At 40.9% G+C, this 288,358-nt stretch overlaps 2 protein-coding genes and 3 non-coding genes across 5 annotated transcripts; all 5 read right to left on the bottom strand.

Moving 5' to 3' along the window:
• Positions 1-29,738: 29,738 nt before the first annotated feature.
• On the bottom strand, positions 29,739-184,928 carry LOC142659151 (uncharacterized). Its single transcript, XM_075835010.1, has 9 exons — positions 184,590-184,928; positions 96,285-96,448; positions 95,647-95,814; positions 95,439-95,562; positions 54,292-54,389; positions 54,126-54,204; positions 53,924-54,021; positions 53,643-53,757; positions 29,739-31,685 (listed from the first exon to the last, which is right to left on the bottom strand). The coding sequence occupies exons 2-9, from the start codon at positions 96,360-96,362 to the stop codon at positions 30,289-30,291; spliced, it is 2,157 nt and encodes a 718-aa protein (XP_075691125.1). The 5' UTR covers positions 96,363-96,448; positions 184,590-184,928; the 3' UTR covers positions 29,739-30,288.
• Positions 184,929-216,550: 31,622 nt separating this feature from the next.
• Positions 216,551-235,964, bottom strand: LOC142694540 (uncharacterized). Its single transcript, XM_075847612.1, has 9 exons — positions 235,511-235,964; positions 231,484-231,647; positions 230,833-231,006; positions 230,625-230,748; positions 222,862-222,998; positions 222,735-222,813; positions 222,523-222,620; positions 222,230-222,344; positions 216,551-217,502 (listed from the first exon to the last, which is right to left on the bottom strand). Exons 2-9 carry the CDS (start codon positions 231,559-231,561, stop codon positions 216,610-216,612), a joined length of 1,698 nt encoding a protein of 565 aa, XP_075703727.1. The 5' UTR covers positions 231,562-231,647; positions 235,511-235,964; the 3' UTR covers positions 216,551-216,609.
• A 45,898-nt stretch (positions 235,965-281,862) lies between these two features.
• Positions 281,863-281,944, bottom strand: TRNAS-UGA (transfer RNA serine (anticodon UGA)). Its single transcript has one exon. It is a non-coding gene; the product is annotated as a tRNA-Ser (tRNA).
• A 1,228-nt stretch (positions 281,945-283,172) lies between these two features.
• On the bottom strand, positions 283,173-283,254 carry TRNAS-UGA (transfer RNA serine (anticodon UGA)). The gene has a single exon. It is a non-coding gene; the product is annotated as a tRNA-Ser (tRNA).
• Positions 283,255-287,099: 3,845 nt separating this feature from the next.
• TRNAS-UGA (transfer RNA serine (anticodon UGA)) lies at positions 287,100-287,181 on the bottom strand. Its single transcript has one exon. It is a non-coding gene; the product is annotated as a tRNA-Ser (tRNA).
• Between the last annotated feature and the right edge of the window lie 1,177 nt (positions 287,182-288,358).

Below are 288,358 nucleotides of genomic sequence, written 5' to 3' on the forward strand. Positions count from 1 at the left end.
GACCCGACTCACCGATGCCACACAATCTGACATGAAAAGGTCTCTCTCCCACAGCCCCAGGAAAAGGTTGGCATAGGAGGGAGCGCAAGCTGCCCCCATTGCCGTTCCCTGGAGCTGTAGGTAGAACGAATCGTTAAAGGTGAAAAAATTATGTTTAAGGACAAAGTCCAATAATGTTAAAATTAATTGGGAGACTTCACTCTCAACATTACCCATATGCAAAAAGCCCTCTACTGCATGCAATCCATCGTGATGATGAATGCTTGTGTAGAGAGACTCGACGTCGCATGTGACCAGAATGTGGTCAGGGTCTAAATGTATCCCATCAATTTTTAGCAAGAGGTCCGCTGAATCTCTCAAATATGAGGGGAGACCTTCAACCAATGGTTTAAGGTAATAGTCAATCCATTTGCAGATTCTCTCTGTTAGCCCCCCGGAACCCGAAATAATAGGCCTACCTGGAGGGTTTTTTATGTCCTTGTGGATTTTCGGTAATAAATATAGGGTAGGTATAGTTGGTTCCGTTACATATAGAGAATCTTTCAAATTTTTTTATATGGTCCCGCTATCCATAGCATTTTGTAGGATCTGCATAAGTTCCGAACTAAAGGAAAGTAGAGGGTTAAATGTGAGTTTTCTGTAACAAGCTGACTGTCTCAGTTGGCGATTTGCCTCATTCACATACATTTGTCGCGGCCATAATACCACATTACCCCCTTTGTCTGCTGGTTTAATCACTGTATCGTGCCAAGATTTAAACCGCTCTAGACTTTCCCTTTCAACTTTTGTCAAATTGTCCTTTTTGATTCTACTAGAGATATTTGCCCATTCATTTGAAACTAGTTTGACAAAAAGGTCCACAGCAGGACAGATTGTGAGTGGAGGAAATTTTGTGGATTTTCTCCTAACACAATCAGGTATCTTACCTCCAGATGTAGGCTCATCCTGATTATAAAGTTCTTCTAAAATTTTCAAAGTTTCCCTTTCTTGCGTTGTAGTAAATATGACATTGTCTTCCTTAAAAAACCACTTTTTAAAGATCAAAGATCTTCCAAATAAATGTAGGTCTTTTACTGCCAGAAAGGGATCAAATGGAGAAGAGGGAGAAAATGTGAGACCTTTTTCTAATAGAGAATAATCAGTTTCAGTTAAGGTATGTTGAGATAAGTTAATTACCTTCATGCCACGTTGACCCAGGTTAGATTCGTTGTCATAATATCTAGGTCTGGGTTCAGTACTCTTGTTGGTTTTTCTTTTGGGATAGATGGAATTATTGTAGTTAGCTTTGCGTTTCTGTCTATTAATGGTCTGTCTGCCACCCATACTTCTCAAGGTCATTTCGTGATGGTCACTAAGTGACGATGTTGAGGATATAGACGAGGACCGAGCAATTGGCATATGAGGTGTCCTTTGACTCCACCGGTACATTTTCTTTTGAATATAGTCGTCATTATCACGACTGAATTTCTTAATTTTGACTGATTCAATTTCCTTTTCCCACATTATACATTGTTGATCTAGCTGTCGATTAAAAATTTCAAGATTCTCCGCAGACATTTCTGTTCTTAAACGTAATTGTATTTTTTCTAGTTCACCATCCATATGATCTAAAGATTTACGATTTAAATCTATCAATAATTCCATCATACGGCGTGAACAAGAATTGCAATTGTCTTCCCATAGAGATGTAAAGTTTTCGTCGTCAATGGGAAATGACGGAAAAACTTGTATTCGTAAGCCTCGCGGAATCAAATTGCGTGAAAGATAATTTTCTAAAAAGGCCCGATTCCACCATACCTTCATCCTCTTATGAATGAGGTTTTTGAATATATTTTGTGATTCTCTAAGGTTACTCTGATTGTCTGCCCCTGTGGTTATGGATTCATAACGGGATGAAACAAAAAGATAGTTTAAAACATAGACGGGAAAATAGTTCCCGATATATTAAAAATATAAATTGATTTTCACATATATGACCTAAGTAGCGTTGAATGCGTAGGAATAATGTAATTTATTCTTGGAATGGAGGAAATGCCTATAAACGCGGAACCAAATCCATCCTAAAGAAACGGAACAAATCATACCAACTTAATTCAAGTATACATAGAGTCAGCTTTAGTTCGACTGAACCAGAAACAACAGATGGAGCAGAAGGGGATTCGGATCTAGAAATGGCACAAGGAGGACGTACACCCAAATCCCATTATGGCAACAAACGAGATCCTCCAAAAAACGGGGGAAGAGGGGGGGCAGGAAGCACCGATCGAATGGATTTCATTCAACCCAGACGACTGAGGGATCGCAGGTGAATTTAGATGTGATCAATTTATCATCTGCACCGCTCTCCACTATTCAACTCAAGGTGCTATCACGAGGACTCAATTTTGTGCCCAATCTAAACTTTGATGTCTTCTCCACTCTACTCGATATTAATAAATTTATCCGAAATCTTACGGTCAAGAGACATTTTCTAACTACAGAGGCAATGACAGATGAACAAACAGCGGAGCCCGTTGCCTATAGCAACCAGTATAGATCGCTCATGTTTCAGGAACAGTTGGCATTAACATGTCTTGAAGATCTTGCAGATGGAACAACACAGAAATTAAACAACAGTCAGATACCCGAATTCATCACGAAAAATCCTAGGTTTTATCCAATTCAGTCCCGAACGGATTCCATGGACACTTTCCAATTAATCATGGAGAGAGAATTGCATAAGATCAAAAATCAAACAGGATTTGATGAAACTTCACATAATCTATCCATTGCAGAAAAACAGGCTATCAAATCCCTGAAAGAAAATGAGAACATTGTAATTCGGATGGCGGATAAGGGAGGATCCATTACCATTATGGACAGGGCCATGTATATGGAACAGATTCTCTTGTTATTGGATGACGTTAATACATATGCGAAGTTGTCTCACAATCCCACTAATGATTTTTCCATTGTATTGAGGGATGTACTGGATGAGGGTTTATACCAGGGTTTAATTAACAAGAAACAGTATGACTATCTTAATGTAGAATTCCCAGTGATACCCATAATGCACGCATTGCCCAAAACACACAAAGGCATTATTCCGCCCCCAATGCGGCCCATAATATCGGGGATAGGGTCCCTAACTGAGAGAATCTCAGAGTGGCTCGATTGCCACTTACAGCCATTGGTTCTAAGGGTGCCCGGACATCTGAGGGACACGAAAGATGTACTTTCCATCTTTCACAACAAAATTTGGAATATAGACCATACATGGTTGAGTTGTGATGTGGTCTCTCTATACGAGCATTAGACACTCAATCGCTATTAAAGCCCTCACCCACCATCTCTACAAGTATAGTGGATATGACCCTATCTTGCAAAATTTCATAGTCAAGATAACTAGTTTCTTGTTGGCACACAATTATTTTAACTTTGCAGGCACCTTCTATCTCCAAAGGAGGGGGGTATCTATGGGGGCCAAGTTTTCCCCTTCCTTGGCCAATCTGGTTATGTCCTGGTGGGAGGAACACACTTTATTTTCTCCATCCAACCCATTTGCGGGCCATGTCCACTGGTATGGCAGATACATCGACGACCTCCTATTTATATGGGAGGGCGATGTGTCTGCCATACCGGATTTCATGGCCTTCATTAACCCCTTCGCGCTCAGGTCAGTAATAGTACGTCCTGCTAAGTAGAACGTTCGCGCTCAGGTCAGTACTATTACTGACCTGAGTAAACACGGCGCCATTTAATCCCGGCGCGTGTTTGAGCTGTGATACCTGCTGTTTCCGACAGCAGGCTATCACAGCTTAGTGTGCAGGGACCGATCGCGGTGGTCCCCGCCGATTAACCCCTTAGAAGCCGCGTTCAATAGCGATCGCGGCTTCTTAGGGGTTAAGCTGCCATCGCCGGCCTGCTACACGATAGCGGGCCGTGATGGCTACTATGGCAACCAGAATCCTAACAATGGACTCTGGCTACGCCATCGACGGAAGCCTAGTGGGTCCCGACAAAATCAGGACCCACTATGCTTGCTGTCAGCGAACAGCTGACAGCTCTAATACACTGCACTACGCATGTAGTGCAGTGTATTAGAATAGCGATCAGAGCCTCCTGCCCTCATGTCCCCTAGTGGGACAAAGTAAAAAAAGTGTAAAAAAGTAAAAAAAAGTTGTGTAAAAATAAGAAAATAAAAGATTTAAAAGTAATAAAAGTAAAAGTCCCCCTTTTTCCCTTATCAGTTCTTTATTATTAATAAAAATATATAAATAAACAAATAAACTATACATAATTGGTATCGCCGCGTCCGTAACGGCCTGAACTACAAAACGATGTCGTTATTTATCCCGCGCGGTGAACGCCGTAAGAGAAAATAATAATAAACCGTACCACAATCACAATTGTTTGGTCACTTCACCTCCCAAAAAATGGAATAAAAAGAGATCAAAAAGTCGCATGTACCTAAAAATGGTACTGATCGAAACTACAGTTCGTTACGCAAAAAATAAGTCCTCGCACGACTTTCCTGATGGAAAAATAAAACAGTTATGGCTCTTAGAATAAGGTAACACAAAAAGTAAATTATATTTTACAAAATGTATTTTATTGTGCAAACGCCATAAGACATAAAAAAAACTATAAACATCTGGTATCGCCGTAATCGTATCGCCCCGCAGAATAAAGTGAATATGTCATTTATAGCGCACGGTGAACGCTGTAAAAAAAATTGAATAAAAAACAATAGTAAAATTGCTGTTTTTTTAGTCACCACGCCACCTAAAATTAGAATAAAAACTGATCAAAAAGTCGCATGCACCCCAAGAAAACTACAATGGATTCCTCAAGTTCTCTAGTTTCCAAAAAGGGGTCACTTTTGGGGGGTTTCCACTGTTTTAGCACCACAAGACCTCTTCAAACCGGACATGGTGCCTAATAAATTAAATTAAATTAATTAAATGTCACCTCTACTTTGCTCTAAATTCCTGTGAAACGCCTAAAGGGTTAATAAACTTTTTAAATGCTGTTGTGAATACTTTGAGGGGTCTAGTTTCTGAAATGGGGTGTTTGATAAGGGTGTCTAATATATGGGCCCCTCAAAGCAACTTCAGAACTGAGCTGGAAACGAAAAAATAAAATAAAAATGAGGCAATACTTCGCTTCTTACATTATACTCATAATGAGCCGTGCCCACCCCGAGATGACCCCAGTTTTGACCGTTTGTATAAACGGAGACCCCTATTAGACCATTTCAGTGCCCGGTTTTCCCAAGCATTCACCCCCGAGAAGTGTATTTCTATAGATGAATCCCTGGTACATTTGAAAGGGAGGCTTCAATTCCGCGAGTACCTGCCGGGTAAGAGGGCAAGGTATGGCGTGAAGATGTATAAGCTGTGCGAGAGTGCATCCGGGTATACCTACAAATTTAGGATATATGAAGGGAAGGACACCAGTTCTCAGCCCCCAGAATGCCCCCCCTTACTGGGAGTTAATACAAAAATTGTGTGGGATTTGGTGCACCCACTGCTGGACCAGGGTTACCACCTCTACCTTGATAATTTTATACCAGCGTCCCACTCTTCAACTGCCTCGCTTCCAGAAGTTCTGCGGCATGCGGCACTGCTAGAAGAAACCTGAGAGGCCTCCCTACGACTCTGCTTGGGCAAACACTCAGAAGGGGTGAGAGCAGGGCACAATCTAGCAGCAACATATTGTGTGTCAAGTACAAGACCAGGGAGATGCCACACCAGTACCCATGTACCTGTACGAGGTACCAGTACAGGGACCCCCAAACTAGACTGCATCCTGGACTACAATAGGTACATGGGAGGGGTGGACTTGTCAGATCAAGTCCTGAAGCCTTACAGTACTTCTGGAAGCGGGGCCACAGGCATCGTACCAGGGCAACACTTTTTAGGAGAAGTTCCCCAAACTGGCAAGAAGGGAAAAAGTCAAAATAGGTGCAGAGTCTGCTATAAGAGGGGGATAAGGAAGGACACAATATATCAATGTGACGCGTGTCCCGAAAAACCAGAGCTCTGTATGAAAGAGTGTTTTAAAATTTATCATCCATCCCTTTATTTTTAATTTACCCCAGTTTTACTCGCTCTGATCCACTTCGCACAGCTTACCCCTCCTCATCTTTCCCCTCTGAGCCCTGCTGCGTGCCCAGGCAGCTGATAACAGCCACATGTAGGGTATTGCCGTACCCGGGAGAGCCAACATTACAGTTTATGAGGTGTATATCTCCGGTGGCGCATGCTGGGCACAATATATCGGACACTGAATTGGCATATATGTATAGAAAATTGCAAATTTCACTCTGCACCAACTGCTGCACATTATCTTTTACACAATACCTGTGGGGTCAAAATGCTCACTACACCTCTAGATGAATTCCTTATGGGGTGTCGTTTTTAAAACGGGGTCACTTCTCGGGGGTTTCAACTGTACTGATACCTCAGGGGCTTCTGCACACACGACTTAGCACTAGAAAATTCCCAGTAGGCCACATGGTGGTCCTTTCCTTCTGAGCCCTCCCATGGGCCCAAACGGCAGTTTATCACCACAAATAGGGTATTGCCACACTCAGGACAAATTGGGCAACAAAATGCGGTATTTTATTCCTTGTGAAAATAAGAAATTTTGAGCCAAAACTACCTCTTATTGGAAAAAAAATAATTTTTTTTAATTCACAGTCCAATTCAAATAAATTCTGTGAAAAAACTGTGGGGTCTAAATGGTCACAATACCCATAAATAAATTATTTGAGGGGTGTAGTTTCCAAAATGGGGTGACTTCTGGTGGGTTTCCATTGCTTTGATACCTTTGGGGCTCTGCAAATGCGACATGGCACCCGAAAACCAATCCAGCAAAATCTGGGCTCCAAAGAACACATAGCGCTCCTTTCCTTCTGAGGCCTCCCATGGGCCCAAACGGCAGTTTATCACCACAAATGGGGTATTGCCGCACTCAGGACAAATTGGGCAACAAATTGGGGTATTTTATTCCTTGTGAAAATAAGAAATTTTGAGCCAAAACTACCTCTTATTGGAAAAAATTACATTTTTTTGAATTCACAGCCCAATTCAAATAAATTCTGTGAAAAAACTGTGGAGTCTAAATGGTCACAACACCCATAAATGAATTCCTTGAGGGGTGTAGTTTCCAAAATGGGGTCACTTCTGGTGGGTTTCCATTGCTTTGATACCTTTGGGGCTCTGCAAATGCAACATGGCACCCGAAAACCAATCCAGCAAAATCTGTGCTCCAAAGAACACATAGAGCTCCTTTCCTTCTAATACCTCCCATGGGCCCAAACGGCAGTTTATGGCCACAAATAGGGTATTGCCGCACTCAGGACAAATTTGGCAACAAAATGGGGTATTTTATTCGTTGTGAAAATAAGACATTTTGAGCCAAAACTACATCTTATTGGAAAAAAGTTTTTTTTTTTAAATTCACAGCCCAATTCAAATAAGTTATGTGAAAAAACTGTGGGGTCTAAATGGTCACAACACCCATAAATAAATTCCTTGAGGGGTTTTGTTTCCAAAATGGGGTCACTTTTGGTGGGTTTCCATTGCTTTGATACCTCTGAGGCTCTGCAAATGCGACATGGCACCCGAAAACCAATCCAGCAAAATCTGGACTCCAACAAACACATAGCGCTCCTTTCCTTCTGAGGCCTCCCATGGGCCCAAACAGCAGTTTATCACCACAAATGGGGTATTGCCGCACTCAGGACAAATTGGGCAACAAAATGGGGCATTTTGTTCCCTGTGAAAATAAGAAATTCTGATCAAAAATGACATCTTATTGGAAAAATTGTCATTCTTTTAATTTCACAGCCCAATTCAAATACCCGCTGTGAAAAAACTACGGGGTCAAAATGGTAACAATAACCATAAATTAATTCCTTGAGGGGTGCAGTTTCCAAAATGGGGTCAGTTTTGGGGGATTCCTACCGTTTTGGCACCTCAACACCTCTCCAAACCTGGCATGCTGCCTAAAATATATGCTGATAAAAAAGCACCACCAAAATGCACTAGGTGCTTCTTTGCTTCTGGGGCTTGTGTTTTAGTCCACGAGCGCACTAGAGCCACATGTGGGACATTTCTAAAAACTGAAGAATCTGGACAATACATATTTAGTTGTGTTTCTCTGGTAAAACCTTCTTTGTTACAGAAAAAAAATATAATAAAATTGAAATTCAGAAATAAAAACGAAATTTGCAAATTTCACCTCCACTTTGCTTTAATTCCTGTGAAATGCCTGAAGGGTTAAAAAACTTTCTAAATGCTGTTTTGAATACTTTGAGGGGTCTAGTTTTTAAAATGGGGTGCTTTATGGGGGTTTCTAATACATAGGCCCCTCAAAGCCACTTCAGAACTGAACAGGTACCTTAAAAAAAAGGCTTTTGAAATTTTCTTAAAAATATGAGAAATTGCTGTTTATGTTCTAAGCCTTGTAACGTCCAAGAAAAATAAAAGAATGTTCAAAAAACGATGCCAATCTAAAGTAGACATATGGGAAATGTGAACTAGTAACTATTTTGGGTGGTATAACCGTATTTTTTTCAAGCAGATGCATTTAAACTCTGAAAAATGCTATTTTTTCTAAATTTTCTCAAAATTTTGCAATTTTTCTCAAATAAAGACTGAATATATCGACCAAATTTTACCACGAACATGAAGCCCAAAGTGTCACGAGAAAACAATCTCGGAATCGCTTGGATAGGTTTAAGCATTCCGACGTTATTACCACATAAAGTGAAATATGTCAGATTTGAAAAATGGGCTCTGAGCCTTAAGGCCCAAACTAGGCTGCGTCCTTAAGGGGTTAATGATAATGACTCAAATCTCAGGTTCACACATGTCACCAACGACACAACCATCAATTTTTTAGACATCAAGTTTGTCTCAAAGATAGGTTTTAAAGTGTGTACTGAGATCTATCACAAACCTATATCAGGGAATACGCTGTTACACGCCACCAGTTGTCATCCTAGGCATACCATTTCAGCAATACCTGTAGGAGAACTAACTAGAGCTAAGAGAAACTGTAGCACACAATCAGCATATATTAAAGAGGAATCTAGAATTTGTCGTAGGCTCTCAGCACGGGGGTACAGAAATTGGACATTAGAAAGGGCCAAAACTATTGTCAAAAATAAGGACAGAGACCGTCTTCTGTCCGTAGAATATAATACAGACACCATACGTTCCAGTACGATGCACACCAACATACCAACCTTAGTACTCCAATATAGCAACCAATTTAATCTTATCAGGAATATGGTACTCAAATATATTCCGGTGCTATATGAAGATGCTAAATTGGAAGAGGTACTAAATAGGGGTTGCCGTGTTGTATCACGGAGACCTCCTACCCTTGGGAATATGTTAGCCCCTTCGTTATTGCCAACTAGCCTCCCCAAGCCCACATGGTTAAACCACAAGGGGTACTTCAAATGCGGAACACACCCGTGCAAAGTTTGCAATTTTTCTAAAATAACCAAAGAGTTTTCAAATTCCTCAGATAATATTAATTTTCCCATCAAATCATACATCAATTGTAACAGCAACAATGTAGTTTATGTCATCGAATGTACTAGTTGTAAGTTAAAATATGTGGGGTGTACTACAAGAAAATTTAAATTACGAGTTTTAGAACACCTAAGTTACATTAGGAACCCCAACCTTTTGAACATCTCAAATATTTCCAGACATTTCATCTCACAACATAACCGCTGCATTAACTCATTTTGCTGTTATGCAGTAGAAAAAGTTAGGGGGACCATAAGAGGTGGCAATATCAAACAACGCCTGTTAACAAGGGAGGCATTTTGGATTTATAATTTGGAAACACGATTTCCACGAGGTCTGAATATTAAGAAGGAACTTATGTTTCATTATTGAAATAATATATCATATACAAGCAGCTACCATTTTTAGTTTCCCTAGGATATATAGGTATCAGCACTTTACAGCTGCATGGTGTTTTCCACAGTGATATGATCCATTCGGATCTATCATTGTCTTCAATATCAATAATGGCCATACAATGCTGCTTTCAAAGCATCTTTCCGGAATCCTAGTCAAGTTACTAGAACACAATATATATATGTGTACCTATAAATTAATTCCATCTATTATGGATAGTAACAAATTAACACAAAATGCGAGCTCATTTAATTACTAATATATCTGATTTATATATATATGTACCTATAAATTAATTCCATCTATTATGGATAGTAACAAACGAATACAAAATGCGAGCTCAATTAGTTACAAATATATCTGATTTATCGGTAGATAGTACTATACTGTTCACTCTTGAGTTTATGTACAACAATTGGAGATTATGTACAATAATTGAAAGTGTACTTATTAGTGAGATTTTATCAAGAAATTTAATCATCAAATATGTTATGTTGGATTATTTTGCTCAGTACAATTCATATTTTTCACTATTCAATTTTATGATCATACTTCTTTCTTGGAAGCAAAAACTGCAGCCGCAGTGTATTCAGCACCATATCATTTGGACAGCGACATCGGCTGTACTAACTATCAATCTCTATGAGGAGTTTTTCTCTCAACTGAAATACACTACAGTTGCAGCATTTTCAGTACCACATCCCTTGGACAGCGCCATCGATAGTTACAACTAATCCTTGAAACAAATATACATAACTATTTCTATTTAATGTCAGTTACATTATACATTTAAAAAAAAAGGTTCTTCTGATTTGGATTCATTCCAGATATACCACCTGGAGCTATGTAATCATAGTAATAAACTTCTATAATCAATAGGGTATTGGTACGAGCTATTATCTATCTTACTATAAAATAAATTAATATCGCCATTATCGGGTATATTCTTTGTATACACTTATGATAAAACACATGTGCACATTATATCCCCATTCAGATCTAAGTTCAATGTAGGCTATATTTAAGACAAAACGCATGTGCACATTACACCTCCATTCAGATCTTAGTTCAATGTAGGCCATATTTAAGATAAAACGCATGTGCACATTACATCCCCATTCAGATCTTACTCCGATGCAGGTTATTTAACCATCCAATTAAATACGCACTAAATTGAATAAGATTCTCCAAGTTCTTGAAATGAACCTCAAATTTTTATAAATAAATTAGCAACTTTTACATTTACATAGCGCATTCAACGCTACTTAGGTCATATATGTGAAAATCAATTTATATTTTTAATATATCGGGAACTATTTTCCCGTCTATGTTTTAAACTATCTTTTTGTTTCATCCCGTTATTCACACTGTGCATATGTTGAAAGCTTGCACAATTGTCTGGAGATGTAATACATGTTTAACCAAATTGTTAATTTGTGCCGGTTTTTCTGTATATCGAATTTATAACAACTGTGATATACTTTGTAGAAATTGTGAGGACACAACTGTCTTGCCTGTGATTTGGATTATCAAAAACCTACGATACTGTACACTCAAGTACAGTTCGATTAGACTGCCCAGACATAGTCGCCACTCGGTCTTTATATGACATACACCTCTTGAATTATACTTATACACGCAGTTTCTATACACGGTGTGTCACACCTGAGGTGGTAATTACAGACTAGGGTTAACTTCTCACCTGTCTTTTTGCGTACTCATTAGTTACGCTTTTTAAGCAGACAGGACGGCCAATGTCCTCACATTTCTTTGCCATGATTAAGAGCACAGGAGCTGCTCGAAACGCGTAGGCCAGGGCACTACTGCCTACTCACTCTTTTTTTGGGATTGCGTCTCTACACTATTTTATACATTCACCCCAATAAAGATGGGAACATCGATTCCTTTTTAAAACTCTGACTGGACTCAGCGCTGGATCATTCCACTTTTTCTCCATTGCATATACCGCCAGCCGTAGCGGAGATCCGAGTGAGGAGTCAAGAGACGCAACAAACTGGTGAGCTGGAGGTTTCCTCCCTTTACTATTTACTTTAACTTGCCTGTCAGTTTTTCACTTTTATTATCAGAAATGTGATTTGACATTAATCGGTCCTTTTTATTTACACTGATGTTTTGTAACGAAAGGATCTCCTTATCTTGTTGTCTAGTCCTCTCCCCACATTCTGTTTCTCCCCCCACCAATATAGTCTGACCCCTCTCTAACCTGGCTACCCCTTTTTTTTCTACATTGACCTCCCTCCTCAGCCCTAGTTTAAATACTCCGCCACCCCAGCTAGAATTCTCTCCCCCAGCACAGCGGACCCCCTTCCATTTAGGTGCAAATCATCTGCAGAATACAGTTTGTACCCCAATGAAAAGTCAGCCCAGTGCTCTAGGAACCCAAATCCTTCTCCTCTACACCAAGACTTCAGCCATGCATTTAACTCCCTGAGCTCCCGCTGTCTTTCCTGTGATGCGCATGGCACAGGCAGTATTCCTGAGAATACTACTTTGGAGGTCCTTCCCTTCAGCTTGTAGCCTAGTTCTTTAAAATTATTATTAAGGCTCCTCCACCTACCATTTATTCTGTCGTTGGTACCGATATGGACCACGACAGCTGGATCATCACCAGCCCCTCCCAGCAATTTGTCCACCCGTTCCACCACATGCCGAACCCTGGCACCAGGGAGACGGCAAACCATTCGGTTGAGGTGGTCTTGGCGACAAATTATTCTATCCGTCTTCCTGATTATAGAATCCCCTACGACTATCAATTGTCTTGGCTTACCTGCATTACCATCCCGCCGACTACTAGCTGGGCTGTTCTCCCGGCTGTTAGGGAGATCAGTATCCACTAGGGCTGCCATTTCTGAGACTGACACCCTCGCATCATCACCCAACTTGGCAATTTTGCCTGGAATGTCAGAAACCGGATCGGCCTTCCTTGTCTTTGACCCCTTTCTACTGCCCCTAACTACATTAACCCAGCTACTTACCTGATCCTGCTCACCCATGTCTTCACCCTCCAGTTGTAACCCACTAACTGCATGCTCTGTGAGCAGCAAGCTCCGTTCAAAATTGTCTATCCTCCTCAGTGTTGCATTCTGCTCCTCCAGATCTCTAATACGAGCTTCCAGGTGAACAAAATGCTCACATCTGCCACAGAGATATTCACCCTGGAACTCCGGCTCCAGTCGTGCATACATATGGCAAACTGTGCACTGAAGAAAACCTCCAATCTTGCTGGCCATTATCCCAGTTACAAAAAAAACAGCGAACAGGTGTTAATCAAAAAGATAAAGAAGTAGAAGAGCATGTTGCAGCAATACTTGGTTCAAGGGCTGCTGTACTGGCCTCCCATGTTCGTTTAATAATCCCATGTCCACGAATGGTAAGGAAGTGCGTTTCGAAATTCTCGCTACCATGATATTAATTTTAGGGGTTTTATCCCATTTTTCTGAAACTTCCTCCGCAAATGGGTATTTACGTTTACGTTTCTAGGGACAAATAACCTCTTCTCAGGGTCTATCCCCTCTTTTTTAATCAACTTTTTAATATTCTTGTGAACTGGAAAAACTCGTCTTCTTCTAGAGCCCAGTCCTTCAAACATTTGATCCTGGACAGACCTGGGCTCCTTGATGATGATCTTCATGGTGGCCCTGATTGCTTTAAGAAGCTGATCTGTGTCTTCCAGTATTGTCATCTGATGAATCGTCAGAATCTAATTCCCCCTCTTGCTGATGGATATCAGAGTCCGTCATCTCCTGTCAGATCGATCTAGAAGGGGAAGGCATGGGAGACGGTAGGCGTCTCTGAGACAGCGCTGTATCCATCTCCTCTCGTGTCATACTTCTGATATTTTGAAGAAGGGACTGGGACTCTACGCTCACAACTTTCTCCAAACATTTCTGCCATAACGCTTTCCTATGTGTGGTAGGAAACGATTTTTTGCAAATTCCACATTTCTTAATAGGTCGAATCTTTTGAATTCCCTCTTTACCTCCCTGAAAAAACAAACAAACATATGTACGTTTATTTCAGTCAAATATTTGAGGCTTTCCAGAGGGAGGGGGTTATATAAAAATCTAACCACATTCTTACCGGGCTAGGGGCTCTGGATGGGTCAGCAGACTCTGCACGGGGCATCTTGGCCGAACTCATAATATATTCAGCAAGTAGCAGCCCTGAAATAACTCAAAACTACTACCATGAGAAACCAGCACATCTGGTTTTTGAAGAGATTTTGGCGCCAAAACACATTTTGAAAATTTAGATATTGTAACTTTAAGAGGCCGGCTAAGTCGCGCGCTTGTGCGCTAATGACCTCTGGATGCTATTTACGCCGGTTCCATGTTCAGCAAGGGATTTCCTTGCCCAAGGGAAATCCCTCAGTCTTGTGCTGCCTAGTTTAGCGCTGACCCGTTACCTCGGTGGATAGGTCCGGAAGTCCAGGGCCCCCTGCACTGCAAGACTTATGCCAAGGAGCTGGAGAGGAGGCATCTGCCGCTCAGAGCCCAGCTCCCTGCCCTAGTCCATCCTTATAGAGACACCACTCATTTGTCCCGGGGAAGTGATAAGACCGGGAAGCTTTAAGAAAAAACTGATCCCACGGAGCTCTGCGTGGATCCTGCTTCCCGTGTCCTAAGGGACGGAGCTCTGCGTGGATCCTGCTTCCCGTGTCCTAAGGGACAGGAAACAACTGGAGAGGGTAAAGAGGAGGGGGAATTTAAACGGCTTCCTGTTGTTTCCTGACCCTCTGGAGGCGGAGAATCCCTCCTGATGGTGCTGTCGTGGAGGTGTAGAGGGAAAAATTAAATAATAAGTTGGCATGTTTTTCCTATGTTGGCCACGAGAGGGAGCACTTCCCAGCAAGGTGAATCAGGCAAAGCAACCTGACTCAGAGCTGCTCTAAATGTGGGAGGGAGACTCACCCCTTCCCTATTTTTGTCTACAAGCCAGTAAGAGGTGTCTTCAAATTGCTAGGCAGTGTCCAGGTCCATTTTGGGAGTAATTGTACAATTGTAGAATGTGCTAATCACAGCAGCTATAGGACACACCAAAAGGCTAAGAATGATGAAAGTCAAGATGGAAGGCTCTGTGGTGAATGACTTTTCAGTTGACAGGTTCACACGTGTGTATTTGGGCGCTTTTTACGTGCTGAAATATGCATAAAAAAACGCTTGATTAAGTTTCCCATTTACATCAATGGGAAAATGTGTTGTTGGCACATACAAAGCGCTTTTTTACACAAAAAAAAACGTTGCGTAAAAAAAAGTGTTGAGTTAATTCTTTGGCACGTAAAACGCGCCACATTTTCTCATAGTCATATTACTAACTTATTTTTTTTTTGTTTTGCAGGTTCAGCTGGACATATTGGACTGTTGCAGTAGTCCACTGGTTCTACGACGTAGTCCAATAGGTCCAGCTGAACCTGTAAAACAAAAAAATAAAGTTAGTCATATCAAAAATAAAAAATCTTATACTTACCTACAGTAGACTTCTGTCTTCTCCCCTGCGCCGCAAATTGTGGGGTATGGGACCTAGAGATGAGCCAGAAATACTAATGGTTATTAATAATTCTGGCGCATCATGGAGTTCCCCCCCCACAAAACTCCCCCACACATGCAGCCGCTCTGCAGACCAATGCACTCCCCCGCACGAACACCCCCTCACACAAACACCCCCCCCCACATATGCAACCGCTCTGCAAATCTCTGCACTCCCCCACACATGGAACCGCTCTGAAAACCCATGCACCCCAGCCTACACACACCACACCACACCCACACGAAACCACTCACAGGCACCCCTGCAAGCCCGTAAGCACCCCCTAACACACCCATCATTTCTGCATGCACCCCCACTCCCTCCCACACACACAACCCCCCCCACACACAAAATCCCCCACCATACGCACGCACACACCCAACCTCACATTTCAGTCAGAACGGCAGAAGCATAGTTGATAGGGTCGACTCACGACTAAACTCTACTATGCCCTGTAGCGGCTATACTGCATCTGTGTATGTGTCGTGAAGAGACACATATGCAGATGCAATAGAAAATGTCCGCCCCCATAAAAATAAAAAAGTGTCTACAAAAAAACAACAGAAAAAATAAATTCATTAAATATAATATTTAAATAAATAATACATAAAATAATAAAAACATTCTTTATGACACCTTTCCTTTAAGGTCACCATTAATCCTGACCAAATCCCTAGATCCATTTGCTTAAATGCAGCCCCAAACTTGCAGGGAACCTTCACCATGCTTCACTTCTGCCTGCAGACACTCATTATTGTACTGCTCTCCAGCCCTTCGGAGAACAAACTGCCTTCTGTTAAGCCAAATATTTCACATTGTGACTCATCAGTCCAGAGCACCTGCTGCCATTTTTCGGTACCCCAGTTCCTTTGTTGTCATGCATAATTAAGTGGCTTGGCCTTGTTTTCACGTCGAAGGTCTGGCTTTTTGGCTGCAATTCTTCCATGGCCAGACTTCTCCGAACTGTATATTGGTGTACCTGGGACCCACTGGTTTCTGCCAGTTCTGAGCTGATGGCACTGCTGAAAATCCTCCAATTTTGAAGGCAAGTAAGCATGATGTGTCTTTGAGCTGCTGCACTAAGTTGCCTTGGCCGACCACTGCGTCTACGGTCCTCAATGTTGCCCGTTTCTTTGTGCTTATTCAAAAGGGCTTGAACAGCATATTTTTTTCCTTAATGTTATTTGCATCTGCCAGGTTCTTTGTTTACAGCCCAGAAACGTGCCTTCAGCGAAATGCTTCAAGAATAATAGGTGATTAATAAAGAGGACCTGTCATGAGTAATTTAAAAAAAAAATTGTCCCTCCTGTTGTACCGCTACGTCCCCCACTCTGCTTGGTGCCTAATATGCTAATTTTGAGTAAAGGTACATAGAGGAGACCTCATCTCTCCTCAGTAGGTGCCTCCTGCATCACTGTGATGCTGTCCGATCAGAGCAGACAGCCTTACAATGATAAAGAAGACCCGCTCTAATTGGACAGTGACACGGTGATGCAGGAGGCAGCGCCTACTGAGGAGAGATGAGGTCTCCTCCTCTATGTATTTAAAATTAGCATATTAGGCGGCAGGAGGAGTAAGGGACATAGCAAGACAACAAGAGGGACAAAAAAAAAATTAATTACAGCGATGGAAACGAGAGGATGCCAGAAATAAGCTGACGTATGTGGTTTAGAAAAAAAAAATACCTGACCTGTAACAATTTTTATAACAAAGAATGCCAATCCCACCAACAAAATGGATGACGTGTTTTAATATAGGAAACTTTATTAATATATGGCAATGACATCCTTAACTCCAAGATACATTACAAAGTCACATGATATCACAACATACCATGACATCACAAGGCCACATGATACCTAAACATGACATCACAAGGCCACATGATACCTAAACATTCCATAACCCAAGACCACATGATACCTGAACATTCTATGACATCACAAGACCACATGATACCTAAATATTCCATGACATCACAAGACCACATGATACCTGAACATTTCATGACATCACAAGACCACATGATACCTAAATATTCCATGACATCACAAGACACCACAACATTCCAAGAAATCACAAGACTTCATGATACCTGAACATTCCATGACATCACGAGACCACATAATACCTGAACAATCCATGACATCACCATGATGTACTTGTAAATGAAGATCATAGACTATTGGACGTCTCATTTCTACATAAAGAGACTGAAGACCTGATGAGAGCTATCCACGTGATTAGCACCAAGAATATGTATGTATGGAAGTTATACAACCAACATTTATGAGCTGACATACGTCATGCTGTGGAGATTCCGGGATCTGAACTTTATGGCCACAGAACACAGTGGGGGAATTTACTATGACTGGGGTTTCATCTTCCATTCTTAAACTGAAGTATTGATTGATATCTACGTCTGCGATGAGCAGTAGAGTTGCGCAATATTTTACGCCAATTCCTGCTATAAGTGATGGTAAATCTTTTGGTCCATGAGAGTCCCCACTTCTCCTGTGAAACCCTGCTTACTTTTTTCATCACTTTTAAAAGTTTTTGAAATGTGTGAAAAGCTGCAAATCATGGCACAAATATGGCGTGCACCATAATTTGCAACTTTTCATGCTCCCTAAAAGTGGCGTAAAGCACTGGATACATTTCCCTCAGTGCATGTAAGTGTACCGTATATCTGTAATTACATATGTATGCTGGATGATATGTATACCGGATGTGATGTATACTGGCTGATATGTATACTGGCTGATATGTATAATGGCTGATTTGTATACTGGATGATATGTGTAACGTCTATGGCCGCGGACCATCATCCGGACTTACCCCCTGACGGCCGCGGCCATGGACGAGTGAGTGCCGGGCGGCATCTCCCTCCTGGGAGATGCCGGCACTCACTTCTGCATCGTGGTACTGGCTGCCGTAGGGTGTGCGGACACGCGCGTGTTCGGACTCAAAGGACCAATACGCGCACATGCAGAATATCTGCAAATTAGCCTTGAATGCCTCTGGACTATAAAAAGGGCTATGCCCTTCCAATCATTGCCTGAGTGTGGTTGTGTTACCTTAGTTTGTCCCTGTAAATGGTCTCCTAGTGCTTTCCAGTTCCCATTACTGCTTCCAGGATCCCGTGCTACCGTGCCTCTGTCCCTTAAAGTGTTGGAGTCATGTTGTGCTCTCTGCTGCATCTGCTTTGTTGCACCCACCTGGTGCCTGCCTACTACCGGAGCCTCATCTCAGCCTGAAACCACCGCTACTGTCTATGTTGCCTCAGGTACTCTTTCTAGAACTATAGACATTGCCTATACCTGTTTGGCCAGGCCATCGACCCCACTGGTCAATTCATGGCCCTGTCACCAAGCCATGAAAGCGGATCTGCAGGACCTGCGAACGCGACAGGATCAACACCTTGTGGCAGTAAACGCCATGGCACAACAGCTAGGGGTGCTAACTGCTTCCTTCTCTGCTCCTGTTCCAGTTTCTCCGGCTGATCCTCCTGCTACACCTCCTGTCAGCACTAGTTCTGATCCCCGGTTCTCGCTGCCAAAACCGCCTCATTACAACGGAGATGCAAGTGCATGCAGGGGATTTCTCAATCAGTGTCAAATTCACTTCACCTTGCATGCCAGAGCATTTGCCAGGATCACCTTCATTGTTTCCCTGTTTGCTGGCAAGGCCCTGGCGTGGGCAAACCCTATCTGGGAATGACAGGGACCTGAGATCCGTGACTTTCAGGGGTTCCTGCGGTTATTCAGCACTGTGTATGAGGAGCCTGAACGAGTCTTGTCGGCAGCTACCTCCCTACTGAACCTTCGCCAGGAGGACACCTCCGTGGGTGAGTACACCATCCAGTTCCGGATCCTGGCAGATGAGCTGTCCTGGAACGAGGCGTTCATCTCTACCCTCACCAAAAAGGGCATGAACCCCAAGGTGTTGACTCCAGAGGCAGAGGCCGCATTCAGGAGCTTAAAGGCCTTCACGTCAGCCTCAGTCCTCCATCATCCTCATGTGTCTCTGCAGTTTTCGTTGCCACACTTCTGATCCAGAGAGGCTCCAAAGGCAAGACAGTGGTATGTGGCTATTACTCCAAGCTTTTTTCTCCCGCAGAGCGCAACTACTCGATTGGGGATCGGGAGTTAATGGCCATCAACTGGCTCTGGAGGAGTGGAGACACCTACTAGAGGGTGCAGCTCATCCAATTCCCATCAGGCCAGGAGGTCGCTGTTCTTCGCCCGGGTTCAGTTTGAGCTCCACTACCGCCCTACTGACAAGAATGCCTTGTCCAGGTCGTTCGAGACAGAGGACACTATGGAGTCTCCACAGAGTATCATTGATCCATCCTGCATCATCCCTGTCAACCCCCTGCAAGTTGGAGACATTTGTGCGTCTGGCTGACAGAAGAAGAATCCTCTGCTGGGTACACAGTTCCAAATCGGCAGGTCACGCGGGTGTCTGTAAGACCCGATTGCTCGTCAGTTCTGGTGGCCCACGCTGCCCAAAGACATCACGGACGTTCTCTCCAGCTGCATGGTGTGAGCAGCAAATAAAGTTGCCCACTCCAAATCGGCGGGCCTGCTCCAGCCGCTGCATGTGCCCGATGCCCCCTGGCAACATATTGCTATGGATTTTGTCACAGACCTGCCTCTCTCTACTGGTTGCAGTGCGGTTTGAGTGGTGGTGGACTGATTCTCCAAGATGGCTCATTTCATTCCACAGACCGGCCTACCGTCCGCTTCCCGACTAGCCAATCTCTTCGTCCCACACATCTTCCGTCTGCACGGCTTGCCTGTACATATTGTGTCGGATCTGGGGGTTCAGTTCACCTCAAAGTTCTGGAGAGCCCTCTGCGTACTCCTCGGTGTGAATTTGGACTTTTCCTCTGCCTACCATCCCCAGTCCAATGGTCCACTTTAACTCCAGGCAGCATGATGACAGGGTGAGTTCTCCTACAACCACACTAGTGAGTCCACTCTTCATTGTCTATGGTCAACACCCTTGAATACCTCTTCCCACTACTTCCCAGGTGCCTGCAGCTGACTCTGCATTCAGGGAATTTCTACAGATCTGGCAGCAGACTCAATCTTCTATTCTGCTGGCGGTCGACCGCATGTAGAGAAAGGCAGACACCGGAAGATGAGAGCCTCCCCAGTTCCTTCCAGGCACTAAGGTCTGGCTGTCCTCTAGGAATATCTGGCTGAGGGAGCCATCGTACAAGTTTGCTCCCAGGTTCCTTTGACCCTTCGAGATTTTGAAGCAGGTCAACCCTGTTTCCTACAAGCTTCGCCTGCCTCCTACCCTCAAGATCCCCAACTCCTTCCATGTCTCCCTGCTGAAGCCGGTGATCTTGATCTGCTACTCCAAGACTTCCACTCCTGCAGTGGCTCCCAGCAGTTCATCAGAGACTTTTGAGATTAAGGAGATCCTGGACACCAAGAGAGTGGGTGGAAGAACCTTTTATTTGGTGGATTGGAAGGGGTTTGGTCCTGAAGAGAGGTCCTGGGAGCCAGAAGAGAACCTCAATGCCCCTACCCTCCTGAAGTTTCTCTCTTGTTCTGGCCCCAAGAGGAGGGGGCGTAAGAGGAGGGATACTGTCATGCCCATGGTCGCGGGCCTTCAGGCTCACTCACCTCCTGACGCCCGCAGCCATGGAACTGTAAGCGCTAATCCCCATCTCCTCCTCAGGAGACGCCAGCACTCACTTCCACTTCTCCCGGCCTGGTCCCGTAAGTGCCAGCGCTTGCATCTGAAATTAAGTACAGAATTAGCCCATGAGACCTGGACAATAAGAGTCCAGCCCCTTCCTCCCTTGCCTGAGCCTTGTTGTCATTACCCTAGTATGTCTAAGCAAATGGTCTCCTAAGTGCTTTCCATTTCCCAGTGTTTCCCGTTCCTGCTATCTGTATCCCGTGCTATCCTGGTCAAGTGCTGTGTTGAGCTGAAGTCGTGCTGTGCTGTGTACCACGCCTGTCCTGCTACACCACGCCTGGCGCCTGCCTGCTGCCAAGTCCCAGCCGAGCATGTCTTGCTACTGTTTGAGCTACCACAGATACACTATACGAACTATAGACTGTGACTTGTGTCATGTTGGCCAGCTGCCATACCGTCAAGGCGGTACGGTCCAGTGGGTCCACGTACCCAACGTGACACATAGGTGGCAAATGGTAAAACTATTTAGTCAGTAAATACTGTGGAATAACAAGAAAAATCGTTTGCCCATTTGTCACCGCATATGGGTGTGATTTCGAGTCCGTCGACCGATTCTAATTCTATGCATTTAACCCCTTCCCTCTTTGGCTACTTTTGACCTTCCTGACAGAGCCTCATTTTTCAAATCTGCCTTGTTTCACTTTATGTGGTAATAACTTCGGAATGCTTTCACCTATCCAAGCGATTCTGAGATTGTTTTCTCGTGACACATTGGACTTTATGTTACTGGCAAAATTTGCTCAATCCATTCAGTATTTAATTGCGAAAAACACCAAAATTGAGTGAAAAATTGCAAAAATTAGCATTTTTCTAAATTTAAATGTATCTACTTGTAAGACAGGCTGTCACGAAGCGGGTTAGTGGACCCACTAGGCCGTACCGCCGCAGCGGGGAGGCAGCTGGCCAAACAACAGGACACCCCAGAAATACAATGTCCCGCACAAGGGTACCTGAATAGTCCGGATGGTGGCCGCAGCTCTGGCACAGATGAGATGGGTGCAGCAGATGGCGCCAAACGTGGCGGATGACACAGGAGCCGCAAGTTGCGCCAGACGTGGCGGATTCCTCCGGACGTGGCGGATTCCTCCAGACGTGGCGGATTCCTCCAGACGTGGCAAATTCCTCTGGACGTGGCAGATGACACGACGTGGCGGATTCCTCCAGACGTGGCAGATTCCTCTGGACGTGGCGGATTCCTCCGGACGTGGCAGATTCCTCTGGACGTGGCAGATGACACAGGACGTGGCAGATTCCTCTGGACGTGGCACGACTAGATACTAGGGCAAAGCACGGGAAACAGGAACGGGAACAAGGTACGGGTAACAACAGGAACGGGGAAACACTAAGGGACCATTTGCAAGACAGACTGGGAAAACTAACAACACTCAGGCATCGAACTAGGGGGCTGGACCCCTCTTATAGCCCAGGGTACTCACGGGTCAAAGATCGTTCAAGATGTCCGGTGCGCGCGCTGCCCCTTTAAGAGCGGGAACGAGCGTGCGCGCGCACCCTGCGGGCTCCGGCGAAGGTGAGTGGATGCAAGCGCTGGCGTCTCCTGAGGAGGAGGCTGGGGCCAGCGCTTGCCGACTCATGGCTGCGGCTGTCAGCGGGAGGCTGGAGCTGACAGCCCGCAGCCACGGACGTTACACAGGCAGTTATACCACACAATTGTTGCTAATTAAAATCCCCCATATGTCTACTTTAGATTGGCATAGTTTTTTGAATATTGTTTTACCAGGCTTAGAACTTTAGCTGCAATTTCTCACAAGAAAATTTCAAAAGGCTATTTTTACAGGGGGCTGTTCATTTGTGAAGCGGCTTTGAGGGCTTTATATATTAGAAACCCAGAATAAATCACCCCATTTTAAAAACTTCACCCCTCAAAATATTCAAAATAGCATTTAGAAAGTTTCTTAACCCTTTCGACGTTTCACACAAATGAAAGCAAAGTAGAGGTGAAATTTACAAATTTACTAATTTTTTGGCCAGAAATTCATTTTTAATCCATTTTTTGTAACACAGAAAGTTTTACCTGAGAAATGCAACTCAATATTTATTGCCCAGAGTCTGCAGTTTTTAGAAATATCACCGCATTTGGCCCTAGTGTGTTTATGGACTGAAGCACTGGCCTCAGAAGTAAAGGAGCACCTGATGAGTCTTGGGGCCTCCTTTTTATTAGAAAATATTTTAGACACCATGTCAGGTTTGAAGGGCTCTTGCAGTGCCAAAACAGTGGAAACCCCCCAAAAGTTACCCCATTTGGGAAACTAGACCCCTCAAGGAAATTATCTAGGGGTATAGTGAGCATTTTGACCCCACAGGTTTATTGCATAAATTATTGGAAGTAGGCCGTGAAAATTAAAATCTACATTCTTTCAAAGAAAATGTAGGATTTGCAAATTGTTTTCTCATTTCCACAAGGACTAAAGGAGAAAAAGCACTGATACATTTGTAAAGCAATTTCTCCTGATTAAAACAACACCCCACGGGTAGTCCTAAATGGCTGTTCGGACACACGGCAGGGCTTAGAAGGGAAAGAGCGCCATTTGGCTTTTGGAGCTCAAATTTAGCAGGAATGCTTTGCGGAGGCTATGTCACATTTGCAAAGCCCCCGAAGGGACAAAACAGTGGAAACCTCCCACAAGTGACCCCATTTTGGAAACTACACCCCTTGAGGAATTAATCTACGGGTGCAGTGAGCATTTTGACCCCACAGATGTTTCATAGATTTTATTAGGATTGGGCAGTGAAAATAAAAAAAAATCCTTTTCTATCAAGAAGACGTAGCTTTAGCGCAAATTTTTTCAATAAATAAAAGGAAAAAAAGAACCATAACAATTGTAAAACAATTTCTCCCGTGTACGGCAATACCCGATATGTGGTCATAAACTGCTGTTTGGGCACACGGTAGGGCTCAGAAGGGAAGGAGTGCAATTGGGCTTTTGGAGTAAATATTTTGCTGGATTGGTTTCTGGTCGCTATGTCACATTTGCAAAGTCCCTGTGGGACCAAAACAATGCGAAATTGAAGCCTAATTTATTAAGGGGTGTAGTGAGCATTTTCACCCTACAGGTCTTTTCCATAAATGGCTGCAGATGGTGCAAATGAAAAATTTATATTTTTCCCTAGATGTGACATTTCAGTAGGAAATATGTTGTGCCCAGCTTGTGCCACTGGAGAAACACACCCAAAAAATTGTTAAAAGGATTCTCCCAGGTATGGCGATGACATATATGTGGAAGTAAACAGCTGTTTGGGCACGCTGTAGGGCTCAAAGGGGAAGGAGCGCCATTTAGCTTTTGGAGCGTGGATTTTGCTTGGTAGTAGTTTTTGCTTGGAGTTTTATTGGTGTTTCAATTTATAATGTGGGGGCATATGTAAGCCGGGCAGAGTACATCAGGGGCATAGTCAGGTGGTATAATGGTGTAAACAATAAAATGATCCATAGATGTGTATTACGCTGTGACACAATCATTTCTGCAGAGGCCGGTGTCGCACTGATAAATGGTGTCCTTACTTTTCTCCCATTTGGTCCACACTCCGCACCTTTGCAGTTTGAGGAATTTTGCTGGGAAGAGTTGTCCTGGTATAATACGGGCGCCCTCGCTTCCAGCAGATATGTTTGGGCCCTCCCCTTCCTGGTTCCCTAATTTTAGTGCCTTGATAATTCGCCTCTTGAAACAGAAGAAATGTTCCCTCGGGCCGGCACAACCGCATATTTTTCTTTCCTGATTTATTGGAGCCTTAACTTATTATTTTTTTTCATAGACGTAGTGGTAGGAGAGCTTTTTTTTTTGCGGGACGTGCTGTAGTTATTATTGTTACTATTTTGGGGTAGATGCAACTTTTTGATCACTTGTTATCCTTTTTTTTGGGAGGCAAGGCAATAAAAAAAAACAGCAATTCTGCCAGTTTTTTTTATACAGCGTTCACCATGCGTTATAAATTACATGTTACCTTCATTCTGCGGGTCAGTACAATTCCGGCGATACCTAATTTATAGAACTTTTTTAGGTTTTAAAACTTTTTGAACAACAAAATTACTTATGTAAAAATAATGTCTTTTTCTGTCGCCAAGTTGTAAGAGCCATAACTTTTACATTTTTTCGTAGACGGAGCTGTCTGAGAGCGTGTTTTTTGCGAGACGAGTAATAGTTTTTATAGGTACCATTTTTGGATGCAAGCAAATTTTTCAGCACTTTTTATTTCAATTTTTGTAAGACAAAGTGACCAAAAAAAAAAGCAATTCTGCCATTATATTTTAGGTTGTTTTTTACGGCGTTCACTGTGAGGGACAGATAACATATTTTTATAGTTTAGGTCGTTACGGAAGCGGCGATACCAAATATGTATGTTTTATTAATTTTTTACAATAATAAATGACTTGATAAGGGAAATAGGGCGATCGTGTTTTATGTTATTACTTGAAACTTTTATTTTTTTAACTTTTTTTTAGTCCTACTAGGGGACTTGGAGATCCAACAGTTTGATTGATGTTCTAATACATTGCACCACCTATGTAGTGCAATGTATTAGAACGGTCAGTTATTTACTGACAGCAAGCCGATCAGGCTCCGGTCGGGGGCCTAATCGACTTCCGTAATGGCAGACAGGAGGCCATTGTTATGCCATCTGTTGCCATAGTAGCAGTCGCCAGCCTTGCCATGAAATGGCAGCCTGCCGATTTTCTACAAACCACTTTGATGCAGCGATCGCATTGGATCTCTGCATCGAAGGGGTTAATGGCAGGAATCGGAGATAGCTCTGGTTCCTGTCGTTACAGTGGAGTGTCCACTGTAACATACAGCGGACACCCACTGCTGATGACGCCGGCTTAGCTTCTGAGCCGGCGCCATCTTGCCGATGGTACCGGAAGCCTTTTAGGCCCCGCCGCCGAGCGGGGCATAGTAGGCTTCCGTTCCTGGCAGACCGTGAGGTAAGTATTAGGCCTCCGATCACCTTTGCAGCCACCGGCAACCCTGCGATCACGTTGCTGGGGTGCCGGTTTCTAAAAGCTCCTCACATGTTGCGATCTCTATTGAACGCAGGATCTGAGGGGTTAATTGGCAGGATCAGAAGCTAGGTCCTGTCCTGACCGATACCTCAGGGTGCCAGCTGTAACATACAGCTGTCACCCGGCGGTGTTGATGCGGGCTCAGCGTGACATAATGGTACTGCGCTTTGCGGGAAGACCTCGATTGCGCCGTATATATACGGCGCATGTCGGGAAGGGGTTAAGGTAGTGATAAATACACTTATGACATTTCCTTCTATGGAAAAAAAAAGTGAATACGTGAATTTTTATTTTATTCAATTGTAAAGCTATTTTTTTTTTTCAATTCCTTCACCTTTATTTTTTTAAACCATTTTAAAGGGAATGTGTCGCGAATTAAACCTTTTTTTTTTTTTAAGTGTCTTTACTTATTTCTATTATATTTTTTACGTTTTTTGCTGTATTTTTTTTCTTCCATATAGTGGAAAGTATTAAAAATCAAATAATAATTTGACATGTTTTCCTATGTTGGCCACCAGGGGGAGCACTTCCCAGAATTACAGCAAGGTGAATAAGGCAAAGCAACCTGACTCACAGCTGCTGTAAATGTGGGAGAGAATCTCACCCCCCCTCCCACAAGCCAAGAAAAGGTGTCTTCAAATTGCTAAGCAGTGTCCGGCAGCCATTTTGCGTGTGTTATAGGACACACCAAAAGGCTAAGGGTATGTGCACACACACTAATTACGTCCGTAATTGACGGACGTATTTCGGCCGCAAGTCCCGGACCAAACACAGTGCAAGGAGCCGGGCTCCTAGCATCATACTTATGTACGATGCTAGAAGTCCCTGCCTCGCTGCAGGACAACTGTCCCGTACTGTAAACATGATTATACTACGGGACAGTTGTCCTGCAGCAAGGCAGGGACTCCTAGCGTCGTACATAAGTATGATGCTAGGAGCCCGGCTCCTTGCACTGTGTTCGGTCCGGGACTTGCGGCCGAAATACGTCCGTCAATTACGGACGTAATTAGTGTGTGTGCACATACCCTAAGGGTATGTTCACACGCTTACTAAACAAAGGGAAAACAGCTCATGATTTTCAGCCATTTTTTAATCAAACTCGCGTGTTTTAACGGCCGTTTTTGGAGCTGGTCACGACATGTCACGTTCTCTGAGCATCTTTCGCGTGTCACGCACCCATTGAAGTCAATGGGTGCGTGAAAACCACGCATGTCGCACGGAAGCACTTCCGTGGAACGCGCGTGATTCGCGCAACAGCGGTGAAAAGGATGAATGAAAACAGAAAAGCACCACGTGCTTTTGTTTACAAACATCCAGAGTGTCATAATGATGACGGCTGCGCGAAAATCACGCAGCCGCGCATCATACGGGGCTGACACACGGAGCTGTTAAGTGGCTTTTGCGCAGGCAAAACGCCGCGTTTTTTGCGTGCGCAAAAAGCACACACTCATGTGAATCCAGCCTTAGGCCGGGTTTACACGAGCGTGAGCGTGTGCGTTTTGTGCACGCAAAAAACGCGGCATTTTGCCTGCGCAGAAGGCACGTAACAGCTCCGTGTGTCAGCCCCATATGATGCGCGGCTGCGTGATTTTCGCGCAGCCGCCATCATTATGACACTCCGTTTGTATGTTTGTAAACAGAAAAGCACATGCTTTTCTGTTTTCGTTCATCCTTTTCACCGCTGTTGCGCGAATCACCCGCGTCCCACGGAAGTGCTTCCGTGCGACATGCGTGGTTTTCACGCACCCATTGACTTCAATGGGTGCGTGATGCGCGAAAAACGCTCAAAGAACGGACATGTTGTGACTTTTACGCAGCGGACTCACGCTGCGCAAAAAACACGGACTGTCTGCACGGCCCCATAGACTAATATAGGTCCCTGCGACGCACGTGAAAATCACGTGCGTCGCACGGACGTATAACACGCTCTTGTAAATGAGCCCTTAGAATGATGAAAGTGAAGTGAATGACTTTTCAGTTGACCGGTTCACACGCCGTGTATTTGATACGTTTTAATTTTGCACATTTTACGTGCAAAAAAACACATTAAAAAAACGACAAAATTACACTTGATTTTGCGTGTTTGGGGGGATTTGTGTCTGTGTGTGTGGGGGATGCTCGCCCGCTGATTCTTCAAAACAGCTGATAAGCGGCTATGAAGTATCAGCGGCGCCCGTGCACACTCCGCTCTGCCACACACACGGGAAAAGTCTTAAAGGGGTCATCCAGGAAAACATGGCGCCGCACCAGTCCTCAGGTCGTGTGTGGTATTACAGCTCTGTCCTATTCACTTCAATGGAGGTGAACTGCAATACCAAACACAATCTGAGGACAGGTGCGGCGCTGTGTCTCCAATCCGGACACTCCTTCTGTCCTGAGATGACCCGACGGGGGAGGCGGGAGTCAGAGCCACCCACCGCCATCACTGCAGACAGAACCACACAACTACGGCATGAGGGCAGGGCTTGTCCTGAGTGACGGTCTCTTATTATGGACAGATTTATAGTCACATGAACCCCGTCTGATAAACCGGTAACCTAGGTCCAATCACATGACAGAGGGGGATCACCAAAAACCCTGTGCACCCTCAGCCCGTCCATCCAGCCCTTTCCTGGTTATATCTGCTTCTGGGAAAGCTGGGTGACCACCATTACCCCTCCTACTGGAGTTTGTTTAGGGATGTGACTAATGAACCTCTCAAACTCCAGTAGGAGGGGTAATGGTGGTCACCCAGCTTTCCCAGACCCCTGAACGGTAAATCTCTCTAGTTGTGCTGAGCCTGAGAGGTTAATTAGTCACATCCCCAAACAGTCTCAGCACAACTAGAGAGATTTACCGTTCAGGGGTCTGGGAAAGCTGGGTGACCACCATTACCCCTCCTTCTGGAGTTTGAGAGGTTCATTAGTCACATCCCCAAACACACTCCAGTAGGAGGGGTAATGGTGGTCATCCAGCTTTCCCAGACCCCTGAATGATAAATCTCTCTAGTTGTGCTGAGACTGAGAGGTTCATTCATCACATTCCCAACCAGTCTCAGCACAACTAGAGATTTACCGTTCAGGGCTTTCCCTGTACAGTTACATCATGTGTCCTTCATACAGGGGAGGGGCCGTTAGGGGGGGCCCCGGGCGTTAGGGGTGGGGACCCATCGGGGGGGCCCGTCGAGGGTCACGAGAGCGGGGGTCTGTGATAGAGAGTGGGACAGAGACACACATCTTACCTGCAGTGCAGCTGGTCTTCAGTATGGCGCCTGCTTTCTACCTGCAAACAGCTGATCTGCTGTGTGACAATGACCTGCGTCGCAGTACAGAGCCAGAGAGCAGAGTCAATGGAACGGCTCCCGTTCATTGTGCCCTATGCACTGTAGCTGCCGTATTCCATCTCAGTATGTGTCGTTAACCGACACATACAGAGATGAAAAACAAAATGGCAGCCCCCTTAGAGAAGTAAAAGTTAGAAAGAAAAAAAAAGTAAAACACAAACACACAAATAAATAAAATGTATTTTAATAACATACTAAAAGCAATATTCTATAAAAAAAATAATTTCGCGACACCCATCCTTTAATGACCGTCAAAAATCAAAAAGTCCATATGTGTTAAAAATAAAAAGTTTACATTGCCCTTACTATCACCCTGGATTCTCTTGCAGTAATAAGAAGCAAGGTTCATGTTGACAATTTAGCTTCTTCGTATGTAAACAAGGCTCTTCTTTTCTTCCTTATATCCACAATACTTTTCCTTCATCGAAGCTTTCACAGTTCACCTCAGGTAAATATAGTTTGGGTGTTTGGAAGATCCAGGCTAACACAACCCAAAAAAACTGAACAAATACTCTTATTGGCTGTTTAATATCCGTAGAAAAACTGATGTTTAAAATTCTTTTTTTGATCATTTCCCACATCCTATAGGAGTTTATTGTTTCTACTCCATGTGAATTATCTGACAAATTCGAAAATGTAAATTTCTATGTAAAAAATCTTCCACATATAGAACATCGAAATGGTTTCTTCCCTGTATGGTTTCTCTGATGAGCCCTAAGTTTGCCTTTAGTAGTAAAACATTTCCCACATTCTGAACACTAATCTAATCTATCTCCTGTGTGACTTCTCTTATGTACAATAAGATTTGATTTATTAGTAAAACATTTACCACATTCTGAACATGAAAATGGCTTCTCTCCTGTGTGAATTCTCTCATGAGTAACAAGATTTGATTTTCGTGCAAAACATTTTCCACATTCTGAACATGAATATGGTTTCTCTCCTGTGTGACTTCTCTCATGGATAACAAGAGTTGATTTTTCTGTAAAACATTTTCCACATTCTAAACATAAATATGGCTTCTCCCCTGCGTGTATTCTCTCATGTTTAACAAGATGTGATTTTTGTGTAAAACATTTTCCACATTCTGAACATGAATATGGCTTCTCCCCTGCGTGTATTCTCTCATGTTTAACAAGATGTGATTTTTGTGTAAAACATTTCCCACATTCTGAACATGAAAATGGCTTCTTTCCTGTGTGAATTCTCTCATGTTTAACAAGCTGTGATTGTACTGTAAAACATTTCCCACATTCTAAACATGAATATGGCTTCTCTCCTGTGTGAATTCCCTCATGTGTAACAAGATTTGATTTTCGTGCAAAACATTTCCCACATTCTGAACAGGAATATGGCTTCTCTCCTGTGTGAATTCTCTCATGTTTAGCAAGACCTGATTTTTCTGTAAAACATTTTCCACATTCTGAACATGAATATGGCTTCTCTCCTGTGTGAATTCTCTCATGTGTAATAAGATTTGATTTATTTGTAAAGCATTTACCACATTCTGAACATGAATATGGTTTCTCTCCTGTGTGACGTCTCTTATGTATAGTAAAACTTGATTTATCATTAAAACATTTCCCACATTCTGAACATGAATATGGCTTCTCTCCTGTGTGTATTCTCTCATGTTTAACAAGATGTGATTGAACTATAAAACATTTCCCACATTCTGAACATGAATATGGCTTCTCTCCTGTGTGAATTCTCGCATGTGTAACTAGATGTGATTTTTGTGCAAAACATTTCCCACATTCTGAACATGAATATGGCTTCTCCCCGCTGTGTATTCTCTCATGTTTAACAAGATGTGATTTATCAGTAAAACATTTATCACATAATGAACATGAATATGGCTTATTCCCTGTATGAATTATTTTCTTTGTAAAAAGACCTGAGATTTTTGTGAACTGTTTACCACATTGATACCTTTTACCCCCTTTCTGAGCTGTACTTGTGATAACAATCTGTGATTGGTCAGAAGGTTCCTCATGTTTAGTGAAATTATATGATAGGTCTTTACTGCGACGTCCTGAATGTACATTGAGGGTAATGGGGTTTTCTCCTGAAGAGTGCTGGATGATATCTTCATCTTCTACTTTATAATTTAGCAATAACGTGAAGTTTCCCTCAGAGTTCTTACTGGGAATTCCTGTTAGGATTAAAAATTAGTCTTGTGATTTTGTTTCAAAATAGAAAAGTTGACAAATTTATAGCATTCATATTAGGCTGGAAACACACATGCAGTGTTTTGAGCCAAAGTCAGAAGTGGATCAAGCAGGCAGAAGTTTAAGGCATGCCTTTTGAATCCACTCCTGGCTTTTGGAGAAATCCATGACAAAAGTGCAGGATTCTGGTCTACACTCAGTCCTCCACTTTTAATTTATTACATAAAGCTTGACTTGATTAAATAATTTTTTTTTAAAAGCAGAACCTTGTCTGGCAATGAAGCCTGTTCTCTGCCAACACAGTTGGCCATTTAAATATTAATAAGACGGAGGCGTGGCCTGGCTGGGGATGTGAGCGGACGTGCAGAGGACTAGCTCCTGCAAGAACTCCTCCATTTCTCCTGTTTCGGAGCTTTCTCCTGGCTTGAACTGCACCAGCCTGCCGCCACTTACCTGGAGGATCGTTCGTGAGAGCGGGTGTTTCTATTGCGCTGCTCCTGAGGCCATGACGCGTCGTAACAAGGACTCGGAGGTGGAGAAGGACGGCCAAGATGGCGCCGGAGCCCCGTCGGCGGCTGCACGTGCTGCGGCCTCTAAGCTGGCAGGATACGCCAGAACCCCATCTGCTGCCACCAGTAAGCAAATACAGACGGCTCTCCCTCCAAAGTCCCTGCAGATTCCAGCGCTGGAAGGTGAAGGGCAGTGAGCACATGTGGGTTCTCAGCCTGAGGGGGGTGCCTGCTCCCCATTGTCCCCTGTTACACTGCCTGTGGTGGGAAGGAATGAACCCTCGATGAGTGATGTATTTATGGTCATTACAAAGTGCAATGCCATCTTGTCCTCCATGTCACTGCAGTTGGGAGGTGTGCATGAAGATGTGGGGCTTATCCGGCATGCTTTGCAAAAAGTATCAGACAGGATGGCGGCTGACGAAGGTCGCGTCAGTGAAATAGAGGACGCCATTTTACCAATGCAAAATGCTATCTCCAAACATGACCGCGCCATTTTGAATATGCAGGCTAAGGCGGATGACTTGGAGAACAGACTCCGACGAAATAATGTCCGATTGGTGGGAATGCCTGAACGTACTGAAGGTAGTACTCCGACTGAATACAGGGTGGGCCATTTATATGGATACACCTAAATAAAATGGGAATGGTTGGTGATATTAACTTCCTGTTTGTGGCACATTAGTATATGGGAGGGTGGAAACTTTTCAAGCTGGGTGTTGACCATGGCGGCCATTTTTAAGTCGGCCATTTTGTATCCAACTTTAGTTTTTCAATGGGAAGAGGGTCATGTGACACATCAAACTTATCGAGAATTTCACAAGAAAAACAATGGTGTGCTTGGTTTTAACATTACTTTATTCTTTCAGGAGTTATTTACAAGTTTCTGACCACTTATAAAATGTGTTCAAAGTGCTGCCCATTGTGTTGGATTGTCAATGCAACCCTCTTCTCCCACTCTTCACACACTGATAGCAACATCACAGAAGAAATTGCCTCCCGATCTGACCCCCTTAAACTTATCTTTGGGGTCATCTGAAGGCAATTGTCTATGCTGTGAAGATACGAGATGTGCACGAACTGAAACTACGGATACTGGAAGCCTGTGCTAGCATTTCTTCTGCGGTGTTGCTATCAGTGTGTGAAGAGTGGGAGAAGAGGGTTGCATTGACAATCCAACACAATGGGCAGCACTTTGAACACATTTTATAAGTGGTCAGAAACTTGTAAATAACTCATGAAATAATAAAGTAACGTTAAAACCAAGCACACCATTGTTTTTCTTGTGAAATTCTCGATAAGTTTGATGTGTCACATGACCTTCTTCCCATTGAAAAAACTAAAGTTGGATACAAAATGGCCGACTTCAAAATGGCCGCCATGGTCAACACCCAGCTTGAAAAGTTTCCCCCCTCCCATATACTAATGTGCCACAAACAGGAAGTTAATATCACCAACCATTCCCATTTTATTTAGGTGTATCCATATAAATGGCCCACCCTGTACATTGAAGCATGGCTGAAAACTACTTTTGAGGATACAATCCTATCGCCTTTGTATGCTGTAGAACGTGCTCACAGGGTTCCTTTGAGACCATTACCGCCTGGATCACCGCCGCAGACCATGCTTGTCAAGCTTCTGCATTACCATGACAGAGATGCCATTTTGAGAGCAGCTAGGGAAATGAAAGATATCGCTGTGGATGGCACCGTATAGCATTTTTTCCGGATTTCTCAGCGGAGGTGCAAAAGAAACGTGTGCTATTTCAAGAGGTGAAGAGGAGACTACGCACTTTACAAATTCCGTATGCTATATCCGGCGAAACTCCAAGTGGTCGCCATGGGGGAAAAGCACTTCTTTGAACACTCTAAAGATGCCATGAATGGTTGGACCGCAGTGAACGCCGTATTCGAGATGCGGATGGATAGATGGCGGAACGAGCTCTACTTTGTGAACTGTTGTCTCCAGGGAGCCGGTTGCTCCGAAACACACATGCTTCTTGCAGGTTGATGAATCCAGGAGCTGGTACAGGACGCTGACGGTTACTTTGTTTGATTCATGTTGTCCAGATTCAAGGAGGACTGGTGCCCCGACTTGCTTTGGCTAAAGCAGGTTTATTGGCATGGGGGGTCGTTTTGGGAGGGGGGCGGGGGAGGGGGGTGTTTCTTCGGGGTTCTTCCAGAGTATGCATATTTGTCCTGATGTTACTATGGGTTTATATCCTAATTGTGTGAAACTGCTATTGTACTCCTGTTTACTTATTCTCTGTATGCAAAATGGCTCTTAATCTCAAGCTTATCTCCTGGAATGTGCGGGGCCTGGGGGATCCTGTTAAGCGTACAGCTATCTTTGAATATATTAAGTCACATTTTCCTGTTATATTGTGTTTGCAAGAAACCCACCTCTCCAAGGAAAAACTCTCCATTATACACCGTTCCTGGATGGGCCATGATTATCACTCTGTTCACACCAGCTATTCGAGGGGTGTCAGCCTGATTATACATCGTCTGATACCCTTCCAGTGTCTCCAGGTGGATATTGATGATGAGGGGAGATATGTGTCTTCACTGCACTGTATATTCTATACAATATATACTTGTTGGAGTGTATATCCCATCTCCCTTTAATTATGATGTGCTTAGGCGGATTTTAGACTTCACTGGGGCTAGGCCGGGTATACCGTTTGTTTTGCTGGGGGACTTTAATAACTATGTACATCCGTACTGGGACAAATATAATAATGCTGCTGGAGCTGGTATAGATAGTCCTGTAACCGCTTTCGGATCTTTCCTTCAGGAGGTACAGCTGTTCGATCTGTGGCGACTGAAACATACGCATGATAGGCAGTATTCCTGTTTTTTCCAGCTCGCATAACAGCCTGTCCAGATCTTGGTCTGGGCCCTGAAATTGTAGCCGGAGCAGTTGTGCATAATGAGTTCTTACCTAGGGCGCTTTCTGATCACTCCCCCTCTTAATGGACATCGCACTATCTCAAGCTCCTGCTACACCTAGGGCGCTATGGCGGTTGAATGCCTTCTGGCTCACTATTATTGATGTTTCTGTTATTTCTAAGGTACTGGGAGACCATTTCTTGGAGAATGTGGGTACGGCGGACATAGGTGTGGTTTGGAACGCTATGAAGGCTACGCTGCGAGGGTGTTTGATCCAGTTAACCAGTCGGGTTAAAAGGAAGTCTAGACAGCTGGGTGAAGCTCTTAGGAGTAGAGTGCAACAGACTGAAGTGATCCATGTGTTTAATAATACTTCGCAATCCCTGGCGGACTGGCGTGAAGCCCAGGAATTATTGAAGAAGCATCTATTGGAGATGGCTGCGAATAAGAAGATGTTTCAGCAACAGCGCTCCTATGCAGAAGGGGAGGAGATGGGACATATGCTAGCACTGGTGGCAAGGGCGCAGTGTGGTCAGACGTATTTTGCAACAATACGGAATGCTGCTGGAGTCCTGGTATATGGTAATGCAGAGATAGCAGATGTATTTCGCTCCTACTACGAATCCTTATACAGTTTGCATGTCCATATGTCTGCGACACAGATGAATACATATTTGTGGGATATCCCCTTACCATGTTTAGCTTCCAGCGATAAAGAATTTTTAGAGACCCCTCTGGCTCTGGAGGAGCTGCAGGAGGCGGCGGCATCCTTGGCAAATGGAAAGGCTCCGGGATCGGATGGCCTGCCGGTGGAAATGTTAAAAAAATTGGGGGGGACACACTTTTTCCGCATCTTTTGGATGTTTTTGTATCTGCTGCTAGGGACCAGAGTTTGCCTGATACTATGAGGGAGGCAGTGATAGTGGTTCTTTTGAAACCAGACAAAGACCCCTTGTTAACGGACTCTTATAGACCGATATCTCTGCTAGATATTAAAATCATTGCTAAGGCCATAGCTATACGCCTTTCTAGGGTTATCACCTCAATCATACACCCGGATCAAACTAGCTTTATGCCGAATAAATCTACGGCCATTAATTTAAGACGGTTATTTTTAAATCTACAACTTCCAGCGGACAACTCGGGTAGAAAGGTACTCTGCTCCCTAGACGCAGCAAAAGCGTTTGACCATGTACAATGGGAATATTTATGGGCAGTACTTCAGAAGATGGGCTTTGGGGATTCGTTTATCTCCTGGATTCGGATGTTATATGACAGACCTGTGGCTAGAATCAGAGTGAATATCTGTTTGACTGCCGCATTTCCGTTGGGTAGGGGTACAAGGCAGGGGTGTCCACTCTCTCCGATGCTTTTTGCCATAGCCATAGAACCATTAGCAGTATTGATTAGGGGTTCAGTTGACATTGTTGGATTCAGATACGGTGAACAGGAAGAGAAACTGGCATTGTACGCAGATGACATGCTACTGTTTTTGGAGGATGACGCTGCCTCCTTGGATACAGCTATGTCTGCTATTAAGGAGTTTGGCCGATTCTCGGGATTGCCAATTAACTGGTCCAAGTCGGTCCTGATGAAGGTAGATGATACACACTGGCAGGTGCCCTATACTGATCTTCCTATGAAGTGTGTTACCTCCTTTAAATATCTAGGAGTTGAAATCTCCATGAAACTGGAGCAATTTTAACGATTGAATTTGACCCCCTTACTGGCCCGATTTAAACTCAAGCTGGATGTCTGGTGTAAATTGTCTTTCAGTTATTGGAAGATGTAATTTAATAAAAATGATCTGGATGCCCCAGCTGCTGTATCTCTTACATAATGCACCTATATGGTTGCCTCAGCGGTTCTTCTACAAGGTTAACAGGTTGTTTCGGTGTCTTATATGGGGCACAGGACATGCACGCATTCAACTGGAGACATTGCAGAGAGATAAGACAGACGGGGGACTGGCGGTTCCTAACCCCCGCTTGTATTATCTGGCTTCTCAGTTGCAACATCTCAGAGGGTGGGATATGGATGACCCAGCTGAATGCACTAGGCTGCTCTTACAGCATTTTCTATGTTCAGACTCTTTATACGAGGTGCTGGAGGCGCATAAGTTTAAACTACATACTAAACACTATCCAACGTTATATCTGATACATAAGGTCTGGTGGAGTATTCACAATATTCAGGGTATTACTGGCTGTACACAATACACGGCTATCTGGGATACGCCGTAGTTACCTCATATGTACTCTGACTGATTTTGCTTTCTGGAAAGACCACGGGGTTCGTAGAATAGGTCAGTTGTTGGATGGTCAGGAGTTAAAATTATTCTCCGGTTTACAGGCGGAGTTTAGTCTCCCGCATACCCAATTTTACAAATATCTGCAGGTTCGACATGCGTACGGTATTGAGCATAGGAGTAAAGCGGTCACATTGATGGACAATGTCCTGATAGGAGTTATTAGTAAGACTAGTCACCCATCTGGCCTTATATCCCTTTTATATAAAAGTCTTCTGATAAGATTCCTTGATGACTCCCCTTCGCTGCTGCGAAGTAAATGGGAAAGTGATATTTGGCCTATAGCAGAGGGTCAGTGGAGTGATATATTGTCGCGTATCCCGAAACTATCTCTGAATGAGGCACACCGGATTTCCCATCTGTTTCTGGTGCATCGGGTGTACAGAACGCCGGAATTTCAAAATAAAATTGGGGCCTGGGACTCCTCCGAGTGTCCTAGGTGTGGTAGGGAACCTGGCACGTTGATGCACATGTGGCAATGTGTGCGGCTGTGGCAGTTCTGGTCAGAGGTAGTAGACACTATCTCTTCTGTGTATCGGGTGTCGGTAGATTTCACTCCTTTTGTATGTGTCCTGGGGTATGTTGAGGATATTTCTGTCTCTGAACATGTGAACGTGGCCGTTGCTCGTATGCTGTATATGGCAAGGAAACTTATTGCGCAGCATTGGTTGGACGATGAACCGCCTACGTTATCGGAATTTTGTAATAAAGTTACGTGGTTGACACGCATGGATAGATTTGATACACGGCTAGGAACGCTACACAGGCCTTCGACAAAATATGGACTCCATGGGTGGAAAGTAGGGGCCTGAATATATCAGCGGGGGTTGCAGCTGGGATGCAGTCTAGGGTAAGGTAGTTGGAAGGATAATAGACGCTGCTTAGAGGAATCTGGTCAATCTTGGGGGGATTATGTTAAATCGTATGTGCATACGTTCTGGATATATAGATGCATTATGTATATTTGACAATGTTTTTGGTAATGATCATTATGTATATATGAACAAGCATACTTTGGAAGACGGGGGGGGGGGGGGGGGGCGGGGGGGGGGGGGATATTGGTGTTGCGTCACTGTGACGCAAATGTTGTGTTTTTGTTGAAAATAAATAAAAAAATTACTTGATTAAAAAAATATATATATATATTAATAAGACATACAACATCTTAACGTAATGTTGTTACAGTCTAATATTGGCCGCAGTCTACAATTTACAAGATAATGTGTCATGAGACAAAGCACACATCTCTGGTTCAATTCACGAACATGATAACGAGGTCTGCATATCCTATTGGATGAACAGTCACCAGATCTCAATTTTATAGATCATCTTTGGGATGTAGTGGAATAGACAGAGTGAGGTTATCAATCAGAATATGTAATAAAAGGTTTCCAGTACATTGTAATATCACTCGACTAAGAATTCAGGCTGTTCTAAGGAGAAAGAGGGTGGTATGAAGTACCGATAATGTGAACCTAATGAAATGAAGTGACCTCATTAAAGTTTTAGTCATGTGACAATTAAATAGCAAATTGTTGTTCTATTCCTCTGCCAACCTATTTTTATTTGGTCTTGTTTTCTAAAGAAAATATAGGGCTTCGATATTGTGTAACAAAATAAGTGATATATTTAACTCTGATGGAGTAGGAGAGTAGAAATATCTACTGGATCTTTTAAAAGTTCCTTTCAGAGATATGTGTGGACAACCAGGACATTTATAGGTCTATGGGCAGTCAATAACTGGTCAAAATAGGTGCTTCCTCATAATCATGCAGGGAAGAACAGAGAAAAAGTTAATGCAGTCTTTAGGTGACTGCACCAGGCGAGTAAGAACAATGGCAATATGAATAAAACTTGTCTTTCTTTATTCGTGCAGACTACGCGTTTCAGGACCGTACTGATCCCTTCGTCAGGTATCTGAAATTTTATACATATTGCAATTGTTCTTACTAGTCTGGCGCCATCACCTAAAGGCTGCATGAACTTTTTCTCAATTTTCCCCTGCATTCAATCTCATTCCCACGACAAGGATTTATCCTTCCAGGGATCGCAGGGGGCTGCCGGCATACATTGCTACAATATAGATTCACGACCGCTGGGTCCTCTGGTGTTATGTCTACTACTAGAGAATAGGTCAACTGGTGAGTCTTGTTTAACTCATTAAATGCCGCGGTCAATAGCGACCGCAGCATTTAAATAGTTAGAAAGAGGGGGGGGGGGGAAAACCCCCTCTAACAGCTCATCGTGCCCCCCCCGCAACGCAATCGCGCGGGGGGAGGCGTTGGTTGCTATGCCTGGCTGGGGGCCTAATGAAGGCCCCCAGGTCTGCCATCTTTGTGCTCCTAGTAAGCACTGCCTGCGGTAATCGCGATATACTGCAATACATTAGTATTGCAGTATATAGTGCAAGTGATCTAACGATCGCTGGTTAAAGTCCCCTAGGGGGACTAATAAAAAAAAAAGTAAAAATGTGTAAAATAAGGTTGTTTTTTTTTAAGGTAAAAAAAAATATGAAATTTCATAGTAAAAATATAAATAAACATAATTGGTATCGCCGCGTCCGTAAAAGTCTTAACTATTACAATATATCACTATATTTGGTTTGCTAAACAAGTGGTTTGTATATCAAGTGGAGTTACAATAACGGATTGACTTGCTGTGTTCTTGTGTGACAAAGTGTGGGATATTGTGTGTGATATATGAATTGAGTGCTTGCTAAAAGAAGTTTGCAAAACTGACACATTTTAAAACCTTTTTTCCTTCTTAGCTTCTGTCCTGCTGTGCAGCTGACTAGGGGGAGGGGTTAACTGCTCCCAGATTGTATAAATTAGCCCTCAGGACTCTGTAGAGCCTGCTCTGTTTTGGCTTGTCAAACAAGTGGTTTGTATATCAAGTGGAGTTACAAAACCGGAATTAAAAAGAGGAGTTAAAGCCCCTGTAAGTACTCTTCTTTTCTTTTACTTTAACAATTCTTCACTGTTTTTTTTTAACTGGGATAATGGACAGCAAGATTGGAGGTTTTCTTCAGTGCACAGTTTGCCATATGTATGCACGACTGGACCCAGAGTTCCAGAGTGAATACCTCTGTGGCAGATGTGAGCATGTTGTTCACATGGAAGCTCGCATTACAGATCTGGAGGAGCAAAATGCAACACAGAGTCATAGACAATCTTGAGCGGAGCATGCTGCTGACTGAACAAGCAGTTAGTGGGGTATAACTGGAGGGTGAAGACATGGGTCAGCAGGATCAGGCAAGTAGCTGGGTTAATATAGTTAGGGGCAGTAGAAAAGGGTCAAAGAAAAGGAAGGCCAATCCTGTTTCTGATATTCCAAGCAAAATTGCCAAATTGGGTGATGATGCGAGGGTGTCGGTCTCAGAAATGTAAGCCCTAGTGGATACTGATCTCCCTAACAGCCGGGAGAACAGCCATGCTAGTAGTCTGCGGGATGGAAATGCAGGTACGGGCAGACAATTGGTAGTTGTAGGGGATTCTATTATCAGGAAGACGGATAGAATAATTTGTCGCTAAGACCGCCTCAACCGAATGGTTTGCGGTCTCCCTGGTGCCAGGGTTCGGCATGTGGTGGAACGGGTGGATAAATTACTGGGAGTGGCTGGTGATGATCCAGCTGTCGTGGTTCATGTAGGTACCAACAACAGAATAAATGGTAGGTGGAGGAGCCTTAAGAATAATTTTAAAGAACTAGGCTACAAGCTGAAGGGAAGGACCTCCAAGATTGTATTCTCAGGAATACTGCCTGTGCCATGCGCATCACAGGAAAGACAGCGGCAGCTCAGGGAGTTAAATGCATGGCTGAAGTCTTGGTGTAGAGGAGAAGGCTTTGGGTTTCTAGAGCACTGGGCTGACTTTTCATTGGGGTACAAACTGTATTCTGCAGATGATTTGCACCTAAATGGAAGGGGGTCCGCTGTGCTGGGGGAGAGAATTCTAGCTGGGGTGGCGGATTATTTAAACTAGGGCTGAGGAGGGATGTCAATGTAGAAAATAAAGGGGTAGTCAGGTTAGAGAGGGGTCAGACTGCATTGGTGGGGGGGAGAAACAGACTGTGGGGAGAGGACTAGACAACAGGATAGGGAGTTCATTTTGTTACAAAACAGCAATGAAAATAAAAATGCCAAAATAATATCAAAATATCTGATAATGAAAGGGAAAAATTGAAAGGCAAGTTAAAGTGTATGTTTACAAATGCCAGGAGTCTAGCAAGCAAAATGGGGGAGCTGGAGGCCTTGATACTGGAAGAAAATATAGATATACACTACCGTTCAAAAGTTTGGGGTTTTCCATGAAAACTCACACTTATATTTATCAAAGGAGTTGCAAAATGAGTAGAAAATATAGTCAAGACATTGACAAGGTTAGAAACAATGATTTTTATTTGAAAAAATAATTATTTACCTTCAAACTTTGCTTTCGTCAAAGAATGCTCCATTTGCATCAATTACAGCATTGCAGACCTTTGGCATTCTAGCTGTTAATTTACTGAGGTAATCGGGAGAAATTTCACCCCATGCTTCCAGAAGCCCCTCCCACAAGTTGGATTGGCTTGATGGGCACTTCTTGCGTACCATACGGTCAAGCTGCTCCCACAACAGCTCTATGGGGTTGAGATCTGGTGACTGCGCTGGCCACTCCATTACAGATAGAATACCAGCTGCCTGCTTCTTCCCTAAATAGTTCTTGCACAATTTGGAGGTGTGCTTTGGGTCATTGTCCTGTTGTAGGATGAAATTGGCTCCAATCAAGCGCTGTCCACAGGGTATGGCATGGCGTTGCAAAATAGAGTGATAGCCTTCCTTATTCAAAATCCCTTTTACCTTGTACAAATCTCCCACTTTACCAGCACCAAAGCAACCCTAGACCATCACATTACCTCCACCATGCTTGACAGATGGCGTCAGGCACTCTTCCAGCATCTTTTCAGTTGTTCTGCGTCTCACAAATGTTCTTCTGTGTGATCCAAACACCTCAAACTTCGATTAGTCTGTTCAGAACACTTTTTTCCAATCTTCCTCTGTCCAATGTCTGTGTGCTTTTGCCCATATTAATCTTTTCCTTTTATTAGCCAGTCCCAGATATGGCTTTTTCTTTGCCACTCTGCCCTGAAGGCCAGCATCCCGGAGTCGCCTCTTCACTGTAGACGTTGACACTGGCGTTTTGCGGGTACTATTTAACGAAGCTGCCAGTTGAGGACCTGTGAGGCGTCTATTTCTCAAACTAGAGACTCTGATGTACTTGTCTTGTTGCTCAGTTGTGCAGCGGGGCCTCCCACTTCTCTTTCTACTCTGGTTAGAACCTGTTTGTGCTGTCCTCTGAAGGGAGTTATACACACCGTTGTAGGAAATCTTCAGTTTCTTGGCAACTTCTCGCATGGAATAGCCTTCATTTCTAAGAACAAGAATAGACTGTCGAGTTTCACATGAAAGCTCTCTTTTTCTAGCCATTTGGAGAGTATAATCGAACCCACAAATGTAATGCTCCAGATTCTCAACTAGCTCAAAGGAAGGTCAGTTTTATAGCTCCTCTAAACAGCAAAACTGTTTACAGCTAACATAATTGCACAAGGGTTTTCAAGTGTTTTCTAATCATCTATTAGCCCTCTAACACAGTTAGCAATCACAATGTATCATTAGAACACTGGAGTGATGGTTGCTGGAAATGGGACTCAATACACCTATATAGATATTCCATTAAAAACCAGACGTTTGCAGCTAGAATAGTCATTTACCACATTAACAATGCATAGAGTGTATTTCTGATTAATTTAATGTTATCATCATTGAAAAAAAACTGTGCTTTTCTTTCAAAAATAAGGAAATTTCTAAGTAACCCTAAACTTTTGAACGGTAGTGTAGTTGGTGTTGCTGAAACAAGGCTAGACTCTTCACATGACTAGGCTGTAAATCTACAGGGTTTTACACTTTTTCGGAAAGACAGGACAAATAGGAAAGGCGGTGATGTATGTCTATGTGAGAAGTGATATGAAGGCGAGTGTTAAAGAGACATTAGAGGGTGAAGATTGTGAGGAGGTTAAAGCCTTTTGGGTGGAACTAGAAAGGGAGGTAAACACTGAAAAAATTACTTTTGGTGTAATCGATAGACCCCCCCCAATATAACTGAGGAGATGGAAGGTCAGCTATACAAACAGATGGAGCGGGCTGCACAGGTGGGTACTGTAGTGATAATGGGAGATTTTAATTGGCGTCATGGTTCGGCTTCAACTGCAAAGGGAAGACATTTCCTCAACCTGTTGCAGGAAAATTTATGGGCCAGTTTGTGGAAGACCCGACTATAGGTGAGGCTCTGTTGAATCTGGTCATTTCTAATAATGCAGAGCTTGTTGGGAATGTCAATGTTTGGGAAAACCTCGGTAACAGTGATCACAATATAGTTACATTTTACCTATACTGCAAAAAACAAAACAGTCTGAGAGGGCAAAAACACTTAATTTTAAGAAGGTCAATTTCTCCAGGATGAGGGCTGCAATTCAGGATATAGATTAGAAAGAACTAATGTCAAATAATGGTACAAATGATAAATGGGAGATTTTCAAATCTACTTTGGGTAATTATAGTGCAAAACGTATTCCTATAGGTAACCGGTATAAACAACTAAAATTAAACCCCACATGGCTTACACCTTCTGTAAAAAGAGCAATACATGACAAAAAAAGGGCATTTGAAAAATACAAATCTGAGGGTACATCTGTAGCCTTTTTAAGTTATAAAGAGCGCAATAAAATCTGTAAAAATGTAATAAAGTTAGCAAAATAACAAAATGAAAGGCAGGTGGCCAAGGATAGTAAAACAAATCCGAATAAATTCTTCAAGTATATAAATGCAAAAAAGCCAAGGTCTGAAAAGACCCTTAGATAGTGGTAATGGGGAGTTGGTCACAGGGGATCAAGAGAAGGCAGTTACTAAATGGGTCTTTAGCTCTGTTTATACAATAGAAGTAAGAGAAGCTGATATATTAACAGCACTGGCACAGTTATATCAGTTGATATACTGAATTGGATGACTGCTGACATGGTCCAAGCTAAATTAAATAAAATAAATGTGTACAAGGCCCTGGGACCAGATGGGTTACACCCTAGAGTTCTTAAAGAGCTTAGTTCAGTTATTTCAGTCCCCCTCTTCATAATATTTAGAGATTCTCTAGTGACTGGTATAGTGCCAAGGGACTGGCGCAGGGCAAATGTGGTGCCTATTTTGAAAAAGGGCTCTAGCTCTTCCCCGGGTAATTTTAGACCAGTAAGCTTAACATCCATCGTAGGGAAAATGTTTGAGGGGCTATTGAGGGACTATATACAGGATTATGTGACAAAAAACTAGTATTATGTGATAGCCAGCACTGTTTTACTAAGGACAGAATTTGTCAAACCAACCTGATATGTTTTTATGAAGAGGTGAGCAGAAGCCTAGGCAGAGGGGCAGCTGTGGATATAGTCCAAAAAGGACTTTGCAAAGGCATTTAACACTGTCCCTCAGACGTCTAATGGGTAAATTAAGGACTATAGGTTTAGATAGTATAGTTTGTAATTGGATTGAAAATTGTCTCAAGAACCGTATTCAGTGAGTTGTGGTCAATGATTCCTACTCTGAATGGTCCCTGGTTATAATTGGTGTACCCCAAGGTTCAGTGCTGGGACCACTATTATTCAACTTATTTCTTAATGATATAGAGGATGGGATTAATAGCACTATTTCTATTTTTGCAGATGACACCAAGCTATGTAGTATTGCTCAGTCTATAGAAGAGGTTAGTGCATCCAAATCAGCTTGCAATTTACTGAGTGTTTGGGCATCCACTTGGCAAATGAGGTTTAATGTAGATAAATGTAAAGTTATGCATCTGGGTACCAACAACCTGCATGCAACATACGTCCTAGGGGGAGCTACACTGGAAGAGTCACTTGTTGAGAGGGATCTGGGTGTACTTGTAATTCATAAACTAAATAAGAGCATGCAATGTCAATCAGCTGCTTCAAAGGCCAGCAAGATATTGTCGTGTATTAAAAGAGGCATGGGCTCGTGGGACAGGGATGTAATATTACCACTTTACAAAGCATTAGTGAGGCCTCATCTAGAATATGAAGTTCAGTTTTGGGCTCCAGTTCATAGAAAGGATGCCCTGGAGTTGGAAAAAATACAAAGAAGAGCAACGAAGCTAATAAGGGGCATGGAGAATTTAAGTTATGAGGAAAGATTGAAAGAATTAAAGCGTAACTAAACGTTCGATCAACTTTTTATTTTTTAGCAGCATGTGTAATATAAATATATTTTGTAATATACTTTATTAATGAATTTGGGCTCCTTTTTGTGTTATATGTGTGTTAAATGGCCACTCTGACACTTTTCTACCACATTTTATTTCTTGTATTTCTCCTGTTGCTAGCAGAAATCCGTACACCGTTTGAATGCATCAGTGTACGGATTCTGCTGTACAGGTGGTTGCCCCATCCTGACGTCAAATGTGCACACCCCCATCGTGATCGTCAGGAAGGTCTCTCTGCCTCTATACACTACACAGAAGAGACTGCGCATGGAAGAGACTGTGTGAACTGGTCTCTGTGCCTGGATGATTCTCCCCCTTCCCTCCGGCAAAGAGTCTCAGGACACTGTAATCTGAGCTGCTAATTAGCATCAGATAAGACTAGGACTGCTCCGTCCGCCCCGCCCCCCCTGCAATCATCCTGCCGTCCTGTCTTATCTTCCCTGAACTTGCCAGGGAAAGTGAAAAGAAAAACTCTGATTCCTTTCTTCTGGAGTGTGCAGAGATATTTACATCTTTGTATATAATGTGTTGTGCAGTGCATAGCTCAGTGCACGCTCACAGTATTGTAGTTATACCTCAGAGTTCACTGCCCATGAAAGATACAGACAAATCGTAACATCACACACAGTAAGACGCGCCCCTAGCAACTGCCAGAATGAGGAAGTGTGAGAAAATAGATGTGGACGATTTCACAAGAAAAAAAGCTGCAAAAAAGTTACTTTGAAGTGAAAAAAATTGCTAAGAGTAATGTATTCACATAGAGGGACATAATAGCGTTTAAATATTTTTTTTGCGAAAGTTTAGCTACGCTTTAAACCTATTCGGCCTTGAAACGAGACGACTAAGGGGGGAAATGATTAACTTATATAAATATGAATGGCACATACAAAAAATATAGTGAAATCCTGTACCATGTAAAACCCCCCTCAAAAAACAAGGGGGCACTCTCTCCGTCTGGAGAAAAAAAAAGTATTTGTAATTGTAAGGATGCACTCCTAATTCATTCGTGCTGTTCAGGTTCGGGTTGGAGTACCCACACTATATATATGTAAACCTAAATCAAAAGCACTTCAGGAACAATTGAGCTATTTGATTTTCAAGAAATTATTTTTTATTCCAAAATTAGTAACAGAGTAAATTTTCAAAGTAAGCGATAACACAACGTTTCGGCCCAACCAAGGCCTTTCTCACAATCGCTGTTGAAAAATAAGACAAAACAAGAATATAATATATATATCAACAGAAGAAAAAGTATAGTAAATAATAAAGAATACATAAAAACTAGATTCTAGAATCTGCATTTAAATAGTTACAAAAACAACAGACATAAATATGCCAATTACATACCAAAAACAAGAGAAAGTACAATTCAAAAATAGATCAACCTAATTACTATAAGTAAATAACCATAGACCTAGTCTATAGTGTACGATATGCACAATTAGTGATCAATGCAAACAAGTAACATATAAATGACGCATGTTTTGGAAAAATTCCTATTTAAGCATCTATAACAGAATCACTAGGGTATATATAATATAAATGTAAAAATACATTAGATAATGGCAAAAAATACATATAGAAACTATAGGAGAGGCATTGGCAAAATGCCCCTCAGGACCATGCCATAAAGTGTACCTCTTTGTGTGGTGTTATAGGTAATATCCTCAAAGTAAGGTTATTAGGAGGTCAGTTCATAACTCCTTCTGACACAGAAGATACATCTGATTTACATAAGAAATGCAGATCTTTGGCCATCAAAGGACGTCCACTGTCTGACAAATGTTTAATTGGCCCTATCCTCAACAAGGTGCGAGATGTGTTGATTAAGGATTTGTTACCAGGGCTGGAGGTAATTGCCCAAACATCCTGACAAAACATCTAAAGCTATGCAAATCGAGAAACATGTGACAATGGCTTATGTTCAAAGAAAGTAGGATACATCAAGGCAAACCCCATCATAATTGATATTTGTAATGACCCACATAGCTAGTTATGATCAGGGGAAATAGCCCTCATATATATGTCAAATTCAGATCCCTACACTCAGAGGAACTACCTGGGATTGGCTATTGGCTAAAAACATGGGCCTAGTATAGTGGTGTTTGATATGCCCTGGTTGGTAAATGTCTGCACAGGTGAATGCAGGTAATATTATACTTCTAGGGGATTCCTGCAAGGACACATGATCACTTTTATGTTTCTCTATAGAAATACAACTGTGTAATGGGAGGAGTACGCTTCATTATCATATGAACAGCCTCCTCTCAGTGACATCACCAGCCAGTGAACTGGAGGGAAAAAACTGTGTTTAAAATGCCATGAGAAGTGAGGGGCAGTGTCAGTCATTGGGGAACCATATCTCGGTTGGAGTGACTGCCCATATTTTCAGCTGTCCCCACAGCCAGGATATCGCCGCTGTACATCAGTAAGGTTTTGTTCTGTTTCTTTTATCCCTTTTATTTTCATAAACTGCTTGATTGCATTGTAACTGTATGTATATTTTTCATCTTTTAATCTGACAACTATTTTTTGTATTGCACTGCACTATTGTGTATTAAATTGAAATATTTATAAGTCTCTTCCTTGTAGTCTTACAGAACTCAATCTTCCGAAGGTGAGGAACGTTACCTGTATTTTATGTTCCATTTAGATAATCTGTTATTGTAACTGGTGTTAAGGGAATATAGAGACGTAGGCCCCTATTGCCTAGATAAGTATAGGTGGTGGTGGTAGCATACTGTGGTATAAATTATTGGGGTGCTGGAAACTACGGGAGTAATTTAGCATAATCCTGTCATCTAGAGTAGGTGGGCGTGGATTTATGAGGTAAATTAATAAACTCAGTAGGGTAGTTCACTCCTGTGACGTGACCTGAGATCGGCGATCCTCACAACCGGTAATACGGAATAGTGATTAGGAGAAAGAAGTGAGGCAGTGTACAACAAAGAGAGTATGTGGAGGAAGCGTATATAGAATAATATATACAGGGAGAACAATGATCATCAGGAGAACGACAATAAAGGCAGAGCACAAAAGAATCAATAGGTGGCATGACTGTATCAAAGGTAACATACCTGCATATGGTTTCTGAAAGAAGGTGTAGTATAGGCGTCTTCCAGACGCTCCTGGTAAGTCAGTGTGTGTGCGTCCGAGAATTCTGAACGGATCCAAATATAGGGCGCGAGCTCCCTATACCATTCCAAATCGCAACCTATTTGGCCATACTGCACATGCGCCGCGAATGGCTTGCGTTCCACCCACGTAGCGAGACCGGATATCCGGTATAGGGAGCTCGCGCCCTATATCTGGATCCGTTTAGAATTCTCGGACGCACACACACTGGCTTACCAGGAGCGTCTGGAAGACGCCTATACTACACTTTCTTTCAGAAACCATATGCAGGTATGTTACCTTTGATACAGTCATGCCACCTATTGATTCTTTTGTGCTCGGCCTTTATTGTCGTTCTCCTGATGATCATTGTTCTCCCTGTATATATTATTCTATATACTCTTCCTCCACATACTCTCTTTGTTGTACACTGCCTCACTTCTTTCTCCTAATCACTATTCCATATTACCGGTACTTTATGGTATGGTCCTGTGGGGCGTTTCGCCAATGCCTCTCCTATAGTTTCTATATGTATTTTTTGCCATCTAATGTATTTTTACATTATATTATATATACCCTAGTGTGTAATGGCAGGAAGGAGCTGAAGGGAAAGTGAGCCCTAATCTACCCACCGCCCTGTCCCTGCCTACTTGCAACGACCCGCCCTAGGCGATGGGGTACAACTGGGCGGCGGTCCCTACGCTGTCTAAGTGCACGGGAGAACAAACAGGGAACACGCAAGGGAAGGGGCAGTAGCCCACGGAACGCCGCGAGGAAACGGTGCGGTGAACGAATAGTCAGGACCAGGATGAAGTGGAGTATACCAAAGTGAGCATGGAGAATGAAGCAAGCCAGGGGCAAAGCGAAGCAGGTAAAGCGGAACTGCAGCAAGGCAGAAGCACTGCAGAAGCAGGCTGGAGCAAGCAGCAGTGAGGCCAGGAATCTAGAAGAATTACAAGCACTGAGGAAGAGAACACGGCAGGTAATAAAGGACAGGGGGCGGAGCTAACTCCGACTGACCAGGCCGCGATAGGCTCTCCCACTCCTGAGCCTGCCACCCTGGTTGGTGGGAGACGGTGTCAGTCTAACAGGTCTGGCCTCAGGTGTGGATTGATTAATCCCAGGAGTATACCTAGACGTAGTACCTGGCAGATCCCTAACATAGTGATTCTGTTATAGATGCTTGAATAGGAATTTTTCCAAAACATGCGTCATTTATATGTTACTTATTTGCATTGATCACTAATTGTGAATATCGTACACAATAGACTAGGTCTATGGTTATTTACTTATAGTAATTAGGTTGTTCTATTTTTGAATTATACTTTTTCTTGTTTTTGGTATGTAATTGGCATATTTATGTCTGTTGTTTTTGTTACTCTAAACTGGATTTAAATACAGATTCTAGAATCTAGTTTTTATGTGTTCTTTATTATTTACTATACTTTTTCTTCTGTTGATATATATATTAGATTCTTGTTTTGTCTTATTTTTCTACAGCGATTGTGAGAAAGGCCTTGGTTGGGCCGAAACGTTGTGTTATCGCTTGCTTTGAAAATTTACTCTGTAAGGCCTCATGCACACGACCGTAAAAACACCCGTTATTGCGGGTCGTAATTACGACCCGCAATAACGGGCCCATAGACTTCTGTTAGCCACGGGTACCTTCCCGTTTTCTCACGGGAAGGTGCCCGTGCCGTTAAAAAAAATAGAACATGTTCTATTTTTTCATTTTATGGGCCGTGCTGCTATGCTTTATAATGGGAGCACGGCTCGCAAAAGCGGCCGGCTGCCCGTGGCCGGCCGTGCTCGTAATTACGAGTCGTAATTACGAGCACGGTCGTGTGCAACTAATTTTGGAATACAAAATAATTTCTTGAAAATCAAATCGCTCAAGTGTTCCTGAAGTGCTTTTGATTTAGGTTTACATATATATATATGGAGAAAAAAAAAGGTTCAATCTGCAGAAGTGACAAGCCTTCTTTACTGTGAGAACTGTGAATCTATGGAATAGTCTACCGCAGGAGCTGGTCACAGTAGCTTCAGTAGATGGCTTTAAAAAAGGCTTATATAATTTCCTAGAACGAAAAAATATTAGCTCCTACGTCAATGTGTAGACATTTTTCCCATCCCTTTCCCATATCCTTGGTTGAACTTGATGGACATGTGTTTTTTTTCAACCATACTAACTATGTAACTATGTAATACACAGCTGACACTAATACACAGCTGACACCTAGAGAACCGATAAAAACACAGGGACATATACAAAAACACCGAAAAAGGCCATACTTACAAATGGACACAGCCAGGCCAGAAATGCTGATGAAAGGGCGAGCAGGTGCTTTAAATAATAATAGCCACTCCCACTAGTCTTGAGGGGAGTGGTGTGTGGTGCATGGGATGTGTAGTAAGAAATAATAAATGAATAGTGTGTGTGCAAGTGTAATACTATAAGTGAAATATAGGGGGCAGTAATAAATGAAGTGCCTCAATAGAAATAAATGGATAATGGGGTGCAAGTGAGTGAAACATGGAGGGATAGTGTGTACGTCATGAGGCACAACGTGTATAGCCAGGTAGAAGCCTATTTGTGACGCCTTGATAATTCATAGAGCGGGCTACCCTGCTTGCTATGCCAAACAACAACACACCCCATGCACCACACACCACTCCCCTCAAGACTAGTGGGAGTGGCTATTATTTAAAGCACCTGCTCGCCCTTTCATCAGAATTTCTGGCCTGGCTGTGTCCATTTGTAAGTACAGCTGACACCTGTAGCGTATGGAGCAAGTTCAGCGAATGAGCCCGCTCCATATATAATTCCCTATACCACAACATGCTATTGTCGTGGTGCGCGAAGGGGTTAATGCGCAACGGCTGGTGCAAAGTGAAAATTAAAATTTAATGCATAATATGTTGTGCCCAGTTTGTGCCACTGAAAATAAATACCTCATACAATGTTGAGCGGGTTCTCCCGGATATAAAATGTCATATATGTGGACGTAAGCCTGGTGTTTGGGCACACTGTAGGGCTCAGAAGGGAAGGAGCGCCATTTTGCTTGGTAGTAGTTCTGTTTGGGGTTTTGCTGGTATTTCAGTTTACAATGTGGGGGCATTTATAAGCTGGGCAGAGTATATCAGGGTATAATCATGTGGTAAATAAATAATAATTCATAGATATGTGGCCAGTGTCGCACTGATAAATGGTGCCCGATCTTATCCGCTTTTGGAACGATTTGCACAATTTATGTCGCTATATTCTGAGAGCCAGAACTTTTTTACTTCTTCTCCACTGGAGCTGTGTGAGGGCTTATTTGTTGAAGGACAATCTGTAGTTTTCATTGGTACAATTTCAGGGTACATGTGATTTTTTTGATCACCTGTTTTTTATTTTTTTGGCAAGCAAGGTGACAAAAAAACAAATTCTGATGTTTTTTCTTCTTTTTTTTTTTACAGGTGTTCACTATGCACTATAAATGACATTTTACTTTATTCTGCTGGTCGATACGATTACGGCAATATGTATATTGTTTTTTTTATGTTTTGTGGCGTTTGCGCAATAAAATCACTTTTCTATAAAATTCTTTATTTTTTGTGTCACCATATTCTGAGAGCCATAAGTTTTTTATTTTTCAGTCCAAAAAGCTGTGTAAGGACTTGTTTTTTGCGGAACGGGTTGTATTTTTTGATTGGTATTATTTTGGGGTACATGCGACTTTATGATCACTTTTTATTCTATATTTTGCGAGGGGTGGTGACCAAAAAATTAGTGATTATGGCACTGTTTTTTTTAATAATTTTTCTTTGCGGTGTTCACCGTGTGGGAAAAATAATATAATATTTATATAGTTTGGGTAGTTACGAACGCGGTGATACCAAATATGTGTACTTTCTTAAAGTTTTCATTTTTTTCCTATAATAAAAGACTCATAGGAAAAAAAGCATTTTTTGTTTTTGTAAATTAGAACTTTTATGAAACATTTTTATGATCCCTTTTTTTTTTACTTGAAGACCTGCAGCACTGATAGCTGCTATAATATATTACACTACCTAGGTAGTGTAATGTATTATAAACAATCAGTGTGACACTGAGAGTCACACTGACAGGAAGCCTATCAGGACCACCCTCCGGCTGATCCTCATAGGCTTCCGTGCATGGCAGACACGGAGGCCGCTGGATAGCCTCCGGTTTTGCCATGACAACCGACGTCAGCACCCGCAATCGGTCCCCGGGAAAGTTTGTTGTAGCAACAAACTATCCCTGCGATCACATGATCGGGACCTGAACCAATCCGGTCCCGATCATGTCTACGGGACAAGAGGCAGGGGTCAACAGCGCAATCCGGGTGTCAGCGCTACTCTGAGACACCTGTTCGCGCTTTTAACACCCACCGTGAATTCACGTTGGCGCTGCACAGAGCCCAGCAAGCGGCGACGTGAATTTACAGTGGGTAGTCGGGAAGAGGTTAAATTACTTTAGAGGAAAGTTTTTTTACACCACTGAAAACTTTATTTAACTATTTTTAACACTTTTTATTAGTCCTCACAGGGGATTTGAACCAGCGATCGTCAGACATACTAATGTATTGCAGTGTATTGTCATTTTTACAGGCTCCTGGCGTCACTCCCAAAATCTGATAAGCCTAGTGCATGACCGGAATCATAGAACACCTTGTGGAGAACTTCTATGTGCAGTCACAGCTCCCTCACGTCCTGCACTATGTATAACACATTGTCTGAAAGGTTACTGTAATGTAGAACTAAGGAACCTCACCTTAACAAAACTCCCAATTCACTTTCTAAATTCATTATTACTTACCTGTGGCAACACCTACTGGAATTTCCTCCTGCACTTGACTCTTACATGGTTGATCGCCCCTCACCTGCTCCTCTCTGGTTTCATCCTCCACTTTAATGTTAGTCAGATCTTCCCCCTGATTTCACATATGTAACAATTCAGAACAATACAGCAGAGAGTGCGAAGAATCTTACAGATCAACATAACAAAGCACCAAAATCTATGACCACATCTATGACCGCAGAACCAAAAAGCTCCACACCCCCCTATAGAGAACTGGTATAGGGCTCAGCTTCATCTACCTGATGATCCTCTGGGACATTGTGATTTTCCTCTGGACTGTCCTGGGAATACAGAGGACTGGGACATCTCTCTGGTGGATTTCTCCTACTGGATCCATCTGTAGGAAACACACTGTGACTGAAAAGATTGTTTACATGTGATGATGAGATGATGGGAGTAGTATCTAGGTGACTCAACTAATTGAAGTCTCAACCTCCTTACACTGCTGATCAGCCATTAAATCCGTCTCCTCTTCTGCTTCATCTTTAAGCTCAACCTTAATATCTATCAGATTATCGCCCTAAACAAACAAGAAAAAAAAATATAGCATGAACTTCGGGTTAATTACTTTATGGTCATATTTTGATGAGACTTTGGCACCATCTACCTGATGATTTTCTGGGACATTGGGATTTTCCTCTGGACAGTCCTGGGAATACAGAGGACTGGGACAACTCTCTGGTGGATTTCTCCTACTGGATTCATCTGTAGGAAACACACAGTGACGGAATACATGACTGCTGTATATCTGTCTATATATCAGACACCATTCCCAACACTTCTATGTTTACTGATCAGAGCCGAAATTACAATGTTGAGGTTCCCACAACCTGTGCCAGCACCTTGTAAGCTGTCGGCCCAAAGCAGACTGTGGCCTACCAGAGTGAATGGTGGGGAACATTCGGCCCCCTGCTCCGCCATAGTATTTAACTGCATCTGTGTTCTGTGGTTGCGGATACACTTGAAATTGGTGGGACACAGGGCGTCTCTACTTTAAGAGTTCCCTGCAACCCAAAAAATGATTATATATATATATATATATAAAATATATATATTTTTTTAGGTGATTAAACCCTTAAGGACGCAGCCTAGTTTTGGTCTTGAGGCTCAGAGACCATTTTTCAAATCGGACATGTGTCACTATATGCAGTAATGGAATGCTTATACCTATTCAAGCGATTCTGAGATTGTTTCCTCGTGACACATTGGGCTTTATGGTAGTTGTAACAATTGGTCGATATATTCAGTGTTTATTTGTGAAAAATAGCAAAGTTTAGAGGAAATGTGGAAAAAAATTGCATTTTACTGAATTTAAATGTATCTGCTAAGACAGATAGTATTACCACACAAAATAGTGACTAGTTAACATTTCCCATATGTCTGCATCATTTTTTGAACATTTTTATTTTTCTAGGATGTTGTTACAAGGCTTAGAACATAAGCAGCAATTTCTCATATTTTGAAGAAAATTTCAAAAGCCTATTTTTTTTTTTAGTTACTAGTTCAGCTAAAACACCCCATTTTAAAAACTAGACCCTTCAAAGTATTCAAAACCGCATTTAGAAAGTTTCTTAACCCCTTAGGCATTTCACAGGAATTTAAAGCAAACTAGAGGTGAAATTTACAAATTTCTTTTTTTTTGTCATAAAATCCTTTATATTCAATTTTTTTCTGTATAACAGAAGGTTTTACCAGAGAAACACAACTCAATATTTACTGCCCAGATTCTTCTGTTTTGAGAAGTATCCCATATGTGGCCCTAGTGTGCTAATGGACAAAAGCACCGGCTTCAGAAGCAAAGGAGCACCTAGAGGATTATGAGGCCTCCTTTTTATTAGGCACCATGTCCGGTTTGAAGAGGTCTTGTGGTGCCAAAACAGTGGAAAACCCCCCAAAAGTAACCCTATTTGCCAAACTACACCCCTCAAGGAACGTATCAAGGGGAATAGTGAGCATTTAGACCTCACAGATTCTTTGCTGCATTTTGTGGAATTAGGCTGTGCAAGTGAAAATCGAATATTTCAGATAAAAGGTACACATTTTTATTCTTTACAAGTAATAAAAGGAGAAAAAGCACCCCAACATTTGTAAAGTAATTTCTCCCGATTACAACGATACCCCATATGTGGTAATAAACTGCTGGTTTGACAAACGGCAGGGCTCAGATTGGCAAGAGCGCTATTTGGCATGTAGATTTTGCTGGATTGGTTTCTGGGCGCCATGTCGCATTTGCAGAGCTTCTGCGGTACCAGTACAGGGGAGACCTCTTAAAAGTGACCCCATTTTGGAAACTAGACCCCTTGTGGAATTCATTGTAGTTTTCATGGGGTGCATGCGACTTTTTGATCAGTTTTTATTCTATTTTTTTAAGAGGCGTGGTGACTAAAAAAATAGCAATTCTACTATTGTTTTTTATTCTTTTTTTTACAGCATTCACGATGCGCTATAAATGACATTCACATTATTCTGCGGGGCGATACGATTACGGCAATACCATAGGTTTATAGTTTTTTTTTATGTCTTATGGCGTTTGCACGATAAAATACTTTTTATAAAAAATCATTTACTTTTTGTGTTGCCATATGCTAAGAGCCATAACGTTTTTATTTTTCCATCAAGGAAGCCGTGTGGGGCTTGTTTTTTGCGTAACCAACTGTAGTTTCAATTAGTACCATTTTTGGGTACATGCGACTTTTTGATCACTTCTTATTACATTTTTTGTGAGGTGAAGTGACCAAAAAAATTGTGATTCTGGTATGGTTTATTATTTTCTTTTATGGCGTTCACCGTGCGAGATAAATAACAAAATACTTTTGTCGTTCAGGCCGTTACGGACGCGGCGATACCAATTATGTATAGTTTATTTTTTTAAAGAATAAAAGGACTGATAAGGGAAAAGGGGGGATTTTTACTCTTATTACTCTAAAGCTTATTTTTTTATGTTTACACAACTTTATTTTGTCCCACTAGGGGACTTGAGGGCAGGAGGCCGTGATTGCAATTCTAATACACTGCACTACATGCGTAGTGCAGTGTATAAGAGCTGTCAGCTACTCGCTGACAGCAAGCATAGGGAGTCCTGGCTTCGTCAGGACCCACTAGGCTTCCGTATATGGCATAGCCGGAGGCTATTGTTAGACCTCCAGTTGCCATGGCAGACATCGCCACCTGCTATCATGTAGAGGGACGTCGACGGTGGTTTAACCCCTAAGAAGTCGCGATCGCTATTTAAACGCAGCTTCTAAGGGGTTAATCAGCAGGGACACCACGATTCGTCGCCGCTGAAGGAGCTCCTGCATGTGCTGGGAGGACGGCCGAAATGGCCAATCCTCCCGTAACGTACTATTAGGTGATGGAGCGTGAACGATGCACTTACCATGACCTAATAGCACGTCAAGGATCGGGAAGGGGTTAAATGTTTTTTTATTTATTGACTTTTATTAAAACTTTTTGTTTTTTTTATGTCTCTTCTATACACAGAAGCTGGATCATTCGATATCAGACAAATCCGTAATTACTAGTAATGCAGATGGAATTTTTAATTAAATCATACTAATTAACTAAAGTCTCCTCCCTACATAAGGGCCTCTAGCCCCTCCTACCATGTGTTTATTATAAAGTAGTAGCCTTGACTAGGGCGGGAAACTTGTGCTGCTGTTAGGAAAACAGATTAGCGTTAGAAATCCACACTTCCCTTACATCCTACAGCAGCACAATAATGGGGATTTAGCAAGAAGTAACCCCATAGGGAGGGCCCTCTTGACCGGTGGAAAATTGACCGTTCAAGAGCCGTCTCTTCGGAGAACCAAAAATTCAGCCTATAAAAAAGGTTGCTAACTCTCAAGTGCGAGCTCCAAACTGTACAGAAAATCTGATCCAGCAGGATCAGACTTTATTCAGCCCAAGAGGTGGCTACTGCGCTAGTAAAGTAGTTTTAGACGAAATGAGGTGAATTGGAGATCTAACAATGTAAGCCAGTCTACTGGCCCCTACACTTCATCTACCTAGGGTAGGTTTGGTGTATTTTAAGTCCTTGTTTCTTTCAGGAAACAATGAATTTTCAACCTCCCTAATCTCTTACTCTTGAGAGGAAGACATGTGCCAGAACACTGAAAGGGAGTTGACCTGATTTCAGGTTACAAATGAGGAACTTTGGAGTGAAGTCTGGTAGTAACTTTAGCAAGACCATGTCATGGAGCAATCTGATGTATGGATCCACTGATGACAAGGTTTGAAGTTCCCCTGTTTTGATAAATGTTATGGTTAGGGGCGGACACTCCTCATGTGCAAACAGGTGCCCAGTATAATCTAATTAAGAGACTGAAACAGTGGCTCACAGTTACTGTTGCACTGTTGAAATGACACAACGTAGTGTGCCATGGTAAACTATTGGAGAGTATAGGGTCCCACACAACCCACCCCCTACACGGGGCTCTCCATCGCCAGTGATCGCCCTTGATTATGACCTAAAAGGAAATAACCCCTTAGGATAGGTAATTATGTGGGACCTCTTCCAGAGGTAGTTGATCATAAACCTCTTAGGACTAAGGCAACGTCTCATTTTGCAATAGGTCTGAGCAGAACAGGTCTCCTTTAGCAGACCGTTTCAGGAACCTTTTCACCAAGGGCTTTTGTGACAAGGACCTTACCCAAAAAGCAGACCGGGACTAAATTCTGGACCTTTAAAGGTCAATAGACTCAGTCCTTTTCCGAATCTTTCCTGCTGGAAGTGTAGGGTGTTAAACCACGGATTGAAATTATCCACTCCTTGAGTGGAATACGAAGCTGAAACAATCAATTCGCCTTGTGTAGGTCTTCTTGGTAGCTCCAGACCTGGATGGTGGGCAGGTCTTCATGAATTGATTGGAGAGCCCTTTTGCTTTCTGGTTGAGACTCTTCAGGTCCTGGCAGAGTTTGAGTGCTCTGAGTCACCAAGTTCTGCGCTGGGGGAAGTCTCCAGTAACATCCTCGACTCATCTTAATGAGTTAGGAATACTATGACCTCTGTGGCCTGAACGGTATGATGGCTTTTACCGTGGCCTGGTCTTGCCTGATTTTCATCAATAACCTAGGTATCACGGAAACCGGAGGGAATACATAGGCCAGCCTGAACCTCCTAGGGATGGACAGGGAATCTGCAGCCAAGGGATTGTGCCCCTGATAAAGGGAGAGAAATGTTTCCCCCTTAGTGCTGAACCTGTTGGCCATGATATCAATCTCTGGCACTTCCAACATCCTGGTGATCTGCTTGAAGTTTCTAGATTCAGAGACATTGCTCCCGGGCCTGTTAGACTTCGACTCAGTCGGTCGGCAATAATGTTGGGGGAGCCTTTAATATATGCAGCAGACAGATGGGTAGGTTCAACTCTGTCCATATCAAAATCTTCTCCCTGAGAAGGGGTTCTGATGGGGGTGCCACCCTGCCTGATGTTAAGATGTCCGATTTTACACGGACTGCTTTCCCCTTGAAGAGTATATATTATGGCTTTGAGTTCCTTCATATCAAGGACATAGAGTTCTAGAGGGAACTCTCTGAGGCCCGGACTATATACCACTGCAGGTGTACTACCAAAGTAGTTGAGATGCATCCGTAGTCAACAGGATCCAGATTCTTGATCAGGGACCTCCAATTTTTTAAGATGTTTCCACATCTGACGGATTCATGAGTTTGAAATGACATGGTGCACCTATTGTTTAACCATGCCGGGTTGCATAATCTTAGGTTCTGGATCTCTCTCTGGAGGGGTCGCATGTGGTCTAAGGCCAAAAGTACTGCTTTTGCAGCTGCTAACATGAACATAAGACCCTCTGCTGCCAAGATTCTTACCTGCTAAGCAGGACAATATGTGTTGAAGGAAAAAGGATCAAAAACGGCGCTGCTACTCAATAATAGTAAATATGTATGATCAATGATAATGATGTTTATTACAATCCAGGCTACGCGTTTCAATGCTACACCGGCATCTTAATCAGGGCTGATGAAGATGCCGGTGCGGCATTGAAACGCGTAGCCTGGATTATAATAAACATCATTATCATTGATCATCCATATTTACTATTATTGAGTAGCAGCGCTGTTTTTGATCCTTTTTCCTTCAACACATATTGTCTCTATTGCGGTGGCCAATTGGCCTCACCGGTTGGGATCTCGGCAGCAGCCCTAACTCCATACAGCAATTTCAACGAGATTATCCGTCTGCCCTTTGGTCAGCATTCACTTGTATTTACTGACTGCCAGTCCTGGGATTTACTTACACCATGTGGCGCTGTGCTTTTTTTTCTTTATTTCTCTACTGCTAAGCAGGAGGAAGGGGGAGACAAAGCCTAAGAACAAATTTGTTCTTACTGGAACACTGTCTGACTTTCCCAATCTATCAACCAACAGCGTTGGGATTACTGGACAGTAGTTTGAAGCTGGAGCATCAGATGAATCGTCCAGGTATGGAACCACAGTTATCCCATGTGTTCTCACAGGCAGCTATAGTGGCCAGCACCTTAGAAAAGGTGTGAGGAGACGAGCCGAAGAGATCCTGAACAGAAGAGCTGTGAATTGCAGGGTGCTTGACACTGCCTTTTATTTGCACAGATGTTCTTTGCCATTTGCATCTTTTAAGACTAGGGAGGCCCTGAAATTTCTTTCCATGGAAATAATAGTCTCCTATTTGAATTTTCTTCTTCTGAAGAATCGGATATCGATACCTTTCTTTCCTTTGCCCAAAGGCTTAGGAGCTAGAATTGCAGGAGAATACAATCCAGCAGTTCCTCTCCCAGGATTAGGGACCTCCTCTAGGATCGTCCTTTCTAGGAATTGTAGAAAGGAACATCCAGGCTGATCTGATGTAAAGGATCAGTATGCGAAAATTTATTGAATAGCCGGACTGCATGATTTTCAACCGTAGGAAAGGTTATACTTTGACAGCTTCAGAAGACAGTTGGAGGCCCCCCCTACAAGAAGGGATCCGGTGTCAGAGTTTAGTCCTTCTGGTGTCGGAAATGGAATCAGAATTACCGCCTCCAGGAGGAACTGCGACTTAACACACAGTCCTAGACTGCTCGGTCATCCTGATTGACTTTGTTAAGGGCCTCTTAATCCCCTTCTAGGGACCTTGGTCTGCCTCAGTATTGACTTCCATGATGTCAGGGGAAGTTTCCACGTTGAACTACCTCAAATGACTGCGGTAAAGATTATCTCTTCTTGTTAGAGAAGCTCTCTATACTTTTAATCAGCTCAGACTCAAAGAGTCTATTGACTCATACTCCAACTCACAGAGGCTGTATTTGGAAACATTAACTGCGACTAAGAGTTTAAGCTAGAGAGTGTCTGCCAGTGGTAGATAGGGCCATAGTCCTGTCTGACACCCTTACCTGTTAGGATAGTATCACCCAGGTAGTCAGGGGTCAGATTGATGATATCATCACATGTAACACCGACATCTGTATCATCTTGACTCCTTGGAGATTTCCAGAAGTCAATGGAACTAGGCATGGATTCCCAGCTAGCTCTCCCACACTGTAACTTGTGAAGATTCAAGCTGAGTAACTTCAGTGATCTAACAAGAGCAGGCACCTAGAGCCTTGCCTGTCATATTTAGCTTAGCTGTATGAAAAGGTCTCTTTTACTTTATTAAAAATAATGTCTTTGGCTGTCAGGAAATGCTGGGAGTTGTAGTTCCACAACAGCTGGAGTGTCAAAGGTTGCTGCACACTTCTACGGTCTGTAATCAAGATGTTTTCCTCTTCTGCCATAATAGCTCTTTTTCCAAAGCTTCATCCACTTTGAAGGCTCTAGGTCCCCTAAAGGTGGAGACTAAAGCTTTCCCCTGGTCAACATCCTGGTCCCTTCATGGAATGGACTTCAACAATATTCATTAGAATGAATTGACTTGAGGCATTGCTCCTGGCAACGCTTAAACTTTCCTGTCAGAAAGAAGATCAATTCTTCCATTTCCATCTGTATTCTTTAACCCCTTCCCGACATTTGACGTATGGCTACGTCACAGCCGGGTAGGGGAAATATAGAAGAGTCTCACGGAGTGAACCCGCTCCATACGATGCGGGTGTCGGCTGTATGTTACAGCCGACACTTCACAGTAACGAGCGGGATCGCGCTAGTTTAACTCGTTAAATGCCGCGGTCAATAGCGACAGCGGCATTCAAATCGTTAGAAAGAGGGGGCAACCCCCTCTAGCAGCTCATCGTGCCCCCCGCAATGCAATGATGGCCCCCAGGTCCGCCATCTTTGTGCTCCTACTAAGCCCTGCCTCTGGCAGGGCTTAATAGAAGCCTGTCAGAAAGACCATATACTGCAATACACTAGTATTGCAGTATATCGTGCAAGCGATCCAACGATCGCTAGTTGAAAGTCCCCTTGGGGGACTAATAAAAAAAAGTAAAAATTTGTAAAATAATTACATTTTTTGTGTAAAAAAAACAAATAAAAAAATTAAAAGTTCAAAAACCCCCCCTTTTTCCAACAGAGCATAGTAAAAAAAATTAATAAACATAATTAGTATCGCCGCATCCATAAAAGTCTGAACTATTACAATATATCATTATTTAACCCGCACGGTGTACGCCATAAAAAAAAAAAATTGTAAACGCCAGAATCACTATTTTTTGGTCACCATCTCCCACAAAAAATTATCAAAACGTTGCATGTTCCCCAAAATGATATCATTAAAAACTAAAGCTTGTCCCGCAAAAAATAAGCACTCATACCACTTAATCGACGGAAAAATAAAAAAGTTATGGCTGAGAATTTGGCAACACAAAATAAATTGTATTTTTTGCTTGTAACAGTAGTAAAATATAGAAAAAAAACTATATATATTTGGGATCACCGTAATCGTATTGACCCGCAGAATAAAGTTAACATGTTGTTTTAATTGCACAATGAATTCCGTAAAAACGAAGCGCAAAAAACAATGTCGGAATCACTGTTTTTTCTACCCCAGAAATATTTTTTTTTTCCCCATTTCCTAGTACATTATAGGGCACAATAAATGGCACTACGAAAAACTACTAATTGTCCCGCAAAAATCAAGCCCTCATAGGACTATATCGACTAAAAAAAATAAAGAAATTATGGCTTTTGGGAGGTGGGGAGGAAAAAACTAAAATTAAAATATGAAATTTGTTTACGACGGGAAGGGGTTAAATCACCGGTCTCTTATATAGGTGCTTGCTAGGCCCTAAACTGTATAGCTTCAGTAATCAGACAAGGGCGGGAGCCTTAGTTTAACCCCTTAGTGTCTAAGCCTGTTTTGGCCTTGTGGACACAGCCGATTTTTGCAAATCTGACGTGTCACTTTATGTGGTAATAACTCCAGAATGCTTTTGCCTCTCCAAGTGATTCTGAGATTGTTTTCTCGTGACATGTTGTACTTTATGATACTGAAAAAATGTAGTCGTTAAATTCAATATTTATTTGTAAAAAACACCAAAATTTAGAGAAAATTTGCAAAAATCTGCATTTTTCTAAATTATAATGTATTTGCTTGTAAAACAGATCGTAATACCACACAAAATATTTACTAGTTAACATTCCCCATGTGTCTACTTTATGTTTGCATCGTTTTTTGAACGTGCTTTTATTTTTCTAGGACGTTACAAGGCTTAGAAATGTAGCTGCAATTTCAAGAAAATTTCAAAAGGCTATTTTTTCAGGGACCAGGTCAGTTCTGAAGTGGCTTTGAGGGCCGTATATATTAGAAACCCCCTATAAAACACCCCATTTTAAAAACTGCACACCTCAAAGTATTCAAAACAGCATTCAGAAATTATTTTAACCCTTTAGACATTTCACAGGAAATAAAGCAAAGTAGAAGTGAAATTTACAAATGTAAATTATTTTTTTAATGAAATTCATTTGTAATACAATTTTTTCTGTAACACAGAAGGTTTTACCCAAGAAATGCAACTCAATATTTATTGCCCAGATTCTGCAATTTTTAGAAATATCCTATATGTGGCCCTAGTGTGGTAATGGACTGAAATACCGGCCTCAGAAGCAAAGGAGCACCTGGTGGATTTTGGGGCCTCTATTTTATTAGAATATATTTTAGGCACCATGTCAGGTTTGAAGAGGTCTTGTAGTGCCAAAACAGTGGAAACCCCCCAAAAGTGACCCCATTTTGGAAACTACACCCCTCAAGGAATTTTTCAAGAGGTATAGTTTGCATTTTTAGCCCACAGGTTTTTTACTAAATTTATTGGAACTGGTCTGTGAAAATGAAAATCTACTTTTTTTCTGAAAAAACATACGATGTTTTCGTTTTTACAAGGAATAAAAGGAGAAAAAGCACCCCAACATTTGTAAAGCAATGTCTCCCGATTACGGCAATACCCCATATGTGGTAATAAACTGCTGTTTGGACCAACGGCAGGGCTCAGAAGGGAATGAGGGCCATTTGGATTTTGGAGCGCAGATTTTGCTGGAATGGTTTTCGGTGCCATGTTGTGTTTGCAAAGCCCTGGAGGGACCATAACAGTGGAAACTCCCCAAAAGTGACCCCATTTTGGAAACTACACCCCTCAAGGAATTTTTCTAGGGGTATAGTTAGCATTTTGACCCTACACAGTTTTTGCTGAATTTATGGGAATTATGCAGTGAAATTGAAAATCTAAATTTTTTTCAAATAAAATGTAGTTTTAGCTCAGATTTTTTCATTTTTACAACAGATAAAGGAGAAAAAACACCCCAATATTTGTAAAGCAAACTCTTCTGAGCACAGCAATACCCCATATGTGGTAATAAACTGCTGTTTGGACACATGGCGGAAGTTAGAAAGAACGGAGCGCCATTTGACTTTTGGAGCTCAAGTTTTGCTGGAATGGTTTGCGGCCCCATGTAACATTTGCAAAGCCACTGAGGGGCCAAAATAGTGCAAACTCAGCAAAAGTGACCCCATTTGGGAAACTATACCCCTCGTGGAATTTATCTAGCGGTATAGTGAGCATTTTGACCCCACAGTTTTTTTTGCTGAATTATTGGGATTATGCAGTGAAAATGAAAATCTACATTCTTTCCACTAAAATGTTGAATTGTTTTCATTTTCACAAGGAATAAAAGGAGAAAAAGCGCCCCAACAATTGTAAAGAAATTTCTCCCGAGTACGGTAATACCCCATATGTGGTTATAAACTGCTGCTTGGATACACCGCAGGGCTCAGAATGGCAGGAGTGCTACTTGGCATGTACATTTTGGTTGATTGTTTTTTGGGCGCCATGTCGCATTTGCAGAGCCCCTGAGGAACCCGTACAGTAGAAACCCCTGAGAAGTGACTCCATTTTGGAAACTTTACCCCTTAGGGTAATCATCTAGGGGTGTACTGAGCATTTTGATCCCACAGGTGTTTCATAGATTGTATTAGAATGAGGCAGTGAAAATGGAAAAAAATAAAATTCCCCAAAAATGTCGTTTTGCACCCCATTTTTTTTTCCCACAAGGGGTAATAGGAGAAAAAACAACACATAATTTGTTACCCAAATCCTCCCGAGTAGGGCAATACCCCATGTGTGGCCCTAAACTGCTGTTTGGGCACATGGCAGAGCTCAAAATGGAAGGAGTGCCATGTGGCTTTTAGAGAACAGATTTTGCTGGACTGGTGTACGGGCGCCATGTCGCATTTGCAGAGCTCCCTTAGGTACCAGAGTAGAGTGTAAAACCATGAGAAGTGACCCCATTTTGTAAACTACACCCCTCAAGGCATTTATCATTTGCCTGGACGTATAACAGGGCTTAGGAGTGAAAGGCGCTTGTGATACCTATTTTGGTGATTTTCGCAGCATTAGCCCACAATGGCAGGGCTCTGGGGTGAAATAGTAAAACAAACCCCCAAGTAGTGACCCCCATTTTGGAAACTGCACCCCTCAAGGCATTTTGACCACACAGGTTTTTTTTTCTATTAGAAATGAATGCTCAGTGGATGGTGCAAAGTGAAAATTGCAAATTTCCACAGGTATGTGCCATTTTAGTGCACAATATTTTGTGCCCAGTTCGTGCCACTGAAGACAAATACCTCAAACTGTTAAGCGGGTTCTCCCGGGTATGGCGATGCCATATATGTGGACGTACACTGCTGCTTGGCACGCTGCAGGGCGCGCCATTTGGCTTTTGGAGCGTGGATTTTGCTCGCTAGTTGTTTTGTTTGGGGTTTTGCTGGTATTTCAGTTATGATGTGGGGGAATATGTAAGCTGTGCGGAGAACATCAGGGTCTAATAAGAGGGTTATAATAATTGGGTAAATAAATAATAATCTGCAGATGTGTGGCCGGTGTCGCACTGATAAATGGTGCCCAATCTTATCTGCTTTTGGACACACTGCACATTTTGCATCGCCATATTCTGAGAGCCAAACCATCTTTATTTTTTCTCCACCGGAGGTGGGTGAGGGCTTATTTGTTGCGGGACAATCTGTAGATTTCTTTGGTACCATTTTGGGGTATATGCGATTTTTTGATCACTTTGTATTTCATTTTTTTGGCAAGCAAGGTGACCAAAAACCTGCAATTCTGATGGTTTTTTTTATAATTTTTTTTTTTTTACGGCGTTCGCCATGCGCTATGAATGACAATTTTACATTATTATGCGAGTCGGTACGATTACGGCGATACCAGATGTATATAGTTTTTCTTATGCTTTGCAGCGTCTGCACGATAAAATCACTTTTGTTTCAAGTAATTTATATTTTGTGTCACCATATTCTGAGAGCCATAACTTTTTATTTTTCCGTCAAAAAAGCTGTGGGTGGGCTTGTTTTTTGCAGGACGTGCTGCGTTTTTTAATGGTATAATTTTGGGGTACATGCAACTTTTAGATCCCCTTTTTTATTCTGTTTTGCGAGGGGTAGTGACTAACAAACAGCGATTCTAGAATAGTTTTTTATTTAATTTTTTTACGGTGTTCACCGTACGGGTAAAATAGCGTGATATTTTTATAGTTTGGGTCATTACCGACGCGGGGATACCACGTGTGTACTTTTTTTTATGTTTTTTTGTTTTTCCTATAATAAAAGACTTATTATAGGAAAAAAGCCTGTTATAGTGTTTTTTAACATGAAACTTATTTTTTTTTACTTTTTACAACATTTTTATTAACTTGTTTTAACTTTTTTTTTGTCCCACTAGGAAACTTGAAGGCATGAAGCCCTGATCGCTATTCTAATACACTGCACTACCTACATAGTGCAGTGTATTAGAGCTGTCAGCTATTCACTGACAGCAAGCCTATTTGGCTTCGCCTCCCGGCGGGGCCTAATAGGCTTCCGTACTAGGAAGCGATTGTTAGGCTATGGTTGCCATAGCAACCATCTGAACACCCGCTGGTACCGATGGTTGTCATTAGCAACCATAGGGTACGATCTAATCACTTAGATGCAGCGATAGCCTAGCTCCGGTCCTGGCCGTTAGAGCACGATGTCAGCTGTGACAAACAGCTGACACCCTCGCCCGTGGCAACCATCGTGGTTGCCGACAGGCTACAAGACACTTCGATGCATCGATCGCTTTGATCGATGCATCGAAGGAGTTAATCGGCCGGATCGGAGCCTAGCTCCGGTCCTGGCCGTTGCAGAGGGGCGTCAGACAGCTAATTACAGGCGGTGATAGCGCTGGCTCAGAAATACACACGTCATGGAGCTGTGATTGGTCAGTCTGCTTTGACTGACGAATCAAAGCGATCGCCGGCAGGAGACCGCTGTGAATGGTCACCTGCCGTCTTACTGTGCCGATCAACTGTCATAAACAGTTGACGGCACAGTTCTGTCACTTTCTCCTTTGACAGGGTGACAGTTTTTAGTCAGGACGCACCGGTACGTCCCGGTGCCTTAAAGCACTTCAATACAGGACGTACCGGTGCGTCCTGGTGCGGTAAGGGGTTAAAATAGCCATGGACATCATCTTGTAGCGTTGGTTCCTAGCTACTGTGCTTTAATATGTCTTTCGGCTGCCTGCTGAAGACCTAAGAGATAGATTAATTAGAAATCTATACCACACAATGAGGCAGTGCAGCAATGTTTAGACCAGGGGTCTCAAACTCGGCCGGGTAATTGGGCCACATATAGAAAAAATGGGAAGTTGACAGGCCGCATTACTTTCAAATTTGATACAATACAAAATTATTGTTAATCAATTAGTTATTTGATCTACTATAACACTATATTACTATAATAATAATACTACATTACTATAATAATATGCTAGGTTTAAAATTTGAGATATTTCTTCACGTGCTTATTTCAACAATCCAGTTTTCAAGTTTAAGTGCCGCTAAATGCAGTCCGGCGGCTCAGTTAGCAGCGTTTGGCAGACACACATGTCAAGATTGGGCAGCCCCTTTTTAGATAGTGCCACAGTGCCCTCTGTGGATGCTGCCGCAGAGTCCTCTGTAGATGCTGCCGCAGTGCCCTCTGTAGATAATGCAACACATCCCTAGATAATGCCACAGTGTCCTCTGTACATACTGCCACAGTGCCCTCTGTAGATGCTGCCACAGTGCCCTCTGTAAATGCTGCTAGTGCCCTCTGTAGATGCTGCCACAGTGCCCTCTGTAGATGCTGCCACAGTGCCCTCTGTAGATGCTGCCACAGTGCCCTCTGTAGATGCTGCCACAGTGCCCTCTGTAGATGCTGCCACAGTGCCCTCTGTAGATGCTGCCACAGTGCCCTCTGTAGATGCTGCCACAGTGCCCTCTGTAGATGCTGCCACAGTGCCCTCTGTAGATGCTGTAGATGCTGCCACAGTGCCCCCTGTAGATGCGGTCACAGTGCCCTCTGTAGATGCTGCCACAGTGCTGTCAGGTGCTTGCCCAGAGCTGGAGTCCCGGAGCAGAGCCGTTTCTAGCACTCTGCCTGGGATTCCAGCTCTGCTCCTGACACCACTGTCCATATATGGACAGAGATGTCAGGGGCAACCCCAGAGCTGGAGTCCTGGGCAGAGCGCTAGTAGGCTCTTCCGGGGACTCCAGCTGTGCTCCTGACATCACTAGGACTCCTGCCCTGGGGAAGCCCCTGACATCATTGTCGATGTATGGACAGCGATGTCAGAGGCTTTCCCAGAGTCCCAGAGCAGAGCCTATACTAGCGCTCTGCCCGGACTCCGGCTCTGGAGAAACCCCAGACATCGTGTGTCCAAACATGGGAATTCCGCAGAGCCGATACTAGCGCACTGCCCGAGTATCCGCTCTAGGGAAGACCCGGACACTCTCCATATATGGACACCGATGTCAGGGAATTCCACAGAGGCCCGGAGCAGAGCCTATACTAGCGCTCTACCCGGGACTCCGCTCTGGTGACCCTGACACACTGTCCATATATGGACAGAGATGTCAAGGAATTCCACAGAGTCCCCGGGCAGAGCCTATACTAGCACTCTGCACGGGACTCCGGCCCTGGGGAAGCCCCAGACATCGCTGTTCATATGTGGACAGCGATGTCAGGGAATTCCAGAGTCTAGGAGAAGAGCCTGTACTAGTGGCTCTGTGTCCTGCGGGCCTCAAATGACCGCCCCAGGGGCCGCATGCGGCCCGCGGGCCGCGTGCTTGAGACCCCTGGTTTAGACTAAATGCATACATAAACAAAAAGAAGAGGATTCCACTTTATAAATTATCTGAGACACGCTGAACTCTCCAGGCACTCTTCATAGAGGGAGGAAATGGTTCAGCATAACAAATAAAAATAGTAAAAAATGCCAAGAATCATTGTAAATGAACGCCAAGCAGGGAATACATCTACTATTCACTTCCCCCACACCATGCTAGGATCAGGGAGCGGACTGTACACTTAACAGCAGCTGAGTGAAACGCCGTTCACAGCTTCCGTCATTCAGACCTCAACATGGACTCAGCAATGCTAGTGCAGAGAGAAAAGAAGCCAGCCAAAAAACAGGAGTCTGTAAACGAACTTCAAAGGAGTCACTAAGTACTTCCCTAACGTAAAAGAGAGGGAAAAAAGGATGAATCCCTAAACTTATCGAAGGTATGCGATGACACCATATGCCCTACTCTGTCCGAAGGACAGAAAAAAAAACACATGGTAGGAGGGGCTAGAGGCCTTTATGTAGGGAGGAGACTCTAGTTAATTAGTTTGATTTCATTAAAAATTCCATCTGTCCTATTAGTTCTCGGGGGCAGAAATACCCCATTATTGTGCTGCTGTAGGACATAAGGGAAATGGATTATTCTGAGATTGTGTTTTGGGAACACATTGTACTTTATATTACAGGTAAACTTTGCTCCATAAATTCTGTGTTACATAGTTAATAAGGTTGAAAAATAGACACAAGTCCATCAAGCCCAACCTATAATCCTACAGTGTTGATCCAGATTAAGGCAAAACCCCCATGAGGTGGATGACAATTGCCCCATTAGGGGAAAACTCCTTCCCGACTCCACATCTTTAAATTACAATAAATCCCTGGATTACCGTCCCATCTCGTGAATCTAGTACCCATAACTTGTAATATTAAAGAGTACCTCCGGTTATACTGACATTATATAGAAAAACTATTAGTGCAGGAGTGTGCAGAATAATTTAAGTAATTTAGAAGAAAGATTACCATTTTTGCTTGTAACTACAGCACGGACTACCCATAGTCCGTGCTGCCGGGTGCTCATAACTCTGCATTAGTTCTGCTCGTCTCCACGGCCCCCGTATCTATAACGGCGGTGTGCACTGCACAATAAGATGTGAACTCTAATCCCGAGTTCTGAGCAGCCGGCAGGGCAGATTATGGGCAGTCTGTGCTGTATTTAGAAGTAAAAATTAAAATACAAGTAATTTAGAAAGACGATTATTGGCACACCGCAGTTCATTGGGGGACACAAACCGTGGGTATATGCTGTTGCCACTAGGAGGCTTGGATATACCCTGCCCACAGACACTGAGCTATTTAGTCTGTCCGCAAGTAGTAGGAGAAGCAGATACAAGCTAAGATAAGTATGTCAAACACAAGAGCTTTGAAAACAATTGGGTGCGAGCTGCGGACCACGCTGAACTGGACAAGAAAAGTATTTGAAAGGGGAGTACACAAAAAACTCCTGTTTTCTGTAGTTTGTTAAATTAAGGGACATAGGACATCCTACAGCAGGACATGGTCAGTTATTTCAATGTTGCCTGCAATACCTTGCACAATTGAAGGGCAGAGGTCTAATGGCACACAGCCCAGGAAACTCCAACTACACTGGTAGAATGGGCCGTGACCCAGAAAGTGGGCACCTTCCCTCGGATGCGATAAGGTTTGCGAACAATCATTCGAATCCACCGAGCAATGGTGGCCTTAGAGGCTACAAAACCTTTCCTGGGACCCTCTGGGCGGGATGAAGAGGTAATCCAACCGTCGGTAGGAAGCAGTGATAAAAAAGTAAATCCGCAGAGCACGGACGACATCCAGGTTGTGGAGGGAACGTTCCCTCAGATGACTGGGAGAAGGACAAAAAGAAAGACAGTAAGACAATATGCTCATTTATGTGGAAGGACAAAACCACATTAGGCAAAATGAAGGACACCATGTGGAGCACCGCCTTGTCTTGGTGAAGTTAGAAGAATTATAAAGAGAGAGAGAGACGCCAACTCTGACAACCAGGAAAACCACCCTACAGGACGGGAAACGAAGAGAGAGACTTCTCTCAAGTGTTCAAAAGTAGCCACCCCCTGCAAAAAAAAAAAAAGTCTTAATGTCAGATTTAGACCCCAACAGGCAACCAAATAAGATGGAAAGGCCAGACACCTGCCCCTTCAGGAAGCGGAGCACTAAACAGTGATCCAAGCCCCTTTGTAAAAAGGATAGAGTTCTGGACAAGGAAAATGAAAGGAGAAAAAGCCTCACACCAACAAAAGTAAGCCTTCCATATTAAATGCGGGGTCAAGAGGACTTTCTGGCCTTAAGCATAGTGAGGATAACACTCCCGTAAAACCACAAAACCCTCGGAACGGCAGATTCAACAGCCACACCATTAGGCTGGGTTCACACGACCACATTAACGTCCGTAATGGACGGACGTATTTCGGCCGGAAGTCCCGGACCGAACTCAGTGCAAGGAGCCGGGCTCCTAGCATCGTAGTTATGTACGACGCTAGGAGTCCCTGCCTCTCCGTGGAACTACTGTCCCGTACTGAAAACATGATTACAGTACGGGACAGTTGTCCTGCAGAGAGGCAGGGACTCCTAGCATCGTACAGAACTATGATGCTAGGAGCCCGGCTCCCTGCAGTGTGTTCGGTCCGGGACTTCCGGCCGAAATACGTCCGTCCATTACGGACGTTAACGTGCTCGTGTGAACCCAGCCTCAAACATAGCGACCTTAACATTCTTGTAGAAGGGAGGTCCCTGAGAGAAAAGGTTGAGACGGAGAGCTAAGGGCCACAGGACATTAGCCAACAGGGACACAAGGTCTGCATACAAACAGCGGCGCGGCCAATCTGGATCTACCAGAATGACAGGAATTTCTCCCGCCTTGAGCCGTCGGAAAACCGGGGCAGGAGAGGGAGAGGAGGGAAGACAAACAGGAGACTGAAGTCCGACCATGACGCTACGAAAGCGGCCACCATAATCCCGAGAACCCACATGCAGAGGCGGAGTGAGGTCATCTGGAAAAAACAAATCCCTTCCTGAAGAATGGAGAGATACTCCGGAGGAAGGAAAACCTTCCTAAAGTGAGTGTCTTGAAACCGACCCCCAAAAAGACGAACTGCTGACAAGGAGATAGGCAAGACTTGGACCGTTTGATTCAAACATCCGAATGTCCCGAGTGATCGGTCGAGCCATCTCGTTGCTCTCCCTGGAGGGGTATTTGATTAGGAGGTCGCACAGGTACAGGTGATCGACCCCTCTGGTGCAAAGGAGTGCCATCATGAAAGAGAAATCTTTCGTAAACCCTCTCGGGGCTGTGGCCAGACTGAAAGGAAGGGCCACTAATTGGTAATGACGAGACAGTACCGCAAAGCACACGAAGCAATTGTGGATAGCACAGATTGGGACATGTGTATATGCCTCCTTGATGTCCACAGAAGAAAGAAATTCTCCCTGTTCCATGGAAGCGATGACAGATCAGAGAGATTCCATTCAAAAATTACAGACCAGAACATGAGCGTTGAGGCGCTTGACATCCAGAATAGGCCGATATGAACCGTCCTTTTTAGGCAGACGAAAAGTTTGGAATAAAAGCCCGGAACTTTTGGTTCAAGGGTACTGGAATGATGACCCCCTGAAAAAGCAAAGATTGCCTGACAAAAGGGGAACAGCAGACTGAAAGAAACACTCTAGAGAGAGGCTGGCAAATTCGATTTTGCATCCTAAAGATACTACCTCTTGAACCCAGGCGTCTGAAATGTGAGAGAGCCAGAAATCGAAACAATGGAGAAGAATGCCCCACACCCGACGCAAGTCGAGTGGGGGTGCAACTTTAGGCAGAAGGGGCCTTGCTGGTTGGGGATGCCAAGGTGGAGGTTGGGGATGCCAAGAGGGCTCGGGTCTTGAAGGAAGGTTTGGCCTTCTGATCCTGTTGAGTCTGCGGGCTGGAGGAAGTAGTGTTGGGGAAACAACTAAAGGAACGAAAACGGGGACCAGCCTTTTTGCCTGAGGTACATAGTTACATAGTTAGTTCGGTTGAAAAAAAACACATGCCCATCAAGTTCAACCAAGGGATGGGAAAAGGGAAGGTAAAAATTTCTACACATAGGAGCTAATATTTTTATGTTCTAGGAAATTATCTAAGCCTTTTTTAAAGCCATCAACTGTCCCTGCTGTGACCAGCTCCTGCAGTAGACTATTGCATAGATTCAGTTCTCACAGTAAAGACAGCTTGTCGCCTCTACGGATAGAACCTTTTTTTCGCCAGACGGAGGGAGTGCCCCCTTGTTTTTTGAGGGGATTTTACATGGAACAGAATTTCACCATATTTTTTGTATGTGCCATTAATATATTTATATAAGTTAATCATGTCCTCCCTTAGTCATCTTTTTTCAAGGCTAAATAGGTTTAGTTCTTTTAATCTTTCCTCATAACTTAGATTCTCCATGCCCCTTATTAGCTTCGTTGCTCTTCTTTGTATTTTTTCCAACTCCAGGGCATCCTTTCTATGAACTGGAGCCTAGAACTGAACTGCATATTCTAGATGAGGCCTCACTAATGCTTTGTAAAGTGGTAATATTATATCCCTGTCCCGCGAGTCCATGCTTCTTTTAATACACAACAATATCTTGCTGGCTTTTGAAGCAGCTTGTAATGTCCGTGGCTGCGGGCTATCAGCTCCAACCTTCCCCTGACAGCCGCAGGCACGAGTCGGCAAGGGCTGGCCGCAGCCTCCTCTTCAGGAGACGCCAGCGCACGCGTCCACTCACCTCTGCCGGATCCCGTAGGGTGCGCGCGCACGCTCATACCCGCTCCTAAAGGGGCAGCGCACGCACCGTACCGATGAACTTTGACCCGTGAGTACCCTGGACTATAAGTGGGGTCCAGCCCTCTAGTTCTATGCCTGATCGTTGTTGTGTTTCCCTTAGTCTGTCTATGCAAATGGTCCCCTAGTGTTTCCTGCTGCCAGTGTTCCTGTTCCCGTTCCTGTACCTGTATCCCGATCTAGTGCCGTGCTTGCTATAGTCATGCTGTGCTGGATACCACGCTTGCCTGTTTATCCACGCCCGACTTCCACCCGCTGCCTAGTCCTGCCAAGCTACTGTCCGTGCTGCCACAGGAACCCTATATACCATAGACTGTGACCTGCACCCTGTTGGATAGCTGCCCTACCGCCAAGGTGGTACGGCCCAGTGGGTCCACAGACCCTTCGTAACACAGCCGATTGACATGCTGTTATTTAGTTTATGATCTACAAGTACACCCAGATCCTTCTCAACAAGTGACTCCCCCAGTGTAGCTCCCCCTAGGACATATGATGCATGCAGGTTGTTGGTACCCAGATCCATAACTTTACATCTACATTAAACTTCATTTGCCAAGTGGACGCTCAAACACTTAGTTTGTTCAAATCCGCTTGCAATTCACGAACATCTTCCATAGACTGAACATTACTACACAGCTTGGTGTCATCTGCAAAAATAGAAAGAGTGTTATTAATCCCATCCTCTATATCATTAATGAATAAGTTGAATAATAGTGGTCCCAGCACGGAACCCTGGGGTACACCACTTATTACCGGGGACCATTCAGAGTAGGAATCATTGACCACAACTCTCTGGATACGGTTCTTGAGCCAATTCTCAATTCAATTACAAATTATATTTTCTAAACTTATTGTCCTTAATTTACCCATTAGACGTCTATGATGGACAGTGTCAAATGCCTTTGCAAAGTCCAAAAATACTATATCCACAGTGGCCCCTCTGTCTAGGCTTCTGCTCATCTCTTCATAAAAACAAATCAGGTTGGTTTGACAACTCTCTGTCCTTGGTAAAACCGTGCTGGCTGTCCCTTATAATACTATTTTTTGTCACATAATCCTGTATATAGTCCTTCAATAGCCCCAAAAACATTTTCCCCACGATTGATGTTAAGCTTACTGGTCTATAATTACCCGGGGAAGACCTAGAGACCTTTTTGAAAATAGGCACAGCATTTGCCCTGCGCCAGTCCCTTGGCACTATACCAGTCACTAGCAAATCTCTGAATATTATGAAAAGGGGGACAAAATAACTGAACTAAGCTCTTTAAGAACACTAGGGTGTAACCCATCTGGTCCCGGGGCCTTATGTACATTTATTTTATTCAATTTAGCTTGGATATATCTACATTCATCCAATTCAGTATATCAACTGATATATTAACAGCACTGGCACCGGCTACATCAGATACTCTTTCTTCTATTCTTATATACAGAACTAAAGAACCCATTTAGTAACTCTGCCTTCTCTTGATCCCCTGTTACCAACTCCCCTTACCACTAACTAGGGGTCCTACATGTTCAGACCTTGGCTTTTTTGCATTTACATACTTGAAGAATTTTTTGAGATTTGTTTTACTATCCTTGGCCACCTGCCTTTCATTTTATATTTTTGCTGATTTTATTACCTTTTTACAGATTTTATTAAGCTCTTTATAATTTAAAAAGGCTACAGCTGTACCCTCAGATTTTTATTTTTCAAATGCCGTTTTTTTTTGTTACGTATTGCCCTTTTTACAGAAGGTGTAAGCCATGTGGGGTTTAATTTTAGTCGTTTATACTGGTTACCAATAGCAATAAATTTTGCACTCTAATTACCCAACGTAGATTTGAAAATCTCCCATTTATACCATTATTTGACATTAGTTCTTCCCAGTCTATATCCTGAATTGCAGCCCTCATCCTGGGGAAATTGGCCTTCTTAAAATTAAGTGTATTTCCCCGTCCGTGTTTGTTTTTTTACAGTATAGGTATATAACTATATTGTGATCACGGTTACCGAGGTTTTCCCAAACATTGACATTCCCAACAAGTCCTGCATTATTAGAAATGACCAGATCCAACAGAGCTTTACCTCCAGTCGGGTCTTCCACACACTGGCCCATAACATTTTCCTGCAACAGGTTGAGGAAATTTCTCCCCTTTGCAGTTGAAGCCGAACCATGACACCAATTAATATCCCAATAATTAAAATCTCCTATTATCACTACAGAACCCCCTGTGCAGCCTGCTCCATTTGTTTATATATTTGACCTTCTATCTCTTCAGTTATATTGGGAGTTCTATAGATTACACCAAATATAATTTTTTTTCAGTGCTTACCTCCCTTTGTAATTCCACCCACATGGTTTCAACCTCCTCACAATCTTCACCCACTATTGTATCTTTCACACTCAACTTCATATCGCTTCTCACATACAGACATACACCACCACCTTCATATCACTTCTCATATACAAAAGAAAGAGATCAGCAGCACATCACGGTCCCAGAGAGCATTCACAGGGGGCATTTAAGCAGGAGATTAAAAAAATCAAATCGGTGCAGACAGTGTCGAGTCGCAGCCTATCCAACTCCAAAGTAGACACAAGAAGGTAGAAAAACCGGTTTTTCTATCTTCTTGTGTCTACTTCTCACATACAGACATACACCACCACCTTTCCTATTTGTCCTGTCTTTCCAAAACAGTGTAAAACCCTGTAGATTTACAGCCCAGTCATGTGAAGAGTCTAGCCATGTTTCAGCAACACCAACTATATCTATATTTTCTTCCAGTACCAATGCCTCCAGCTCCCCCATTTTGCTTGCTAGAGCTCTAGCATTTGTGAACATACACTTTAACTTGCCTTTAATGTTTTCACTTTCAGAAATGTGATTATTTGACATTTGGGCATTTTTATTTTCATTGCCGTTTTGTAACAAAAGGATCTCCCTATCCTGTTGTCTAGTCCTCTCCCCAGTCTTTCTCCCCCCAACAATATAGTCTGACCCCTCTCTAACCTGACTACCCCTTTATTTTCTACATTGACCTCCCTCCTCAGCCCTATTTTAAATACTCCGCCAACCCAGCTAGATTTCTCTCCCCCAGCACAGCAGACCCCCTTCCATTTAGGTGCAAATCTTCTGCAGAATACAGTTTGTACCTCAATGAAAAGTCAGCCCAGTGCTCTAGGAACCGAAAGCCTTCTCCTCTACACCAAGACATAAGCCATGCATTTAACTCCCTGAGCTCCCGCTCTTTCCGGTGATGCGCATGGCACAGGCAGTATTCCTGAGAAAACTACCTTGGAGGTCCTTCCCTTCAGGTTGTAACTTAGTTCTTTAAAATTATTCTTAGGGCTCCTCCATCTACCATTTATTCTGTCGTTGGTACCTACATGGACCACGACAGCTGGATCATCACCAGACCCTCCCAGTAATTTATCCACCCGTTCCACCACATGCCGAACCCTGGCACCAGGGAGACCACAAACCATTCGGTTGAGGCGGTCTTGGTGACAAATTATTCTATCAGTCTTCCTGATTATAAAATCCCCTACAACTTCCAATTGTCTTGCCTTACCTGCATTACCATCCCACAGACTACTAGCTGGGCTGTTCTCTCGGCTGTTAAGGAGATCAGTATCCACTAGGGCTGCCATTTCTGAGAACGACCCCCTCGCATCATCATCCAACTTGGCAATTTTGCTTGGAATATCAGAAACAGGATTGGTCTTCCTTTTCTTGGACCCCTTTCTACTGCCTCTAACTGCATTGACCCAGCTACTTGCCTGATCCTGCTGACCCATGTCTTCACCCTCCATTTCTACCCCACTAACTGCTTGCTCAGTGAGCAGCATGCTCCGCTCAAGATTGTCTATGACCCTCAGTGTTGCACTTTGCGCCTCCAGATCTCGAATGCGACCTTCATGATGAACAACATGCTCACATCTGCCACAGAGGTATTCATCCTGGAACTCCTGCTCCAGTCGTGCATACATATTGCAAACTGTGCACTGAAGAAAATCTGAAATCTTGCTATCCATTATCCCAGTTACAAAAAAAACCGTGAACTGTTAAAGTAAAAGAAAAGAAGAGTATTTATAGGGGCTTTAACTCCTCTTTTTAATTCCGGTTTTGTAACTCCACTTGATATACAAACCACTTGATTTAGCAAGCCCAAATAGAGCAAGCTCAACAGAGACCTGAGGGCTAATTTATACCACCTGAGAGCAGTTAACCCCTCCCCCTAGTCAGCTGCACAGGAAAGAAACTAAGAAGGAAAAAAGGGTCAATTGTGTCAGTTTTGCAATCTTCTATTAGCAAGCACTCAATTCACACAAAGTATCCCACACAAGAACACAGCAAGTCAATCCGGTTTAGTAACTCCACTTGATATACAAACCACTTGATTTAACACGCCAAAACAGACTAGGCATTAACTAAAGGCAGAACTGGGGGCCTTGATTAGGCCCCCGGCTGCCATATAAGACACCAACACCCCGCGATCTTACGCAAGGCGCCGGTGGGGTGAGAGAGGGAGCTCCCTCCAAGACCACTCAGAGGCGGCGCTCACTATTGAGTGCTTAGGTCTATTCTGAGGAAGATAGAGTTTGCGAGCCCATTCAGTGACGGCTCTGATAACCCAGACGGATGCAAAAATGGGGAGAAGGGCATAGCCCGAGGCCTCAAAAGTGGTTTTAGCAAAGGAGTCCACACGGCGATCCAGGGGATCTTTGAATGAAGTCAAATCCACCATCGTTAAGGTAGTGGCCTTGGCTAGGCGAGAAACTGGAGGATCTACCATCAGAGTCCGCACACAAGTGGAAGAACTGCCCTCTTGAAACCTCCAGATGGCTAGAATGGGAAAATTTTTTGTCCGGGAGCTTCTATTCCTTAAAGACAATACCCTCTAGTTCCAAATGGGCTGGTGAAAAAGCCTGAGGACGTTGGGGCTGAGGAAAAGAAATGGAGTCAGTGAAAGGTGCAGAAGCATTGACCTGAAGTGTGTTACGGACAACTCTAATTAGCACCTCCACTGAGGTGGGAAAAGAGGTAGAACGTTTAAAACGGACAGGCCTAGCAGGCAGACCTGGGGGCCTTGATTAGGCCCCCGGCTGCCATAGAAGACACCCCGCGATCTTACGCAGGGCACTGGTGGGGTGAGAGAGGGAGCTCCCTCCCTCCAACACCACTCAGAGGCGGCACTCACTATTGAGCGCAGCATCTGAGGGGTTAAGCGGGCGTGATCGATAGTGATATCGATCTCGCCCGTTCAAGCAGGTCTGCTCCCTGCTCTCAGCTACCTCTGGAAAGCCCTACTCCCCTACATTGATTTAGTAAAAAGCTGAACAGAAACGAAGCGGCTAAGCGCTCACACGAGCGTTTCTTCTGCTTCGTTTTAGCGATTGGTGGGGGTCTCAGTGCTTGGATCCACACCAATCAAGTCATAGTGACATGTCAGAAGTTTGTTGAACGTTTACTTAAACTTTTAGTTTTTCAGTCTATTTTTTTTATTTTAATTTAGGTTTTGGGGTCAGACTTTTATTATAAAGCGTTTGTTTCGAACTGCCAGCGACAGATCTATAGAATGCCGTACAGCAAGCACTTGGCATAAGAGAATAGGGATGGGGGGGGGGGGGGCCACCACATTATGTAATATAGCAGTGTACTGAGAAGAGAGGGAGGTAGCCAGTCACTCCCTGGACCACATGTCTATCACACAACGAAGTATGGAGATGTGAATTACCAAGCTGCGGATGTGTATACCCCACATGCTGACACAGAATGGGGTCCCTGACAACAATAGCTTCATCATGTTGGGAATACACACCCCCGACAAGGCAATACACACTACTCCGTATACTGCAGTCTAAAGATGTGTACTGCATGTAGTTATGGGGGAACTGTGGATGATAATAACCGAGGTGAACTGTGGCTGTCAGGACATGCTGGGAGTTGTAGTTTTGCACATCAGGAGAGCTACAGGTTGGAGAACATTGCCCAAGGACATAAAGACGGTGTAAGTGCAGAATTAAGTGTCTACCAGCAGAACGTCTCATCCATGTGCAGAAGAGTAGACATCTTTCCACACGATTGTCATGTCCGCTGTTTTCACACGGTACAACTTTACATTCCTCATGTTGTAGAGAATATAAGAGCAGCACAGATCAGTCACTGGTTATATAAGACTATGTTCCCACATGGAGAAATGGTTGCAGAAATTTCTGTGATTGTCCAACTCACGTGATTGTGGTTAGTAAAAATTCATGTACCTATACGCCATGAAGCTGTAATAGCGAAACGCGCGTCGGGGCGTTACTCTATTGTGTGGACCACCGATTTACTCTCATCTCCATGGGTAAGATACACTGGCCCCCCTGGTGATACCAGGTGGGCATAACCTCACATCTCTGGTAGTTTTCAGGGTATTTCTCCCTGAGTTAGGTCCGGTATTGTGGGCAGAGTACCCTTTTCAAATGGGATATTTGAAACTTGTCTGATACCCTAAATCTATGCATTGTGACACTTTAAAGTAATAGACAGTAGACCCACTTGGTATGTAGTGATTTAAATACAGTCTATGAAGGGGTCTGTGCTTAGTGTCTGTTACATATACCCCTTTTTTTCACTGTGTAGCATCAATATCATGCCCTCGGTTGTATGATTTTCTGAGTGATCCACACACAAATTCCTTTTTAGGACCTCGCTTTGTTTTTATTATGTTACATAGTTACATAGTTACATACATAGTTACATAGTTAGTACGGCTGAAAAAAGACACATGTCCATCAAGTTCAACCAAGGGAAGGGAAAAGGGAAGGAAAAATTTCTACACATAGGAGCTAATATTTTTTTGTTCTAGGAAATCTAACCCTTTTTTAAAGCCATCTACTGTCCCTGCTGTGACCAGCTCCTGCGGTAGACTATTCCATAGATTCACAGTTCTCACTGTAAAGAAGCCTTGTCGCCTCTGCTGCTTGAACCTTTTTTTCTCCAGACGGAGGGAGTGCCCCCTTGTTTTTTGAGGGGGTTTTACAAGGAACAGGATTTCACCATATTTTTTGTATGTGCCATTAATATATTTATATAAGTTAATCATGTCCCCCCTTAGTCGTCATTTTTCAAGGCTAAATAGGTTTAATTCTTTCAATCTTTCCTCATAACTTAAATTCTCCATGCCCCTAATTAGCTTCGTTGCTCTTCTTTGTATTTTTTCCAACTCCAGGGCATCCTTTCTATGAACTGGAGCCCAGAACTGAACTGCATATTCTAGATGAGGCCTCACTAATGCTTTGTAAAGTGGTAATATTACATCCCTGTCCCACGAGTCCATGCCTCTTTTAATACACGACAATATCCTGCTGGACTTTGAAGCAGCTGATTGACACTGCATGCTGTTATTGAGTTTATGATTTACAAGTACACCCAGATCCTTCTCAACAAGTGAATCCGCCAGTGTAGCTCCCCCTAGGACATATGATGCATGCAGGTTGTTGGTACCCAGATGCATAACTTTACATTTATCTACATTAAACTTCATCTGCCAAGTGGACGCCCAAACACTTAGTTTGTTTAAATCTGCCTGTAATTCATGAACATCTTCCATAGTCTGAACTATATTACATAGCTTGGTGTCATCTGCAAAAATAGAAATAGTGCTATTAATCCCATGCTCTATATCATTAATAAATAAGTTGAATAATAGTGGTCCCAGCACTGAACCCTGGGGTACACCACTTATAACCGGTGACCATTCAGAGAAGGAATCATTGACCACAACTCTCTGGATACGGTCCTTGAGCCAATTCTCAATCCAATTACAAACTATATTTTCTAAACCTATAGTCCTTAATTTACCCATTAGGCGTCTATGGGGGACAGTGTCAAATGCCTTTGCAAAGTCCAAAAACACTAAATCCACAGCGGCCCCTCTGTCTAGACTTCTGCTCACCTCTTCATAAAAACAAATTAGGTTAGTTTGACAACTTCTGTCCTTAGTAAAACCGTGCTGGCTGTCACTTATAATGCTATTTATGTTGTGTGTTTATAATATTGTATGAAATAAAATGTATACCTTTTCTATGATTTGTGGCATTATGACTCTTGGTTCTCAATTTTTTGTTATGATACATTAGAGTCTGCTGTTGATATTTTGGAGGTGTCAAACAATTCGTTGGTCACACCTAACCAGTTACTCTACCTGTGAGACATTTATCGATAATATGCTGGGAGTTGTAGTTTTGCACAGCAGGAGAGCTACAGGTTGGAGAACATTGCCCCAGGACATAAAGACGGTGTAAGTGCAGAATTAAGTGTCTACCAGCAGAACGTCTCATCCATGTACAGAAGAGTAGACTCTAGTATTAGTAGATCTCACACTGAACCTGCAGAACATCTTTCCACACAATTGTCATGTCCGCTGTTTTCACCAGTACAACTTTACACTCCTCATGTTGTAGAGAATATAAGAGCAAAACAGATCAGTCACTGGTTATATAAGACTATGTTCACACATGGAGAAATGGTTGCAGAAATTTCTGTGATTGTCCAACTCAAGTGATTGTGGTTAGTAAAAATTCATGTACCTGCTGCATAAACAATAACATTCAGTTATATGAAAATTTCTATAAAAAATCTGTGACCATTCCCTAGTGCAGCACTGCAGCAAAGCAAGGAACGTGTGATCGGAGATCAGGAATCATATGTCTGTGTATACTGCTGTGATGGTATAGAACAGCCTATAATCAATGATATAAGTGTAATGTATGTGCTACTTCAAGGTAGAAGGATAAACGAGTCTATATTTTGGGTATTATTGAAAGGTTATGGAATGTGATAATCTGCAGATGTTCTGCCGAAACTGGAAATTGCAAATTCATTATGTTATGAGTGTACTACCAGGAACTAGGGAGTCTGTTTACAGCATTTTTGGGTTCTGGGCGTACAGCCAAGATAGATATGGGTAGAACACCGGATTAAAAATTAGATGTAAGGAATAAGAAACAATGTATGTAGAGATAAGAATAATGAGGAAAGAAACCACAAGAATGTATACGTCTAAATGACTCATATGTGTCTGCACGTAATTATATGATATTTTTACTATATAAACTCTGTGTCTCTGCAAATAAAGTCAGAAGTATTTTTGCCTTGAGAAACGTCTCAGTGTGTCTTTGCTTCTCCGAGCTCGCACCCCCCCACCTGATTTGAACCTGCATGGAGATCAAGGCGTAAAGTGACCTCATTGCGATCACAGAAATTGGCGCCCGAAACAGGGACTTGACCAGAAGGACGGCACCCCACCTGGGGGATCTCCCGGGACTTGCATGGACGAAGGAACGTGCAGACCACAGCTGCAGCAAGGTAAGAAGACTTAATTCTTACAAACTCTGCTCTGCACCTTCCTGTCTGGTAGGTCACCTTCCCGGTAGTACTCCTGAGGGATAGAGGGGCCACATGAGGGTATTTTTAGTGTAAAAATCTGGTCAAGTCTATATGTAATCCTACCCTCAGGATAAAGTGCCTGATCTCCATGGCAGTATTTGTATGAATGTTGTAGAAACCCAGTTTTGTGTCACAAATGCATTTTAGAATAAGGAAATTGTTTTTGGAAAAAAATCTGATAATCCGGCAAATTACCAGAAACGTGTACATGCTTCAGGTGACTACGGGGATTATGATAGGCTAAATTTAAGCCCGGAAATCGAAAATTTTGTGCAATCTGATAATCCGGCAAAATACCGAGAACGTGTGTACACGATTGGTGTACTTGCAGGGATTATCATGCGCTGATTTTCAGCTCAAAATTCCAGAAATTTTGTGCAATCTAATAATCCGGCATGTCAAAAGAACAGCTTGATTTTACGTTTGCCTTGTTATTTGGATTAGGAATATTCTTATGGTGCGGAGGGCACGTACTCGAGTGGTGTCTCAGACGAAGAAAGTAAGCTAGTTATAAAAGGACTGTAAAAGGAAAGGATTCTCTGGCCAGAGTAGAAAAAAAAGTAAGTACGGAAATTAGAATCTGTCAGTAGCTAAAATCTGTAACAAAATAAGAAGTATCAAGGGGATAAGTAACTGTCGAAAATAGGCAAGAAAGAAATTTGCCTATCAGGAAAACTACCCCTTGCATTACTTAGGGTGTGCCAAAAGGCCACCACTTACAGTCACAAGATGAGGAACTTGGTGTTCCTATTAAGAAGTTTCGAGGGGATAAGTAACTGTCTAAAATAGGTGAGAAAGGAATTCACCTATCAGGAAAATTACCCCCTACATAACTTAGGGTTTGCCCATAGGCGACCACTTATAACTAGTGAACAATGGGGAACTTGGTGTTCCTATTACGAGATGAGCACCCACAAGGACTGACAGCCAAACAGGTAGTAGCAGAAAGAGAAGGTAAAAAGGCAACGCAGGGAACAAAAAAATTAATGAAAGCATGTGGTCTAGAATCCCATGGACGGTTAGACGCAGAAAAATGGAATGAATGTTGTGACACAAAACGTGGATGGTTGAAAGATAAAAAGCATGGAGAAAAGTGTCAGAAGAAGTAGTACGAGGAGGTTGTCAGAGGAAATTCATATTTTATAAAGTAAAGTTTAACAGGTTCCCGACCGCTGGCCGTAAATATACGGCCAGCGGTCAGGGTCTCTAAAGTCCGGCGTATAGTATATATACGGCCGCACTTCAGAGACTGTGCACGCGCAATCGCGTGCACACAGCTCTATGCCCTGGCTGTTGCTAACAGCCATGGGCACTGGGCAGAATGTCAGGGGTCAATCTTTTGGCCCCTGAACATGTGATCGCTGTGACAACCAATCACAGAGATCACATGCATTTCTGCATAGAAAACAGTGTGCACGCGATCGCGTGCACACAGCCCTGTGCCCTCGCTGTTACCAACAGCTCTGGGCACTGGGCAGAGTATCAGGGACCAATCTGATGGTCCCTGAACATGTGGTCGCTGTGACAACCAATCACAGCGATCACATGCATTCCTGCTTATAAAACAGTGTGCACGCGATCGCGTGCACACAGCCCTGTGCCCTCGCTGTTACCAACAGCTCTGGGCACAGTATCAGGGACCAATCTGATGGTCCCTGAACATGTGGTCGCTGTGAAAACCTATCACAGCGACGACATTTGTTTTATTTTGACTTTTCTGGCAGTAAATCTCCTGCCTCTTTTCTTCTCCTCAAACATTGTTTCAGTTTGAGGAGAAGAAGAGACTCGGGAGAATTGCTGCCAGAAGAATACAGTTACAGTTACAAAAAAATACAGTTACACTCTAAAACATTCTCTGTATAGATAGATTTCTATCTATCTATACAATCTATCTATCCATCTATCTTTTTTTCTATCTATCTACCTTTCTTTCTTTTATTCTATTAGAATAGGCAGGTAGGGAGTATATAATTATATATATATCCACATATATATAATATATATAGCAATAGCGGTTTATTTTTTTGTTAGCGGTAGTGTAGATATATATAGCAGTTAGTTTGTGTGTTTTATAAAAAAAAAAAAATAATAAAAAATTTGTTTAGTTAGTGTTAGTGTTAGTTACGTTATGGCGAGGAAGTTGTTTAGCGCCGAGGAGGCATACGCCATGCTGTGGTCTGAGTCGGAGACCGCATCAGAGATGGCGTCCGACATGGAACCTGTTTTAGGTAGTGACGATGACAGCGTCACTTCAGGTTCATCTTCAGGGGACGTTGTCCCTGATGCAGTCGAAACTGCAGAACATGAAAGCGCAGGGCCAAGTAGCGCTGTAGCACGGGAGAGCCTGGTCCCTCCAGTCCAGGCTCTTGTATGGGCACCTGCCCCATCTTTTGGGCCTAGAATCCACGGATTTACGGCCACTCTTGGCATAACCGTGGACAATACAAATTTTGTCCAAATGGATTACTTCCATTTATTTATAACGGACGACATCCTAAATCAGATTGTCCACGAAACAAATTTATATGCCACGCAATATATAAGGCAGAAACCTTCATCCACCCATGCCAGAGATTGGACGCCCACCAATTTGCAGGAATTAAAAAAATTTTTGGGGCTCACCCTAAATATGGGTATTGTCAAAAAGCCCTCCATTAGGTCTTACTGGTCAACAAGACCCGCCCAAGCCACCCCAGTATATTCTGCAGTAATGCCCAGGTCTCGTTATGAGACAATAATGAGGTTCCTCCACTTCAATGACAACGCACAGGCCCCCCCAAGTACCGATGCAAACCGGGATCGGTTGTTCAAAATAAGACCGCTAATAAATTCCCTGAATAATTTATTTCTGCAACTCTACACCCCTGAGCAGAATGTAAGTGTGGACGAATCCCTCCTCAACTTTCATGGCAGACTTAGCTTTCGCCAATATCTACCTTCCAAAAGGGCAAGATATGGCGTTAAGCTCTACAAATTGTGTGAAAGCGGGTCAGGATATACCACCACCTTCAGAATTTATGAAGGGCGGGACCGCACAATAAATGTTCCTGGATGCCCCCCTGATCTTTCCACCAGCAGTAAGATTGTGTGGGAGATAATGCAGCCTCTGCTTCACAAAGGGTACCACCTGTACTGTGATAATTTTTATTCGAGTGTGCCCCTGTTTAGGCATTTGCATGCTGCAAGGACTGGGGCATGTGGTACCATGCGCAAAAACCGAATTGGTTTTCCACAGCAATTAGTGGGGAAGCGCATGGTAAAGGGGGACTCCTGTGCTTATGCATCTGAAGAATTGCTGGCGGTCAAGTTCAGGGATCGCAAAGATGTGTATGTGCTAAGCACGATTCATACCGCAGGAACAGTGGCAGTGAGGGAAAGGGGGGCAACATCGGACAAGCACAAACCAGTGAGCGTGTCCGAATATAACAAGTACATGGGGGGGGGTGGATTTAAGCGACCAGGTTTTACAGCCCTATTTAGTAAAACGCAAAACTAAAACCTGGTACAAAAAGGTGGCCATTTATTTGTTACAGGTGGCAATCCACAATTCATTTGTGCTGTATAAAAAAAACAGAGGCAGAGACACATACCTGGATTTCCAGGAAAAAATTATTGAAGGCCTCATTTTTGATGTTCAGGACACCCGAGAATGCCCCCAGTCTGAGGATGTCACGCGACTGACTGAAAGACACTTCATCAGTCGGATTCCCCCAACAGCAACCAGAAGCAACCCCCAGAAAAAGTGCCGCGTCTGCAGAAAAGACGGGAACCGCAAAGATTCCCGATATTTCTGTCCCTCATGTCCCTCGCAACCAGGCCTGTGCATTGAGCCATGTTTTAAAAAATACCACACTGTTCTGAATTATTAGATTTTAGTTAATTTGTTGAAAATATATTTGCCCTACATTACGTTTTTATTTTTCCCATGATTTTACTCCAAGGGTGAGGGAGGGAATGGGTGGGGGGTGGATGTCATGTTTGCATATTCTCTAAAGTTCATCTGCTAGAGAGCTCCATTTGCATTAACCTGCAATTTCTTATTTTAGAAAACCCCAAAAAATAAATTCCCATTATACCCCTAGATGAATATTTTGGGATTTCTGCTTCAAGAGCAGATATTTTGGAAGTGTTATAGAAACTCTGTTGAGTTTTGTAAAACCAGCTTTGAAAAAAAGAGATATGTGAAATAATCTTCTTCTATCCTCCGCCCTCCTACATCTCTATGTGATAAATAAGGCCACATATTTGGTATCCCCGTGCACGGGAGAAGTGGCAAAATGTGAACGGAGATTAATTTTGACCGTGGTCTATGCTGTGTGTGAAAAATGCTGGCATAAACTGACGCATTTGCTAAAAAATTGCTAATTTTATTTTGATCCATCTTATTCAAGAAACTTTCAGAAGAAAACTGGACTGTCTAAAAATATGATAAACCCCTTGAAGAAAACCTTGTGGGGTCTACTTGTGTGAATGAAGTCATTTATGGGGTGTTTCTAATCTTTCAGCAGCATTACACCCCCCAGAAAACAGTATGCGGCTATAAAATCAAGTGCAGAATTCCTGGACCGAAAAGCCTCTTTTTATGCCAAGCCCTGGCACATGCCCATGAATAAAGCACACATATTTGGTATCCCCATGCACGGGAGAAGAGGAAGAATGTGAAATGCGATGAATTTTGTCTGTGGTCCATTTTGTGTGTGAAAAAGCTAGCATAAACTGACGCATTTGTTTAAAAAAAAAGCTAATTTTATTTTGTTCCATCTTATTCAAGAAACTTTCAGAAGAAAACTGGACTGTCTAAAAATATGATAAACCCCTTGAAGGAAACCTTGTGGGGTCTACTTGTGTGAATGAAGTCATTTATGGGGTGTTTCTAATGTTTCAGCAGCATTAGGCCCCCCAGAAAACAGTACGCTGCTATAAAATCAAATGCAGAATTCCTGGACCAAAAAGCCTCCTTTTATGCCAAGCCCTGGTACATGCCCGCACAGCGAATAAGGCACACATATTTGGTATCCCCATGCACGGGAGAAGTGGAAGAACGTGAAAGGAGATGAATTTTGGCCGTGGTCCATACCGTGTGTGAAAAATGCTAGCATAAACTGGCGCAATTGCTAAATTCTTGCATTTTTTTCCAATTTTGCCCACTTTAGAGAAAAAAATAAAAATGATATATACTGACAAATGCCACTAAAACAAAGCCCTATCTGTCCTTTAAAAAGAGTGTAAAATTCAAAGATGAACTTTATTCACCTGCAGAGTTATAGTCATCTAAAGAAGCGCATAGCAAAATTGTGAAATTTGCTCTGGTCATTTAGCTGTAAAACAGCCTAGTCCTTAACCGGTTAAAGCAAAGGAAGTTATAGAAGTAGTAGTTGTTTTAATGTTGCAAATGACCTTATAGTAAATTCCCATATGGTATAATTTAGAATCAACTAGTGTGATAAGAGAAGGGGGAGGTGAAGAACAGCTGCTAGTGAGATAAGAAATGTAATCTTGTTCTTGAAATGAATGGACACAACATTGAATGCTGATATAGATATTTTGTATAACTTTGTGTCATTTTGTAGATTGAATCAGGAAAAGTGATAAATGTAATAATGTATAAGCAGTCCTTCACAGCCAAACCACCAGACACCTCTGTCTTATATTATGAGACCCTTGATCCTGTCATACATTCTGCACAGAGTGCAGAGTTGCTTGCCCTGATCAAGGCATGTAAACTGGCAGAGGGAAAAAGAGGGGGGCGGCTCCAAGCCGCAGATTGGGCAAAAGGTATTCTGGAGAACAAAGGGAAGTTGGAAGGTAGAAAGTTGATGAAAAGTGTTTTAGAGGGATTTGCAGAAGAGGAAGTTAGGAATAAGAAAAGGTATTGTATGTATTAGAAAACAGGACCAGCCGACGCCCGGTAATGGCGTCCGTACCTAATGTTGAGTGTGTCCTCATTGTTGGTGGGAAACCCCCTGCGCACTGTTTCCAATGGGAGAGGCTGCCCCCCCTGCCCCTGATGTGGCCACGCCCGGCCCAACCAAATCAGTATGAAATAATCACCTTGTTAATTTTGTCATTTGTAGTGTTTTTTCTATTTACAGAAGTTCCAGTCTAGTTCACTGATGAAACAACACGTCATCATAATATAGAGATGGTGGCCGTCAGATTGTACTGTTAAACATTAACGTAGATAATTCCTGTACAATGGTGTGATAAATGATTGCAGATACGTATGTTGTTTTGCCGGCATTGAAAGTGTTAAGATTGTGAGAAGTTGTGAGAAATGAGTTTGTGACCCCCCTCCCTCCCCCCTAAAGTGTGCTGTATTTGGGAGGAGGAGGAGGGGGGCTGACTGGGTGCAGTCTGCAGGGCTGATGAGACAAAGGGATTTCAATATGCACTGCTGAGATATATATATATATATCAGTAATGTCTACAAACCGAAATAAATTTCTTCTTTTTTGCGCATGCGCTGTTGGTTATAAAAGTTACGATATTTATGTGTTATGATGTGACCAGATTTCATGTGTTTTGATAATTCAGATGTATTAAACTACAGATACTGTGAGACACGGGGTTTTGAAAATGTATGTGCCCCCACCGTTATACTGTTTATTGGTTTGCAATAATTAATGTTATCAGAGATAATATTTTCTGTTTTATTGAATAACTAACTACAATTGTTCTATTTTTGATTTCACATAGAAATTATGTCATTGTAAAGATCAAATGTTTGTCAGGAAAAAGTCATTTTTGTTTCAGGCTGTTGTACATTACAGGGGGTTAAATTAGTGTTATGTTGAGATGTAGTTTTGAACTCTGCTACATTACTCTCGCAGAGTCCACAAAGGGGGGAAGGGTGAAGGAACTGATCAGGTACAATTGTGGTTTATGTGTAAGAGCCCATCCCCCTCCAGCAAAGTTACACAGGAGGCGAGGTGACATCACTCACACGAGTCTTTATGGATTTAGATGAGGGAGAAGGCAAAACAAAACTTGTCTGGACATTGTTAATTTGATGTAAAGTTTTTAGGAATGTTTTATTTTTTATTAATCAAGTATTTGCAGAACCTGATAAAAGTGAGATTCTCAAAGTATTCTGGATTATCAGCTGAATGAGGAGGAGTTGTGTTTGGTAGCGGCTTGTGACACCAATCCATGGAGTACCTCTACGCAAGCATATACTTTGTACTGTACTGAACAAAATGGACATGCCACTGCAGTTCTCACACAAAGTCATGGACCACAGCAGCGCCCGGTAGCATATTATTCAGCTAGACTAGACTCTGTGGCCCGAGGTTCCCCATCATGTGTGAGAGCTATCATTGCTGTAAATTCAATGTTAAACAAGGACTCAGATTTGGTCCTGGCATTTCCAGTCCAAGTTTTTGCACCACATGATATTACTGCTATTCTTACTCAAGTACAGCCGAAGCATTTGTCCACTGCAAGACATTTGAGATTAACCTGTGCTCTTCTTCTTCCTGAGCAGGTTACTTTACACCGCTGTACTACATTGAACCCAGCTACCTTACTGCCTTTGGAGCAAGGGGGAGAAGACGTAGGTAAAGTATGGTCACAATTTTTGCCTGAAACTGATGAACATGATTGTATGGCCCTTATGGCCCAGAAAACAGTGGGGTTTGCACATGTAAAAGATACCCCACTCCAAAACCCAGACTCTTTGTGGATGGTTCAAGGTATTGTGTAGAAGGATCTTTTCTTACAGGATATGCAGTAACCACCGAAGATGTAGTCCTAGAAGCAGCCTCCTTACCAGCGTCCCGCTCAGCACAAGAAGCGGAGCTTAAGGCCCTGGCAGTAGCATGCCAACATGCAGAAGGAAAGACAGCAAATATATACACTGACTCTCGGTATGTATTTGGGATTGCACACGATTATGGCCCCATATGGAGGGCAAGACAATTTTTGACCTCTGCAGGTACACCTGTAAAGAATGCAGACTTTGTAAAATACTTGATGGAGACCCTGATGTTACCCACAGAAGTAGCAGTAGTAAACATTAAAAGCTCACACCAAGGTGAGTTCACCAGAGACAAAAGGAAATGCTTTGGCAGACCAAGCCGCAAAAGCAAGCAGCACAGAAGCTACCCGTGTTAGCAGCCGTATGTCAGATAAAAGATCCAGAGGAAACAAGACCAGCTGTAAGCCCGGAACTACTGCAAAAACTTCAAGGACAAGCAACAAAAGAAGAAAAAGACAAGTGGACGGCCCAAGGAGCAACGCTACGAAAAGATGGCCTCTGGCAATGCCAGAATAAACTGTGCCTGCCTAAGACAATGTTCCCAATGATGGCCCAGATAACACATGGAGCGACTCACCAATCAAAAACGGCAATGATGGACTTGGTAAACAAGGTGTGGTATGCCCCAGGGTTTAGTGTGATGGCCAGCAGTTTTACACAAGGATGCATGATCTGTGCAACACATAATATTGGAAGAACTGTAAAAGTACCACAGAAGCACACACCCAGACCTATATATCCGTTCCAGAGACTGCAGATAGACTATATTTAACTACCCAAAGTTGGTACCTATGAGTATGTGCTTGTTTGTATTGATCTCTTTTCAGGATGGCCAGAAGCTTTTCCAGTAACCAAAGCTACAGCCGTAGCCACAGCAAAGAAACTGATCAACGAGGTGGTGTGCAGATATGGAGTTCCAGAGATGATCGAGAGCGACAGAGGAACTCATTTTACGGGTGAAATCATGAACCATGTGTTGTCAGCTCTAGGCATAAGTCAAGCCCTACATACACCATACCATCCACAAAGCAGTGGGAAGGTTGAGAGACTAAATGGGACTCACAAATTGAAAATCCAAAAAGCAATGGTAGAAACCGGGAAACCATGGACCGAGTGTCTACCATTAGCCTTGTTCTCAGTAAGATACACTCCAACAAAAAGAACAGGTCTCAGCCCATATGAGATCTTATTTGGGTCGGCTCCCAGATTAGGATGTTATTTTCCACAGGTGCTCCAAATGCAGTATGGTAGACTAACAGATTATGTATCAACGCTGAACAAACAATTGACCAAGGTGCATGCACAAGTCTTTGCTTCCATTCCAGGTCCTGATTCAGTTGAAGGGACGTATAAGCTAGAACCAGGAGATTGGGTCGTTGTCAAAAGACACGTGAGGAAGAGCCTTGAGCCACGGTTTGATGGTCCTTTTCAAGTTTTGCTCGTTACAAGCACCTCAGTGAAGCTCGAAGGAAAGGCAAGCTGGATTCACGCCAGTCATTGTAAAAAGGTTCTTCAGCCAGAAGAATGAAGATCTTTGCGGTTGTTGCGGCGGTTGTTGCGTGTGCTCTTATACAAAAAGGCAGAACTGCTACTCCTGAACTGTTCCAGTGATTCTGTATCAGTACAGAATCACTGGAACAGTTCAGGACAGGGTGGGCGAATGCCACAGTGATAGAAAGCAGGGTAACTACACCTGTAAGGCCAATGCCCCGTGTTATACTACAAATGTGACTACAACCGAAGGGACTTGGAAAAAAGGACCACATGGAGGGACTGTGTACCTTCACATAGACAAAACAGCCAACATTAGCATACAAGAAGAGACGCCGGGGCTGTTGCTTTGTTGTTATGAACCAGATTTACAGTATCTACAGAAATATACAACCAGTAAAAATAGAAACGAAATGATAAATAAGACTTATGAAAGATGCAACAAGGAGAGGCTCAACTCTACGATTGTAATAAAAGAAACTGATGGGATGATATTATGTATGAATAATAGCCAAATAAGAAATAGAATATATTTTGTATTTTTTTATAACAATTTTAAGAGATAGTTTTAAGCCATATATAACAGTACAAAGTCTGGAAAGAATCCCACACACTTGTAAGAGCGCTGTAACCCAACAGCAGAAAAAGAATGTACACTTCAATATTTCCTTCCCTGAATCCCCCAGCTGTCATAGACAAAAAAGAGAATGGTATGACACGCTATTAGGAGGGGTAGGAACGGGATTAGGAGTATTGAATGGTATACAGTTAGAAACAGTTATGAACAAATTAAACTCAGTGGGAGACGACACATCTACTGCATTAAGGATAGGTGCGTCATGGTTACCTACTACCTTTGACTTACAGCAAAAAGGGTTAGCTATAGATGAACTGTTTCTAAATGTTTTTAATGAAAGTATGCTAACCGAATATAGAACATTACAGAATGTATCAACTTTTGTAAAATGGACAGTATGTACGCTTAAAACGATGTGGCAACAAGAACAGATGAATAATTTTAAGAATAAATTGTTCAGTAGTCACGTCAGGCAATGGACAGATATTTTACCTATGGAAAGGAAAAATGATACGTGGTTATTGTTACAGCCTGAGTATACTGAGTGTACACCTAAATGGTGTGCAGGAAGACTAATAGCATTCAATGTGAAAAATCCTACTCTATTATGCAAATTTATTGTTATGCCAATGGTAATGATTGATCCGGTGACATTATTAGGACAATATTGGATGCCGGAAATGAAAGGAACACACATAGATTCTCAAAATAAGACAAGGAATATAGATTTGTGCCAATTAACAGCGCAAGGATATGTATGTAATGAACAGTCAGGGATATATGAACCCTGTCTAATGCAGCACCAGGATAATGTATGCGCACTCACTATAATCCCAGAAGCTAACCTACAGGTTTATATTGAAGTAGGTCCACAGCATGTATGTTTAATAACTAACAACAAGCAGACCCTTAGCCAGTTTAATCTCACAGGACCATTTTCAGGATGTCTATACAATGTGACGCATTTGACTTGGGGGAACCAAACTATAGTGTTCCTGCCTACTTTAGAAGAAATAATGTCCACTGTATGGGTACCTGAACCTTTGCCCTATGGAAATTTTAGTTTGCCACTGGAAGAGTTAAAACAAGTGTTACAAAAGTCTAAAGACGTAAAGAAATTGATAGCAGCCCATAATGTAACTCTAAGTAAAGTGAAAGTATTGGCTACAATAGCAGCTAGGGAAGTAATAAATTTATCGTCAGCAATAAAAGATGCTAGTGCCCATCATTGGTATGACATATTTACAGGATTTTCCCCCACTGCCACTAAGATACTGCATGTGTTATTCCAACCCTTGATATGTTTCATAATATAGTTTATATTGCTTACATGTTTCAATTGTTATGCATTTTGCAAGATAAGGGAAGCATTCAGTCAGAGGCCTATACATTATGATCAAAGAGTGTTGTGAGATTACCCCACCTACATACCTGTGTGAATCAAGTGAAGAAATGGATCGAAGCCTTGCTATCAGGAGATAGAAGTAGCATTGGAATTTAGGTGTTGGTAAAATCACAAAAGGAGGGATTGTGATGGTATAGAACAGCCTATAATCAATGATATAAGTGTAATGTATGTACTACTTCAAGGTAGAAGGATAAACGAGTCTATATTTTGGGTATTATTGAAAGGTTATGGAATGTGATAATCTGCAGATGTTCTGCTGAAACTGGGAATTGCGAATTCATTATGTTATGAGTGTACTACCAGGAACTAGGGAGTTTGTTACCAGCATTTTTGGGTTCTGGGCGTACAGCCAAGATAGATATGGGTAGAACACCGGATTAAAAATTAGATGTAAGGAATAAGAAACAATAATGAGGGAAGAAACCTCAAGAATGTATACGTCTAAATGACTCATATGTGTCTGCACGTAATTATATGATATTTTTACTATATAAACTCTGTGTCTCTGCAAATAAAGTCAGAAGTATTTTTGCCTTGAGAAACGTCTCAGTGTGTCTTTGCTTCTCCGAGCTCGCACCCCCCCACCTGATTTGAACCTGCATGGAGATCAAGGCGTAAAGTGACCTCATTGCGATCACACTGCACATGATGAAATTAACACTTCAACAAAAAAATAATAATATATAAATTATAGATCTGTATCTCACCTTGTGATGTGCGGGGCCGGTAGTTCTCCGTCATGACCTCCTCGTACAGATCCTTGTGTCCTTCTAGATACTTCCACTCCTCCATGGTGAGATAGACAGTGACATCCTGACACCTTATAGGAACCTGGCACACACAATGATACAGTCATCACCCAGACACCTCCAGTGCTGTTACTGTAGAATTTCCCAGCATTCCCAGCAGTGTCACCTCTCCAGTCAGCAGCTCAGTCATCTTGTAGATCACTTCTAAGATCTTCTTCTCATGTTTTTGGGAGTGTGGGGTAGGCTCAGTGATGGGGCTACTGCTCCATCCTCCTGACTCATGGATGATGGGAGTCGTACAGTCACCCGATGTCTTCTTCACTATTGTGTACTCCTGGGTATGGAGAGAGACACTTAGAGAACTGAACACAGTATTCCCCCCTCAGTAGAGAGAGATTGTGACCCCACTGTATAGAGCTCTAGTGACCCCACATCTGTAATACTGGAGACCTCACCTACAAAAAGACATTGAGAAAATAGAACGAGGCCAAAACTAAAGAGGAAATAATATTGGGGGGACTAGATGGACCATGTGTCCTCCTCCTGCCGTCATCTTCTATGTTTCTATATAGAGGTCATCCTGATCCTCCTGGTCATTCTCATTGCTCTACAACATTACTATTGCTGCATTGGTGACATGACACATAACTGACCATATTGGTGGCTGATCTTCAGCTTTTCTGCTGTTGGCTTCTTGACGTCACTTGGAAGGTCTGGACGCTGTTATACAGGACACTGGATTCTTATTATGATGAATTGTCCCTTCCCTATGTGTGACTTGCTCTATAATGTAGAAAAGTTTACCTCTCCGCTCAACAGGTAGATGATCTCCAAGGTGAAGTTTAATATTCTTCTGCTCATCTCATTCCTGTCGTTGTCCATCCTTGGTGGGTCATTCAGAAGAAGGAACGTTGTGGAGGAGAAGATGAGAAAACTGAAGGAACTGGAGGATCTAGTACTGCAGACGTCTTTATGAAGAAAGGAGAAGATGGAGATCATACAGGGGACAACATCATGTGTAACATACAGAACCTCACTTATTGATCATTGAGAGAAACATCTTCTCAGAGTCGTCACCATATGGAATAAAGGGGTATTCCAAACACAGACATTTCTCCCCAGGATATGCCAGAAATGTCTGATAGATGCGGCTCCACCTCTGGCCGTGCTCGGCTGTTTCTGGAACTCCTATACAAGTGAATGGAGAGAGTCGTGCACGTGTCGTTACCTCTCCATTCTTTCTCCACCTAGATGTAGTCATCACCTCACCAGGCGGGTCCGGGGACCCCCATTCTTCACATAGACGTGGGACCCACATATATCAGACATTTATGGCTTATCCTGGAAATATAAATGATGAGATATTAGACGTGACCTCAGAGATGCGGGAACCTCAGAGACGTGTAACATTCTTATTTATTACAGTAGTGGGAATATAAGACGCCCCTTATTCATATTGTGTCCCCCTATTCCTCGTAGATTGTGATGAGGACCCTCTCTCCTCATGTAGCTGATAGTAACTGTATGTGCCCCTGTATATAAGACTCTGTTCACACCTGTACAACGGATAACAAGCAGGAGTGATGGGCCTCAGTCACTTATAATGTAGTCTGTAGCGTTCCTTGAGATATAAATTATTATTTTATTTTTACACAAAACAGCGGGGAATGCAAAACTATTATATCCCATCAAACACGACCAATCTGTGATGACGGCCCCTAAGGCTCTGTTCACACGTGTCTCTGATTTGACATGAATTTTGCCATCCATGTTATAGTAGTTTCCGTAAACAGGTTCACATGCAACAGACATTTTCAAGGTGAATTTTTTTGTGTCACCACAGTAAAAAATCTGTCATGGAAATAAATAGCATGCTACTTCTTTCTAGTAGAAACACCAAGGATTAGCCCCATTGAATGATAATTGCGACTGATTCTCACGCGGCTCTGCTGCACACCCACAACAAGTCAGCCTAGAATTTACGCCCAAAAATACACATCAGATTTGTAATGCTGACGCGGATATGATGAAAATGTGGACATTTTATAAGGTTTGTATGGCCAGGCTGGAAGTAATAGTCATAACCTACATGTACTGCACGCTGGCATGAGGAAAACTCCAGAGCATGCATCCCATGGCTTTCATCAATATTCACAACAATTACTATCATTGCCACTTATATCCAAGCTGTTTGACCAAATACGAGGAGCCAGAATTTTTTCAAAATTAGATTTGCATGGGGCTTATAATTTGATTCGAATCCATCAAGGGAACGAGTGGAAGACGGCGTTCAATACCCGAGACGGGCACTATGAATACCTGGTGATGCCCTTCGGACTGTGTAACGCTCCCGCAGTCTTTCAGGAATTCGTCAATGATATCTTCCGAGATCTCCTCTAGGTCTGTGTTGTAGTCTATCCCGATGATATTTTGATTTTCTCCCCAGATCTGATGACCCAACAGAGGCATGTCCGTCACGTTTTACTGCGACTAAGGGCGGATTTACACGAACGCGATATACGTCCGTGCAACGCGCGTGATTGTCACGCGCCTCGCACGGACCTATATTAGTCTATGGGGCCGTGCAGACAGTCCGTGATTTTTACGCAGCGTGAAACTCACGACAGGTCCTATATTTCTGCGTCTTTCGCGCATCACGCACCCATTGAAGTCAATTGGTGAGTGAAAATCACACGCATCACACGGAAGCACTTCCGTGGGACGCGCGTGATTCGCGCAACAGCAGTTAAAAGTATGTTTGCAAACAGAAAAGCACCACGTGCTTTTCGGTTTACAAACATCCAAACAGAGAGTGTCATAATGATGGCAGCTGCGCGAAAATCACACAGCCGCACATCCTATGTGATGCCACACAGAGCTGTAAAGTGCCTTTTGCGCACGCAAACGCCACGTTTTTTGCACGCGCAAAACGCACACGCTCGTGTAAATCCGCCCTAAGGGAGAATCGCTTATATGCCAACTTGGAGAAGTGCGTCTTTGAAAAGAAATCTTTTACCCTTTCTGGGCTACATCATCTCGGATCAAGGTCTTAAGATGGATCCTGAGAAACTAAAGTCTGTCCTGGAATGGCCACGTCCATACAGCGTTTCCTGGGATTTTCCAATTTCTAACGGCAGTTTATTCCAAACGTCTCATTCCGGACGGCTCCCAACTCTACCCTTACCAAGAAGGGTGTGAACGCCAAGGTGTGGACTCGAGGCAGAGTCCACATTTATTAGCCTCAAGAAAGCCTTGACTTCAGCCTCGATCCTCCATCATCCAGACGTATCTCGGCAGTTTTCATTGGAGGTGGACGCTTCTTCTGTTGGTGCAGGTGCACTTCTGTTCCAGAGGAGCTCCAAAGGGAAGGCAGTAGTATGTGGCTATTACTCAAGACTTTTTTCTTCTGCAGAGCGCAATTACTCTTATAGGGATCGGGAGATACTGGCCATCAAATTGGCTCTGGAGGAGTGGAGACATCTTCTAGAGGGCGCAGCTCACCCCATCTTGATCTACACCGACCAGAGAACCTCACCTATCTCCAGTCCGCTCAATGACTAAATCCCAGTCATGTCAGGTGGTCGCTGTTCTTCACCCGTTTCCAATTCGTGCTCCACTACTGACCCGCTGACAAGAATGTGAGGGCAGATGCCCTGTCCAGGTCATTTGAGACAGATGACACGGTGGAGCCCCTTCAAAGTATCATAGACCCGTCCTGCATTGTCACTGCCAATCCTTTGCAGGTTAGAGACATCCCTGCGGGGAGGACTTTTGTTCGGTTGGCAGACAGGAGAAGAATTCTTAGCTGGGGACACAGCTCTAAACTGGCTGGGCACGCTTGTGTTCGTAAGACCCGAGAACTGATTGCTTGTCTCTTCTGGTGGCCCACACTACCCAAAGATGTTGTGGACTTTGTCTCTTCCTGCACGGTGTGTGCTTCTAACAAGGTTACTCACTCCAGGCCTGCTCCAAACTCTGCCTGTACCCAATGCCCCCTGGCAGCACATTGCGATGGAGTTTGTTACAGACCTTCCTCCCTCAGCAGGATGCAACACTGTCTGGGTGGTGGTGGATCAGTTCTCGAAGATGGCACATATTATTCCACTGACCGGCCTACCTTCTGCACCCCGACTGGCGAGTCTCTTCATTCAGCACATCTTCCGCTTGCATGGCTTGCCCCCTTCACATTGTGTCTGATAGGGGGGTTCAATTTACCTCAAAGTTCTGGAGAGCCCTCTGTAAACTCCTAGATCTGAGATTGGACTTTTCCTTGGAATATCACCCCCCAGTCCAATGGGCAAGTCGAGAGGATCAACCAGATTATGGAGAATTATCTCCGCCACTTTATTTCCTTGCAGCATGATAACTGGGTACAGCTTCTTCCATGGGCCGAGTTCTCGTATAACAACCACACAAGCGAGTCCACCACTTCCACTCCGTTTTACATTGTGTACAGTCAACATCCTAGAGTCCCACTTCCTGTGTCGACTACATCTCAGGTACCCGCTGCTGACTCTGCATTTGGGGACTTTCTGCAAATCTTGCAACAGACCCGGTCCTCTATTTTGCTGGCGGTAGATCGCATGAAGCGAAAAGCGGATACAAAGAGAGCCGCCTCAGTATCTTCCAGGTACTAAAGTCTGGCTGTCCTCATGGAACATTCATTGGAAGGTGCCTTCATACAAGTTTGCTCCCAGGTTCCTCGTCCTTTTGAGATACTGCAACAGATAAACCCTGTCTCCTATAAGCTGCAGTTGCCTCCTACCCTCAGAATCCCCAACTGCTTTCATGTGTCCCCCCTGAAAACAGTGGTCCTGAACCTGTTGCAAGTTTCAGATAGCACTAGGTTTAAACGTAGGTGCATGCGTAGAGGCTCAACCCGATCCAATAGAAAGCACTATGCACACCAGATGGGGAATTTTTCCAAATAAATGATTTATTATAGCCAGTAACAGTGCGTGCAATGTTTTGGTCAATACCATGACCTTCCTCAGGCACTATAAAGTTTACAAATATATATACTTTTAGATGCCATAACGTATAGTATATAACGTCATAAGTAATAGTAGAATTGAATGTACAAATCACAAATGCATGTAAATCCTCGTTAGAAGCAATATTTAAGGTAAGTGAGTACAGTAAGACCTATGTGTCACAGATTAGGTCAAAGTAGAAAAGTTACATCAAATGTATTTTGTATTGTACATATTCCAATATGTACACAAAGTTGCGTTTCATGCAGAAAAAACGCCAATTGCAGGGAAAGGTTGCAGGTCATCAGAAAACATATTGTACATCAAATAATAGTGCTTACAGTGTAATGTATACAATGCATAAACACATCTGTAGAAGGGGCTAAGGAGAATTAGCATTTCATAGAACATGCATCAAAATGGACAGTGAGCAGTAAATGAATGCAGGTATAGATAACTCATTAGGTGGTATAGAAATGTACTATGCTTGGTGTGTGTGTAAGTACCGGTTAAGGAATAAGACAGGAAGATGTCCAATAGGTTATAGAGTAACTCACACAAGTGTGTGTGGGGATTTACCTGTATTGTTGGAATACGTACAATATACAAAATACATTTGATGTAACTTTTCTCCTTTGACTAAATGTAATCTGTGACACATAGGTCTTACTGTACTCACTTACCTTAAATATTGCTTCTGACTAAGATTTCCACACATTTGTGATTTGTATATTCGATTCTACTATTACTTATGACATTATATACTATACGTTATGGAATCTAAAAATATATACATATTTGTAAACTTTATTAGTGCCTGAGGAAGGTCATGGTATTGACCGAAACGTCGCACGCACTGTTACTGGCAATAATAAATCATTCATTTGGAACAATTCCCCATCTGGTGTGCAAAGTACTTTCTTTCCAGCGGTCCTGAACCGATACAGTAAGACTTCCAGTTCCACGATTGCTCCCAGTGGTTCTTCTGATGTGTTTGAGGTGAGGGAGATCCTGGACTGCGAAATGGTAGGAGGAAGGGCTTTCTATTTGGTAGACTGGAGAGGGTATGGTCCTGAGGAGAGGTCCTGGGAGCCGGAAGAGAACCTCAGTGCCCCTGCTCTCATTAAGAAATTCCTCTCTCGATCTAGTCCCAAGAAGAGGGGGCGTAAGAGGGGGGATACTGTAGCGTCAATGGCCGCGGGCCGTCGGCTTTACTCCCCTCCCGATGAAGCAGCGACGGATCAGTGAACGCTGACTCGCATCTCCTTCTTAGGAGACGCCAGCGCTCACTTCCGCTCCGGTCCGCTGTGTCCCGGTCTTAAAGGGCCAGCGCGCGCACATGTGAAACAATCATCATCAACTTCACATGATTCCTGGACTATAAGAAGGCCCTGCCCTTCTGATCCTTGCCTGAGTGCTGTTAGTGTATTCCAAGTCTGTCTTGCAAATGCTCCCTTAGTGTTTTCCCATTCCAGTTGTTACCCATGCCCTGTATCCCGTGCTGTGTTCTTGTTTCTGAGCCTCTTAGTGTTGGAGTCGTGTCCTACTGTACCTGCTGTCGTTTGCCACGTCCAGTGTCTTCTGCTACGTCCAGTGTCGTCTGCCATGTCCAATGTCATCTGTCAATTCTGGCGCAACCTGCTGCACCTACCGTCATCCGTGCTGAAGCCACAGCCACTGTCTGGACTAGTTTAGGTACCCGTGTGTTACGAACTGCTGTAGACTTTAGTATAGACTGTGACTAGGCCAGTTGCCTCTCCGCTGCGGCGGAGCGGCCTAGTGGGTCCACATACCCTGTGATTGTTAGATCATGTGACTACTGCGCCTGTAACGATAATATTCTATTCTTTTATTCATCCTATATTACAGTAACTCCACATGTAACATGTCATCTCACCACCGCCATCATGTGACTACTGCACCTGTAACGATTATATTATATTCTATACATCATATATTACAGTAACTCCACATGTAACACGTCATCTCACCACCACCATCATGTGACTACTGCACCTGTAACTATTATATTATATACATCATATATTACAGTAACTCCACATGTAACACGTCATCTCACCACCGCCATCATGTGAATACTGCGCCTGTAACTATTATATTATATTCTATACATCATATATTACAGTAACTCCACATGTAACACGTCATCTCACCAACGCCATCATGTGACTACTGCACCTGTAACTATTATATTCTATACATCATATATTACAGTAACTCCACATGTAACACGTCATCTCACCACCGCCATCATGTGACTACTGCACCTGTAACTATTATATTCTATACATCATATATTACAGTAACTCCACATGTAACACGTCATCTCACCACCGCCATCATGTGACTACTGCACCTGTAACTATTATATTATATACATCATATATTACAGTAACTCCACATGTAACATGTCATCTCACCACTGCCATCATGTGACTACTGCACCTGTAACTATTATATTATATTCTATACATCATATATTACAGTAACTCCACATGTAACACGTCACCTCACCACCACCATCATGTGACTACTGTGCCTGTAACTATATTATATTCTATACATCATATATTACAGTAACTCCACATGTAACACGTCATCTCACCACCGCCATCATGTGACTACTGCGCCTGTAACTATTATATTATATTCTATACATCCTATATTACAGTAACTCCACATGTAACACGTCATCTCACCACCGCCATCATGTGACTACTGCACCTGTAACTATTATATTATATTCTATACATCATATATTACAGTAACTCCACATGTAACATGTCATCTCACCACCGCCATCATGTGACTACTGCGCCTGTAACTATTATATTATATTCTATACATCATATATTACAGTAACTCCACATGTAACACGTCATCTCACCACCGCCATCATGTGACTACTGCGCCTGTAACTATTATATTATATACATCATATATTACAGTAACTCCACATGTAACACGTCATCTCACCACCACCATCATGTGACTACTGTGCCTGTAACTATTATATTATATTCTATACATCATATATTACAGTAACTCCACATGTAACACGTCATCTCACCACCGCCATCATGTGACTACTGCGCTTGTAACTATTATATTATATACATCATATATTACAGTAACTCCACATGTAACACGTCATCTCACCACCACCATCATGTGACTACTGCACCTGTAACTATTATATTATATACATCATATATTACAGTAACTCCACATGTAACATGTCATCTCACCACCGCCATCATGTGACTACTGCACCTGTAACTATTATATTATATACATCATATATTACAGTAACTCCACATGTAACATGTCATCTCACCACCACCATCATGTGACTACTGCGCCTGTAACTATTATATTATATTCTATACATCATATATTACAGTAACTCCACATGTAACACGTCATCTCACCACCACCATCATGTGACTACTGCGCCTGTAACTATTATATTATATTCTATACATCATATATTACAGTAACTCCACATGTAACACGTCATCTCACCACCACCATCATCATGTGACTACTGCACCACCTGTAACTATTATATTATATACATCATATATTACAGTAACTCCACATGTAACAGGTCATCTCACCACCGCCATCATGTGACTACTGCACCTGTAACTATTATATTATATTCTATACATCATATATTACAGTAACTCCACATGTAACAAGTTATCTCACCACCACCATCATGTGACTACTGCACCTGTAACTATTATATTATATTCTATACATCATATATTACAGTAACTCCACATGTAACACGTCACCTCACCACCACCATCATGTGACTACTGTGCCTGTAACTATATTATATTCTATACATCATATATTACAGTAACTCCACATGTAACACGTCATCTCACCACCGCCATCATGTGACTACTGCACCTGTAACTATTATATTATATTCTATACATCATATATTACAGTAACTCCACATGTAACATGTCATCTCATCACCACCATCATGTGACTACTGCGCCTGTAACTATTATATTATATTCTATACATCATATATTACAGTAACTCCACATGTAACACGTCATCTCACCACCGCCATCATGTGACTACTGTGCCTGTAACTATTATATTATATTCTATACATCATATATTACAGTAACTCCACATGTAACATGTCATCTCACCACTGCCATCATGTGACTACTGCACCTGTAACTATTATATTATATTCTATACATCATATATTACAGTAACTCCACATGTAACACGTCATCTCACCACCGCCATCATGTGACTACTGCGCCTGTAACTATTATATTATATTCTATACATCATATATTACAGTAACTCCACATGTAACATGTCATCTCACCACTGCCATCATGTGACTACTGCACCTGTAACTATTATATTATATTCTATACATCATATATTACAGTAACTCCACATGTAACACGTCATCTCACCACCGCCATCATGTGACTACTGCACCTGTAACTATTATATTCTATACATCATATATTACAGTAACTCCACATGTAACATGTCATCTCACCACCACCATCATCATGTGACTACTGCGCCTGTAACTATTATATTATATTATATACATCATATATTACAGTAACTCCACATGTAACACGTCATCTCACCACCACCATCATGTGACTACTGCGCCTGTAACTATTATATTATATTCTATACATCATATATTACAGTAACTCCACATGTAACACGTCACCTCACCACCACCATCATGTGACTACTGTGCCTGTAACTATATTATATTCTATACATCATATATTACAGTAACTCCACATGTAACACGTCATCTCACCACCGCCATCATGTGACTACTGCGCCTGTAACTATTATATTATATACATCATATATTACAGTAACTCCACATGTAACACGTCATCTCACCACCACCATCATGTGACTACTGCACCTATAACTATTATATTATATACATCATATATTACAGTAACTCCACATGTAACATGTCATCTCACCACTGTGATCGCAATTTGAGTCACGTTACGCCTTGATCTCCATGCAGGTTCAAATCAGGTGGGGGGGTGCGAGCTCGGAGAAGCAAAGACACACTGAGACGTTTCTCAAGGTAAAATACTTCTGACTTTATTTGCAGAGACACAGAGTTTATATAGTAAAAATATCACATGACTACGTGCAGACACACATGAATCATTTACATTCTTGTGGTTTCTTCCCTCGTGATTTATGTCTCTATGTACATTGTTCTTATATCTAGTTGTTAATCTGGTGTCTGGTCCTTATCTATCTTGGCTGTATGCCCAGGACTCAAACATCATATAAACAGACTCCTTAGTGTCTGGTGAGTCCTTGTACGGGCCCCAATTTCTACTATCTACAGAATGTCTGCAAATCTATTCCATTACCTTTCTCAGAATATATTGTAATACATGTTTTTCCTTTATAACATTTCAATACATTATGCATATATATATATATATATATATATATATATTCCATAACACCACCGCCGCCATCATGTGACTACTGCGCCTGTAACTATTATATTATATACATCATATATTACAGTAACTCCACATGTAACACGTCATCTCACCACCACCATCATGTGACTACTGCGCCTGTAACTATTATATTCTATACATCATATATTACAGTAACTCCACATGTAACACGTCATCTCACCACCGCCATCATGTGACTACTGCGCCTGTAACTATTATATACATCATATATTACAGTAACTCCACATGTAACACGTCATCTCACCACCGCCATCATGTGACTACTGCGCCTGTAACTATTATATTATATACATCATATATTACAGTAACTCCACATGTAACACATCTCACCACCGCCATCATGTGACTACTGCGCCTGTAACTATTATATACATCATATATTACAGTAACTCCACATGTAACACGTCATCTCACCACCGCCATCATGTGACTACTGCGCCTGTAACTATTATATACATCATATATTACAGTAACTCCACATGTAACACGTCATCTCACCACCACCATCATGTGACTACTGCGCCTGTAACTATTATATTCTATACATCATATATTACAGTAACTCCACATGTAACACGTCATCTCACCACCGCCATCATGTGACTACTGCGCCTGTAACTATTATATTATATACATCATATATTACAGTAACTCCACATGTAACAGATCTCACCACCACCATCATGTGACTACTGCGCCTGTAACTATTATATACATCATATATTACAGTAACTCCACATGTAACACGTCATCTCACCACCGCCATCATGTGACTACTGCGCCTGTAACTATTATATTATATTCTATACATCATATATTACAGTAACTCCACATGTAACACGTCATCTCACCACCGCCATCATGTGACTACTGTGCCTGTAACTATTATATTATATTCTATACATCATATATTACAGTAACTCCACATGTAACACGTCATCTCACCACCGCCATCATGTGACTACTGCACCTGTAACTATTATATTATATTATATACATCATATATTACAGTAACTCCACATGTAACACGTCATCTCACCACCACCATCATGTGACTACTGCGCCTGTAACTATTATATTATATTCTATACATCATATATTACAGTAACTCCACATGTAACACGTCATCTCACCACCACCATCATGTGACTACTGCGCCTGTAACTATTATATTATATTATATACATCATATATTACAGTAACTCCACATGTAACACGTCATCTCACCACCACAATCATGTGACTACTGCACCTGTAACTATTATATTATATTCTATACATCATATATTACAGTAACTCCACATGTAACACATCATCTCACCACCGCCATCATGTGACTACTGCACCTGTAACTATTATATTATATTCTATACATCATATATTACAGTAACTCCACATGTAACACATTATCTCACCACCGCCATCATGTGACTACTGCGCCTGTAACTATTATATTATATTCTATACATCATATATTACAGTAACTCCACATGTAACATGTCATCTCACCACCTCATCATGTGACTACTGCGCCTGTAACTATTATATTATATTCTATACATCATATATTACAGTAACTCCACATGTAACATGTCATCTCACCACCTCATCATGTGACTACTGCGCCTGTAACTATTATATTCTATTCTATACATCATATATTACAGTAACTCCACATGTAACACGTCATCTCACCACCACCATCATGTGACTACTGCGCCTGTAACTATTATATTATATTCTATACATCATATATTACAGTAACTCCACATGTAACACGTCATCTCACCACCACCATCATGTGACTACTGCGCCTGTAACTATTATATTATATTCTATACATCATATATTACAGTAACTCCACATGTAACACGTCATCTCACCACCGCCATCATGTGACTACTGCGCCTGTAACTATTATATTATACTCTATACATCATATATTACAGTAACTCCACATGTAACACGTCATCTCACCACCGCCATCATGTGACTACTGCGCCTGTAACGATTATATTCTATACATCATATATTACAGTAACTCCACATGTAACATGTCATCTCACCGCCATCATGTGACTACTGCACCTGTAACGATTATATTATATTCTATACATCATATATTACAGTAACTCCACATGTAACACGTCACACGTCATCTCACCACCGCCATCATGTGACTACTGCGCCTGTAACTATTATATTATATACATCATATATTACAGTAACTCCACATGTAATATCTCATATCACCACCACCATCATGTGACTACTGCGCCTGTAACTATTATATTCTATACATCATATATTACAGTAACTCCACATGTAACACGTCATCTCACCACCACCATCATGTGACTACTGCACCTGTAACTATTATATTATATACATCATATATTACAGTAACTCCACATATAACACGTCATCTCACCACCACCATCATGTGACTACTGCGCCTGTAACTATTATATTCTATACATCATATATTACAGTAACTCCACATGTAACACGTCATCTTACCACCGCCATCATGTGACTACTGCGCCTGTAACTATTATATTATATTCTATACATCATATATTATAGTAACTCCACATGTAACACGTCATCTCACCACCGCCATCATGTGACTACTGCGCCTGTAACTATTATATTATATACATCATATATTACAGTAACTCCACATGTAACACGTCATCTCACCACCGCCATCATGTGACTACTGCGCCTGTAACTATTATATTCTATACATCATATATTACAGTAACTCCACATGTAACACGTCATCTCACCACCACCATCATGTGACTACTGCACCTGTAACTATTATATTATATTCTATACATCATATATTACAGTAACTCCACATGTAACACGTCATCTCACCACCACCATCATGTGACTACTGCGCCTGTAACTATTATATTCTATACATCATATATTACAGTAACTCCACATGTAACACGTCATCTCACCACCGCCATCATGTGACTACTGCGCCTGTAACTATTATATTATATTCTATACATCATATATTACAGTAACTCCACATGTAACACGTCATCTCACCACCACCATCATGTGACTACTGCACCTGTAACTATTATATTATATTATATACATCATATATTACAGTAACTCCACATGTAACACGTCATCTCACCACCGCCATCATGTGACTACTGCGCCTGTAACTATTATATTCTATACATCATATATTACAGTAACTCCACATGTAACACGTCATCTCACCACCTCCATCATGTGACTACTGCACCTGTAACTATTATATTATATTCTATACATCATATATTACAGTAACTCCACATGTAACACGTCATCTCACCACCTCCATCATGTGACTACTGCACCTGTAACGATTATATTATATTCTATACATCATATATTACAGTAACTCCACATGTAACACGTCATCTCACCACCGCCATCATGTGACTACTGCGCCTGTAACTATTATATTATATACATCACATATTACAGTAACTCCACATGTAACACGTCATCTCACCACCGCCATCATGTGATTACTGCACCTGTAACTATTATATTATATTCTATACATCATATATTACAGTAACTCCACATGTAACACGTCATCTCACCACCGCCATCATGTGATTACTGCACCTGTAACTATTATATTATATTCTATACATCATATATTACAGTAACTCCACATGTAACACGTCATCTCACCACCGCCATCATGTGATTACTGCACCTGTAACTATTATATTATATTCTATACATCATATATTACAGTAACTCCACATGTAACACGTCATCTCACCACCGCCATCATGTGATTACTGCACCTGTAACTATTATATTATATTCTATACATCATATATTACAGTAACTCCACATGTAACACGTCATCTCACCACCGCCATCATGTGACTACTGCACCTGTAACTATTATATTATATACATCATATATTACAGTAACTCCACATGTAACACGTCATCTCACCACCACCATCATGTGACTACTGCGCCTGTAACTATTATATTATATTATATACATCATATATTACAGTAACTCCACATGTAACACGTCATCTCACCACCACCATCATGTGACTACTGCACCTGTAACTATTATATTCTATACATCATATATTACAGTAAATCCACATGTAACACGTCATCTCACCACCGCCATCATGTGACTACTGCACCTGTAACTATTATATTCTATACATCATATATTACAGTAACTCCACATGTAACATGTCATCTCACCACCGCCATCATGTGACTACTGCACCTGTAACTATTATATTATATACATCATATATTACAGTAACTCCACATGTAACACATCATCTCACCACCGCCATCATGTGACTACTGCACCTGTAACTATTATATTCTATACATCATATATTACAGTAACTCCACATGTAACATGTCATCTCACCACCGCCATCATGTGACTACTGCACCTGTAACTATTATATTATATACATCATATATTACAGTAACTCCACATGTAACACGTCATCTCACCACCGCCATCATGTGACTACTGCTCCTGTAACTATTATATTATATACATCATATATTACAGTAACTCCACATGTAACACGTCATCTCACCACCGCCATCATGTGACTACTGCTCCTGTAACTATTATATTATATTATATACATCATATATTACAGTAACTCCACATGTAACACGTCATCTCACCACCGCCATCATGTGACTACTGCTCCTGTAACTATTATATTCTATACATCATATATTACAGTAACTCCACATGTAACACGTCATCTCACCACCGCCATCATGTGACTACTGCGCCTGTAACTATTATATTATATACATCATATATTACAGTAACTCCACATGTAACACGTCATCTCACCACCACCATGTGACTACTGCACCTGTAACTATTATATTATATACATCATATATTACAGTAACTCCACATGTAACACGTCATCTCACCACCGCCATCATGTGACTACTGCGCCTGTAACTATTATATTATATTCTATACATCATATATTACAGTAACTCCACATGTAACACGTCATCTCACCACCACCATCATGTGACTACTGCGCCTGTAACTATTATATTATATACATCATATATTACAGTAACTCCACATGTAACATGTCATCTCACCACCGCCATCATGTGACTACTGCACCTGTAACTATTATATTCTATACATCATATATTACAGTAACTCCACATGTAACATGTCATCTCACCACCGCCATCATGTGACTACTGCGCCTGTAACTATTATATTATATTCTATACATCATATATTACAGTAACTCCACATGTAACACATCATCTCACCACCACCATCATGTGACTACTGCACCTGTAACTATTATATTATATTCTATACATCATATATTACAGTAACTCCACATGTAACACGTCATCTCACCACCACCATGTGACTACTGCACCTGTAACTATTATATTATATACATCATATATTACAGTAACTCCACATGTAACACGTCATCTCACCACCGCCATCATGTGACTACTGCGCCTGTAACTATTATATTATATTCTATACATCATATATTACAGTAACTCCACATGTAACACGTCATCTCACCACCACCATCATGTGACTACTGCACCTGTAACTATTATATTCTATACATCATATATTACAGTAACTCCACATGTAACACGTCATCTCACCACCACCATCATGTGACTACTGCACCTGTAACTATTATATTATATTCTATACATCATATATTACAGTAACTCCACATGTAACACGTCATCTCACCACCACCATCATGTGACTACTGCACCTGTAACTATTATATTCTATACATCATATATTACAGTAACTCCACATGTAACACGTCATCTCACCACCACCATCATGTGACTACTGCACCTGTAACTATTATATTATATTCTATACATCATATATTACAGTAACTCCACATGTAACACGTCATCTCACCACCGCCATCATGTGACTACTGCGCCTGTAACTATTATATTATATTATATACATCATATATTACAGTAACTCCACATGTAACATGTCATCTCACCACCGCCATCATGTGACTACTGCGCCTGTAACTATTATATTATATACATCATATATTACAGTAACTCCACATGTAACACGTCATCTCACCACCGCCATCATGTGACTACTGCACCTGTAACTATTATATTATATTATATACATCACATATTACAGTAACTCCACATGTAACACGTCATCTCACCACCACCATCATGTGACTACTGCACCTGTAACTATTATATTATATTCTATACATCATATATTACAGTAACTCCACATGTAACACGTCATCTCACCACCGCCATCATGTGATTACTGCACCTGTAACTATTATATTATATTCTATACATCATATATTACAGTAACTCCACATGTAACACGTCATCTCACCACCGCCATCATGTGATTACTGCACCTGTAACTATTATATTATATTCTATACATCATATATTACAGTAACTCCACATGTAACACGTCATCTCACCACCGCCATCATGTGATTACTGCACCTGTAACTATTATATTATATTCTATACATCATATATTACAGTAACTCCACATGTAACACGTCATCTCACCACCGCCATCATGTGACTACTGCACCTGTAACTATTATATTATATTATATACATCATATATTACAGTAACTCCACATGTAACACGTCATCTCACCACCGCCATCATGTGACTACTGCGCCTGTAACTATTATATTATATTCTATACATCATATATTACAGTAACTCCACATGTAACACGTCATCTCACCACCACCATCATGTGACTACTGCGCCTGTAACTATTATATTATATTATATACATCATATATTACAGTAACTCCACATGTAACACGTCATCTCACCACCACCATCATGTGACTACTGCACCTGTAACTATTATATTATATACATCATATATTACAGTAACTCCACATGTAACACGTCATCTCACCACCGCCATCATGTGACTACTGCACCTGTAACTATTATATTCTATACATCATATATTACAGTAACTCCACATGTAACACGTCATCTCACCACCTCCATCATGTGACTACTGCGCCTGTAACTATTATATTCTATACATCATATATTACAGTAACTCCACATGTAACATGTCATCTCACCACCACCACCATGTGACTACTGCGCCTGTAACTATTATATTATATTCTATACATCATATATTACAGTAACTCCACATGTAACATGTCATCTCACCACCGCCATCATGTGACTACTGCACCTGTAACTATTATATTATATACATCATATATTACAGTAACTCCACATGTAACACATCATCTCACCACCGCCATCATGTGACTACTGCACCTGTAACTATTATATTCTATACATCATATATTACAGTAACTCCACATGTAACATGTCATCTCACCACCGCCATCATGTGACTACTGCACCTGTAACTATTATATTATATACATCATATATTACAGTAACTCCACATGTAACACGTCATCTCACCACCGCCATCATGTGACTACTGCGCCTGTAACTATTATATTATATTCCATACATCATATATTACAGTAACTCCACATGTAACACGTCATCTCACAACCGCCATCATGTGACTACTGCTCCTGTAACTATTATATTCTATACATCATATATTACAGTAACTCCACATGTAACACGTCATCTCACCACCGCCATCATGTGACTACTGCGCCTGTAACTATTATATTATATACATCATATATTACAGTAACTCCACATGTAACACGTCATCTCACCACCACCATGTGACTACTGCACCTGTAACTATTATATTATATACATCATATATTACAGTAACTCCACATGTAACACGTCATCTCACCACCGCCATCATGTGACTACTGCGCCTGTAACTATTATATTATATTCTATACATCATATATTACAGTAACTCCACATGTAACACGTCATCTCACCACCACCATCATGTGACTACTGCGCCTGTAACTATTATATTATATACATCATATATTACAGTAACTCCACATGTAACATGTCATCTCACCACCGCCATCATGTGACTACTGCACCTGTAACTATTATATTCTATACATCATATATTACAGTAACTCCACATGTAACATGTCATCTCACCACCGCCATCATGTGACTACTGCGCCTGTAACTATTATATTATATTCTATACATCATATATTACAGTAACTCCACATGTAACACATCATCTCACCACCGCCATCATGTGACTACTGCACCTGTAACTATTATATTATATTCTATACATCATATATTACAGTAACTCCACATGTAACACGTCATCTCACCACCACCATGTGACTACTGCACCTGTAACTATTATATTATATACATCATATATTACAGTAACTCCACATGTAACACGTCATCTCACCACCGCCATCATGTGACTACTGCGCCTGTAACTATTATATTATATTCTATACATCATATATTACAGTAACTCCACATGTAACACGTCATCTCACCACCACCATCATGTGACTACTGCGCCTGTAACTATTATATTATATTCTATACATCATATATTACAGTAACTCCACATGTAACACGTCATCTCACCACCACCATCATGTGACTACTGCACCTGTAACTATTATATTCTATACATCATATATTACAGTAACTCCACATGTAACACGTCATCTCACCACCACCATCATGTGACTACTGCACCTGTAACTATTATATTATATTCTATACATCATATATTACAGTAACTCCACATGTAACACGTCATCTCACCACCACCATCATGTGACTACTGCACCTGTAACTATTATATTCTATACATCATATATTACAGTAACTCCACATGTAACACGTCATCTCACCACCACCATCATGTGACTACTGCACCTGTAACTATTATATTATATACATCATATATTACAGTAACTCCACATGTAACATGTCATCTCACCACCGCCATCATGTGAGTACTGCGCCTGTAACTATTATATTATATTATATACATCATATATTACAGTAACTCCACATGTAACATGTCATCTCACCACCGCCATCATGTGACTACTGCGCCTGTAACTATTATATTATATACATCATATATTACAGTAACTCCACATGTAACACGTCATCTCACCACCGCCATCATGTGACTACTGCACCTGTAACTATTATATTATATTCTATACATCATATATTACAGTAACTCCACATGTAACACGTCATCTCACCACCACCATCATGTGACTACTGCGCCTGTAACTATTATATTCTATACATCATATATTACAGTAACTCCACATGTAACACGTCATCTCACCACCGCCATCATGTGACTACTGCGCCTGTAACTATTATATTATATTCTATACATCATATATTACAGTAACTCCACATGTAACACGTCATCTCACCACCGCCATCATGTGACTACTGCACCTGTAACTATTATATTATATTCTATACATCATATATTACAGTAACTCCACATGTAACACGTCATCTCACCACCGCCATCATGTGACTACTGCGCCTGTAACTATTATATTATATTATATACATCATATATTACAGTAACTCCACATGTAACACGTCATCTCACCACCGCCATCATGTGACTACTGCACCTGTAACTATTATATTATATACATCATATATTACAGTAACTCCACATGTAACATGTCATCTCACCACCACCATCATGTGACTACTGCGCCTGTAACTATTATATTATATTATATACATCATATATTCCAGTAACTCCACATGTAACACGTCATCTCACCACCTCCATCATGTGACTACTGCGCCTGTAACTATTATATTATATTATATACATCATATATTACAGTAACTCCACATGTAACACGTCATCTCACCACCGCCATCATGTGACTACTGCGCCTGTAACTATTATATTATATTATATACACCATATATTACAGCAACTCCACATGTAACACGTCATCTCACCACCACCATCATGTGACTACTGCGCCTGTAACTATTATATTATATTCTATACATCATATATTACAGTAACTCCACATGTAACATCATCTCACCACCGCCATCATGTGACTACTGCACCTGTAACTATTATATTCTATACATCATATATTACAGTAACTCCACATGTAACACGTCATCTCACCACCGCCATCATGTGACTACTGCGCCTGTAACTATTATATTATATTCTATACATCATATATTACAGTAACTCCACATGTAACACGTCATCTCACCACCGCCATCATGTGACTACTGCACCTGTAACTATTATATTATATTCTATACATCATATATTACAGTAACTCCACATGTAACACGTCATCTCACCACCGCCATCATGTGACTACTGCGCCTGTAACTATTATATTATATTCTATACATCATATATTACAGTAACTCCACATGTAACACGTCATCTCACCACCGCCATCATGTGACTACTGCGCCTGTAACTATTATATTCTATACATCATATATTACAGTAACTCCACATGTAACACGTCATCTCACCACCGCCATCATGTGACTACTGCACCTGTAACTATTATATTATATTCTATACATCATATATTACAGTAACTCCACATGTAACATGTCATCTCACCACCGCCATCATGTGACTACTGCGCCTGTAACTATTATATTATATTCTATACATCATATATTACAGTAACTCCACATGTAACACGTCATCTCACCACCACCATCATGTGACTACTGCGCCTGTAACTATTATATTATATTCTATACATCATATATTACAGTAACTCCACATATAACACGTCATCTCACCACCGCCATCATGTGACTACTGCACCTGTAACTATTATATTATATTCTATACATCATATATTACAGTAACTCCACATGTAACACATCATCTCACCACCACCATCATGTGACTACTGCGCCTGTAACTATTATATTATATACATCATACATTACAGTAATTCCACATGTAACACGTCATCTCACCACCACCATCATGTGACTACTGCACCTGTAACTATTATATTCTATACATCATATATTACAGTAACTCCACATGTAACACGTCATCTCACCACCGCCATCATGTGACTACTGCGCCTGTAACTATTATATTATATACATCATATATTACAGTAACTCCACATGTAACACGTCATCTCACCACCACCATCATGTGACTACTGCACCTGTAACTATTATATTATATTCTATACATCATATATTACAGTAACTCCACATTTAACACGTCATCTCACCACCGCCATCATGTGACTACTGCACCTGTAACTATTATATTCTATACATCATATATTACAGTAACTCCACATGTAACACATCATCTCACCACTGCCATCATGTGACTACTGCGCCTGTAACTATTATAGTATATACATCATATATTACAGTAACTCCACATGTAACACGTCATCTCACCACCACCATCATGTGACTACTGCGCCTGTAACTATTATATTCTATACATCATATATTACAGTAACTCCACATGTAACATGTCATCTCACCACCACCATCATGTGACTACTGCACCTGTAACTATTATATTCTATACATCATATATTACAGTAACTCCACATGTAACACGTCATCTCACCACCACCATCATGTGACTACTGCGCCTGTAACTATTATATTCTATACATCATATATTACAGTAACTCCACATGTAACACGTCATCTCACCACCACCATCATGTGACTACTGCACCTGTAACTATTATATTATATTATATACATCATATATTACAGTAACTCCACATGTAACACGTCATCTCACCACTGCCATCATGTGACTACTGCGCCTGTAACTATTATATTATATTCTATACATCATATATTACAGTAACTCCACATGTAACATGTCATCTCACCACCGCCATCATGTGACTACTGCGCCTGTAACTATTATATTATATACATCATATATTACAGTAACTCCACATGTAACACGTCATCTCACCACCGCCATCATGTGACTACTGCACCTGTAACTATTATATTCTATACATCATATATTACAGTAACTCCACATGTAACACGTCATCTCACCACCGCCATCATGTGACTACTGCGCCTGTAACTATTATATTATATACATCATATATTACAGTAACTCCACATGTAACACGTCATCTCACCACCACCATCATGTGACTACTGCGCCTGTAACTATTATATTATATTCTATACATCATATATTACAGTAACTCCACATGTAACACGTCATCTCACCGCCGCCATCATGTGACTACTGCACCTGTAACTATTATATTATATTCTATACATCATATATTACAGTAACTCCACATGTAACACGTCATCTCACCACCACCATCATGTGACTACTGCACCTGTAACTATTATATTCTATACATCATATATTACAGTAACTTCACATGTAACACGTCATCTCACCACCGCCATCATGTGACTACTGCGCCTGTAACTATTATATTATATACATCATATATTACAGTAACTCCACATGTAACATGTCATCTCACCACCGCCATCATGTGACTACTGCGCCTGTAACTATTATATTATATTCTATACATCATATATTCCAGTAACTCCACATGTAACACGTCATCTCACCACCTCCATCATGTGACTACTGCGCCTGTAACTATTATATTATATTATATACATCATATATTACAGTAACTCCACATGTAACACGTCATCTCACCACCGCCATCATGTGACTACTGCGCCTGTAACTTTTATATTATATTCTATACATCATATATTCCAGTAACTCCACATGTAACACGTCATCTCACCACCTCCATCATGTGACTACTGCGCCTGTAACTATTATATTATATTATATACACCATATATTACAGTAACTCCACATGTAACACGTCATCTCACCACCACCATCATGTGACTACTGCGCCTGTAACTATTATATTATATTCTATACATCATATATTACAGTAACTCCACATGTAACATCATCTCACCACCGCCATCATGTGACTACTGCACCTGTAACTATTATATTCTATACATCATATATTACAGTAACTCCACATGTAACACGTCATCTCACCACCGCCATCATGTGACTACTGCGCCTGTAACTATTATATTATATTCTATACATCATATATTACAGTAACTCCACATGTAACACGTCATCTTACCACCGCCATCATGTGACTACTGCACCTGTAACTATTATATTATATTCTATACATCATATATTACAGTAACTCCACATGTAACACGTCATCTCACCACCGCCATCATGTGACTACTGCACCTGTAACTATTATATTATATTATATACATCATATATTACAGTAACTCCACATCTAACACGTCATCTCACCACCGCCATCATGTGACTACTGCGCCTGTAACTATTATATTATATTCTATACATCATATATTACAGTAACTCCACATGTAACACGTCATCTCACCACCGCCATCATGTGACTACTGCGCCTGTAACTATTATATTATATTCTATACATCATATATTACAGTAACTCCACATGTAACATGTCATCTCACCACCGCCATCATGTGACTACTGCGCCTGTAACTATTATATTATATTATATACATCATATATTACAGTAACTCCACATGTAACACGTCATCTCACCACCACCATCATGTGACTACTGCGCCTGTAACTATTATATTATATTATATACATCATATATTACAGTAACTCCACATCTAACACGTCATCTCACCACCGCCATCATGTGACTACTGCGCCTGTAACTATTATATTATATTCTATACATCATATATTACAGTAACTCCACATGTAACACGTCATCTCACCACCGCCATCATGTGACTACTGCGCCTGTAACTATTATATTATATTCTATACATCATATATTACAGTAACTCCACATGTAACATGTCATCTCACCACCGCCATCATGTGACTACTGCGCCTGTAACTATTATATTATATTCTATACATCATATATTACAGTAACTCCACATGTAACACGTCATCTCACCACCACCATCATGTGACTACTGCGCCTGTAACTATTATATTATATTATATACATCATATATTACAGTAACTCCACATCTAACACGTCATCTCACCACCGCCATCATGTGACTACTGCGCCTGTAACTATTATATTATATTCTATACATCATATATTACAGTAACTCCACATGTAACACGTCATCTCACCACCGCCATCATGTGACTACTGCGCCTGTAACTATTATATTATATTCTATACATCATATATTACAGTAACTCCACATGTAACATGTCATCTCACCACCGCCATCATGTGACTACTGCGCCTGTAACTATTATATTATATTATATACATCATATATTACAGTAACTCCACATGTAACACGTCATCTCACCACCGCCATCATGTGACTACTGCGCCTGTAACTATTATATTATATTCTATACATCATATATTACAGTAACTCCACATGTAACACGTCATCTCACCACCGCCATCATGTGACTACTGCACCTGTAACTATTATATTATATTCTATACATCATATATTACAGTAACTCCACATGTAACACGTCATCTCACCACCGCCATCATGTGACTACTGCACCTGTAACTATTATATTATATACATCATATATTACAGTAACTCCACATGTAACACGTCATCTCACCACCACCATCATGTGACTACTGCGCCTGTAACTATTATATTCTATACATCATATATTACAGTAACTCCACATGTAACACGTCATCTCACCACCGCCATCATGTGACTACTGCGCCTGTAACTATTATATTATATACATCATATATTACAGTAACTCCACATGTAACATGTCATCTCACCACCACCATCATGTGACTACTGCGCCTGTAACTATTATATTATATTATATACATCATATATTACAGTAACTCCACATGTAACACGTCATCTCACCACCACCATCATGTGACTACTGCGCCTGTAACTATTATATTATATTATATACATCATATATTACAGTAACTCCACATGTAACACGTCATCTCACCACCTCCATCATGTGACTACTGCACCTGTAACTATTATATTATATACATCATATATTACAGTAACTCCACATGTAACACGTCATCTCACCACCGCCATCATGTGACTACTGCGCCTGTAACTATTATATTATATACATCATATATTACAGTAACTCCACATGTAACACGTCATCTCACCACCACCATCATGTGACTACTGCGCCTGTAACTATTATATTATATTCTATACATCATATATTACAGTAACTCCACATGTAACACATCATCTCACCACCGCCATCATGTGACTACTGCGCCTGTAACTATTATATTATATTCTATACATCATATATTACAGTAACTCCACATGTAACATGTCATCTCACCACCGCCATCATGTGACTACTGCGCCTGTAACTATTATATTATATACATCATATATTACAGTAACTCCACATGTAACATGTCATCTCACCACCGCCATCATGTGACTACTGCACCTGTAACTATTATATTCTATACATCATATATTACAGTAACTCCACATGTAACACGTCATCTCACCACCACCATCATGTGACTACTGCGCCTGTAACTATTATATTATATTATATACATCATATATTACAGTAACTCCACATGTAACACGTCATCTCACCACCACCATCATGTGACTACTGCGCCTGTAACTATTATATTATATTCTATACATCATATATTACAGTAACTCCACATGTAACACGTCATCTCACCACCACCATCATGTGACTACTGCACCTGTAACTATTATATTATATACATCATATATTACAGTAACTCCACATGTAACACGTCATCTCACCACCACCATCATGTGACTACTGCGCCTGTAACTATTATATTATATTATATACATCATATATTACAGTAACTCCACATGTAACACATCATCTCACCCCCGCCATCATGTGACTACTGCACCTGTAACTATTATATTCTATACATCATATATTACAGTAACTCCACATGTAACACGTCATCTCACCACCGCCATCATGTGACTACTGCACCTGTAACTATTATATTCTATACATCATATATTACAGTAACTCCACATGTAACATGTCATCTCACCACCGCCATCATGTGACTACTGCACCTGTAACTATTATATTATATTCTATACATCATATATTACAGTAACTCCACATGTAACACGTCATCTCACCACCACCATCATGTGACTACTGCGCCTGTAACTATTATATTATATTCTATACATCATATATTACAGTAACTCCACATGTAACACGTCATCTCACCACCGCCATCATGTGACTACTGCACCTGTAACTATTATATTATATACATCATATATTACAGTAACTCCACATGTAACATGTCATCTCACCACCACCATCATGTGACTACTGCGCCTGTAACTATTATATTCTATACATCATATATTACAGTAACTCCACATGTAACACGTCATCTCACCACCACCATCATGTGACTACTGCGCCTGTAACTATTATATTATATTCTATACATCATATATTACAGTAACTCCACATGTAACACGTCATCTCACCACCGCCATCATGTGACTACTGCGCCTGTAACTATTATATTATATACATCATATATTACAGTAACTCCACATGTAACACGTCATCTCACCACCACCATCATGTGACTACTGCACCTGTAACTATTATATTATATTCTATACATCATATATTACAGTAACTCCACATGTAACACATCATCTCACCACCACCATCATGTGACTACTGCGCCTGTAACTATTATATTCTATACATCATATATTACAGTAACTCCACATGTAACACGTCATCTCACCACCATCATGTGACTACTGCGCCTGTAACTATTATATTCTATACATCATATATTACAGTAACTCCACATGTAACACGTCATCTCACCACCGCCATCATGTGACTACTGCGCCTGTAACTATTATATTATATTCTATACATCATATATTACAGTAACTCCACATGTAACACGTCATCTCACCACCGCCATCATGTGACTACTGCGCCTGTAACTATTATATTATATACATCATATATTACAGTAACTCCACATGTAACACGTCATCTCACCACCACCATCATGTGACTACTGCGCCTGTAACGATTATATTATATTCTATACATCATATATTACAGTAACTCCACATGTAACATGTCATCTCACCACCACCATCATGTGACTACTGCGCCTGTAACTATTATATTCTATACATCATATATTACAGTAACTCCACATGTAACACGTCATCTCACCACCTCCATCATGTGACTACTGCGCCTGTAACTATTATATTATATTCTATACATCATATATTACAGTAACTCCACATGTAACACGTCATCTCACCACCGCCATCATGTGACTACTGCACCTGTAACGATTATATTATATTCTATACATCATATATTACAGTAACTCCACATGTAACACGTCACCTCACCACCGCCATCATGTGACTACTGCACCTGTAACTATTATATTATATTCTATACATCATATATTACAGTAACTCCACATATAACACGTCATCTCACCACCGCCATCATGTGACTACTGCACCTGTAACTATTATATTATATTCTATACATCATATATTACAGTAACTCCACATGTAACACGTCATCTCACCACCACCATCATGTGACTACTGCGCCTGTAACTATTATATTCTATACATCATATATTACAGTAACTCCACATGTAACACGTCATCTCACCACCGCCATCATGTGACTACTGCGCCTGTAACTATTATATTATATTCTATACATCATATATTACAGTAACTCCACATGTAACACGTCATCTCACCACCGCCATCATGTGACTACTGCACCTGTAACTATTATATTCTATACATCATATATTACAGTAACTCCACATGTAACACGTCATCTCACCACCATCATCATGTGACTACTGCGCCTGTAACTATTATATTATATTCTATACATCATATATTACAGTAACTCCACATGTAACACGTCATCTCACCACCGCCATCATGTGACTACTGCACCTGTAACTATTATATTCTATACATCATATATTACAGTAACTCCACATGTAACACGTCATCTCACCACCATCATCATGTGACTACTGCGCCTGTAACTATTATATTATATTCTATACATCATATATTACAGTAACTCCACATGTAACATGTCATCTCACCACCGCCATCATGTGACTACTGCGCCTGTAACTATTATATTATATTCTATACATCATATATTACAGTAACTCCACATGTAACACGTCATCTCACCACCGCCATCATGTGACTACTGCGCCTGTAACTATTATATTATATACATCATATATTACAGTAACTCCACATGTAACACGTCATCTCACCACCACCATCATGTGACTACTGCGCCTGTAACGATTATATTATATTCTATACATCATATATTACAGTAACTCCACATGTAACATGTCATCTCACCACCACCATCATGTGACTACTGCACCTGTAACTATTATATTCTATACATCATATATTACAGTAACTCCACATGTAACACGTCATCTCACCACCATCATCATGTGACTACTGCGCCTGTAACTATTATATTATATTCTATACATCATATATTACAGTAACTCCACATGTAACACGTCATCTCACCACCGCCATCATGTGACTACTGCACCTGTAACTATTATATTCTATACATCATATATTACAGTAACTCCACATGTAACACGTCATCTCACCACCATCATCATGTGACTACTGCGCCTGTAACTATTATATTATATTCTATACATCATATATTACAGTAACTCCACATGTAACATGTCATCTCACCACCGCCATCATGTGACTACTGCGCCTGTAACTATTATATTATATTCTATACATCATATATTACAGTAACTCCACATGTAACACGTCATCTCACCACCGCCATCATGTGACTACTGCGCCTGTAACTATTATATTATATACATCATATATTACAGTAACTCCACATGTAACACGTCATCTCACCACCACCATCATGTGACTACTGCGCCTGTAACGATTATATTATATTCTATACATCATATATTACAGTAACTCCACATGTAACATGTCATCTCACCACCACCATCATGTGACTACTGCGCCTGTAACTATTATATTCTATACATCATATATTACAGTAACTCCACATGTAACACGTCATCTCACCACCTCCATCATGTGACTACTGCGCCTGTAACTATTATATTATATTCTATACATCATATATTACAGTAACTCCACATGTAACAGGTCATCTCACCACCGCCATCATGTGACTACTGCGCCTGTAACTATTATATTATATTCTATACATCATATATTACAGTAACTCCACATGTAACACGTCATCTCACCACCGCCATCATGTGACTACTGCACCTGTAACGATTATATTATATTCTATACATCATATATTACAGTAACTCCACATGTAACACGTCACCTCACCACCGCCATCATGTGACTACTGCACCTGTAACTATTATATTATATTCTATACATCATATATTACAGTAACTCCACATATAACACGTCATCTCACCACCGCCATCATGTGACTACTGCACCTGTAACTATTATATTATATTCTATACATCATATATTACAGTAACTCCACATGTAACATGTCATCTCACCACCGCCATCATGTGACTACTGCACCTGTAACTATTATATTATATTCTATACATCATATATTACAGTAACTCCACATGTAACACGTCATCTCACCACCACCATCATGTGACTACTGCGCCTGTAACTATTATATTCTATACATCATATATTACAGTAACTCCACATGTAACACGTCATCTCACCACCGCCATCATGTGACTACTGCGCCTGTAACTATTATATTATATTCTATACATCATATATTACAGTAACTCCACATGTAACACGTCATCTCACCACCGCCATCATGTGACTACTGCACCTGTAACTATTATATTCTATACATCATATATTACAGTAACTCCACATGTAACACGTCATCTCACCACCGCCATCATGTGACTACTGCACCTGTAACTATTATATTCTATACATCATATATTACAGTAACTCCACATGTAACACGTCATCTCACCACCATCATCATGTGACTACTGCGCCTGTAACTATTATATTATATTCTATACATCATATATTACAGTAACTCCACATGTAACACGTCATCTCACCACCGCCATCATGTGACTACTGCGCCTGTAACTATTATATTATATACATCATATATTACAGTAACTCCACATGTAACACGTCATCTCACCACCGCCATCATGTGACTACTGCGCCTGTAACTATTATATTATATTCTATACATCATATATTACAGTAACTCCACATGTAACACGTCATCTCACCACCACCATCATGTGACTACTGCACCTGTAACTATTATATTATATTCTATACATCATATATTACAGTAACTCCACATGTAACACGTCATCTCACCACCACCATCATGTGACTACTGCACCTGTAACTATTATATTATATTCTATACATCATATATTACAGTAACTCCACATGTAACACGTCATCTCACCACCACCATCATGTGACTACTGCACCTGTAACTATTATATTATATTCTATACATCATATATTACAGTAACTCCACATGTAACACGTCATCTCACCACCTCCATCATGTGACTACTGCGCCTGTAACTATTGTATTATATACATCATATATTACAGTAACTCCACATGTAACACGTCATCTCACCACCTCCATCATGTGACTACTGCACCTGTAACTATTATATTATATTCTATACATCATATATTACAGTAACTCCACATGTAACACGTCATCTCACCACCGCCATCATGTGACTACTGCGCCTGTAACTATTATATTATATTCTATACATCATATATTACAGTAACTCCACATGTAACACGTCATCTCACCACCGCCATCATGTGACTACTGCGCCTGTAACTATTATATTCTATACATCATATATTACAGTAACTCAACATGTAACACGTCATCTCACCACCGCCATCATGTGACTACTGCGCCTGTAACTAATATATTATATTCTATACATCATATATTACAGTAACTCCACATGTAACACGTCATCTCACCACCACCATCATGTGACTACTGCGCCTGTAACTATTATATTATATTCTATACATCATATATTACAGTAACTCCACATGTAACACATCATCTCACCACCACCATCATGTGACTACTGCACCTGTAACTATTATATTATATTCTATACATCATATATTACAGTAACTCCACATGTAACATGTCATCTCACCACCACCATCATGTGACTACTGCACCTGTAACTATTATATTATATTCTATACATCATATATTACAGTAACTCCACATGTAACATGTCATCTCACCACCGCCATCATGTGACTACTGCACCTGTAACTATTATATTATATTCTATACATCATATATTACAGTAACTCCACATGTAACACGTCATCTCACCACCACCATCATGTGACTACTGCACCTGTAACTATTATATTCTATACATCATATATTACAGTAACTCCACATGTAACACATCATCTCACCACCACCATCATGTGACTACTGCACCTGTAACTATTATATTCTATACATCATATATTACAGTAACTCCACATGTAACACGTCATCTCACCACCACCATCATGTGACTACTGCACCTGTAACTATTATATTCTATACATCATATATTACAGTAACTCCACATGTAACACGTCATCTCACCACCACAATCATGTGACTACTGCGCCTGTAACTATTATATTATATTCTATACATCATATATTACAGTAACTCCACATGTAACACGTCATCTCACCACCGCCATCATGTGACTACTGCGCCTGTAACTATTATATTATATTCTATACATCATATATTACAGTAACTCCACATGTAACACGTCATCTCACCACCGCCATCATGTGACTACTGCGCCTGTAACTATTATATTATATACATAATATATTACAGTAACTCCACATGTAACACGTCATCTCACCACCGCCATCATGTGACTACTGCGCCTGTAACTATTATATTCTATACATCATATATTACAGTAACTCCACATGTAACACGTCATCTCACCACCGCCATCATGTGACTACTGCGCCTGTAACTATTATATTATATTCTATACATCATATATTACAGTAACTCCACATGTAACACGTCATCTCACCACCGCCATCATGTGACTACTGCACCTGTAACTATTATATTATATTCTATACATCATATATTACAGTAACTCCACATGTAACACGTCATCTCACCACCGCCATCATGTGACTACTGCACCTGTAACTATTATATTCTATACATCATATATTACAGTAACTCCACATGTAACACGTCATCTCACCACCGCCATCATGTGACTACTGCGCCTGTAACTATTATATTATATTCTATACATCATATATTACAGTAACTCCACATGTAACACGTCATCTCACCACCGCCATCATGTGACTACTGCGCCTGTAACTATATTATATTATATACATCATATATTACAGTAACTCCACATGTAACACGTCATCTCACCACCGCCATCATGTGACTACTGCGCCTGTAACTATTATATTATATACATCATATATTACAGTAACTCCACATGTAACACGTCATCTCACCACCGCCATCATGTGACTACTGCGCCTGTAACTATTATATTATATTCTATACATCATATATTACAGTAACTCCACATGTAACACGTCATCTCACCACCACCATCATGTGACTACTGCACCTGTAACTATTATATTATATACTATACATCATATATTACAGTAACTCCACATGTAACACGTCATCTCACCACCTCCATCATGTGACTACTGCGCCTGTAACTATTATATTATAGACATCATATATTACAGTAACTGCACATGTAACATGTCATCTCACCACCACCATCATGTGACTACTGCACCTGTAACTATTATATTATATTCTATACATCATATATTACAGTAACTCCACATGTAACACGTCATCTCACCACCACCATCATGTGACTACTGCACCTGTAACTATTATATTATATTCTATACATCATATATTACAGTAACTCCACATGTAACACGTCATCTCACCACCGCCATCATGTGACTACTGCGCCTGTAACTATTATATTATATTCTATACATCATATATTACAGTAACTCCACATGTAACACGTCATCTCACCACCGCCATCATGTGACTACTGCACCTGTAACTATTACATCATATATTACAGTAACTCCACATGTAACACGTCATCTCACCACCTCCATCATGTGACTACTGCGCCTGTAACTATTATATTATATTCTATACATCATATATTACAGTAACTCCACATGTAACATGTCATCTCACCACCGCCATCATGTGACTACTGCGCCTGTAACTATTATATTCTATACATCATATATTACAGTAACTCCACATGTAACACGTCATCTCACCACCGCCATCATGTGACTACTGCGCCTGTAACTATTATATTATATTCTATACATCATATATTACAGTAACTCCACATGTAACACGTCATCTCACCACCTCCATCATGTGACTACTGCACCTGTAACTATTATATTATATTCTATACATCATATATTACAGTAACTCCACATGTAACACGTCATCTCACCACCGCCATCATGTGACTACTGCACCTGTAACTATTATATTCTATACATCATATATTACAGTAACTCCACATGTAACACGTCATCTCACCACCGCCATCATGTGACTACTGCACCTGTAACTATTATATTCTATACATCATATATTACAGTAACTCCACATGTAACACGTCATCTCACCACCATCATCATGTGACTACTGCGCCTGTAACTATTATATTATATTCTATACATCATATATTACAGTAACTCCACATGTAACACGTCATCTCACCACCGCCATCATGTGACTACTGCGCCTGTAACTATTATATTATATACATCATATATTACAGTAACTCCACATGTAACACGTCATCTCACCACCGCCATCATGTGACTACTGCGCCTGTAACTATTATATTATATTCTATACATCATATATTACAGTAACTCCACATGTAACATGTCATCTCACCACCACCATCATGTGACTACTGCGCCTGTAACTATTATATTCTATACATCATATATTACAGTAACTCCACATGTAACACGTCATCTCACCACCGCCATCATGTGACTACTGCGCCTGTAACTAATATATTATATTCTATACATCATATATTACAGTAACTCCACATGTAACATGTCATCTCACCACCACCATCATGTGACTACTGCACCTGTAACTATTATATTATATTCTATACATCATATATTACAGTAACTCCACATGTAACATGTCATCTCACCACCGCCATCATGTGACTACTGCACCTGTAACTATTATATTATATTCTATACATCATATATTACAGTAACTCCACATGTAACACGTCATCTCACCACCACCATCATGTGACTACTGCACCTGTAACTATTATATTCTATACATCATATATTACAGTAACTCCACATGTAACACATCATCTCACCACCACCATCATGTGACTACTGCACCTGTAACTATTATATTCTATACATCATATATTACAGTAACTCCACATGTAACACGTCATCTCACCACCGCCATCATGTGACTACTGCACCTGTAACTATTATATTCTATACATCATATATTACAGTAACTCCACATGTAACACGTCATCTCACCACCACCATCATGTGACTACTGCACCTGTAACTATTATATTCTATACATCATATATTACAGTAACTCCACATGTAACACGTCATCTCACCACCACAATCATGTGACTACTGCGCCTGTAACTATTATATTATATTCTATACATCATATATTACAGTAACTCCACATGTAACACGTCATCTCACCACCGCCATCATGTGACTACTGCGCCTGTAACTATTATATTATATTCTATACATCATATATTACAGTAACTCCACATGTAACACGTCATCTCACCACCGCCATCATGTGACTACTGCGCCTGTAACTATTATATTATATACATAATATATTACAGTAACTCCACATGTAACACGTCATCTCACCACCGCCATCATGTGACTACTGCGCCTGTAACTATTATATTCTATACATCATATATTACAGTAACTCCACATGTAACACGTCATCTCACCACCGCCATCATGTGACTACTGCGCCTGTAACTATTATATTATATTCTATACATCATATATTACAGTAACTCCACATGTAACACGTCATCTCACCACCGCCATCATGTGACTACTGCGCCTGTAACTATATTATATTATATACATCATATATTACAGTAACTCCACATGTAACACGTCATCTCACCACCGCCATCATGTGACTACTGCGCCTGTAACTATTATATTATATACATCATATATTACAGTAACTCCACATGTAACACGTCATCTCACCACCGCCATCATGTGACTACTGCGCCTGTAACTATTATATTATATTCTATACATCATATATTACAGTAACTCCACATGTAACACGTCATCTCACCACCACCATCATGTGACTACTGCACCTGTAACTATTATATTATATACTATACATCATATATTACAGTAACTCCACATGTAACACGTCATCTCACCACCTCCATCATGTGACTACTGCGCCTGTAACTATTATATTATATACATCATATATTACAGTAACTGCACATGTAACATGTCATCTCACCACCACCATCATGTGACTACTGCACCTGTAACTATTATATTATATTCTATACATCATATATTACAGTAACTCCACATGTAACACGTCATCTCACCACCTCCATCATGTGACTACTGCACCTGTAACTATTACATCATATATTACAGTAACTCCACATGTAACACGTCATCTCACCACCTCCATCATGTGACTACTGCGCCTGTAACTATTATATTATATTCTATACATCATATATTACAGTAACTCCACATGTAACATGTCATCTCACCACCGCCATCATGTGACTACTGCGCCTGTAACTATTATATTCTATACATCATATATTACAGTAACTCCACATGTAACACGTCATCTCACCACCGCCATCATGTGACTACTGCGCCTGTAACTATTATATTATATTCTATACATCATATATTACAGTAACTCCACATGTAACACGTCATCTCACCACCTCCATCATGTGACTACTGCACCTGTAACTATTATATTATATTCTATACATCATATATTACAGTAACTCCACATGTAACACGTCATCTCACCACCGCCATCATGTGACTACTGCACCTGTAACTATTATATTCTATACATCATATATTACAGTAACTCCACATGTAACACGTCATCTCACCACCGCCATCATGTGACTACTGCACCTGTAACTATTATATTCTATACATCATATATTACAGTAACTCCACATGTAACACGTCATCTCACCACCATCATCATGTGACTACTGCGCCTGTAACTATTATATTATATTCTATACATCATATATTACAGTAACTCCACATGTAACACGTCATCTCACCACCGCCATCATGTGACTACTGCGCCTGTAACTATTATATTATATACATCATATATTACAGTAACTCCACATGTAACACGTCATCTCACCACCGCCATCATGTGACTACTGCGCCTGTAACTATTATATTATATTCTATACATCATATATTACAGTAACTCCACATGTAACATGTCATCTCACCACCACCATCATGTGACTACTGCGCCTGTAACTATTATATTCTATACATCATATATTACAGTAACTCCACATGTAACACGTCATCTCACCACCGCCATCATGTGACTACTGCGCCTGTAACTAATATATTATATTCTATACATCATATATTACAGTAACTCCACATGTAACACGTCATCTCACCACCACCATCATGTGACTACTGCACCTGTAACTATTATATTCTATACATCATATATTACAGTAACTCCACATGTAACACGTCATCTCACCACCACAATCATGTGACTACTGCGCCTGTAACTATTATATTATATACATCATATATTACAGTAACTCCACATGTAACACGTCATCTCACCACCGCCATCATGTGACTACTGCGCCTGTAACTATTATATTATATTCTATACATCATATATTACAGTAACTCCACATGTAACACGTCATCTCACCACCGCCATCATGTGACTACTGCGCCTGTAACTATTATATTATATACATAATATATTACAGTAACTCCACATGTAACACGTCATCTCACCACCGCCATCATGTGACTACTGCGCCTGTAACTATTATATTCTATACATCATATATTACAGTAACTCCACATGTAACACGTCATCTCACCACCGCCATCATGTGACTACTGCGCCTGTAACTATTATATTATATTCTATACATCATATATTACAGTAACTCCACATGTAACACGTCATCTCACCACCGCCATCATGTGACTACTGCACCTGTAACTATTATATTATATTCTATACATCATATATTACAGTAACTCCACATGTAACACGTCATCTCACCACCGCCATCATGTGACTACTGCACCTGTAACTATTATATTCTATACATCATATATTACAGTAACTCCACATGTAACACGTCATCTCACCACCGCCATCATGTGACTACTGCACCTGTAACTATTATATTCCATACATCATATATTACAGTAACTCCACATGTAACACGTCATCTCACCACCATCATCATGTGACTACTGCGCCTGTAACTATTATATTATATTCTATACATCATATATTACAGTAACTCCACATGTAACACGTCATCTCACCACCGCCATCATGTGACTACTGCGCCTGTAACTATTATATTATATACATCATATATTACAGTAACTCCACATGTAACACGTCATCTCACCACCGCCATCATGTGACTACTGCGCCTGTAACTATTATATTATATTCTATACATCATATATTACAGTAACTCCACATGTAACACGTCATCTCACCACCACCATCATGTGACTACTGCACCTGTAACTATTATATTATATTCTATACATCATATATTACAGTAACTCCACATGTAACACGTCATCTCACCACCGCCATCATGTGACTACTGCGCCTGTAACTATTATATTATATTCTATACATCATATATTACAGTAACTCCACATGTAACACGTCGTCTCACCACCGCCATCATGTGACTACTGCACCTGTAACTATTATATTATATACATCATATATTACAGTAACTCCACATGTAACACGTCATCTCACCACCTCCATCATGTGACTACTGCGCCTGTAACTATTATATTATATTCTATACATCATATATTACAGTAACTCCACATGTAACATGTCATCTCACCACCGCCATCATGTGACTACTGCGCCTGTAACTATTATATTATATTATATACATCATATATTACAGTAACTCCACATGTAACACGTCATCTCACCACCGCCATCATGTGACTACTGCGCCTGTAACTATTATATTATATTCTATACATCATATATTACAGTAACTCCACATGTAACACGTCATCTCACCACCTCCATCATGTGACTACTGCGCCTGTAACTATTATATTATATACATCATATATTACAGTAACTCCACATGTAACACGTCATCTCACCACCACCATCATGTGACTACTGCGCCTGTAACTATTATATTATATACATCATATATTACAGTAACTCCACATGTAACACGTCATCTCACCACCGCCATCATGTGACTACTGCACCTGTAACTATTATATTATATTATATACATCATATATTACAGTAACTCCACATGTAACACGTCATCTCACCACCACCATCATGTGACTACTGCACCTGTAACTATTATATTATATTCTATACATCATATATTACAGTAACTCCACATGTAACACGTCATCTCACCACCGCCATCATGTGACTACTGCGCCTGTAACTATATTATATTATATACATCATATATTACAGTAACTCCACATGTAACACGTCATCTCACCACCGCCATCATGTGACTACTGCGCCTGTAACTATTATATTATATACATCATATATTACAGTAACTCCACATGTAACACGTCATCTCACCACCGCCATCATGTGACTACTGCGCCTGTAACTATTATATTATATTCTATACATCATATATTACAGTAACTCCACATGTAACACGTCATCTCACCACCACCATCATGTGACTACTGCACCTGTAACTATTATATTATATACTATACATCATATATTACAGTAACTCCACATGTAACACGTCATCTCACCACCTCCATCATGTGACTACTGCGCCTGTAACTATTATATTATATACATCATATATTACAGTAACTGCACATGTAACATGTCATCTCACCACCACCATCATGTGACTACTGCACCTGTAACTATTATATTATATTCTATACATCATATATTACAGTAACTCCACATGTAACACGTCATCTCACCACCACCATCATGTGACTACTGCACCTGTAACTATTATATTATATTCTATACATCATATATTACAGTAACTCCACATGTAACACGTCATCTCACCACCTCCATCATGTGACTACTGCACCTGTAACTATATTATATTCTATACATCATATATTACAGTAACTCCACATGTAACACGTCATCTCACCACCGCCATCATGTGACTACTGCGCCTGTAACTATTATATTATATTCTATACATCATATATTACAGTAACTCCACATGTAACACGTCATCTCACCACCGCCATCATGTGACTACTGCACCTGTAAATATTACATCATATATTACAGTAACTCCACATGTAACACGTCATCTCACCACCTCCATCATGTGACTACTGCGCCTGTAACTATTATATTATATTCTATACATCATATATTACAGTAACTCCACATGTAACATGTCATCTCACCACCGCCATCATGTGACTACTGCGCCTGTAACTATTATATTCTATACATCATATATTACAGTAACTCCACATGTAACACGTCATCTCACCACCGCCATCATGTGACTACTGCGCCTGTAACTATTATATTATATTCTATACATCATATATTACAGTAACTCCACATGTAACACGTCATCTCACCACCTCCATCATGTGACTACTGCACCTGTAACTATTATATTATATTCTATACATCATATATTACAGTAACTCCACATGTAACACGTCATCTCACCACCGCCATCATGTGACTACTGCACCTGTAACTATTATATTCTATACATCATATATTACAGTAACTCCACATGTAACACGTCATCTCACCACCGCCATCATGTGACTACTGCACCTGTAACTATTATATTCTATACATCATATATTACAGTAACTCCACATGTAACACGTCATCTCACCACCATCATCATGTGACTACTGCGCCTGTAACTATTATATTATATTCTATACATCATATATTACAGTAACTCCACATGTAACACGTCATCTCACCACCGCCATCATGTGACTACTGCGCCTGTAACTATTATATTATATACATCATATATTACAGTAACTCCACATGTAACACGTCATCTCACCACCGCCATCATGTGACTACTGCGCCTGTAACTATTATATTATATTCTATACATCATATATTACAGTAACTCCACATGTAACATGTCATCTCACCACCACCATCATGTGACTACTGCGCCTGTAACTATTATATTCTATACATCATATATTACAGTAACTCCACATGTAACACGTCATCTCACCACCGCCATCATGTGACTACTGCGCCTGTAACTAATATATTATATTCTATACATCATATATTACAGTAACTCCACATGTAACACGTCATCTCACCACCACCATCATGTGACTACTGCACCTGTAACTATTATATTCTATACATCATATATTACAGTAACTCCACATGTAACACGTCATCTCACCACCACAATCATGTGACTACTGCGCCTGTAACTATTATATTATATACATCATATATTACAGTAACTCCACATGTAACACGTCATCTCACCACCGCCATCATGTGACTACTGCGCCTGTAACTATTATATTATATTCTATACATCATATATTACAGTAACTCCACATGTAACACGTCATCTCACCACCGCCATCATGTGACTACTGCGCCTGTAACTATTATATTATATACATAATATATTACAGTAACTCCACATGTAACACGTCATCTCACCACCGCCATCATGTGACTACTGCGCCTGTAACTATTATATTCTATACATCATATATTACAGTAACTCCACATGTAACACGTCATCTCACCACCGCCATCATGTGACTACTGCGCCTGTAACTATTATATTATATTCTATACATCATATATTACAGTAACTCCACATGTAACACGTCATCTCACCACCGCCATCATGTGACTACTGCACCTGTAACTATTATATTATATTCTATACATCATATATTACAGTAACTCCACATGTAACACGTCATCTCACCACCGCCATCATGTGACTACTGCACCTGTAACTATTATATTCTATACATCATATATTACAGTAACTCCACATGTAACACGTCATCTCACCACCGCCATCATGTGACTACTGCACCTGTAACTATTATATTCTATACATCATATATTACAGTAACTCCACATGTAACACGTCATCTCACCACCATCATCATGTGACTACTGCGCCTGTAACTATTATATTATATTCTATACATCATATATTACAGTAACTCCACATGTAACACGTCATCTCACCACCGCCATCATGTGACTACTGCGCCTGTAACTATTATATTATATACATCATATATTACAGTAACTCCACATGTAACACGTCATCTCACCACCGCCATCATGTGACTACTGCGCCTGTAACTATTATATTATATTCTATACATCATATATTACAGTAACTCCACATGTAACACGTCATCTCACCACCACCATCATGTGACTACTGCACCTGTAACTATTATATTATATTCTATACATCATATATTACAGTAACTCCACATGTAACACGTCATCTCACCACCGCCATCATGTGACTACTGCGCCTGTAACTATTATATTATATTCTATACATCATATATTACAGTAACTCCACATGTAACACGTCGTCTCACCACCGCCATCATGTGACTACTGCACCTGTAACTATTATATTATATTATATACATCATATATTACAGTAACTCCACATGTAACACGTCATCTCACCACCTCCATCATGTGACTACTGCGCCTGTAACTATTATATTATATTCTATACATCATATATTACAGTAACTCCACATGTAACATGTCATCTCACCACCGCCATCATGTGACTACTGCGCCTGTAACTATTATATTATATTATATACATCATATATTACAGTAACTCCACATGTAACACGTCATCTCACCACCGCCATCATGTGACTACTGCGCCTGTAACTATTATATTATATTCTATACATCATATATTACAGTAACTCCACATGTAACACGTCATCTCACCACCTCCATCATGTGACTACTGCGCCTGTAACTATTATATTATATACATCATATATTACAGTAACTCCACATGTAACACGTCATCTCACCACCACCATCATGTGACTACTGCGCCTGTAACTATTATATTATATACATCATATATTACAGTAACTCCACATGTAACACGTCATCTCACCACCGCCATCATGTGACTACTGCACCTGTAACTATTATATTATATTATATACATCATATATTACAGTAACTCCACATGTAACACGTCATCTCACCACCACCATCATGTGACTACTGCACCTGTAACTATTATATTATATTCTATACATCATATATTACAGTAACTCCACATGTAACACGTCATCTCACCACCGCCATCATGTGACTACTGCGCCTGTAACTATTATATTATATTCTATACATCATATATTACAGTAACTCCACATGTAACACGTCATCTCACCACCACCATCATGTGACTACTGCACCTGTAACTATTATATTATATACTATACATCATATATTACAGTAACTCCACATGTAACACGTCATCTCACCACCTCCATCATGTGACTACTGCGCCTGTAACTATTATATTATATACATCATATATTACAGTAACTGCACATGTAACATGTCATCTCACCACCACCATCATGTGACTACTGCACCTGTAACTATTATATTATATTCTATACATCATATATTACAGTAACTCCACATGTAACACGTCATCTCACCACCACCATCATGTGACTACTGCACCTGTAACTATTATATTATATTCTATACATCATATATTACAGTAACTCCACATGTAACACGTCATCTCACCACCGCCATCATGTGACTACTGCGCCTGTAACTATTATATTATATTCTATACATCATATATTACAGTAACTCCACATGTAACACGTCATCTCACCACCGCCATCATGTGACTACTGCACCTGTAACTATTATATTATATTATATTATATACATCATATATTACAGTAACTCCACATGTAACACGTCATCTCACCACCTCCATCATGTGACTACTGCGCCTGTAACTATTATATTATATTCTATACATCATATATTACAGTAACTCCACATGTAACATGTCATCTCACCACCGCCATCATGTGACTACTGCGCCTGTAACTATTATATTCTATACATCATATATTACAGTAACTCCACATGTAACACGTCATCTCACCACCGCCATCATGTGACTACTGCGCCTGTAACTATTATATTATATTCTATACATCATATATTACAGTAACTCCACATGTAACACGTCATCTCACCACCTCCATCATGTGACTACTGCACCTGTAACTATTATATTATATTCTATACATCATATATTACAGTAACTCCACATGTAACACGTCATCTCACCACCGCCATCATGTGACTACTGCACCTGTAACTATTATATTCTATACATCATATATTACAGTAACTCCACATGTAACACGTCATCTCACCACCGCCATCATGTGACTACTGCACCTGTAACTATTATATTCTATACATCATATATTACAGTAACTCCACATGTAACACGTCATCTCACCACCATCATCATGTGACTACTGCGCCTGTAACTATTATATTATATTCTATACATCATATATTACAGTAACTCCACATGTAACACGTCATCTCACCACCGCCATCATGTGACTACTGCGCCTGTAACTATTATATTATATACATCATATATTACAGTAACTCCACATGTAACACGTCATCTCACCACCGCCATCATGTGACTACTGCGCCTGTAACTATTATATTATATTCTATACATCATATATTACAGTAACTCCACATGTAACATGTCATCTCACCACCACCATCATGTGACTACTGCGCCTGTAACTATTATATTCTATACATCATATATTACAGTAACTCCACATGTAACACGTCATCTCACCACCGCCATCATGTGACTACTGCGCCTGTAACTAATATATTATATTCTATACATCATATATTACAGTAACTCCACATGTAACACATCATCTCACCACCACCATCATGTGACTACTGCGCCTGTAACTATTATATTATATTCTATACATCATATATTACAGTAACTCCACATGTAACACGTCATCTCACCACCACCATCATGTGACTACTGCACCTGTAACTATTATATTATATTCTATACATCATATATTACAGTAACTCCACATGTAACATGTCATCTCACCACCGCCATCATGTGACTACTGCACCTGTAACTATTATATTATATTCTATACATCATATATTACAGTAACTCCACATGTAACACGTCATCTCACCACCATCATCATGTGACTACTGCACCTGTAACTATTATATTATATTCTATACATCATATATTACAGTAACTCCACATGTAACACGTCATCTCACCACCGCCATCATGTGACTACTGCACCTGTAACTATTATATTATATTCTATACATCATATATTACAGTAACTCCACATGTAACACATCATCTCACCACCACCATCATGTGACTACTGCGCCTGTAACTATTATATTATATTCTATACATCATATATTACAGTAACTCCACATGTAACACGTCATCTCACCACCACCATCATGTGACTACTGCACCTGTAACTATTATATTATATTCTATACATCATATATTACAGTAACTCCACATGTAACATGTCATCTCACCACCGCCATCATGTGACTACTGCACCTGTAACTATTATATTATATTCTATACATCATATATTACAGTAACTCCACATGTAACACGTCATCTCACCACCGCCATCATGTGACTACTGCACCTGTAACTATTATATTATATTCTATACATCATATATTACAGTAACTCCACATGTAACACGTCATCTCACCACCGCCATCATGTGACTACTGCACCTGTAACTATTATATTATATTCTATACATCATATATTACAGTAACTCCACATGTAACACGTCATCTCACCACCACCATCATGTGACTACTGCACCTGTAACTATTATATTCTATACATCATATATTACAGTAACTCCACATGTAACACGTCATCTCACCACCACAATCATGTGACTACTGCGCCTGTAACTATTATATTATATTCTATACATCATATATTACAGTAACTCCACATGTAACACGTCATCTCACCACCGCCATCATGTGACTACTGCGCCTGTAACTATTATATTCTATACATCATATATTCCAGTAACTCCACATGTAACATGTCATCTCACCACCGCCATCATGTGACTACTGCGCATGTAACTATTATATTATATTCTATACATCATATATTACAGTAACTCCACATGTAACACGTCATCTCACCACCTCCATCATGTGACTACTGCACCTGTAACTATTATATTATATTCTATACATCATATATTACAGTAACTCCACATGTAACACGTCATCTCACCACCGCCATCATGTGACTACTGCACCTGTAACTATTATATTATATACATCATATATTACAGTAACTCCACATGTAACACGTCATCTCACCACCGCCATCATGTGACTACTGCACCTGTAACTATTATATTATATACATCATATATTACAGTAACTCCACATGTAACATATCATCTCACCACCGCCATCATGTGACTACTGCGCCTGTAACTATTATATTATATTCTATACATCATATATTACAGTAACTCCACATGTAACACATCATCTCACCACCGCCATCATGTGACTACTGCGCCTGTAACTATTATATTATATTCTATACATCATATATTACAGTAACTCCACATGTAACACGTCATCTCACCACCGCCATCATGTGACTACTGCGCCTGTAACTATTATATTATATACATCATATATTACAGTAACTCCACATGTAACACGTCATCTCACCACCGCCATCATGTGACTACTGCGCCTGTAACTATTATATTATATACATCATATATTACAGTAACTCCACATGTAACACGTCATCTCACCACCACCATCATGTGACTACTGCACCTGTAACTATTATATTCTATACATCATATATTACAGTAACTCCACATGTAACACATCATCTCACCACCACCATCATGTGACTACTGCACCTGTAACTATTATATTATATTCTATACATCATATATTACAGTAACTCCACATGTAACACGTCATCTCACCACCACCATCATGTGACTACTGCACCTGTAACTATTATATTCTATACATCATATATTACAGTAACTCCACATGTAACACGTCATCTCACCACCACAATCATGTGACTACTGCGCCTGTAACTATTATATTATATTCTATACATCATATATTACAGTAACTCCACATGTAACACGTCATCTCACCACCGCCATCATGTGACTACTGCGCCTGTAACTATTATATTATATACATAATATATTACAGTAACTCCACATGTAACACGTCATCTCACCACCGCCATCATGTGACTACTGCGCCTGTAACTATTATATTCTATACATCATATATTACAGTAACTCCACATGTAACACGTCATCTCACCACCGCCATCATGTGACTACTGCGCCTGTAACTATTATATTATATTCTATACATCATATATTACAGTAACTCCACATGTAGCACGTCATCTCACCACCGCCATCATGTGACTACTGCACCTGTAACTATTATATTATATTCTATACATCATATATTACAGTAACTCCACATGTAACACGTCATCTCACCACCGCCATCATGTGACTACTGCACCTGTAACTATTATATTCTATACATCATATATTACAGTAACTCCACATGTAACACGTCATCTCACCACCGCCATCATGTGACTACTGCGCCTGTAACTATTATATTATATACATCATATATTACAGTAACTCCACATCTAACACGTCATCTCACCACCGCCATCATGTGACTACTGCGCCTGTAACTATTATATTCTATACATCATATATTACAGTAACTCCACATGTAACACGTCATCTCACCACCGCCATCATGTGACTACTGCACCTGTAACTATTATATTCTATACATCATATATTACAGTAACTCCACATGTAACACGTCATCTCACCACCATCATGTGACTACTGCGCCTGTAACTATTATATTATATTCTATACATCATATATTACAGTAACTCCACATGTAACACGTCATCTCACCACCGCCATCATGTGACTACTGCGCCTGTAACTATTATATTATATACATCATATATTACAGTAACTCCACATGTAACACGTCATCTCACCACCGCCATCATGTGACTACTGCGCCTGTAACTATTATATTATATACATCATATATTACAGTAACTCCACATGTAACACGTCATCTCACCACCGCCATCATGTGACTACTGCGCCTGTAACTATTATATTATATTCTATACATCATATATTACAGTAACTCCACATGTAACATGTCATCTCACCACCACCATCATGTGACTACTGCGCCTGTAACTATTATATTATATTCTATACATAATATATTACAGTAACTCCACATGTAACACGTCATCTCACCACCGCCATCATGTGACTACTGCGCCTGTAACTATTATATTATATTCTATACATCATATATTACAGTAACTCCACATGTAACACGTCATCTCACCACCACCATCATGTGACTACTGCACCTGTAACTATTATATTATATTCTATACATCATATATTACAGTAACTCCACATGTAACACGTCATCTCACCACCGCCATCATGTGACTACTGCGCCTGTAACTATTATATTATATTCTATACATCATATATTACAGTAACTCCACATGTAACACGTCGTCTCACCACCGCCATCATGTGACTACTGCACCTGTAACTATTATATTATATTATATACATCATATATTACAGTAACTCCACATGTAACACGTCATCTCACCACCTCCATCATGTGACTACTGCGCCTGTAACTATTATATTATATTCTATACATCATATATTACAGTAACTCCACATGTAACATGTCATCTCACCACCGCCATCATGTGACTACTGCGCCTGTAACTATTATATTATATTATATACATCATATATTACAGTAACTCCACATGTAACACGTCATCTCACCACCGCCATCATGTGACTACTGCGCCTGTAACTATTATATTATATTCTATACATCATATATTACAGTAACTCCACATGTAACACGTCATCTCACCACCTCCATCATGTGACTACTGCACCTGTAACTATTATATTATATTCTATACATCATATATTACAGTAACTCCACATGTAACACGTCATCTCACCACCGCCATCATGTGACTACTGCGCCTGTAACTATTATATTATATTCTATACATCATATATTACAGTAACTCCACATGTAACACGTCATCTCACCACCGCCATCATGTGACTACTGCGCCTGTAACTATTATATTATATACATCATATATTACAGTAACTCCACATGTAACACGTCATCTCACCACCGCCATCATGTGACTACTGCGCCTGTAACTATTATATTATATTCTATACATCATATATTACAGTAACTCCACATGTAACATGTCATCTCACCACCACCATCATGTGACTACTGCGCCTGTAACTATTATATTCTATACATCATATATTACAGTAACTCCACATGTAACACGTCATCTCACCACCGCCATCATGTGACTACTGAGCCTGTAACTATTATATTATATTCCATACATCATATATTACAGTAACTCCACATGTAACAGGTCATCTCACCACCGCCATCATGTGACTACTGCGCCTGTAACTATTATATTATATTATATACATCATATATTACAGTAACTCCACATGTAACACGTCATCTCACCACCACCATCATGTGACTACTGCGCCTGTAACTATTATATTATATTCTATACATCATATATTACAGTAACTCCACATGTAACACGTCATCTCACCACCTCCATCATGTGACTACTGCGCCTGTAACTATTATATTATATTCTATACATCATATATTACAGTAACTCCACATGTAACACGTCATCTCACCACCGCCATCATGTGACTACTGCGCCTGTAACTAATATATTATATTCTATACATCATATATTACAGTAACTCCACATGTAACACGTCATCTCACCACCACCATCATGTGACTACTGCGCCTGTAACTATTATATTATATTCTATACATCATATATTACAGTAACTCCACATGTAACACATCATCTCACCACCACCATCATGTGACTACTGCACCTGTAACTATTATATTATATTCTATACATCATATATTACAGTAACTCCACATGTAACATGTCATCTCACCACCGCCATCATGTGACTACTGCACCTGTAACTATTATATTATATTCTATACATCATATATTACAGTAACTCCACATGTAACACGTCATCTCACCACCATCATCATGTGACTACTGCACCTGTAACTATTATATTATATTCTATACATCATATATTACAGTAACTCCACATGTAACACGTCATCTCACCACCTCCATCATGTGACTACTGCGCCTGTAACTATTATATTATATACATCATATATTACAGTAACTCCACATGTAACACGTCATCTCACCACCATCATCATGTGACTACTGCACCTGTAACTATTATATTATATTCTATACATCATATATTACAGTAACTCCACATGTAACACATCATCTCACCACCTCCATCATGTGACTACTGCACCTGTAACTATTATATTCTATACATCATATATTACAGTAACTCTACATGTAACACGTCATCTCACCACCACAATCATGTGACTACTGCGCCTGTAACTATTATATTATATTCTATACATCATATATTACAGTAACTCCACATGTAACACGTCATCTCACCACCGCCATTATGTGACTACTGCGCCTGTAACTATTATATTATATTCTATACATCATATATTCCAGTAACTCCACATGTAACATGTCATCTCACCACCACCATCATGTGACTACTGCGCCTGTAACTATTATATTCTATACATCATATATTCCAGTAACTCCACATGTAACACGTCATCTCACCACCGCCATCATGTGACTACTGCGCCTGTAACTATTATATTATATTATATACATCATATATTACAGTAACTCCACATGTAACACGTCATCTCACCACCGCCATCATGTGACTACTGCGCCTGTAACTATTATATTCTATACATCATATATTACAGTAACTCCACATGTAACACGTCATCTCACCACCGCCATCATGTGACTACTGCACCTGTAACTATTATATTATATTCTATACATCATATATTACAGTAACTCCACATGTAACACGTCATCTCACCACCGCCATCATGTGACTACTGCGCCTGTAACTATTATATTATATACATCATATATTACAGTAACTCCACATGTAACACGTCATCTCACCACCGCCATCATGTGACTACTGCGCCTGTAACTATTATATTATATACATCATATATTACAGTAACTCCACATGTAACACGTCATCTCACCACCTCCATCATGTGACTACTGCGCCTGTAACTATTATATTATATTCTATACATCATATATTACAGTAACTCCACATGTAACACGTCATCTCACCACCTCCATCATGTGACTACTGCGCCTGTAACTATTATATACATCATATATTACAGTAACTCCACATGTAACATGTCATCTCACCACCACCATCATGTGACTACTGCACCTGTAACTATTATATTATATTCTATACATCATATATTACAGTAACTCCACATGTAACACGTCATCTCACCACCGCCATCATGTGACTACTGCGCCTGTAACTATTATATTATATACATCATATATTACAGTAACTCCACATGTAACACGTCATCTCACCACCGCCATCATGTGACTACTGCGCCTGTAACTATTATATTATATACATCATATATTACAGTAACTCCACATGTAACACGTCATCTCACCACCTCCATCATGTGACTACTGCGCCTGTAACTATTATATTATATTCTATACATCATATATTACAGTAACTCCACATGTAACACGTCATCTCACCACCTCCATCATGTGACTACTGCGCCTGTAACTATTATATACATCATATATTACAGTAACTCCACATGTAACACGTCATCTCACCACCGCCATCATGTGACTACTGCGCCTGTAACTATTATATTATATTCTATACATCATATATTACAGTAACTCCACATGTAACACGTCATCTCACCACCACCATCATGTGACTACTGCACCTGTAACTATTATATTATATTCTATACATCATATATTACAGTAACTCCACATGTAACACGTCATCTCACCACCGCCATCATGTGACTACTGCGCCTGTAACTATTATATTATATTCTATACATCATATATTACAGTAACTCCACATGTAACACGTCGTCTCACCACCGCCATCATGTGACTACTGCACCTGTAACTATTATATTATATTATATACATCATATATTACAGTAACTCCACATGTAACACGTCATCTCACCACCTCCATCATGTGACTACTGCGCCTGTAACTATTATATTATATTCTATACATCATATATTACAGTAACTCCACATGTAACATGTCATCTCACCACCGCCATCATGTGACTACTGCGCCTGTAACTATTATATTATATTATATACATCATATATTACAGTAACTCCACATGTAACACGTCATCTCACCACCGCCATCATGTGACTACTGCGCCTGTAACTATTATATTATATTCTATACATCATATATTACAGTAACTCCACATGTAACACGTCATCTCACCACCTCCATCATGTGACTACTGCACCTGTAACTATTATATTATATTCTATACATCATATATTACAGTAACTCCACATGTAACACGTCATCTCACCACCGCCATCATGTGACTACTGCTCCTGTAACTATTATATTATATTCTATACATCATATATTACAGTAACTCCACATGTAACACGTCATCTCACCACCGCCATCATGTGACTACTGCGCCTGTAACTATTATATTATATACATCATATATTACAGTAACTCCACATGTAACACGTCATCTCACCACCGCCATCATGTGACTACTGCGCCTGTAACTATTATATTATATTCTATACATCATATATTACAGTAACTCCACATGTAACATGTCATCTCACCACCACCATCATGTGACTACTGCGCCTGTAACTATTATATTCTATACATCATATATTACAGTAACTCCACATGTAACACGTCATCTCACCACCGCCATCATGTGACTACTGAGCCTGTAACTATTATATTATATTCCATACATCATATATTACAGTAACTCCACATGTAACAGGTCATCTCACCACCGCCATCATGTGACTACTGCGCCTGTAACTATTATATTATATTATATACATCATATATTACAGTAACTCCACATGTAACACGTCATCTCACCACCACCATCATGTGACTACTGCGCCTGTAACTATTATATTATATTCTATACATCATATATTACAGTAACTCCACATGTAACACGTCATCTCACCACCTCCATCATGTGACTACTGCGCCTGTAACTATTATATTATATTCTATACATCATATATTACAGTAACTCCACATGTAACACGTCATCTCACCACCGCCATCATGTGACTACTGCGCCTGTAACTAATATATTATATTCTATACATCATATATTACAGTAACTCCACATGTAACACGTCATCTCACCACCACCATCATGTGACTACTGCGCCTGTAACTATTATATTATATTCTATACATCATATATTACAGTAACTCCACATGTAACACATCATCTCACCACCACCATCATGTGACTACTGCACCTGTAACTATTATATTATATTCTATACATCATATATTACAGTAACTCCACATGTAACATGTCATCTCACCACCGCCATCATGTGACTACTGCACCTGTAACTATTATATTATATTCTATACATCATATATTACAGTAACTCCACATGTAACACGTCATCTCACCACCATCATCATGTGACTACTGCACCTGTAACTATTATATTATATTCTATACATCATATATTACAGTAACTCCACATGTAACACGTCATCTCACCACCTCCATCATGTGACTACTGCGCCTGTAACTATTATATTATATACATCATATATTACAGTAACTCCACATGTAACACGTCATCTCACCACCATCATCATGTGACTACTGCACCTGTAACTATTATATTATATTCTATACATCATATATTACAGTAACTCCACATGTAACACATCATCTCACCACCTCCATCATGTGACTACTGCACCTGTAACTATTATATTCTATACATCATATATTACAGTAACTCTACATGTAACACGTCATCTCACCACCACAATCATGTGACTACTGCGCCTGTAACTATTATATTATATTCTATACATCATATATTACAGTAACTCCACATGTAACACGTCATCTCACCACCGCCATTATGTGACTACTGCGCCTGTAACTATTATATTATATTCTATACATCATATATTCCAGTAACTCCACATGTAACATGTCATCTCACCACCACCATCATGTGACTACTGCGCCTGTAACTATTATATTCTATACATCATATATTCCAGTAACTCCACATGTAACACGTCATCTCACCACCGCCATCATGTGACTACTGCGCCTGTAACTATTATATTATATTATATACATCATATATTACAGTAACTCCACATGTAACACGTCATCTCACCACCGCCATCATGTGACTACTGCGCCTGTAACTATTATATTCTATACATCATATATTACAGTAACTCCACATGTAACACGTCATCTCACCACCGCCATCATGTGACTACTGCACCTGTAACTATTATATTATATTCTATACATCATATATTACAGTAACTCCACATGTAACACGTCATCTCACCACCGCCATCATGTGACTACTGCGCCTGTAACTATTATATTATATACATCATATATTACAGTAACTCCACATGTAACACGTCATCTCACCACCGCCATCATGTGACTACTGCGCCTGTAACTATTATATTATATACATCATATATTACAGTAACTCCACATGTAACACGTCATCTCACCACCTCCATCATGTGACTACTGCGCCTGTAACTATTATATTATATTCTATACATCATATATTACAGTAACTCCACATGTAACACGTCATCTCACCACCTCCATCATGTGACTACTGCGCCTGTAACTATTATATACATCATATATTACAGTAACTCCACATGTAACATGTCATCTCACCACCACCATCATGTGACTACTGCACCTGTAACTATTATATTATATTCTATACATCATATATTACAGTAACTCCACATGTAACACGTCATCTCACCACCGCCATCATGTGACTACTGCGCCTGTAACTATTATATTATATACATCATATATTACAGTAACTCCACATGTAACACGTCATCTCACCACCACCATCATGTGACTACTGCGCCTGTAACTATTATATTATATTCTATACATCATATATTACAGTAACTCCACATGTAACAAGTCATCTCACCACCACCATCATGTGACTACTGCGCCTGTAACTATTATATTATATTCTATACATCATATATTACAGTAACTCCACATGTAACACGTCATCTCACCACCATCATCATGTGACTACTGCGCCTGTAACTATTATATTATATTCTATACATCATATATTACAGTAACTCCACATGTAACATGTCATCTCACCACCACCATCATGTGACTACTGCACCTGTAACTATTATATTATATTCTATACATCATATATTACAGTAACTCCACATGTAACACGTCATCTCACCACCGCCATCATGTGACTACTGCGCCTGTAACTATTATATTATATACATCATATATTACAGTAACTCCACATGTAACACGTCATCTCACCACCACCATCATGTGACTACTGCGCCTGTAACTATTATATTATATTCTATACATCATATATTACAGTAACTCCACATGTAACAAGTCATCTCACCACCACCATCATGTGACTACTGCGCCTGTAACTATTATATTATATTCTATACATCATATATTACAGTAACTCCACATGTAACACGTCATCTCACCACCACCATCATGTGACTACTGCGCCTGTAACTATTATATTATATTCTATACATCATATATTACAGTAACTCCACATGTAACACGTCATCTCACCACCACCATCATGTGACTACTGCGCCTGTAACTATTATATTATATACATCATATATTACAGTAACTCCACATGTAACACGTCATCTCACCACCGCCATCATGTGACTACTGCGCCTCTAACGATTATATTATATTCTATACATCATATATTACAGTAACTCCACATGTAACACGTCATCTCACCACCATCATCATGTGACTGCTGCTCCTGTAACTATTATATTATATTCTATACATCATATATTACAGTAACTCCACATGTAACACGTCATCTCACCACCGCCATCATGTGACTACTGCACCTGTAACGATTATATTATATTCTATACATCATATATTACAGTAACTCCACATGTAACACGTCATCTCACCACCGCCATCATGTGACTACTGCACCTGTAACTATTATATTATATTCTATACATCATATATTACAGTAACTCCACATGTAACACGTCATCTCACCACCACCATCATGTGACTACTGCGCCTGTAACTATTATATTATATTCTATACATCATATATTACAGTAACTCCACATGTAACACGTCATCTCACCACCACCATCATGTGACTACTGCGCCTGTAACTATTATATTATATACATCATATATTACAGTAACTCCACATGTAACACATCATCTCACCACCTCCATCATGTGACTACTGCACCTGTAACTATTATATTATATTCTATACATCATATATTACAGTAACTCCACATGTAACATGTCATCTCACCACCGCCATCATGTGACTACTGCGCCTGTAACTATTATATTATATACATCATATATTACAGTAACTCCACATGTAACACATCATCTCACCACCTCCATCATGTGACTACTGCGCCTGTAACTATTATATTATATACATCATATATTACAGTAACTCCACATGTAACACGTCATCTCACCACCGCCATCATGTGACTACTGCACCTGTAACTATTATATTATATTCTATACATCATATATTACAGTAACTCCACATGTAACACGTCATCTCACCACCGCCATCATGTGACTACTGCTCCTGTAACTATTATATTATATTCTATACATCATATATTACAGTAACTCCACATGTAACACGTCATCTCACCACCGCCATCATGTGACTACTGCTCCTGTAACTATTATATTATATTCTATACATCATATATTACAGTAACTCCACATGTAACACGTCATCTCACCACCGCCATCATGTGACTACTGCACCTGTAACTATTATATTCTATACATCATATATTACAGTAACTCCACATGTAACACGTCATCTCACCACCACCATCATGTGACTACTGCACCTGTAACTATTATATTCTATACATCATATATTACAGTAACTCCACATGTAACATGTCATCTCACCACCGCCATCATGTGACTACTGCGCCTGTAACTATTATATTATATTCTATACATCATATATTACAGTAACTCCACATGTAACACGTCATCTCACCACCGCCATCATGTGACTACTGCACCTGTAACTATTATATTCTATACATCATATATTACAGTAACTCCACATGTAACACGTCATCTCACCACCGCCATCATGTGACTACTGCACCTGTAACTATTATATTATATTCTATACATCATATATTACAGTAACTCCACATGTAACACGTCATCTCACCACCGCCATCATGTGACTACTGCACCTGTAACTATTATATTATATTCTATATATCATATATTACAGTAACTCCACATGTAACATGTCATCTCACCACCACCATCATGTGACTACTGCTCCTGTAACTATTATATTATATACATCATATATTACAGTAACTCCACATGTAACACGTCATCTCACCACCGCCATCATGTGACTACTGCGCCTGTAACTATTATATTATATTCTATACATCATATATCGCAGTAACTCCACATGTAACACGTCATCTCACCACCGCCATCATGTGACTACTGCGCCTGTAACTATTATATTCTATACTATACATCATATATTACAGTAACTCCACATGTAACACGTCATCTCACCACCACCATCATGTGACTACTGCGCCTGTAACTATTATATTATATTCTATACATCATATATTACAGTAACTCCACATGTAACACGTCATCTCACCACCATCATGTGACTACTGCACCTGTAACTATTATATTATATTCTATACATCATATATTACAGTAACTCCACATGTAACACGTCATCTCACCACCGCCATCATGTGACTACTGCACCTGTAACTATTATATTCTATACATCATATATTACAGTAACTCCACATGTAACACGTCATCTCACCACCACCATCATGTGACTACTGCACCTGTAACTATTATATTATATACATCATATATTACAGTAACTCCACATGTAACACGTCATCTCACCACCACCATCATGTGACTACTGCACCTGTAACTATTATATTATATACATCATATATTACAGTAACTCCACATGTAACACGTCATCTCACCACCTCCATCATGTGACTACTGCACCTGTAACTATTATATTATATACATCATATATTACAGTAACTCCACATGTAACACGTCATCTCACCACCGCCATCATGTGACTACTGCACCTGTAACTATTATATTATATTCTATACATCATATATTACAGTAACTCCACATGTAACACGTCATCTCACCACCGCCATCATGTGACTACTGCGCCTGTAACTATTATATTATATTCTATACATCATATATTACAGTAACTCCACATGTAACACGTCATCTCACCACCACCATCATGTGACTACTGCGCCTGTAACTATATTATATTCTATACATCATATATTACAGTAACTCCACATGTAACACGTCATCTCACCACCACCATCATGTGACTACTGCACCTGTAACTATTATATTCTATACATCATATATTACAGTAACTCCACATGTAACATGTCATCTCACCACCACCATCATCATGTGACTACTGCGCCTGTAACTATTATATTATATTATATACATCATATATTACAGTAACTCCACATGTAACACGTCATCTCACCACCACCATCATGTGACTACTGCGCCTGTAACTATTATATTATATTCTATACATCATATATTACAGCAACTCCACATGTAACATGTCATCTCACCACCGCCATCATGTGACTACTGCGCCTGTAACTATTATATTCTATACATCATATATTACAGTAACTCCACATGTAACACGTCATCTCACCACCACCATCATGTGACTACTGCGCCTGTAACTATTATATTATATTATATACATCATATATTACAGTAACTCCACATGTAACACGTCATCTCACCACCGCCATCATGTGACTACTGCGCCTGTAACTATTATATTCTATACATCATATATTACAGTTACTCCACATGTAACACGTCATCTCACCACCACCATCATGTGACTACTGCGCCTGTAACTATTATATTATATTCTATACATCATATATTACAGTAACTCCACATGTAACATGTCATCTCACCACCACCATCATGTGACTACTGCGCCTGTAACTATTATATTATATACATCATATATTACAGTAACTCCACATGTAACACGTCATCTCACCACCACCATCATGTGACTACTGCGCCTGTAACTATTATATTATATACATCATATATTACAGCAACTCCACATGTAACATGTCATCTCACCACCACCATCATGTGACTACTGCGCCTGTAACTATTATATTATATACATCATATATTACAGTAACTCCACATGTAACACGTCATCTCACCACCACCATCATGTGACTACTGCACCTGTAACTATTATATTCTATACATCATATATTACAGTAACTCCACATGTAACACATCATCTCACCACAACCATCATGTGACTACTGCACCTGTAACTATTATATTATATTCTATACATCATATATTACAGTAACTCCACATGTAACACGTCATCTCACCACCGCCATCATGTGACTACTGCGCCTGTAACTATTATATTATATACATCATATATTACAGTAACTCCACATGTAACACGTCATCTCACCACCACCATCATGTGACTACTGCGCCTGTAACTATTATATTATATACATCATATATTACAGTAACTCCACATGTAACACGTCATCTCACCACCGCCATCATGTGACTACTGCGCCTGTAACTATTATATTCTATACATCATATATTACAGTAACTCCACATGTAACAGGTCATCTCACCACCGCCATCATGTGACTACTGCGCCTGTAACTATTATATTATATACATCATATATTACAGTAACTCCACATGTAACACGTCATCTCACCACCGCCATCATGTGACTACTGCGCCTGTAACCATTATATTATATTCTATACATCATATATTACAGTAACTCCACATGTAACAGGTCATCTCACCACCACCATCATGTAACTACTGCGCCTGTAACTATTATATTATATACATCATATATTACAGTAACTCCACATGTAACACGTCATCTCACCACCGCCATCATGTGACTACTGCGCCTGTAACTATTATATTCTATACATCATATATTACAGTAACTCCACATGTAACAGGTCATCTCACCACCGCCATCATGTGACTACTGCGCCTGTAACTATTATATTATATTATATACATCATATATTACAGTAACTCCACATGTAACACGTCATCTCACCACCACCATCATGTAACTACTGCACCTGTAACTATTATATTATATACATCATATATTACAGTAACTCCACATGTAACACGTCATCTCACCACCGCCATCATGTGACTACTGCGCCTGTAACTATTATATTCTATACATCATATATTACAGTAACTCCACATGTAACAGGTCATCTCACCACCGCCATCATGTGACTACTGCGCCTGTAACTATTATATTATATTCTATACATCATATATTACAGTAACTCCACATGTAACACGTCATCTCACCACCACCATCATGTGACTACTGCACCTGTAACTATTATATTATATTCTATACATCATATATTACAGTAACTCCACATGTAACACGTCATCTCACCACCACCATCATGTGACTACTGCGCCTGTAACTATTATATACATCATATATTACAGTAACTCCACATGTAACACGTCATCTCACCACCACCATCATGTGACTACTGCGCCTGTAACTATTATATTATATTCTATACATCATATATTACAGTAACTCCACATGTAACACGTCATCTCACCACCTCCATCATGTGACTACTGCACCTGTAACTATTATATTATATTCTATACATCATATATTACAGTAACTCCACATGTAACACGTCATCTCACCACCACCATCATGTGACTACTGCACCTGTAACTATTATATTATATTCTATACATCATATATTACAGTAACTCCACATGTAACACGTCATCTCACCACCGCCATCATGTGACTACTGCGCCTGTAACTATTATATACATCATATATTACAGTAACTCCACATGTAACACATCATCTCACCACCACCATCATGTGACTACTGCGCCTGTAACTATTATATTATATTCTATACATCATATATTACAGTAACTCCACATGTAACACATCATCTCACCACCGCCATCATGTGACTACTGCGCCTGTAACTATTATATTATATTCTATACATCATATATTACAGTAACTCCACATGTAACACGTCATCTCACCACCGCCATCATGTGACTACTGCACCTGTAACGATTATATTATATTCTATACATCATATATTACAGTAACTCCACATGTAACACGTCATCTCACCACCGCCATCATGTGACTACTGCACCTGTAACGATTATATTATATTCTATACATCATATATTACAGTAACTCCACATGTAACACGTCATCTCACCACCACCATCATGTGACTACTGCACCTGTAACTATTATATTCTATACATCCTATATTACAGTAACTCCACATGTAACACATCATCTCACCACCACCATCATGTGACTACTGCACCTGTAACTATTATATTATATTCTATACATCATATATTACAGTAACTCCACATGTAACACGTCATCTCACCACCACCATCATGTGACTACTGCGCCTGTAACTATTATATTATATTCTATACATCATATATTACAGTAACTCCACATGTAACACGTCATCTCACCACCTCCATCATGTGACTACTGCACCTGTAACTATTATATTATATTCTATACATCATATATTACAGTAACTCCACATGTAACACGTCATCTCACCACCACCATCATGTGACTACTGCACCTGTAACTATTATATTATATTCTATACATCATATATTACAGTAACTCCACATGTAACACGTCATCTCACCACCGCCATCATGTGACTACTGCGCCTGTAACTATTATATTATATTCTATACATCATATATTACAGTAACTCCACATGTAACACGTCATCTCACCACCACCATCATGTGACTACTGCGCCTGTAACTATTATATTATATTATATACATCATATATTACAGTAACTCCACATGTAACACGTCATCTCACCACCGCCATCATGTGACTACTGCGCCTGTAACTATTATATTATATTATATACATCATATATTACAGTAACTCCACATGTAACACGTCATCTCACCACCACCATCATGTGACTACTGCACCTGTAACTATTATATTATATTCTATACATCATATATTACAGTAACTCCACATGTAACACATCATCTCACCACCACCATCATGTGACTACTGCGCCTGTAACTATTATATTATATTCTATACATCATATATTACAGTAACTCCACATGTAACACATCATCTCACCACCACCATCATGTGACTACTGCACCTGTAACTATTATATTATATACATCATATATTACAGTAACTCCACATGTAACACGTCATCTCACCACCGCCATCATGTGACTACTGCGCCTGTAACTATTATATTCTATACATCATATATTACAGTAACTCCACATGTAACACGTCATCTCACCGCCATCATGTGACTACTGCGCCTGTAACTATTATATTATATTCTATACATCATATATTACAGTAACTCCACATGTAACAAGTCATCTCACCACCGCCATCATGTGACTACTGCGCCTGTAACTATTATATTATATACATCATATATTACAGTAACTCCACATGTAACACGTCATCTCACCACCTCCATCATGTGACTACTGCACCTGTAACTATTATATTATATTATATACATCATATATTACAGTAACTCCACATGTAACATGTCATCTCACCACCGCCATCATGTGACTACTGCACCTGTAACTATTATATTCTATACATCATATATTACAGTAACTCCACATGTAACACATCATCTCACCACCGCCATCATGTGACTACTGCACCTGTAACTATTATATTCTATACATCATATATTACAGTAACTCCACATGTAACACGTCATCTCACCACCGCCATCATGTGACTACTGCACCTGTAACTATTATATTCTATTCTATACATCATATATTACAGTAACTCCACATGTAACACGTCATCTCACCACCGCCATCATGTGACTACTGCGCCTGTAACTATTATATTCTATACATCATATATTACAGTAACTCCACATGTAACACGTCATCTCACCACCGCCATCATGTGACTACTGCACCTGTAACTATTATATTATATACATCATATATTACAGTAACTCCACATGTAACATGTCATCTCACCACCGCCATCATGTGACTACTGCGCCTGTAACTATTATATTATATTATATACATCATGTATTACAGTAACTCCACATGTAACACGTCATCTCACCACCACCATCATGTGACTACTTCACCTGTAACTATTATATTATATTCTATACATCATATATTACAGTAACTCCACATGTAACACGTCATCTCACCACCGCCATCATGTGACTACTGCACCTGTAACTATTATATTCTATACATCATATATTACAGTAACTCCACATGTAACACATCATCTCACCACCGCCATCATGTGACTACTGCGCCTGTAACTATTATATTCTATACATCATATATTACAGTAACTCCACATGTAACAGGTCATCTCACCACCGCCATCATGTGACTACTGCGCCTGTAACTATTATATTCTATACATCATATATTACAGTAACTCCACATGTAACAGGTCATCTCACCACCACCATCATGTGACTACTGCGCCTGTAACTATTATATTATATTATATACATCATGTATTACAGTAACTCCACATGTAACACGTCATCTCACCACCACCATCATGTGACTACATCACCTGTAACTATTATATTCTATACATCATATATTACAGTAACTCCACATGTAACATGTCATCTCACCACCACCATCATGTGACTACTGCGCCTGTAACTATTATATTCTATACATCATATATTACAGTAACTCCACATGTAACACGTCATCTCACCACCGCCATCATGTGACTACTGCGCCTGTAACTATTATATTATATTCTATACATCATATATTACAGTAACTCCACATGTAACACGTCATCTCACCACCACCATCATGTGACTACTGCGCCTGTAACTATTATATTATATTCTATACATCATATATTACAGTAACTCCACATGTAACATGTCATCTCACCACTGCCATCATGTGACTACTGCGCCTGTAACTATTATATTATATACATCATACATTACAGTAACTCCACATGTAACACGTCATCTCACCACCGCCATCATGTGACTACTGCACCTGTAACTATTATATTCTATACATCATATATTACAGTAACTCCACATGTAACACGTCATCTCACCACCGCCATCATGTGACTACTGCACCTGTAACTATTATATTCTATACATCATATATTACAGTAACTCCACATGTAACACGTCATCTCACCACCACCATCATGTGACTACTGCACCTGTAACTATTATATTCTATACATCATATATTACAGTAACTCCACATGTAACACGTCATCTCACCATCACCATCATGTGACTACTGCACCTGTAACTATTATATTCTATACATCATATATTACAGTAACTCCACATGTAACACGTCATCTCACCACCACCACCATGTGACTACTGCACCTGTAACTATTATATTATATTCTATACATCATATATTACAGTAACTCCACATGTAACACGTCATCTCACCACCACCATCATGTGACTACTGCACCTGTAACTATTATATTATATACTATACATCATATATTACAGTAACTCCACATGTAACACGTCATCTCACCACCGCCATCATGTGACTACTGCACCTGTAACTATTATATTATATACATCATATATTACAGTAACTCCACATGTAACACGTCATCTCACCACCACCATCATGTGACTACTGCACCTGTAACTATTATATTATATTCTATACATCATATATTACAGTAACTCCACATGTAACACGTCATCTCACCACCGCCATCATGTGACTACTGCACCTGTAACTATTATATTATATACATCATATATTACAGTAACTCCACATGTAACACGTCATCTCACCACCACCATCATGTGACTACTGCACCTGTAACTATTATATTATATTCTATACATCATATATTACAGTAACTCCACATGTAACACGTCATCTCACCACCACCATCATGTGACTACTGCGCCTGTAACTATTATATTATATTCTATACATCATATATTACAGTAACTCCACATGTAACACGTCATCTCACCACCGCCATCATGTGACTACTGCACCTGTAACTATTATATTCTATACATCATATATTACAGTAACTCCACATGTAACACGTCATCTCACCACCTCCATCATGTGACTACTGCACCTGTAACTATTATATTATATTCTATACATCATATATTACAGTAACTCCACATGTAACACGTCATCTCACCACCTCCATCATGTGACTACTGCGCCTGTAACTATTATATTATATTCTATACATCATATATTACAGTAACTCCACATGTAACACGTCATCTCACCACCGCCATCATGTGACTACTGCACCTGTAACTATTATATTCTATACATCATATATTACAGTAACTCCACATGTAACACGTCATCTCACCACCTCCATCATGTGACTACTGCACCTGTAACTATTATATTATATTCTATACATCATATATTACAGTAACTCCACATGTAACACGTCATCTCACCACCTCCATCATGTGACTACTGCGCCTGTAACTATTATATTATATTCTATACATCATATATTACAGTAACTCCACATGTAACACGTCATCTCATCACCACCACCATGTGACTACTGCGCCTGTAACTATTATATTATATTCTATACATCATATATTACAGTAACTCCACATGTAACACGTCATCTCACCACCGCCATCATGTGACTACTGCACCTGTAACTATTATATTATATTCTATACATCATATATTACAGTAACTCCACATGTAACAAGTCATCTCACCACCGCCATCATGTGACTACTGCGCCTGTAACTATTATATTCTATACATCATATATTACAGTAACTCCACATGTAACACATCATCTCACCACCACCATCATGTGACTACTGCGCCTGTAACTATTATATTATATTCTATACATCATATATTACAGTAACTCCACATGTAACACATCATCTCACCACCGCCATCATGTGACTACTGCGCCTGTAACTATTATATTATATTCTATACATCATATATTACAGTAACTCCACATGTAACACGTCATCTCACCACCTCCATCATGTGACTACTGCACCTGTAACTATTATATTCTATACATCATATATTACAGTAACTCCACATGTAACACGTCATCTCACCACCACCATCATGTGACTACTGCGCCTGTAACTATTATATTATATACATCATATATTACAGTAACTCCACATGTAACACGTCATCTCACCACCGCCATCATGTGACTACTGCACCTGTAACTATTATATTCTATACATCATATATTACAGTAACTCCACATGTAACAGGTCATCTCACCACCGCCATCATGTGACTACTGCGCCTGTAACTATTATATTATATTATATACATCATGTATTACAGTAACTCCACATGTAACACGTCATCTCACCACCACCATCATGTGACTACTTCACCTGTAACTATTATATTATATTCTATACATCATATATTACAGTAACTCCACATGTAACATGTCATCTCACCACCACCATCATGTGACTACTGCGCCTGTAACTATTATATTCTATACATCATATATTACAGTAACTCCACATGTAACACGTCATCTCACCACCGCCATCATGTGACTACTGCGCCTGTAACTATTATATTATATTCTATACATCATATATTACAGTAACTCCACATGTAACACGTCATCTCACCACCACCATCATGTGACTACTGCGCCTGTAACTATTATATTATATTCTATACATCATATATTACAGTAACTCCACATGTAACATGTCATCTCACCACCGCCATCATGTGACTACTGCACCTGTAACTATTATATTCTATACATCATATATTACAGTAACTCCACATGTAACACGTCATCTCACCACCGCCATCATGTGACTACTGCACCTGTAACTATTATATTCTATACATCATATATTACAGTAACTCCACATGTAACACGTCATCTCACCACCACCATCATGTGACTACTGCGCCTGTAACTATTATATTATATTCTATACATCATATATTACAGTAACTCCACATGTAACACGTCATCTCACCACCACCATCATGTGACTACTGCACCTGTAACTATTATATTATATTATATACATCATATATTACAGTAACTCCACATGTAACACGTCATCTCACCACCGCCATCATGTGACTACTGCGCCTGTAACTATTATATTATATTCTATACATCATATATTACAGTAACTCCACATGTAACACGTCATCTCACCACCACCATCATGTGACTACTGCACCTGTAACTATTATATTCTATACATCATATATTACAGTAACTCCACATGTAACACGTCATCTCACCATCACCATCATGTGACTACTGCACCTGTAACTATTATATTCTATACATCATATATTACAGTAACTCCACATGTAACACGTCATCTCACCACCACCACCATGTGACTACTGCACCTGTAACTATTATATTATATTCTATACATCATATATTACAGTAACTCCACATGTAACACGTCATCTCACCACCACCATCATGTGACTACTGCACCTGTAACTATTATATTATATACTATACATCATATATTACAGTAACTCCACATGTAACACGTCATCTCACCACCGCCATCATGTGACTACTGCACCTGTAACTATTATATTATATACATCATATATTACAGTAACTCCACATGTAACACGTCATCTCACCACCACCATCATGTGACTACTGCACCTGTAACTATTATATTATATTCTATACATCATATATTACAGTAACTCCACATGTAACACGTCATCTCACCACCGCCATCATGTGACTACTGCACCTGTAACTATTATATTATATACATCATATATTACAGTAACTCCACATGTAACACGTCATCTCACCACCACCATCATGTGACTACTGCACCTGTAACTATTATATTATATTCTATACATCATATATTACAGTAACTCCACATGTAACACGTCATCTCACCACCACCATCATGTGACTACTGCGCCTGTAACTATTATATTATATTCTATACATCATATATTACAGTAACTCCACATGTAACACGTCATCTCACCACCGCCATCATGTGACTACTGCACCTGTAACTATTATATTCTATACATCATATATTACAGTAACTCCACATGTAACACGTCATCTCACCACCTCCATCATGTGACTACTGCACCTGTAACTATTATATTATATTCTATACATCATATATTACAGTAACTCCACATGTAACACGTCATCTCACCACCTCCATCATGTGACTACTGCGCCTGTAACTATTATATTATATTCTATACATCATATATTACAGTAACTCCACATGTAACACGTCATCTCATCACCACCACCATGTGACTACTGCGCCTGTAACTATTATATTATATTCTATACATCATATATTACAGTAACTCCACATGTAACACGTCATCTCACCACCGCCATCATGTGACTACTGCACCTGTAACTATTATATTATATTCTATACATCATATATTACAGTAACTCCACATGTAACAAGTCATCTCACCACCGCCATCATGTGACTACTGCGCCTGTAACTATTATATTCTATACATCATATATTACAGTAACTCCACATGTAACACATCATCTCACCACCACCATCATGTGACTACTGCGCCTGTAACTATTATATTATATTCTATACATCATATATTACAGTAACTCCACATGTAACACATCATCTCACCACCGCCATCATGTGACTACTGCGCCTGTAACTATTATATTATATTCTATACATCATATATTACAGTAACTCCACATGTAACACGTCATCTCACCACCTCCATCATGTGACTACTGCACCTGTAACTATTATATTCTATACATCATATATTACAGTAACTCCACATGTAACACGTCATCTCACCACCACCATCATGTGACTACTGCGCCTGTAACTATTATATTATATACATCATATATTACAGTAACTCCACATGTAACACGTCATCTCACCACCGCCATCATGTGACTACTGCACCTGTAACTATTATATTCTATACATCATATATTACAGTAACTCCACATGTAACAGGTCATCTCACCACCGCCATCATGTGACTACTGCGCCTGTAACTATTATATTATATTATATACATCATGTATTACAGTAACTCCACATGTAACACGTCATCTCACCACCACCATCATGTGACTACTTCACCTGTAACTATTATATTATATTCTATACATCATATATTACAGTAACTCCACATGTAACATGTCATCTCACCACCACCATCATGTGACTACTGCGCCTGTAACTATTATATTCTATACATCATATATTACAGTAACTCCACATGTAACACGTCATCTCACCACCGCCATCATGTGACTACTGCGCCTGTAACTATTATATTATATTCTATACATCATATATTACAGTAACTCCACATGTAACACGTCATCTCACCACCACCATCATGTGACTACTGCGCCTGTAACTATTATATTATATTCTATACATCATATATTACAGTAACTCCACATGTAACATGTCATCTCACCACCGCCATCATGTGACTACTGCACCTGTAACTATTATATTCTATACATCATATATTACAGTAACTCCACATGTAACACGTCATCTCACCACCACCATCATGTGACTACTGCACCTGTAACTATTATATTCTATACATCATATATTACAGTAACTCCACATGTAACACGTCATCTCACCATCACCATCATGTGACTACTGCACCTGTAACTATTATATTCTATACATCATATATTACAGTAACTCCACATGTAACACGTCATCTCACCACCACCACCATGTGACTACTGCACCTGTAACTATTATATTATATTCTATACATCATATATTACAGTAACTCCACATGTAACACGTCATCTCACCACCACCATCATGTGACTACTGCACCTGTAACTATTATATTATATACTATACATCATATATTACAGTAACTCCACATGTAACACGTCATCTCACCACCGCCATCATGTGACTACTGCACCTGTAACTATTATATTATATACATCATATATTACAGTAACTCCACATGTAACACGTCATCTCACCACCACCATCATGTGACTACTGCACCTGTAACTATTATATTATATTCTATACATCATATATTACAGTAACTCCACATGTAACACGTCATCTCACCACCGCCATCATGTGACTACTGCACCTGTAACTATTATATTATATACATCATATATTACAGTAACTCCACATGTAACACGTCATCTCACCACCACCATCATGTGACTACTGCACCTGTAACTATTATATTATATTCTATACATCATATATTACAGTAACTCCACATGTAACACGTCATCTCACCACCACCATCATGTGACTACTGCGCCTGTAACTATTATATTATATTCTATACATCATATATTACAGTAACTCCACATGTAACACGTCATCTCACCACCGCCATCATGTGACTACTGCACCTGTAACTATTATATTCTATACATCATATATTACAGTAACTCCACATGTAACACGTCATCTCACCACCTCCATCATGTGACTACTGCACCTGTAACTATTATATTATATTCTATACATCATATATTACAGTAACTCCACATGTAACACGTCATCTCACCACCTCCATCATGTGACTACTGCGCCTGTAACTATTATATTATATTCTATACATCATATATTACAGTAACTCCACATGTAACACGTCATCTCACCACCGCCATCATGTGACTACTGCACCTGTAACTATTATATTCTATACATCATATATTACAGTAACTCCACATGTAACACGTCATCTCACCACCTCCATCATGTGACTACTGCACCTGTAACTATTATATTATATTCTATACATCATATATTACAGTAACTCCACATGTAACACGTCATCTCACCACCTCCATCATGTGACTACTGCGCCTGTAACTATTATATTATATTCTATACATCATATATTACAGTAACTCCACATGTAACACGTCATCTCATCACCACCACCATGTGACTACTGCGCCTGTAACTATTATATTATATTCTATACATCATATATTACAGTAACTCCACATGTAACACGTCATCTCACCACCGCCATCATGTGACTACTGCACCTGTAACTATTATATTATATTCTATACATCATATATTACAGTAACTCCACATGTAACAAGTCATCTCACCACCGCCATCATGTGACTACTGCGCCTGTAACTATTATATTCTATACATCATATATTACAGTAACTCCACATGTAACACATCATCTCACCACCACCATCATGTGACTACTGCGCCTGTAACTATTATATTATATTCTATACATCATATATTACAGTAACTCCACATGTAACACATCATCTCACCACCGCCATCATGTGACTACTGCGCCTGTAACTATTATATTATATTCTATACATCATATATTACAGTAACTCCACATGTAACACGTCATCTCACCACCTCCATCATGTGACTACTGCACCTGTAACTATTATATTCTATACATCATATATTACAGTAACTCCACATGTAACACGTCATCTCACCACCACCATCATGTGACTACTGCGCCTGTAACTATTATATTATATACATCATATATTACAGTAACTCCACATGTAACACGTCATCTCACCACCGCCATCATGTGACTACTGCACCTGTAACTATTATATTATATTCTATACATCATATATTACAGTAACTCCACATGTAACACGTCATCTCACCACCACCATCATGTGACTACTGCACCTGTAACTATTATATTATATTCTATACATCATATATTACAGTAACTCCACATGTAACACGTCATCTCACCACCGCCATCATGTGACTACTGCGCCTGTAACTATTATATTCTATACATCATATATTACAGTAACTCCACATGTAACACGTCATCTCACCACCACCATCATGTGACTACTGCACCTGTAACTATTATATTATATTCTATACATCATATATTACAGTAACTCCACATGTAACATGTCATCTCACCACCGCCATCATGTGACTACTGCTCCTGTAACTATTATATTATATTCTATACATCATATATTACAGTAACTCCACATGTAACATGTCATCTCACCACCGCCATCATGTGACTACTGCACCTGTAACTATTATATTCTATACATCATATATTACAGTAACTCCACATGTAACACGTCATCTCACCACCTCCATCATGTGACTACTGCACCTGTAACTATTATATTATATTCTATACATCATATATTACAGTAACACCACATGTAACAGGTCATCTCACCACCGCCATCATGTGACTACTGCGCCTGTAACTATTATATTATATTCTATACATCATATATTACAGTAACTCCACATGTAACACGTCATCTCACCACCGCCATCATGTGACTACTGCGCCTGTAACTATTATATTATATACATCATATATTACAGTAACTCCACATGTAACACGTCATCTCACCACCACTATCATGTGACTACTGCACCTGTAACTATTATATTCTATACATCATATATTACAGTAACTCCACATGTAACACGTCATCTCACCACCACCATCATGTGACTACTGCGCCTGTAACTATTATATTATATACATCATATATTACAGTAACTCCACATGTAACACGTCATCTCACCACCACCATCATGTGACTACTGCACCTGTAACTATTATATTATATTCTATACATCATATATTACAGTAACTCCACATGTAACACGTCATCTCACCACAGCCATCATGTGACTACTGCGCCTGTAACTATTATATTCTATACATCATATATTACAGTAACTCCACATGTAACACGTCATCTCACCACCACCATCATGTGACTACTGCACCTGTAACTATTATATTCTATACATCATATATTACAGTAACTCCACATGTAACATGTCATCTCACCACCACCATCATGTGACTACTGCACCTGTAACTATTATATTATATTCTATACATCATATATTACAGTAACTCCACATGTAACACGTCATCTCACCACCGCCATCATGTGACTACTGCACCTGTAACTATTATATTCTATACATCATATATTACAGTAACTCCACATGTAACACGTCATCTCACCACCACAATCATGTGACTACTGCGCCTGTAACTATTATATTCTATACATCATATATTACAGTAACTCCACATGTAACACGTCATCTCACCACCTCCATCATGTGACTACTGCACCTGTAACTATTATATTATATTCTATACATCATATATTACAGTAACTCCACATGTAACACGTCATCTCACCACCGCCATCATGTGACTACTGCGCCTGTAACTATTATATTATATACATCATATATTACAGTAACTCCACATGTAACACGTCATCTCACCACCTCCATCATGTGACTACTGCACCTGTAACTATTATATTATATTCTATACATCATATATTACAGTAACTCCACATGTAACACGTCATCTCACCACCACCATCATGTGACTACTGCGCCTGTAACTATTATATTATATTATATACATCATATATTACAGTAACTCCACATGTAACACGTCATCTCACCACCACCATCATGTGACTACTGCGCCTGTAACTATTATATTATATACATCATATATTACAGTAACTCCACATGTAACACGTCATCTCACCACCGCCATCATGTGACTACTGCGCCTGTAACTATTATATTATATTCTATACATCATATATTACAGTAACTCCACATGTAACACGTCATCTCACCACCGCCATCATGTGACTACTGCACCTGTAACTATTATATTATATACATCATATATTACAGTAACTCCACATGTAACATGTCATCTCACCACCACCATCATGTGACTACTGCACCTGTAACTATTATATTATATACATCATATATTACAGTAACTCCACATGTAACACGTCATCTCACCACCACCATCATGTGACTACTGCGCCTGTAACTATTATATTATATTCTATACATCATATATTACAGTAACTCCACATGTAACACGTCATCTCACCACCTCCATCATGTGACTACTGCACCTGTAACTATTATATTCTATACATCATATATTACAGTAACTCCACATGTAACACGTCATCTCACCACCACCATCATGTGACTACTGCGCCTGTAACTATTATATTATATTCTATACATCATATATTACAGTAACTCCACATGTAACACGTCATCTCACCACCTCCATCATGTGACTACTGCACCTGTAACTATTATATTATATACATCATATATTACAGTAACTCCACATGTAACATGTCATCTCACCACCACCATCATGTGACTACTGCGCCTGTAACTATTATATTATATTCTATACATCATATATTACAGTAACTCCACATGTAACACGTCATCTCACCACCACCATCATGTGACTACTGCTCCTGTAACTATTATATTCTATACATCATATATTACAGTAACTCCACATGTAACACGTCATCTCACCACCTCCATCATGTGACTACTGCACCTGTAACTATTATATTATATTCTATACATCATATATTACAGTAACTCCACATGTAACACGTCATCTCACCACCGCCATCATGTGACTACTGCACCTGTAACTATTATATTATATACATCATATATTACAGTAACTCCACATGTAACACGTCATCTCACCACCGCCATCATGTGACTACTGCGCCTGTAACTATTATATTATATACATCATATATTACAGTAACTCCACATGTAACACGTCATCTCACCACCACCATCATGTGACTACTGCGCCTGTAACGATTATATTATATTATATACATCATATATTACAGTAACTCCACATGTAACACATCATCTCACCACCGCCATCATGTGACTACTGCGCCTGTAACTATTATATTATATACATCATATATTACAGTAACTCCACATGTAACACGTCATCTCACCACCGCCATCATGTGACTACTGCGCCTGTAACTATTATATTATATACATCATATATTACAGTAACTCCACATGTAACACGTCATCTCACCACCGCCATCATGTGACTACTGCACCTGTAACTAATATATTATATTCTATACATCATATATTACAGTAACTCCACATGTAACACGTCATCTCACCACCGCCATCATGTGACTACTGCGCCTGTAACTATTATATTATATACATCATATATTACAGTAACTCCACATGTAACACGTCATCTCACCACCGCCATCATGTGACTACTGCACCTGTAACTATTATATTATATACTATACATCATATATTACAGTAACTCCACATGTAACACGTCATCTCACCACCACCATCATGTGACTACTGCGCCTGTAACTAATATATTATATTCTATACATCATATATTACAGTAACTCCACATGTAACACGTCATCTCACCACCACCATCATGTGACTACTGCGCCTGTAACGATTATATTATATACATCATATATTACAGTAACTCCACATGTAACACGTCATCTCACCACCACCATCATGTGACTACTGCACCTGTAACTATTATATTCTATACATCATATATTACAGTAACTCCACATGTAACACGTCATCTCACCACCGCCATCATGTGACTACTGCACCTGTAACTATTATATTATATTCTATACATCATATATTACAGTAACTCCACATGTAACACGTCATCTCACCACCACCATCATGTGACTACTGCACCTGTAACTATTATATTATATACATCATATATTACAGTAACTCCACATGTAACACGTCATCTCACCACCGCCATCATGTGACTACTGCGCCTGTAACTATTATATTATATTCTATACATCATATATTACAGTAACTCCACATGTAACACGTCATCTCACCACCACCATCATGTGACTACTGCGCCTGTAACTATTATATTATATTCTATACATCATATATTACAGTAACTCCACATGTAACACGTCATCTCACCACCACCATCATGTGACTACTGCGCCTGTAACTATTATATTATATTCTATACATCATATATTACAGTAACTCCACATGTAACACGTCATCTCACCACCGCCATCATGTGACTACTGCTCCTGTAACTATTATATTCTATACATCATATATTACAGTAACTCCACATGTAACACGTCATCTCACCACCACCATCATGTGACTACTGCACCTGTAACTATTATATTATATTCTATACATCATATATTACAGTTACTCCACATGTAACACGTTATCTCACCACCGCCATCATGTGACTACTGCACCTGTAACTATTATATTATATTCTATACATCATATATTACAGTAACTCCACATGTAACACGTCATCTCACCACCGCCATCATGTGACTACTGCGCCTGTAACTATTATATTCTATACATCATATATTACAGTAACTCCACATGTAACACGTCATCTCACCACCACCATCATGTGACTACTGCGCCTGTAACTATTATATTATATTCTATACATCATATATTACAGTAACTCCACATGTAACACGTCATCTCACCACCGCCATCATGTGACTACTGCACCTGTAACTATTATATTCTATACATCATATATTACAGTAACTCCACATGTAACAGGTCATCTCACCACCGCCATCATGTGACTACTGCGCCTGTAACTATTATATTATATTATATACATCATATATTACAGTAACTCCACATGTAACATGTCATCTCACCACCGCCATCATGTGACTACTGCGTCTGTAACTATTATATTATATACATCATATATTACAGTAACACCACATGTAACACGTCATCTCACCACCGCCATCATGTGACTACTGCGCCTGTAACTATTATATTATATTCTATACATCATATATTACAGTAACTCCACATGTAACACGTCATCTCACCACCGCCATCATGTGACTACTGCGCCTGTAACTATTATATTATATTCTATACATCATATATTACAGTAACTCCACATGTAACACGTCATCTCACCACCGCCATCATGTGACTACTGCACCTGTAACTATTATATTCTATACATCATATATTACAGTAACTCCACATGTAACATGTCATCTCACCACCGCCATCATGTGACTACTGCGCCTGTAACTATTATATTATATACATCATATATTACAGTAACTCCACATGTAACACGTCATCTCACCACCATCATCATGTGACTACTGCACCTGTAACTATTATATTCTATACATCATATATTACAGTAACTCCACATGTAACACGTCATCTCACCACCGCCATCATGTGACTACTGCGCCTGTAACTATTATATTATATACATCATATATTACAGTAACTCCACATGTAACACGTCATCTCACCACCACCATCATGTGACTACTGCGCCTGTAACTATATTATATTCTATACATCATATATTACAGTAACTCCACATGTAACACGTCATCTCACCACCACCATCATGTGACTACTGCGCCTGTAACTATTATATTCTATACATCATATATTACAGTAACTCCACATGTAACACGTCATCTCACCACCGCCATCATGTGACTACTGCACCTGTAACTATATTATATTCTATACATCATATATTACAGTAACTCCACATGTAACACGTCATCTCACCACCACCATCATGTGACTACTGCACCTGTAACTATTATATTATATTCTATACATCATATATTACAGTAACTCCACATGTAACATCTCACCACCGCCATCATGTGACTACTGCGCCTGTAACTATTATATTATATTATATACATCATATATTACAGTAACTCCACATGTAACACGTCATCTCACCACCACCATCATGTGACTACTGCACCTGTAACTATTATATTATATTCTATACATCATATATTACAGTAACTCCACATGTAACACGTCATCTCACCACCGCCATCATGTGACTACTGCACCTGTATCTATTATATTCTATACATCATATATTACAGTAACTCCACATGTAACACGTCATCTCACCACCGCCATCATGTGACTACTGCGCCTGTAACTATTATATTATATACATCATATATTACAGTAACTCCACATGTAACACGTCATCTCACCACCGCCATCATGTGACTACTGCGCCTGTAACTATTATATTATATTCTATACATCATATATTACAGTAACTCCACATGTAACATGTCATCTCACCACCTCCATCATGTGACTACTGCGCCTGTAACTATTATATTATATTCTATACATCATATATTACAGTAACTCCACATGTAACACGTCATCTCACCACCGCCATCATGTGACTACTGCACCTGTAACTATTATATTATATTCTATACATCATATATTACAGTAACTCCACATGTAACACGTCATCTCACCACCGCCATCATGTGACTACTGCACCTGTAACTATTATATTATATTCTATACATCATATATTACAGTAACTCCACATGTAACACGTCATCTCACCACCACCATCATGTGACTACTGCGCCTGTAACTATTATATTCTATACATCATATATTACAGTAACTCCACATGTAACACATCATCTCACCACCGCCATCATGTGACTACTGCGCCTGTAACTATTATATTATATACATCATATATTACAGTAACTCCACATGTAACACGTCATCTCACCACCGCCATCATGTGACTACTGCGCCTGTAACTATTATATTCTATACATCATATATTACAGTAACTCCACATGTAACATGTCATCTCACCACCTCCATCATGTGACTACTGCGCCTGTAACTATTATATTATATTATATACATCATATATTACAGTAACTCCACATGTAACACGTCATCTCACCACCACCATCATGTGACTACTGCGCCTGTAACTATTATATTATATTATATACATCATATATTACAGTAACTCCACATGTAACACGTCATCTCACCACCACCATCATGTGACTACTGCGCCTGTAACTATTATATTATATTCTATACATCATATATTACAGTAACTCCACATGTAACACGTCATCTCACCACCGCCATCATGTGACTACTGCGCCTGTAACTATTATATTATATACATCATATATTACAGTAACTCCACATGTAACACATCATCTCACCACCACCATCATGTGACTACTGCACCTGTAACTATTATATTCTATACATCATATATTACAGTAACTCCACATGTAACACGTCATCTCACCACCACCATCATGTGACTACTGCGCCTGTAACTATTATATTATATTCTATACATCATATATTACAGTAACTCCACATGTAACACATCATCTCACCACCACCATCATGTGACTACTGCGCCTGTAACTATTATATTATATTCTATACATCATATATTACAGTAACTCCACATGTAACACGTTATCTCACCACCGCCATCATGTGACTACTGCGCCTGTAACTATTATATTATATTATATACATCATATATTACAGTAACTCCACATGTAACACGTCATCTCACCACCACCATCATGTGACTACTGCGCCTGTAACTATTATATTATATTCTATACATCATATATTACAGTAACTCCACATGTAACACGTCATCTCACCACCGCCATCATGTGACTACTGCGCCTGTAACTATTATATTATATACATCATATATTACAGTAACTCCACATGTAACACATCATCTCACCACCACCATCATGTGACTACTGCACCTGTAACTATTATATTCTATACATCATATATTACAGTAACTCCACATGTAACACGTCATCTCACCACCACCATCATGTGACTACTGCGCCTGTAACTATTATATTATATTCTATACATCATATATTACAGTAACTCCACATGTAACACGTCATCTCACCACCACCATCATGTGACTACTGCGCCTGTAACTATTATATTATATTCTATACATCATATATTACAGTAACTCCACATGTAACACGTCATCTCACCACCGCCATCATGTGACTACTGCGCCTGTAACTATTATATTATATTCTATACATCATATATTACAGTAACTCCACATGTAACACGTCATCTCACCACCGCCATCATGTGACTACTGCGCCTGTAACTATTATATTATATTCTATACATCATATATTACAGTAACTCCACATGTAACACATCATCTCACCACCTCCATCATGTGACTACTGCGCCTGTAACTATTATATTATATTCTATACATCATATATTACAGTAACTCCACATGTAACATGTCATCTCACCGCCACCATCATGTGACTACTGCACCTGTAACTATTATATTATATTCTATACATCATATATTACAGTAACTCCACATGTAACACATCATCTCACCACCACCATCATGTGACTACTGCACCTGTAACTATTATATTCTATACATCATATATTACAGTAACTCCACATGTAACACGTCATCTCACCACCACCATCATGTGATTACTGCAACTGTAACTATTATATTATATTCTATACATCATATATTACAGTAACTCCACATGTAACACGTCATCTCACCACCACCATCATGTGACTACTGCACCTGTAACTATTATATTCTATACATCATATATTACAGTAACTCCACATGTAACACATCATCTCACCACCGCCATCATGTGACTACTGCACCTGTAACTATTATATTATATTCTATACATCATATATTACAGTAACTCCACATGTAACACGTCATCTCACCACCGCCATCATGTGACTACTGCACCTGTAACTATTATATTATATTCTATACATCATATATTACAGTAACTCCACATGTAACACGTCATCTCACCACCTCCATCATGTGACTACTGCGCCTGTAACTATTATATTCTATACATCATATATTACAGTAACTCCACATGTAACATGTCATCTCACCACTGCCATCATGTGACTACTGCACCTGTAACTATTATATTATATTATATACATCATATATTACAGTAACTCCACATGTAACACGTCATCTCACCACCGCCATCATGTGACTACTGCGCCTGTAACTATTATATTATATTCTATACATCATATATTACAGTAACTCCACATGTAACACGTCATCTCACCACCACCATCATGTGACTACTGCACCTGTAACTATTATATTATATTCTATACATCATATATTACAGTAACTCCACATGTAACACGTCATCTCACCACCGCCATCATGTGACTACTGCACCTGTAACTATTATATTATATACATCATATATTACAGTAACTCCACATGTAACACGTCATCTCACCACCACCATCATGTGACTACTGCACCTGTAACTATTATATTCTATACATCATATATTACAGTAACTCCACATGTAACGTCATCTCACCACCGCCATCATGTGACTACTGCGCCTGTAACTATTATATTATATTCTATACATCATATATTACAGTAACTCCACATGTAACACGTCATCTCACCACCACCATCATGTGACTACTGCGCCTGTAACTATTATATTATATTCTATACATCATATATTACAGTAACTCCACATGTAACACGTCATCTCACCACCGCCATCATGTGACTACTGTGCCTGTAACTATTATATTCTATACATCATATATTACAGTAACTCCACATGTAACACGTCATCTCACCACCGCCATCATGTGACTACTGCACCTGTAACTATTATATTATATTCTATACATCATATATTACAGTAACTCCACATGTAACACGTCATCTCACCACCGCCATCATGTGACTACTGCGTCTGTAACTATTATATTCTATACATCATATATTACAGTAACTCCACATGTAACACGTCATCTCACCACCACCATCATGTGACTACTGCGCCTGTAACTATTATATTCTATACATCATATATTACAGTAACTCCACATGTAACACGTCATCTCACCACCGCCATCATGTGACTACTGCACCTGTAACTATTATATTATATTCTTTACATCATATATTACAGTAACTCCACATGTAACACGTCATCTCACCACCACCATCATGTGACTACTGCCCCTGTAACTATTATATTATATTATATACATCATATATTACAGTAACTCCACATGTAACACGTCATCTCACCACCGCCATCATGTGACTATTGCACCTGTAACTATTATATTCTATACATCATATATTACAGTAACTCCACATGTAACATGTCATCTCACCACCACCATCATGTGACTACTGCGCCTGTAACTATTATATTATATTCTATACATCATATATTACAGTAACTCCACATGTAACACGTCATCTCACCACCGCCATCATGTGACTACTGCCCCTGTAACTATTATATTATATTCTATACATCATATATTACAGTAACTCCACATGTAACACGTCATCTCACCACCGCCATAATGTGACTACTGCGCCTGTAACTATTATATTCTATACATCATATATTACAGTAACTCCACATGTAACACGTCATCTCACCACCACCATCATGTGACTACTGCGCCTGTAACTATTATATTATATTCTATACATCATATATTACAGTAACTCCACATGTAACACGTCATCTCACCACCGCCATCATGTGACTACTGCGCCTGTAACTATTATATTCTATACATCATATATTACAGTAACTCCACATGTAACACGTCATCTCACCACCGCCATCATGTGACTACTGCACCTGTAACTATTATATTATATTCTATACATCATATATTACAGTAACTCCACATGTAACATGTCATCTCACCACCGCCATCATGTGACTACTGCGCCTGTAACTATTATATTATATTCTATACATCATATATTACAGTAACTCCACATGTAACACGTCATCTCACCACCACCATCATGTGACTACTGCGCCTGTAACTATTATATTCTATACATCATATATTACAGTAACTCCACATGTAACATGTCATCTCACCACCGCCATCATGTGACTACTGCACCTGTAACTATTATATTATATTCTATACATCATATATTACAGTAACTCCACATGTAACACGTCATCTCACCACCACCATCATGTGACTACTGCTCCTGTAACTATTATATTATATTCTATACATCATATATTACAGTAACTCCACATGTAACACGTCATCTCACCACCGCCATCATGTGACTACTGCGCCTGTAACTATTATATTATATACATCATATATTACAGTAACTCCACATGTAACACGTCATCTCACCACCGCCATCATGTGACTACTGTGCCTGTAACTATTATATTATATTCTATACATCATATATTACAGTAACTCCACATGTAACATGTCATCTCACCACCGCCATCATGTGACTACTGTGCCTGTAACTATTATATTATATTCTATACATCATATATTACAGTAACTCCACATGTAACACGTCATCTCACCACCACCATCATGTGACTACTGCGCCTGTAACTATTATATTATATACATCATATATTACAGTAACTCCACATGTAACACGTCATCTCACCACCACCATCATGTGACTACTGCGCCTGTAACTATTATATTATATACATCATATATTACAGTAACTCCACATGTAACACGTCATCTCACCACCACCATCATGTGACTACTGCGCCTGTAACTATTATATTATATACATCATATATTACAGTAACTCCACATGTAACATGTCATCTCACCACCTCCATCATGTGACTACTGCGCCTGTAACTATTATATTATATACATCATATATTACAGTAACTCCACATGTAACATGTCATCTCACCACCGCCATCATGTGACTACTGCGCCTGTAACTATTATATTATATTCTATACATCATATATTACAGTAACTCCACATGTAACACGTCATCTCACCACCGCCATCATGTGACTACTGCGCCTGTAACTATTATATTATATTATATACATCATATATTACAGTAACTCCACATGTAACACGTCATCTCACCACCACCATCATGTGACTACTGCGCCTGTGACTATTATATTATATTCTATACATCATATATTACAGTAACTCCACATGTAACACGTCATCTCACCACCGTCATCATGTGACTACTGCGCCTGTAACTATTATATTATATTCTATACATCATATATTACAGTAACTCCACATGTAACACGTCATCTCACCACCACCATCATGTGACTACTGCGCCTGTAACTATTATATTATATTCTATACATCATATATTACAGTAACTCCACATGTAACATGTCATCTCACCACCGCCATCATGTGACTACTGCGCCTGTAACTATTATATTATATACTATACATCATATATTACAGTAACTCCACATGTAACACGTCATCTCACCACCACCATCATGTGACTACTGCACCTGTAACTATTATATTATATTCTATACATCATATATTACAGTAACTCCACATGTAACACGTCATCTCACCACCACCATCATGTGACTACTGCACCTGTAACTATTATATTATATTCTATACATCATATATTACAGTAACTCCACATGTAACACGTCATCTCACCACCACCATCATGTGACTACTGCGCCTGTAACTATTATATTCTATACATCATATATTACAGTAACTCCACATGTAACACGTCATCTCACCACCACCATCATGTGACTACTGCACCTGTAACTATTATATTATATTCTATACATAATATATTACAGTAACTCCACATGTAACACGTCATCTCACCACCACCATGTGACTACTGCGCCTGTAACTATTATATTATATTCTATACATCATATATTACAGTAACTCCACATGTAACACGTCATCTCACCACCGCCATCATGTGACTACTGCACCTGTAACTATTATATTCTATACATCATATATTACAGTAACTCCACATGTAACACATCATCTCACCACCGCCATCATGTGACTACTGCGCCTGTAACTATTATATTCTATACATCATATATTACAGTAACTCCACATGTAACACGTCATCTCACCACCACCATCATGTGACTACTGCACCTGTAACTATTATATTATATTCTATACATCATATATTACAGTAACTCCACATGTAACACGTCATCTCACCACCACCATCATGTGACTACTGCGCCTGTAACTATTATATTATATTCTATACATCATATATTACAGTAACTCCACATGTAACACGTCATCTCACCACCGCCATCATGTGACTACTGCACCTGTAACTATTATATTATATACATCATATATTACAGTAACTCCACATGTAACACGTCATCTCACCACCACCATCATGTGACTACTGCACCTGTAACTATTATATTATATTCTATACATCATATATTACAGTAACTCCACATGTAACACGTCATCTCACCACCACCATCATGTGACTACTGCTCCTGTAACTATTATATTATATTCTATACATCATATATTACAGTAACTCCACATGTAACACGTCATCTCACCACCGCCATCATGTGACTACTGCTCCTGTAACTATTATATTATATTCTATACATCATATATTACAGTAACTCCACATGTAACACGTCATCTCACCACCGCCATCATGTGACTACTGCGCCTGTAACTATTATATTATATTATATACATCATATATTACAGTAACTCCACATGTAACACGTCATCTCACCACCACCATCATGTGACTACTGCGCCTGTAACTATTATATTATATTCTATACATCATATATTACAGTAACTCCACATGTAACACGTCATCTCACCACCGCCATCATGTGACTACTGCGCCTGTAACTATTATATTATATTATATACATCATATATTACAGTAACTCCACATGTAACACGTCATCTCACCACCGCCATCATGTGACTACTGCACCTGTAACTATTATATTATATACATCATATATTACAGTAACTCCACATGTAACACGTCATCTCACCACCGCCATCATGTGACTACTGCTCCTGTAACTATTATATTATATTCTATACATCATATATTACAGTAACTCCACATGTAACACATCATCTCACCACCACCATCATGTGACTACTGCTCCTGTAACTATTATATTATATTCTATACATCATATATTACAGTAACTCCACATGTAACACGTCATCTCACCACCGCCATCATGTGACTACTGCGCCTGTAACTATTATATTATATTATATACATCATATATTACAGTAACTCCACATGTAACACGTCATCTCACCACCGCCATCATGTGACTACTGCACCTGTAACTATTATATTATATACATCATATATTACAGTAACTCCACATGTAACACGTCATCTCACCACCGCCATCATGTGACTACTGCTCCTGTAACTATTATATTATATTCTATACATCATATATTACAGTAACTCCACATGTAACACATCATCTCACCACCACCATCATGTGACTACTGCGCCTGTAACTATTATATTATATTCTATACATCATATATTACAGTAACTCCACATGTAACACATCATCTCACCACCGCCATCATGTGACTACTGCGCCTGTAACTATTATATTATATACATCATATATTACAGTAACTCCACATGTAACACGTCATCTCACCACCACCATCATGTGACTACTGCGCCTGTAACTATTATATTATATTCTATACATCATATATTACAGTAACTCTACATGTAACACGTCATCTCACCACCACCATCATGTGACTACTGCACCTGTAACTATTATATTCTATACATCATATATTACAGTAACTCCACATGTAACACGTCATCTCACCACCGCCATCATGTGACTACTGCGCCTGTAACTATTATATTCTATACATCATATATTACAGTAACTCCACATGTAACACGTCATCTCACCACCGCCATCATGTGACTACTGCGCCTGTAACTATTATATTCTATACATCATATATTACAGTAACTCCACATGTAACACGTCATCTCACCACCACCATCATGTGACTACTGCGCCTGTAACTATTATATTCTATACATCATATATTACAGTAACTCCACATGTAACACGTCATCTCACCACCACCATCATGTGATTACTGCACCTGTAACTATTATATTCTATACATCATATATTACAGTAACTCCACATGTAACACGTCATCTCACCACCACCATCATGTGACTACTGCACCTGTAACTATTATATTATATACATCATATATTACAGTAACTCCACATGTAACACGTCATCTCACCACCGCCATCATGTGACTACTGCGCCTGTAACTATTATATTATATTCTATACATCATATATTACAGTAACTCCACATGTAACACGTCATCTCACCACCGCCATCATGTGACTACTGCGCCTGTAACTATTATATTATATACATCATATATTACAGTAACTCCACATGTAACATGTCATCTCACCACCGCCATCATGTGACTACTGCGCCTGTAACTATTATATTATATACATCATATATTACAGTAACTCCACATGTAACATGTCATCTCACCACCGCCATCATGTGACTACTGCTCCTGTAACTATTATATTATATTCTATACATCATATATTACAGTAACTCCACATGTAACATGTCATCTCACCACCACCATCATGTGACTACTGCGCCTGTAACTATTATATTATATTATATACATCATATATTACAGTAACTCCACATGTAACACGTCATCTCACCACCGCCGCCATCATGTGACTACTGCGCCTGTAACTATTATATTATATTCTATACATCATATATTACAGTAACTCCACATGTAACACGTCATCTCACCACCACCGCCATCATGTGACTACTGCTCCTGTAACTATTATATTATATTCTATACATCATATATTACAGTAACTCCACATGTAACAGGGACGTGTTGCTATGGTAACGCTCGGAGAGGTGAGGATCGGCCTTGTTGTATTTCTGTAGTAGATATTCGGGAGGATTATACGGCCACCATTTGGGGTGAATATTCGGGGTGATTTCCTTGCGTGTTGTGGGTCGTATTCGCTACGTGTGAACATTCCCTTAAACCGCACGGTGAACGACATTAACAAGAAATGTATAAAAGTCGGTGAATAAGTTGTAAGTAGCGAATATTATGTCATTACAAAACACGACTCGTCCCACAAAACACCCGACCACTACAAAGACCAGAAATAACCACTTACCCCAAAGAGGCCGGCACTGGAGGGGTTAAATCCCTGCTCAGTCTGGGTGAGTCCAGTGGGCGGGGTCACTCAATGATTGACAGCTCTCTGTATACACACTAATACAGGGGTGACTGATAACAGAGAGAACACCCGACCAGCGCTGCTCTCCACCTCATACACGGAAATAGCGCAAGGACTGTGATTACGTTACCACGTGACCAGGGCAGGAGGGGCGGAGCTGATCAGTGGAGAGAGGTGGTGGAGGAAGGACCTGTGATATGAAGATCACGTGACCACTGCATCAGCGAGCGGAGCTTAGAAGTGGAAAGCTTGAGCGATGTATGAAGGACCTGTGATGATTACCACGTGACATGAGGGGGTTATGAGGATCATGTGACCGTTGAAGGAGTAATAGGAGCAAAGCAGTGCAAAATATAATGAGCTGTGGCTAAAGTACCTGTGATGACGTCACCTCCATGTGACCGGGACAGGAGGGGCCGAGCTTATCGGTGGAATTAGACGTGGAGGGTAAAGGTCCTGTGATGTTGATCACGTGACATGTTGGGCGGAGCTCTGCCAGGGGGCGGGGCTGATGTGCTGTGTGGAGAAGTGATCCATTCGGTGTTTTCTTCTATAGGTTGTCAGCAGTTGTGTGAGAGCTGGAGCCAGAGGAATGCTGGGAGTTGTAGTCCTCTCCTCTTATACCTCCTCCCTGTAATGTCCTCTGATATCACATAATAGTCTAGAAATGCTGGGAGTTGTAGTCCTCTCCTGATATCTCCTCCCTGTAATGTCCACTGATATCCCATAATAACAGTCTGGACATGCTGGGAGTTGTAGTCTTCTCTTTTACCTTCTCCCTGTAATGTCCTCTGATATACCATAATAACAGTCTGGACATGCTGGGAGTTGTAGTTCTCTTATCCTTCCTCCCTGTAATGTCCTCGGATATCACATAATAACAGGCTGGACATGCTGGGAGTTGTAGTCCTCTCTGATACCTCCTCCCTGTAATGTCCTCTGATATCACATAATAACAGTCTGTACATGCTGGGAGTTGTAGTCCTCTCTGATACCTCCTCCCTGTAATGTCCTCTGGTATCCCGTAATAACAGCCTGGACATGCTGGGAGTTGTAGTCCTCTCTGATACCTCCTCCCTGTAATGTCCTCTGGTATCCCATAACAACAGCATGGACATGCTGGGAGTTGTAGTTCTCCTCTGATATCTCCTTCCTATAATGTCCTCTGATATCCCATAATAACAGCCTTGACACGCTGGGAGTTGTAGTCCTCTCATCTTATACTTTCTTACTTTAATATCCTCTGATATCCCATAATAACAGCCTGGATATGCTGGGAGTTGTAGTCCTCTGATATCTCCTCCCTGTAATGTCCTCTGATATCCCATAATAACAGTCTGGACATGCTGGGAGTTATAGTCCTCTCCTCTTTTACCTCCTACCTGTAATGTCCTCTGATATACCATAATAACAGCCAGGACATGCTGGGAGTTGTAGTTCTCTCTTATACTTCCTCCCTGTAATGTCCTCTGATATCCCATAATAACAGCCTGGACATGCTGGGAGTTGTAGTCCTTTTCCGTTTATCCTTCCTCCCTGTAATGTCCTCGGATATCACATAATAGTCTGGACATGCTGGGAGTTGTAGTCCTCTCTGATACCGCCTCCCTGTAATGTCCTCTGATATCACATAATAACAGGCTGGACATGCTGGGAGTTGTAGTTCTCTTTTATACTTTCTCCCTGTAATGTCCTCTAATATCACATAATAGTCTGGACATGCTGGGAGTTATAGTCCTCTCTGATATCTCCTCCCTGTAATGTCCTCTTATATCCCATAATAACAGGCTGGACATGCTGGGAGTTGTAGTTCTCTGTACTCTGGAGAACAATTTCTGGGGTGTGTCTGGACACAACATATCGGGCACTGAAGTTACGTCTCTATGGAGAAATGGCAATTTTCAATCTGCGACAACTATAGTGTAATAATTTCTGCTAAACATCTGTGGGGTGAAAATGCCGACTATATGTCTAGATGAATTCCTTGAGGGTTGTAGTTTCTAGAATGGGGTGACTTCTCGGGGGTTTCCGCTGTACTGGTACCTCAGCCCAATGTAACATGGTGTCCGAAAACTAATCCTGTAAAATCTCGACTCCAAAAAGCAAATGGCGCTCCTTCCGTTTATAGCTCTTCCGCGTGTACAAATAGCAGTTTTCGACCACATATGGCGTGTTGCTGCACTCGGGAGAAAATACTTTACAAACATTGGGTGGCTGTTTTTCCTATAGTCCTTGTGAAAATATATTTTTTTTATTTTCACATCCCAATTCTAATAAATTCAGCAAAGACATGTGCGGTCACAATGCACACTATGCCTCTAGATGAATTCCTTGTGGGGTGTAGTTGCTAAAATAGGGTGTTTTGTTTGTTTTGGCACCACATGACCTCTTCTAACCTGACATGGTGCCTAAAATATATTCTAATAAAAAGGAGGCCCCAAAATCCACTAGGTGCTCCCTTACTGTGTCTCAGCTCTGTAGCACATGAGGGCCACACGTGGGATATTTCTAAAAACTGAAGAATCTGGGCAATATTTATTGAGTTGTGTTTCTCTGTTATCACTTGCTGTGTTACAGAAAAAAATGGATTCAAATTGAATTTCTGCAAAAAAAAATGACATTTGTAAATTTCACCTCCTCTTTGCTCTAATTCCTGTGAAATGCCTAAAGGGTTAATAAACTTTCTGAATGCTGTTTTGAATACTTTGAGGGGTTCAGTTTTTAAAATAGGGTGATATATTTGGGTTTCTAATATATAGGCCCCTCAAAGCCACTTCAGAACTGAAGTGGTCCCTAAAAGAAGTCTTTTGAAATGTTCTTGAAAATGTGAGAGATTGCTGCTAAACTTATAAGCCTTGTAACGTCCTAGAAAAAAATGACATTCAAAAAACGATGCCAACATAAAGTAGGCATGGCGTATGTGAACTAGAAACTATTTTGTGTGGTATAACTATCTGTCTTACAAACAGATACATTCAAGTATAGAAAAATGATAATTTTTGCTCAATTTTTGAAAAATGTTGGTGTTTTACACAAATAAGCAATTAATTTATCAACCAAATTTTACCCCTGACATAAAGTACAATGTGTCACGAGAAAACAATCTCATAATCGCTCAGTTACCACATAAAGTGACACATTACAGATAATAAATATTAAAGGGGTTTACCAGTCGCTAAAAATTGATGGCCTATCCTCAGGATAGGCCATCAATAGCTGATTGCTCGGGGTCCGGCCCCGCCGATCAGCTGTTTTGAAAGGGGAGCAGCGCTCTACTTGCTCACTATCAATTGTCCACACATGTAGCGACAATTCACAGGTATTGCAGCCTTCTTTCTTTGGAGTAAATAAAGCAGATTTGGAAGAAAAAGATGCTCCTCTATACGGACACAATAAATAGACAGTGCTGCAACGCGTTTCGACCACGCACTGTGGTCTTCGTCAGGCATATGCCACAGTGCGTGGTCGAAACGCGTTGCAGCACTGTCTATTTATTGTTTTAAACAGTCTATTGAATCAAATCGTTGTTTAAACTCTGACGATTTTGTGAAAATACCATCCTATTCACACCTGAGTGCCCGTATAGAGGAGCATCTTTTTCTTCCAAGTCTGCTTTATTTCAAAACCACGAGGAAATGAATTCCTGAGATTAATTCACCCCATGCGGTTATGGCTCCATAGGCAAGCAGTGTGATCAGGTGTCTACAAGCTACAAAGTTAAGTTGTGCTGGCGACATTGCACAACCTACTAAGGTGAGCTCTATTCCTATCAACATCAATTGTCAATATAGATTAGAACGATATCACCTTAGAGGAGCGCCGTTCTCTCTTTTTTGTCTTTTTCTCAAGAACCTTTGGAGTAAATGGGAGAAGGCTGCAATACCTGTGAATCGCTGTTACAGGTGTGTCGAGGATCTACCGTGAGCAAGTAGAAATGAAGGGAAAGCAGTGCTCGTACAAGTAGGGTTGCACCATGCATTGAAATTTCGATACTGTTTCGATAGCGTGCACCCTCAAACGGTTCACTACCGTTATTTCATGTATTTCGATACTAAGCTGTGCGGCCGCATAGTAACACATGAATGTATGAGAGCGGGGCTGCGGCTGTGTAATACAGCCATTGCCCCGCTACTGATTCCTGACAAGTGTGCATGTGGTCAGCATGATGTGATGCAGCCGGCGCTGCACTACTGATTGCCGGCGCTGAAGATCGGACATGGCGGGCGCACTACAAAACACCCCAATGTTCCGTCTTCAGTGCCAACGCCGCTGATCATTGGTGCAGCGCTGGCCACATCACCTCATGCTGACCACGCGCGTGCTCTTATTGTCAGGAGCGGGGCAATGGCTGTATTACACAGCCGCAGCCCCACTTTAACGGCGGAGATCGGAGAAACCTCTCATCTACTCCACTATTCCCTTGAATGCTGTGATCAAAGCTGACCACAGCATTCAAGGGGAAAATTAGAAGGGGGTGCCCTTTGGATTGAGGGACATACCATATATGGGCAGACAGCCCATGGTCCATTGAAGGACCCCAGGGCTGTCTGACCATATTTCCTGTTGTTAGGGCATACTTAGGTATGTCCTAACAACTGCCTGTGTACTATCAGTATATAGATATATGTCAGTACATTAAAGTGTAAAAATAAAAAAGTAAAAAATGAAAATAAAGTAATGTTAAATTAAAAAAAATACACCTTTTTTACAATAAACATTAAAATAAGTCTCAATACATAAAATATACACATATACAGATTTATAGTGTTATTTATTATGTTTACGCTGTTATAAAATAAAAACTGCTTTCTATCCCTTATCAATGTGAGGCACGAGGTATTCTGAATTTTGAAACTCCACGTGCCTCACATTAATAGTAATTAACCCCCCCATGTTCCTCAAACATTAACCCAATGTTGTCCATTATGACTCTGAGGAACATGATGTGGTTAAATACTATAAATGTGAGGCACATGGAGGTTCAAAATTCATCATCACACCTCGCGCCTCACATCAGAAAATGGAAGAACTTTTTTTTATTATTATTATTGTTGGCAAAGTATCGTTTTGGTATCGAGTATCGCAATACTACACAAAGTATCGGTATCGAAGTCCAAATTCTGGTATCGTGTTAACCCTACGTACAAGTGCTGTACCCCCTTTAAAACAGCTGATTGGCGGGGGTCTCGGGAGTCCTGAGGATAGGCCATCAATTTTTAGGGACTGGAAAACCCCTTTAAGCTCTGTCGGGAAGTTTAAAACCGGCTGCAGTGACAAGGGGTTAATAATAGGGGTTAATAATAAATTACTTTTAACATTATTTTTACCGCCATTAGGGGACTTTTGAACATTTTATATACCTATAGTGTAATGTCATATGTCTTTAAATTACTGCTTTCCAGGATCTAAAAATATTTCAGAAAAAGGACATTGACCCTGACCATGGGACCTAATGCATCTGACTTTGGATCAGAAGATTGAGGGTCCGTGTTCCTTTATGGTGACAACTTCTCAGGACTTTAGTGTCCCTGCAGTCTATTAACTTCCACTAAAATTTACTCTTATGATTTTATTTTAAAACGGGTGAGTATAGTTAAGAGTTTTATGGCTAAAATGCAGCTGTCAGAAGCGGGATTAGAACCCACGCCGTCACTTGGAGACCAGAACACGACCATTAGGGAAGGGTCTACTCCTGAGTCTGGTGCCTTAGATCACTCGGCTATCCTGACAGATTATGTTTGTATGTGTTATGTCATTTCTAGATATCTTCTATTCTGAGGTATTGAAATATTATCACAAAGTGGTTCAGCACAATGTCAGAATGTGTTATATTGTGTAGTATTATAGAAAACCGCAGAAGTGTATGTGACAGGAACCAAACACCCGCACCTACATAGATTTTATATTAATATCTCTGTGTAGATAATGTAGGTAATGCCCTCACATGTCTGGAGATATCTGTGCCTTACAGGTCCCTTATTGGGTATTGATGTCACCTGGGACGTCCTCGTTGTTGTCCGGAGGTTCTTTTTATTGCAGAATCTCCGGGTTTGGAAACAGATATAAATCCACGGGGACGATGAAGGGTTTATGTGAAGTTAGTTTTGTGAGCTCGCCCGGGCACATGTGCAGTGGATTATGTGCAGGGAGCGGGAGGAGAGGGCCTGTCCTAGGGCTTAGTGCTTATGACGTAAATCAAAATCACAATCAATTGAATATGCAAACTTGATTACAATTAATAAGCGATTGTTAGGCCACACCCCTATTGCCTGCCACGCCCCGTATTTGCATGCCACACTATTGAATTAATATTGATCCCCTAAGCCTGCTGTGTAGTACTGTATATAATATACGCCCTGACACTGCCCCTTACACATGTCGTGGAAATCAATGGCTCAAAATATATTAGACTGAAATTTAGACGAGTCCAACAGACTCTCAGGCCAGGCTCCATTATTCAGCATCCTAATCAGGATATTTCATACCGATATATATCGAGAGAGGAGAAGAAAACACACAGACGCTGCTGATCTGCTCAAAATACTCCTCTGAAGGATTTATTTCCAAACTCAAACTATAATACCATCATTCAGAGGGGGTGTAGGCTTCAGTTTAACCAATCAGAGACAATGTGACAATATTTGTTATTCAGTAAAAAGCAGATCATAACATACATCCCAGATACATCATTATAATTCTTCACACATCAGGTTTGCAGGTGGCCTTATCTCTCTTGGGCAGAATGTTCCCGTAAGATGGGGGAGGCATTCCCACAGGCATATTTGCCACCCTTCCTTCTCACTCCCTGTGCCTTCAATGCAAGCTTCGTATGGGAGCCAAGGTCAAAGATAAAACATACGAAATCAACATTACTTGTATTAAAGGTACAATGACTTTCTTATTCATTACAAAAGAACCAAGATGGGAACTCCAGACAAGATGGCTGCTGCACAAAACTAAATCATTTAAACATTAATATAATCACTTTCACATAATACATATCTACATATCTTAGTAATTCGGCAGCCTGTTTGATAATTCATAATGTAATTTCATAAAGAGAATATAAGCAAATAAACCATCCTTCACAAACCCCCCTTTTTCTCATATTAAATTACAGAAATTATATGTTATGATTATAAAACGCAAACAATATATCAATAGGGCCACAACTAATATGATGCCATCACCAATGTCCAGTTTGGGTATGGGGTCCCACCAGTGTATTGACAAGTCCTGTACATCATCGTCCTCTTCTTCTCCTGTCTTCTGAATAAAACACTTGGATGCTGTTGAAGGATTCACTCAGTTTTTTTCTTCCTTTGCTTTACTTTGAACTTTGCTGATGTCATCAGGACTTGGTTTGGTCCTTCTCATCTTTCAGACACCGTCTCTTTTAGTTTACGTCACCGGGCTGTACATAGCACCTCATGCTGTGAGCCTGGGGTGAGATCTCACGTAGACGGATTAGTGGAGTTTTATTGTGACTACCACAAACCCTCCGTATCTATTCTCTTCCTCCGGTAATTTACTTGTCTGGGCGGCTGCTTGGAATTGTGACACTGCCGTCAGTTCATGACAAACGCGTTGTACTGGCTCCGGCTGCGCCTGCCGCATCTCAGTGGTGGAGTTCATCATATTAAAAGTCTTTTAGTTCATATTTACTGGCACTTGCTAGGGACCCCCAACCCTTGTCAATTGTTAAAATAAATGCTAATCTGGTGATATCATCTACGTAATATAAAAGTTGTTCTAAGTACATACAATAACAATGTCAGGCCCTTAAACTAAATCAAACAAACACCTTTATATAGGAAAAACTTCTCTGTTCCACTGGACAGGGCACCTAGAAGGTGTGTGATTACTGGGTACATTTCATTTGCACTTGGTGTTACTCTTTTCAGCAGGATTTGTACCTTGATCTGAGCTGATTGCCTGGAACAGCTCCAACTCACAAAAATATACACAGATTCCACATGTTTATCTGACAAATGTCGCAAACCAATTTTTCTTACTCTAATTTGTATTACATGGGAAGGCCTCTCAAGGTCTGTTCTCTTTGTGGGAGGCGGGTATGATAAGGTTTGCATCGGTCTGCCAGGACTGTTCTGTAGGCAAATCAAACCGTTCTAAGAGAATTTAGCAGCAACAGCTGTAAAGCCTGGGACATACCAATTAGATCTTACCACATTGATCCTTGCAGTTTTGGGGCATATGTGAGGTCATACACCATCAATGCAAGTGCCATCAAGAATGCCTTGGGTGCTACCAGTTTACCTTCCTTTATCCGTCCACATTCTGTTAGAATCTGGTTGTCACTCCTTCCGCCCCCAGTTGGACTCTTCCTGTGGAGAACAAGCTTTTTCAATGTATAATTAATTATTAATCATTAATAATTAATTTGAAGAAAAACATTAACAAATAACATCTATACATCAAACGTTCACATTGAGCAATAACTAGAAGTGATACATGCAAACTCATTTTTCTTCTTTTTTATATATATATATATATATATATATATATATATACAAACACTGCACATAATTTTCCTTTCACGATAACAACAAAGAATAAATAAATAAAAATGTTTTCAAATGGGAATATTCCGCTTCTGTACCTTTTTATCTGATGCCTCCAATAGTCCAATGCTAAGGCTGATCCAGAACTTTACATAAAACTTAACCTCAGTATTTAATATTCCCACAACACTTCTTAAATACAGTTATTAAACAAACTAACTTTGGGATAACATCTGGAGAACTACTGACATCTTATCATTGTACAAACACCAGGTCAATACTTGGGATAAGCACTGTTCCCCTGTCACTTACACACAACGTCTGCAGTGGGGCAGATACCGGCCAGGCTTCAGACCACCCGGAGTACAGGTCTACACACACGAGCACATTGTCATACACTTCTACCTCGGGTAGTTATATGTTCTGCAGTCGCTGGGAAGGGTAATCTGGCCGGGCTGCACTTTTCATAGGTACCTTTGCTGTTTTACCTATATCACACCGTGTGCATATCATGCTGGCTGCTACAAACCTAGTGGTGGCATTATTGTATACAGGGACAAGCCAATTTACTGATACCTGGCTGCACATTCTCTTGTTGTCAGTTCTGTCTTCTCTTGCTCTTTCAATTGGCTTACCCGATGATCCAATAAAGTTCCTACTACCAATGGGCCCATAATTGTGGGCGATGCCAAAAGCGTACCTAGAGTCAGTGTAAATGTCGGCCGTCTTACCTTCTGCCAGGTTACAAGCCTCAGCGAGCACCTCCAGCTCTGCTCCTTGAGATGAACAAGAAGGTGAGAGTGGTTTCCGGATAATTTACCTTGTGCTTCGTATCCTGTCTTGTACATACTGTATGAAGTATTTCTACATTTCAAATTTACATTGGAAACCCATGTCACATATAGATAGAACATTTCAAAAGGGTGGAGTTTTATTTTTCCACATTCATCTGATGATCCAGGACACTTGTAAATCCCACCCACCAGGTCCTGTAAATACCTGATTAATACAAAAACAAACAAATTATGTTATTGAAATCTGTCATAAAATGAACAATGTTCAGACAAATTTTGTTTTGTTTTGCCTTCTCCCCCATCTAAATCTGTAAAGACTCATCTGTGGGTGACGTCACCTCACCTCCTGTGTAAATTTGCTGGAGGGGGATGGTCTTTTGCACAATACCTCATATTGGGTGGAGCCTACAGCACAGCATACCCAGGGCCATATTCACCGTTCTGGAAGGATCTGGAACCATCTATACAGAAATACCTCAAAATGTAGATTACTGTCATACACATTTAATCTGGATTACTCATTGGGGTCTCATACACATTTTGTAGACCTCCTAGAACCAAATTCATTAATTCAAAACAAAATAAAACACAAAACAAAACTACCTGATCAGTCCCTTCACCATTCCCTCCTATTTGGACTCTGCGAAAGTAATGTAGCAGAGTTCAAAACTACATATCTCAACATAATAAGGACAGGCACTCTATCTGGGGGGCACTAGTTTAACCCCCTGTAATACACAACAGCCTGGAACAAAAATTCCTAGCAAATAAATATATATTTCAAAGACACTCCACTTGAAATGTATTTTTGTATATTTTTACATGTTTCTAAATTACTTTTCTACTATTATGTATAAGACGCTTATTTTTAAACCCATTATCATCCTTTTGTATGGTCTTTAATATTAATGTAAAACTGGTTTGTTTTTTAAAATGAATAACTTTTATACTTCATTGCCGTACCTTGCTTACACGACTGACCTTTTGACCTATAACCTAACCCGGTAGCCATCTCGACTACCGATCTCTAAACCAGCTATATAACCACAGACATCGGGAATAGACTAATCACTTGTACCCATCCTGACGAAGGGGCTGGTACGGCCTTGAAACACATTGTTGTTGTTACTGTACAAAAATAAAAGCAATTTTCAGTACGGCTGCGCACTCGGACATTCCATTTTTTACCTTCTTATCTCCTGGAACAAAAATGACTTTCTCCTAACAAAAAGACATTTTGTTTTTAAAATGACTTGCAACCATTTACCTGTAAAAGATCTCACATTTTCAAAAATAACATTTAGGCAGCACCATAGTTGTCATGGACTCCGGGTATGTGGACCCACTAGGCCGCTCCGCCGTAGCGGGGAGGCAGCTGACCAGGTCACAGTCTATACGAAAGTCAATGGCAGACAGTGACGCTTGGGTACCTGAAATAGTCCGGACGGTGGCTGTGGCTTCAGCACGGATGGAGGCTGGTGTGGCAGGTCGCGCCAGACGTGGCGGGCAGTATACGATGAAGCAGAAGACACTTGGCGTGGCAGAAGACACTGGACGTGGCAGAAGACACTGGACATGGCAAACGACACTGGACGTGGCAAACGACACTGGACGTGGCAGAAAACACTACTCCAACGCAGGTAGGCACAGGAACTAGAACAATACGGAATACAGGAACGGGTAACAGGGCTCGGGTAACAGCTGGAACGGGAAACACTAAGGGACCATTTGCGAGACAGACTGGGATAGACTAACAACGCTCAGGCAAGGATCAGAAGGCCAGGGGCCTTCTTACAGACCAGGAAATCAGGGCAGTTGATGATGATGACGAATAATTTGTGCGTGCGCTGGCCCTTTAAGGCCGTGCTCGAGCGAGCGCGCGCACCCTACGGGAGACAGCAGGACGGAGCGGAAGTGAACGCTGGCGTCTCCTAGGAAGGAGACAGGGACCAGCGCTCACGAATCCATGGCTGCGGGCGTCGGGGGGTGAGTAAACCCGACGGCCCGCGGCCATGGACGTTACGCCCCCTCTTCTTGGGACCAGAGCGGGAGAGGAACTTTTTGATGAGAGCAGGAGCACTGAGGTTCTCTTCTGGCTCCCAGGACCTCTCCTCAGGACCAAACCCTTTCCAGTCCACCAAATAGAAAGTCCTTCCTCATCCCCTCTTGCAGTCCAGGATCTCCTTTACCTCGAATACATCAGAAGGGCCGCTGGGAGCAACTGTGGAACTAGAAGTCTTGCTGTAGCGGTTCAGGACCACTGGTTTCAGGAGGGACACATGGAAGGAGTTAGGGATTCTGAGGGTAGGAGGCAGCCGCAGTTTATAGGAGACAGGGTTGATTTGTAGCAGAATCTCGAAAGGACCAAGGAACCTGGGAGCGAACTTGTATGAGGGTACCTTCAAGCGAATGTTCCAAGAGGACAGCCAGACTTTAGTCCCCGGAAGAAACTGAGGCGGCTCTCTTCTCTTAGTATCTGCCTTTCGCTTCATGCGATCTACTGCCAGCAAAATAGAGGACCGGGTCTGTTGCCAGATTTGCAGGAAGTCCCCATATGCAGAGTCAGCAGCGGGAACCAGAGATGAAATCGACACAGGAAGAGGGACTCTGGGATGTTGACTGTACACAATGTGAAACGGAGTGGAAGTGGTGGACTCACTTGTGTGGTTGTTATATGAAAACTCGGCCCATGGAAGAAGCTGTACCCAGTTATCGTGCTGTGAAGAGATGAAGTGGCGGAGATAATTTTCCATGATCTGGTTGATCCTCTCAACTTGCCCATTGGATTGGGGGTGATAGGCAGAGGAAAAGTCCAAACTCACATCCAGGAGTTTACAGAGGGCTCTCCAGAACTTAGAGGTAAACTGAACAACCCGGTCAGAGACAATGTGAAGAGGCAAGCCATGCAAGCGAAAGATGTGCTGAATGAAGAGACTCGCCAGTCGGGGAGCAGAAGGTAGGCCGGTCAGTGGGATAAAATGTGCCATCTTAGAGAACCGGTCCACCACCACCCAGATGGTGTTGCATCCTGCTGAGGGAGGAAGGTCTGTGACGAAGTCCACTGCGATGTGCTGCCAGGGGGCACTGGGTACAGGCAGAGGTTGAAGCAGGCCGGCAGGCTTGGAGTGAGTCACTTTGTTAGAGGCACGCACCGTGCAAGCAGAGACAAAGTCCAGAACATCTTTAGGTAGCGTGGGCCACCAAAAGTGACAAGCAATCAGGTCTTGGGTTTTACGGACACCAGCGTGCCCAGCTAATTTAGAACTGTGTCCCCAGCGGAGAATTATTTTTCTGTCTGCCAACCGAACAAAAGTTCTCCCCGGAGGGATATTTCTAAGCTGCAGAGGATTGGCAGTGACAATGCAGGATGGGTCTATGATAGTCTGGAAGAGGTTTTAACGTTTGGAGACGTTCCACCTAGAGTTGCCTCTCCAATTAACCCTAGGTACTGGAGTTTCCCGGTGTCTGTGGGCATTGGCGCACAAAATGACCCTTGAGGCCACAATACATGCAAAGTCCAGAGGAGCGTCTGCGCTGCTTCTCCTGTTCAGATAACCGAACTCTGTCTACCTGCATGGGTTCTCCAGGTAGCGCACTAGGAGAAGACAATAGTGGTCTCTGGACAGAGGGTGCTGGTCTGTGGACCCGGCTCTCCTGACGAACCTCTTGAGAGTGCTCCCAGATTCTCATATCAACCCGGGTGGCTAACAGGATGAGGGCATCCAAGGTAGAAGGAAGGTCGCGGGCTGCCAATTCGTCCTTGATGTGAGAGGACAGTCCCTGCCAGAAGGTCGCCACCAGTGGCTCATTGTTCCATGCCAGCTCGGCTGCTAGGGTACATAAGGAGATAGCATACTCCCCTACTGTGGAGCCTTCTTTCTTGAGGGTCAACAGAGTGGCTGCAGCAGAGGATGTTCGACCCGGCTCCTCGAACACGGCACGAAAGGACTGCAGGAACAAGGCTATGTCCACGGATACAGGTCCTTGTTGCTCCAAGATTGGGTTCGCCCATGCGAGGGCCTTGCCGGTGAGGAGGGAGATAATGAACGCCACTTTGGCCTCCTCGGAGGGGAAGAGATGAGGCCGTAGCCTAAAATGCACCGTGCATTGATTGAGAAATCCTCTACATGCTCTGGGGTCACCGTCGTAGCGAGGAGGAAAAGGCAGAGGAACTGTGGATCCGGAACAAGAGGAGCAACAGGCAGTGGCACAACAACAGCTTCAGGAGGAAGAACCGGAGGTGGAACAGCGAGTAGATCCAGGCGGACCAGGATAGAATTCACCGCCTCAAGGAGTTGATCCTGACGTGTGCGTAGGTCCTGCATCTCTGTCTGAATCTTCTGTACTGCGGTCTTGGGCTGGCCAGCGGGTTCCATGGCCTGAGTGTACTGTCACGGACTCAGAGTATGTGGACCCACTAGGCCGCTCCGCCGTAGCGGGGAGGCAGCTGACCAGGTCACAGTCTATACGGAAGTCAATGGCAGACAGTAACGCTTGGGTACCTGAAATAGTCCGGACGGTGGCTGTGGCTTCAGCACGGATGGAGGTTGGTGCGGCAGGTCGCGCCAGACGTGGCGGGCAGTATCCGATGAAGCAGAAGACACTGAATGTGGCAGAAGACACTGGACGTGGCAGAAGACACTGGACGTGGCAGAAGACACTGGACGTGGCAAACGACACTGGACGTGGCAGAAGACACTACTCCAACGCAGGTAGGCACATTAACTAGAACAATACGGACTACAGGAACGGGTAACAGGGCACGGGTAACAGCTGGAACGGGAAACACTAAGGGACCATTTGCGAGACAGACTGGGATAGACTAACAACGCTCAGGCAAGGATCAGAAGGCCAGGGGCCTTCTTATAGACCAGGAAATCAGGGCAGTTGATGATGATGACGAATAATTTCTGCGCGCGGGACACAGCAGGACGGAGCGGAAGTGAGCGCTGGAGTCTCCTAGGAAGGAGACCGGGACCAGCGCTCACGGATCCATGGCTGCGGGCGTCAGGGGGGTGAGTAAACCAGACAGCCCGCGGCCATGGACGTTACAATAGCACGTGCCTCATGTGTGAAAACAAAAACAAAACAATTGTAATTAGTTATTCAATAACACAGAAAATAATATATCTGGTAATATTAATTACTGCAAACCAATAAACTATATATAAAAATAGGGAACAGTGAGGGCACATACATTTTCAAGACCCCGTGTCTCACAAAATCTGTATTTTAATTCATTTGAATCAACATCAAAACATTCCAACATTAAATCTTATCACATCATAACACATAAATATGCAGTGTAACTTTTATCTTTTTACAGACAGATCCAGCCGGCTGTAATATTTTTCTCACTTGGTGTAGTTACAGACGACAGCGCGTGCGCAAAGATAAGAAACATTCCATTACGGAGTGGAACTGATTTTAACCCCATACACAAAACACTAAGAATTTTAGACGTTTCAAACTTCACACATGTTACATTACACACATCACACAGATGTCACATCGCACCCTTTCACATTACACTCCCCCTGTTCTGACCCACATTAGTCACTGCAATGTACCTGGCTGCTCCGTTTTCTTCACTCTTCCAATAAAAATTTACACCTGTATTTAAATTGTTCTTTCTCACATCATCTTACTTGTAATTACCTGTAATCACTTACTTTGTCCTTTTAACTTCTCAACTTTCCACAAACCATTCTATTTATCACATGCAAACATCCATCTTACAGCTGCCAGCTTCTTCAACAATTTTTTTACAGTGTGTTATTTTGCCTTCACATACTTTACAATTAAAGCCCCAGCTCCTTTTGCTCATTCTGCTATAATGATGGCCGGGACCCGTGCCCCAAAGCATTTTTGTCTCACTTCCTCCTGACCCCATGGTCGGAGAGCAGTAGGGTGATTTCCAGTAAATCTCCCACCTCCAGGCAAACTGGCCACGTTTGCCGACAGATATCTCAGACCAGTCTATCTCCTAGACAGTCTTACCAATACGATATCAAAAGTCGTTCCTCCAGACATTCTAGCCGTAGGATCCCCTTTCCTCTGATCCCTCACTGTATTGAACATCAAGAACAGACAAAATGCTGCCAATCAACAATTGCAAGAGCAAATTCTTCAACACAATCGACATTCATGAACCTCCATTGATTCAAGCAGGAGTTGGTCACATTCATTTATGCAGAACACTTGCTGCCGGGGTGTGTCTTTCGGTTCATACAGCCTGTGATGTAGCATATATCCCAAACTCTTTCCTCTAGCACTTTGCAATGGTTTCACATGCAAATTATATTTGGTAACATATATGTTATTCTCCCTGCTCAGTCGTTCACTCTGTGGGTTGTAGTTTAGGGGCCTGTTATGTATTTTGGTGATGATTTCTTTAGGGGCTCTGGGTCTGAGCCAATACCAATGTCCTTCACTGTAAGTACTACTACGACACAGGTGGCACCTGGGGGAAGGGTCAGGGTCATTCATTGAATACAGGATGTTATATTACAACGGTATTGAATCCAGCGGTCTGATGTTATTCTACTACAGACTTAATTACTTGGATGTTATTTTACATCAAAGTGTATATGCCGGATTATCACATGTGCTAGAAATCAGTCTGTACTGATTCCCACCTTATGCCAGTCTGGCAATGCATACAACTGGTTTAAGGACCCTTACACACAATATCACTTGCTGGCAGTGAGTTAGGAACATATAAATGATTTTCTAATACAGTATTCAAAGTTTTCCCTGTTGCACTGGATTCTCCATTATCAGGACTTAACCATTGAAGCCCCTGTGGTACTACAGGATATTACTCACAACTATCCAACTTTTCTCTCACCTACAGACAGTCAGTACCTCCCAACTATAATCCCAGACAAATGGGTAACAGAACAACTATTAATCCTCAAAAATTTTACACAACTAAATAACAGATGACGCACTACAACAGAGCAGCAAGCACAAGTTTTTTTCCTCACTGTCCAGACTACAATATTTTCATTTCAAATACTTCACATGTGAGTTACAACTTCTCTCCGCCATGCGCTACGTCACTGCATTCCAAAGGGGGAGGTCTTACACTTCTCACAATTTTTTCCGGTTAACAATGTAATTGCTGGCAAAAATTCTCATGTCTTTCATATCAACAGTTTAAGATCACGTACACACCTGCAGTCTTTCATCACACAAGCTTCAACATACCTTTTTGGATCCATCTTTCAACCCACTGCTGAATAAAGGGCCACGTCCAGAAGATGTGACGTCATGAGATGGTCAGGGATGATGGTGTTATATACAGGGATGATGAGGGTAATATACAGGAATGATGGGATTATATACAGGAAAGTTGGCTGCTATATACAGGGATGATTGGGGTAATATACAGGAACCCTTATCCTTGTGTATTATCCCTATCATCCCTGTATATAGCCCCCATCATCTATGTATATACAATTGGGGCTGGTGCTGAGGTTAGACCCCATGGATCCAGGGGTGGGATTAAAACTTTTAACAGCAGCCGCCAGGGGGGGGGGGGGCTGACGGGTGTCACAGTGTTTTGCAGTGTATCTCGCCATTGAAAATTATTCTAACAATAGAATAAAATAATTACGATATTCCAAATACCCCCTACATTAAAGTGGACTCTAAATAAAGAAATTCCCTATCCAGAATGCTTTAGTGTGGATTGTCACACTATGTATACAATTACATAAGCGTACAGACCTACCCACACATTATATTAAACTCACCCATTACATATAGGCCTATATGCGCACATTCAACATCCTAAGCGTGCTCAACCCATTTAGTTAGGTTGTGCACATGGGAAGGGTGGAGGACAACTCTCCCGGCTAATGCACAGATACGGTGCCAGGAGCACGTTCAGTACATATATACAGCACCAAACCCAAGCTCAGTACATATATACAGCATCAGAACCAAGCTCAGTACAAATATACAGCACCGGAACCAAGCTCAGTATATAAATACAACACCAGAATCAAGCTCAGTACATTAATACATCACCAGAACCAAGCTCAGTACATATATACAGCACCAAAACCAAGCTCAGTAAATATACAGTGAAGGAAATAAGAAAGCTTCAGGCGAAACGCGCGTCGGGGCGCTCTTCTATACTTTTGGGTCACACTCAACCTCCCATACATGGGTAAGTGCATCTTTCGGACTTAACTTGGCTTTATGCCGTTCTTCCAAGGCACTAGTCACTTAGATTAGTTACAGACCTTTTTGAATTAGGCATTTTTGTCCATCCTTGCACTGTTTGCACTTTAAATTACCCCTATTTGATGCACCCTGTGTTGGAGCTACATTGAGCTACAATAACTGTGCATACCATTCAATGTACTGTATATACTGCTATCAATGTACATATCTGTGATCCGTATTAGGATTTATTTTGGATTATCTGTCTTTTTCATTCAGTGTATTTTTATGGTATCAATAAAGATGTTTTATTCCTTCATATGTTGATATGTATTGACTCTTTTTTTCTCTTGTTTATCATGTATTATTAGAGTCCTTATCTCTAATCATTTATATGGGTGGTTGAGATTTGTCTCCCACCTTGACACGTATTTGTCCTGTGAGACTGCTTGTCTAATTACAGTGAAGGAAATAAGTATTTGATCCCTTGCTGATTTTGTAAGTTTTCCCACTGCCAAAGTCATGAACAGTCTAGAATTTTTAGGCTAGGTTAACTTTACCAGTGAGAGATAGATTATATAAAAAAAACAAACAGAAAATCACATAGTCAAAATTATATATATTTATTTGCATTATGCACAGAGAAATAAGTATTTGATCCCTTTGGCAAACAAGACTTAATACTTGGTGGCAAAACCCTTGTTTGCAACTACAGCAGTCAGACTTTTTTTGTAGTTGATGATGAGGTTTGCACACATGTTAGATGGAATTTTGGCCCACTTCTCTTTGCAGATCATCTGTAAATCATTAAGATTTCGAGGCTGTCGCTTGGCAACTCGGATCTTCAGCTCCCTCCATAAGTTTTCGATGGGATTAAGGTCTGGAGACTGGCTAGGCCACTCCATGACCTTAATGTGCTTCTTTTTGAGCCACTTCTTTGTTGCCTTGGCTGTATGTTTCGGGTCATTGTCGTGCTGGAAGACCCAGCCACGAGCCATTTTTAATGTCCTGGTGGAGGGAAGGAGGTTGTCACTCAGGATTTGACGGTACATGGCTCCATCCATTCTCCCATTGATGCGGTGAAGTAGTCCTGTGCCCTTAGCAGAAAAACACCCCCAAAACATAATGTTTCCACCTCAATGCTTGACAGTGGGGACGGTGTTCTTTGGGTCATAGGCAGCATTTCTCTTCCTCCAAACACGGCGAGTTGAGTTAATGCCAAAGAGCTCAATTTCAGTCTCATCTGACCACAGCACCTTCTCCCAATCACTCTCAGAATCATCCAGATGTTCATTTGCAAACTTCAGACGGGCCTGTACATGTGCCTTCTTGAGCAGGGGGACCTTGTGGGCACTGCAGGATTTTAATCCATTACGGCATAATGTGTTACCAATGGTTTTCTTGGTGACTGTGCTCCCAAGCTGCCTTGAGATCATTAACAAGTTCCCGCCGTGTAGTTTTCGGCTGAGCTCTCACCTTCCACAGGATCAAGGATACCCCACGAGGTGAGATTTTGCATGGAGCCCCAGATCTATGTCGATTGACATTCATTTTGTATGTCTTCCATTTTCTTACTATTGCACCAACAGTTGTCTCCTTCTCACCCAGCGTCTTTCTTATGGTTTTGTAGCCCATTCCAGCCTTGTGCAGGTCTATGATCTTGTCCCTGACATCCTTAGAAAGCTCTTTGGTCTTGCCCATGTAGTAGAGGTTAGAGTCAGACTGATTAATTGAGTCTGTGGACAGGAGTCTTTTATACAGGTGACCATTTAAGATAGCTGTCTTTAATGCAGGCACCAAGTTGATTTGGAGCATGTAACTGGTCTGGAAGAGGCTGAACTCTTAATGGTTGGTAGAGGATCAAATACTTATTTCTCTGTGCACAATGCAAATAAATATATATAATTTTGACTGTGATTTTCTGTTTTTTTTTTGTTTTTTTTTAAATAATTTATCTCTCACTGGTAAAATTAACCTAGCCTAAAAATTCTAGACTGTTCATGACTTTGACAGTGGGCAAATTTACAAAATCAGCAAGGGATCAAATACTTATTTCCTTCACTGTATATAACGCCAAAACCAAGCTTAGTACCTAAATACAACACCAGAACCAAGTTCAGTACATATATACAGCACCAGAACAAAGTACAGTACATATATACAGCACCAGAACAAAGCTCACTACATATATACAACACCAGAACCAAGCTCAGTACATATATACAACACCAGAACAAAGCTCAGTATATACACTAGTCCTTCTTATCATCAAAAGTTAATTTATTTCAGTAATTCAATTCAAAAAGTGTCTCTCATATATTATATAGATTCATTACACACAGAGGGATCTATTTCCAGCATTTTCTTGTAATGTTGATGATTATGGTAACAGTTAATGAAAACCCAAAATGTAAGTCTCTTAGAAAATTAGAATATTATATAAGCCCAATTTCAAAAAATGATTTTTAATACCGAAATGTTGTCCTACTTAAAAGTATGTCCAGTATCTGCCCTCAATACTTGGTCGGGGCTCCTTTTGCATGAATTACTGTATCAATGGTGTGGCATGGAGGCGATCAGCCTGTGGTACTACTGAGGTGTTATGGAAGCCCAGGTTGTATGATAGCAGCCTTCAGCTCGTCTGCATTGTTGGGTCTGGTGTCGCTCATCTTCCTCTTGACAATACCCCATAGATTCTCTGTGGGGTTTAGGTCAGACGAGTTTGCTGGCCAATCAAGCGCAGTGATACTGTGGTTATTACACCAGGTATTGGTATGTTGGCAGTGTGAGCAGGTGCCAAGTCCTCTCCATAAATCTTGTCAGCAGAGTGAAGCATGAAGTGCTGGGAAATGTCCTGCTAGACGCTGCGCTGACTCTGTACTTGGTATAACACAGTGGACCAACACCAGCAGATGACACGGCCCCCAAACGATCACTGACTGTGGAAAATTCACACTGGACCGCAAGCAACTTGGATTGACACCTCTCCACTCTTCCTCCAGAATCTTTTTCCAAATGAAATGCAAAATTTACTTTTTGAAGTTTCCACAATCAGTGATGAAGCAACCTGGGCTTCCATAACAGCTCAGTAGTGCCACAGGCTGATCACCTCCATGCCACGCCGCATTGATAAAGCCTCAGCAGTGCTACAGGTTGATCGCCTCCATGCCACGCTGCATTGATAGAGCCTCAGCAGTGCCACAGGTTGATCGCCTCCATGCCACGCCGCATTGATAAAGCCTCAGCAGTGCCACAGGTTGATCGCCTCCATGCCACGCCGCATTGATGCAGTAATTCATGCAGAGTCGGTGCTCGACCAAGTATTGTGTGCATATACTGTACATACATTTCAGGAGGACGACATTTTGGTATTAAAAATAATTTTTGAAATTGGGCTTATATAATATCCCAATTTTCTGAGACACAAAATTTTGGGTTTTCATTAACTGTTCCCATAATCATCAACATTAAAAGAAAAAAATGCTGGAACTAGATCACTCTGTGTGTAATGAATCTATAGAATATATGAGTTTCACTTTTTGAATTGAATTACTGAAAGAAATTATCTCTGTGATATTCTAATTCATTGAGAAGCACCAGAACAAAGCTCAGTGTATATGTATGTGATATGTATGTACTGAGCTTGGTTCTGGAGTTGTATATATGTTCTGAGCTTGGTTCTGATGCTGTATTTATGTACTGAGCTTGGTTCTGGAGTTGTATATGTGTATGAGCTTTGTTGTGGTGCTGTATTTATGTACTAAGCTTTGTTGTGGTGCTGTATTTATGTACTGAGCTTTGTTGTGGTGCTGTATTTATGTACTAAGCTTTGTTCTGGTGCTGTATTTATATGCTGAGCTTGGTTCTGGAGTTGTATATATGTTCTGAGCTTCTCTTTGGTGCTGTATATATGTATTGAGCTTGGTTGTTATGATGAATATAACTCCAGAACCAAAGCTCAGTACATATATATATATATATATATATACAGCACCAGAACAAAGCTCAGTACATATATATAGCACTAGTACAAATACAGCTCAGTACAGAGATAATTTGCAAATTTAGTTTAACCCCTGCCATATACGTTTGTATGGAATAAAACTACAGCTCCCAGTATAGCCAGAACGATGGTAAGGATATGCTGGGAGTTGCGGTTTCACAAAAAAGAACGATACACACGTCATCTCGCTGCAGATCATACAGTGACTACAGTACTGAGCAGTCACAGGGAGAATAAACATTTACATTTAGTGACTCGCCGGTGACGACTTCTCAGATTCGTTCTTTTTCTCTTTACTTTTCCATCTGGTCCAGAACTCTATGATGCCTCCTGGCCATGACCCATTTCTGTGGAAATGGGTCAATTTGCTCAATCAGATGTCTTTGGAAGCTCACTTTTTCAACATTTCTGCACCTATAAACGAAGAGCAAATTCTTATGGTGCCACGCTAAATATAATTGTATCATACACTGTGTCCCTGAACATACTAGTGCTACACACTGTGCCCCTGAATATAATAGTACCATACACTGTACCCCTGATTATAATCGTACCATACACTGTGCCCATTAATAAAATTGTGTCAAATACTGTAAAGTAATGCATCACACACAGTGCCCCCTGTAGATAGTGCCCCTCATAAAGCCCCCTGTAGATAGTGCCCCTCATAGAGCCCACTGTAGATAGTGCTCCCAGTAGAGCCCTCTATAGATAGTTCTCCCCATGGAACCTGCTGTAGGTAGTAGCGTTCCCTGTAGATAGTGCACTATGTACCGTTCCCTGCAGACAGGGCCTACTGTAGCTTTCCCTGTAGATAGTGCCCCCTGTGGCATTCACTGTAGCGTTCCCTTATAGTGCCCCATGTAGATAGGGTCCCCTGTGGTGTTCCCTGTAGATAGGGTCCCCTGTGGCGTTCCCTGTAGATAGAGCCCCCTGTGGCGTTCCCTGTAGATAGAGCCCCCTGTGGCGTTCCCTGTAGATAGAGCCCCCTGTGGCGGTCCTTGTTGATAGGGCCCCCTGAGGCATTCCCTGCAGATAAGGGTCCCTCTATAGTCCCCTGTAGTTAGTGTTCCCTATATAGTCCCCTGTAGTTAGTTCCCTATATAGTCTCCTGAATTTACTGTTCCCTATAGTCCCCTGTAGTTACTGTTACCTATGTATTGTCCCCTGTAGTTACTGTTCTCTAAATAGTCCCCTGTATTTAGTGTTCCCTATAGTCCGTGTTCCCTATATAGTCCCCTGTAGTTACCATTCCTTATATAGTCCCCTGTAGTGTTCCCTATAGTCCCCTGTAGTTACTGTTCCCTATATAGTCCCCTGTAGTTAGTTCCCTATATAGTCCCCTGTAGTTACTGTTCCCTATATAGTCCCCTGTAGTTACTGTTACCTATGTATTGTCCCCTGTAGTTACTGTTCCCTATATAGTCACCTGTATTTACTGTTCCCTATATAGTCCCATGTAGTTACTGTTACCTATGTATTGTCCCCTGTAGTTACTGTTCCCTATATAGTCCCCTGTATTTACTGTTCCCTATATAGTCCCATGTAGTTACTGTTACCTATGTATTGTCCCCTGTAGTTACTGTTCCCTATATAGTCCCTTGTAGTTAGTGTTCCCTATAGTCCCCTATAGTTACTGTTCCCTATATAGTCCCCTGTAGTTACTGTTCCCTATATAGTGCCCTGTAGCTACTGTTCCCTATATAGTCCCCTGTAGTTACTGTTACCTATGTATTGTCCCCTGTAGATTATGTTCCCTATATAGTTCTCTGTAGTTTTGTAAGTTACTGTTCCTTGCATAGTCCCCTATAGATAAGGCCCCCAACGCTGCCCACGGTAGTAGAAAAAAACCATTATATTCTTACCAGTCCCGTTTTCGCTCCGTCCTCCAGTGGTGCCAGTCCTCCAGTGGAACGATGCAGCGGCGCGATGATATCATCGCCGACTGCATCATCACTAATGCGTAGAATGGCGAGGCATCATGTGCCTCGCCTGGGCAGCGCTAGTGAAGTCGATTGTATCCGCGTCCTAAGGGCGCAAATACAATTGAGTGCAGGGGACCGGTTCCGGCTTCCCGCTTCACCCGATTCAGCAAACCGGATGTAATTTTAACAACCGGTTCTGGAGAACCGGACGGATCCCACCCCTGCATGGATCAATAAGATGACTGAAATTACTGTATATGGCAGAAGTGCAGCGGACTCTGAATGCATGCATGCTGAGCCGCTCAGCGCTCAGCACAGACAGGCACTAAGCAGTGACGTCATCACGCCCGTCTGCACAGAGCCGTGAGTGGCCAGCGTTATGCAGTAAATAGTATAGGATTCAACCGTATCGGTGTCCTGGGGACGCAGATACAGTTGAAACCACAAAAAAAAAGAGAAAACCGACATGCACTAGATGACGTTGGTTATCTGCACTAAATCTTGGTTTAGTTTTTTTTCTGATTAATTGCCAAGCGCTAGTCTGTCCTCAAAGCCTGTTAATAGTATGCCGGCTAAAACAGGGCCATGTAATTACTGGGTGAAACCGGATTTACTTTAGGTTTACTGGATAAAGACATATAAGCCATGTTTTCATTAGTGTTCAGACTCTCCTGGATATGAGATGGGATTTGAAGCACCAAGTGGCAGTAGATGTCTTTGATGGCAGGGCTGGGATTCAAACTCATGTGAATGTTTTTTAATATTTGACTTTCAAGTTAAAAACCTCAAAATCAATTCAGACCACTAAATTAATCCAGACTAGACACCGCAACTAATCCAGACCTTAGACTAGACACACCAAAATATATTCAGACCCCAAAATAAAACACGGACCCCAGACGAGTCCAAAATGAATTCAGACCTCAGATCAGACTACAATAAAGCTTAGATCCCTCTATTTACTATTTCCAGGTCCTCTTCACTTCTAGGTGCCGGGCAGCGTGTTCATATGTAGAGTCCATTCCTTCCCTGAAAGCTCCTGATCATTCCATCTCTATTTCCATGTAAAGTGCAGCGAATAAAATCTATGGCTACTTTCTACAGTTTTCTTCTCTATTCTTCATTCTCCTTCTGATCTGGAATGACAAGCGCTACACTTGGGCCATGAGTACTGTCATCGCTATGATTAACATGCTGCGTCAGGCAATCACATGGGTGTATAAACGGATGTGCGAGGGGACTAGAACACTCTCAGCAGGGAACATTGAAGAGTAGGGTCACCATCAGGAATGTCTGGGCCATATACAGCCAAATATTCAGCGACATCTGCTATTTAAGAGTCTAAAAGGGCAGTTAGTGAAAATGCTGGCAGTAATAGTGTAATCCAAGTCATTTACTTCACTCTTATTATTAGATTGGACAATTATCCAGTTGAGCTCTCTTTATCTGAAACTAGAACATGCCATGAGTTTTATACTTTGAGAAAGAGATTATAGGCAAATAACCCAGATGGGACTTAGGCTTTATTCAGACGAACGTAAAATACGTGCGTGCAACGCGCGTGATTTTCACGCGCGTTGCCCGGTCCTATATTAGTCTATGGGGCCGTGCAGACATGTGCATTGTTTTTGCGCAGCGTTGCTCCGTTGCCAAAAAGCCACGACATGTCCGTTGATTCAGCGTTTTCAACGCATCACGCACCCATTGAAGTCAATGGGTGCGTGAAAACCACGCATGTCGCACGGAAGCACTTCCGTGCGAACTGCGTGTTTGCGCAACAGCTGTCAAAAGGATGAATGTAAACAGAAAAGCACCACGTGCTTTTCTGTTTCTGAACATCCAAACGGAGTGTCTTTGCGATTAGCGAAGCCGGACAAGCGAACCGAACTTCACCGGGTTCGGCCAAACTCGTTTTGGCCGAACCCGGCAAAAAAATTATCGGTACGCGACGTCAGGAGATAGTCACTGTCCATGGTGCAGAAAGAGTTAAACTGTTTCAGCACCATGGACAGTGACTTCCGATCCCAATAAACATGAACTTGTAAAAAAAAAACGAAGTTCTGACTTACCGATAACTCCCAGCGTCTTCCTCCAGTCTGACCTCCCGGGATGACAATTCAGGCCAAGTGACAGCTCCAGCCAATCACAGGCCAAGCACAGGCTGCAGCGGTCACATGGACTGGCACGTCATCCAGGGAGGTGGGGCCCGATGTCGAGAGGCGCGTCACCAAGGACGCGTCACCAAGGCAACGGCCGGGAAGTACGAACTTTTTCTTTTTTTCAACAGGTTTTTCGATATTGTGTTCGGCATTCACTGTCGAGGGTGCTGAAAGAGTTAGCTCTTTCAGCACCTTGGACAGTGACGGGCGTCGACTAGCCTCATCTCTATGATGGCGGCTGCGCGAAAATCACGCAGCCACGCATCAGACACGGATGACACACGCAGCTGTCAAATGGTTTTTGCGCGCGCAAAAACGCAACGCTCGTGTGAATCCAGCCTTAAGCCCACAATCCCTGGTTTAGGAGAGCAGCACCTTATCAACGTGGGCTGGATCTTTGGTTAAAGCACCGTGCACTGATCGATTGCGCCACTAGGGCACTTGATATCCTTTTTACACGTGTCCGTTTTACATTAAATGTAAAACAAAATAGCTTTTAAGACAGATAACAGTGAAAATAATCCCAGTCATTTTCTTCAGTTTTATTGATTTATGCAATAGAATAAACAGAAAAAAGGAAGGAGCGCACAGATACCAGCCACAATAATATTTTCCTCTTTAATAAAGTGGTATATTTTCCAAACTTATTCTCTGTGAGTGGCAACTAAATTACCACCCGCAAATAATCCAAAGCAGACAGAAATAAACTTATTTTTCAGCAGCTGCAATCCTCCCGGAGTCCTTCGTTATTAGGTTCTGTATAAACAATACAAAGACATAGAAAGAGACTTTGGAGAGGGCTGTATTGAAGTTCAATGCAATGCAGTGAAATTAGCATGCAAATGGAATCATACTCACGTGTCAGGAGAGCCAGGCACACTTTTTTTGTTATATGATGGGACAAGATTCCAGTATATCAAGAACTTGAAATCAAATTGGATCTCTCTGGACAAGTTCAAATCCTGTATATAAAGTATAGTGTAAAAAAATCTGAAATGAAATAATAAGGGTATGTTCAGACAGCCTATTTTCGGGCCGTAAAAACGCCCGAAAAATCGGAAGCAGAACGCCTCCAAACATCTGCCCATTGATTTCAATGGGAAAACGGCGTTCTGTTCTGACGGAGCGTTTTTCACAGTTTTTTTACGCGTAAAAAAACGGCCACTAAAAAGAAGTGCAGGACACTTCTTGGGACGTTTTTGGAGCCGTTTTCCATAGACTATTGAAAAAAAATCCAAAAACAGCTGTAAAAAAACGCTGCGAAAATCGCGAGTGGCACGAAATACGGAGCGGTTTTCAAGAGTCTATGGAAAACGGCTCCAAAAACGTTTTTGACTGCGTGTGAACATACCCGAATTGTCTTTTCTTACTTTTTTTTTTAAAATACATAGATCAGTCGGTGGGATTTGTGTAACTTACTAATTAGTTTTTATTAAAAACTAATTTTACATTTGGAGATATAGCTGTTCTGTATTCTCTATACAGAGCATCTGTATCTTTCGCTATTCACTAAATCCGTCAGTCCCAAGGCCCCGCTCTGACAGCGGAGAGGAGAGAAACATCTTCGCTCCGCCGTTAACCCTTTGAACGCCGCGATGAAAGCTGATCGCGGCGTTCAAAGAGGGGGGACTGCATATTGATCGCGTCACAGAAGATAACTGTGACCCGATCAAAGCCCACAACTCATATGGCCAGACAGCCCAGGGTCCATTGAAGGACCCCAGGGCTGTGTGAACATATTTCCTGTTGTTAGGGCATACTGAGGTATGCCCTAACAACTGCCTGTGTACAATCAGTAACAGGCTAATGTACTGGCATATAGATCTATGCCAGTACATTACAGTTACAAAATCAAAATGATAAATCCCTTTATGGGATTAAAAAAAAAAGTTTAATGTAAAAAAAAAAAAAAATGATAAATAAATAAAAAGTAAAAAAAATACACAGAAACACACATTTTTTATAATAAATAAACTTTTTAAAATAGAAGTCCCAAAACATGAAATAATATAGACATATTTGGTATCGCCCCGACCATAACAACCTGTACAACAAATGCATAACATTATTTATGATGATCGGTGTATGGTGTAAAAAAATAAAATATTAAAACTGCTGCGCAACTGCTTTTTTTCTGCATTTTCGCCAAAATAAAAATGTATAGAAATTAAACGATAATGTATTTGTACCAAAAAATGGTACCTACATAAAAGTACAACTCGTCCCGCAAAAAAACAAAGTCTCACACAACTACGTCGTACAAAAAATAAGAGAGTTATGAGCGTCGAGATGCAAAGAGGGAAATGTAAAAAAATTGCTCTGTCCTGAAGGCCAAAATTGGCCGTGTCCTTAAGGGGTTAAAAAAGAAAAGAAGATGAAAACAATAAAAAAATAAATAAAATAAAAACAAACAAACATAACCCCCCCCCCCACAAAAAAAGTCTCCACCCGCCAATCATTGTCATAACGCTAGCCGGACACAACTACTCTAAAATAGACATGTAATATAGCAAAATTAACGAGAGACAATGGTGATCACAAATGAAAAGTCTATTTTAGTGTAATACTATATTATTACCAGAAAAAAAAAGTCAAAAACTATGTGAAATACATGTAGCAAAAATTTAAAAGGATGTTGCCTTATCTCGTTCTTTTAATCCAGATTAGGATCCTAAACCTCAATTTATCATCGAGCCTAGTCGTATTTTGTCAGAGGCACCTGCAGAAGTTGTCAACATTCCTCCTGGAAAGACTTTTGTTCCTCTCCGTTTACGAAAGCAAATTCTTCATTAGGGTCATTTCTCCAAGTCCTCCGGAAATACAGGAGTCAGGAAAACATTTCATCTTATATCTCAATACTGGTGTCCCTATATGTCCCGGTACATTAAAAACTTTGTCACTGCATGCACAGTCTGCGCACCAAATTAAGTTTCCCACAAACGGCGCACTGGGTTGCTTCATCCCTTACCAGTACAAGATTCTCCTTGGACACATATAGTTATGGATTGTAATACAGATCCACCTTCTTCATCCAATTGTACTGTCATTTGGGTTGTGGCTGTTTTATCCATGAAAATTTTGCATGAAGTTAGTGCCACTAGGTGAGGGACACACGGACGCTGCTGCTTATAGAAGTCTATTAAAAAGGTTGGGGAAGCAGGAGGAGCGAGCAGGAATACAAATACACAGATGCTGTTGCCAATAGAAGTCTTTTTGAAGAGGGGAGGGGGGAGAATAAGCAGAGAGGAGACATAAGCTGCTGGTAAGAGAGTTATAGGTCACCCCAGTGCTGGATTTTCCGCTGCACTGCTCCTTACTGCTGTATGATGCGCTCCATGCTGCAGCATCTTCTAAGGGTGTGCTACAGAGAGATAGTGGACCAGGATTATTCTCTGCTCTGTGTGTGCAGTGGATAGAGGACATGATAGCACTTAGACTCCATTACCTCAGGGAAAACTAAGAATTAAAGATAGAACCTGCAGAGCGAAAACTGCTAAAAGAATGATATACAATAGTGGCAGGACATGACCCTTAATCTAAAAAGTAACCTTTAATGGATTTATTTAAAACAATACAAAAAATAAACACCCTGGTGTGAAAGTGTTTAAAATAAAATACTGACCAGTGTTTGAGTCTCAGGACTGTATCCACTAGTGTCACTTTCTTATTGTGTGCACTAGGGACCGACTAATGTCTACATTATTCCCACTTTCCCACTCTAGCCTGGACCCTGATCACAAGTCCTTTTGTTTGTGTGGGAGTTGAAGTCCTTTCCTCTGTATATGTTAGAGGCTGCTGGTTTGCTCTGACATGAGCGGCCTCCAGACTCACAGAGCCTCAAATCTATTCTGGCAGATTGTCCCTATATTAATTTCACTGCTCCAACATGTTTCACCAGCCTCTTTTACTGGCTCTTCAGGGAGAAAACTGGCAGCATTACAACGGGACAGCTTTGATAATGGAAGTGGCAACCTGATCACAGCATTGCTGCTGCTATATACTCAGACACGCCCCCTCCCTGTATCCAATCAAAAGTGAGAGAGTAACCATGGGGACCAAACAGCGCATCCCCACGGCTCAGAAAACATAAAGGAGCGGTCAGATCTCCTGATCAGGAAATACTGCAGCAGAGTACATTGCAGAGAAATCTTGCAAACCATTTATCCAGTGACCGTATGAGCAGGGACTATAGTTAGATAGTATTAAACCAGTCTCCTAAAACTCACACATTATCTGGACATATTAGATGAATATATGTACACCCTGAGATACTTCACTTGTGTGGGTGACACTCTCAGGTAGAATTGAATGCAGGTCTGTGGATCAACACAAAATAGGGTGGCTGCATTATGCTAATTATGTATAGGGTCTAGACTCCTATTATCTTTCTACACCTCTCAAAAAGCAGCCAAAATGGACATTCTCATTAAGTCCTGCCAGACTAACAGATTTCATCCAGTGGATCAATTTCATCCAGTGCATCCATCTGCATTCTATCTGAAGTATCCTTTTATCCCAGTTACCCTCTTGTACAATTTTTGGGAACAACCTGGATTCCTGTAAATTTGATAGAAGCAGGATTACCCCGATGTACCGTATGGACATGTCGTAAGATTGGTGTATCTCACTCATTTTGGATATCATTGAAGTGATCCCGTATCCTGCGTCTAAATTCACGCTTGGTTTTACCAACATAGTCCATCGGACACTCACATCTAGCCAGGTATACAACCCAAATTACAGTTAAATCTCTGATTTCAAACTATTCACCAGTAGCTGAGCTAGTAAATGTGCGTGAGGGCGATAACTGGTCACAGGCAAGGCATGTTCCACATCTAAACGTCCTCATTGGCTTTCTGGACAGCCAATTATCCTGTGGCTATGATGGGGCATAATGGCTGTTGACTAGGCGACCCCTTAGGCTCTTCCCTCTACAAAAGATAAATTGAGGTCTTGGGCCTAGGATATTACCCAGGTCCTTGGTCATGCAGCAGACTCCCCCAATGTATTTCCAGGATCTTTCTTATTTTTCCATGAGCCTCATCAAAGATCCCAATTACCCTGAACTGTTTATATTCTTGTTCTGTTTTAAGTTTTGAGGATAATAGGGAATTTAGTTCCTTGTCTATAGCCATTTCAAATGCCTCCCGCAAATTGCGATCAGGATATCCCCGAGTTTTAAAACAACTACGGAGATCCTTAGCCTGTCTCTTGAATGTTGAGGTTTTAGAACAGTTCCTCCTGAGGCGGTGTTATTGCCACCTAGGTATACCCTTTTTAAGATCATATGGATGGGAGTACTTTAGATTTTATTTTTTATACACCCTTGTCTTTTTTTGTATGCCACTGTCAAGTTAAATATATTCAATCTAAAAATACTCAATTCGGGCTACATATAGAAAATATATTAAAGATAGTATATATATTTTTTGTAATCATTAACTTTTCCAATACAGTCAAGCTACTATTTTACGATGAACGCTTGAAGTATATATACATTCATTAGCTTACCTGGTGAATTCCGCCCCATTCCAGGTGTGATATAATTAATTTCTTTTCCTTTTTACCAGATATAAATCTTGACAGACTGCATCACAAACAGACATGAGCCATGAATAAGGACAAGAGTGTTGTCCGAAACGCATAGGCTGCTGTCACCACCCCCATGCACTTTGAATCATTTTAACGATTGGAAATAAACTTGGAACACGGTTTCCTTTTAAAATTCTACCAAAGTGCTGGATCATTCCTCTCTTTTTTTCCTGTTAACAGAAGACAATAATTTCTAGCACCAACCTCCTTTTAAGGCAACCATTCTGATCTTATAATTCAATCAGCATGACAGAGTGATATCATCTGCCTTAACGCTTTCTCCGGAGCGATGAGATTACTGAAATTATGTTAGTAGGTCAGTTTGTGACAGGGCTCAAATGCAGTGGAATTGGGTTTTTTGTGATTAAATTAATTTTCATGGCAAGAAATGACTTTGCAATTAATTGCAATTTATCTGATCACTCTTCATAACAATCTAGAGTTAATGCAAATTGCCACAAAAAAAACAAAGCAGCAAACTTTGTGAAAACCAAAATTTGTGTCAGTCTCAAAACTGCTCTAAATGTATGTCCAGCTGTACAGTTTGTGGAAATGCTTGTCCAAAAGTGCTGTATCTACGTTGCAGATATCGGGAAAGGTTAAAGGACGTTTGAATTAATCTCATAAAATTACACATCAGATCGCCAAGGGGTTATTGTCTGTGAACAACCTAATGAGTTAAAAATATTTATTTGCTCTTATAACTATTCCCATATTCCAAACAAAAATAAGGTGTTTTTTTTAAACATTTTTATTTCAATGTAAAACATTTTCCATATATAGAACATCAAAAATACTTCTCTCCTCTGTGAGTTTTCTCATGTTTAACAAGATTTGATTTTTGTGAAAAGCATTTCCCACATTCTAAACATGAAAATGGCTTCTCTCCTGTGTGACTTCTCTCATGTCTAACAAGATGTGATTTATCTCTAAAACATTTCCCACATTCTGGACATGAATATGGCTTCTCTCCTGTGTGAATTCTCTCATGTACAACAAGATGTGATTTATGTATAAAACATTTCCCACATTCTGAACATGAAAATGGCTTCTCTCCTTTTTTACTTCTCTCATGTGAAACAAGATGTGATTTAGCTGTAAAACATTTCCCACATTCTGAACATGAATACGGCTTCTCTCCTGTGTGAATTCTCTCATGTGTAACAAGACTTGATTTTTGTGAAAAACATTTCCCACATTCTGAACATGAATATGGTTTCTCTCCTGCGTGACTTCTCTCATGTATATTAAGATATGATTTTTGTGTAAAGCATTTCCCACATTCTGAACATGAATACGGCTTCTCTCCTGTGTGACTTCTCTCATGTCTAACAACATGTGATTTATCTGTAAAACATTTCCCACATTCTGAACATGAATATGGCTTCTCCCCTGTCTGAATTCTTCTGTGCTTAAGACCTGAGATTTTTGTGAACGGTTTACCACATTGAAACCTTTTACCCCTTTTCTCAGTTGTACTTGTAGTAACAATATGGGATTGGTCAGGAGAATGTTCCTTATGATTAGGGAAATTATATGAAAGATCTGTAGTGTGAAGTCCTGGATGTATATTAAGGATAAGGAGGTTTTCTCCTGAAGACTGCTGCATGATATCTTCATCTTCTACTTCGTAATTTATCGATAACATGAAGCTTCCCTCAGAGTTCTTACTGGCATCTTCTGTAAGGATTAAAAAAGGATTTTGTGATTTTTATATTTTTCAAACCACAAAGTAGATAAATTTATAACAAATTAGGCTGGATTCATATATTTTTTTTTTATAGTCAGTCAGAAGTGGATCCAGCAGGAAGGAAAGGTTTGAGCCATTCCCTTCAAAACCACCACTGTCTTTGGCCCAAAAACTGCACCAAATACTGCCACAAAAAAAACAAATTCCTGATTCCAGCCATATAAATCCTTTAAAAAACACTTTAAATTGACTTTTCATTAAAAAAGTTCTGTTAATCTTATAGTATACCTGATATCTAGCAATTTTGATATTTGCTTTCTTCGAAGTTACTGCCACTAGGTGACTCCTTTTCTATATATTTGCTGTACACCCTCGGTTGTCCTACAAATTCAGTCTCAGAGAAGAGTAGACAGACTGCAGAAAATGGAGATGCGTCTCTGCTCAAGTTCCATGTACTCATAGCCTGCCTGAACACTCATGTAATCCTTGCAGTAGCTGCTTGCATCTCTGACTGCTTGGTTAAAGATTTTTTCCGAAGTCCCAGCATTTCTCTGACTCACATGTGGACTTTGCCCTAGATGTCTAATGTTTGCTGCAAGTATTTCTCAATAATAACTAAAAAACTGCATGTACAAGAATCTCACGTCATGCTAAAAAATTGTCTTTTACAGAGAATTGCAGGAAATTGAAATTTTGCCATGACTTTACAAAAATCACGTGTAATGGGATCACCAGTTGAGTAATTCCCAGAGGGAAGTTTACGAAATTGCTAGGTTAGCGATTCCCCAAAGGCTGTTGGAGACTGTCAGGAATGAGCGTGCAAATAAATCCGTAACCCCAAATCTGTCACAACTCTGATCAACGGAATTTAAGGCTACTCTATGGTTTTCGACAGAGCCCACCACAAGGCAGGTTAGACTTTGCAGCATAGAACCCAGGTTGTTTTAACAGAGTTTGGTGTTGGATAAGAGGTGCAATGCAGGCAATACCAGAGCAGATACCAAGAAGGCCAGAGGGTAAACAGAAAGTCCAAATCACAAAGCTAGTGAATATCAGAGGTCAAAACCAGAGCAGAAAGTCCAAATCAGTAGGCAAAGGGTAATCCAGAGACAAGCCGATGTCCATTTCCAAAAAGAGCAAATAGTCAAAAGGTACAGGGTATAGTCAATAGCTTGATCAAACACCTGGAAACCAATAAAATCACAAGCAAAGAAAACAGAACAAACCCAGATTTAAATACTCCACCTTTCAATCTGATAGGAAGAAAGACAGAGAAGTGGAATAAGCTCAACAACTAAAACCAGAACCGCCTGGAAGCTAGACTAGTAGTCATTGTAATCTTAAAGGGACGGATGTTTCCTAACATCGCGGTAAAATTGTAAAGTTTTGCTTTAATTTGCAAGAATTTTCAAAGCTCCAAAATCGAGTGGAACATCATAACATCGTTGGGGACTGAGGACCATGACTATTTTGAACTTTTTGATAAAAACATAGATGTGCATTTAATATCTATCAATTATAAAGTCCAGGATTCTGGCCTACACCCAGTCACCACTTTTATTACATAAACCTTAACTTGATAAATCAAACATATTTAAAAAACCATAACCTTGTCTGACAATCCCACCTGTCCTCTGCCAACACATTTTACCCTTTAATGCCAATTGGGAATCACTTTATTACAAGAACCTAATATTGACAAAGCACATATCTCTGGCTGAATTCACGGACATGACATTGAGGTCTGTATATCCTAATGGCTGAACAATCACCAGATCTCAATTTTATAGAACATCTTCAGGATGTAGTGGATTATACAGAGTGATGTTATGAATCAGAATCTATAATAAAGGTTTTCGGTACCTTGTTGTATCATTCCACTAAGAATTCAGGCTGTTCTAAGTAGGGATAAACGATGCATGGAAACTTCGATACTGTGCATCCCTAAATGGTTTGATACCATTATTTCATGTATTTCAATACTTAGCTGTGCGGCCTCACAGCTCAGTATTGTAATACATGAATGTATGAGAGCGGGGCTGCGGCTGTGTAATACATGTGTGATACGGCCATTGCCCCGCTCCTGAGTCCTGACAAGTGCGCGCCGTCAGGATGATGCGATGCGGCCAGCGCTGCAGTAATGAGCGGCGGCACTGAAGACAGAACATGGCGGGCGCACTACAAAACACCCCCATGTTGTGTCTCCAGTGCCTGCGCTCATTAGTGCAGCGCCGGCCGCATCTCCTCATGCTGACCGCGCGCGCACTTAGGCTTGGTTCACACGACCATGTTACGTCCGTAATGGACGGAACGTATTTCGGCCGGAAGTCCCGGACCGAACACACTGCAGGGAGCCGGGCTCCTAGCATCATAGTTATGTACGATGCTAGGAGTCCCTGCCTCTCCGTGGAACTACTGTCCCGTACTAAAAACATGATTACAGTACGGGACAGTTGTCCTGCAGCAGGGCAGGGACTCCTAGCATCGTACATAACTATGATGCTAGGAGCCCGGCTCCCTGCAGTGTGTTCGGTCCGGGACTTCCGCCCGAAATACGTTCCGTCCATTACGGACGTAACATGGTCGTGCGAACCCAGCCTTACTGTCAGGAGCGGGGCAATGGCTGTATTACACATCCGCAGCCCCGCTCTATAACGGCAGAGATCAGAGAAACCTCTCATCTCCGCCGCTATTCCCCTGAATGCTGCAATCAAAGTTGACTGCAGCATTCAGGAGAAAATGAGAAGGGGGATGCCCCTGGATCGCGTCACAGGGAATTCCTGTGACGCGATCGAGGGCCATACCATATATGGCCAGACAGCCCAGGGTCCATTGAAGGACCCCAAGGCTGTCTTACCATATTTCCTGTTAGGCAGTTGTTAGGATATACCTCAGTATGCCCTATGTACTATCCTTGCACATTCTAATGTACTGGCATATATCTGATATATGCCAGTACATTAAAGTTTAAAAATAAAGTAAAAACATGAAGTAATATTAAATCTAAAAAAAATACACATACACCTTTTTTTTTTACAATAAACATTAAAATAAGTCTCAATACATAAAACATACACATTCGGTATTGGCGCGGCTATAATAACCTGCACAATAATTTTTTTGCGTCATTTATGATGTGTACGCTGTAAAAAAATAAAATAAAAACTGCTTTCTATCACTTATTGTGAGGCACGAGGTGTGATGAATTTAACCTCCGTGTGCCTCACATTAATAGTAATTAACCCCATCATGTGCCTCACACATTAACCCATTATGACTGAGAAACATGATGGGGTTAATTACTATTAATGTGAGGCACATTCATCATCACACTTCGCGCCTCACATCAGAAAATTGAAGACATTTTTTTATTACTGTTGGCAAAGTATCGTTTTGGTATCGAAATCGCAATACTACATGAAGTATCGGTATCGAAGTCCAAATTCTGGTATCGTGACAACCCTAGTTCTAAGAGGAAAGAGGGTCCTATCAAGTACTAATAAGGTGGACCTAGTGAAGTGATCATCACTGAAACATCTTTGTATGTACAATAATTACATGTGAAATACGAGCTTCCTAATAATCATGGATCTGGAAGATTGGATTACCAAAAAAAGAAAAACAAATCCCCTTGTGATTTGTGTGCAGAGTTGTCATGGGGACCTTGTGTGTTTTCTAATACTTCCACAATTCTTGTTCCCAGCCGCATATTAAATATAGAACTATAATAAAGATCTTTTTTTCTCAGCGGTTATTATTTGGTGGACTTGTAATAGAAGAACCACATAAAATTAAAAAAGTACCAAAATTTATGTTTTTTGTTGTTGACTAGAACAAAATTATGTTTAACCCTTTCCCGCAAAATTTAAGTCATTGGCGATATGTAGTTCCTCCACAATCTACTGACATTTGTAAATTCAGATGCTTCAGATTTAATACAGAAACTTCTGCAGATGAGACTCATGTCAATAGAATAGTTTCCGTGCATGAATTTCTGCGAGCCTCATACAGATGAATGGAAAAAGTCGCAGAAATTTCTGCAACAAATTTGCGTGTCAATTCTTGACTTGTAAAAAACACAATGAATTTCATGTGTGTTTTACAAACGTCTCATCTGGAGTTTTTTGTTTTTGTTTTCTTTATTTGTACATTTGGAACATATTCTTTTCTGCCGTTTTTCTGGTTCTATAGAGAAGCATGCTGCGTTTTGAAAAAATGCCACGGACGCAAAACATCCACCGAAAGGGCAGAAAAAAAAACAATTAAAAAAACACCCATTGTGTGAAGTGCATTTTAGATTTTACTATAAACGGTCATGTAACATCTGCCTGCAGCGTTCTTGGTTATTAAAAAAAAGGCAGGAAAAACGCTACAACAAAACGACACTGTGAGGATAGTTTCACACACAGCGCAAGGCTGGAAAAGTCAACAAGAGCCGCCTATCAGCATTGATCTCGCTGCGCAAGTGTTTAAACTGAGTTCTCTCAGATCCCGGCTGTTAATCGCAGCTAGTGCCCCCCCAAAATCTGATGCTAAGCCTAGTGCATGACCAGATTCATAGAACACCTTGTAGAGAACTTCTATGTGCAGTCACAGCTCCCTCAGGTCCTGCACTAAGTATAATACATTGTCTGAAGTGTTACTGTAATGTAGAACTAAGGAGGAACCCCACCTTAACAAACCTCCCAATTCACTTTCTAAATTCATTATTACTGACCTGTGGTAACACCTCCTGGAATTTCCTCCTCCACTTCACTCTTACATGGTTGATCGCCCCTCACCCGCTCTTCTTCTGCTTCATCCTCCTCTTTAATATTCGTCAGATCTTCCCCCTGATTTCACATATGTAACAATTCAGTACAATACAGCAGAGAGTGCGAAGAATTTAACAGATCAACATAAGAAACCACCAAAATCTATGATCACATCTATGACCACATCTATGACCGCAGGACCAAAAAGCTCCGCACACCCCTATATAGATCTGGTATACGGCTCAGCTTCATCTACCTGATGATCCTCTGGGACATTGTGATTTTCCTCTGGACAGTCCTGGGAATACAGAGGACTGGGACATCTCTCTGGTGGATTTCTCCTACTGGATCCGTCTGTAGGAAACATAGTGACGGAAAAGATTCTTTACATGTGATGATGAGAGTAATATCTAGGTGACCCTCAAAACAGGTTTTTTTTTACAACTAATTGAAGTCTCCCCTCCTTACACTGCTGATCAGCCATTACATCCGTCTTCTCTTCTGCTTCATCTTTAACCTCAACCTTAATATCGATCATGTTTTCGGCCTAAACAAACAAGAAAAAAATATATAGCATGAACTACGGGTTAATTACTTTATGGTCATATTTTGATGAGACTTTGGCACCATCTACCTGATGATTCTCTGGGACATTGTGATTTTCCTCTGGACAGTCCTGGGAATACAGAGGACTGGGACATCTCTCTGGTGGATTTCTCCTACTGGATCCATCTGCAGGAAACACACAGTGGCTGAATACATGACTACTGTATATCTGTCTATAGATCACACACTTCTCTCTACACTTCTATGTTTATTTATCAGAGCCGAAATTACAATGTTGTGCGTCTCACCACCTGCATCGCGGTCCCATTGCTTTGTAAGAGTGAATGGTGGGGAACCAATGGCTTTCTGCTCCGCCATAATACACAATTGCCTTTGCAGCCTAAGGATGTGAGTAAACTTGAAATATATTAATATAAAAACCCTGTGCCAAACAAAAAAAGAGTACCACGTTGTTGCCCTGGAACAATGACAAAATCAAAATTTCATGAGAGGGAACCCACAGTCAGACAAAGTACCTGTAGTAAGGAAAACAACTACTCCAAGTTTCCTCTCTACAAGGGATGGGAAACCACTGAGGTGTTGGAGGAAGCTCTACGGTAATATAAACCCGTTTCCTTTTTCTAGTGCGGTTATTGCGATATGGGAAATATATATACACATTTACCGGTAATTGGTTTTCTGTGAGACCATGACAGCAGCATGATTGAGACGACCCACACTGTCCTCCTCCATATACATTATACACTGATCAGCCGTAACATTAAAACCACTGACAGGTAAAGTGAAGAACATTGATGATCTCGTGACAAATGGCGTCTGACAAGGGGGGGATATTAGACAGCAAGTGAACAGTCAGTTCTTTTACCCCTTCCCGACATTTGACGTATGGGTACGCCGTGGAAAGTTAGTGCTTCCCGCATTTTGCCCTATCCATATGCCAAATGCTTGGTGCCATCATCGCCGGATGTCAGCGGTATCTTACAGCTGACATCCAGGTGTTATGGCGGGGACCGGAATTAGCTTCGATCCCGGCCATTAACCCCTTAAATTCAGTGCTCAAACGCGATCACTGCATTTAAGGTGTTTGCAGCTCATCGAAACCCCAGCAATTAAATTGCCTGGGTACTGGTGGCTGCAATGGCAAACAGAGGCCTAATAATGGCCTCCCAGTCTGCCTAGCACAGAAAACTTCCAGCCCCCGCCCGGGGGTGGAGCCTGAACGGCTTCCGTTGCCGCCGGCAAGATGGCGCCGGCTCAGGAGCTGATCCGGCGTCATCAGCGGTGGAAGTCAGCTGTATGTTATAGCTGACATCCCCCTGTAACGGCAGGAACTGGAGCTAGCCCCGATCCCTGCCATTAACCCCTTCGATGCAGCGATCGAAAGCGATCGCTGCATATTAGCGGTTGCTAGCAGATCGCCAGCCCTCACAGGCAATCAGGACTGGCGACTGCTGCTATGGCGACAGGAGACACAATGGCCTCCTGCTCTGCCACTACGGAAGCCGAATAAGCTACGCCGGGAGGCGAAGCCTAATCGGCTTGCTGTCAGTGAATAACGGACAGATCTAATACATTGCACTGCGTAGGTAGCGCAATGTGTTAGAAAAAAAAATATCTGACAGTTGGACCTTCAAGTCCCCTAGTGGGACTTGAAAACAAGTGTAAAAAAAAAGAAATTAAAAAAAAAGAAAAAAAAAAGTGAAAAAAATAAGTTTGATAACATAATAAAAGTTTCAAGTAATAAGATAAAACACAATCCCCCTGTTCCCTTATCAAGTCCTTTATTATTGAAAAAAATAATAAACCATATGTATTTGGTATCGCCGCGACCGTAACGACCTGAGGTATAAAAATATTATATTATTTATTACATGCGCTGAACAGCGTAAAAAACTATGCCAGAGTTTGTTTTTTGGTCACTTTGCCCTACAAATATTGGAATAAAAAGTGATCAAAAAGTCGCACGTATCCAAAAATGGTACCTATAAAAACTATAACTCGTCTCGCAAAAAACAAGCCCTCATACAGCCCCGTCAACGAAAAAGTTAAAAAGTTATGGTTCTCACAACTTGGCGACAGAAAAAATACATTGTTTTTACAAAAGTAATTTTATTGTGCAAAACGTTGTAAAACATAAAAACGTGCTATAAATTAGTTATCGCCGGAATCGGACTGACCCGCAAAATAAAGCTAACATGTAATTTATAACGCGTGGTGAACGCTGTATAAAAAAAACAAAAAAAAAAACTATGCCAGAATTGCGGTTTTTTGGTTATCTGGCCTCTCAAAAAATAGGATAAAAGGTGATCAAAAAGTCGCATGTACCCCAAAATGTTACCAATAAAAACTACAGCTCGTCCCGCAAAAAAACAGCCCTCATATCACTACGTCCATGAAAACATAAAATTAGTTAAGGCTCCAATAAGTCAGGAAATAAAAAATATGCAGTTGTGCAGCCCGAGGGGAACATTTCTTCTGTTTCAAGAGGCGATTTATCAAGACCCTAAAATTAGGGAACCAGGAAGGGGAGGGCCCAAACATATCTGCTGGAAGCGACGCTGCCCGTATTATACCAGGGCAACACTTCGCACCTTTGCAGTTTGGGGAATTTTGCTGGGGATTGTGGACCAAAAGGGGGATAAGAAAGGACATTTATCACTGGCCTGTGCAGAAAGGATTGCTTCAGAGCATAACACACATCTATGGATGATTTTATTGTTTTTTTTACCCCATTATTATAACACCTGACTATGCCCCTGATATATTCTGCCCAGCTTACATGTACCCCCACATTATAAACGGAAACAACAGCAATACTCAAACAAATCTACTACCAAGAAAAATCCGCTCTCCAAAAGCCAAATGGCGCTCCCTCCCCTCTGAACCCTACAGCGTGCCCAAACCGCAGTTTACTTCCACATACAAGGCATCGTCATACCCGGGAGAACCATTTTAACAATTTTTGGGGTGTGTGTCTCCAGTGGCATAAGCTGGGCATGACATATTTTGCCACTAAAATGGCATATCTAGGGAAAAATATAAATTTTTCATTTGCACCATCCGCAGCGCATTCATTTATGGAAAAGACCTGTGGGGTGAAAATACTCACTACACCCCTTAATAAATGCCTTGAGGGGTGTACTTTCCAAAATGGGGTCACTTTCTTTTTATTATTTCACATCTGAGCCTCTGCAATTGTGAACCAGTACTTTGTAAATCGCCAAATTAGGCCTCAATTTTACATGGTACTCTTTCACTCCTGAGCCTGGTCGAATGTCCAGGCAAAAGATTAGGATCACACGTAGGGTGTTTCTAAAACCGGGAATCACTGCATTATAATTAGAGAGCTGTCTTGTTATGGTGGCACAAGCTGGAAACCAATCCAGCAAAATCTGAACTCCAAATGGCGCTCCTTCCCTTCTGAGCCCTGCCGTGTGCTCAAACAGCAGTTTATGACCACATATGGGGCATTGCTGTACTCGGGAGAAATTGCTTTGCAACTGTTGAGGTTCTTTTTTTCCTTTATTTGTTGAGAAAATGAAAAATTTGAAGCTAAATCTACGTCTTATTGAAGAAAAAGGATTGTTTTTATTTTCACTGCCCAATTCTAATAAATTCTATGAAACACCTGTGGGGTCAAAATGCTCACTACACCCGTAGATGAATTCCTCAAGGGGTGTAGTTTTCTAAATGGAGTCTCTTTTTGGGCGTTTTCATTGTTTTGTCCCCTCAGGGGCTTTGCAAATGCGACATTGCCTCCGCAAACTATTCCTGCTAAATGTGACCTCCAAAAGCCAAATAGCGCTCTTTCCCTTCTAAGCCCTGCCGTGGGTCTAAACAGCCGTTTATTACCACATGTGGGGTATTGTTTTATTCGGTAGAAATAGCTTTACAAATTTTTAACAGCTTTTTCTCCTTCAATCCTTGTGGAAATGAGAAAAAATTAGCTAAACCTACATTTTCTTCGAAAAAAATTTTGATTTCCATTTTCACGACCTACTTCCAATAATTTCTGCAAAAACCTGTGGGGTCAAAACACTCATTATACCCCTAGATAATTTCCTTGAGGTGTGTAGTTCCCCAAATGGGGTCACTTTTGGGGGATTTCCACGGTTTTGGCACCGCAGGAGCCCTTCAAACCTGACATGGTGCCTAAAATATATTCTAATAAAAATAAGGCCCCAAAATCCACTAGGTGCTACTTTGCTTTTGAGGCCTGTTCTTCAGTCCATTACCGCACTAGGGCCACATGTGGTATATTTTTAAAAACTGCAGAATCTGGGCAATAAATATGGAGTTACAATTTTCTGGTAAAACTTTCTGTGTTACAAAAAACATGGATTAAATAAGAATTTCTGCAAAAAAAACAAACAAAATTTGTACATTTCACCTCTACATTGCTTTAATTCCTGTGAAAAGTCTAAAGGGTTAAGAAACTTTCTAAATGCGGTTTTAAAGACTTTGAGGGGTGCAGTTTTTAAAATGGGGTGACTTATTGGGGGTTTCTAATATATAAGGCACTCAAAGCCACGTCACAACTGAACTGGCCCCTGCAAAAATAGCCTTTTGAAATTTTCATGAAAATGTGAGAAATTGCTGCTAAAGTTCAAAGCCTTGTAACGTCCTAGAAAAATAAAAGTATGTTGAAAAAACGATGCCAAACTAAAGTAGACATATGGGGGATGTTAATTAGCAACAATTTTGTGTGGTATAACTGCCTGTCTTACAAGCAGATACATTTAAGTTGAGAAAAAAAAAATTCGATAACATTTTGTGTTTTTCACAATTCGAGCAAATTTTGCCAGTAACAAAGTCCAATGTGTCACGAGAAAACAATCTCAGAATCGCTTGGATAGGTGAAAGCATTTCGACGTTATTACCACATAAAGTGAAACATGTCAGAATTGAAAAATGAGGCTCTGTCAGGAAGGTCAAAAGTGGCTAAAGAGGGAAGGGGTTAAGTTAATGTGCTTTAAACATGGAGAAGTGTAAAATGACAAGGGCCAAATTGGTCAGATTATCCCCAAAAACTGCCAGTCTTGTGGGGTGTTTCTGTTATGTAAAGCTTCTTACGTACTAAAAAGTGCTCTGAGGAAGGACAACCAGTGTACCGGCAACAGGGTGAATGGCGGTCAAGACTCATTAATGTGTGTGGGGAGCTCATCTGGTCCCAACCCACAGAAGAGTTACTGTACGACAAATTACTGAAAAAGTCACTACTGGCTATAATAGAAAAATGTCAGAACTAGGGATGCGCGATGCATCTAAACTTCTATACTGTTTCGATACTGTGCATCCCCAAACGGTTCGATACCGCTATTTCACGTATTTTGATACTTAGCTGTGCGGCCGAACAGCGAAGTATAGTAACACATGAATGTATGACAGCGGGGTTGCGGCTGTGTGATACAGTCATTGCCCCGCTCCTGAGTCCTAACAAGTGTGCGCCGTCAGGATGATGCGATGTGGCCGGCGCTGCACTAATGAGCGGCGGCACTGAAAACAGAACATGGCGGGCGCACTGCAAAACACCCCCATGTTCTGTCTTCAGTGCCTGTGCTCATTAGTGCAGCGCCGGCCGCATCTCCTCATGCTGACCGCACGCACTTACTGTCAGGAACGGGGCAATGGCTGTGTACACAACCACAGCCCCGCTCTATAATGGCGGAGATCAGAGAAACCTCTCATCTCCACCACTATTCCCCTGAATGCTGCGATCAAAGCTGACTGCAGCATTCAGTAGAAAATGAGAAGCGGGAATGCCCCTGGATCGCGTCACAGGGAAATCCTGTGACGCGATCGAGGGCCATACCATATATGGCCAGACAGCCCAGGGTGCATTGAAGGACCCTAGGGCTGTCTTACCATATTTCCTGTTAGGATAAACCTCAGTATGCCCTAACAACTGCCTATGTACTATCAGTACGCAGGCTAATGTACTGGCATATAGATATGTGACAGTACATTAAAGTTTAAAAATAAAGTAAAAACAAAGTAATATTAAATACATACACCTTTTTTACAATAAACATTAAAATAAAGTCTCAATACATAAAATATACACATATTCGGAATTGGCGCGGCCGTCATAACCTGTACAACAATTTTTTTGCATCATTTATGATGGGTACGCTATAAAAAAATAAACACTGCTTTCTTTCACTTATTGTGAGGCGCGAGGTGCGATGAATTTAACCTCCATGTTCCTCACATTAATAGTAATTAACCCCATCATGTACCTTACACATTAACCCATTATAACTGAGAAACATGATGGGATTAATTACTATTAATGTGAGGCACATTCAAAATTCATCATCACACCAAGCCCATCACATCAGAAAACGGAAGAACTTTTTTTTTTTTATTATTGTTGGCAAAGTATCGAATTGGTATCGAAATCGCAATACTACATGAAGTATCGGTATCGAAGTCCAAATTCTGGTATCGTGACATCCCTAGTCAGAACAAGCAGATCATCGCAGCTTACTGCATATGGAGCTGTGTAGCTGCAGACCAGTCAGACCGCCCATGCGGACACCTGTCCAACACCAAAAGTGCCTACAATAGGCAGTATCAGAACTGGGCAATGGAAGAAGGTGGCCTGGTGCGATAAATCCTGCTTTATTTTACATCATGTGGAGGGCTGGGTGCGTCGCTTACATGGGAAAGAGATGGCAGCAGGATGCATTATGGGAAGAAGACAAGCTGGCGGAGGCAGTGTGATGATCTGGGCAACGTTCTGCTGGTCCTGGCACTTATGTAAATGTGACACGTACCACCTACATAAACATTGCTGCAGACAAGTACCCCCCTTATGGCAGCGTTATTCCGAACGGCAGTGCCCTCTTTCAGAATGATAATGCCCCCGCCAGAGCAAATATTGATCAGGAATGGTTTTAGGAGTTGACTTGGCTCCAAATACCCCAGATCTTAGTCTGATCGATCACCTGTAGGATGTGCTGGAAAAATAAGTCGGATTCATGGAGGCCGCACCTCACAACGTACAGGACTTGAAGGATCTGCTAACGTCTTGTGCCAGATACCATGGAGATGCCACGTCTCCATGGGTCGGAGCTGTTTTGGCAGCACAAGGGCAACCTACATTATATTAGGGAGGTGGTTTTAATATTAGCGCTGATCGGGATAGACAGAGAGAGACATTTTATATAGTTACATAGTTAGTGGGTTAAATAAGGTCTAAGTCCATCAAGTTTAAACTTTTTAGGCCTCATGCACACGACCGAAGCCATGTGCACGGCCGTGATTTTCGAGTCGGCCGGCAGCGGACTGTCAGCTGCGAGCCGCCCGCAAATCATGGGCCATAAACATGGCCGCTATTATTTTCAAAGAGCCCGACCCGCAGAACACGGGCGTAATAAGACATGTATGTTCTTTCTGCGGTGCGGGCTCCTGGGCCATGCACGGACCATAAAAACTACTAATTACACTCCTCATGTTGTAGAGATTATAAGAGCAGCACAGATCAGTCACTGGTTATATAAGACTATGTTCACACATGGAGAAATGGTTGCAGAAATTTCTGTGATTGTCCAACTCAAGTGACTGTGGTTAGTAAAAATTCATGTACCTGCTGCAGAAACAATAACATTCAGTTATATGGAAACTTCTATAACAAATTTGTGACCATTCCCTAGTGCAGCACTGCAGCAAAGCAAGGAACGTGTGATCGGAGATCAGGAATCATATGTCTGTGTATACTGCACATGATGAAATTAACACTTCAACAAAAAAAATAATAAATATATAAATTATGTATCTATATCTCACCTTGTGATGTGCGCGGCCGGTAGTTCTCCATCATGACCTCCTCGTACAGATCCTTGTGTCCTTCTAGATACTCCCACTCCTCCATGGAGAGATAGACAGTGACATCCTGACACCTTATAGGAACCTGACACACACAATGATACAGTCATCACCCAGACACCTCCAGTGCTGTTACTGTAGAATTTCCCAGCATTCCCAGCATTGTCACCTCTCCAGTCAGCAGCTCAGTCATCTTGTAGATCAGGTCTAAGATCTTCTTCTCATGTATCCGGGAGTGAGGGGCAGGCTCTGTGATGGGGCTCTGACTACTGCTCCATCCTCCTGACTCATGGATGATGGGAGTCGTACAGTCACCCGATGTCTTCTTCACTATTGTGTACTCCTGTGTATGGAGAGAGACGCTTAGAGAACTGAGCACAGTATTCCCCCCCTCAGTAGAAAGAGGGAGATTGTAACCCCGCTGTATAGAGCTCTAGTGACCCCACATCTGTAATACTGGAGACCTCACCTACAAAAACACATTGAGAAAATAGAATGAGGCCAAAACTAAAAAGGAAATAATATTGGGGGGACTAGATGGACCATGTGCTCTCCTCCTGCCGTCATCTTCTATGTTTCTATATAGAGGTCATCCTGATCCTCCTGGTTCCTGGTCATTCTCATTGCTCTACAACATTACTATTGCTGCATTGGTGACATGACACATAACTGACCATATTGGTGGCTGATCTTCAGCTTCTTGACGTCACTTGGATGGTCTGGACGCTGTTATACAGGACACTGGATTTTTCCTATTACTTCCTATTATGTATTGTCCCTTCCCTATGGGTGACTTGTTCTATAATGTAGAAAAGTTTACCTCTCCGCTCAACAGGTAGATGATCTCCAAGGTGAAGTCTAATATTCTTCTGCTCATCTCATTCCTGTCCTCGTCCATCCTTGGTGGGTCATTCAGAAGAAGGAACGTTGTGGAGGAGAAGATGACAAAACTGGAGGAACTGGAGGATCTAGTACTGCAGACGTCTTTATGAAGAAAGGAGACGATGGAAATCATACAGGGGACAACATCATGTGTGACATACAGAACCACACTTATTGATCATTGAGAGGAACATCTTCTCAGAGCCGTCACACATGGAATAAAGGGGTATTCCCAACACGGACATTTCTCCCCAGGATATGCAGAAATGTCTGATGGATGCGGCTCCACCTCTGGCCGTGCTCGGCTGTTTCTGGAACTCCTATACAAGTGAATGGAGAGAGTCGTGCACATGTGTGGTCACCTCTCCATTCATTCTCCACCTGGATGTAGTCATCACCTCACCAGGCGGGTCGGGGGACACCCGTTCTCCACATAGAGGTGGGACCCCCATATATCAGACATTTATGGCACATCTCTCAGGTGAGAAGAGTAAAATTAAGACATTTTCCCCCCAGACAATGAAGACCTGACTCCTGACAACCTGACACATGGCGGATACTGGGGAGACATTGCTGACATCTCACAAGACGTGGTTTTTAGGTAAAGTGTTTAGTCATGTACAAAAAATAAACATCATAAAAAAATAAACGCCATTAGCTCTAAAAACACAAATGTAATAAAAAGTGACTAAAAACTACAGTTAGTCCCACAAAAAAGAAACAAGCTCTCACTCGGCTCCATCCACGGAAAAATAAAAAAGTTCTGGCTCTCGGAATTTGGGGAAACAAAACACATTTTTTAAACAATTCGTTTTTCTTTGTAAATGTCGCACATCATGAAAAACTATAGAAATTTGGTATCACCGTAATAGTAATGACCGCAGAAAAAAAAAAAAAATTATCATGACGTCTTTACCACACAAAAAAAATCAATAGAGGAATCACAGGTTTTTCCCATTTCACCCCACATAGAAGTTTTGCAGTTGCAGTGACATTATGTGATACTTTATATGACGCCCTGAAAAACTACAACTCCTCCCGCAGAATCTAATCCTCGCACCGCCGCACTGACAGGAAAACAAAAAAGTTATAGATCTGATAAGACAGGAGAGGGGAAAAACGAAAACTGGCCTGGTGGTTAAAGGGTTAACCTGCGGTGCGGATTATAAACACGCAGGATATCGGATTTATACCGCGGATTCGCTGCGCATTTGTTGCATTAAGTTCAATGGAAAGTCAAGTTCCGCAAGAAACGCCATTGTTCCCAGAATCCTCTGCGGCTCCACCGCGTGTTCACAGCAACGCTGCAGGTTACACACATATATATAAAAAAAAAAAAAAGGCGTCATGTGACCCATGCAGCCAATCACAGGCTGGAGAGTTCACACGTCATTATAGGGGTCACCTGGACACAGCTGGAAGAGAAGGCATACCTCCCAACGTCCCGATTCCGGCGGGACAGTCCCGGTTTCTCACCGCTGTCCCGCCCGGTCTTCAAAATGTCCGGCTGGGCGCTGCCTCAAAACAGCTGATCGCTGCTGACTGAAGCAGCGATCAGAAGAAGGCAGGAGTCTTGCGACGGTGTTCTCCCTGGGATCGATGCCGGCCCGGGAATGGACCAGTCCAGTCACCTGACCTGTCATCTGAACTCACCGGTCAGGTGACTGGACTGGTCCACTCCCGGGCTGGCATCAACACCAGTGAGAACGCCGCTGCAAGACTCCTGCCTTCTGACGGTGAGTGAAAGCAGAGTGCATGTGAGGAGGAGGGTCTTTTTTTGCTCCCCGTAGGAGTCGGAATCCCCAATCCCCGGCGGGGATTGGGAATTCCTCTACAGGAGAAGTGAGTGACTACACTGTCCATATATGGACACAGCGACGTCACTCACTTCTGAAGCGGAATCCCCGACCCCGTGGCCGGGGATTCCGCTACAGGAGAAGTGAGTGACTACACTGTCCATATATGGACACAGCGACGTCACTCACTTCTGAAGCGGAATTCCCGACCCTGTGGCCGGGGATTGCTCTCCAGGAGAAGTCAGTGACTACACTGTCCATATATGGACATTGAAGTCATTGACTTCTCCTGGAAGGGGGGGGGATGAGTGCAACTTACAGGGGGCTGTGTGGCATTACCTGCCAGGGGGGAAGGGTGGCATTACCTGCCAGGGGGGCTGTGTGTGGCGCGCTCTCTACAGGGGGGCTGTGTGTGGCGCGCTCTCTACAGGGGGGCTGTGTGTGGCGCGCTCTCTACAGGGGGGCTGTGTGTGGCGCGCTCTCTACAGGGGGGCTGTGTGGCGCGCTCTCTACAGGGGGGCTGTGTGGCGCGCTCTCTACAGGGGGCTGTGTGTGGAGCTATGTACAGGGGGCTGTGTGTGGAGCTATCTACAGGGGGGCTGTGTGTGGAGCTATCTACAGGGGGGCTGTGTGTGTGTGTGTGGAGCTATCTACAGGGGGGCTGTGTGTGGAGCTATCTACAGGGGGCTGTGTGTGGAGCTATCTACAGGGGGCTGTGTGTGGCGCTATGTACAGGGGGCTGTGTGTGGAGCTATCTACAGGGGGGCTGTGTGTGGAGCTATCTACAGGGGGGCTGTGTGTGGAGCTATCTACAGGGGGCTGTGTGTGGAGCTATGTACAGGGGGGCTGTGTGTGGAGCTATGTACAGGGGGGCTGTGTGTGGAGCTATGTACAGGGGGCTGTGTGTGGAGCTATGTACAGGGGGCTGTGTGTGGAGCTATCTACAGAGGGCTGTGTGTGGAGCTATCTACAGGGGGCTGTGTGTGGAGCTATCTACAGGGGGCTGTGTGTGGAGCTATCTACAGGGGGGCTGTGTGTGGAGCTATGTACAGGGGGGCTGTGTGTGGAGCTATGTACAGGGGGCTGTGTGTGGCGCTATCTACAGGGGGCTGTGTGTGGAGCTATCTACAGGGGGCTGTGTGTGGCGCGCTATCTACAGGGGGCTGTGTGTGGAGCTATCTACAGGGGGGCTTTGTGTGGAGCTATCTACAGGGGGCTGTGTGTGGAGCTATCTACAGGGGGCTGTGTGTGGCGCTATCTACAGGGGGCTGTGTGTGGCGCTATCTACAGGGGGCTGTGTGTGGAGCTATGTACAGGGGGGCTGTGTGTGGAGCTATGTACAGGGGGGCTGTGTGTGGCGCTATCTACAGGGGGCTGTGTGTGGAGCTATGTACAGGGGGGCTGTGTGTGGAGCTGTCTACAGAGGGGCTCTGGTGGATGATTTTTCTATTGACCGGTAGCAGAGTTATACAAGTGGAAAAAAAAATCCCCATCATGTAACTCTGCTACCTGTCAATTGAAAATTCATCAACCACAGGGTCTCCCTCTTGACTTTCATTGTTCTCAGCCTTTTGGTTTGTCCTGCAGCTGCTGCCGCCGTGATGAGGAAATGTTATACCAAAGATAGGAAAAGTAACATAAAGACGACATAACCGGATCCATAATATCTGTGATATCCAGACAGTCATACAATTCAAATGTTGGGAGGTATGGAAGGGACGTGTTGCTATGGTAACGCTCGGAGAGGTGAGGATCGGCCTTGTTGTATTTCTGTAGTAGATATTCGGGAGGATTATACGTCCACCATTTGGGGTGAATATTCGGGGTGATTTCCTTGTGTGTTGTGGGTCGTATTCGCTACGTGTGAACATTCCCTTAAACCGCACGGTGAACGACATTAACAAGAAATGTATAAAAGTCAGTGAATAAGTTGTAAGTAGCGAATATTATGTCATTACAAAACACGACTCGTCCCACAAAACACCCGACCACTACAAAGACCAGAAATAACCACTTACCCCAAAGAGGCCGGCACTGGAGGGGTTAAATCCCTGCTCAGTCTGGGTGTGAGTCCAGTGGGCGGGGTCACTCAATGATTGACAGCTCTCTGTATACTCATACAGGGGTGACTGATAACAGTGAGAACACCCGACCAGCGCTGCTTCCTACCTATTACACGGCAATAGCGGAACGATCTGTGTTGACCTTACCACCACGTGACCGGGACAGGAGGGGCGGAGCTTAGTAGTGGAGAGGCGGTAGATGAAGGACATGTGATGAATTCAAGATCACGTGACCTCTGCATCAGGGGGCGGAGTTTAGAAGTGCAGAGAATGAGCGATGTATGAAGGACCTGTGAAGAATTCAAGATCACGTGATCGCTACATCAAGGGGCGGAGCTTAGGAGCGGAAAGAATGAGCGATGTATGAAGGACCTGTGATGATTATCACGTGACATCAGGGGACATGAGGATCATGTGACCGATGGAGTTATCGGAGCTAATCAGTGCAAAATATAATAGGTTGTGGCTAAAGGACCTGCGATGACGTCACCCCAATGTCACGGGGCAAGAGCGGCGAAGCTGATCAGTGGAGAAGAGAAGTGGGGGATGAAGAACCTGTGATGTTGATCACGTGACATGAGGGGCGGTGCTCTGTGAGGGGGCGGGGCTCCTGTGCTATGTGGAGAGGTGATTGATTCAATGTTTTCTTCCACAGTTTGTCAGCAAATGATGGGAGTTGAAATTCTCTCTTATACCCCTCCCTGTAACGTCCTCTGATATAAAATGGACGTGCTGGGAGTTGTAGTTCTCTTATATTTTTCCCTGTTATATCCTCTGATATCTCATAATAACGCCCTGGATATGCTGGTAGTTTTAGTTCTCTCTTATATGCCACCCTGTAGTGTCCTTTGATTTCACATAATACCAGCTGGACATGCTGGGAGTTGTAGTCCTCTTATTCCTCCTCCCTGTAATGTTCTCTGATATCCTATAACAGCCTGTACATGCTGGGAGTGGTAGTTCTCTCTTAAACGTCTTCCCGGTAATGTCCTCTGATATCCCATAGTAACAGCCTGGACATGCTGGGAGTTGTAGTCCTCTTCTCATACCTCCTCCATGTAACAGCCTCTAATATCCCATAGTAACTAGCTGGACATGCTGGGAGTTGTAGTTCTCTCTTCATATACTGCTCCAGGTAATGTCCTCTGATATCCCATAATAGCAGGCGGGACATGCTGGAAATTGTAGTCCTGTCATATACTCCTCCATTTAATGTTCTCTGATAACACATAACAGCCTGGACATGCTGGGAGTTGTAGTTCTCTCTTATACCTCTCCCTGTAATGTCCTCTAATATCACATAATACAAGTCTGGGCATGCTGGGTGTAGTAGTTCACTCCTCTTATACTTCCTCCCTGTAATGTTCTCTGATATCCTATAATAACAGCCTGGACATGTTGGGAGTTGTAGTTCTCACCTCTTATACCTCCTACCTGTAATGTCCTCTGATATCACATAATAACAGCCTGGACATGCTGGGAGTTGTAGTTCTCTGTACTCTGGAGAACAATTTCTGGGGTGTGTCTGGACACAACATATCGGGCACTGAAGTGACGTCTCTATGGAGAAATGGCAATTTTCAATCTGCAACAACTTTTGTGTAATAATTTCTGCAAAACATCTGTGGGGTGAAAATGGCGACTATACGTCTAGATGAATTCCTTGAGGGTTGTAGTTTCTAGAATGGGGTGACTTCTCGGGGGTTTCCGCTGTACTGGTACCTCAGCCCAATGTAACATGGTGTCCGAAAACTAATCCTGTAAAATCTCGACTCCAAAAAGCAAATCGCTCTCCTTCCATTTATAGCACTGCCGTGTGTCCAAATATCAGTGTACGACCAAATACAGGGTGTTGCTGCACTCTGGGGACATTTCGGAACACATTTTGGGGCATTTTCTACTGTATTCCTTGTAAAACTCAAAATTGTTGAGCTAAAACTAATTTTTATTGGAAAAAATTAAGATTTAATCTTTCACGGCCCAATTCTGATAAAATTTATAAAACACTTGTGGGGTCAAAATACTCACTACCCCCTAATTTAATTTTCTGAGGGGTAAAGTCTGAAGATGGGGGGTCACATCTGGGGATTTTCTAATGTACTGGTCCCTCAGAGGCTTTGCAAATGTGACTTGGCGCCCAGAAACCAATCCAGCAAAATCTGTGCTCAAAAAGCCAAATGCCGCTCATTTCTTTCTGAGCCCTGCCGTGTGCCCAAACAGCAGTTTATGACCACATATCGGGTATTTCCCTAGTCTGGAGAAATTGCTTTAGAAATATTGTTCTTCTTTTTCTCCTTTATTTGTTGAGAAAATGAACAATGTTCAGCTAAACCTACGTCTTATTGAAAAAATTAAATTTTTCATTTTCACTGCCCATTTCTAATAAAATCTATGAAACACCTGTGGGGTGAAAGTGCTCAATACACACCTAGATGAATTCCTTGTGGGGTGTAGTATCTAATATGGTCTCTTTTTTTGGTGTTTCCTCTGTTTTGGCACCACAAGACCTCTTCTAACCTGACAAGGCGCCCAAAATATAATCGAATAAAAAGAAGGCCCCAAAATCCACTAGGTGCTTCTTAATTTCTGAGGCCGGTGTTTCAATCCTGAAGCACACTAGGGCCACACGTGGGACATTTTTAAAAGCTGCAGAATCTGGGCAATAATTATAGAGTTGTGTTACAAAGAAAAATCTATTGAAATTGAATTTCTGCAAAAAAAATTTAATTTGTAGATTTCACATCCACTTTGCTCTAATTCCTGTGAAATGCCTAAACGGCCAAGAAACTTTCTAAATGCTGTTTTGAATACTTTGAGGGGTGCAGTCTTTAAAATGGGGTGCTTTAAATGGACTTTCTATTATATAGTACCCTCAAAGCCACTTCAGAACTGAACTGGTCCCTAAAAAAAAGTATTTTGACATTTTCTTAAAAATGTGAGAAATTTCTGCTAAAGTTCTAAGCCTTGTAACATCCTAGAAAAATAAAAGAATGTTGAAAAAAATAATGGAAAGATAAAGTAGACATATGGAAAATATTAACTAGTAACTATTATGTGGGGTATTACTATCTGTTTTACATTAGATACATTTAAATTTATAAAAATGCACATTTTTGCAAATTTTCTCTAAATTTGGGTGTTTTCATAAATAACGAATGAATTTATCGACCAAATTTTACCCTTGACATAAAGTGCAAAGTGTCACAAGAGAACAATATCAGAATCGCTTAGTTAAGTAAAAGCATTACAAAGTTATTACCACATAAAGTGACACAAGTCAGATAAGAAAAACGTAGGTCGGTCGGGAAGTTTAAAACCGGCTGCAGCGACAAGGGGTTAATAATTACTTTTAACATCATTTTTACCCCCATTAGGGGACTTTTACTTTTGAACCTTTTATATAACTACAGTGTAATGTCATATGTCTATATAGTACTTTATATTACTGCTTCCAGGATCTTAAAATTTTTCACAAAATGGCTCTATACCTGACCGGGGGAATAATGGATCTGACTTTGGATGAGAAGATTGAGAGTCCGTGTTCGTTCATGGTGACAACATCTCAGGACTTAAGTGTCCGTACACTCTATTAACTTCCACAAGAATTTGTTCTCATGACAGACTTTATTTTAACACGGGTGAGTGACAGGAAAGAGTTTTATTGCTGAATTGCAGGTGTCAGTAGTGGGATTAGAACCCACGCCGTCACTTGGAGACCAGAACACGACCATTAGGGAAGGGTTTACTCCTCAGTCCTAGTCGTATTTTGTCTAAGGCATCTATTGAAGTTGTCAACATTCCTCCCGGAAATAGTTGTTGTTATTTTTTTTTTATGGTGATTTTATTAAGCATTTTCCAAATACAAGAAACAAAAACGTAACAACAAGCAAATTAATGCTGTAGTCCTGAGCAATCACATCCCATATCAATTGAATATCACTGTGTAGGAATAAAGGTGACCTTATATCTATTGACTAAGCAAACCAAGGGGTTATTTAGAGAAGAAGAACATGGGTCAAGAAGTTTCAGCTCAACACTTCCAGCTGTGTATGGATGGGATTTTGCCCAAGCAAGCAATAAATCACATTATTCTTTCAAGGAGCAGGCGATCCCCAAAGAAAGCAAGGAAACCAGGAAATATGGGAAAACTAGGCAAAAGGAGGAAGGGAAGGGGAGGGTAAGTAACACTCGTATCATCCAATGGTAATGCAGACCACTTTAAAAGAAGAAGCGCTATCAATTTACGCTCCAAGTAGTAGAACCAAAGCAATTTGTTAGGTTTTGTTTCAAATGAGATGGAAGGAGTATAAATTTATCCCATAATTTAAAGAATTTTCCAACGGTTCTTTCTTTGCAAAGAAAAGTTCCCACCCAGTCTATCCGAAACAAAAAAGAAAATGTTTCCAAAAAAATACGATAAGTGGGAGTAGCATTCCCAATTCATACCTGTAGCATTGTTTATCTTGTAGCTGCTGACACATAGCACAGCAGTTTTTATGGTGTTTTGGGATATTAATCATAGATGAGAGCAAAATACCAAAAAGTCCCCATTCAAGAGTAAGAGGACCGTGCAGAAAAAGTGAACCTGAAACAAATTGTTGTATTTGTAACCAAAATGCAGTAATAGAGGGGCATGACCAAAAGCAATGCTGTAAATCAGCAGGTGGCGTATTACATTTTGGGCAGGAATGGTCGGAGGAATTCTACATGAGAAATCCCCTGTGAGGGGAGATGTAGGCTTTGTGGGCTATCTTAAATGTTTGGAGAAAAAGCAGGGGTGATTTTGTTGTGCTCATCTGATGTTGTGCTAGGAATACAACGACCTGACGTGTATATCTATATGAGTGGTCAGACTGCGGCCTGGAATCCTCCAGGGACTGACAAGTTTTGGTTTTCACAAAATTTGCTGCTTCAGTGTTTTTAGAACTTTTATTCAGATGTGTCTATGGTATACTGAAGTACAATTATAAGCATTTTATAAGTTTTTAATCTTGTATTGACAAATACATCAAGTTTATGCAAAGACTCAATATTTACAGCATTGAGCCTTCTTTTTCAAGATTTGTGAAATTCGCCCTGGCATGCTGCCTATCCGCTAACGGCCCAGATCATGACTGATGACAACCCATTGTTGTCCAATCACAATTTCTGTGTTTTTGTTTGTCCACTCGCTTTTTGAGGATTGATCAAAGGTTCTCAATGTGACCTCACTGACCCCCTCATGCCCGGTGGCGTCGCTAGCACAGGAGGGGGCCCCGATGCCAGGGCCGCACCTGTCATGAGGTGAGTTTCTGCCCGACTCCCAGCTATTAGCAGCTGTGGTCTCTGCTGCGATCTCTCCCTGTGCTGCTTTAGAATTTTCACCTCCAGCCCCCCTTGTCTGCTCTACACACCTCTCCCCCTGCTGCTGCAGTTACTAGTCGGGACGTGATGGAGGGGGAGGGGAGACTGTCTGCTGCACTCTGTCGGGCCATCAAAGCTGCTGAACGCCCTTCACAAATATCCTGCATAAAAGGTAAGTGCATGTGTGTTTACAATGTGTACTTTATATGTGTATAATGTGCATATTCGTGTGTCTGATATGTATGTGTGTATATATAGTGTATGTATAGTGTGTGTGTATGTATATATATATATATTGTGTGTGTGTGTATATATATGTGTATATATAGTGTATGTATGTGTATATATATATATATATATATATATGTGTGTATACATACACTACCGTTCAAAAGTTTGGGGTCACCCAGACAATTTTGTGTTTTCCATGAAAACTCACACTTATATTTATCAAATGAGTTGCAAAATGACTAGAAAATATAGTCAAGACATTGACAAGGTTAGAAATAATGATTTTTATTTGAAATAATAATTTTCTCCTTCAAACTTTGCTTTCGTCAAACAATGCTCCATTTGCAGCAATTACAGCATTGCAGACCTTTGGCATTCTAGCTGTTAATTTGCTGAGGTAATCGGGAGAAATTTCACCCCATGCTTCCAGAAGCCCCTCCCACAAGTTGGATTGGCTTGATGGGCACTTCTTGCGTACCATACGGTCAAGCTGCTCCCACAACAGCTCTATGGGGTTGAGATCTGGTGACTGCACTGGCCACTCCATTACAGATAGAATACCAGCTGCCTGCTTCTTCCCTAAATAGTTCTAGCATAATTTGGAGGTGTGCTTTGGGTCATTGTCCTGTTGTAGGATGAAATTGGCTCCAATCAAGCACTGTCCACAGGGTATGGCATGGCGTTGCAAAATGGAGTGATAGCCTTCCTTATCCAAAATCCCTTTTACCTTGTACAAATCTCCCACTTTACCAGCACCAAAGCAACCCCAGACCATCACATTACCTCCACCATGCTTGACAGATGGCGTCAGGCACTCTTCCATCATCTTTTTAGTTGTTCTGCGTTTCACAAATGTTCTTCTGTGTGATCCAAACACCTCAAACTTCGATTCGTCTGTCCATAACACTTTTTTCCAATCTTCCTCTGTCCAATGTCTGTGTGCTTTTGCCCATATTAATATTTTCCTTTTATTAGCCAGTCTCAGATATGGCTTTTTCTTTGCCAATCTGCCCTGAAGGCCAGTATCCCGGAGTCGCCTCTTCACTGTAGACGTTGACACTGGCGTTTTGCGGGTACTATTTAATGAAGCTGCCAGTTGAGGACCTGTGAGGCGTCTATTTCTCAAACTAGAGACTCTAATGTACTTGTCTTGTTGCTCAGTTGTGCAGCGGGGCCTCCCACTTCTCTTTCTACTCTGGTTAGAGCCTGTTTGTGCTGTCCTCTGAAGGGAGTAGTACACACCGTTTTTTGAAATCTTCAGTTTCTTGCCCATTTCTCGCATGGAATAGCCTTAATTTCTAAGAACAACAATAGACTGTCAAGTTTCACATGAAAGCTCTCTTTTCCTAGACATTTTGAGAGTTTAATCGAACCCACAAATGTAATGCTCCAGATTCTCAACTAGCTCAAAGGAAGTTTCGTTTTACAGCTCCTCTAAAACAGCAAAACTGGTTACAGCGGTGCTAACATAATTGCACAGGGGTTTTCAAGTATTTTCTAATCATCCATTAGCTTTCTTACACAGTTAGCAAACACAATGTACCATTAGAACACTGGGGTGATGGTTGCTGGAAATGGGCCTCTATACACCTATGTAGATATTGCATTAAAAACCAGATATTTTCAGCTGGACTAGTCATTTAGCACATTAACAATGTATAGAGTGTATTTTTGATTAATTTAATGTTATCTTCATTGAAAAAAACTGTGCTTTTCTTGCAAAAATAAGGAAATTTCTAAGTGACCTTAAACTTTTGCACGGTAGTGTATATATAGTGTGTGTGTGTGTGTACGTACGTACGCACGTACGTATAGTGTGTGTGTATGTATATATAGTGTGTGTGTATGTGTATATGTATAGTGTGTGTGTGTATATATATATATATATATATATATATATTAGTGTGTATGTGTATATGTATAGTGTGTGTGTGTGTGTGTGTGTGTATATATATATATATATATATATATTAGTGTGTGTATGTATAGTGTGTGTGTATGTGTGTATATATATATATATATATATTTCTGCAGCAATGCCGCAGAGACTAGCAGAAATTCCGCTGCAGAAAGAAAGCACAATTTCCTGCGGTTTTTACTGGAGAAAATGGTGTGTATTTTACTGCGTTTTTCACAATGTTGCGGGATGGTGATGTCTCCTTTGAAAAACGCAGCAATTCAGTCCACTATCCGCAGCAGGAATTGACATGATGCGGCACGAAAAATACGCACCGCGGGACAACATTTCTGGTCGGAATTTTTACTCAGCGTCTGGATTAGATTTGATAAATCTCACTCGCTTTGCTGCTACTGTATTCTGCGTAGCAGCAGAGTAGATTAGATATGAACAATTCTCATGCATAAATGATAAGCGGAAAAATAATCTCAGAAATTAACCTGCAGTGCGTTTTTTTTTATTCCGCAGCATGTCAATTGTAATTGCGTAAATACTGCTTATTTGTTTCGGGTTTTCCCCATTTAATTCAATGGGGAGGTAAAACCCGCAACAGGTAGCAGATGTTATGTAAAAACACAATTTAGAAAAAATAAAAATCTTATACTTGCCCAGAATAGTGTTTCTTCGTCCAGGCCGGCCTCCTGGGATGACGTTTCACCCCATGTGACCGCTGCAGCCAATCACAGGCTGCAGCAGTCATATGGGATAAAATGTCATCCCAGGGCTGTAGTGTACCGACGCTGTGTAGCACTATATACAAGGGGGGGGGGGAGCGCTGTGTGGCACTATATATAAGGAAGGGAGCGCTGTTTGGCACTATATAAGGAAGGGAGTGCTGTGTGGCTCTATAGGGGTCTGTGTAATGCTATCTACAGGTGTGTGTGTGTGTGTGTGTGTGTGTGTGTGTGGCGCTATGTACAGGGGATGTGTGTGTGGCGCTATCTACAAGGGGATGTGTATGTGTGGCCTTATCTACAGGGGGATGTGTGTGTGGCGCTATCTACAGGGGGATGTGTGTGGTGCTATCTACAGGGGGATGTGTGTGGCACTATCTACACGTGTGTTTTGTGTGTGTGGCGCTTTGTACAGGGGGGTATGTATGTGGCGCTATCTACAGGGGGCACTGTGTATGTGGTGCTTTACTTTACATTGTGTAAAGGATTTGCCAGACCCAGCTTCTGTGTCAACGCCCGTGGTTAATCAGCCTGCATCTGTGCCTAGGTCTGCTAGAGTGACTCGTTCTGCTACCAATCAGGCTGGTAGGCTGAGGACTGGGAGAACCTATCACAGTCTGGCCAGACGGTCCTAGCTCCCGCCCTTGGTCTATTTATACCTTAATTTGCTGCTTGTCCTTTGCCTGTGAGTCTCTTGCTTCCTGGCTCTGCTGTTCCTGCTTTTCCTATTGACCTCTGCTTCATATTGACCCTGGCTTTACTGAGTACTCTTCTGCTCTGCGTTTGGCACGTACACTCCTGGTTTGACTCGGCTCGTTCACTACTCTTGTTGCTCACTGTGTTGCCCCATTTCCCTTAGCTTCTGTGTACCCTTGTCTGTTTGTTGTTCGTGCACATATTGAGCGTAGGGACCGTCGCCCAGTTGTACGCCGTCGCCTAGGACGGACCGTGCAAGTAGGCAGGGACTGAGTGGCTGGTAGATTAGGGCTCGCCTGTCTGTCTCCCTACCCCAACGTTACACATTGTGTGACACAATTAGGGTATGTTCACACGCAAACGCAAAATACGTCTGAAATTACGGAGCTGTTTTCAGGAGAAAACAGCTCTTGAATTTCAGACATAATTGCTCGTACTCGCGTTTTTCGCGGCGTCCATTACGGACGTAATTGGAGCTGTTTTTCAATGGAGTCAATGAAAAACAGCTCCAATTACGTCCAAGAAGTGTCCTGCACTTCTTTTGACGAGCTGTCTTTTTTATGCGCTGTCTTTTGACAGGACACGTAAAATGACAGGTCGTCGGCACAGTACATCGTAAAACCCATTGCAAGCAATGGGCAGATGTTTGCCGACGTATTGGAGCCGTGTTTTCAGGCGTAATTCAAGGTGTAAAATGCCTCCATTACGCCTGAAAAGAGGTCGTGTGAACATACCCTTATAGTCAGGGGCCCAGTGCATGGTGATATTATATTTAGGGGCTTCAGAAATGTGTCATGGCCGGAAAAAGTCGTCATGAGCACTGGATCGGATGGAGAAGAAAAGAGGAAAAAAAACTACTAGCATCTAAGACGTCGTCACCTGTGAGTCACTAGATATATAGAGAATCTCACCTCTCCTGACATGTTTATTATAGGAAATCTTTGTATTTCACAAAGTCTTTCTGCAGTCCAGGACTGATAGACAATTCCCCTTGTCAAGCGGATGTGTCCCTGCACAGCGTGATCCTGTCAGTATGTAGGGTCACAGCCCTGTGACAAGCGGAATCGTAACACTCATTTGTTAATGCTTGCCCAAAAAGGTAGTCTTAAAAATAGTAACGGCACGGCAGCGGTGCGGAAGAGGGGCCCAAGTTTGGGTAACAGCCCAGGGCCCATGGTCTACTTAATCCGCCACTGGGAGGGGGAACATATGTTTGACACTTATTCTATACGATCTGGTAATTGAAAATTACAGTTTTCACATATTTGATTAAAACAGTGAGCATTAGAACAAATACAAACTCGATAATAGGATGATGATACATAAATAAATAATGATTTGCCTGCTATCATAAAAACAGCTTCTATTAAATTAAATCTTTCATGTTTTTTTTGCAGTAAAATCATGTTTTTTGTTTCCTCTCGTTTAGACATATTGAAGTATATTTAAAAATTGATGCTTTGTGGTTTAACGGAAAAGCGTAATAATAAATCAATAGATAATAGCATAGCAGTTCGGATGCATGAAGTAGTAAACCTTATTGATAGAATTCATATATACATGTATTGTAGAGAGTGGTGTGCCACATCAGATGTGTTTATATTATAGCATTTTAGTTATATCTCATATTTAGCTAATGTCGGCACATTAATTATTAGAGGATTTCCAGCTGTCAAAGAATGCTCTTTTGGATGGTCAGGTTTTTTTTGTTGTGTCTTTTTTTTTTTTTTCAAGTAAAAAGCACATAATTCGTTCCTAGTGGTTGGAATGAAATGGAATGTGATGAAAACAACTTGTAATTCCGATGTTTTTGTAAGTAAATAGTAAAATCAACTTGTGAAAGAAGCCTTATGTTGGCAAGATCACATATTATGTTCCTCATAGTTATAATAAAACGAAAAAGGGTAAAAATTTTAATGAACACTGATAAAAATTTATCATTAAAATAAGAAAAAAATAAAAATAAAAAATAGTTAAAAAATAATAATAAAAGTGGTTATATGCACTGGCTACATGCATATATATGTATTGATAGGGAAAAGGAGAATGAGGGTATTTATGTGCTCTACCACATGAGATAAATGTATGTAGGACCCTTCTTGCGATGGGGTAGGGTGAATGGTTTCGATAAGGATATATCCGTTACAACCATTTCAAAAATGCCAACGGACTAAATGGGGATAACATTACAGAAGTGGCAGTCTAGTTATCCATCATGAGTGGTGTTTTCGATGGACTCGTTTAATCCATCCGGGGTCAGGCTATGGTATTTATAAATCCAGTAGGTCTCCCTGTTCTTCAGCTTGGAAAATCTATTATTCGCATTAATTGGGATCTGTTCTAAAGGTGTAATAGTTATCTCAAAGGCTCCACTGTGTTGCTGATTTAGGTGCCTAGATACACTATGTTTAAGAAAATTATTATGGGTATTAGATCTGTGTTTGTTTACTGTGGTTCTTAGCGGTTGTATGGTCCTACCTATGTATTGGAGGCCACATGTGCACGCCAACAAATAAACCACATAGTTGGAAGCACAATTCAAAAATTGTTTTATCTGGAACGTTTAATTTGTAATATTGCATGTGGAAGATATTTTCCTATGGCTTAATTATCACATCACTGACATCTCGTATTATTACATCTGTAGGAGCCAATTATTTTGAGGAGGAAGCTGATGGGGGTATTAGTATTTTTTCATCCTTTAATCTACTTGGTGCAATGATATTTTTAATGCTGCGTCCCTTTCTATATGTAAAGCCTGGCCTCTCCGGTATAGTTGTCTTTAGGACTGGATCACTGCGCAGAATGTTCCAATGTTTCTGTAGGATATTCCTGAGGGTTTTGTGTCCACTATTGTAGTCGGTAATAAAATTGTGTTTGCGCTTGTTTGTTAGTGTTTGATTTGGTGGTTGTTTAGTTTTAAGCAGCAGGGTTTGTTATGTAGTCATTAGGGATGACCGGTAGGCAGCTTCTACAATCTGTCTGGGGTACTTTTTTTCTTTGAACCTTTTCTTTAAAAGATTTGCTTGTTGACGGAAAATCTTATCTGAATTAGAGTTTTTCTTGATACTTTTAAATTGGCTATTGGGTATGTTAATTAGCCAAGGTTTATGATGGGCGCTTGAGAAGTCAATATAACTGTTGACATCTACATTTTTAAAATGAGTTGTAGTCCCTATCTTTCTCTAATGGATATTAATGGTTAAGTCTAGGTAATCAATTTCACAGTTGAAGAGATTCATCGTGAAGGACAGGCCACAATTATTTTTGTTTAATGATTCAACAAATTCTAATACTTCTCCCTCAGACCCATCCCATAGAAAGAATAGGTAATCTTTGTATCTTTTGTAGTAAATAATGTTCTTTTTATAGGCGTTATTTGAATAGATGTAGTCCGCCTCGAATTGACCCATATAAAGATTAGCATAAGTAGGGGAGAAGTGGCTCCCCATCGAAGTCCCCTGGGTTTATAGATAACGTTTTTTGGGTAAATGTGAATATGTTGTGACATAGGATGAATTCTATAATGAAATTGATTTCATTCTGTTTCATGGAGCCCTCATTTATTAATGTCTATTGTATTGCGCCTATGCCACAATTATGGGGGATGTTTGAGTAAAGTGCCGCGACGTCCAAGTTTAGTCATTTGCTTTCATCTGGAATGGTGAGTATGCTTAATTCCCTGAGGAGCTGGGTCGAGTCTTTCAGGTGTGAAGGCAGGGTTAAAACATATGGTTGTAGGTGGAGATTGATATATTGTGACAGGTTGAAGGTGAGAGAGTTTATGCCTGATATAATGGGGCGTCCTGGTGGGTTATTGATGTCTTTGTGAATTTTAGGGAGATGGTAAAAGAAAGGCATTTGGGCCTCCTTGATGACAGTAAAAATCCCTCTCTTTTTTTTAAATTTAGTAATCCCTCTTCATATGGCTTTGTTACCATTATGTTCAATTTGGCAGAAAATGCAGAACTGGGGTCTGCGGTAATTTAGTTTTTATTAGTCTTGATCAGAGAGGATTCTAGAGAAAGAAAAAGGAGGTAGATCCAGCGCTGATGAAAATATAAAAAGAAACTTTTTCCAAGTTTTAATTCTATTGGTTAAAATAAGGATCGATAGAAAAAATGATGGAGAGATAATGTCCTGTGTTGCCAAGATGATCGGTATGTAAAATTAATGGCCTACGCGTTTCGAACGCCGCTTGCGTTCTTAATCATGGCTTGTGGTTACTGAGTGCGAATGTAGAATTTATATATCCGGGGTGACATCTGTTTATTTGATTGCGTTTCAGGAGGCTTCCCCTATTGAAACGCAAGTGTCAGTCCGCTGCTGCCTGCCCTCATTCAATCATGGACTCGGGATACATCTGGTTGGTAAGTATTGTGATTTTTTATTTTCAAAAACTCCTGTTAATCATTGTTTTTTTCGCAAGGTGTACCTTGATTTTTCTAACTAATAGCTCATTCATATGTATATATAACATATGTTGAAGCTGATGGTGTCTTTTAGATGAATGTAGGAGCTGGTCTGTATATTAAGTTCGCTTGTATTTTGAAATCGCATATAGTCAGTGTAGTGTGTATGATGGCTAAATAGCAACAAAAGAAAAGTTAAAAAATAGAATTTTTATTAAAGGACAGTGTGTGTGGGAGGCTAAAAAGGCATATATATCTTTATTATGGTTTTTTATTTGTATTTGTTGATATAGATGACTGGTTAAAACAGAATTAAATATTGTTTAGGCAAAATGATAATATTCTTTTGGGAAAGAAAAAACCTTGGTTATCTTGACTATGTTGTTTTTGATTATGAAAATTTGTTTCATTGGATTATGTATCTTCCTTCATTTTTAGGATTGTATATGAACTAATGGTTAGATATTATGTGTAAGGGATTAGATTTTTCTGTGGTTATGAGATATGTTAAACGCATTATATGAGCAATCATAATTTGTTTTATTGTTGTGATTGATATTTAATAATTGAACATGAGTTCCTTTCTTAAATTCAGGCCGTGTGGTACTCTGGTATTTAGTCGGAAAATCCAATAGGCTTCCCTTTGGTACATTTTATGTTTTAAGTCTCCTCCTCTTTTGGATCTGCAAATTTTTTCAATTGCATAACAGATGAGCGTATTGGTTGTTCTTTTGTGGTGATGAATGAAATGCCTTGCTGCATTAGATATGTTGATAATATTAATATTTCTGATGTAGCTCAGGTGTTCGAGTATGCGAGTTTTTAATTTACGGCTAGTGCATCCGACATATTTTAACTTGCATTCAGTACATTCAATTATGTATATTATTGACTCTGTATTGCAATTTATGTAATTTTGTATGGTACATTTTTCAGAGTTTTTGGAGTTTTAAAAGGTTTTAGAAGTATGGGTGTATGAACATACTTTGCAGGGATGTTGTCCGCATTTATAGAAACCTTTATTTTCTAACCAAGTTGTTTTGGACTCTGTAGATGAAAAAAGAGATGGGGACAAGATGTTTCCTAGAGATGGAGCCTTCCTGGCTACTATGGTGCAACCCTCCTTCAAGATAGTCCTCAAGCTGTCGTCCTCCATTAGTATGGGTAAGTATTTATTGACAATCTGTTTTATCTGTTGGCTTCTGAGATGTAGGTACTCCTATCCTGAATCACTATTCCCCCTCCTTTATCGGCTGCCCTTATGACTATATCTCTAATGTTTTGAATATGCTTGAGGGCCTTTCTTTCTGCTTTGGTATGATTGTCCCTAGAAGTATTAATTTCTTAATGGTGGTGGATGTGACCATTTTGTTCAATTTTCTACTATCATATTACACATAAGGGACATGAAGGTCTCCAGGTAGTGCCCCCTACTGTGTGTTGGATAAAAGGAGGATGTGCGTTTCACTTCTACATGATGGTATCCTATTGTAGGGGAATGAAGGGGATCAGCTGTTTTGTTTATATTTTTCTGTAATAGAAAGCGTCTCTCTAGTGTGAGTTTACAGATAAAACGGTTTAAATCTAAAAATAGTCTAAAATCGTCAGGCCCGGAGGTTGGACAGAGTGATAACTCTTTTGATAATAAATCAATCTATTTTTGGTCCAGGATGTGTTTTGATAGATGAAATAGTTTGGTCACTTTGTGCTGTTCTGTTTGTTTTTCTATTATTTTACTTTGTTTTTCCTTGTTCTTATGATGTTTCTCTCCTTTTTTTATGTTTATGGGTGTGTTTCCCCCCCTCCTTTTTTTCCTCTACGGTGTCTTTTATTTGGTTTGGAGTCTGTCTGTTTTATTCGAGGGCTCAGGTATTGGACAATCGAGTTGGCAGGGATGATGGGTAGAATCAGTATTTCTAGTGGTGTTGGCGGTGCTATAGTAGTGTGGTCTATTTTCGGGGGAAGTCCTATAAAGACACGCTGGTGTTTAATGGGAGACTGCTTAGATTTGCTGGATCTAAATTGGATGGATCTAAATTAGAAGTGAGTGAAGGGTTAGTGGGGACTACTGATTCTTCATGTATGGTGAAGAGAGTCCTCCAAAAAGGAACCTACATTTACATTAGTTTTTCTGTTACTTTTCTCTGAATGATTGTATCCCATTGAGCTATCCAACGGGGGTGTGCCTCTGGTTTGCATAATCTCGGCATTAATGGAAGTGGGTGAGAATGGGGACTGGGTTGCTGCTTGGGTGGAAGTGAATTGGGGGCTCTGGTCCATTGTCAATTGTAGGATATTAGTGTTTGCCGTAAGGGCAGTGTTGTCTGGATTGTTATATGTTTTAGGACAAAGGTTTTACCGGATCACTCCCAAAGGGGATCGTATTTGGAGCTAGCTTGTGAAAGATGCTACTGTTATGGAAGGTTCTTCCCATTGGACGTTTAGGGTGGTCTTTGGTGGAATGGTTGGATCTATCAGGTAGTGAAGTTTTAGATACTGTGGTGTGTATCTTCTTTCCTAATAGCAGTGGTGCGTCTAGGGGCTGGGTTACGTTCAGATTGGGCTAATGGATGCGTTTTTGGTCTATATTTATTTCTTGCGTGTTTGGTTGATTTCTTTTTAATAGTGTCTCTCTCTATTTTTAAAAGTCTATTGGTGGTGGTTTTATTGAGAAAGTGAAAATCTCTTATGGGTATAGAATTGTTCTAGTTGTATAAGGGTGACGGTTATTTCAGGCGTTAGTTTGGCGCTGATCAGATTGCGTTTGACAATGATCCGCTCTATCATGCCTTTGGAAAATGACAACATATGGTTGTCCCAATCCTCTGAAAAAAGGGGGTCTTTAGGGAAGGGGCAAGCAAATGGCAAAAGGAGCTCTTTTGGGATCAAATTTTCATTCAAATACACAGACAACTAGCGTCCAAATTTTGGAAGATTTCTTCCTTGATTAGATCTTCAAGTTTTAAAAATAATGCAGTCATAGTTCAAGTGGTCTCAGGATCTGAGCACTCACTATTTGTGGTCTCTGGGATAATTTCAGGTCTTATGCGCCTGGTGTAGTGATCGATCGGTTGAGTGCGTAGGTTTAGTCGGTCCATGAAGTAATCCATGGTGTAGAATTTGGTGATCTCCGGGTTCGCCCTTATCCTCTGTGGGCCTCTGAAGGATGGAGACACTTTCTATTACAGAAAAATATAAATCAAGCAGCTAATCCCCATCATTCCTCTACAATAGGATGCCATCATGTAGAAGTGAAACCCACATCCTCCTTTTATCCAACACACAGTAGAGGGCACTACTTGGAGACCTTCATGTTCCTAGTGTCAAATGATAGCAGAAAATTGAACCAAACGGTCACATCCACCACCTTTAAGAAAATTAAGGGCAGCCGATACAGGGAATTAAGCATACTCACCATTCCCCATGAATGCAAATTACTAACCTTGGACGTCGCGGCACTTTACTCAAACATCCCCCATAATTGTGGCATAGGTGCAATACAAAAGACATTAACAAATGAGGGCTCCATGAAACAGAATCCAAATAAATTTAATTATAGAATCAATATAATTCATCCTATGTCACAACATATTCACATTTAACATAAAAATGTATCAACAAATGTATCAACAAACATGGGGACTGCGATGGGGAGCCGCTTCGCCCCTAGTTATGCTAACTTTTATATGGGACAATTCGAGGCGGACTACATCTATTCAAATAACGCCTATAAAAATAACATTATTTACTAGAAAAGATACATAGATGACCTATTCTTTCTATGGGATGGGTCTGAGGGAGAAGCATTTAGAATTTGTTGAATCATTAAATAAAAATAATTGTGGCCTGTCCTTCACAATGAATCTCTCCAACAGTGAGATTGACTATCTAGACTTAACCATTAATATACATCAGGGAAACATAGTGACTACAACTCACTTTAAAAATGTAGCTGTCAACCGTTATATTGACTTCTCAGGCGCCCATCACAAACCTTGGCTAGTTAACATACCCAATAACCAATTTAAAAGAATCAAGAAAAACTGTAATTCAGATAAGATTTTCCGCCAACAAGCAAATCTTTTAAAGAAAAGGTTCAAAGAAAAAAAGTACCCCAGACAGATTGTAGAAACTGCCTACCGGTCATCCCTAATAACTACATAACAAACCCTGCTGCTTAAAACTAAACAACCACAAGAAACATTGGAACATTCTGCGCAGTGATCCAGTCCTAAAGACAGCTATACCAGAGAGGCCAGGCTTTACATATAGAAAGGGACGCAGAATTAAAAATATCATTGCACCAAGCAGATTAATGGATGAAAAAAGACGAATACCCTCATCAGCTTTCCCCCCCCCAAAATAATTGGCTCCTACAGATGTAATAATACGAGATGTCAGTGCTGTGACCATATAAGCCATAGGAAAACATCTTCCACATGCAATATTACAAATGAAACGTTCCCCATAAAACAAGTTTTGAATTGTGCTTCCAAATATGTGGTCTATTTTTTGGAGCGCACATATGGCATACAATACATGGGTAGGACCATACAACCGCTAAGAACCAGAGTGAACAAACACAGATCTAATACCCATAATAATTTTCTTAACTGCTTCCCGACTGCCCACAGTAAATTCATGTCGGTACTTGCTGGGCTTTGTGCAGCGCCAACGTGAATTCACGGTGAGTGTTAAAAGCGCAATCCGGGTGTCTCAGAGTAGCGCTGACACCCAGATCGCGCTGTTAACCCCTGCCTCTGGTCCCGGAGACGTGATTGGGACCTAATTGGTTCAGGTCCCGATCATGTGATCGCAGGGAAAGTTTGTTGTAGCAACTAACTGGAAAGTTTGTTACTGTAACTAACTGGAAAGTTTGTTACTGTAACTAACTGGAAAGTTTGTTGCTACAACAAACTTTCCCGGGGACCGATTGCGGGTGCTGCAGTCGGTTGTATGGCAAAACCGGAGGCCATACAACAGCCTCCGGGTCTGCCATGCATGGCAGCCTATGAGGACCAGCCGGAGGCTTGTCCTCATAGGCTTCCTGTCAGTGTGACTCTAAGGGTATGTGCACACGGTAGCAGGCTTTTACGTCTGAAATGACAGACTGTTTTCAGGAGAAAACAGCTGCCTTGTTTCAGACGTAAAAGCAGCTCCTCGCATTTTGCGAGGCTTCTCTGACAGCCGTAAATTTTGAGCTGTGCTTCATTGAGTTCAATGAAGAACGGCTCAAATTACATCTGAAAGAAGTGCCCTGCACTTCTTTTGACGAGGCTGTATTTTTACGCGTCGTCGTTTGACAGCTGTCAAACGACGACGCGTAAATGACAGGTTGTCTGCACAATACGTCGGCAAACCCATTCAAATGAATGGGCAGATGTTTGCCGACGTATTGTAGCCCTATTTTCAGACGTAAAACGAGGCATAATACGCCTCGTTTACGTCTGAAAATAGGTCATGTGAACCCAGCCTAAGTGTCACACTGACAGTTTATAATACATTACAGTCTTTTATTATAGGAAAAAAAGAAATGTTAAAGTACACATATTTAGTATCACCCCGTTCGTAATGACCCAAACTATAAAACTATAATATTATTTTTCCCGCATGGTGAATATCGCAAAAAAAATTATTGAAAAACAATGTCAGAATCACTATTTGTTTGGTCATCACCCCTCCAAAAATATAGAATAAAAAGTTATCAAAAAGTCGCATGTACCCCAAAATAGTACCAATAAAAACTACAACCCGTCCCGCAAAAAACAAGCCCTTACACAGCTTTTTTGACTGAAAAATAAAAAAGTTACGGCTCTCAGAATATGGTGACACAAAAAATTATTTTATCAAAGTGATTTTATTGCGCAAACGCCACAAAACATAAAAAACTATATACATATGGTATCGCCGTAATCGTATCGACCCGCAGAATAAAGTAAAATGTAATTTATAGCGCACAGTGAACACTTTAAAAAAAAAAAGACTAAAAACATTGTCAGAATTTAATGTTTCTTTTGTCACTTTGCTTGCCAAAAAAATCTAATAAAAAGTGATAAAAAAAAATCACATGTACCCTAAAATGGTACCAATGAAAACTACAGATTGTTACGCAACAAATAAGCCCTCACACAGCTCCTGTGTAAAAAAAAATAAAGTTCTGGCTCTCAGAATATAGTGACAGAAATTGTGCAGAGTGTCCAAAAGCAAATAAGATCGGGCACCATTTATCAGTGCGACACTGGCCACATATCTATGAATTTATTATTTATTCACCACATGATTATACCCTCTTATTATGTCCTGATGTACTCTGCACAGCTTACATATACCCACACATTATAAACTGAAATACCAACAAAACCCCAAACAGAACTATTACCAAGCAAAATCTGCGCTCCAAAAGCCGAATGGCGCTCCCTCCATTCTGAGCCCTACAGCGTGCCCAAACACCAGGCTTACGTCCACATATATGACATTTTATATCCGGGAGAACCCGCTCAACATTGTATGAGGTATTTGTCTTCAGTGGCACAAACTGGGCACAACATATTGTGCATTAAAATGACATATCAGTGAAACATTTTAATTTTCACTTTACACCATACGCTGCACATTAACGCCTTCGCGCACCACGACTTAATAGCATGTCGTGGTGCGGGGGGTTATATATGGAGGAGGCTCATGCGCTGCGCCCGCTCCATATTCTGCAGGTGTCAGCTGTGTATTACAGCTGACACCTGGGACTAACGGACAGGAGCTGTTTTGTTTTTTTAACAAACAGTTTTTACTTTATAAGAGTAGTAAAATATAAAAAAAACAGTATAAATTTGGTATCACCGTAATCGTATTAAGTCTCAGAAAAAATTTAAGTTGTTTTTACCGCACGGTGAAAGACGTAAAAACTAAACCCAAAAGACAATGCAGGAATCGCAGCTTTTTCCAATTTCAGCCTGCAAAGAATTTTATTTTCCATTTCCCAGTACATTAAATGGTGTCACTAGAAACTACAACTCCTCCCGCAAAAAATAAGCCCTCACACCACTCTACTGATGGAAAAATAAAAAAGTTATGGCTCTTGGAAAGCGGGGAAGGAAAAACTAAAATGTAAAAGCAAAAAAATGGATCAGTCCTGAAAGGGTTAATTAGTTTCTACTGAAAAAGCATTTATGACCACGTGGGGTATTGTTGTACTTGGGAGAAATTGCTTTACAAATGTTGGGGTGCTTTTTCTCCTTTATCCTTTATGAAAATGAAAAAATTCAACATTTTTGTGGAAAAAATGTTGATATTCATTTTCACGGCCTAATTCTAATAAATTCTGCAAAAGACCTGTAGGGTCTAAATGCTCACTATACCCCTAGATAGATTCCTTAAGGGGTGTAGTTTCCCAAATGGGGTCAGTTTTGGGGTGTTTCCACTGTTTTAGTACCTCAGGGGCTTTGCAAATGCAACATGACACCCAAAAACTATTCCAGCTAAATTTGAGCTCCAAAAGCCAAATCTTGTTCTTTCCCTTCTGAGTCCTGCCGTGTGTTCAAACAGCAGTTTATTACCACATATGGCATATTGCTGTAATCAGGACAAGTTGCTTTACAAATTTTGGGGTGCTTTTTCTCCTTTATTCATTGTAAAAATTAAACTTTTCTATGTTTTTTCAGAATAAAGTAGATTTTCATTTTTACGGTCTTATTCCACTATATTCAGCAAAAAAAACTGTGGGGGTCAAAATGCTAACTATACCCCTAGAAAAATTCCTTGAAGGGTGTAGTCTCCAAAATGGGGTCACTTTTGGGGGGTTTCCACTGTTTTGGTCCCTCCAGGGTGTTGCAAACGCGACATGGCACTAAAAACTATTCCATCAAAATCTGCGCTCCAAAATCCAAATGGCGCTCCTTCCCTTCTGAGCTCTGCTGTGGGTCTAAACAGCAGTTTAGTACCACATATGGGGTATTGCCGTAATCGGGAGAAGTAGCTTTACAAGTTTTTTGGTAGTTTTTCAGTTTCACAAACAAACTCCATTAAATATAGCAAAAGATCTGTGGGGGCAAGATGCTAACTATACCCCTAGATAAATTCCTTGAGGTGTGTAGTTTCCAAAACCGTGTCACTTTTGATGGATTTCCACTGTCTTGGCCCCACAAGACCTCTTCAAACCTGACATGGTGCCTAAAATATATTCTAAAAATAGGAGGCCCCAAAATCCACTAGGTGCTCCTTTGCTTCTGAGACCTGTGTTTCAGTCCATTACCACACTAGAGCCACATGTGGGATATTTCTAAAAAAATAACTGCAGAATATGGGCAATAAATATTGAGTTGCGTTTCCCTGGTAAAACTTTCTGTGTTACAGAAGAAAATGTATTACAAATGAATTTCATCAAAAAATATAAAATTTGTAAATCTACCATCTGCTTGGCTTTAATTCCTGTGAAACGCCTAAAGGTTTTAAGAAACTTTCTGAATGTTGTTTTTAAAATTTTGAGGGGTACAGTTTTTAATATGGGGGTGATTTATGGGGTCTATCTAGTACATAAGGCCCTCAAAGCCACTTCAGAACTGAACTGATCCTTGAAAAATAGCCTTTTGAAATTTTCTTGAAAATGTGAGAAATTGCTGCTAAAGTTCTAAGCCTGGTAACGTCCTAGAAAAATAAAATAATGTTCAAAAAACAATGCAAATATAAAGTAGACATATGGAATATGTGAAATAGTAACTATTTTGTGTGGTATTACTACCTGTTTTACAAGCAGATACATTTAAAATGAGAAAAATCATAATATTTGCACATTTTAGTTCAATTTTGGTGTTTTTCACAAATAAGCAATGAATTTATTGACCAAATTTTTCCTCTAGCATAAAGTACAATATGTCAGGAGAAAACAATCTCAGAATCGCATTGATGAATAGGCAAAAGCATTCCAGAGTTATTACCACATAAATTGACACATATCAGATTTGAAAAAATGGGGCTGGTCCTGAGGGCCAAAATGAGCTCGGTCCTGAAAGGGTTAAACATAGTGTATCTAGGCACCTAAATCAGCAACACAGTGGAGCCTTTGAGATAACTATTACACCTGTAGAACAGATCCCAATTAATGTGAATAATAGATTTTCCAAGCTAAAGAACAGGGAGGCCTACTGGATTTATAAATACCATAGCCTGACCCCGGATGGATTAAACGAGTCCATCGAAAACACCACCCATGATGGATAACTAGACTGCCACTTCTGTAATGTCATCCCCATTTAGTCCGTTGGCATTTTTTAAATGGTTGTAACGGATAAATCCTTATCGTGACACCGGATTTTAACCATTCATCCTACCCAATCGCAAGGCGGGTCCTACATACATTTACCTCATGTGGCACATAAATACCCTCATTCTCCTTTTCCCTATCAATACATATATATGCATGTAGCCAGTGCATATAACCACTTTTATTATTTTTTTTAACTATTTTTTATTTTTGTTTTTCTTATTTTATTAATTATAATTTTTTTTCATTGTTCATTACTATTTTTACCCTTTTTTGTTTTATTATAACTATAAGGAACATAATATGCGATCTTGCCAAAATAAGTCTTCTTTCACACGTTGATTTTTCTATTTACTTACAAAAACCTCGGAATTACAACAAGTTTTCATCACTGTAAAGGATTTGCGTGACACAGCTTCTGTGTCGACGCCTGTGGTTAATCAGCCTGCATCTGTTCTTAGGTCTTCTAGAGTGACTGGATCTGCTACCACTCAGGCTGGTAGGCTGAGGAGTGGGAGAACCTATCACAGCCTGGCCAGACTGTTCTAGCTCCCGCCCTTGGTCTATTTATACCTTCATTTGCTGCTTGTCCTTTGCCTGTGATTCTCTGGTTTCCTGGCTCTGCTGTTCCTGCTATTACCATTGACCTCTGTTTCATATTGACCCTGGCTTGACTGACTATTCTCCTGCTCTGCTTTTGCTACCACGTACTCTCCTGGTTTGACTCACTCGTCCACTACTCTTGTTGCTTACCGTGTTGCCGTGGGCAACTGGCCCACTTCCCTTTGCTTCTGTGTACCCTTGTTTTGTCTGTCGTGCACATATTGAGCGTAGGGACCGTCGCCCAGTTGTAAGCCGTCGCCTAGGACGGGCCGTGCAAGTAGGCAGGGACTGAGTGGCAGGTAGATTAGGGCTCACCTGTCCGTCTCCCTACCCCGACATTACATAATCACAGGCCCATATACCTTTTCTACCCTGGTCCCTGACACAACTATGGATCCCCTTGAGGCCCTGGCTCAGCAAATGCAGGATCTCTCCCTACAGGTCCAAGAACTGGCTCACAGGTGCAACCAGCGTGATTCTACCCATGTAGTGCCCTCCACCTCACCTCTTGAACCCCACCTCAAGTTGCTTGACCGGTTCTCATGGGACCGGAAGACTTTTTTCTCCTTTCGGGAGAGTTGTAGGCTCTATTTCCGTTTAAGGCCCCACTCCTCAGGTTCTGAGAGCCAGCGAGTGGGTATAATTATGTCCCGGCTCCAGGACGGCCCCCAGGAATGGGCCTTCTTCTTGGATCCTGACGCCCCTGAACTTTCTTCTGTTGACCTTTTTTTTTCTGCTCTCGGGCTCATCTATGACGAGACTGACTAGACTGCCTTTGCCGAGAGTCAGCTGGTGACCTTACGTCAGGGTAAGCGATCCGTTGAGGAGTACTGTTCTGACTTTAGGAAGTCGTGTGTAGCTTCTCGGTGGAATGACCCTGCCTTGAGGTGCCAGTTTAGATTGGGTCTGTCGAACGCCCTGAAAGACCTGTTAGGTAGCTATCCCTCTTCTGACTCTCTAGATCAGGTTATAGCTTTAGCGGTACGTCTTGACCGATGTCTCAGGGAAAGACGACTTGAACGTTTTTGTGCCTTCTCCTCTGGCTCCCCTATGATGGCTCCCGAGGTTCTGTTGCTTCGTTTTTCCACGGAAAACTCGGATGAACCAATGCAACTCGGGGCCTCCGTGTCTCCCCAACAATGTAGAGAGTTCCGCAGGAAAAATGGTCTCTGCTTCTACTGTGGGGATGACAAGCATCAACTGAACGACTGTCCTAGGCGTAAGAATAAGCAGCCGGAAAACTTCCGCGCCTAAGTGACCATCAGGGAGGTCGCTTGGGCGCACAGGTATTTCCCGTAAATATGAAACCTAATAAGATCTAGCTTCCCTTTCAGGTCTCTTTTTATGGTAGGTCTGCCACTGGCAGTGCCTTCGTGGATTCAGGGTCTTCTGCTAATATTATGTCTGTGGAATTTGCTATGTCTCTAGCTATGCCATTGATTGATTTGCCGAAACCTGTCCCGGTAGTGGGTATCGACTCCACTCCATTTGCTAATGGTTATTTTACGCAGCATACCCCTGTTTTTGAACTCCTTGTTGGCTCCATTCATTTGGAGCAGTGTTCTGTGTTGGTTACAGGGTTCGGATAGCACTAGGTAATGGTGTGGGTGCATGAGTAGGGGCCAAACCCGATCCAGTAAAGAAACGAAGTACTATGCACACCAATATGGAATTATTTATCCAAGTAATTAATTTATTTATTTGTAGCCAGTGACAGTGCGTGCGACATTTCGGTCAAAACATTGACCTTCCTCAGGTACTTTAGTCAATGCTGGTCCTGCATGGCTGGCGCTGTAAGATTGGCGGGTAACCGCCGTGTGAGGCGCTTAAAGTGCCTGAGGAAGGTCAATGTTTTGACCGAAACGTCGCACGCACTGTCACTGGCTACAAATAAATTAATTAATTACTTGGATAAATAATTCCATATTGGTGTGCATAGTACTTTGTTTCTTTAGTGTTCTGTGTTGGTGATGCAGGGTTTTATCGTCCGATTTGGTTTTAGGCTTTCCCTGGTTGCAGAGGCATAATCCCACGTTTAACTGGAATACTGGGGATTTTACTAAATTGGGTAATGAATGCATGACGTCCTGTTTTTCTATTAATTTGATTTCTCTCGAGGAGGTGAACACTCTACCTGAGTTTATTCAGGACTTCAGAGGCTTTTTTTAGAAAAAACATCAGCGAAGAGTTACCTCCTCATAGAGAGTACGATTGCGCTATCCATTTGGTACAAGGAGCTAAGCTCCCTAAAGGTAGGATATTTAATCTCTCTTGTCCCGAATGTGAAGCCATGAGAGAATATATCCAGGAAAGCCTGGCCTAGGGTTACATTCGCCCCTCTACTTCTCCGGTAGGTGCTGGCTTCTTCTTCGTAGGGAAGAAGGATGGTGGTCTTAGGCCGTGCATCGATTACCGAAACTTGAATAAGGTCACTGTAAGGAACCAATATCCCCTTCCTTTGATTCCTGATCTCTTCAATCAGGTTCAGGGGGCCCAATGGTTCTCTAAGTTTGATCTTCTGATCACTGAAGGCTTATAACCTTATCCGAATCAGAGAAGGGGATGAGTGGAAGACTGCGATTAACATGCCCGACGGTCATTTCGAATACCTCGTCATGCCCTTTGGGTTGTGTAATGCTCCCGTGGTCTTACAGAATTTCATAAATGAGATTTTAAGAGACTACCTGGGGGTATTTCTTGAAGTGTACCTTGATGATATACTTGTGTTTTCCAAGGACTGGTTCTCCCACATTGAGCATGGCAGGAAGGTGCTCCAGGCCCTTCGGAAAAACAAACTCTTTGCTAAATCCGAAAAATGTGTGTTTGGTGTGCAGGAGATACCATTTTTGGGTCAAATCCTCACTTCTAACAAATTCCGCATGGACCCTGCCAAGGTTCAGGCTGTGGCTGAATGGGTCCAACCTGCCTCACTGAAGGCTTTACAGTGCTTCCTGGGGTTTGCTAATTATTACAGGAGATTTATTGCTAACGTCTCGGTCATCGCAAAGCCTCTTACGGACCTTACTCGCAAAGGTGCTTAACTCCTCCACTGGCCTCCGGAGGCGGTCCAGGCTTTTGAGATCCTTAAGAGGTGCTTTATCTCTGCCCCAGTGCTGATTCAGCCTAACCAAATGGAGCCATTCATCGTGGAGGTTAACGCCTTCGAGGTGGGAGTGGGTGCTGTCTTGTCCCAGGGTATTAGGTCTCTCACCCATTTCCGTCCCTGTGCCTACTTCTCCAGGAAGTTCTCCCCCACTGAGAGTAACTATGACGTTGGCAACCGCGAACTCTTAGCCATTAAATGGGCATTTGAAGAGTGGCGCCACTTTCTTCCGGGGGCTAGGCACCAGGTAACGGACCTTACCGACCACAAGAATCTGGTTTTCCTAGAGTCTGCCCGGAGGCTAAACCAGAGACAAGCTCGATGGGCGTTGTTTTTTACTAGATTCAACTTTGTGGTCACCTATATGTGGGTCAAAAAATATTAAAGCTGATGCACTGTCGCGTAGCTTCATGGCCAGCCCTCCTCCGGAGGAGGATCCTGCTTGTGTTTTGCCCCCAGGTATAATCATATCCTCTGTTGATTCTGACTTAGTCTCCGAAATTGCGGCTAATCAAGGTTCAGCTCCCGAGAACCTTCCTGAGAACAGGCTGTTTGTTCCCCTGCAATTCCGATTAAGGGTACTCAGTGCAGAGTCATGATTCTCCCTATCTGGCCATCCAGGCATCCTGGGTACCAAGCACCTCATTTCCAGAACCTATTGGTGGCCTGGGTTGCTTAAAGACGTTAAGGCTTATGTCGCCGCTTGTGAAATTTGTGCTAGGTCCAAGACTCCCAGGTCCCGACCAGCGGGCTTACTATGTTCTTTGCCCATTCCCCAGAGACCTTGGACCCATATCGCCATGGATTTTATCACCGATCTGCCTCCATCCCAAGGCAAGTCGCTGGTGTGGGTTGTAGTAGACCGCTTCAGTAAGATGTGTCACTTTGTGCCCCTCAAGAAACTACTCAATGCAAAGACGTTAGCTACTTTGTTTGTCAAACACATCCTGCGTCTCCATGGGGTTCCTGTCAATATTGTTTCTGACAGAGGGGAACAATTTGTTTCATTGTTTTGGAGAGCTTTTTGTAAGAAGTTGGAGATTGATCTGTCCTTCTCCTCGGCCTTCCATCCTGAAACTAATGGCCAAACTGAGAGGACTAATCAGTCTTTAGAGCAATATTTAAGGTGACTTAAAGATGATTGGGTCTCCGTCATTCCCCTCGCCGAATTTTCCCTTAATAACCGGGTCAGTAACTCATCAGGGGTCTCCCCCTTTTTCTGTAATTTTGGGTTTAATCCACGGTTCTCCTCCGTTTCACCTGGTGGTTCCAACAATCCTGAGGTAGATGTCGTTCATAGGGAACTGTGCACAGTCTGGGCCCAGGTTCAGAAGAACCTTGAGGCGTCCCAGAACATACAAAAGACTCAGGCAGATAAAAGACGTTCTACTAACCCCTTGTTTGTGGTCGGGGATCTGGTGTGGCTGTCTTAAAAAAATGTGCACCTTAAAGTTCCATCCAAAAAAATTTGCTCCCCGGTATATAGGTCCGTACAAGGTCATTGAGGTCCTTAACCCTGTCTCCTTCCGGCTGGTGTTACCCCCGTCTTTTCAAATACACAACGTGTTCCATGCTTCCCTCCTGAAACGCTGCTCCCCGTCCTTGGCTACCTCAAGGAAACCTTCGGTCCCTGTTCTCACCCCTGAAGGGGTAGAATTCGAGGTGGCCAAGATTGTGGACAGCAGGATGGTCTAAGGCTCCCTCCAGTACTTGGTCCATTGGAGAGGATACGGGCCCGAGGAGAGCACTTGGGTACCCGCCCGGGATGTTCACGCCGGGTTATTGCTCAGGAAGTTCCATCTTCGGTTCCCCAACAAGCCAGGTCCACCTAGGAAGGGTCCAGTGGCCCCTCATAAAAGGGGCGGGTACTGTAAAGGATTTGCCTGAGACCGCTTCTGTGTCGACGCCCGTGGTTAATCAGCCTGCGTCTGCTAGAGTGACTCGATCTGCTACCACTCAGGCTGGTAGGCTGAGGAGTGGGAGAACCTATCACAGCCTGGCCAGACGGTTCTAGCTCCCGCCCTTGGTCTATTTATACCTTCATTTGCTGCTTGTCCTTTGCCTGTGATTCTCTTGTTTCCTGGCTCTGCTGTTCCTGCTATTACCATTGACCTCTGCTTCATATTGACCCTGGCTTGACTGACTATTCTCCTGCTCTGCTTTGGCTACCACGTACTCTCATGGTTTAACTCGGCTCGTCCACTACTCTTGTTGCTCACGGTGTTGCCGTGGGCAACTGCCCCACTTCCCTTTGCTTCTGTGTACCCTTGTCTTGTTTTGAAGGAATAAAGGAAAATACGGGTGCTTTCCATCCGCTACCGATCGGGTTGATCATCCATAATATGTACAATCCAATTTCCTCAAGGATAAAGATGTCATCAGTGGTAAAAAGGATTTTAAGCCAAGAGTGATTGTCTACCTCTGTCAACTGGCTCCAACTGCTCACTAACTCCAACTCCAGGTAGTCTGGTAGTCTGGTGACTCTCTTGTCCATGTCAGTTTGGTGGACACCCGAAAACTGTAAAACAAGCAGATGGGAGTGGTCTGCATACATGGAGATACAAAAGATTATCCCACTGCTGTGGTGTCTTTTGAAACTCCATGTGGAAATGTAACCCATGAAGTAGGGGTTGTAAAAACATTAATGCATAATATAATTGTGGGATGTGACTTTCCTTTGTTTTGGCAAATGTGGGAAAGGATTGAAAAATGTTTGACCAATATAAATGTGAATGTGGTTGACGCTATCCCAGTGGGAGAGCCTGACAATGGGCAAGCAGTAGGGGTGGCCCTGGGTGAAATGGAGAGTTCTCCCTTAGAGGTTTTTTTCAGGAGATGTTGAGGTAGACCCTGCTGAAATCGGTCTCCCTGACTTGCCAGTCTCCAGAGATAACTTTTGCCACTGCTCAACTCAGAGATCCTACATTAACCCATGCCAGGGAAAATGTAAAAGTTATTAATGGGCTACCCCAAGACTCCGGGGCTGAGAAAATATTTCCCCATTTTGCCATGGAAAGGGACCTACTATATAGTCAGTAAAGTAGGGGGCCAAGTGGTGGAACAATTGGTAGTGCCTAAGACTCCTCGCCAAATTGTGTTATATCTAGCTCACTCACATGTGCTAGGGGGACATCTGGCCTATGACAAAACAAAAGACCGTATCTTGCAAAGGTTTTATTGGCCAGGGGTACATGAAGAGGTAAAAATATATTGTGAATCCTGCCCACAGTGTCAATTACACAATCCTGTAGCAAATTTTAGGAGCCCTCTCGTGCCTCTACCGATTTATTGAAACCCCCTTTGAGAGGATTGCAATGGATCTGGTAATGGAAATGAGCCTTTATTAGACAACTGGGAGGGAGGTAACACCAGCGATTCTCCTGAGGTGGAGCTATCTCACAGCCTCTGACACTGTCTAATCGGCATGAAGTTGCTTCACAGTGTAAATGACTAAAGCTGGAGGGAAGGGGGGTCACTTCAAACAGCCATATCTCGGGCTGGGGACCACCTAGAATTGTGCATATGGTGGCATATGGAAGAGGAAATTCTAGTCTTTCATCTGACACCAGGACCGCAGCTGTGTCTCAACCCGAGATATCATCGTCAGTTAAACACAAGCGGTTATAGAAGCTGTATTCTATATGATCACGTTGTGTTGCTGGGACAGGAAGGGGGAGAAGATGTATGGTGGTTGGACAGCGTCATACAGAAAACATTGCACTGCCCAGAGTCAAAAGAAAGAGTCACCTCCTATTTGGCAATTAAATCCCTGCTGATCACTATGTACTACAGTAGAGATTACTTTTGTAAACATGAGAAAAACAGAGTCTATAGCCAATATATTCCAAAAGTATCAATACAAAACTTTATTAAATATACACAATGAACAAACATTTAAAAAACGGTATAAGAGTAGGAGAACTCAATCACAGAATGACATAGAGACAAGTCAGGAAAGCCAAGGTAAGTATAATAAACCTATAAAGTATGGGTTTGGGGTAGGACTAACATCAGTATAACATAAAACTAGTTAGGTTTGTTTGCATACATAGATGCTGTTTACAGGACATAAATGGTCCCAAGAACAGACATCAAGAGATGAAGGTAGTGGGTCTGAACAAGACCCTATGTGAAAGATTACTGCGGTGGTCTTACCCATAAAGAGTCCTTGGGCTGAGTCCTGGTGGTCACTGTGTGCGCCCCTAGAGATTAAAGTAGAGATTACTTTACCTAAGCTTCCCGCCAACACTTTGGCGAAAAGTTTAGCATCCGTGTTCAACAAGGAAATAGGTCTGTAAGATTCCATTCTTTCCGGGCATTTACCTGGTTTCAATATCAAAGCTATATTAGCTTCTACCATTGAACTTGGCAATCTGCCCTCTACCACTGCCGAACTCAATGTTTTTAACAGGGCTGGTAATAGTTCTTCCCCAAATGTTCTATACAGTTCAAATGGGAAACCATCCAAACCTGGAGCTGTATTTCCTTTAACACTAGTCAATGCATCTCTTAATTCTTCCAGGGAGATTGGTCGATCCAACTCATCTTTCTGAATATCAGACAAGGGGGAAAAATACATTGAATCTAGAAAGAACTCCAATTGTTCTTCATTATACTTTTTTCCTGAGCAATACAATTCTGAATAATAATTCAAGAATTCTAATCTAATTTCATAATCTTGCTTAATCATGTTCCCTCTTTTATCAAGAATTGCCAAAATATTAATCTTCTGAATTTGATTTTTAATGATACTCATTAATAGTTTATTTGGTGTTCCTGATTCACAGAAATTTTTCTGCCCCAAGAAAAATAATATTATTATTTTGTGCTTTCTCGATTAACCAGGCCTTATATTTTTCTTGGGCTTGAAGCCACAACTTTAAACTATCTTCCGTAGGGGTTTCAAAGTAATTTGCCTCTAACAAATTTGCACTTAGTTCTTTTCCCTGCTCAATCTTATTATATTCTGTTTTTAATCTTATAATTCTTTCAAAAAGGATACCCCTTATACAGGCTTTTTTTTTTTTTGGAACATTAGTTTTTATTGAATTTTTGTCATACATAATAACAACACTCATTGGACCTTAACAAGGGCCCACAACAGCAGTGCTTTATAACGTTAGATACATAGCGGGATACAACGAATTGGAAGAGCACCAACATAACATTGAACACAAAATCAACATTGCTGTATCACAAATTCCCATTATAAAGAAATTCTCCAAATTTTATTACATATAATATCGAGAGTCTCTCCAACTTCTCCAATTTTCCAAACTTTTCTCATGACTAGAAGGATTTTGTAATAGTATAGTCTCATGTTTACATGTATTATTTAATCTACTAATTACTTCTGACACTGAGGGCGGTATATTAGATTTCCATGCTTTAGCAATGGATAGCCTGGTTGCAATTAATATGTGATGAGTCACCACTCGAACTTCCTGGGGAATGTCCCCCAACCCAATATCCAGTACTGCCAACTCTGGTTTGAAAGGAATATCTTTTTCAATAATCTCTTTAATCAGTTTATAAACTTCTTTCCATAAGCCTTTAATCGTCGAACAATACCACCACATATGTAAAGTAGATCCTAAAGATCCACAACCTCTCCAGCAGCTTTTAGACGCTTCATAGAAAAAGTGTGCGGATCTAGATGGAGTCAGATACTATCTAAGGTGAATTTTCCGTGTGAGTTCCACATGGTTAATACATCTAGAATGCCGCAAGATCCACCCCGAAGCTTTCTCCCAATCTATCACAGAGAATTCCTTTCCCAACTCCTGCTCCCATCTTAACATGCTAGAGGATTTCTTTGCATCTGTACTGTTCAGGAGAAGATCATAGCTACATGAGAGTCCTTTATCATGCCCTTGCCACTGAAACATAAACTTGTGGAATGTCGACAAGTGATTCGGCCTAGTGGGAATCTCTAACAACTGCAGCCAGTGTCGAATTTGCAGAAATTGGTAAAATAAGGTATGAGGAATGTCAAACATGGATTGTAAACTCTCAAATGATCTCATTGTAACTCCATCATATAGATCAGATAGATTCAACACCCCTGCCCTTTTCCAAGGGATTCCAGATATCTGTGGGACAAAAAGTTGCACTATTTGAAGTGGAATATGTTCCAGACTTAAGTGTATCCATTTGTTTCTACATATGTACTGTTTCCACACCTGCATCGAGTCTAAAGTAGTTTGTAAGGACACTTTGGGTAGGCTAGCCCCTACATATGATGCGGCCATCATACTATTCAAGGACGACTGAGAGAGCAGATCTCCTTCCAGCTGGGCCCATAAATTAGTGACTGGAGATCTCCATAGTGAGCGTAGTTGATCCATAATAGCAGCTATATTATAAGCGACCACGTCTGGGACCCCCAACCCTCCTAGTTTAACTTTACGAAATAGTACCTTTTTATTTACTCTTGCGCTTTTTCCATTCCATATAAAGTTAAGGAACAATTTTTGAAGTTGTGAAGTAAGTGATGTAGGTATCAGCAAGGGAATGGTTCTACAAAAATATAAATACTTGGGAAGTAACAGCATTTTGACCAGATTAATTCTTGCAATCCATGATAATTGGAATGCGTTTAAACGAGTGCATTCTGACCTCAATCCCTCCAGCAGATCCAAATAATTGTTACTTAATATTTGAGAGACTGAAGAGAATAATTTTATTCCTAGGTATGAAAGTCCTGTTGTAGTCCAACTCATTTTAAATTCCGACAGGGACTGTTTTAGGCTAGGTTCTATATTAATGGCTAACATTTTGGATTTAGAAATATTCAATTTATAGTAGGATATTTCCGAGTATCTTAAAATTATGGACATTAGTTCATTCAAGGACCTGAGGGGGGAAGTACATGTTAAGATGACATCATCCGCATATAATCCTATTTTATGCTCTTCTTTTCCTACTTTAATCCCCAAAATTTCAGTAGAACTCCGGATCATTTCTGCGAAGGGTTCCATGCATAAAGTAAAAATCAAAGGGGATAAAGGACAACCCTGTCTTGTCCCATTAGTAATTGATATGTCTCTGGATAGAAGACCGGAAGATAGGACCTTAGCTGACGGAGTAGAATATAAGGAAAGAATAGCCTTTTTAATAAAGGAATTAAACCCAAAAGTTTCTAAAGCGCCCTCCAAATACTTCTAGTTTACTCGGTCAAATGCCTTTTCGGCATCCAGGGAAACAAAAAGGGTCGCATCTTTGGACTCTCCAGCTAATTGTATCAGATCTATGATTCTGCGAGTTCCATCACTAGCTTGACGTCCTTTTACGAACCCCACCTGCTCCATCGCTATCAATGAGGGTAAACAGTCGTTCAGCCTATTCGCTAGGAGTTTAGCATAGAATTTTATATCACAATTTAAAAGTGATTTCGGCCGAAAGTTAGCTGGTGAATCCGGACTTTTCCCTGGTTTAGGAAGGGTGACTATAATGGCCCTTAACAATTCTGAAGGCGGATTGGGATTAGATGCAAATCCCTCAAACATATCCTTCAAGTGGGGTAGGAGCAATTCTGCAAATGATTTATAATATTCATTGGGAAGGCCATCAGGTCCGGGGGACTTGTTATTTTTTGACTTAAGAAGTAATAATCTAATTTCGTCCACGTTTATGGGAGCGTTTAGGTGATTAAGCTGCATTTCCGACAATTTAGGCAGATTCACCTTATTTAGAAAATCCTCAACTTGTTCACTAGACACCGCTGAGATTTGTGGATCATCTTTGAGATTGTACAAAGAACTGTAATAATCTGCAAAAGCTTCTGTAATTTCTTGAGGATCGTAAACTCTTGACCCATCTGTCTTTTTTAACCAGGCAATTTTTGTTTTTGCAATTTGTTGTTTCACTCGTTTAGCCAATATTTTACTTGGTCTATCTCCCTGGACATAAAAATTCCATTTTAACTTTTTCAGTGTTTTTTCATACATGAAAAGCTGCCATGTCCTCATTTTTTCTCGGGCGATTCGTAATTCTTCTCTTATTGAATCTACGGAATTCAGTTTCAACCGAGCTTCCAAGGATCTGATACGGCCAATAAGCTCATCAAATTCCTTGGTTCTCTCTCTTTTGGCCCTAGCTGCTGCCTGAAGGAACAACCCCCTAACAAACGCTTTATGCGTGCACCAAAGTAATTCAGGAGAAGAGGCTGTTGGGGTATTAATTTCAAAAAATTCTTTTAGAGCTTTACTTATTTTTGACAAGAGATTTGGTGAATTTAAAAGAAAAGTATTTAGTCGCCAAGGAGATTTAGGAAGTGAGGAATAGTGATCTGAGATAGTGAGCTCAATAGGAGCATGATCTGACCACGTAATTACTCCAATTTTAGAAGAACGAGAATTTAATAGCACTTGTCTATCCACTAAAATTAAATCTATCCTGGAATACACTTTGTGCGGTGCAGAATAGAACGAGTAATCCCTTTCTGCAGCGTGTTGATACCGCCAAACGTCATGAAGGTCAGCTTCTCCTATTAATGAATTCAACTCCTGCGTCAATCTATTGCCTCCGTCAGAGCGGTCAATATCTTTGTTGACGACTACATTGAAATCTCCACACATAACCAAACCTCCTTTCTGGCATTCCTTACTTTTTGATAACACTTTCTTAATAAAAGCTATTTGTCTTATGTTAGGAGCATACAGTGAAATTATGGTATATACAATATTATCTAGTTCACACACCAATATTACATATCTGCCCTGTGGATCAGAAAATGAGTAAAGACACTTAAATGCAACGGTTTCTTTTACGGCAATGATCACCCCAGCTTTTTTTACAACATTTGATGCATAGTATACGTGCGGGAACTTTCTATGTTTAAGTAATTTACAGTCTCTTGTGAGTAGATGCGTTTCCTGCACACATAGGATATCGCACGAAGACTGAAGGGCTTCCTTCCACAGCATGGATCTTCGGAAAGGAGAGTTCAGTCCATGAGCATTAATAGATAAAAATTTAAGACCCATCAGAAATTATAAGGAAAACTCCTTCAGAGATGATACAACATTTAAATAAAAATAAAAAAAGGAAAACCAACAACAAAGAAACAAAGAACCGTAGGCAATATACCCAAATTACCCAACAGGACATTCCCTCTTTCAGGGAAAAGGGCATCGAGACTCAAGTTCGAATTTCCTGTAGAAAGAAATTTACCGGAACAAGAACATGAATGGAAGACGATCCGGAACTTTCCCGAAAGCCTTGACTCAAAAAACTTGACTCTAATGCTTCTTTCTTTTTACACGGGCAACCGACAACTGGATCTTTTTCCTTTATCGGACCATAAGGGAGCAATAAACTCCGGCCTAGTGTTATGAGGACGTTCCGGACTCTGTGTAGATGTCGACAACAGGTTCCAGGACAGAAGAAGCTCTTTCAGTGCTGCAGGAGTGGAACATACATGCTGCTTCCCTTTATTTGAGACGATTATCTTCACTGGGAAACCCCACTTGTATATAATGGCGTTATCTCTTAGTATTTTTGTTGAGGAAGCAAACTCTTTACGTCTTAGCATGGTCGCCGCCGAGAGATCTGGGTAAAGCGCAATATCTTTAAACCTTTCTGGGAGCTCAGGCGAGGCCTTCAGGCAGCGTAAAAATTCGTCTTTCACATGAAAGAAATGAATGCGTGCTATCGTATCACGTGGGAGATGCGCATCAATATGTTTGGGTTTAGGTATACGATGAATTCTGTCTATTAAAAGCTCTTGCGTTGTTTTTTGTGACAGGACAAAGGCCATCATATCAGTAAGGTACTGAGGCAGCAGATCCTGAGTGACCGTTTCCGGTATTCCCCTGATTCGGATATTATTTCTGCGAGATCTGTCCTCTAGGTCTAGAACTTTGCTGGAGAGTCTCATCACCTCCTCCTCTAAATTGGAATTAGCGTCTATGAGCATGTTGTGGGAATTGACAAATTCCTCCATTTTCTGTTCCATATGGTCTGTTCTGGAAGCAATAGCTTGGATATCTGTTCTCAAATCTCCTATAACTTGTCTCATATCTGTTTGGAGGGATTCTCTCAATGACTCTAACAGCCTTTTTATAGTGGATTCAGAGACTGGTTGAGATTCCATCTCGTCCTGCATGTCATTATCTACAGAATCCGCTCTAGAGGAAGGAGATGGGGAGGATGGAGCGAACGGTAGGTGTTTGTTCACCCTGGGTTGCTGAGAAGAGGAAGGGTTAAAAAACTCAGTGAGTTTAGCTGGCTTAGATTTAGTGTTCCTTTTGGATGTTCCACCCATTCTCTCAATTATGGTTATATGCCGCGTAAACAAATGAGCTCTTTATGCAATGTACTAGTCTCCTGAACCGACAAGCAATACGACCATGTACTACTTTCTTATCGTTTCCCCCGGTATTTGCACTTTATAATCCACTTTGGATATAACTTTTTGACTACTGCCCTGAGATGATTTTCCAGAATAGCTCTCCAAGGCTTGTAAAATGTAACCACACACCACACTTGTTCAAATCGCGGGGAGACTATGTCTGTGGCTGTATGTTTTATTTGTACTGGGGATCTTTGTCCCCTTTCCAGATACACCAGGTCTGGCACTTCCTTACTAGGCTAGTTAATTAGGACTAGACTGTGACAGTTGAAGCTTGTACTGCGCTCTCCACCTCGCACATCCGTTTGCAGTTACTCGTTCTCGACCTGCAGCACCTCCCCCACAGATATCTTACTTCCCCTTCTGCAGCTGCGTAGCGCTCAAAGAAAATGGCCGACCGATGAAGAAGATGGGCGGGGCCAGGGATTATCCTTGCTCACTGCGACTCACCCCGTTCTTGTATTTGCCGTCGGTGTAGTGCCACAAACTCCTCGGTTTCTTCCTCTTCCTCACGTCCGACTCGACTGTTATGAGGCTCCCACCTCTTCCTTTTATATTGCGATCCGGGATACCACCGTCGCCGTCCGGAGCGGTCACCAACGAGTTCCGCGGTCCTTTACTCGTCCGACACAGAGCAAGGTCAGTTCCCTCCTCTTTGGCAGTGCTTTGCACTCTCGGTTGCCTCGATTCTTTCTGTCAAAAAGGTTTATTTTAGCCGGTTTAGGCTTTCATGTCCCGGAGCTCCTCAACTATGCGACTTCCTCCATGTACTCCAGGCCACGCCCCCCCTTATACAGGCTTTTAATGTTTCCCAAACAATTAAGTCTGGGGCAGTCTCCCAATTTAGTAACAGAATATTATGAATTTCAACTTTGATATTTTCTGGGTCTTGTAATAATGAGAACCAATGTGGATTTATTTTCATAGGCTTAATGAATTCCTTTTTTTTTTCATTTATTTTAATGTCCACAATAAGTGGCGTATGATCCGAAATGCTTTGATGTCATATTTTGTTTTCCCAATAGTTGTAACAAGTGATTCACTACACAATACCAAGTCAATACATGACATGGTATGGTGTGAACCACTATAACAAGAGTACATTTTCTTTTTAGGGGTTTTCAGTCTCCATATATCTACTAGACCTATTTCTTCACTTATCCTAGCCAATGGTTTTTTAATTGGGCTCTTATTTCTTCCCTTAGAGCTAACCCTATCCATTACCTCGTCCATAACACAATTCATATCCCCCAAAACCATTACAGGACAATCGTTTCTACTAATAATATAATTAAATAATTTCCTGAACACCACGGATGAAAACGGAGGTGGAATGTATACAAAAGCTAAAATACAAATTAATTCCTTTAATCTACAGTGAATAAAAATGAATCTACCTTCGTTGTCTATATTTTATCAAGTATCTCACATTGCACTCCTGAGTGAATAAGAACACTCACTCCCCAGGAACAGGAGGAGTGTATAGAATGAAACTGTTGTGACCACCACCTATTTCCCAATCTTGGGAATGTTTCTGGTGTCAAATGTGTTTCTAACAAACATGTAATTGATGGAAATTGTTTTTTTAATATAATTCTTAATCGTAAAACGTTTGAATTTTTCCCCCATACCCCTAATATTCCATACCACAATTTTAGTGTTCATCCGTGCGTTCTAACAGAATGAAAAATGACAAATATTAAAAATTTCATATAACATATTCGTAAAAAATTCTTAATGTATTCCAATACCAGACCGGTCTTGCCCCGCCCCCCTCCCCTTCCCTTCTGTTGACTTGTCATTTTTTAACAAGTCTCTCAACCAACGCATGTTCCCCTATTACACCATTAATTAATTAATTAATTAATAATGATTTCAAACTTGCTAACCACTTAAATGTCTCTTCCTGTGACGAATGAAAATTAACTTTACCCTGATATTCTGTTCTCAATTTTGCTGGATACATTAAAGAATATTTAATCTCTGCCTCTTGGAGTTTTTTTCTTGACTGGACCAAATGCTTGTCTCTTTAATTGAGTGTCATATGAATAGTTAGGATATATTGCTATTTTTGAATTGTTATGGGATAGATTATGTAGCTCCCTTGACTTTCTCAATATATTATCTCTATCCCAGGAGTTTAGAACCTTGGCTATTATAGCTCTAGGTCTGGAACCAGGGATAGGCACTCTTGCTGGTACTCTATAAGCTTTCTCTATGCCAAACAAAGGAGACAGATTTTCAATTCCTATTTTGTTTTTGATCCAATTTTGGACAAAAGTTTCAACACCTTCCCTTTCTTCCCCTTCTGGAAAACCCAATAATCTGATGTTACTCCTTCTGGAGCGATCTTCTATGTCAACCATTTTATTTTTTAGTGTACTATTTCCTTCCACTAACCCCTTCATCTCCTTTTTCAATTGGGTAACTTCATCTTCAAGTGAACTCACTATTTTCCACTGCAGTATATCTTTCTTTAATTTTACCCATATCATCTCTTATTATTGCAATTTCTATACTAATGCTACTTACTGGAGAGGATACTTTATTAATAGCGTATAAAATTTCAGTCAATGATGGTAGAGCTTGGTCGCTCAAAATCTCCCCAGTTGTCTTATTTGCTGTTCTAGTTTTCCCTGCTACAAGGGGGGACATCATATATCTGTCCATCTTGCTTGTATTCTTACCCTCCTTACTAGGGCTCAAAGATTTCCTACTTTTAGCTGGCATTTTCCCTGATTCTTCCTTCCCCCCTTTACTCTCTCCAGACACACAAAACACAAAAACAAATGAAAAAAAACCCCAAAAATATGAATATAAAGTTATTAAATAAAGTCTAATCAGAGACCACCGATTTCAAAAACCGCAATTCAAGCAGCTTGTAAATGAGATAGAGTTCCAATGTAATCTTCCGATTGGAAAATTCTGTTTCAGTCTCTTGCAGGTTTGAGAGTCCAAACCCCCCCCCCCCAAAAAAAAAAAAACAGGGTTCTTTATACACTGGAGCAGCAGGCAATATGTAGTCGAGTGGTTGACTAGATGAGTTTCATTGTATCCCCTTCCAAATATTCCTTAAGAATATCTAAGCTTCTTAATCATACCAATTCTCTTCAGAGAAATAGACCATTACTCTATAATAGCAAGATAAGAGTCATACTTGAGGCTGTACTAAAGTTTATACTTGCAGTTTGTGCTTTGTAGCTTTTCCAGAGTAACCACTGCACAGCAAGCTGCTGAAATCCTTCCTCCAAATTCTCCTCAGGTTTCATGCAGCATTCAGCTTCCAGCAAGGGGTCAACACACAGCATTTAGTGCACTGCAGACCATCTGATACACCACGAGGATCTTGAGCACACTATCCAGCCTCCAGAATGGAGTGCACACAGTTACACCATACCAATCGAAGCATGATCAGTGCATACCAGCACATACTAATCCATGCACAATCAGTGTACCCAGTGTTCAGAGCTGGTCCTCCACAACCTTGTGACCAGTAACAGCAGAGCAGACAGGCAGTGTTCACAGCAAGCAGCCACAGCAATCACGAGCACATGGTGAAACACCAGACGTGCTCCTACATGCTCCCTCCCAAGCGTATTACCTTATTTTTATCGTAGACGCCAGGACTTGAACCTGCGCGGGGAGACCACAATGGATATCTAGTTCATCGCCTTAACCACTCGGCCATGACTACAGATAAAGAACTGTGCCACAAGACCCTACTGAGCTCAGTAAGTTTATCATTGGAATCGCAGTCCAATCATCTTGCAAGGGAGAAATGAATTTTCTGAGGACGTTTTTTAATACCTGGTTTATTAATTTAAAAGTTATGAGCTTTTTTTCTAAATATGGAAAGGAGCCTTTATTAGACAACTGGGAGGCAACACCAGCGATTCTCCTGAGGTGGAGCCATCTCACAGCCTCTGACACTGTCCAATCGGCATGAAGTTGCTTCACAGTGTAAATGACTAAAGCTGGAGGGAAGAGGGATCAATTCAAACAGCCATATCTCGGTCTGGGGACGACCTAGAACAGTGGTTCTGGTGGCATATGAAAGAGGAGATTCTAGTCTTTCATATGACACCAGGATCGCAGTTCTAGCTGTGCGAGAACCCGAGGTATCGTCAGTTAAACACACAAGTGGTTATAGAAGCTGTATTCTATATGATCACGTTGTGTTTTGTTGGGACGGGAAGGGGTAGAATGTATGGTGGTTGGACATGGTCATACAGAAAACATTGCACTGCCCAGAGTGAAAAGAAAGACTCACCTCCTATTTGGCAATTAGAGCCACATTAGCATATTTAGAAAAATGATCATAACTTTGCAAAAGATACAAGTTTTTTTAAATAAACAAACCACACTGTAATTATCAGCAGCAAAGCACCTTTTAGATTAGTTAGGAAATAGGGAATTAATAAACTGGTGACAGAGACTCTTTAAATGTAGGGTCCGGCATCTGATTAGTGACAGAGCAGTGGAGTATGGCATAATCGCGATATGGCTGCAATTAAACTTTTTTGTTACCTAGCGCAAGCATATTACCTTATTTTTATCGCTTCATGAAGGCAGAAAATTCAAGACGTAGTCAGCAGAGTTTGAACCTGCGCGGGGAGACCCCAATTGATTTCAAGTCCATCGCCTTAACCACTCGGCCACGACTACAGATAAAGAACTGTGCCACAAGACCCTGCTGAGCTCAGTAAGTTTATCATTGGAAGCGCAGCGGTTGCTGCTGTCGAAACTAAAGGCATAAAAAGACAGCCAGACTTTGGGTGCTTACAAAACAGCCAGACTTTGTCTCCAGGACAAAAGTAAGGAGGAATTCTGCATCTTTCATCTGCGTTTGTCTTGAAGCGACTTTCAGCTTTGACAATAGCCTCCTTTGCCTCCTTTTAAATGCGCAGGAAGTCAGCACAGGACAGATTAGCTGCTGGGACCTCAGATAAAGTTGGGACTGGTAGAGCAACTTTCGGATGTTGCCAATAGACCAGAAAGAAAGGAGAAGATTGCGTCGATTCCCCAGTATAATTCTTATAGGCAAATTCTGGCCACGGAAGGAGATTAGTCCAATCATCTTGCAAGGGAGAAATGAATTTTCTGAGGACGTTTTCTAATACCTGTTTTATTAAAAGTTATGAGCTTTTTTTCTAAATATGGAAAGGAGCCTTTATTAGACAACTGGGAGGCAACACCAGCGATTCTCCTGAGGTGGAGCCATCTCACAGCCTCTGACACTGTCCAATCGGCATGAAGTTGCTTCACAGTGTAAATGACTAAAGCTGGAGGGAAGGGGGATCAATTCAAACAGCCATATCTCGGTCTGGGGACGACCTAGAACAGTGGTTCTGGTGGCATATGAAAGAGGAGATTCTAGTCTTTCATATGACACCAGGATCGCAGTTCTAGCTGTGCGAAAACCCGAGATATCGTCAGTTAAACACACAAGTGGTTATAGAAGCTGTATTTTATATGATCATGTTGTGTTTTGCTGGAACGGGAAGGGGGAGAAGCTGTATTGTGGTTGGACAGCGTCATACAGAAAACATTGCACTGCCCAGAGTGAAAAGAAAGAGTCACCTCCTATTTGGCAATTAGAGCCACATTAGCATATTTAGAAAAATGATCATAACTTTGCAAAAGATACAAGTTTTTTTAAATAAACAAACCACACTGTAATTATCAGCAGCAAAGCGCCTTTTAGATTAGTTAAGAAATAGGGAATTAATAAACTGGTGACAGAGACTCTTTAAATGTAGGGTCCGGCATCTGATTAGTGACAGAGCAGTGGAGTATGGCATAATCGCGATATGACTGCAATTAAACCTTATTGTTACCTAGCGCAAGCCTATTACCTTATTTTTATCGCTTCATGGAGGCAGAAAATTCAAGACGTAGTCGGCAGGATTTGAACGTGCGCGGGGAGACCCCAACGGATTTCAAGTCCATCGCCTTAACCACTCGGCCACGACTATAGATAAAGAACTGCGCCACAAGACCCTGCTGAGCTCAGTAAGTTTATCATTGGAAGCGCAGCGGTTGCTGCTGTCGAAACTAAAGGCATAAAAAGACAGCCAGACTTTGGGTGCTTACAAAACAGCCAGACTTTGTCTCCAGGACAAAAGTAAGGAGGAATTCTGCATCTTTCATCTGCGTTTGTCTTGAAGCGACTTTCAGCTTTGACAATAGCCTCCTTTGCCTCCTTTTAAATGCGCAGGAAGTCAGCACGGGACAGATTAGCTGCTGGGACCTCAGATAAAGTTGGGACTGGTAGAGCAACTTTCGGATGTTGCCAATAGACCAGAAAGAAAGGAGAAGATTGCGTCGATTCCCCAGTATAATTCTTATAGGCAAATTCTGGCCACGGAAGGAGATTAGTCCAATCATCTTGCAAGGGAGAAATGAATTTTCTGAGGACGTTTTCTAATACCTGTTTTATTAAAAGTTATGAGCTTTTTTTCTAAATATGGAAAGGAGCCTTTATTAGACAACTGGGAGGCAACACCAGCGATTCTCCTGAGGTGGAGCCATCTCACAGCCTCTGACACTGTCCAATCGGCATGAAGTTGCTTCACAGTGTAAATGACTAAAGCTGGAGGGAAGGGGGATCAATTCAAACAGCCATATCTCGGTCTGGGGACGACCTAGAACAGTGGTTCTTGTGGCATATGAAAGAGGAGATTCTAGTCTTTCATATGACACCAGGATCGCAGTTCTAGCTGTGCGAGAACCCGAGATATCGCAGTTAAACACACAAGTGGTTATAGAAGCTGTATTCTATATGATCACGTTGTGTTTTGTTGGGACGGGAAGGGGTAGAATGTATGGTGGTTGGACATGGTCATACAGAAAACATTGCACTGCCCAGAGTGAAAAGAAAGAGTCACCTCCTATTTGGCAATTAGAGCCACATTAGCATATTTAGAAAAATGATCATAACTTTGCAAAAGATACAAGTTTTTTTAAATAAACAAACCACACTGTAATTATCAGCAGCAAAGCGCCTTTTAGATTAGTTAGGAAATACGGAATTAATAAACTGGTGACAGAGACTCTTTAAATGTAGGGTCCGGCATCTGATTAGTGACAGAGCAGTGGAGTACGGCATAATCACGATATGACTGCAATTAAACTTTTTTGTTACCTAGCGCAAGCATTTTACCTTATTTTTATCGCTTCATGCAGGCAGAAAATTCAAGACGTAGTCAGCAGAGTTTGAACCTGCGCGGGGAGACCCCAATAGATTTCAAGTCCATCGCCTTAACTACTCGGCCACGACTACAGATAAAGAACTGTGCCACAAGACCCTGCTGAGCTCAGTAAGTTTATCATTGGAAGCGCAGCGGTTGCTGCTGTCGAAACTAAAGGCATAAAAAGACAGCCAGACTTTGGGTGCTTAGAAAACAGCCAGACTTTGTCTCCAGGACAAAAGTAAGGAGGAATTCTGCATCTTTCATCTGCGTTTGTCTTGAAGCAACTTTCAGCTTTGACAATAGCCTCCTTTGCCTCCTTTTAAATGCGCAGGAATTCAGCACAGGACAGATTAGCTGCTGGGACCTCAGATAAAGTTGGGACTGGTAGAGCAACTTTCGGATGTTGCCAATAGACCAGAAAGAAAGGAGAAGATTGCGTCGATTCCCCAGTATAATTCTTATAGGCAAATTCTGGCCACGGAAGGAGATTAGTCCAATCATCTTGCAAGGGAGAAATGAATTTTCTGAGGACGTTTTCTAATACCTGGTTTATTAATTTAAAAGTTATGAGCTTTTTTTCTAAATATGGAAAGGAGCCTTTATTAGACAACTGGGAGGGAGGTAACACCAGCGATTCTCCTGAGGTGGAGCTATCTCACAGCCTCTGACACTGTCCAATCGGCATGAAGTTGCTTCACAGTATAAATGAGTAAAGCTGGAGGGAAGGGGGATCAATTCAAACAGCCATATCTCGGTCTGGGGACGACCTTGAACAGTGGTTCTGGTGGCATATGAAAGAGGAGATTCTAGTCTTTCATATGACACCAGGATCGCAGTTCTAGCTGTGCGACAACCCGAGATATCGTCAGTTAAACACACAAGTGGTTATAGAAGCTGTATTTTATATGATCATGTTGTGTTTTGCTGGGTCGGGAAGGGGGAGAAGCTGTATGGTGGTTGGACAGCGTCATACAGAAAACATTGCACTGCCCAGAGTAAAAAGAAAGAGTCACCTCCTATTTGGCAATTAGAGCCACATTAGCATATTTAGAAAAATGATCATAACTTTGCAAAAGATACAAGTTTTTTTAAATAAACAAACCACACTGTAATTATCAGCAGCAAAGCGCCTTTTAGATTAGTTAGGAAATAGGGAATTAATAAACTGGTGACAGAGACTCTTAAAATGTAGGGTCCGGCATCTGATTAGTGACAGAGCAGTGGAGTATGGCATAATCGCGATATGACTGCAATAAAACTTTTTTGTTACCTAGCGCAAGCATATTACCTTATTTTTATCGCTTCATGGAGGCAGAAAATTCAAGACGTAGTCGGCAGGATTTGAACCTCCACGGGGAGACCCCAATGGATTTCAAGTCCATCGCCTTAACCACTCGGCCACAACTACAGATAAAGAACTGTGCCACAAGACCCTGCTGAGCTCAGTAAGTTTATCATTGGAAGCGCAGCGGTTGCTGCTGTCGAAACTAAAGGCATAAAAAGACAGCCAGACTTTGGGTGCTTACAAAACAGCCAGACTTTGTCTCCAGGACAAAAGTAAGGAGGAATTCTGCATCTTTCGTCTGCGTTTGTCTTGAAGCGACTTTCAGCTTTGACAATAGCCTCCTTTGCCTCCTTTTAAATGCGCAGGAAGTCAGCACGGGACAGATTAGCTGCTGGGACCTAAGATAAAGTTGGGACTGGTAGAGCAACTTTCGGATGTTGCCAATAGACCAGAAAGAAAGGAGAAGATTGCGTCGATTCCCCAGTATAATTCTTATAGGCAAATTCTGGCCACGGAAGGAGATTAGTCCAATCATCTTGCAAGGGAGAAATGAATTTTCTGAGGACGTTTTCTAATACCTGGTTTATTAAAAGTTATGAGCTTTTTTTCTAAATATGGAAAGGAGCCTTTATTAGACAACTGGGAGGCAACACCAGCGATTCTCCTGAGGTGGAGCCATCTCACAGCCTCTGACACTGTCCAATCGGCATGAAGTTGCTTCACAGTATAAATGAGTAAAGCTGGAGGGAAGGGGGATCAATTCAAACAGCCATATCTCGGTCTGGGGACGACCTTGAACAGTGGTTCTGGTGGCATATGAAAGAGGAGATTCTAGTCTTTCATATGACACCAGGATCGCAGTTCTAGCTGTGCGACAACCCGAGATATCATCAGTTAAACACACAAGTGGTTATAGAAGCTGTATTTTATATGATCATGTTGTGTTTTGCTGGGTCGGGAAGGGGGAGAAGCTGTATGGTGGTTGGACAGCGTCATACAGAAAACATTGCACTGCCCAGAGTGAAAAGAAAGAGTCACCTCCTATTTGGCAATTAGAGCCACATTAGCATATTTAGAAAAATGATCATAACTTTGCAAAAGATACAAGTTTTTTTAAATAAACAAACCACACTGTAATTATCAGCAGCAAAGCGCCTTTTAGATTAGTTAGGAAATAGGGAATTAATAAACTGGTGACAGAGACTCTTAAAATGTAGGGTCCGGCATCTGATTAGTGACAGAGCAGTGGAGTATGGCATAATCGGGATATGACTGCAATTAAACTTTTTTGTTACCTAGCGCAAGCATATTACCTTATTTTTATCGCTTCATGGAGGCAGAAAATTCAAGACGTAGTCAGCAGGATTTGAACCTGCGCGGGGAGACCCCAATGGATTTCAAGTCCATCGCCTTAACCACTCGGCCACAACTACAGATAAAGAACTGTGCCACAAGACCCTGCTGAGCTCAGTAAGTTTATCATTGGAAGCGCAGCGGTTGCTGCTGTCGAAACTAAAGGCATAAAAAGACAGCCAGACTTTGGGTGCTTACAAAACAGCCAGACTTTGTCTCCAGGACAAAAGTAAGGAGGAATTCTGCATCTTTCGTCTGCGTTTGTCTTGAAGCGACTTTCAGCTTTGACAATAGCCTCCTTTGCCTCCTTTTAAATGCGCAGGAAGTCAGCACGGGACAGATTAGCTGCTGGGACCTAAGATAAAGTTGGGACTGGTAGAGCAACTTTCGGATGTTGCCAATAGACCAGAAAGAAAGGAGAAGATTGCGTCGATTCCCCAGTATAATTCTTATAGGCAAATTCTGGCCACGGAAGGAGATTAGTCCAATCATCTTGCAAGGGAGAAATGAATTTTCTGAGGACGTTTTCTAATACCTGGTTTATTAAAAGTTATGAGCTTTTTTTCTAAATATGGAAAGGAGCCTTTATTAGACAACTGGGAGGCAACACCAGCGATTCTCCTGAGGTGGAGCCATCTCACAGCCTCTGACACTGTCCAATCGGCATGAAGTTGCTTCACAGTATAAATGAGTAAAGCTGGAGGGAAGGGGGATCAATTCAAACAGCCATATCTCGGTCTGGGGACGACCTTGAACAGTGGTTCTGGTGGCATATGAAAGAGGAGATTCTAGTCTTTCATATGACACCAGGATCGCAGTTCTAGCTGTGCGACAACCCGAGATATCATCAGTTAAACACACAAGTGGTTATAGAAGCTGTATTTTATATGATCATGTTGTGTTTTGCTGGGTCGGGAAGGGGGAGAAGCTGTATGGTGGTTGGACAGCGTCATACAGAAAACATTGCACTGCCCAGAGTGAAAAGAAAGAGTCACCTCCTATTTGGCAATTAGAGCCACATTAGCATATTTAGAAAAATGATCATAACTTTGCAAAAGATACAAGTTTTTTTAAATAAACAAACCACACTGTAATTATCAGCAGCAAAGCGCCTTTTAGATTAGTTAGGAAATAGGGAATTAATAAACTGGTGACAGAGACTCTTAAAATGTAGGGTCCGGCATCTGATTAGTGACAGAGCAGTGGAGTATGGCATAATCGCGATATGACTGCAATTAAACTTTTTTGTTACCTAGCGCAAGCATATTACCTTATTTTTATCGCTTCATGGAGGCAGAAAATTCAAGACGTAGTCAGCAGGATTTGAACCTGCGCGGGGAGACCCCAATGGATTTCAAGTCCATCGCCTTAACCACTCGGCCACGACTACAGATAAAGAACTGTGCCACAAGACCCTGCTGAGCTCAGTAAGTTTATCATTGGAAGCGCAGCGGTTGCTGCTGTCGAAACTAAAGGCATAAAAAGACAGCCAGACTTTGGGTGCTAACAAAACAGCCAGACTTTGTCTACAGGACAAAAGTAAGGAGGAATTCTGCATCTTTTGTCTGCGTTTGTCTTGAAGCGACTTTCAGCTTTGACAATAGCCTCCTTTGCCTCCTTTTAAATGCGCAGGAAGTCAGCACGGGACAGATTAGCTGCTGGGACCTCAGATAAAGTTGGGACTGGTAGAGCAACTTTCGGATGTTGCCAATAGACCAGAAAGAAAGGAGAAGATTGCGTCGATTCCCCAGTATAATTCTTATAGGCAAATTCTGGCCACGGAAGGAGATTAGTCCAATCATCTTGCAAGGGAGAAATGAATTTTCTGAGGACGTTTTCTAATACCTGGTTTATTAAAAGTTATGAGCTTTTTTTCTAAATATGGAAAGGAGCCTTTATTAGACAACTGGGAGGCAACACCAGCGATTCTCCTGAGGTGGAGCCATCTCACAGCCTCTGACAATGTCCAATCGGCATGAAGTTGCTTCACAGTATAAATGAGTAAAGCTGGAGGGAAGGGGGATCAATTCAAACAGCCATATCTCGGTCTGGGGACGACCTTGAACAGTGGTTCTGGTGGCATATGAAAGAGGAGATTCTAGTCTTTCATATGACACCAGGATCGCAGTTCTAGCTGTGCGACAACCCGAGATATCATCAGTTAAACACACAAGTGGTTATAGAAGCTGTATTTTATATGATCATGTTGTGTTTTGCTGGGTCGGGAAGGGGGAGAAGCTGTATGGTGGTTGGACAGCGTCATACAGAAAACATTGCACTGCCCAGAGTGAAAAGAAAGAGTCACCTCCTATTTGGCAATTAGAGCCACATTAGCATATTTAGAAAAATGATCATAACTTTGCAAAAGATACAAGTTTTTTTAAATAAACAAACCACACTGTAATTATCAGAAGCAAAGCACCTTTTAGATTAGTTAGGAAATAGGGAATTAATAAACTGGTGACAGAGACTCTTTAAATATAGGGTCCGGCATCTGATTAGTGACAGAGCAGTGGAGTATGGCATAATCGCAATATGACGGCAATTAAACTTTTTTGTTACCTAGCGCAAGCATATTACCTTATTTTTATCGCTTCATGGAGGTAGAAAATTCAAGACGTAGTCGGCAGGATTTGAACCTGCGCGGGGAGACCCCAATGGATTTCAAGTCAATCGCCTTAACCACTCAGCCACGACTACAGATAAAGAACTGTGCCACAAGACCCTGCTGAGCTCAGTAAGTTTATCATTGGAAGCGCAGCGGTTGCTGCTGTCGAAACTAAAGGCATAAAAAGACAGCCAGACTTTGGGTGCTTACAAAACAGCCAGACTTTGTCTCAAGGACAAAAGTAAGGAGGAATTCTGCATCTTTCGTCTGCGTTTGTCTTGAAGCGACTTTCAGCTTGACAATAGCCTCCTTTGCCTCCTTTTAAATGCGCAGGAAGTCAGCACGGGACAGATTAGCTGCTGGGACCTCAGATAAAGTTGGGACTGGTAGAGCAACTTTCGGATGTTGCCAATAGACCAGAAAGAAAGGAGAAGATTGCGTCGATTCCCCAGTATAATTCTTATAGGCAAATTCTGGCCACGGAAGGAGATTAGTCCAATCATCTTGCAAGGGAGAAATGAATTTTCTGAGGACGTTTTCTAATACCTGGTTTATTAAAAGTTATGAGCTTTTTTTCTAAATATGGAAAGGAGCCTTTATTAGACAACTGGGAGGCAACACCAGCGATTCTCCTGAGGTGGAGCCATCTCACAGCCTCTGACACTGTCCAATCGGCATGAAGTTGCTTCACAGTGTAAATGACTAAAGCTGGAGGGAAGGGGGATCAATTCAAACAGCCATATCTCGGTCTGGGGACGACCTAAAACAGTGGTTCTGGTGGCATATGAAAGAGGAGATTCTAGTCTTTCATATGACACCAGGATCGCAGTTCTAGCTGTGCGACAACCCGAGATATCATCAGTTAAACACACAAGTGGTTATAGAAGCTGTATTTTATATGATCATGTTGTGTTTTGCTGGGTCGGGAAGGGGGAGAAGCTGTATGGTGGTTGGACAGCGTCATACAGAAAACATTGCACTGCCCAGAGTGAAAAGAAAGAGTCACCTCCTATTTGGCAATTAGAGCCACATTAGCATATTTAGAAAAATGATCATAACTTTGCAAAAGATACAAGTTTTTTTAAATAAACAAACCACACTGTAATTATCAGCAGCAAAGCGCCTTTTAGATTAGTTAGGAAATAGGGAATTAATAAACTGGTGACAGAGACTCTTAAAATGTAGGGTCCGGCATCTGATTAGTGACAGAGCAGTGGAGTATGGCATAATCGCGATATGACTGCAATTAAACTTTTTTGTTACCTAGCGCAAGCATATTACCTTATTTTTATCGCTTCATGGAGGTAGAAAATTCAAGACGTAGTCGGCAGGATTTGAACCTGCGCGGGGAGCCCCAATGGATTTCAAGTCAATCGCCTTAACCACTCAGCCACGACTACAGATAAAGAACTGTGCCACAAGACCCTGCTGAGCTCAGTAAGTTTATCATTGGAAGCGCAGCGGTTGCTGCTGTCGAAACTAAAGGCATAAAAAGACAGCCAGACTTTGGGTGCTTACAAAACAGCCAGACTTTGTCTCAAGGACAAAAGTAAGGAGGAATTCTGCATCTTTCGTCTGCGTTTGTCTTGAAGCGACTTTCAGCTTGACAATAGCCTCCTTTGCCTCCTTTTAAATGCGCAGGAAGTCAGCACGGGACAGATTAGCTGCTGGGACCTCAGATAAAGTTGGGACTGGTAGAGCAACTTTCGGATGTTGCCAATAGACCAGAAAGAAAGGAGAAGATTGCGTCGATTCCCCAGTATAATTCTTATAGGCAAATTCTGGCCACGGAAGGAGATTAGTCCAATCATCTTGCAAGGGAGAAATGAATTTTCTGAGGACGTTTTCTAATACCTGGTTTATTAAAAGTTATGAGCTTTTTTTCTAAATATGGAAAGGAGCCTTTATTAGACAACTGGGAGGCAACACCAGCGATTCTCCTGAGGTGGAGCCATCTCACAGCCTCTGACACTGTCCAATCGGCATGAAGTTGCTTCACAGTGTAAATGACTAAAGCTGGAGGGAAGGGGGATCAATTCAAACAGCCATATCTCGGTCTGGGGACGACCTAAAACAGTGGTTCTGGTGGCATATGAAAGAGGAGATTCTAGTCTTTCATATGACACCAGGATCGCAGTTCTAGCTGTGCGACAACCCGAGATATCATCAGTTAAACACACAAGTGGTTATAGAAGCTGTATTTTATATGATCATGTTGTGTTTTGCTGGGTCGGGAAGGGGGAGAAGCTGTATGGTGGTTGGACAGCGTCATACAGAAAACATTGCACTGCCCAGAGTGAAAAGAAAGAGTCACCTCCTATTTGGCAATTAGAGCCACATTAGCATATTTAGAAAAATGATCATAACTTTGCAAAAGATACAAGTTTTTTTAAATAAACAAACCACACTGTAATTATCAGCAGCAAAGCGCCTTTTAGATTAGTTAGGAAATAGGGAATTAATAAACTGGTGACAGAGACTCTTAAAATGTAGGGTCCGGCATCTGATTAGTGACAGAGCAGTGGAGTATGGCATAATCGCGATATGACTGCAATTAAACTTTTTTGTTACCTAGCGCAAGCATATTACCTTATTTTTATCGCTTCATGGAGGCAGAAAATTCAAGACGTAGTCGGCAGGATTTGAACCTGCGCGGGGAGACCCCAATGGATTTCAAGTCCATCGCCTTAACCACTCGGCCACGACTACAGATAAAGAACTGTGCCACAAGACCCTGCTGAGCTCAGTAAGTTTATCATTGGAAGCGCAGCGGTTGCTGCTGTCGAAACTAAAGGCATAAAAAGACAGCCAGACTTTGGGTGCTAACAAAACAGCCAGACTTTGTCTACAGGACAAAAGTAAGGAGGAATTCTGCATCTTTTGTCTGCGTTTGTCTTGAAGCGACTTTCAGCTTTGACAATAGCCTCCTTTGCCTCCTTTTAAATGCGCAGGAAGTCAGCACGGGACAGATTAGCTGCTGGGACCTCAGATAAAGTTGGGACTGGTAGAGCAACTTTCGGATGTTGCCAATAGACCAGAAAGAAAGGAGAAGATTGCGTCGATTCCCCAGTATAATTCTTATAGGCAAATTCTGGCCACGGAAGGAGATTAGTCCAATCATCTTGCAAGGGAGAAATGAATTTTCTGAGGACGTTTTCTAATACCTGGTTTATTAAAAGTTATGAGCTTTTTTTCTAAATATGGAAAGGAGCCTTTATTAGACAACTGGGAGGCAACACCAGCGATTCTCCTGAGGTGGAGCCATCTCACAGCCTCTGACAATGTCCAATCGGCATGAAGTTGCTTCACAGTATAAATGAGTAAAGCTGGAGGGAAGGGGGATCAATTCAAACAGCCATATCTCGGTCTGGGGACGACCTTGAACAGTGGTTCTGGTGGCATATGAAAGAGGAGATTCTAGTCTTTCATATGACACCAGGATCGCAGTTCTAGCTGTGCGACAACCCGAGATATCATCAGTTAAACACACAAGTGGTTATAGAAGCTGTATTTTATATGATCATGTTGTGTTTTGCTGGGTCGGGAAGGGGGAGAAGCTGTATGGTGGTTGGACAGCGTCATACAGAAAACATTGCACTGCCCAGAGTGAAAAGAAAGAGTCACCTCCTATTTGGCAATTAGAGCCACATTAGCATATTTAGAAAAATGATCATAACTTTGCAAAAGATACAAGTTTTTTTAAATAAACAAACCACACTGTAATTATCAGAAGCAAAGCACCTTTTAGATTAGTTAGGAAATAGGGAATTAATAAACTGGTGACAGAGACTCTTTAAATATAGGGTCCGGCATCTGATTAGTGACAGAGCAGTGGAGTATGGCATAATCGCAATATGACTGCAATTAAACTTTTTTGTTACCTAGC

This window comes from Rhinoderma darwinii, chromosome 1 (assembly GCF_050947455.1).
Source record: "Rhinoderma darwinii isolate aRhiDar2 chromosome 1, aRhiDar2.hap1, whole genome shotgun sequence".
NCBI lineage: Eukaryota > Metazoa > Chordata > Amphibia > Anura > Rhinodermatidae > Rhinoderma > Rhinoderma darwinii.

What these genes read in the sequence shown, in the direction of transcription:
- LOC142659151 (XM_075835010.1), bottom strand. Translation starts at nt 96,362, where the DNA reads ATGGACAACGACAGGAATGAGATGAGCAGAAGAATATTAAACTTCACC. An exon ending in ATGTCCCAGAGGATCATCAG is followed by an intron (nt 53,758 to 53,923) that starts GTAGATGAAGCT and finishes ATGTGAAATCAG; the next exon opens with GGGGAAGATCTGACTAACAT. An exon ending in TCCAGTAGGTGTTGCCACAG is followed by an intron (nt 31,686 to 53,642) that starts GTAAGTAATAAT and finishes TAATCCTAACAG; the next exon opens with GAATTCCCAGTAAGAACTCT.
- LOC142694540 (XM_075847612.1), bottom strand. Translation starts at nt 231,561, where the DNA reads ATGGACGAGGACAGGAATGAGATGAGCAGAAGAATATTAGACTTCACC. An exon ending in TCTACCTGTTGAGCGGAGAG is followed by an intron (nt 231,007 to 231,483) that starts GTAAACTTTTCT and finishes CTCCATACACAG; the next exon opens with GAGTACACAATAGTGAAGAA. An exon ending in ATGTCCCAGAGGATCATCAG is followed by an intron (nt 222,345 to 222,522) that starts GTAGATGAAGCT and finishes ATGTGAAATCAG; the next exon opens with GGGGAAGATCTGACGAATAT.